General features: G+C 40.9%; 3 protein-coding genes, 1 long non-coding RNA gene and 1 pseudogene across 16 annotated transcripts; 2 read left to right on the top strand and 3 right to left on the bottom strand.

The window, feature by feature from the left end:
* The first annotated feature begins 2546 nt into the window (after window positions 1-2546).
* Window positions 2547-25867, top strand: LOC143410440 (nucleoside diphosphate kinase B). Of its 4 annotated transcripts, XM_076871307.2 has the most exons (8): window positions 10799-10897; window positions 12183-12312; window positions 14141-14242; window positions 15987-16099; window positions 21046-21175; window positions 22861-22962; window positions 23757-23869; window positions 25608-25867. In XM_076871307.2, exons 2-8 carry the CDS (start codon window positions 12187-12189, stop codon window positions 25723-25725), a joined length of 804 nt encoding a protein of 267 aa, XP_076727422.1. In that variant the 5' UTR covers window positions 10799-10897; window positions 12183-12186; the 3' UTR covers window positions 25726-25867. The 4 variants fall into 4 exon arrangements, with proteins under 4 accessions (XP_076727420.1, XP_076727419.1, XP_076727422.1 ...); XM_076871305.1 differs by lacking the exons at window positions 10799-10897; window positions 21046-21175; window positions 22861-22962; window positions 23757-23869; window positions 25608-25867 and adding exons at window positions 2547-2698; window positions 16546-16852; XM_076871304.2 differs by lacking the exons at window positions 21046-21175; window positions 22861-22962; window positions 23757-23869; window positions 25608-25867 and adding an exon at window positions 16546-16852 and having other exon boundaries at window positions 10734-10897.
* LOC143410441 (uncharacterized) lies at window positions 8887-17067 on the bottom strand. The gene is made up of 3 exons (XR_013092725.1): window positions 15626-17067; window positions 10403-10916; window positions 8887-8924 (listed from the first exon to the last, which is right to left on the bottom strand). It is a non-coding gene; the product is annotated as an uncharacterized LOC143410441 (long non-coding RNA).
* A 1627-nt stretch (window positions 25868-27494) lies between the features above and the next one.
* Window positions 27495-91793, bottom strand: Mbtd1 (mbt domain containing 1). Of its 10 annotated transcripts, none has more exons than XM_076871659.1 (19): window positions 91001-91793; window positions 90042-90103; window positions 85530-85625; window positions 68882-69083; window positions 65718-65857; window positions 64213-64327; window positions 62699-62781; window positions 52667-52784; window positions 49593-49727; window positions 49115-49203; window positions 48677-48911; window positions 47956-48011; window positions 47547-47651; window positions 43905-44052; window positions 42999-43081; window positions 42153-42387; window positions 41596-41673; window positions 36519-36710; window positions 27495-30662 (listed from the first exon to the last, which is right to left on the bottom strand). In XM_076871659.1, exons 4-19 carry the CDS (start codon window positions 69033-69035, stop codon window positions 30544-30546), a joined length of 2085 nt encoding a protein of 694 aa, XP_076727774.1. In that variant the 5' UTR covers window positions 69036-69083; window positions 85530-85625; window positions 90042-90103; window positions 91001-91793; the 3' UTR covers window positions 27495-30543. The 10 variants fall into 10 exon arrangements, with proteins under 10 accessions (XP_076727774.1, XP_076727773.1, XP_076727777.1 ...); XM_076871658.1 differs by lacking the exon at window positions 91001-91793 and adding an exon at window positions 90716-90938 and having other exon boundaries at window positions 68882-69057; XM_076871662.1 differs by lacking the exon at window positions 91001-91793 and adding an exon at window positions 90716-90938 and having other exon boundaries at window positions 65724-65857.
* On the top strand, window positions 91376-128629 carry Utp18 (UTP18 small subunit processome component). Its single transcript, XM_076871667.1, has 14 exons — window positions 91376-91799; window positions 93340-93452; window positions 98142-98240; window positions 103187-103254; window positions 106980-107068; window positions 108949-109074; window positions 109175-109349; window positions 112170-112270; window positions 112535-112625; window positions 113708-113831; window positions 122601-122775; window positions 126287-126426; window positions 127677-127715; window positions 128481-128629. The coding sequence occupies exons 1-13, from the start codon at window positions 91458-91460 to the stop codon at window positions 127699-127701; spliced, it is 1668 nt and encodes a 555-aa protein (XP_076727782.1). The 5' UTR covers window positions 91376-91457; the 3' UTR covers window positions 127702-127715; window positions 128481-128629.
* A 30155-nt stretch (window positions 128630-158784) lies between these two features.
* Window positions 158785-163849, bottom strand: LOC143410486 (heat shock protein HSP 90-beta-like; annotated as a pseudogene).
* Between the last annotated feature and the right edge of the window lie 124509 nt (window positions 163850-288358).

Consider the following 288358-nt stretch of genomic DNA (forward strand, 5'->3'; position numbering starts at 1 on the left):
CTTCTGGAGATCAGCCTCACACATGATAGGCAAGCACTCTACCACTCAGCTACATCCCTAGCCCCCCAAATGGTGGTGGTGGTGGTGGTGGTGATGGTGGTTGTTGTTCTTCTTCTTTCTTTTATGTATTATTATTATTCTAGGAGTTGAACCTAGGAGTGCTTTATTGGTGAGCTACATCCCCAACCCTTTTCATTTTTTATTTTGAGACATGGTCTTGCTAAATTGTTGAGGGTCTCACTGAATTGCTGAGGCTGGCCTCAAACTTGCAATTCTCCTGCCTCAACCTCCCTAGTTGTTGGGATTACTGGCATATGCCACCAGACCCTGCTCCTCCCAAACAGTCTTTTTTTTTTTTTTAAATAAGTGAGTGAATCTCAAAGTTTTTTTTTTTTATTTATTTTAATATTTATTTTTTAGTTATCGGCGGGCACAACATCTTTGTATGTGGTGCTGAGGATGGAACCCGGGGGGCACGCATTCCAGGCGAGCGCGCTACCGCTTGAGCCACATCCCCAGCCCCCCCAAACAGTCTTAAAATACATTTCTTTGGAAATTTCATGCAAATTCATTTTAGTCAATAAATTTATTTTCACACATTAAGTAACTATCATGCTTGGAAAGGAATGGAGGTGAGAAAAAACTATCAATTTTTACTAAACACCAATTTTTTGTGTATGATTTGGGGAAAAGGTGTTAGTGACCCAAAACAGTACTCCTGAAATGCACCATCTTTGAAAATGCAATGCAATTCAGTCAGCATTTGGTGCCAATTAAGACTGAGTCTTGTGCTAGACCTAAGGTGAAAGTGGGAGACCCAAGGTGAAGATGAACCTGGCACAGTCCTTGTCCCCAAGGCAAGCAGTCTAGTAGAGAAAGCAGTTTGGGGAGCACACGTGGATATCAGCATGAAAGTGCAACCATCTAAGCATAAACAAAGTAGAGTGATGATGAAGTGGAAAGCACAGTTAACTCTGTTGGGAGGGTGTTGAGATGAAGGCCTCCTGCAGGATTTTCCCAAGTTGGAAGGTATCCTAGGTAGATGATTGGTTTGAAGGATTACTCAGATCACCATTCAGATAAGCAGAATATATAATTTATTTGTTTAGTCTAAACCTAACCTGGCCTAGTTTCTGAGCCCTTACCAAACAGACTTACTTCAAAAGAAAACTTGGTCTAACCAATTATTGAAATGGTTTGTTTAGGTCATATGCAGTCTTTCCTAGACAATAAGCTTTTGTCTGGCCAGGTGAAGTTGGAAGGCAGCCTGAGCAATCTAATGATATCCTGTCTCAAACTTCAAAAAGGGCTGAGCATCCCTGTAATCCTAGCTGCTTGGGAAGCTGAGGCAGGAGGATGGCCAATTCAAGGCCAGCCTCAGCAAATTAGCGAGGAACTTGGCAACTTAGTGAGACCCTATCTCTTAATAAAAAATAAAAAGGGCCGGGTATGTGTATCAGTGGTTAAGAACTGGTCCAATATGTGTGAGACCCTGAGTTCAATCCCCAATACCAGTGGCAGGAGCAGGCAAGGGGCTGGATGTGTGGCTGGTGATAGAGTGCTTGCTTGCCATGAAAGACTAACTTAAAACAAGAAAAAATTACTTTGCAATTTCATTCGGATCCTGTCCCAGTAAGACTTTACTACCTCAAGAAAACCTAGGGACTGAGGATGTGGCTCAAGTGGTAGCACGCTCGCCTGGCAAGTGTGCGGCCCGGGTTCCATCCTCAGCACCACATACAAACAAAGATGTTGTGTCCGCCGAAAACTAAAAAAAATAAATATTAAAAAAGAAATCCCCCCCTCTCAAAAAAAAAAAAAAAAAAAAAAGAAAAGAAAGAAAGAAAAAGAAAAGCTAGGAACCTATTCTCAGGTAGCCACATCACCAGAGGAATGGCTGACTGCTCAGAAGAAACCACGTATATGAAATCACTCCATGAACAGTAAAGTGCATTTACAAAGGTTAACATCAACTTCTATTCCTCAGAAAAGTAAGATAAATAAATAAAGTCTAAGGACAAGGTCAATCCATAAGTAGAAAACAGGATATGAACAAATGGAAACACAATAACTTTCTGTTGAATATGTTTTCTATTTAAGGTACACGGCTTATCTGAAATAAAAGAGAAAGAGCGTCTGATTGGGATCAAGGATTGGTGTCTGGTCACAAGGAAAATAATCCACAGAGCCTCTCTGACCTTTGTCACTTTTTTCCTCCACATATTTATGTATGAAAATGACTCAGCTAGTCTCACACCAGTGGCTTATTTTTAGTCAGGGCCATAGAGCTTGTTGAAAACCTAAGCATAGTAACCATTGCCAGTCAACAGCCTCACACATCAGAAGCAGGGAACGAACACTCATTTATTCATTTCAATTTAACATGTGTGACTCAAGGGACACACTTGATGTTTCCTTCTGCCACAGTGCTGAAAACTCCCAGAGGGAGAATTACTACTTGGGGCATGAGACTTCAGCATTAGGAAGTCCCTGGCTGGCACTGATGATCTACAGTTGAGAAATCTTCTACAGTTGTGTGTAAGTTTATGACTGTGATTCCTGAGCTACTGATTCCCAGCTAAGTGCCCCACTTCACCTCTACCATTTCAAATTCTTAAGTCAAAAGCCAAATAATATTATATGTTTGACACGAGACAATTCATCTGGAAGAAGAGGATATATCTCATTCTAATTCAAGGTAAATTTTGCATGTAAGGAAAGAACATTTTATTGTTCACTATCAAATTAGCAAAGTTCAATAACCAGAGGGATATATTCTCTATTGTTTTGTTAAAATTTATAATCTTAAATGTTGTAGCTGGGGATATAACTCAGTTGGAAGAGTGCTTGCCTTGCATGCACAAGGCCCTAGGTTCAGTCCCCAGCACCACAAAAAAAAAAAATAAATAAATAAAAATAAATGTTAAAATTTATAATCTTAGTCGGGCATGGTGGCACATGCCTGTAATCCCAGCAGCTCAGAAGGCTGAAGCAGGAGGATTGAGAATTTAAAGCCAGCCTCAGCAGTGAGGCTCTAGGCAACTCATTGAGATATTGTCTCTTTATAAAATATAGAAAAGGTCTGGGGATGTGGCTCAGTGGTTAAGCAACCCTGGTACTAAAAGAGGGGCAGAATCCCTGGTACCAAAAAAAAAAAAAGCAAGTCTATAATCTTAGCCAAGCACGAAGCAATAAACAAGAATAAGGGCGAGAGTGTAAGGAGTCTGGAGTTAGCTACTGGGGTTTAAACTCTGCTTCTGCTACTGAATAGCTGTGAAGGACTGGGCAAGTCACTCTCTGTGCTTCAGTTTCCTCAACTATAAAAAATGACACTGAGGATAGAATACCAGCTGGGCATGGTGGCACATACCTGTAATCCCAGTGACTCAGGAGGCTGAGGCAGGAGGACCACAAGTTGAAGGCAAACCTGGGTAACTTAATGACAGCTTGTCTCAAAATCAAAAAGAGTTGGGGATGGTGCTGGTCATGATGGCACCCATCTATAAACCCCACCTGTAATCGGGAGACTGAGACAGGAGAATCAAGAGTTCAAAGCCAGCCTCAGCAAAAAGCAAGGTGCTAAGCAATTCAGTGAGACCCTGTCTATAAATAAAATACAAAATAGGGATGAGGATGTGGCTTAGTGGTTGAGTGCCCCTGAGTTCAATCCCCGATACCCCCCCCTAAAAAAAAAAAAAAAAAAGTTCACCATGTGGCTCTGTGGTAGAGTGCCCTGGGTTCAATTTTAGTACTGGGAAAAAAAAAGAAAGAAAAGAAATAAAAGTACCTATTTCATAGGGTCTTTGTGTAGGTGAAATGAGGCGATACACACAAAACATTTAGAATAGTACCTGGCGCCTAAGTGTAAGCTAACAGTATTAATCATTATAGAATTATTAGAAAAGAGGGCTGGAGATATAGCTCAGTAGGTAGAGTGTTTGCCTCCCATGCACAAGGTCCTGGGTTCAATCCCAGCACCACACACACACACACACACACACACACAAATTATTAGAAAAGAGCCAAACCCAGCTTGCTTCCCTAGGAATATCTCTTCTTTCTCCATGTTTTTGTCTAAAAATCACACCCAGCATATTTCTAGTAGTGGCTCCGGTTTCTTAGAAGAATCCCACATGTTCTTCTTCTTCTTCTAGTGAACCCAGGAGCATACTACCTCTGAGCTATATCTCCAGCCCTTTTAGTTTTAAAATTTTGAGACAGGGTCTCACTAAGTTGATGAGGCTGGGCTCAAACTAAGATCCTTCTATTTCAGCCTCCTAAATTATTATATGATTATAGGCATTCACAACCCCACCTGTTCTTTTCTTTTTTTTTCTTTTCTTTTCTTTTTTTTTTTTTTGTACTGGGAATTGAACTCAAGGGCTCTTGACCACTGAGCCACATCCCAGCCCTATTTCGTATTTTATTTAGAGACAGGGTCTCACTGAGTTTGCACCTTGCCATTGGTGAAGCTGGCTTGAATGCATGATCTTCCTGTCTCAGCCTCCCAGTTGCTGGGATTACAGGCGTGCGCTACCGTGCCCGGCTCCACTTGTTCTTAAAGCTTAATACAGAATGATTTTTTGTCCTGTGAAAACTACAAAGGCCAGGAATGTTCTGAGGAAAATGTCCCATTTGGAGAGGGGACTGGAAGCTTTGAAAAAAAGTATGAAATAACTGGACATTATTGTCCTATTAAAAACATGATTACCCTATTGCTCACGCTACTAAAGAGTGAACTGTCTTCAAATAGCACACCACAGAGAAGACCAGAGGGAAATTATAAGCAGAGTGATGAAGAGGTGAATTTTTCTTTTTCTTTGTACAGAAAGTTATAATTTTTGCCAGGTGTGTTGGCCACACCTGTTATCCCAGTAACTCAGGAGGCTGAGGTAGGATGATCACAATCTAAAGCCAGCCTCAGCAAGTTAGCAAGGCCCTAAGCAACTTAAACAAACAAACAAACAAGCAAAAACAACAACACAACAACAAAAATGAGCTTGGGAAGTGGCTTAGTGATTAACTCTGCTAAGTTCAATCCCTGGTACCCTCACCTCACCCCCTCCCCCCAAAAAAGAAAGTTATCATTTTCAGTATTTTCTCTGTGGTCCTTTCTTCACTCCCCCCCCGCCCCCCCCCCCCAGTACCAGGGATTGATCCCAGGGCCTTGTGCATGTAAGGCAAGCACTCTACCAACAGAGCTATATCCCCAGCCCCACCCCTTGCTCTTAATGGATCCAATTACAAAAATTCAGAGGCTCTTTCCAGACCACTCTCAGCTGGCAGCTCCTGGAAACTGACTAGATGCAAAACTAGGCATGGGGAAGGGGAGAAAGCATTCCATCGTGAGGCATGCAAGTTAAAGAGCAGAGGCCAGGTCATCCTGTAGGAGGTAAAATACTCCAAAGAACAGAAATTGGTTTAAGCAATAACGAGTGGGTTTAGAGGTAGAAGGTTAAAGTCCAAGATACAAGTGGATGGTTTACAGCTAGACTGAGAAAGGAAAGAACTGATTGTAGTGTGTAGCATATTAATGAGAAAAGGCAAAGACATATCCAGCTCACAAAAGGCCACATGTTCCCCATATTTCTTAACCTGCTTAGAGTTAGGCAGGGTCATTTGACTAGTTCTTCTCAAAGGAGAAGTGATTTGTGTCATCTCCAGGCCAAATCAATCATATAACAGTCACTGCATGACTCTCCTGCTCGCTTGGCTCTTCTGTGGTGTGCTTAGGCCTTATACTGAGATGAGAAAAAGCCTGGCTCCCACTGCAGGGGATAGCTGACTGGTTAGGTGCTAGGCTGTAGCTGGATTGTATTTTGTGTAGCTCCTGAGAACTAGAATTTTTTCTTTCTTTCTTCTTTTTTTTCTTTTTTTTAGCTACAGTATAACTTTGCCTATCCTGAATAATATGAAGGTATTATACTATAATGATAGTATTCTGGTAATAATAGATTATATGACATTGGATCCCAACTGGAGATGTCAAAGGGAGGAAAAAAGTGGTGAACCAGTCTGGACTCACCATTGGTAAAAACAAAAAAAATGTTAGACCTAGGTCAGACTCTCAGGTCTGGTTGTGGAGAGTCAAATCACATGAGAGCAAAAAGGTAATTAATGCTAAATCACTACCTTGAATGTTGAGCCTCTTCACATACATAATCCTTTGCCCCAGAAAGGTTTAGCTTGAAAGACTATACCAGGGAAGGGCAACTACAGGAAATGTTAAGGCAGAGAGCCCATGTTTTTGTCAAAGGCTTTATGTATTATATCTAAGCTTAGAATGTGGAAACAAAAAGACTCTAAGAAGATGTAAAAAATAAAAGGGGAGAAAGTCAAGGGGCTTAAGGGGAAAAGGTCAATGGTATTAGAGTCACTGTTCATAAGAGCAGAAACTGCATGGATATCAAAGGAAAGCAATATAGTTGAGTAGAAAGAATTTGGGTTGGACGGTTACTGCTAAAATCTTATTCTGCAGGGAAGTCTGTGATTCCTGAACACACCATTGCACAGCACGATGGTTAGGAATGTGCTCGGGGAACAGGAATAAGATGGATTCACAGCCAAGTTCTGTCATTTTATCAGTTTTGTAGCCTGATACTAATTATTTAAACTTCCTGTGCCCCAGATTTTCCATTCACAAATTAAGATTAAGTACCCATTGTGGGGCTGGGGCTGTTGCTCAGTGGTAGAGTGCTTGCCTGGCACATGTGAGGCACTGGGTTTGATCCTGAGCACTGCATAAAAATAAAAACAAATAAAATAAAGGTATTCTGTCCATCAACAATTACAAAAAAAAAAAATTAAAAAAAGAAAAGAAAAAGTATCCAAAATTTAAAAAAAGAAAAGAAAAAGTATCCAACAACCAGGCGTGGTAGCATAGGCTAAAAGGGCTAGGGACATAGCTCAGTGGTAGAGCATTCCTAAGTTCAATCACTAGTGTGGAGAGGTGAAAAACAGACAAACAATTCATTAATACTAGTTGATATATATAACAGGAAAAATAAGTCTTCCTTGGGCTGGAAGTGTAACTCAGTGATATAGCACTTGCCTACCATGTGCAAAGTCTTGGGTTCAATCCCCAGTTCTGGTGGGGAAATGTTGGTACCCACTTCAGATTATGTGATGATGACTCATGACTTACTTCCTCTATTAGCAAATAATGCAGGTTTCCTCAAAAGTTCTTGCTTCCCTCTCTCAGGAATCAGGGACTCAGAAGCACTGAGGAGTCAGAGGCAGACAGATGACCTGTGTGTGTGGGTTTTGTGAAGCTCAGGCAATTGCCTTCACCAAATTATCCTGCTGTTTGATTTGTAGTTTAACTCTAGAGTCAAAGGTGGGAGGGTTCATACTTCATTCTTGATTATGAGCAGTGAAGATTCCCCAGGGACTCATTCTCAGTTAGTATTATGAATGTTCGCTCTTTGCTCTGAATCCCAAGATGCCTTTCTATTTCTCATGCATGGGTATAATAATGTATTGGTTGCTCTGATTCCTTAAATGATTAATAACAGGACAGTCATGTTCCGAATCAATTCCATTCTTTGCACAGTATTGAAGCTAGCTGCTTCTTCTCAAATTACACTTGAAAATAATTGTGTCATCTCCTTGTGGTTCCATTATGATTTATTTGCACCCCATACTGATCCCCATTGGAAGTGTGATTAAGGGCCCAGGTTTTGGTGTTGCACAGAGTGACTTGAAATCCTGGTTCTACCTCTTCTAGCTGTTATTCTCCCTCCATGGAGCCTCAGTTTCCTTATCTGAAAATGATAATAATAAGGTTTTATCTCCATGGGGATCAAACCCAGGCTTTGCATAGTATTGACAGACATATGAAGAGCCAACAAATGCCAGCTAGAGGCCATGGGTGTGGTTGACACAGAGAGAAAGTGTGCAGTAATTTACTGCGATTCAGAAGAGATGCTGAGCCTGAGAATAGACATATGGGAATTATTTGCATAAAGGTGATTTTTAGGCCTAAAAAGGTTTTTTTCTTTCTTTTTTTTTTTTTTTTTGTACTAGGGATTAAACTCAATAATGCTTAACCAGTGAGCCACGTCAGCAACCCTTTTTTATTTAGAGATAGAGTCTCACCGAGTTGCTTAGGGTCTCACTAATTTGCTGTGGCTAGCCTCAGCTGGCATGTAGCTCAGTGGTTAAGCCCTTTTTATTTTGTATTTTGAGACAGGGTCTCACTAATTTGCTTAGAGCCTAGCTATTTGCTGAGGCTGGCCTCAAACTTGTGATCCTCCTCACTTAGCCTCTCGAGTTGCTGGGATTATAGGTGTGCATCACTGCACCTGTCTCTCTATTCTTTTTTCTCTTGTGTTCTATATCCTATGCACCAGCACCACACTTTCTGGGCTTTATCTTAAATATATGCCCTCTAAACACCTGTCTCTACCTCTTTTTGTCACCACCTATTTGTACACCACCATCATCTCTCAATTGGGCTACTAATACAATCTCAACCAGTTTTTCTAATCCCACTTATTTCTTTTATTTCTAAGTAAGTACTGATTCAGAAGAAATTGCCAAAAAAAAAAAAAGAAAGAAATCATAAATGTACAAAGAAATCATAAATGATAACACATTACATAATTATAGTACAATATTAAAACTAGGAAAATGACATTAATATAATCTACAGAATTTATTCTGATCTCACCAGTTTCACATGTAGTCATTTATGTCAGTTATTTATAATTTCATGCAACATTGTCATGCAGGTGCATTTGTATAATTGCCACCACAATAAAATACAGAATCATTACCACAAGACTCCCTTGGGGGCTGGGGATGTAGCTCAAGCGGTAGGGCGCTCGCCTGGCATGGATGTGGCTCAAGCGGTAGCGCGCTCGTGCGGCCCGGGTTGGATCCTCAGCACCACATACAAACAAAGATGTTGTATCCGCCGATAACTAAAATAAAATTAAAAAAAAAAAAAAAAAAAGACTCCCTTGGGCTACCCCTTTATGGACACATGTGGACTCTCTTCCCCACCTCTAACTCTTGGCAGCCACTGATCTATTATTTCTATAGTTTTGTTATTTCAAGCATGTTATAAGGGTTCTGAAGGTGTAGCTCAGTGATAGAGTGCATGTGGAAGGCGCTGGTTTGATTCCTAACACCCATTCCAGAATGTTGTACAAATACAATAATATAGTATATAACTTTTTGCAAGTGACTCCCCCCACCCCAAATGGGGTCTCACTGCTTTTTCTAGGCCAGCCTTTAACTCATGGGTGTAATAATCCTCCTGCCCTCAACTTCTCAGTAGCTGGGACATAGGAACAAGCCACTGTGCCCAGTTACAAGTCGTTTTTGTTTTTCTTTTCCAGTCAGCATAATTCTCTCTTCTTTCTCCTCTGGATACTAAGGATTGAATCCAGAGGCACTTAACCACTGCACCACATCACAAGCCCCTTTTATTTATTTAATTATTTTTTAGAGTGAGAATTTTGTATTATTTATTTTTTAGTTTCTGGCGGACACAACATCTTTGTTTGTATGTGGTGCTGAGGGTCGAACCTGGGCCGCACACATGCCAGGCGAGCGCGCTACCGCTTGAGCCACATCCCCAGCCCCCTTTTATTTTTTGAGGCAAGGTTAGGTAGGGCCTTGCTCAGCTGGTGAGGCTGGCCTTGAACTTGCAATCCTCGTGCCTCAGCCTCAGGAACATTTGGGATTACAGGCATGGGCCACTGTGTCCCTCCCTAGCCTTGTTTAAAAAAAAAAAAAGTTTTATAGTTTTATACTTTACATTTAAATTGATAGACCATTTTGAGTGAATTTTTTTATAATGTGTGAGGTTAATTTTGGTCAAGTTTCATTTTTTTTCCTATCTGTAATGGCATTTTTTTTGAAAACGCTTTTGTAGCTTTCCCCTACCCATTCATTCTTCATAATAATTAAAAAAAATATATGTATGTATTGATCTATCTAGATCTATGTATCTATATAATTTATAAACATGTTTTTCGCAGATCCGCTGCAGGAGAGCCCTTTTTGCAGAATATAATAACAAGCGCCTTCCACATACTCTCTACCACTGAGCCACACCTTCAGAACCCATATTTATATATTGGGAAATATAGAGATAGATGGATAGATAGATAGATACATAGATAGGTAGGTAGATAGATAGATAGATAAATATGTCATGCTGTGACAAAACCTGCTTGACCACAGCATAATGTTGATCCTTTCGAACTACGAAATGCTCACTATGGTTCTCGGCTCTTAGTCACCAGGCTTGTTCCCTCACGTCATGCAAATCTGTTCTATTATCACTTCTTCGACTCTTTCCCCCTGCTCAGTTTTTTCCTCAAAGCACTTATACAACACAAACTATTAGTCTGCTTATCTGGTTTTTGGTTAACACTCCTCTCAATCTTACCAGAAGCAAACATACTGTTTATCCCCGGGGCCTAGAATAGTGCCTGGCACGTAGTAGGTATTCAGTAAATAATTTTATTGCTTGACAGGCGGGAAGGAGTAAATAAACGTAAAGCGGAAGCGAGAGACAAGTCCACCTCTAGGTCAGATGCTGGTTCGAACGTCATGCAAAGTGCGAGCGCCACCTCTCGGGAAGCCAATTTGCTTGAGAACGAAGGAAGTGAGTCAGAAGTAAGGTTGAAAAACAGATGGCAGCCAGAGCGAAGAGCCCGAAAAAACTAGCGCAGGAAGTCAAGCACCGGAAGGTTGCGCCCTAGAATGACGTCCTACTCACAAAAGGAGGCGTGGGCGAGCGGTGTTCTGCAAAAAGGGCTCTCTTGCAGCGGATCTGCGCCAAAGCGTTCCGGGTGTGCAGCTGCTGGGAACCACGTGGGGCTGGGGTGCGTTTCCGGTGCCGGCTACTGCTGCGGTAGTTAAAGCCTAAGCGGCTGCAGGGGTGAGAAGGTTTTGGGGTCCTGAGGGGAAAGAAAAGGAGTGAGATCTGGGGAAGAGGGGGGGGGGGCGCGAAATGAAGAGGGTTAGTGAAAGGGTGGGTTCTGCTCTGAGAGGTGGCGAGGGGATCGGATGAGCAAGAAGGGAGGGGGAGCGTCTCTGGACAGGTGCAGACCTGTCAGCACAGTTCCCACGCCACGTGGGTTCTTTGTCCATGCTGCCTATCCCGTCTGGGAGGGGCTGTGCGGTATTCTCCTTCAGTACGGTACTGGGCACAGAGTTGGCGCTTAGGAAGTACTTGCTGAATGAATGAAGGATGGGTGTGTGTGCCAGGGTGAAGCGTGAAGGGACTTTTATAGGTACCGGTTCTGGCCCTGTAGCCCCATTTTATTCTAGCGAATCCATGCTTGTCCAGCGCTCCTTAGGAGGTTCCCCAGCTAATTTTTGGGCTTTGCCTCTTTCTTGGAAGGGCGGAGTGATTATCATTTAGGGCATTTTCTTTGCTTTTATTGACAGGTAGGCCTGGTGGCTAGGTACCAGAGACAGATACAGGAGTAAACCAGCCTTGTTTGCAGGCCATAGACCTGCGGGGAGGTAGACACACAAATAGAAAGTTGGACTACAGTGTTCAGGTTCTATAGTAAGAGGTAACTGAAGTACAGGAAGGAAGAAGGAGGCGGGGCTGCTATATCCCCTTAGGGATTGTCTTTCAAGGTGAGGAATCTCTTCTTCTGGTCCTGTGCAGGTCTTCTCTGTAAAAGGAAGGATATGGAATGGAAGCTCTCCAGGCTTCTTTCTTTCCCTATGATATGACATTACATATTTTCTAAAACCCCTTTCAATTCTAATACTATGGCTATAGCAGTAGGTCAAACTGTATCTCCTTTAGACTTGTACCAGATATCACTTCCACTTTAGTGAAACCACATCAGTGCATTTTTCTCCAACCTGGATAAGTGAGAAAGATCATATCTTATTTGTGTACATCTCCTACCTTGGTTCCATTACAGTGCTGGGTGTACAGTAGATGCTTAATAGAAGCTTGTTAAATCAAATGGGATAGAAATTACAGTCCCTGCTTTTAGACTCTTCCCCACTTTGGGATATTAGTTCATATATGTATATGAAGGTAATGGAGAGGAACTGTTTTTTTTTTTTTTTTTAAACCAGAGAGACTTGGAATAGATATGCCAGATTTAAACCAGCTTTATGGGGGTAATCCGCTTGAGAAGGATAATGTAGGCAAGGAGATTCAGTGCTGTTTCATTCCTCTACCTGCCTATCTCCAGGACCATGGCCAACAATGAGCGCACCTTCATTGCCATCAAGCCTGATGGGGTCCAGAGGGGTCTTGTGGGAGAGATCATCAAGCGTTTTGAGCAGAAAGGATTCCGTCTTGTTAGTCTGAAATTAATGCAGGTAAGTAAACTTCATTCTTCCTAGATTAATTTCTGTTTGTCCCCTCTGCTTTTAGATTTCTCCATGGTAGACTGACCACAAATGTCTTGAAGCCTGGAAACCCCTCAGGGACCTAGCATCTTGGCTAACTCTTGAAACAAAACAAGTGGGACTTGCAAAAATAGTCTGTCTTTCCCCTTAGCAATGTAGAACTCCACATAATTCCTGTAGCACTGTAATTTCTGACATAGCCCCGGGTGTGTTTGAGCTCTTGGACTCTAGGTTTCTCAGCAGATAATTTTAGAGAACTTTTTTCCCCTTTTGAGGCAGGTTGTTTTTCAGCAAGAAAATCTTTGCATTGTCAGTTACTACCTGCTTAGTGTCCAACATATATCAGGTACCATCGGGGCTTTGGTGGGAAAACTGTAGCTCTCCCGACGTAGTAGAGAGCAGATACATCTTTACAAAACAGTATTTCAGTAAATTCAAAGGATTGGCCAAGAATCCTCTTCAAACAGATCCAAGAGATGAAGATTCAGATTCTCAAATAAATTAATTTTTCCTATTAAAGGAATCGACCTTGGCCCCTCCTAGTGCATTTTAAATTTAGCTTGATTTGCAGTTTACTTCCTGTGTGATATTTTAGGAAAGGGGATAGACTGTTAATGCTGAGACAATGATGAGAGTCAGTTGATGGACAAACAATGGATTTACATATTAATTTGGTTTTGAAGGTAAAATGAAATGAATGAGGTGTTGATCAGGTATTTACTCTGTGCTGGGCATCTATGTTTTCTTCTCTAGCCCTCATGACAACCCTGAGATGGTGTTAGGGGGAAGCAGGCATGGAGAGGTTAAGGAATATGCCTGATAGCGCAGTTGGTGATGCAGCCGGGATTTTTAACTTGGGTCTCTGACTCCTAAGTCAGACATTTTTCTCCTTTACAATGACTTTTCCTGTCAAGGATGTGAGTTTGGTAAAGAATGGAAGGAATGATTTCTTCCATTACTTGAGGTTCTCCGTCTGTCCAAAAAAAAAAAAGCCTATATGTTTTGCAAGCTAAAGATCTTTAGAACTAATTAATAGAACTAAAACTAAGGGCCTTGCAAGATTCTCAGCAAGCATAGAGGCAGTGAGAGATCGCAGCCAAGTTGAGTTGAAACTAAGCAGATGGTTTGCTCTCTAGCTAACTTCATTTGTTCCTATATACCAGCCTTGAAGTGTGAGAGATTCTAATTCATTCTTCCAGCAATAAATAAGAATTATTTTTTGCTAGATGTCATGTTCTTTTGGGTGGTTTATGGATATCTTTGGGGATCACATGGTCACCACACTGGGGCTTTATCCTCTGAATAAGTAAGTATTCCTGGGAGATGGCCTGGTTCAGTTTGCTGCCTATAGAATGCCCACACTACCTCCCTGATTTCCCTCCCCAAGTTTATCAAAGTCCACCAATGGAAATTCGTTATATTGTTTGTTTTCTTAACATGAGATGGGGGGATTCAATTTTAATGTTATTTTATTCTGATCATTCAAGGCCTAGAGGGAGAAAATTGGTTCAAACTGCAGAAGCACTTTTAGTTCTTGTCACTGCTCCCCTCTGGTAGTGTAGAGAATGTATTCAGTTAGCTAGGGATGTGGCTCAGTGGCAGAATGCTTGCCTGGTGTGCCCAAGGCTCAGGGTTCAATTCCCAGCACCAGAAAAGAAAAAAATGACTAAGATGAGAATGTTTGATGAGCTAAGAGCTCATGTTTTAAATAGCAGGATGAGTGAGGGGGAATAACCAGATTATTTGGTTTAAGAATGTTTGGGGTTCTTAGTTCTTCTTTTCTATCCTATGGAATAAGGCTTCTGAAGACCTTCTCAAGGAACACTACATCGACCTAAAGGACCGTCCTTTCTTCTCTGGCCTGGTGAAGTACATGCACTCGGGGCCAGTGGTTGCCATGGTGAGTGTGCCTGTTTGGGATGTTGAGTGAATGACTCAGTTGGAAGTGGAGAAGAACAAGTGTTGTGATTCCCAAATCTGATGCCAGGGCCTCATTGCTTCAGAGGAATTTCAGGTTGGCAGGAATGGGCAGTTGGTATGAGTCAGCTCTCTGACCCACCAAAGAAAAGATACATTTGCTTATTGAGCTGAAGACCTGTGGCTAGGAGGAAACCGGAGAGACCTGCTTGTTCAAGCCTCTGGAAGGCAGGAGATTGTTTCTTGGTTATTGCAGTATTACTACCAAATATGTATATAGTCCTTGTCACTGCTCCCCTCTGGTAGTGTAGAGAATGTATTCATGTAGCTAGGGATGTGGCTCAGTGGCAGAATGCTTGCCTGGTGTGCCTTGTTATATATATGTGCCAGGCTTTCTTCTAGACATTGGGGATATAGTCATGAATGAGATAAAGTGGATATCTGATTTCATACCTTTCTTTGCCTGCACTTACTTCCTTCAAAAATTACAGTATTGGGGATCAAACCAAGGGCTTCGTGTATACTAGGCAAGTGCTCTACCACTGAGCTATATTCCTAGCCCTTGCCTACATTTCTTGAAGGGAGTAAGGGTGGGCAGACAATAAAGAAATTAAGAAATATGTACACATACATACATACATAAGTATATTATAATATATAAATATATGTATATTACTAAGCCAATATATTTAAAAGCTTATATAATAGTATAGTAAGATGCGCAGAAATGAAACTGGGTGATGTGATGGTCAAGGAATGTGATTTGTAAGCTCAGATCTGAATGACAAGAAGGAGCCTGCCATGCACAAAAATCAGTGAGGAACATTCCCAATCAAGAAAACAGTATGTGGCTGGGTGCAGTGGCACATGCCTGTAATCTCTGCGACTCTGGAGGCTGAGGCAGGCTGAGACAGGAGAATTGCTTGTTCAAAGCTAGCCTCAGCAAAAAGTAAGGTGCTAAGCAACTCAGTGAGACTCTATCTCTAAATAAAATACAAAACAGTGCTGGGAATGTAGCTCAGTGGTTGAGTGCCCCTGGGTTCAATCTCTGATACCTGAAAAAAGAAAAAACAAAACAGCATGTGGAAAGGACCTGGGGAGGGGCATGGCAGGGAAAGAAGGTTGGGATGGCTAAAGCCAACTTAACCAGAAACGTTAGGTCGAGATGAGTTCACAAGTAGATGTGGTGGTGCATGCCTAAAATCCCACTAACTCTGGAGGCTGAGGTAGGAGAATTGCAAGTTTGAGGCTAACCTCAGCAATGTAGTGAGACCCTCAGCAACTTAGCGAGACCCTGTCTCAAAAAACAAAAAGGGCTGGGGAAGGAGCTCAGTTATAAAGTACCCTTAGTTTCAATCCCCCGTACCTGCACCCAGAAAGAAGAGATGGAATCAGAGGTACTGGCAGAGGCCACGGCACAAGGGCTGTGTTGTCCGTGTTGTTCATTAGTTCTGGGAGGTGATAGGAGGTTTTACTTTGTCATTTTAAAAAAGTCACATAATTTGCCATGTCGAGAATGGGTTGTAGAAAGGCAGGAGTAGGGACAGGGAGACCAGTTACTCCAGGGCTGGGACAAGTAGATGCTCCATAAATATTTGTTCATTGAATGAATGTCATTTTTTTTTTTGAATGTCATCTTAATGGGGACTTTTTCTGAATTAATAATTGCCAGATTTTCTGCTGAGATTGGGTTTCTTCCTTGATCACATTCTCTTTTGTCCTTGAAGGTCTGGGAGGGACTAAATGTGGTGAAGACAGGCCGAGTAATGCTCGGGGAGACCAATCCTGCTGATTCCAAGCCTGGGACCATCCGTGGGGACTTTTGCATCCAAGTAGGCAGGTGGGATTTGGTGTTTTTTTACTCTATTCCCAAATCTGAATTGCCACAAAAATTTGGGCTTCTGAGGCTGGAGGTAGACATGATAACACATGCAGGTCAGTTTTAAATCAGAGTTCACTGTCCTCTAAAGTTATTGGTTGACTTTGAGGGCTCTCTGTCTTTGGTCATCATCATCCTGTGGTCGTGCCTAAGTAGAACCTGACCGGAGGCTTCCCTGAAGGCTGTCACTGCTTGTATCAGTGTTGCCAAGAGAGCTGGGTGTGGGGAGGTCCTTCTTCATCCTATTAATGGCAGCTGTGAGTTTTTTCTTTTGCTACATGGTCTAAAGTGCAGGCACCTTTGGCTTTGCGCTGCTGCAGCTCTAGACTTTCTGGCATTGGGAATGTGGTGGGTTTCTGGGCTTACTTCTTCTGGTCTTGGTAATGTGGCCATCTCTTCTCCACCAGGAACATTATCCACGGCAGCGATTCTGTGGAGAGTGCGGAGAAGGAGATCAGCTTGTGGTTTCAACCTGAGGAACTGGTGGATTACAAGAGTTGTGCACAGGACTGGATTTACGAGTGACAGGAGGGCAAGCCACCATGCTTTGCTTGTCTACTTCCCACCATTCCCATGGGCAGGGGACCAGACTATAGCAAATCTAGTTATTTCTGGAATAAATAAGAGTTTCTCTAAGGGAACTCTTGAGCTGTGAGTACTCCCTGTACAGTGTTATGTGCTACCATCAGATTAAAGTGTTTCATCTCAACATAGGATTAGTTGAATTGGTTACTTTGTATTGCTGTATTGCTTTGCATTCTTCTTTTTGTGTTTTCTGAATAATCTGAGCTACTGGAGTATAAATACTACATAAATTATTTATATTGGCTTGAAGATCTCACATACACACAGGCATTCTCTTTGCCTATTTACCTCTTCACCTCCTGCATGTCATCCACTCTTGGCACAGAGCCAGTCAACAAGTATTTATGGAGGATCTATTAGGTTGTCAAAACTAATAGGAGCTGGGTGTGGTAGCACATGCCTGTAATCCTTGCAGCTCAGGAGGCTGAGGTAGAAGGACCACAAGTTTGAGGCTTGCCTTGGCAACTAAGTGAGGCTCTAAGCAACTTAGTGAGACTCTGCTCAAAATAAAAAACAAAAACTAATAAACCAGGGCTGAGGATATGGCATAGTGTTAGAGCATGCCTGGGTTCAGTCCCCCCACAAATACACAGAGATTGTACTGGATACAGAGGATTCATCAGAAATAAAAGATATCGGGCTGGGGATATAGCTCAGTTGGTACAGTGCTTGCCTTGCAGGCCATGAATTCAATCCCTAGCACCATACACACACACACACACAAAAAAAAAAAAAAAAGAAAAGATACCCATCCTGGTCTTCAGAAATATGAGAAGTTGTAACTACTTAAAAACTCAAGAAAAGGGGCTGGGTTTATGGCTCAGCGGTAGAGCGCTCGCCTAGTTTGTACGAGGCACTGGGTGTGATTCTTAGCACCACATAAAAATAAATAAATAAATAAATAAAGGTATTGTGTCCAACTACAACTAAAAAATATTTAAGAAAAAAACTGGACAGTAGGCCTAGATCCCTGCGATGGTCTCAAAGTGGGAAGAATCTAAGTAGCTTGGACTTATTTGGATATTGATTTGGTTGTTTTAAGAGAGATAAGACAGAAATGTACTTCTCTTCCAATTTAAAATCCAAACTGTTCATTAGGGATGGTGTTGGTGGTAAGGCTCTGAACCTTGAGGTTGTCCAGGGACTCAGTTCCTTCTAACCAACTCCATGTGGATTATTACCCCTAGGGCCACATTCCAGAAAGTTGGGGATGGAAATGGAAGGAGTATTCTTTACTTTTAAAGGTATAACTTAAACTGGGTTCTGTGGTACATATTTGTAGTCCTAGCTACCTGGAAGGCAGTAGTTCAAGGCTAGCCTGGGCAGTATAGTGACACTCTGTCTCATAAGAAAAAAAGAGTCAGGTGCAGTGGCACATACCTGTAATCCCAGAGACTCAGGAAGCTGAGACAGAACGATCTCAAGTTCAAAGCCAGCCTCAGCAATTTAGCAAGGTCCTAAACAACTTAGCGAGACCCTGGTTCAAAATAAAAAGCTGGGGATGTAGCCCAGTGGTAAAGCATCCCTGGTACCAAACACAAAAGAAATCAAAACAAACCCCAAACCAAACACAACTAAAAAAACAAAAAACAAAAGTGAAATACCTTCACTGTCCCTGACATCCCATTGGCTAGGACTTAGTCATATGGCTGCATTTAGCTACTAAGATCCTGGAAAATGTTCTTTTTATTTGAGTAAACTGTGCTCAAGTAAAACTCAGAAGTTCTGGGGCTTGGGGTGTGGCTCAAGCGGTAACGCGCTCGCCTGCGTGCATGGGGCGCTGGGTTCAATCCTCAACACCACATAAAAATAAAATAAAGATGTGTCCACTGAAAACTGAAAAATAAATATTAAAAAATTCTCTCTTCTCTATCTTAAAAAAAACAAACAGTAGTTCTACCTTGGAAAAAGGTGAACTAGAAAGTGAGAATGAATATTGAAAGACAACTGATTTTTGCCATAAACTTCAGCAGGGTTTCTTGCTTAGTATTTGTTCATCTGGCTGGAAGGGGCAATAGAGAGCAAGGGAAAGTAGGAGGGGGATGGTTGGGATAGAGCTGCCTTCTTTTGGGGCAGCTGGAGGCTAGATGCATTTCAATTTCATGCAAAGCATGTCCTGTTTTAGGGTGTGGAATGACAGTACCAGGACCTACCAGAACCTTTGCAGAATGTGGGTAGTGAGGCAGGAGTGCTATAGCTTCTTGTTAAGGAAGGTCTTTCCAGGAAGGAAAGGAGAGATGTTGGAGAGGGTTAGTATTGAACTATATATTGGTATTAGTGACCTGGCCATGGGGCAAACAAGTGTCTACTGGATAGAGAAATGCCCAGTGAAATTTCCACACTCTTACTGACAGTTTGACATTTGGTATCTCTTAAAAGGAAAATAAATGAGTGTGGTTCAGACTGAGGTCAAAGGAAACCCTGTCCTAGAATGAGGGAAAGTGATAATTATTGTCAATATATCATGGGTTGATGCTCTGCCACTAAATGTTTGGGAAGCTGGTAAGGTGTAATTACATGCTTGGATTGTCACCCATTTGGTCAGTCACAGGTAATAAGTGCTGTGCTAGTGAGGTCAGCTTAGAGTACTGGGTGGGGGGCAAAGAGAGTCACATCATCTCAGGGCAGGGAGTGCTGGTGTACAGGTGTCAGTGTAAGGGACGCTGAGGGGAGGGCTTGCTGACTCCCCTAGAGAAGCAGGGGACCATCAAAAGGGATGCTTTCTCCTGATTAAATGGGCAGGGTAGTTCCCACAAGGAACTCCAAGGGTGAAAGCCATCCCTAGATGAGCCTGTTGGGATTCCAGAAGTAGCACTAACTTGCCTGAACAGCCCAAAGCTTATTAGGGAAACTTTAGAGTGCTGCAGCTCCTCCTTGAGACAGACATGGAAAGGGGTGTCCTCAGCAAGGGGCCACAGTATGGAGCTTACATGTGGGTTTAGGGAATTTTGGCTCAGGCTCCTAGCCAGCTTGTTTTTTGGACAACAATCCATATGTCTTAATCACTGCCTGAGAAGGTTCCAGGCCCCAACTTGGGCTCAAGTCAGCCTGAGACAAACCTGCAGCTGGCTGGGTCACCAGAGTTGTACCGGGAACTCTGTGATTTTTGTGGTTAGGACCTAGCAAAGAAGGGTGGGTGGTACCTGCAGGGAGCTAGTGGTTTGCCCAATAGACAGGAGTGGGGGCTGTTTACAAGTCAACAGGCCTGATTTCTGTGAGAATCTAGACTTGCTGTGGTGTGTCTCGGGTTGAACTTAACCGTGTGGTTTAAGTAGTGCTGTGTGGGAACAAGGCAGCTAATTAAGGTTGGAAGGGTAGTGGGGAGACAGGCAACCAGGGACATATAGCGAAAGGCATGCAATATCTTCTCAAGGAGTTGAACGCCTTCCTGAGATAAGGTACAGAATCTGGAGCAGATGACACCCAGAGGACGGTGCTGAAAGAGGCTCCGTGCGAGCGGCTTGAGGCGAGGTCGTGGATGAACAGGCTGAGGGCTTAACCAGGGCTTAAGCAAAGGGGTGGGGAAGGGAAGGCTGACTTTCAGAGGTGTTAAGGATAAGGACTTGGGGGCGCCTGAGGGCAGGGGAATCCAGCTGCACCCGAGGCGCTCTGGCGGAGGGTGAAAGCAGATGGAATAGACTGGGGAAAGAACTCCAGACCAGCAGTTGGTTCTCGCCTAGTAGAAGTGAAGCAGGAGGCACAAGGGCAGTCTTAATTGGGGAGGCCCGGAAGTTAGGGGACAAATCACCTCCCGCCTAGAAACCCCGGTAGTCGCTCGCAAGGCGAGGGCGTCCACTTGCAGGTAGCTGGGCGGGGACAAGGCGGCCTGCCGCGTCAGCCGGGCCGGGCATCCCCGGGTTGGGCAGCGGGCCCTCCGGGGTGTGGCCGTCCGGCGCCCCGCCCCCGCTCCTCTTTCTCAGCTGTCTCCCGGGTCCGGTGGTCGCTCAGATTTCGGTCTTGCAGCACAGCCACCGCCGGTCCAGCAGTTCCCGGGTAAGGCTGGGTGCACTCTCCGCCGCTACCCCGTACCGCTTCGCCGCGGATCCGGGCTCCGGTCTGCAACCCGCCCGCGGCCCCTCGCAGCACCGCGCTGGTCGGATCCGGGTCCCCAGCTCCTTCCCTCCGCGGGCCTTGAGACACAGCATACGGGCGGCGGCGCCTGCAGGGGCAGAGCGGAAGCGCCCGGGAAGCCACGTGTCCCTGAACCGGGGGAGGAGGGTGGCCGGACGGGTGTCCACGTGGCTTCCCCTACTCGGGCCGCGGCCCCCGCGGGGCTGTGTCCTGGCAGACGTCGGGCCCTGACTGCGCCTCGGTTTCCGCAGGACCATGGCAAACCTCGAACGCACCTTCATCGCCATCAAGCCGGATGGCGTGCAGCGCGGCCTGGTGGGCGAGATCATCAAGCGCTTCGAGCAGAAGGGGTTCCGGCTGGTGGCCATGAAGTTCCTTCGGGTAACGCTCCCTTAGCTCCCTGCCCACTCAGCGCCCGGGCTCGGGTGTTCGCCCTCCAGGCAGCGGTTAGTCTGCGTCTCCTTTCCGGGTTGGAGTCCCCTTGGCTGACTACGCTCGCGCGGAAAATCCCCTTGCCCTCTGCCCCTACCCAGGGCTGCCGTGGTCCTCTGGCCCTTTCATGATGCTGGGGAGGACAGACGCCCTTGGGAAGGTTAAGCGGAGGTAACGTGACTCCTGCCCAGGGCTGGCTTCCTTCCCTCGACGCGTCCAGCCGGTGTCGAATCGCGGCTCTGCCCGACGGTCACCGGGGGGCAGCACCGAGGAGAAAGTCTGGATTCCCTTCCCGGCCCTCGAGAGTCTACGTACTCACAGAATGGAGGATTGAAGTCCAGTGCTTTGCCTGACATTTGAGGATGGCGGATTTTGGGTGTAGTGTCCATCCTGGAAATACATAGGGTTGTGACCGTATTTGCCACATCAGATTTGCACAGATCCGAACCCTGATAGTGATGGATTAAATAAGTACTGAAAACCAAGTTCATCAGAGAAGAGAATGTTCTGTTATCATCTGAAATGTTTAAAAGGGTTTGCTGGCCGCCGTGTCCCAGCTGTTCCGTGGCGAGGCAGGAGGATCGCGAGTTCAAAGCCAGCCTCAGCAGTTTAGCGAGGCGCTAAGCAACTCAGTGAGACCCTGTCTTTAATAAAATTACAAAACAGGGCTGGGGATGTGGCTCAGTGGTCGAGTGCCCCTGAGTTCAATCCCTGGTACCCCATCCCCGGACCGAAAAAAAAAAAAAAAAAAAAAAAAAAAAGGGCCTCCTCCGTAGGCAACAGGATTTTAATGTGATCTCCATGTGACTTATCCTTCAGTTGCAGCCAACATTTAACTTCCTAAGTCTGGATCCTCAGATCACCTCTGGTTAAGTATTATAAAATCCATAACGTCACTGACATTACAAGGATGTTTTTATGATCAGAAGTCTTTTTGCTAAAATGGTATCAGGTGCATGGTTTGGATAGGATTCTTTTTTTCTTTTTCCTTTTTCTTTTCCCTCCCCAGTACTGGGGATTGAAGCCCGGGCATTCTACTACTGAGCCACACCCCCAGCCCCCTTTAAAAGCTGTTTTTTGCTTTTCTCCTTTTAAAATTTTTTAATCGGGCTGGGGATGTGGCTCAAGCGGTAGCGCGCTCGCCTGGCATGTGTGCGGCCCGGGTTCGATCCTCAGCACCACATACAAAGAAAGATGTTGTGTCCGCCGAAAACTAAAAAATAAATATTAAAAAATTAAAAAAAATTTTTTTTAAAAAAATCTTTTGTGGTACCAGGGATTGGATCCAGGGCCTCATGCATGTTAGGCAAATAACTGGAGCTACATCCCCAGTCTTTAAAATATTTTAAGACTGTATTTTGGTAAGTTACTCAGGAGGGATTTGCAATAGGCTTGATTTTTTTTTTTTTTTTTAAATACATATCTTGTGAAAAAAGGGACTTTCCCCCCCTTTCCTTTATGGAATTCAAGGCCTTGCACATTTAGGCAGTTGCTCTACCACTGAGCTACATCCTCAGCCCCCCAAAGGACTCTTGGAGAACATGCCACATTGATGAGGGACTCAGAGAATGGGGTGGAGCCATACTTGAGCCTTTCTAGCTTGTTTCCTAACTGGATCCTCTTCTGAATATCAGGCCTCTGAGGACCATCTGAAGCAGCACTACATTGACCTGAAAGATCGACCATTCTTCCCAGGGCTGGTGAAGTACATGAACTCAGGGCCAGTGGTAGCTATGGTGAGTGCTTGTTGGGGATGAGGGGAGACCAGGGAAATTGCTGTGCCTACTTGCTCTTTTTTTAGATACCCCACTCTAAATTCTTCCTTTTATACATGGGTCCTGCTGGAAATATTACCTAGGAGTTTGGGAGGAGAATGGAAAGGGAATCAGATTTTAGGAAAAAAGTGATGCTTTATGGTAAATCCCCCTAGGGGTAGCCTCATTGCCAGCAAAGGGAGTGCTAGATTTCTTAGGTTCATCAAGTGTTTGTCACCATAATGTTTCCTAGACTTAAAAAAATACTTTCTAAAAATTTCTCATGAAAAGTTTGAACTTATATAATACATGAAGCAAAAGGTCTCTAATCCTATGCTAGAGATGAAGCATTTTCTAGATGGCATTAATGTTCAATTGGGAATGAAGAGAAGTAGAGCGTGTAATAGGCACCAAAATTGAGAAAGAGCCTTTCTGGTTTCCCTAGCATGACCTTTGCCTCCTGCTCTTCCCTGGAATATTTTCCCTTTTATATCAACCTTTGTCATCTCTTGCTGTCTTCTGGGATGTTCACTGATCGTATTGCAGTTATCACTTTACCCCTTCTTCAACTATTTTTTTTCTGTATCTCTTTAAGTCCCTTAAGTTTAGACTCTACCTGGATCCTATATTTGGAATAAAATTTGTCATATAGGCCCCTACTCTCTACTGGGGTTACCACTGTTTGGTCTCATTGATGTGTGCTGTTAGGTAGGGGTGTTTGTCTGGAATGATCCTGAGTGGTAGATCTGCAACAATTCCTTTTCCCCCTGGTCAAGGTCTGGGAGGGGCTGAATGTGGTGAAGACAGGCCGGGTGATGCTTGGGGAGACGAATCCAGCAGATTCTAAACCAGGTACTATTCGAGGGGACTTCTGCATTCAAGTTGGCAGGTGAGTCCTGGAACGGTGTTGATAACTTTTACTTAACTCCTGGGATGGTATTGATGACTTTACTCACTTAAATGGAGTATAAAGCAAATGTTTTGGACATATTCTGTTTTTCAAAAACTCTGAACTTTATCCGGGCGTGGTGGTGCACGCCTATAATCCCAGTGCCTCGGAGGCTGAGGCCAGGAAGATTTCGAGTTCAAAGCCAGCCTCAGCAATGAGGCACTAAGCAACTCTGTGAGACCCTGTCTCTAAATAAAAAATACAAAAATAGGGCTGGGGATTGACTTGGTGGTTGAGTGCCCAAGTACCATGGTACCTCCTCCCCCTAAAAAAAGAAAAATAAATTTTAAATTAGGTGGTGATTTTTATTGGATAAAAACTTTCAAGAATAGCTACTTACCCAGGTCACTTGAAATTTTAACCAAGACACTGCACAGGGGAGTTGCATATGGTAATTCCTTACATGGTTCTAATTCTGCATTCTGGGAATCCCGTCCATGGACATATCCCTTAACTCTGGTTCCCTTACCAATACAAAGTTTATACAAAAACCATAGAGTTTTGAGATTCAAATGGAATGAAGGGATTGTTACTATTATTAATAAGTATGTATTTCGTGATTGGGCTTTACAAATCAGTGATCCAAAGCAACAGCAATGGCCCTTGATAATAATTACATGTAGTTGGGCGTAGTGTTGCATGCCTGTAATTCCTGGGATTCTGGGAGGCTGAGGCAGGAGGATCACAAGTTCAAGGCCAGCCTCAAAAATTTAGGTCCAAAGCAATTCTCTGAGACCCTGTTTCAAGATAATAAAAAGGGAAAGGGCCAAGTACAGTGGTGTTTGCTTGTAATCCCAGCAATTCAGGAGGCTGAGGCAGGAGGATTACAAGTTTAAGGCCAGCCTCAGCAATTTAATAAGACTCTATCACCCCCGCCCCCCCGCCCCCCCCCCCCCCCCCCCCCGCCGCCCACTCCCACCAAAAAAGCACATCTAGTTAAGGTTTGTTGTTCTGGTGTATGTTTGATTTTTTTTTTTTTCCTATATGCTTCAAAATTTGAGGAGGAATTGGAATAATTTTGTAGCATCAGCGAAAAAAAGATTTTTTCATATTTTCAGTGCTGGGTATCAGATTCATGGCTTCATGCATGCTAGGCAGGCACTCTACCACTGTCCATATCCCCAGTCCTAGAAGTACTTTTCAAGGGGATGGGAACTTATAAGCATAATATAGTTGAAACAATGAATCTTTTAAATTAAGCACCTTTACAGTCACTTTGTTGAGATGGGGTATTGGTGTTACCCAGGCTAGTCTTAAGACTCCTGGGCTTAAGCAGCCCTCTTGCCTCAGCTCCCAGAATAGCACTTCCATAGTTTTTTATTTTTATACCAGAGTTTGAACCCAGGGATGCTTAATCATTGAGCCACATCCCCAGCTCTTTATTTGAGACAGGATCTTACCAAGTTGCCTAGGGCCTCGCTAAGTTGTTGAGGCGCTGGTCCCCAACTTGAAATCCTCCTGCCTAACATCCTGAGTGTCTCTGGGATTACAGGCATGTGCTTTGCCTGACCATCTTCATGGTTTTGTAGTTGGTTTCAGAAATATTTTGGGGTATGTAACTTGCTGCTTCAAGTAGCAATTTGGCTGAAAAGTTCTGCAGTGGCTGTAATTGTACCCATTAAGTAGACTTTTGCACTTTAAAACATGGTAACTAGTAATTTTTTTTTTTTTTTTTTAGGAACATCATTCATGGCAGTGATTCTGTAAAAAGTGCTGAAAAAGAGATCAGCCTATGGTTTAAGCCTGAAGAATTGGTTGACTACAAGTCTTGTGCTCATGACTGGGTCTATGAATAGAAGTGGTCAAAGTGGTCAAAGCAGACTCCTTCAGCAGTCTGAGGAGTCCCTGGACACAGCTGTTCATTCCACTGACTTGGAAGGGGTAGGGTAGATCATTCTTTTCTAAAGTGTATTTACCAATAAAGCCTTTGGAATTGGGTGCAGTGGACTGTGCTTATTTGATACTAAGCTGAAAGAAATGGCTTTGTTCTCTGGTTACTGTGGCAGTAGCCATTTATTAAGGAAGAAATATCTAATCCTTCTCAGAACCTGGGAATACTCAACATATTCTAGGGCTGCAGAGGAAAAGTGTAGCACTGGTTGTTCAAGGAAACTAATAAAGAAAAGAAATAAACATCCCTGATAGTATTAACAATAGAGAAATGTTTATTTCAGTAAGAATTATTTGTGGAAATGCAGACTAGTCAAGTGGTCTAGATTTACATGTTTGTTGTCTACAAGTCTAAAGATTTTTAAAAAGGAATACCTATTACCAGTGCAATGCTGGATTAAATGAAATAGTGTATACAAATACAGTTAACTTCCATGTGTCTGGCCCATACCTGGTATACCTGCAACTCTATCAACTTCCTTTTTATTCTGGGATGAAATACTTAAGATTGCTTCTTTCCCGGGCTAGAAGCAGGAATCCTACTTTTTAGATTAATTTGGCTGGATAGGCAGTTATAAAATGCATTTGAGGCGCTCTCTTGAATTTTAAAGAGGTGGATTTATAGTTTTAAGAAAATGATAAAAATGAAATCACTTCTATGTAGGACTCTATACTGTGTTTTATGAAAATTGCTATACTAAATAAAATGAATGACATCGTGAGGGAAGCAATACATTTGGGGGTTGAAGGTATCCCTGAGGTGGAGTGCTTGCCTTGCACATTGAGGTGCTGGATTTAATCCCCAGCACCACAGGAAAAAAAAAAAAAGAAGTTTGGTTTCTGCACATTCTTGGTACATAACTCCAAAGACCCTTGGATTTTCTTTTGCGATAAGGATCTTTTTGTATGCTGAGACAAAAGTACAGGTTTTGGGGAGTTTCCGCATTCCTGAGTTGCCTGGAGGGTGGTGTGCGCATAGAAGACACAGAAGCTCCATTCACCTTCCACATGAGTTGCCTTGTGCATCTTAACTGTATTCTTTATATCCTTTATTAAAAAAAGGGTGATTAAGGAAAGTGCTTCCCTGAGTTCTGTGAGGCAATATTGGAATTCTTGATTTATAAGCCAGCTGGTTAGAAGCACAAGTCACAACTCTAAAATGGGGGCGGGGGAGCAGTCTTGTAGGATCTGACTCTCCAAGTAGACTGTCAGAACTGATTTGAAATTTGAATTAGAAAGGATACTCAGCTCATGTCTTATAGAGAACTACTTAGTGTGGGCAAAGAAATGTATACCATCTGCTGTCAGAAGTGTTGACATGGGGCTTGGGGTGTAGCTTAGTGCTACAGCACCTGCATAATCTAGCATGTGCAAAACTCTGGGTTAAATCTTCAGTAAAAGCAACACACACACACACACCCCTCCTGTTAAGCATGGTAGTAACTCTGAAACAGTTTGGGTCCTGGGTCTAGCTATGGGTCCATGCTGGCCTCTGTTTCTCCTTGCCTGCTAGTAGGAAATTCCTCCTCTAGGAAGGAACAGGGGCCTCTTTAAGAGCTGCTTATAGAAGGCATTCAATATTTTGAATAAAGCATCCCCCTCAAACCACAACACAGTAAAGAATGCTCAAATACAGCTTAACTTTAACATTTTATTTTGTGTAAAAAAGGGCAAATTTAGTGAATTATTTTAATCTTGTACACAAAGTTATAATTTTAATGCTTTTCACATCCATGCTGAAAATTTGCAATTTGGTAAAAATGAAAGGAACATAAATTTCTCTGAAGGAATTTTTCACGCCATTATATACACTTCATGAGAAAGTTTCAAACACTTTCTCAATGATCACAAGTTACCAGAAAATAAGATTAAATTTGTACAGATATTGATCTATATATCAAATACATACAGAAATGATGTAAAAACCTTATGCAGTTTACTTTGATCTCTGTCCTCAAAAGATTTGCCTAGGAACAGAGAGATGCTTTTCTTCTGTATAAATGACTGTGGCTTTATTTAAAATATGAAAATCAAAGGAAGAAACCCAGTTTAATCACAGTATTTTTAAAATCCCTTCCCAATATTAAAGGATCATTACCAAATATATAGCACCATAATACAAATATTGATGGGAGAGGGTATTCACATCACACAAAATTAATAATAATAAAAACAAACAAACACTGAAAACCCGTGTTAGTATCCGTAGAATAAGAAGTTGATAACAGCTTTAGCTTTCCTCATACACAGCAAGGAAAAGGTTAAAGAGTTTAAACTACCAAAAGTCCCCAAGTAATCCTAACAGGAAAACAAAAACAAAAACAAACCCAAGGTCAGCAGTACACTGTGAACCGTAAGAGAATGGGTCTACTGAGTTGTACAATCAAGAGTTATGGCTGAGACATATATCTCCTCTGCATTGACTTATTTTCTGTTCTCAGCAGCAGGAGTTAGAGTATGAGTAATGAGGAGGGCTTCAGGTTGTATTTAGACTGTAGGAAGTCCTTACCAACCCTTAACTGTTGGTCACTGGATCAAGACAAAAAACACTTCATGAGTATGTGGGAAATCCTAAACACTCAGAGCCTGGTTTTTGCTATAGAACTGGAAGCTTATAAAACCTGGCTTCAGATGAGCATTCACAGAACTAATTACCAGGACTGGCTGGCTCCAAATCATATCCCTCCTGGTTTATTCAGTTCCCCAGAGGGCCCCTACACCCAAGGTACTCCTCGAGTACACCACAGGCTTCTTGAGCCTGCCTCATGGAGCCACAGTCCTGTATTTAATCCACTGAGCCTGAGAATAAAGACTGCTGTACCCTTTGCCTTGGAACTCTTCTAGGCTTTAAGTTTATGGGAAGATTCTTCAAAGTTCAAGATTTGGGAAGTGTGAGGATGTCACATTTATGGTAGGTCCCTCTCAGCAATGTTGTTTAAGATATCCAGTAATTTACAGCTGAATTCACATATATTTGACACGAGAATCAACTTGCATTGATGTGATCTGCATTTATGCCCCCAAAGAGTCAGTATTAAGAAATGGTGACATGCGATTCCATACATTCTTACATTATAAAGTAACACATTTTACTTCCAGTAGCTACTACAAAATCTTATGATATTAACCCCTCTTGCATAGAATGAGGTAAACCTGTGCGTATTACCAATGCTATTATTCCCCAAAGTAGAGCAATATTTTAGAAAATAAATTGCTGGTTTTAAACGTTCTATGCATTTTAAAATTCAAACAAAAATCTTACCTAAAATGGTCTCCTGGGACTTTCTAACATTTTTTAAAGCATTTCATAGGCTGAAGGACTGTAGAGGTTAATCATTTTGATTAATTTCTAATTAGCCCTGCCTATATTCCAGAGGAGATGGTCAGTATTATCACTCTGAAGAGGCCAGGCTAAGACCCAGAAGCACTTCTACAACAGATGCAATGAATTCCTGAGAGTTTAGTTTATGAACCTCACTGGTAAACGCTAGAGCTCTCTCATTCAGTCACAACTCGGTAGAAGGTTAGAAAACAGCAAACCTTTCACCAATTTACCCTTGTACCCTAATTTTAAAGGAAGCCATGTGAATTTTAAAATAGGGAATGTTCAAAATGGTCCAAATCACCTACTGTTATTACTGTTAAAATAAATTCTGACTACAAATAAAGATAATTCATACTAGATATAGGAATTGTATGAAAATTAAATTTTCTTTCAAATTAGTTTTCTAACAAATCCAAGCTAGTTAAATGTGGAGCTGGAATGATTTTGAAATCTAAACCTATTTCGGCTTTGAACAACTTTTGATTGTTTTGGTAATATAGAACATCCGTTTTGGGGTGTGGTCATGCCAAGTTGCTATCTCACAGATGAAGGGAAATGGCAGAGAACTAATCAGAATCCCTTTTTGTGGGGTTTATTTTAGTAAGGAAAAGAAAGTAAACTTAGGATAATATTGCATTTTCCCTAACCCCGCAACATGTATGTTGAGATCCTGTATATCTTGTCAACCATTCCAGTTTAAACACTTTAGTGTTAGGATAATTTGAATCATTTTTTACTTAAAAGAACACATAAATGTATCCAGAGTTCTTCCAGTTTCATATAGAACTCCAAATAAATTTTCACAGAATGAAAAACATTTCTGTACAAACATTTAAAATGGGCTGCAATAAAATGCCATCAAGCAGAATTAATTACCCCTTCTGTGATCTACATGGTGATAAGCCCTCCATGAGGGGTTCAGTTGCATATTTCTGCAGCAAAGGAAGCTGGAGATGTGACTGGCTTAACTTCTAAAAATCCAAAAATCTCCCAACAGGTACCAAAAAGGTTCATTTGTAATGACAGTTCATTTGCATTTACAACTATATCCTTCTTAAATCATTTCCTTCAATCCTGCTACCTAAACTTTAATCTTACCAAAAAAGTTAAGATTTTCAGTTCTTGTTAACAATGCACATAAATCCAAACTTGGAAAATATTACAAAATTCTTTCAAAAGCTTCAAATACAACACAAAAATTGTCCATCTTTTTATAAATTGAAAAATTTCCCCCCCCACCCGGCTAAAATAGTTTCCCTACCCACCTGAAAAATCTGGAACTGAAATTTTCTGTGTTTAGCAAAATGTCCCAGTAGAATAGCCCGCTGTACAGCTGGATTGATTATAAATCAGTTCTGTGTAAAATTTTTCCCCTCCCACCCTCAGTTTCTGAGCCACCTCATGGCTCTTGTTTGATGTAGAAGTTGGCAGAGCCATTGCTTTCCTGATCAGATGCTCCTTGGAGGAAGTTGTAATCCTCTCCATCTAGCAACTCCTCCTTCAGCTGCAACGTAGTCACTGAGAGAGAGAGAGAGAGAGAGAGAGAGAGAGAGGGAAATAGAGAAACGTACAGGATGTTATCAAGCTTCTGGAATATCTAGATTGCCTTTACTCTTCATGTTCCTTCAGCTTTATAATTAATAAGACTTCTTCATCAATAAATCTAAGAAGTAAACACCAGAGGGCTGGGGATGTAGCTCAGTGGTAGAGGGCTTGCCTAGCATGGGTTTTGATTCCTGGCACTGGAAAAAATACAACATAACACAACAAAGCACAACAACCCTGAAAGTTGAAACATTTGATTAAAAAATTTATTATTATTTTATTATTATTTTAAAGTGCTGGGTACTAACCCAGGGCTTTGCATGTGCTAGGAAAGTGCTCTACCATTAAGATACACCTCTGGTCTGAATTTTAATTTTCATTGTATACTGGCAATTTAGGAATGTTCTAGAAAGGAATAATACTGCATAGTGGACACCTTTGATGGAATGCTCAAGGTAATAATGCTCAGTAATCTAAAATAATTGTCTTTATGATAAAGTATTCACTTTTATGTCAATGTCTACAGAAACAATGGCATATTCCTTGCATACTTCTAAGTTACAATACACAATAAGTATGACTTTAATATGATCCTACTGTCCCTAAGGAGCACCTTTTATTTATTTTGTAGTGCTAGAAATTAAGTTAAGGGACTTTTGCACAGAAGGGAAGTGCTTTATACTACTGAGCTACACTCCTAGCCCAGGAGTACCTTTATTAAAAAGACCCCCCTAAAGTAAAAACAGCATGGATCTCATAATGAACATGCAAATATTATGAATAATGTGAAACAATATTTGCCATATAAATTACATTTATATAAATTTATAAAAATAAATCTGGTATTAAACTCCTATATTTAAAGTAAAGGCATAGAAAACTTGGGTAATTCTTTTAGTTTAATGTCTACTGGGTTAGAGGCATAGCCCAAGGGTACAGCACTTGCCTCACATACACAAAGGCCCTGGGTTCCAATCCCAATGCCACACACAAAAAAACTACTGACACTAGTAATGTGAAAATCACTGATGCAAAACTACTAACTTGTCCAATGGGATCATTTAATAGTAGTACAAACTGCCTGGCCAAGTTCTTATCTGATGACTCGCTTTTTAACGAAAACAAATTCAGAGTATAGGCAATACTCTATTTATGGATAGGTCATGTTTGAACAGGTCTTAATTTCTATGGAGGACTGTTTTCAGTTTCTAATATTCAGTTTCTAATATTTTATGACAGGAAAGAGGAATTTCATCTTTGCTGGGTCCAAAGCCAGAATTTCAGGTCAGGTTTAACTCTTGAGACTTTCCTATCTCCTTTAATAAACTACTCTTAACTTGTTACTACCCCTCAACGTAACTACCCAGCACCATTAGACTGCCCATGGAACTCTTTGTCAGACTAGTTTCATGAACTACCCAACCTCTCAGAGATGTGTTCAGTTTTCCTAAAAAGTTATTGTCCAGGAGCTGGGGATGTCGCTCAGTGGCAGAGCACTTGCCTAGCATGTAAAAACTCCTGGGTTCAATTCACCACGTTACTGTCTAACCCAAATTGAGCTGGTAAAGTTTCAAAAAAAAAAAAAAAAAAACACAAAACAAAATAAAGCGTTTTTTTTTTTTTTTTTTGGGGGGGGGAGCAGTATTTAGCATTGAATCCAGGGGCATTCTCCCACTGAACTACACCCCCAACTCTTTTTGTTCTTTTTTTTTTTAATATTTTATTTACATTTTAGTTTTTGGCAGACACAACATCTTTGTATGTGGTGCTGAGGAACGAACCCGGGCCGCACCCATACCAGAAGAGTATGCTACCGCTTGAGCCATATCCCCAGCCCCTCTTTTTATTCTTTATGTGGAAACAGGGTCTTGTTAAGTTGCCTAGGCTGGACTTGAACTTGCAATCCTCCTGCCTCTGCCCCTTGAATCACTGGGATTACAAATGTATACCACCATGCTCGGTGAAGTTACAAATAATTTGAAATACAGGTGAGGTGGTCTCTTAAAATAATACAATCACTGGAATCTAGTCCCATGGTGAGTAATGCTAACCTTGCTCAACTTCTTCAGGGTACACAGATCTACTAAACTGGCGGCCACAAACTATCCCTATCCCCCTCCCCCTCTCACTTGAGCCTGGGGTCAAGCTAGACAAGTGTTCTACTTCTGAGCTATAAACACTTTTTAAAATCTGAGTATTTTGAAACCAGAGATTTCACATAAAGAACTGGCAACATTTAACATCCTTAAAGAGCTATATGACCAGTGGGGAGTGATGGGCTGCCACACCCTGTATCTGGGCACCCTGAGAACCCCATCTATCACTAGGCCCCCAGGCTCATGCTGTTTACTCACTGAAGTAACTTTGAGCCTCTGCAGGTGAGGTATCTGGCTCTAAATCAAAGGAAAGACTTTGTTTTTGGTTTGTGTCTATTAGGTATCTTTTCATTAACAATCTGGAATGAGAGGATGCAAATACAGTAGTCCCCCTTTATCTCTGGTTTCATTTTTTGCAATTTCAATTTTCTGTGCTTAACTATAGTTTGAAAATATTGAATGGGAAATTCCTGTAATAAATAATTCTAAGTTCTACATTGTACCTTATTCTGAGTAGAGTGATGAAACCTTGTGCTGTTTGGGATGTGAATCTTCCCATCATCAGGTCTATCTGTGCCCTATATATTACCTGCCTGTTAGTCACTTAGGAGCTTTCCTATCTCCTTTAATAAAGTTATCTTTGTTACTGGATGGACCGTCATAGTATTGTAGTACATGTGTTCAAGTAACTGCTTACTTAACCCAAACAAGAGCAACAATGCTGGCAATTTTATTGTGGCACTTTGTTATGGTTTTTCTATTTTATTAGTAGTTTTGTTGTTAATTTCTTATGTGCCTAATTTATACATTAAGCTTTATCATAGATATGAACATTAAGAAGAAACATAACATATATGTATAGAGTTTGGTACTACATGTGGTTTTAGGCATCCACTGGGGCGGGGGTGGTCTTAGAAAATACTTCACTTGAATAAGGGAGACTACTGAATATGGAATGTAAACTGAGAACTGCTCATACTGAAAAGAATTAGGACTCAAGAGCATTAAGGGGGAGTAAGCATCTACATTTCTCATGTGACAATAATGCTGTCACTAATGTCACTATGTAGAACAGTATTAAAATGTCTACAACTTTTTTTTTGTGTGTGTGTGGTGCTAAGGATGGAAACCAGGACCTTGGACAGGTGCATATTAGGCATATCCTCTAACAGTGAGCTACACTTCCAACCGCCATATCCTGATTTTACTTACACAGAAGATTATTTTAAAAAATTAATGACCTCTGACATCTTATTTACTAATTTACAGGATAATCTTCTGAGCATCGACAACTTATTTTCTCATTTTACTTTAGTACCTGTGTTGGTACTGGTGGTTAAAAATTCAATAGGCCAAAGACAGAAAAGCGAATACACTGTGTATAATAACAGCAAAATTAACACCAATCGGACTATTGAAGGTTAAGCAAACAAAACTGTGCAGTTCTTTCCTTTCTTTAAAAAAAAAAAAAACAAACTACTTTTAATAAAATGCTGTTATAGAGAACTGTATTAAATGTATAATACCTATCCTTCATCTCACATGCACTAAAGTGTTAGGGACATTTTAACAATTCCACAAAGATAAACACATAGATAACAAAACCCAAATTCATTAAAGGTGCAGTACCCACAATAAAAGGTTGATTAAAACAATATCTTGTTGTAGGATGATCAGATGGCTAAATGAATGGGAACTACCGTGCCTTAAGATCAAACATGTTCCATTCAAACAGATGTTTTATTTTTTTAATGTTAAGAAAGGTAAGCTGAGATTCTAAAGCACATCTGAAGCTACGTGCATTTGCTGCTAATAACAAATTTCTGGATTAGGCTTCTAGTCATGTTAAAATATGAAAATGATGTACTTAAAAAAATCACTCAAGGTACAGGTGATACATTCACTCAGATGTGGAATGTTTTAATGAAAAGTTTCACGGAATCAAAAACAAAGCCTGTCTGTTATGTTCACACTAATAATTTTTCCTTCAGGCCTTATTCTCAATGAATGATGGATGAAATAGATCCTGTGGCCAGATGTCATCTTCTATACAAATGCTTTTTCTTAGCTCTCTTTTTAAAAGGAAATCACTTTGTTGACACTAATCACTAACATTTCAGGAAATAAACCAAAAATGACATTTTCCCATTTACAAAGCCCATAAATAATAAATTCTCTCAACAGCTAACTAAATTGCAGTTTTCAGATAGTCAAGGTAACAAAGCTGTTCCTACAGTTTCACCAGAGTAAAATCACACCATGTCCCACAAGATGCACCCCCAAGTCAGAAGACACAACAGACACTAAAGGAAGAAGGAAGTCACATAAGAAGCCATGTGCTGCTTTCTGTTTGGCAAGCTTACTCTATATTCTTGGGTTTTGCCAATCTAAAAAATCAAATTCTGTTTTACATGAATTGGGACCTCTCACAAAATGACACATGCCTCTAAAATTAGTTTTGTCTCAAGAAAATACACCCCAAATCCCATAAAAATTCAAACATATTCAGAACTCAAAATGTTTACACTTAATTAGGTAAAAGAAGACTATTTCATAATTAGCAAGTATAAAATGAAAAGTTAAACAAACAAGAAAAAAAAAACAACAACTGGAAGGTTCTTCAGACAGACTATGAAGGTTTTTCCATTAAAGAGCAAGTAACTTTGTAATTCTAATCTGTTTTTCATATAAAAGTATTGTAATTTTCTCTGGACATTGGGATATCAGGGTGATCATCAGAAAAACACTCTAGGAAAGGGGAAGATGACCTAACAGACTATGAGAGATGCAAAAGATAAACAATATATTCTAATGGACAAAAAAAAAAAAAAAAAAAAAAAAAAAGGCTGATAACTTCAGGGGCAAAAATGTTAGCAAATAGAAGAAAGAGGAAAACAGGTAGGCACTAAGTCTTATCTAGGTTTCCAACACATAAAAGACATTTTAAGGAATACTGAGAACTTTGGCTTTGAAGCCGTATCATCTGGACTCATGCCTATAGTTCATCATATGAAAGTGGAGCTCTCTGGCATCCTCTGAAACCACCTTTGTTCTTAGCAATTACAAATGGCCAAAATAACCCCTTCTGCAGTCTACTAACCTATTACTCTGGCCTCACCAACTAAACTCAAGACAAATGCCACTTTCTTAATAAATCACTCATTATACATACATAAACATGAAATTATGGCAATAAATCTCAAATCCAACACCAAAATTACATAGATATCATATTTCTAAATTTATGTTATTCGGTAATGTTTATGGTAAATGTTACTACCAAAAAGCACACTTACTCTAGAAGTCAAAACACAACCTTTCCATGAATGAGACCCTATGGAATGCACAAACAAAGCCTCACATTTGGATCTGATTGATCAGATTGTTCCTTCATGACACATTTCTCCCCTAGGTCAAGTCACAAAGAAACCTGCCAATTTAATGAAACCATGAAGTATTACAAATACCTCATAGCTGCATAAAGCTGAAATAACTTTACCATAATTTGAAGCTTACCAAGTATTTTATAACAACAACAACAAAAAAAAACCTTTCCTGATGATTCATCTTTGTGATGTGACTACCAAGGATCAGTGAGAATGAATATTTTAGTTAAAAGAAAAAGAAAACTTTAATGAGGCAGCATCTGACACGCCAGACCATGCTTTGTCTCCCGCCACCCAGCCCAGCACTTTACCCTCTGCAGTACCTGTAGTGCTGAGTGACTCGTTACCTGTTTTGAGGCTGGGCCTGAACTCTCGGCTAGTGCTGGGAGGTGGGAAGGCCTCTGGGGCTGTCTGTGCTGGCAGGGCTCGGTATGGAGGAGGAGTCAACTCTTCGTCACCAGAGAAGCTCCTCCGCACCCCGCCTGTCATGGGCAGGCTCGACAAACTGACAGGCTTCTTCCCAACTGGCATCTTCCTCTCTAAACATCAAGTCAGACTGAAGTAAGCTTTGACTTACGTGCGTGGTACGAAAAGTGCAATGCATAACTAGGAAGGCTGGGTTGCACAGACACTGCAAAGAGAACCCACTATGCTAGGGTTGTATTTCCTGCAACAATGGAGTATTTGAGTTTGTGTGAGTGTTGGGAGTGGTAGTGGGAGACACCGTTTCTTCTCTGAGTGCTCTCTTACTGCTTCCTAACTCTCCAGTATATTTAAAAAATTACAAAGCAAAATGAACTATAGAGACCATTTAGTGTGGAGAAAAGCTAGCTGGCTAATTTCTTTCAAGAAAACCTCAGCTTGAGGTAGGGTAAAAAAACAATGGAAAAGAGTCTTTTTTTCCCTCTTTCTCTGGCCATGCTGGGGACTGGGAGGACCTCATAAACACGAGGCAGGTACTTTACACCAAGCTACACTCCCAGACTGAGAGAAGATTTTAAAAGTGATAATTTCAGGGTAGTATTTCACTGGTCAAATAAGCTCAAATGCTGGTTTTCAGGGAGAAAGCAAAGTAAAATATTTTTAACTGCATTATCCAGGGGGCAGGATTTTACTGATATAAAATGTGCTCCCCTAACAATAAATTCTCTCTCTCTCTCTTTTTTTTTTTTTTTTGATACTAGGGGTTAAACCCAAGGGTGCTTTACTACTGAGCTTCAATCCCCAGTCCTTTTTGTTTTGTATTTTGAAATAGGGTCTTGCTAGTTGCTGAGGCTGGCCTTAACTTGGAAACCTCTTGTCTCAACCTCTGAAGTTGCTGAGACTACTGGCATGAGCCAACATGCCTGGATAACAAGACATTCTTTTAGAAAACATTTCTAATTCTTATTCTGAAAAGCACTTCTAAAATTTAAAAGCTCATTGCCTGAAAGTTCTTAAGCTGCTTTCTTTTGAAACAAAATTTATCGCACCCTTCGGATATAGTTTCATTAGCCTTGTAGTACTTACAATAGTGCTTTTACTAATCAAAAATATACTCTAAACTTTACTAATACCAAATCACCAAGTATAATGCATTACTGAGGTTGACAGCTGAAGGATACTTACACAGCTTTGTGACTCTAAGTTATTTCTGTTCTTGTCCAAAGTCTACAATGACCCAGGTAAGAGCAATCAGAATTATGCTTCCCAAAATCAGAACTAAAAGATAAATCTAAGACAACATTCCTATGTAAAATGATATGGAAGATAAAGTTCCAGTAGTACACATTCAACTCTCAACTGCCAAACCAAAATCATGTGCAACAACAACTACTTAGACTTTTTTCTAATAAATTATATAACTTATAGAGGTAAAATGGCAAGGAACAATCTCCAAATCCTACTACTCCCAGTAGCCCTGAAAATAGTGAAATTTAACAGAAATTAGTGTTGCTTTTCCTGCTCCAGAATTACTACACCTTGAGAAAGAGGCTTTTGAGACTGAACAGTCTATAGATCCTCTTTGCAGAACTTATTTTCAAAAGAGCTAGTTAACAACTACACCTTTACAGCATGAATTCAGCTCATTAGCCCCAACAAGCTAGAATGATGAAGCCAATCAACCACGTCTCTGTAAAATGTAAACAGTACCAAAGAACATCCTAATAAAAGATTTTAAGTACCAAAAAGACCAAAGAGTTATAAGATGAAACAACAAAGCCAGAACCTAATAACCAACCAGCAAACACAAGGTTTTATAGCCCATGTACTACTGACATAAAAAAAAGCCTATTTTGCAACGAATGACTTAGGTTTCTAAGCCCCAAGTTTGTTCTTATTTAGGTAAATGGCGTTGTGGGAAAATTTTCTAATAAATCATTTTGTGTGTGTATAAAAAAGCAGCAGATAAAAACTGCTCCTTCTTAATACTACACTCTTTATCTTCAATTCCAACATTCAGAAATTTTATATTTTGACAACAAAACCATACTCATTTGGTGATACATTTATAATTTTTACTTGATCCATTTAATGTAAATATTTATTTTTTGGTTCAGAAAATGTTCCAGAGTGTGCAATGGGTATTACAAAATTTATGCCACACACACCGTATTTCTAAAATCCAAAAAATTCTGAATTCCAAACCACATCAGTCCTAAGGATTTCTAATGAGGGTGTGTGTGTGTTTGTGTTTTCTTTCTCTCTCTCTCTTTTTTTTTTTTTTTGTGATGCTGGGGATCCACTGCAGGGCATTACATTTGCTTGGCAAGAGCTCTATCTCTGAGCTACATCCCCAGCTCAGGTTTGTACTTCTTTTCCTTTCTATATCCAAAGAAAAATTTAAAGGCATTAAAATGAAGTCATAATATTGAGAGCTATAAAAAGTCACAGTTTATGAATATATTCCATCTATATAGCTAAATTCAATATTCCAGCTAATCCAGAAATCTAGTAAGGATAAATATCACCAGTACTGATATTATTACCTCATTAATTACATTCTTTCTTCCATGCCCCTAGCCCATTAATTTAAATAATCTAAATCCCATAGCCAGAACCAAGCCCTGAGAGAATCATATTGAGGGAGGCGTTTGAAATGTGTACACAATAAGTCATAAATTAATAAATAGTATTCTTCATAAATCTTGGAGTAATAAAATTAATCTTCTTCTTCTTCTTCTTTTTTTTTTGCAATATGGGAATGAACCCAGGGCCTTATGCACCTAGGCTAGCTCTACAAGAGTTATAGCCCAAGCCCTCTGCCTTTTTAAAATTCTTTTAAAATTTTTATTCTGAAATAGGGTGTCACACTAAGTTGTCCAGGTTGGCGTTGGGTAGCTGAGAATATAGGTATGCGCCATCATATGTAGCATAAAACCATTTTTAATTTGATATCTGGGAAAGAAAATACTGAAATCTCACAATTTTCTGACGTGTTTTCCAACAGAAAGTTATAAGACCAGTTAAACTGTCCTGTAAATTCCTCTTACAGAAAGCTAAGGGATTACATCTGCTAAAGTTAATCCACAGTTAAAAAATTCTCACCAAATTCTTCCTTATTCAGATGAATAGGAACTCCTTTGATCTGCCTGGTTTGACAATACTCTCTGAAGTGCTTTTAGGGGAATAACAGACTTTCTAGGCAGCTGTTGGCAAAAAATTCTGAGTCTGTGGGTCCTGTAAAGGGGCAAGAGACAATCTTCTCTATGTGTAGTGTGTGACTGACTAGGGTTTTGTGTTGGGGAAAAAAAAACATTTTTTTTTTTTTTGAGATACTGGAGATTGAACCCAGGCATGCTCTACATCCCCAGCCCTTTTAATTTATTTTTTGGTACTGGGGATTGAATTCAGGGGCAATCAACCACTGAGCCATATCCCCAGTCCTCTTTTATATTTTGTTTACAGACAGGGTTTCACTGAGTTGATTGGGACCTCACCTTGTTGAGGCTAGCTTTGAACTCACGATCCTCCTGTCTTAGCCTCTCTAGCCACTGGGATTACAGGTGTGCGCCACTGTGCCTCACTGGTTTAAGTTTATTTTTTTTTTAAGTTGTAGATTGGGCACAGTACCTTTGTTTTATTTTTATTTGGTGCCAGGGATCAAACTTAGTGCCTCACGTGTGCTAGGCAAGCACTCTACTAACTGAGCTTCAACTTCAGCCCTTATAAAATTTTTTGAGACAGGATCTTGCAAAGTTGCCAAGTTTGGCCTTGAACTTGTGATCTTCCTGCTTTAGTCTCCTTAGTTTCTAGGATTACAGGTGTCATTATTCCCAGCCTGAAATTTATTTTTCAAAGCACCATTACAGTGGCCAGTAGAAGTTTTTAAGTTCTTCCCTTAAAAATTATAAACAAATAAGTAATCAGAAAGATAAGAATAAAAATATACTTAAGTCTTTATGGTGCTATGAACACTTATTTCAACATATGGCAAGTCAGTTGGAGACATTTTTTTTTTAAGCCTTTTAAGTTTTAATCCTCCAGAACTTTTTGCTTAAAAAAACCTTTCATTAAGATACATAACCTTATCTTAGAATAAAATATTCTATGACATGCTTCATGAAGTTATAAAACCTGTGGCTTTCTATGCTGGTGGTGAGGGTAATATATTTTTGGTACTAGTGATTAACCCAGAAGTGCTCTACCACTGAGCTACACCACCAGCCCTTTTCTAATTTTTAAATTGTTAGACAGGGTTTCAGTAAGTTCCCAGGATGACCTCAAACTTGCAATCCTCCTGCCTCAGCCTCCTGAGTAGCTGGGATTACAGGCCAAAAAAATATTTAAATTTAAAAGAATCGAATATCAGCATATTTTTATATTTCTGTGGCTATTAATGTCAATGATCATTCACTGTAAGGCAAAATATAGCACAAAAAGCACACTGAGAAAAATTGGTTTGGTAGCCATCAGCCTGGATTGATTGTTCTAGAAAGATAGCTATACTTTGTAAGAAGAACTTTTTTTCTTTTTTTCTGGAACCAGGGATCAAACCTAGGGTTTTGCAGATGCGAAGCAAGAGCTTTGCCACTGAGCTACATCCCAGCCCAGAAGGATGGGTTTATTAAGCTCTGAGTCTACTGTAAGCATCAAGTACCTGCTTATTTATTTATTTATTTATTTACTTATTTTTTAGCTTTTAAAATGAAAAGTTAAAATAATAAAAAAGTATTGACTTTTGGTAGGTTTTTAAATGATTTCAAGAAACATTTGTAGGTTTCTTTCTTTACCATGTAAATACTATGGCAGTAATTTCTCCTCTCAATTAAAATGCTTTTCATGATTGAAAAGGTTTGCCTTTTATGGCATACTGCACCTTTAAGCATAATACATAATGCAGATCATCAGTTCTCACAAGGATAGAATTTTCTGTGCAAGAATACTGTGACCCCAATTGATTAACAATGAGAAAATGTATGTAAACACCACATGGTGACCCACTTTTCTTATGTCCTTTGTATTGCTGGGACTTAGCCTTTTTCTTCTGTTTTGATGAAGCTGATTGGCTTTCTCTTGATGCTGAAAAATAAAAAGGAAAATTGGTACCAGATAATTGCTAATCATTTAGATATAATTTAGATGAACTGTCTTTATGAAGACCATTATGCTTATAAAAATACATGATGCTCTGAAATAAGGGTATACTTTTTCCTACAAAAGCAGGAGCCTCAATACCAAACAGATTCCACTATTTACTCAATAGTACTTACTATACACCAATACATTTTTTTTGCCTGTAATTTTAAACTTGTCAAAACTGCAAGACCAGTTTAACCTGGTGACTACTGTGTTTCTATAGTCACTATGTAGTTCATACTGCCATGGTACACATGGTCTGATTCTGTGATAGTGTTGTTGAGTCTTGATATCTTACCTGGCAACCAATCAGACATAGGTATATTCTTGTCCTGTGAGCTCACAAGATGATTTATGTGAGACAGTCCTCTGGAGAATTGCTGATTTTTACAAAAGGACACCTTTTCTGTATACCAACTTACACTGTGATGCTGGAGGCTGTAGTTGATATCCAGTTAACTGACACCACCCTACAGGATAGAGGTCAGGAGACTCACAGTCTACCCACTGATCATACTCTTCTTCCCATCCATCAAAATGTATCCTCAAGAGACGATGAATAATTCGAGTTACTGTGGCTACACATATTAAACGTGGCTCCATGAGATCTACTGCTTCTAATTTCATTCCTACACGAAATCCATGATTTGGAACATCCTGACACAGAGAAGCAAAATATTAACACTGTTTTATAGAAAGACACAAAAGTCTACTATGATTTAGAAAGCAAAAAAGAGAAGACATATAGCCAAACAACATAATTTAAAACAAAAATTCCCATTCTTTAATTATGCAAACATATTATGAAACTAAAGCATTCAAGAACTAGGTATGATACGTTCTCATTTCTATTTCATTCAGATTAAAAACTTTAGAAACAATCTTTTCTCTTAAGAAAATATTTGTATTGCTTTATCACGAAATATTCATTCATTTTTGGGTCGGTCTATCTATCTATCTATCTATCTATCTATCTATCTATCTATCTATCTATCGCTACCACAGATTGAACTCAGGGGCACTTGACCAATGAGCCACATCCCCAGCCCTATTTTGTATTTTATTTAGAGGCAGGGTCTCACTGAGTTGCTTAGCACCTCACTTTGGCTGAGGCTGGCTTTGAACTCATGATCTTACTGTCTCAGCCTTCTGAGCCACAGAGCATGGCCTAAATGCTTATATTTATATTAGTCTTCATTAAGGTTATTCTAACACAGGCAAAGAAACATATGTGAGGTCATCATTATTATGCTTCCATTTAAACTTACCTTATTAAATAGTTTTACTGGTGCTGCAATGGAGCCAGTTTCCCTGAGGTAGTCAAACCATTTAAAAGGAAGTTTTGTGTAACCTAAAAGAAACAACTAGTTTTAAGTAGCAGTTCATTTAAAATTAGCATAAATATTATAATGCAGATAAAATAATTCAGCACATGCAATTTCAGATTTAGGCAATGTGAGAAGCTCCTAACTCGTGCTCTTATACTACAGAGTGCAATGGTTCCTTCGTGTTACAACCATCCTTCCTTTCCAGACACACAGGTGTGTCTGCCTACCCTAATGCAAAAGTGACTCTTCTCTGTTCTGTCTATAACAGACTTTTGAGGGTGTTTTTGGTTACACTGAAGACTGAACCTAGGGTTCAGCATGCTAGGCAAAAGCTGTACAATTAAGCTATAGTCTATCCTCAGACTTTAGCTTTTTCAACCCCAGGCTTTTTTTTTTTAAAAACCTTTATTTATTTATTTTACCCAGTGCCTCACTCATGCACTCTACCACTGAGCCACAACCCCAGCCCAGTCAATCCCAGGCTTTTGAACAGTCTAGCATTTAAAACTCTGGAGCGGTATTTTTCTCTTTTGAAAGAAAACTTGTTGAGCCAGCGGTAGTATTGTAAACCTTTGTTTTCACTTTCCCCCCATCTTAGTGAAAATCTCAAGGTCCAGATGTTGAAATTAATAGTGTAATTTATTAAAGCTAGCTAGAATATAATGCTTTTAAAGCAACCCAGAACTCTAGTGTGGGTATGTTTGTATGCATTTATTTATTTATACACATACACACATATTGTATATATACCCACATACCAAGAAAATCTAGGGCTGTGTTAAATGTAAGCAGGTACCATGTAAGAAGAAATCAGGTTTAAACTCCAGTTAACACTGTATCAAGTACCTCTGGGTGGAGTAAGTTCAATCATGTTAATTTCACAGAAACCGACAGGGAAAATAGAAGGAGAGGTTGCATGGTAACAGAACCAATCAGATCCATCTGCTGCTTCTGAGCCATCGATCCCAATCATCAGGAATCCATCAGCCAGCACCTTTTAAATTAAGAGAATCCCAAGTATTTAAAATTAGACATCACTATTTTAAAAAATATTACCTTAAATTAAATGACATTCTAAAAGGAAAATCTACTGTATAAAGGTCTCTGAAGTGAAAAAAATGCTTCTTTATTGAATTATATTAAATAATATGTTATAATGAAAAACCTATGTAAGCTGTAGGGTGCACTAGAAACAAAAGCACAACTATATAGAAGTGATATCAGAGGTCTGGGAAACAGTATCTTTACCAACCACGAGAGTTGCTGCTCTTTACAATTTAATCAGGTAGGACTGTCAGCCACTCTAGGTAGTATTGCCTTTACTTCTTTCCTGCTGATTTATCACACAAAGGAGTCTCTCCAAACCTTCTTCAGCTTTAAGTTCTAACTTGACCTCTTTCATCATGCTTCTCCACAACCCCAAGGGTGGCCCATGAAGGGGCTCTTCTTTATGCCTCATATTGTTTTAACAAGAAGTCCAGTCTCCCCCCATTTTTTAACAAGACAAACTTTTTCTTTTTTTAGAGAGGGAGAGAATTTTTTTAAATGAGTCAATGCATTCTTTTTTTTTGAGAGAGAGAGAGAGAGAGAGAGAGAGAGAGAGAAAGAGAGAGAATTTTAATATTTATTTTTTAGTTAACGGTGGACACAACATCTTTGTTTGTATGTGGTGCTGAGGATCGAACCCGGGCCGCACGCATGCCAGAAGAGCGTGCTACCACTTGAGCCACATTCCTAGCCCGAAAACTTTTTCATCTTGCCCTGTTACCACTAGGACCTTGGTCCAAAAACATCATTTCTAATACTCTAATGTTTCCCAATTTCTATTACATTTAAAAAATATTTTATCTCTAGCAATAATTATAGGTTCAAACTTACAGAAAAGGCACAACAGCATAGACCATGAACTCTGTATACCTGCACTCAGAAGCCTAATTTGAGGTACAAGTCATGCAATTCCTTGCTGAATCATTTCTGTTATTATTGGTTATTTACTCAATCCAGTGACCTTTTCCCCCAGCACGTATGCTCTTCCAATTACAGCTTCATGGAAGTACCTGATAACCATTCTTAACTTCTTGAAACATTTTCTCATAGATTTTCATCACAATACCGTCTATTGGTCAATATTTCCATCTCTATAGCCCCTTTTTCATTTCTTTTGGTAGTTGCCCTTTCACTTCCAGCCCTTAAAATTAACTTTCTGACTGAGGCTGTTTTTTTGTTTTGAAAACTTTATACCCTGAATGATTTAATGGTCAGTTTCTTTCTATTCCAATGATTCATAGAGTTATTTGAGTTTGCCTCCCTTCCAGAGTCTTAGTCCTGCATTTTACCTGTATTCTAAAACTAAGGCATCAAGCCAACAGCTCCTTCTTTATTCCTTCAGAGGTAACTGGTCATCAGGTCCCACAATACCAACTCAAACAGTTAGTCCTCCTTCTCCTTTTTTTTTTTTGTATTGGGGATTGAATACAGGGGTGCTTAACCACTGAGGCACATCCCTAGCCCTTTTTATATTTTATTTATAGACTCACTAAGTTGCTTAAGGCCTAAGTTCCTCAGACTGCCTTTGAGCTTGCAATTTTCCTGCCTCAGACTCCTGCTGGGATTACAGGTGTGCGCCACCATGCCTGGCTCGGTCTCTTCTTTATTCTTGCCCTTAACTGCTCTCTTCATCCACTATGAACATTTCCGCTGTTAAACAGAATGACCTGTGTTCAATCCAGAAAGCTAAGATGCCCAGATGGCTTGGCCAACCATTAAAGGCTACACTATTTTTATTCTCTGTCCCCAGGTTCCTTTCTTCTAGATATTTCTATTAAAATTGGACACATACAACAATAACTTTCTCTTCAAGCTAATGGTTTCACCTTCTGTCTCTGAAGAGAAGTATCTCACTCATCAGGATTCTCTTCTCCATCTTTCTAACCATAGCTGGCTGGATCAGGGGCTAGTAATGTATCACACAGGCAGTCAAGCCAATAGCTGGGTTCAGCCCTTCAGATTCTTTCAGTCATTGGAATTAACAGACACAGAGACTGTTGTCAAGTCATGGTGGGAGGGAATTGAAAGGCTATTATATAAAATAGAGCTAGGGACTGCCAGTGCACATGGAGTGAGCAGGGAAACAGTAGAAAGAGAGTGAAAGAAAAGTGGCATCAACTCAGAGTGGAGCAGAGATGGGACAGAAAGGCCCTGGAAGGAGGGGAGAATAATACTGGATCTGTGCTTTTCCAGTTCTCATACACTGTCCTTGTGTCTGTGTTTCTCTACTGTGACCTTAGAGTAAATTTCTCAGAGCTAACTTGAGTGGATTTCTGTACCTCATCAACAAAAACCTTGACCTAAATATCCAACACAACTTCCCTGATATTGCTGCATGTGAAACTTGCCATTTCCTACACAAGGCCTATACTTTCACCTTAGGCTATCTTGTATTAAGCTTGTTTTTGTACATCTTATTTTTGTTCCATATGACTATAAACTTTCCAAGAGTTCAAATCACATCTAGCATGGAAGTATTAATTATTCTCCAAATGAAGCTTGATATTCTCTTCACTGGTCATTTCACTTCCCTGGAATAGAGCATGATACAATGGCACTGCTTCCCAAACTTGCCGACTGTGAGATCACTTACAGAACTTCTTTTTTAAACAAATATAGATTTCGAGGCAATATTTCTTGCTATTCTGATTACACAGGCTTGCAGGAGATCATGGGAATCTGATCTCCCTTATCTGGAAGTTTTACTACTAGTCAGGTAGAACCAGTTTTAGAAGATGGGGCAGCTTTGTGATGGTAATAAGAGGCACATGGGATATGGCAGCCATCATAAGTGTTTGCCCAATTGTATTAAGATGTAAATCACAATTTACTACATTTTTACATAAGCAGATTCTGCATTAGTGTTTCTTAACCAAAGCTGTATATGAGAATCACATGGGGTCTTTAAAAAATACCAACGCAGAGGTCCCAATACAGACTAATCAATTTGGAATGGAGGGAAGGGGCTTGGCCAATTTATTATTTTTTTTAAGTTCTCCAGGAAATCTTGATGCTTACTGAAAATTGAGAACCCTTCTAGATATTTTCATAAGAACAGTTACATATGAAATGGAAAAGAGATAAAAAGAAAAAAATTATCAAGAGAAAGAAAAATCATAAAAAGAAACACAGGAAAATTAAAGATAAACTTGCCCTTGTTATAATACTGTTTTGGATTAACTTTGACCAGGAAGTAACTTTGAAATACTCTTTCTCTAACTCAGGATAAGCTTCTGTAAATAAAAACAGCAGACTCAAAATGACTATCATAATAAGCCACAAAGATCTGATAATAGAATTCAAATTCACTTTGAAATTCCTAATAAACCTTTCCAGTGAAGATCCAGACATGCACAATTAATAAATATGCCAGGGTTTCCTTCTACTAGCATAAGCCCAGTTCCTTTATAATTATATTTGTTTCAAAACCTATTCTCTTACCTTTCTAATGGTTGCGACACATATTGTAGAAAGATTTAATGGGTCTATAGCTTCCAATTTCATTCCTTCCTTGAACCATTCCCCACTCTGGTCTACTTCTTTTACCTAAAGAATTATATGAAAGCACATGCAATGTTATAGATGTTACTACCGATCTGAAAAGGTTTACCAGATTCTTTCTCCTTCCTACCTAATATTACAACTTAAATTTCCATTCGGGAATACAGAGTTTAGGCAAAAACAATTTAAGAATAAGTATAATAAAGATTTGTGATACTTATGGATTATAAAATCTTAATCCATTTAAATGAACGTATGTAACTGTGATTTCCATAATTTTAGGAAAAAAACCCCACAACCCTCTTTCAAATCTAATTTACAAATGAGGGTTCTTATAAAAACTTCTTACCTTAGCAAATAAATGTGGTGGTGTATCAAAATGTCCATCCTGTTTCTTTGTAATATCTACAAGGAAAAGTTACATACTAATCTGTCAGCATTTGTGAGAAGACCAAAAATCATGTTTCTTTGAAGGCTTCAAACTCACAAGGTATGTAATACTCTAAAACATGGCAGAAAGACATGCCTTCTACATTTATGGTGAATAATATTAAGTCTTTTCTCTCTTTAGGATATATGTCCATATGTTATTAAATACATTTCAGCTGATTAGAATGTTGGTAATCCCATAATTTGGGAATTACAACTTTAGAAACACGTTTTAATGTGTCTAGTATCACCAAGCCTAGCCACATTTAATCTTGACATTTTAATTAAAATTGAATGGGAAGGGAAAGACTATATGTCTATCAAATGGGCATGGCTAAGAGTGCATAAATAATATTATTATTTATGTATCTTTTTATAGTGTTGGGGATTGCCCCAGAGCCTTACCCCAAGGCCTAATGCATGAAAAGTGCATTATTTTTTTAATTGAGAGTGAGAGGAAGGCATATAAAGGAATTAGTTAGGAGACTAATTTGAATCTTCACTAACTGAGGTAGAATAAACAGCCCAAACAACTAGAATGGTATTTTTTAATCTATGCTATTCTTCAGAGAAAAATAACCAAGTAGCATAATTCAGCCTCAATGACACTCTCAACAAGAGTACTTGTTTCTGGTACTCACCTGATCTTTTGAAACGATGGCCTATGCTTCGAGACCAACCAATGTGATGGATTAAGGGGCTGTGCATATGGCACCAGAAGTCATCTGTTCTATCTTCACTCTCTTCATACACTAGTCTCAATCTTCCACCAATTACACTTTCCACTACCGCCACTCGTGTCCGACACAAATGCCTCTTGTCAACCACTTCTACTCTCATGCAAGGCTTAAAAGGATACTGCATACTCTCAGAAACCTTAAAATAAGAACAGACAGAACTGTTCAGAATTCATGAAGAAGGTATATAAGTAATTTTAATAAATAATATAAAAAATACTGAATATACTCGATATTTGACCCAGGTCACCCAGTTCATGAAATTAAAACAACTCCTTAAAAAAAATCTCAAAGTTATTCTCTCTTAAGAGCTCTTCAGTCTTTTTAAGATCCTGTTTTTACCTTTTGTGAGAAATCAGGAGGAAGTGTTTTGGCACCAGTAAGTCTTTTCACTAAAAAGGCTTTCCAGTTTGTATATTTATGTTGAATAGCTGAAACAAAACAAATAACCAGTTATACTTCAGAAGGAAGTACAATTGCTTCCTAAATTATTTGTTAAAAAAAGTAATATATTTCTCTGTCAGAGTATTAAGGTTCTCAAAGTAACAAAAATAGAGAAAACATGTTTTGTTAGTACAAAAGTTCCTTTCATTGAAAAGTATTATTATCATTATTTTTTAAATACTTATTTTTTTTAGTTTTCGGCAGACACAACATCTTTGTTTGTATGTGGTGCTGAGGATTGAACCCGGGCCGCACGCATGCCAGACGAGCACGCTACCGCTTGAACCACACCCCCAGCCCTGAAAAGTATTATCTTAATGTCTATATTACTTTAAGATTACTATGTGTGAGACGGCACCAAGACAGATGTACTTACTTCTTGGAGGAACAAGAGGTTTTCCACTGGCTGCACACCAACCAACTGGATGGATATCAGAACCACATATATTGCACCAGAAGTCCAGACCAGAGTCATTTTCAAATCCTTCATATCTTAAAAGGGCATTATAACCTGAGACCAAGAAATCAATCACTACATGAGGCAAATAAATAAGAAAACCTTGAAGAAAATGGCTGTCAAGCTTTAGTGTGCATCTGCAACAGAACCACATGCAAGATCTGTTAAGAGACAGAGGTTGGGTGGTTTGAGAATTTACATTTCTAATAAGTCCCTTCGTGATGCTGTTGCTACTTTGAGAACCATTTGTTCAATGTGATTAATTCAGCTGTTTTTAGAGCATAGCTTCCTGCCTTAAATGCATTTCAATTTACTGATAATTTCTCAAAATTTAGGAAAAAATGTTGTGAAAATAAAAGAGAAAGTTTTGATAAATTAGTAAAACCTTGTCAAGTCACAGAAATCTAGCTGAAGTATATTTAAAAAAAAAAATCACTTTATTAGCTGATCAGGTGTGGCCAATTTCTCTAAGATAATTCTCAATGTGGCTACTTCAACAATCTTAAAATTCTGTCTCATTGGGATATAAAATTTTAAAATGCTAGGTACAAAATTCAGTAAACATAAAAGTATGTAAAATCACTTAAAAATTATGTCCTAGGCAAATAATAAGCTTTATTTTCTGGAAAAAAATGTATACTGTGTTTATAATTTAGCAAACTTTAAGTTAACAGGTTAAGGCTTAATTTGAGGCCTCTACTGAAATAATGGTCAATGTATTTGTATTTCAGGATAGAAGCCAAGTTCAGCTTGCATTTTCTTATACTAATAAATATTTAAAGCATTATATTTTTAGTTCTAAAACTCAAAGAACAATTCATGAACTTGCTAAATATTACTGAATTCTATGATTAATACAAGGCTTAATTCTACAAGATCAAAGTGATTTAAAAGGAGACATGAAGCAATTAGATAAAACAGAAATGAAAAATGAAAGATGGAAGTTAGAAATAATTCTTAGATACTAAATGCATTGTTGTTGTTGTTGTTGTTTTTTTTTTTTTTGAGTACTAGGGATTGAACCCAGGGATGCTTAACCACTGAGCCATATCTCCACTTCTTTTTAATATTTAATATTTATAGACACAGGGTCTCACTAAGTTGCTTAGGATCTTGCTAAGTTGCTGAGGCTGGCCTTGAATTTGCAATCCTCTTACCTTAGCCTCCCAAGCAACTGGGATTGCATGCATGTGTCACTGGACCTGTATAAATGCACTGAATTTAAAATGCAACGGACTTAAACATTTGGGACATAAACAATATGTTATTTTAAATTATAATGCTTATAATACAAGCACTTAGAGGATGCTTATATAGTTATGTAAATATTTCAAGAAAAGGTAGGGATTGAACTGGGTGGTGATACAGCAAAGTACAGAGCTTTGGACAGTCACTTGCAATGGTGATCCCGGGCATATGACAAAAAACAATGTTGCATTAAGGAGAGAGACTAGATTCATCAGAACAGATGGTTTATGATGGGAGCAATAAGTTTGATGAGTGGTGTATGATAAAACTCATCAATATTTGTAAATGGTGGGTGACCATTAACATCCTTTAAGGATGAGGAAGCTATTAAAGATTCAGAAAAGTAGAATTAAAATTATATTTAGGGGCCCTGGGATGCAGCTCAGTAGTAGAGTGCTTGCCCAGCATGTGAAAGGCCCTGAGTTCAATCTCTACTACTGTAAAAAAAAAATTTGTTTCTGGATGCTATTACGCCTGCTTGAAATCCAGGTGGCTCAGGAGACTGAGGCAGGAGGATTGCTAGTTGAAAGCCAGCCTCAGCCAAAGTGAGGCGCTGAGCAACTCAGTGAAACCCTGTCTCTAAATAAAATACAAAAAGGGGCTGGAGATGTGGCTCAGTGGTCAAGTCCTTTGAGTTCAATCCCCGGTACCGCCCCCACCCAATTTTTTTTTTTTTTTTGTTTAAGGTAAATTAAAGTCTTACAGCAATATAGTGTGGGGCAGTATGCAGAGTGTTCTGAGAAGAATGACTAGAAATGAGATTCAAAGAGGAGGATTACCCCCTCTCACAGTAGGTAAGGATAATTCTCCTTATCTGAGTGGTTGCCCTTCTCTAAAGTACTATAGTATACTACTTACTTTACCACAGTACCACTGATTGAGTACCTTGTTGCACAATGCCTGTATTTAACATTTGGCAGATATGAGCTTACTGAAAAAACAAACCTTATATTTTCACACATCAATTGTCCACACTGTCTAATGTACTAGGATCCCTAATATGAGCCATAAGGTCCCAAGGGCCAGGCACAGTAGAGGCCATAGGAGTGAAGAGTAAGGAAGAAGTGAAGATGTACAACATTATCAATAGTGTTTACTTTTATCATTATGTACTGTATAACTTTTTTTTTTTTTTTTTTAGTTATCTCAACTTTTGTTAATTTTCAAAGTATTTCCCTATATAAGGGTTGGCAAACTATATTTTGGCCCATTTTCTGATGAACCCAGGGAACTCAACCTCTGAGCTATATCCCCAGTCCTTTTTATTTTGAGACAGAGTCTCCCTAAGTTGTCTTGAACTTTCAATCTTTCTGCCTCAGCCTCTCAGTAACTGTGATTACAGGCATATGCCAACGTGCCTGGATGATTTTTTTTTTTTTTAAATGGCCTGGTATCTAAGAGTAATTTCATAATTTTAAATGGTTGAAAAGAAAAGAAAAAGGAAAAGCAATATTTTAGTAAGATGTGATAATTCTATGAAATTCAAATTTCACTGCCTATAATAACCAGAACACAGTCCATTTGTTCATGTACTGCTATGGGTGCTTGAATGTTATAATGGTAAAGAGGATTATATGGCCTACAAAACTGAAAATATTATTTGGCTTTTTATAGAAAAAAACCAGTCAATTCCTATTCTATGTCATATCATTTATCTGGCAATATTTGCAAAATTTATAAAAATACTTTTAAAAATTATGAGTGTCATTGGCATTTTCTAGTAAATGATCATGCATGCTTTTCACCTGCTAATTTTATAATTCCAGCAATCCAGAAGACTTTGGTAGGTAGGCTGCAGTCTGTATTGGGAACTTCTACTCTCACATTTTCTGAGATATCACCCCAGCAGGTCCCCATAGGTGCCTGTCATATAAAAATTAAATTATCATCTTATTAACATAAGGCCTAAAACATATTATTCAAAAGAAAAGAAATTAAGCATTACCATCAATAAAAGAAATAGTAAACTAAAAATGTCTTTTTAATTCATTCAATTCCCTCTAAAAGGTAACTGTCATTCCCCCTTAACTGAAATTCTAATCAGAAGAGGTCAGGGTCAAGATTAAACTCAAGATAAAGACAGAATCTCTATATATTAGACAGATTCATGTTCACTTCAAAATTCAACAGTTTTAACACAAGACTTAAACAACAACTTTCCTAAAAGCTGAATACAACCTTGGTAGACTTCATGAGATAAAGATGATTTGAAAAACTTATTTTTAATGCATACACTTATCCTAATCCTTAATTTTAAAAGATGTAGTCAAAGAGCAGAAAGAAAAATAATTCCAATCAGCAATGAGGTTTCCAACAACATGAATAAGAGAAACAAATTTAGCTGTCTATATTTTCAACTTAAGTTTAAGTCATAGAACATAAATACATTCTTTTAAGATAGACAAGAGGGAAAAAGCATTGGAAAGTTATTTAAAAAGGTGGAGTTGGAAGAGTTTTGGGAGATGCGTACTATTGAAAATCATTAATTATTTCAAACCTTGTCATGAAGGAATTACTATAAAGAGAAAACTTCCAATGTTAAAAATGGTAATCACTAGCCTTCACGCCAAATGGTTATAAGATGGGCACACAAAATGGACTGTGCATCACAAAGAGATTTTCCAAAATATAACACATTCCCAAATTACCATTTCTATTACATTTTAATCCTTAAACCATAATGCAATTCATAATTATTTGGAGTTTATGCAATGGTAATTTAAATCAAGTAAGTAAACTTACAAATATATATAAATGCAGATAATTATGAATTGTTTCTGAGGCCCTAGATAATCAACTCTTCATTAAATATAATTTAGAACTTTGGACATAAGTAAAAGGATTAGGTGAGGTTATAAAAGATAACATGAATAAACACAGAAAAAACAAAGTAACCTCAAAGTTCAAAGATAAAGAAACTAAGACATCCAAGAGTTTCAAGAACTAGCCAATTTGTACACTGGGAAAATGTCTTCCATAGAAGGTCCCTCATACTTTGGTGGTGGATGCTAACCCAACAAGAGGTTAGCCTAAAACAATATTTAACTCCTATCCTCTCAATTGTTTTATGAAATTTCTAAAGGACAGGAAGAGAATATCAAATAACACTGAAGTAGGACAAGTCTAGAAACCAAAGACAGAATCAACTAATGGCTACCTCTTTGAGTTGCAAGCAATGAACATACCTCAATAACTTGGAGACATACCCAATCTTGGCTATTTCTGATTCTGGGAGGGAAAACATACCTATCTCCCCATGTTGTGCCAAAAATATATTCATTATGACGACTACTTTCCTTTTTAAATTTAAAGATTGGGCCCTTAAGGTTCTGCTACCTCCCCCTACATCATTCTAGACTATAGGGCCATCCCTATTGCCAGCAGTTATGATCAGAAAAGGAAAGGATGGAAGGAAGACAGGTATCAAAGACTAAGCTAATGTACATTAATACAAAGACCATGTAATTATTTCTGTAAGGATGACTAATTAGAGCAGACAGATGCAGTAAAATGCAAGCATACAATTGTATTCAATTGAACTAGATAGAGTTTCTATTCCTCTTTGCTTGACTGCCAAATCTGTGAATTTGGTATATTTTCCATTGAGAAGAAAGAGGTATAGTTATACAGACAAGCTGGAGTTTTTAGGTGGGCATGTGGTAATAAGTGAATTTGGTATAAAGGATTCCCTTTGGAGCTAGATATGATAATCTGTCATACCGACTTTTTTTTTTTAAGTCTTAGCATTTGTTTGGAGAAAATAATTTTTAGTCACATTTTATTGAAGAAACCAAGTGTCAATAATGCTCATTTAAAAAAACAAAGATAACCTTCACTTTAGTGGGAGATCTTATTTTTTGGTTCCTACAGTCTGGATTGGTATAGGAGAAAGTAGCAGAAAGTGACATTTGTTCTTGCCTGTAATGTTGTGGTTCTGCTAGGCCCTCTTAAACCAATCCATATGGTTTACTCTAAGAAAAAAATGAAGAAACAAAAACAACAAGAAAGAGCACCACAGTCATAGTATAGTATGTGCTCAATGTGTTGAACAATGTGATTTCACAGATATATCTGCCCTTTTATTTAAAATGAATATTCTCAAGTATGGAAGACTAAATGACCCAGGGCTTAACAGCCATCTTCATCCAAGTCATCTGTCTTCTCTTGCTGGCAGGAGGGATACCTCTGAAAGTCTGGATTGGCATAGCATGAACTAGCAGAACCATCATTTACAGGTAACAACAAATTTACCTTCCAGACTCAGGACGCGAGGTCCACCTCAGGCTCCTCCCAAACAAGGAAGATCTGCTCCACCACTTCCTGCTCCAGGGCCACTCGTGAGAGCTATCTGGGAGCGACTCTCCTTCCCTGCAAGGTAAGCTGTCATCAGGTCCTGTAGGACATGGCCAAATCCAAATGCTGAGGGATCCCCAATACAAATGTATGATAACCTCTATCTGTCTGTTTGTAAGAAAATAATGGGGCTGGAAGTCTTACTTTCAGAACGTTAAGAACATTCTCAGATAGTCCAGATGGCCAGTATTCAGATTCTCAAAGGGCACACATGATGCTTAGGACAGAAATATAGATTTCCCTCCACAGAGCTGCCAACCTATAATGTTATTTTGATAACCACAATCTTTAATATATTAGCAGATACATAAGTGGGTAGAGGTTAGATCTGAAGTTGTTACACATAAGTAACCAAGAAAGACTCTATCCCCATGGTATGGCAAATGTACAAAAAGCCACCATTTACATACCTTAAGACTAACAAGCATAAAATTACTAAAGTCCATCTGGCAGAGAAGGATGATATATTATTTGGCCCAAAAAGAGGAGCAAACATTAAAGAAAGAAATAAGAATTCTACATACTACTTACTGAATTGGCAAGAAGTAGAAATAAGAAAAAAAAAAAATGATTGTTCCCACCTTCTCCAGAGAGTCCACTCACCTTTAGATACTATATCTATTTTTTGAGGTGGTGGTGGCAGAGAAATGGGGAGTTCAAGGAGACTACAAAAGGAAAATAAAATGCTTGGGGTAGAAGATGAAGGATGAGAAAATGCTATGCATGCGTAAAGATACAGGAAGTGAAGATCACGAATTTGAAAGGCTTTAAACAGTCCATAATTAAAGAACAACAACAAATTATGTTAAAGCTAAATTGGTTAAGTACTAGGAGACTCCAAATGAGAATTAAAAACGACTTTAGGGAATAGACAACAATTAAAACAATACAAGATTTACTTAGGCTTTTCTTTTCTGCCAATATATTTTTTTTTAAATTAAGCTTTAAAATATAAGACAGGCAATTTTCATTTTATGAGGGTTCATTAATTTCTGAGAATCTGTTTCATAATATGTAGCTCAGATGGAACCTGAGTAGTGCCAGAAACTAATTTATTTCTATTAGAAAGTCTGCAGTCTAGAATGAGCACTAGAGATTCTTCTTTAGTTACAATGGAGATCAAGTCCTATTATTTTCAGTAAGAATTTTGTGATGTAGATCAACGATAGGGTGGAAAATACTCCACAAAAAAACAAAAGATAACTTGAAAAAGATTACTCATATAAACATATAGCTGAGAAAAAGATCATGCCTTTTAATACAAACTATTGCTACTATACATATATACAAACAAAAGGATGTTCATTTTTCTGTCCTTAAAATTTAAAAATTTAGATATGTATAAACAAGAAATACAGATAACTTTATTCCTTCAAAAAATGCTATTGTGCCAGGCGTAGTGGTGCACGCCTGTAATCCCAGCGATTTGGGAGGCTGAGGTAGGAGGATGGTGAATTGAAAGCAAGTGAGGCACCTAGCAATAGGGCTGAGGATGTGGCTCAGACGTCGAGTGCCCCTAAGTTCAATCCCCCCGATACTATTAAAAAAAAAAAAAAATGCTAACATTCTTGTTGGGTATGAAAAAGAGAATTAGAATATGTCATGTAAGTAATACCAAGTATATCTGAGGAGGCAGAATGGAAAAGTATGAGAAAAGCTTTAAAAAGTTGTAGCATACATGTATACAAAGAAGCCTTTTTTTTGGTTGTGGTACTGCTGATTGAACCCAGGGCCTTGCACAAGTTGGGCAAGCACTATACCAATGAGCTATACCCTTAGCCCTTTATTTTGAGACACAGTGTTAAGTTGCCCAGCTGGCTTCTAACTTGATCCTCCTGCCTATGTCTCCTAAATAACTGGGATAACAGGAATGTGTCACAATGTTCACCTTACAAAGGACTTCTTTTTGGTATAAAACTATAACTATTTTCAAGGGAGAAATGTTTTAGCAATGACAGAATCAACAAGCCATGAGAGTATGTAGTTTAGGTACCAAATAGAAGGTACCTTAAGTCTGTAAATCTATAACTGAAGAAATATGATTTTAACTTTTGTATAGTTTCATGTACATTTAGTATTAGCACATGCTGGCCTGCGTTGTAATACCTAGGAAAGAAATCTTTTACTTGATTTTACAAGGTAAACAATGAGAAGAAATGCTATAGCTTTTATTTTTTATTTTTGGGGCAGATTTTTTTTTTTAAATTTTTATTTCATACATTTGATTCAAGTGGGTTATGAACTCCCATTTTTACCCCGTATACAGATTGCAGAATCACATCGGTTACACATCCACTGTTTTACATATTGCCATACTAGTGTCTGATGTGTTCTGCTGCCTTTCCTATCCTCTACTATCCCCCTCCCTTCCCCTCCCATCTTCTCTCTCTACCCCATCTACTGTAATTCATTTCTCCCCCTTGTTTTTTTTCCCTTTCCCCTCACATGTAATTTTGTATAACAATGAGGGTCTCTTTCCATTTCCATGCAATTTCCCTTCTCTCTCCCTTTCCCTCCCACCTCCTCTCGTCCCTGTTTAATGTTAATCTGCTTCTCATGCTCTTCCTCCTTGCTCTGTTCTTAGTTGTTCTCCTTATATCAAAGAAGACATCTGGCATTTGTTTTTTAGGGATTGGCTAGCTTCACTTAGCATAATCTTCTCTAATGCCATCCATTTCCCTGCAAATTCCATGATTTTGTCATTTTTTAGTGCAGAGTAATACTCCATTGTGTATAAATGCCACATTTTTTTAATCCATTCATCTATTGAAGGGCATCTAGGTTGGTTCCACAGTCTAGCTATTGTGAATTGTGCTGCTACGAACATCGATGTAGCAGTATCCCTATAGTATGCTCTTTTAAGGTCTTTAGGGAATAGTAGTTTTTAAAAAGTTAAAAAAAAGGGCTGGGGATGTGGCTCAAGCGGTAGCGCGCTCGCCTGGCATGCGTGCGGCCCAGGTTCGATCCTAGTACCACATACAAACGAAGATGTTGTGTCCACCAAAAACTAAAAAAAAATAAATATTAAAAATTCTCTCTGTCTCTCTCTCACCTCTCTCTTTAAAAAAAAAAAAAGTTAATAAACATTAAGTGATTTAAAGCAAAGTGTTCTGAATAAACATAAATCAACTAACTGATACTGGAGTTATCCAAAAACTTTGGATATCCAAATATCCAAAACAGTATCCAAATCTATAATAATTTTCCACAATTTATAGATATGGATACTGCTTTTTGGGACTTAACAAATTACTATTCAGCTACTTAAAAAAGTAATAAGAGTTTCTTCATCGAAAAAAGATGGAAGTTGGGGACAGTGGTGATGCCTGCAACTGCAGTGACTCGGAAAGCTGAGTCAGGATTGCATGTTAAGGTCAGACTCAGCAACTTAGCAAGGCCCTGTCTCAAACAAAACAAAACAACAAAAAAGCAAAAATTAAAATGGATTAGGTGAATCAGACGATTTTAAAAGGTCTCTCAGTTTGTGATCACAAAATTTAGGATTATTTTAAAGTGGCTTAGTGGTTTCTAACCTCAGGGACTGCCAAGGAAGGGGTGGACCAAGGGGCTTTGGCAGTATTAGTCAGTCCTGCCAAACCAATCAGTGCAGTTTCCTTTTACCCTGGCTGTGTTCTGAGGTTTGAATCAGATTTATTAGGTTCTGTGATGTAAGAGTTAATGTTCTGATAGTTAAATATCTGAAAAACTACCACCTTGTTAAAATGATATATCAGAAATATGGAAACATAATATACAAATTTTGATGAAGTAGATATATTGAAAAATAATGGGTATCCAATTCCGTTGTAGATTATTTTTAAAGTCACTATTGTACTTTCATCAAGAGGCTATAGTTTTAGACACAGTTTGCCAAAACTTTGTTCCCAGAAGTTTAAGAGATACGTGATGGAAAGAATTCTATTCTTGAAGTACTAATTACAATAATATCTAAGTACAGAAAGAGAGGAAATATTTATGTGGGATCCTTATTCCAGAAGAGGCTGGGTTAAGTTAAAGAAGCCAGACACTTAAATGCCAATTCTTGTCCCTCCCCAACACACACACTTTTTTTTTTTTTTTTAAATTGGTGCATTATAGTAGTACACACTGATAGGATTTGTTGTTACATATTTGTACATGCACTCAATATACAATATAACAATATAATTTGACCAATATCACTCTCCAGCACTTCCCAATTCCTGTTTCAATTAGAACAGCTCTGTCTTCCACATTACACATTGGGTGCTTTTTTAAAAGTAAGTTTGAAAAGAATCCCCTAGGATCAGGGAAAGACTCCTAACCTATACTAATGTAGGTGAGATGGCAGACAGAGTCCACAAGAAGACGCCCTACTGATGAACCTACGTCAGTTAGAGCAAGTATCAAGAAGACTCTGATGGTACAAGGCAGGGTCTTCAGCTCCTGATAAGTTTCCTAAAGTCAAAGCCACCAACTCCCCTTAGAGACAAAATGATCTTGGGGGAGGACCATGAAAACTTAATTCTAAAAGACAAAAAAATTGAGTTTAACATGAGCTCTAACCTCTTAAAACAAATGGCTTCAAATGAAGATCCTGATTAAGATAATTTATAAAGAAAACTCATACTACTAAGATACTGAGGAATTCTCAATATAAAGTTTTTTCTAACTGATAAAGGTAAGATTAAAGTTTACCCTCAATTACCATCTTCAATCCCACTCCCTTTACTCCTCTCAGCAGGAAACCACAATTCTCAGTTTAGTATTTATCCTTGCAAAACTTTTTCAGTGGACTCTATTTTCTAACCTGTAAAAATAGAATAGTAGTATATATCTGACAGGAAAAGAACAGAGGTGAGTTGTAAGGCAGATGATGTTTTTTTATTTTTAGTTTATCAATGTCTTGGGCAGAAGGAGCTAAAGACCTTTTATAGACCATAATTTTACACTAAATTCAATTGAAGAAGAAGAAATCCGCCTATTTCCAAGGTTGTAATTACGTGCTCTATGATAGAACATTTTAATCTTAAAAAAAGCAAAGTAGAAAACAAAATTAATCAATTTCAAATAGAAGTTTTCTCACAAGAATTTTATATTTTTGGTGGTACTGGGGAATGAACCTAGGGTCTCATGCATGCTAGGCAGTGTTCTACCACTGAGCTATACTCCCAGCCCTTGTGAAATTGTACTTTCAGAGAGGGTCTTGCTAAGCTGCCCAGACTGGCTTTGAACTTTGTGATCATTCTGCCTCAGCTTCCCAAGTAAATGGGTTAAAGGTATGTACCACCTAACCAGGCTCAGAAAAAAACCTTTAATATAGTATAACTGTTCAAAGATATGTACAGGAACTAAAGTGTGCTTTTGGGACTTTGAAATGCTATTTTTAAAAAATCCTGACTACTTATATAAAATGGGCTGACCTAGTTAATGCTATTAAAACATAAAAAGCAGATCTGAAGAGATAGGAGGGCCTTTTAGAAGGAGAATACAGACAAATGTTGCAGGAATCTGGGATGAACAGTTAATTCTGAGCTTCTCAGGACTAGAAAGCAATATTCCAAGACAAGAGAGTTATGGATTTGCTACTTAGTTTTCTAAAGCTGTTGGTGCCTTGCATGTAATATACTTTACAATTGTGACACTATCATCAACATTACAGCAAAATAAATCACTTACTTGATGAGATATGTATATAAAAATTCACTTCAGGGGCTGGGACTATAGCTCAGTGGCAGAGCGCTTGCCTAGCATGTAGGAGGCACTGGGTTCAATCCTCAGCACCACATAAAAAGAAATATATAAAATAAAGGCCTGCTGTCCATAGACAACTACCAAAAAATTAAAAAATTAAAAAAAAAAAAAAAAGAAAGAAAGAAAAAAAAAAAAGAATCCACTTCAGGTTGTTTTTAGAAAGGCAGCATGTCACTAATGGTTTAACATTTATACTTCCAACAATAGTAACAACCCCCAACCCTGGGGTAAATTAATGAACTGGGCTTTAATTTGTATTTCTACCACTGAATTAATATGCTAAATTGTGATCAAAATTCTTTACTGGCCATGAAAGAGTGGAAAATTCATTTGGATTATGATAACAGGAAACCAAACTGACTTTTGTTCACATGATGTTATTTAATATTTGGCTATTTAAAATAAAGTCCTAAATCCAAAAAATTTCATTATTTTGTAAATTCCCTTTCCTTTTTATACGTGTACAGAGAATCTTTAAATATTTATTAAACTTCTAGACAAGTTAAAATATTGGAGAGAATTCATCACAGATAAATCAAAAGTAAAAATGCTTGTCATCAGACATTTTTGACACTAATTTTGAAGTACTTCAGATGCTCTGAAAAAAACACCTTTAAAAAAAATAGTTTTAGTTGTAGGTGGATGCAATACCTTTGTTTATTTATTTATTTTTAATGTGGTGCTAGGGATTGAACCCAGGGCCTCACATATGCTAGGTAAGTGTTCTACCACTGAGCCCCCAGCTCCAGCCCCCGAAAAGAACAACTTAAAAATTTTTTTTTTTTTGTGTGTGTGTGTGTGGGTGCTAGGGATTGAACCTTGTGCATGTGATGCAAGCACTCTACCAACTGAGCTGTATCCCCAGCCCTTAAAGGGTTTTTGATGATACATATCATTTATTTCAGCTCACAATGCCACATTACTAATATTGACTTTACATTAGGAAAACCCTGGAAAAAAATATCCTTGAATTATTTAGTCAAATCACAAAGATGCAGGTAACATACATGATGGATGTTAGGTTGAGCCATGACATTATCAATATGCAACTATTTTTGATATACAAACCCTGGTAAAATATATATACATATATATGTTTCACTCAATAAGAAAACTGGATGAGACTAGCACTTTTCCCTATTTAAAAAGCATTTAAATTGCAAGTTTTTTTGGCAGTGCTGAGGACTAAATCCAGGGCCTTGTGCATGCTTGGTTGCACCCTACCACTGAGCCACACCTCTGGAGTGTGAATCCAGAAGCTCACACATTTTAGGGAAGCATTCTACCACTAGCTACACTCCCATCCCTCATACTGAAATTTCATTTCTTTCTTTTTTTTTTTTTAATTTCTTTTTTCTTGTAGATGGACACAATATCTTTATCTACTTATTTTTATGTGGTGCTGAGGATTGAACCCAGGGCCTCACACATGCTAGGCAAACACTCTACCACTGAGCTACAGCCCCCGCCCATACTGCAATTTCTTTATACAAGACTTTATTTATAAAAGTTACAGAAGTTATTTTTTAGCTGCTAATAAGTATAATAGTTAATAAAAAGAGAAGCATTTTAATTTTAAGGTATAAAACAAACATCTTTTAAGGATAAGGCTTAGACACTACTGTAAGAAAGAATAAGCATTTAAAGAAAGAATAAGCATTTCAAAATAAGGTGAGAAATGTCATACTCACATGCTTAAAACAGGTAACTGGTGCCGCTATAAAGCTATTGCTATTGATGTAGTTACCCCAGCTGAAACCTTCCATGGAGACTGCTGAAATAAAATAAATGTAGATATATTATAATTCTCAAATCTTTTTTTAATAAAAAGCTGATAGTGTTAAGGTACAAATGAAAATAAAAAAAAATTTTTTTAGTTGTAAATGGACACAATACCTTTGTTTACTTATTTTTATGTGGTGCAAGGCAAGTGCTCTACCTCTGAGCTACAACCCCAGCTTGAAAATAAAATTTATTTATTGCCACTAAAGAAAGTTCTTCTTTTTTCTGTTAAAGATTGAAGAATTTTGCTAAATTACATGGAGCTTTTAACTTGTACCATACAGGTCAAGTATCCCTTATCTGAAATACTTGGGATCAGAAGCATTTCAGATTTCAGAGTTTTCTGGATTTTGAAACATTTGCATAGATGTTACTGGTGCTCAAAATGTTTCGAATTTTATTTTGAATTTCAGATTTTCTCATCAGCTTCATATTCTGATCAGTTCATTTTCAAATGAACTATAGCTTCTTTTTTTCTACATGCACTTTCCTATATTCATATGTGAATACATAACCAATGTAACTCCACATCATGTACAACCATAAAAACAGGGAGGTATACTTCATGTATGTATAACATGTCAAAATACATTCTACTGTCATGTACAACTGAAAACAACAAGATCAAAAAGTTTTCTATATGTAACACCTGCTCTGTGGAAAGTGAAGTACAAGCTTTCCAATTAGGAAAACAAGAACAGTTGAGAGAAAGTGTTCAGGTTAACAAACGTTGCTAGGGTTGCTTTTGTGTTTTCTTTTCTTTTTTTTTTTTGTGATGGCAGGGATTGAACCCAGGGCTTTGTGCATGCAAGGCAAGCACTCTACCAACTGAGCTATGTTTTTATGTGTGCTTCAGTATGATATTTACCCCGTATCTGCCACCTAATGCCTTTATTAGTTTTGTTGTTGTTGTTTGTTTGCTTCTTGAACCAAGTTCTCACTGCATTGATCTCTGTTTAGCTGGGAGTTTGAGTGCTCACCACCACACTTGGCTTTACCCAGGTTTTAAATTGTCTTATATCTTATCTCCTTGCCTTTGTACCACCCTTAACAATCTTCTATTAGTAATAGTCCCTATTTACCTTCCTCTCCCTAATCCCTTTGAAGTCTGTATGTTTTATTTCTTTGCCCATTATTCTCCACAATGCTCCTTATAACCCACAGTAGAGACAATCAGATCATAAAAGATAAATAATGAATTAAATATAAAACTGCGATTGCCATAAGCACTAAGAACTTTTCTATGGAACTACTCCTTTTAGAATAATTTACTCAAATTAAATTCACCATCAGGAAGTCAAGAGTCATAATGTGCTAACAGGGAAGAGAAACAGCTTAAATGGAATCCAAAATTAAAATATCATTACTAAAAGCTAGATGAATCTATATTAAATATTTCCCCTATTACATTCACCAATATTACCTGCTTTCGTCTTTGCTTGATTTTGCAAGGTAGCTTGATACTGAGCATAAGCAGCTAGTTTAGCAACTAAAGGTTGTTTCTGAAGAACTTTTGCTTTTTTTGTTGGAGGCTTACCCTGAAACAAGAAGAGCTAAGTAAATAGGATTCTTTTTCATCACCCCACCACCAAAATTTAACATGATTGCAGTTCTATTCATTTTGCTTAAGTAAACATTGAGGGTTTAGAAAATTATTAAAGCAGAGGAAAGATACAAGGAATTTTAACATGAGAAATTTTTTCTGGAGTTCTGCTACAATGTAAATATCTAACATGGGTAGCAGACCTGGCATAGACTAAAACAGCAATATGCAAATTAATATGTTAATAAAAAATTATATCCCATAAAATGTTAAAGTATAGGCTGTGGATACTTGATTTCTTCTTACAGTAGAAAGAACCAGTTGTTATTCACTCATGCAGGCTGCCAAGCATTGCTATTTATATGTAAGAGAAGATAATTTAATGTTCAAAGAGCAAGTGACTGAGGTTTATACCTTTAGTGCTAACGCAAAAGATCAATGACAAAATGATCATGGCCAAATTCACAGTGTGACAAACTGCCATCCATTTGGGTACAGACCACTGTTCAGGATCTTTAGGTACTGTCTATCTGAAATATAGAAATACATCTAAGTGATGTATTTCCTTAATTTGGGGGACTTAAATAACCCTTTCAGTGCTATGTAATGATCACACTAAGTAAAACAAACAAACAAAAATGTGACCATCCAACGAAAGATATTAAAAAATCATTTACAAAATGCTATATATGATACAATAGTAATAACTAAGTCAAATAGTCAAGATTCCATCCGTTTAAAGAATAATTATCCTCCTTCCATTCTATAAATGTTTTCAAAAACAAGCAAATGCTTGATCAAGGTAGCAATTGCATCATAATGAAAAGTACAATGCTGTGCTTGGCTAGCATGTGTGAGGCCCTAGGTTTGATGCCCAGCACCATACACACACACACACACACACACACACACACACACATATACACACAAGCATTAAAAATAAAATAAAATAAAAAAATAAAAGGATGAAGGAAAATTAAAACCAGAGAGTAAAAATTGTACCCAGAAAGTAAATTGTTTCCCGTAACCTGTTAAAAGATTCTACTTTGGTATTAACTCAAAAGGAAACAAGAAGGGGAAAGAAAATGGCTCCATTTTTTATATGTACAAAGGTATTTCTTTTCACTTATTTGAAAAGGGTAAGTACTGTCAATTCACTTACACAAGCAATTTATAATTTGTTTTGGATAGCATGCCTTGTACATTTAAAATAGATACTCAATGTTATTTATAAAATTATGGAGTTCACAAATTTCCTAAAATATGTGGGACAAAATAACTGGCCACTTGGATAGAGGTAGAATGCAATGAAACACAATCAAATGACAGATAAATGGTGAAAGTCATAGAAATAACAGATATAAAGAATAAGAAGGTTTCTGTACCGTTACCTGAAGTCTGGCCAAAATGCTTGCCTTCTTGGAGTTTGACGAATAACTTCTTGAACAGGAAACACTGCAGAAACGTTTTGTTTTAGAGTAAAAGGCATCTCGCACACCAACCATCCCACACATCTCGCAGGTAGCTAATTAACAAAATGAAGACATTGGTTTTGATTTAATCGTACAATAAAAAAATCAAATCTTATCTAACATTTTAATAATTACTCAACTATGTATTTTCATTTAAAAAAATTATCTTGAAAATTTCTTCTTATATTTATACAAATTACAGAGACAAACCAAAAAAAAAAAAAAAAAAAAAAGAGAGAAAAAAAAAGAAAAAAGTAGGGCTAGCCTTGGCAACTTAGTGAGATTCTATCTCAAAATATAAAAAGGCTGCAGATGTGGCTCAGTGGTAGAGGACTAGGTATTTCACATATAATACATATTCCAAGTTTTTGAAAGATTTATAAACAAAATATAAAAGAGGAATAAGACAACTGAGAATTACCATGAATTGCAGCTTAAGTTTTTAAAATAATACAAAGGATGAAATCTAAATAGAGGTAATACTTGGAAAAATCCTAATGGCAAGTTGAGGATTATTTTCAAGTTATGTTCAGGGGACACGAAGGAAGTGATATTCAAGTTTTGAGATAGCTACTCTATTATTAACCAGTAATGGTAGTAAATATTTTGACTTTTAAGAGCTGTTTCATTAACAGATAATAAATATGCTGAAAAGTAGAATTTAATCAACATGTTCATAAGAACTGAAGTTCTAAACAGCTAAATAGGAAATAACATAGCAAATAACTGGGTTAATGTTTCCACCACCCAAACATGAAGGAACTTGTAAGGTACTGATTACTATATAAATGGGAAATCTGTAAGTTACTCTACAAAGCTACTGAAATCATGAAAAAAAGATTAAGTGCCAGAAGATTAGAGATGAATATAGGGTGTCAAATGGTAGAAAAATCTAAATGATTTCTAATCATAAAAATTTTAGAATAGATTGTTATAAAGGCTCATGACCACCTAGATTAAAAAAAAAAAAGTTACGATCCCCCAGGTACAACGAATCCTTGCCAAGAATGATATGTGTCAAACTAGAACTCCCTTGACTAGGACCCAAGCTTCATCAGGACAGGAATCTTATTCTGTGCTGTTCATTTCTGCCTCCAGTAATTAAAGCAGATGCTAGCATATATGAAGTATTAATAATAACCTTTTCTTCTGCAATACGGTTACCAGACTGGCATGCTATAACCAAAGCATGGCAAGACTAGGTATCAATAGGCATTAATATATTTGATAAAATCTCTCACACAGCTCTATCAACCATGATTGAGAAATAGCAGTTGGAGTAGAAAAACCTAGGCTTGCCTTTTTTTTTTTTTTTTTTTTTTTAAATGTGGTGCTGGGGATTTAAGCCTGAGCCTTGCCCATGCTAGGTAAGTGTTCTACTGCTAAGCTACAATCCCAGCTCTCCCTAGGTAAGTTTCAACTGGTAGGATGACCACATCTAGTGGGTCTTGATAAAAGATGGGAATTTTTTGTTATGGTCTGGCAAGACCCTGTATCAGACCCTGAGATGTACAACTTTTTAATCAAAAGGCCAGAACAGGATTAACAGGGTGGAGTTATCAAATCTGGAAGATTGGATAACACAGTATTCAACATTAGATAGCAATTTAATTCTGCTAAGACTTAAGTTATTAAGAAAAAGATTTCAAAGAGATTCAAAGTCCTATACCTTTGGGTTAAGGAAATTAAAGCACAAGATCAACGCAAACTGATTTATGTGGTAAAGAATACAAAGCAAACCAAAACCCAGTTATTTGTGATTCAGTATTATATTCATAAAAAGCAAAACAATGTTGGTTGTTTACATGGAAATAGTGTGCTGAAAATGGCAGTAAAAGGGGGATGGGGTTATAGTTCAGCGTCAGAGCGCTTGCCTCACACATGTGAGGCAGTGGTTCAATCCTCAGCACCACATAAAAATAAAGATATTGTGATCATATTAAAAAAAAAAGGCAGTAAAGGCTGAATTATCTTCTGCTCTAATCACAAAGGGGGACCAAACATTTGCTTGAGGTGGTTTCCAGGATGGGAGACTTTCAATAGTTAAAAACAGGACAGTCCCAGGCAAATCAGGAGGAGTAGCCACCCTTTTGCCACACAATCTGAAAATTCCCAGAGGAAAGTGACCATATATTCAATTAAATCACTGTGATATTACGAGAAATGGCTGAAACAACTGTGGCTACTTGATGTGTCCAGAGACAATCTAGATTAGAATTATTCTTTTTTTTTAATATTTATTTTTTAGTTTTCGGCGGACACAACATCTTTGTATGTGGTGCTGAGGATCGAATCCGGGCCGCATGCATGCCAGGCGAGCGCACTACCGCTTGAGCCACATCCCCAGCCCCTAGATTAGAATTATTCTGTGTACTTTTTTTTTTCAATTTCACCATCTTCATAATACCAATCCTGAGCACACTACTATTTACTCATTTATTTATTTTGGTGGCACTGTTGATTAAACCCAGGGCGCCCAGGATGGCCTTGAATTTGTGATCCTTCTGCCTCAGCCTCTGAGTAACTGGGATTATAGGTGTGTACCACCATGCTTGCCTTTTATGTAGCTTTATAAGCAACTTAAAAACCAAAAGACAAAAGTTAGAGCAGAATATTTTTAGTACAATACGAAGACTATTCTAGTAATTAGAGCTATTAAGAGAATGAAATTGCTTTCTGAGTTAGAGTACCTTATAATTGGAAATGTCAAAACAGAAGACTTAGGAGGAATTGTGAGAAAAAAGCTCTACCATGAACATCTCTTTCAAATCTGTACCTCTATGATCCTTCATATTTTCAGTTATGCAATGATTTATTATCTACTGAATTTATGTCCACATTAAGTTTCTCAATAACCTTTTGCTTTTTATTTTGTTCTACTTGCTTCCCACTAGGAGGAGGTAGGCAAAAACAGAGCTTGAACATATACTCAGTGTCCTATCTGGAACTATGATTCAGGTTCTGCCTCTTCATATAGTGCTTCAAAATTCTAAGGAAGGGAAATGATGGAAAAAATCACATGAAAACACACTCTTGAACACAAAGTTGTACAACAGGTGAAAGCTATAAATACTCACCCATGCCAGATTTACCATCTGGGTATGTGTACACTTGTCCATTGTTTTTGATAATTGGAAGATTGGAAGGTAAAGGAGCAACTTCTTCTTCACTCTCCTCGGAGCTGGAGCTGCTACTTGTGTCCTCACTGCAGCTATCATAACCGTCGAACATCCCGAATGAGTCTCTTCTTTTCCTTTTAGATTGTGAAGAATGTTCTGTCTTAAAGTACAAGAAACCAGTAACACATGATAGAGTACTCAAATATATCCCCTGAAAGACCTCAGCACCCATTTTGGTAAATGATATTTGATGAAATCTGGCACTGAAAAATGATAATTTTATTTTATAATGAAAAGCTTAATATTTGTGTCAAAAAGGAGTCCTCCACTTATGAGACATAAATCTATCATTATCATATTACTAATAATATTAATAATTACAATGATGAACAGTGAATGTGAATCAGAAGACTATCATGTAACTCAAGTTTTATCTTAAACTGGGCATGTTACTTTTCTATATAAAGATTGGATGATTTCTTCATAAAAAAAAAAAAAAACTGTAGTGAGCCACATAAATAGATTTCTTAATTTGCCTTTCATGCTCAATTTAGAGCATCCAGAAAATAGATATTTTTTTAAAAAAATCACTGCTAATAATTATAAAAGGACTAATGAAGAATTTAAAATTTCAGAGATAATTTTAAGGTATTAATTATTTCAAAAATTATTGAAGATAACATTTCTACCTATATAAAACTCTATTTCATTTTTTAAAACATAAAACAATAGCAAAAGCCCAACCCAATGATCTCAAACTAAACATTATTTTTTCTTCAAATAGCACAAAGACACTTTATCATCTTCAATGAATGCAGCCATGTCTTTTCCAAAAGATGTTCCCTCACTCAAGCCATGAAAAAGGAAAACCCAAATACTGCTATTCCAACACCCTGATACAAATTCCACAACTTCAAGTCCGGTAAGAAGAAAGTCAAAATAAAATAGAAAACAATGAAGAGGAAAAAAAGGATGCAGACAGCTATTAATTCGACAGGGAAAACTACTAACTGAAGAATCTTTAGGAATTGGCATCTATTCTTATTCTTTTGCTTCAGTTAATGTGTGTTTGTATGTGTATATCTCATCTTAAACTTTCTTTACAATTTCTTTTCTGGGTAGTCTAACTTCCTTCTGGTATTCCATGGTCAATAACAAAGCTAAAATCTATTGTTCACATGTATTTGGGATGGAAAGCTGATTCATTCATATTAGGTGTTAACTACGAAAGCACAAACACACTGGAAATATTATATCCCCAAAGAACACTGACATTTAAGAACTCCCTCTGGGAAGGCTCTTTACATGTCCCCATAATGTTCCACAACCACCAACCCATAGTACTCTTCTTTTAGAACTTTTAGATTGAATTTTAAACAGAAAAATCTTTAAAATTACTCTTTTCCTAATTTTTCTTAGCATGATCATCCATGTTATTCAGGAGATTTGGTTCTGAACAACTTGTAGGTATTTTTATGAATTAAATGCATTGTCGAAAAAAATCAGTTTTGCTACCATCAGAGTTTAAGAGAATAAATCAGGCTGAAAGGATGGGAAAATCCTCATTTAGATGTAGTGTGGTACAAAGAACACAGAATTCTGACACACCTGCTATTTATTGCGTGAGAACTTGAGCAAGTTATGAGTTTTTTCTCATATTCACTAAAGATTCAACAACTATTTATCAAACGTGTGTCACACAGTAACTGAAAGTTAAGAGAATGGTGTACAGAGAAAATCCAGGGTTCTTACAAAGGTTGTAGTATTTGCGGGATACACTACACAAGCAAGAAGTGGGGTCATAGGGACTGTCAGCTGAGATTCAGTGGCAACAAACAGTCTCAGTGAAGTAAGACTCCAAGAACAACGAAACAAAACAGCAACCTTCTGAATATATGCTGCTCCATATACTAGGCAAATAAAAGATCTTTCAGTCTGGCATACTAAAAAGGCTAACATTGGTTGAGGCTGGGGCTCGGGTTCAGTGGCAGAGCACTTGCCTTGCACGTCCAAGGCACTGGGTTTGGTCCTCAGCACCACTCAAAAATAAACACATAAAATAAAGGCATGCTGTTCATTCAAAACCACACACACACACACACACACACACACACACACACACACACACACACACACCAAAGACCAATATGGCTAATGCCTAATGAACAGTGTAGGAGATGAGATCAAAGGTGGGATATACTTCCCAGGTCATGTGATCATTGTAGGCCAGTTTAGGTAAGGAATATTTTTCTTTGGGCAATGAGGAGACATTATGAACTATTTGCTACAGTGTCTGGTATGCACACTTCATATACATGTGTTAGACTCTTCTAATAAATTCATGAGGAGGTGACCTTTTACACTCCCAAGTGGCCTTTTAAACTCACTAGTTTTCATAGAAGCTTGTCTACTATACAGCCAAATCAGCAACTACTGCATGTTTATTGCAATGTCAATCCAGAATATCTTCTAACTCTTGAGTTGAAATTTTAGGAGATCAATAATTACAAACATTTTAAATTTCAATAATTATAGGCTGTTATCATTTTTTAAAAGTACCACAGTTGAAGGTGAGGTGTGATATTGCATGCCTGTAATCCCAGCAGTTTGGGAGGCCGAGGCAGGAGGATACTGAGTTTATAGCCAGCGCCAGCAACTTAGTCGAGGCCTTAAGCAATTTAGCAAGACCATGTCTCAAAATAAAAAATAAAACGGGTTGGGATGTGGCTCAGTGGTTAAGTGTTCCCGGGCTCAATCCTGTACACCCCCCCTCTCCAAAATACTATAGTCAAATACATTTAGAAAATTTTCCTTACTTCAAAGTCTTCTGGAGTCTTGAATGCTTATGAACATTATGATTATCAAAGAGGGATAGGTAGTATGTAGTCTTTTCCAAATTATCTTGAAGGACTAATATTCTAGTTCTCTGACCTTTTCAGCACACATGGAGAAGATCATCTATATAATGCATGGGGATGTACCCAGACTGAAACTTTTGGCTACCCTAAGTATTGTAGGGATGAGTATCTTCTTGTTTTGCATTACTGGGGACTGAGCCCTAGGCCTTGTGCAGGCTGGGCAAGTGCTCTACCACGGAGCAACATCCTCTAACCCAGGGATGAGCATCTTGAAATACTCACAATCCATGCCAAACTCTTTGGGAAGCTGTTTTCTATTTAGGGAGTGCTATTCTCTAAATGTTTTTCTTACATTAAGATAGACATATAAACTATAATTGGGTTTCCCTGTGCAAAACTTATCATTATTTACTATGGAGGAACTTAAATGTCTAAAACCCCTGAGGGAGGTTACAACTTCAGTGAAAGAGTAGGTGGGAAAAAAAAAAAAACAAGACTACATGGAAAGAGGACTCACAAAAGAGTCTTTTCTGTGCATGCTCTTGATGGAAAGCTTCTCTGGGATTTTGTAATCACAGGTCTGCCCTCATGAATAAGTCCAAAGTTGTAATTTACCCCCCCTACTAAGGTGAAGAAATCCTCAGGGGAAGAAATTAAAATGGGTGCAGGCTACTACTGTGCTTTGACATCAAGCAGAAGAATCCTAAATCATATCAGGTAACAGTGACCTACAGTTCAGACCTTTCAGCATTCCCACCATATATGAATGCACAAATATAAACACAATAATCCACCATGAGGAAGCATCAGCAAAAATAGATTAAGAATAACAAATACTTCAGGCACTGAAACTGCCAGAAATGGAATAAAAATAATCAAACATATTCTGTTTAAGAAATAAAAATAATTGAAAAATGAGCAAAGTAATTTTAAAAATTCAATAGATTAGGCATAGCTAAATAGAGAAATGAAGGATAAATGGTTAGAATATAAATATCTAATAAATGTCTAATAAGAATTCCTTATGCTCTTAAAAATTTTTAACTTGTTTTAATCAATACATGTATAACCAAAATTGTACATATTAATCAGGTACTATATGGTATTTCAATACATGTACACACTGCTATCAGATTAAACATACCTCCTCGAACATTGATCATTTCTTTAAGGCAAAACATCCAAAATCCTTTTTTTCTAATGTGTGGCACATACCTGTAATCCCAGCCACCCAGGAGGAAGATCACAAGTTCAAGGTTAGCTTTGGCAATTTAGCCAGATCTTCTTTCAAAACAAAAAACATAAAGAGGCTGGGATACAGCTTGGGGATAGAGTTCTCCTGGGGTTTATTCCTATTACTTAAAAAAAACAAAAAAAACAACAAAAAAAACTTTCCTGGGTTTTTGAAATACACAGAACATAATCACTAGATACAGTTTACATTTGACTATACTGTAATACCACTGATTAACCCTCCCCACTTTAAGAATTCTTACAGCACAGAGAAAGATAATGTTGAATGAGATACTGGCTGAGAATTCTGCAGAAATTAGAACAGGAATTCATGGATAGATCTATAAAGCATATGAAACATAACAAAAAGATACCTATAACAAAACCAAGCATAGCAAAACTAAACACCACCAGAGAAGACTTAAAAATCAACCAGTCAGAGGTAGGGATATATACCTCAGTTGGTAGAGTGCTTGCCTTTCATGCACAAAGCCCTGGGTTCAGTCCCTAGCACTGGGGGGGGGGGGGGGGGGGGAGTAGGGGTAGATCAGTGAATCTTGGTAGTCAACTAGCACAACTCAGGCACACCCAGTCTAATCAACTACTTTCTACTAAGCACTCAGAGTGATCAACCAGGTAAGGACCACTGATCATTTAACAAAGGCATCTCTAAGAGTGTGAATTAGGGACCAAAACAAATCAATAGAAAACAGAAGTAATGTATGGACCAAAAGAAAACTTGAAAAAAGTGTAAATCTTCTGAGATAGAAGAGTAAGACATTATCAAAGAATAAAATAGATCTTGGAACTTAAAAACAGAAGAGGCAAAACAATAAATCCAACAGATGAATGATAAAGTTAAATAAGAGAGCTAGAGAGAATTTTCCAATATCATGAACAAAAGAAGTGACATCACTATTTAAAAGGATAATAATATTACTAATAACCTTATGCCAATAAATTCAACAACTTGTGTGAATGAACAAAATTAAAACAAAAATTATTTTAGTTGTTGATAGACCTGTATTTTATTTATTTTTATGTGGTGCTGAGGATCGAACCCAATGTTTTCACACATGCTAGGCAAGTGCTCCACCCCTGAGCCACAACCCCAGCCCTGAACAAAATTTTTTCAAGACACAAATCCCAATGTTGTTCATAAAGAAACAAACAATCCTGTACTGGTTAAAGAAACTAAATTTGTAGCTAAAAATCTTCTCACAAAGAACACTCCAGGCCCAAATGGCTTTAGTAGGGAATTCTACTTAAGAAATACTGATTCTACTCCAACTCTTCCAGAACTGAAGGTAATGGAATAGTTTCCAACTCATTCAATTAGGCCAGAATTGCTTTGATCCCCCAAATAGAACTGAACAAGATTCCACATTAATACAGGAAGCAAACAGTCTTACACAAATTGTAGCAAATTGAGGCTAATGATACATAAAAATAATATGCTTTGACCAAGTAGGTTTATCCTAGTGATGCAAAACTAGTTCGACATTTGAAAATCAGTAAACTTAGCATACTGACACAATAAAGAAAAAAGCTATGGTTATCCCTAACAGATACAGAAAAAGTGTCTGACAAAAATTCAACACTGATTTCTATTAAGAATCCTCAGCAAACCAGGAACAGAAAACTTTCTCACCTGATAAAGACAATAGAAAAATCCTAAAGCTAGCATCACATGTAAGGGTGGAAAGCTGGATACTTTTCCTCTAACTGGAACAAGACTTAGAATATTCGAAGAAACACTAAACTCAATGAATGAAACAATCTAATTAAAAGAAAAAAGGATCTAAATAGACAATTCAAGTTAAGACATATAGATGACAACTGAGAACAGGAAAAGATAGGTAACATTTTTGTTCGATAAGAAAATATGAATGAAACCCTCAAGATACTACTACACATAAATGCCATGGCTTGAAAAAAATTATGGCAAACAGAACTGTTACACACTACAGATGGGAATGTAAAAAGGAACAAGCAATTTGAAAAACAGTTTCTTAAAAAGTTAAACCTATACTACTTGCCACCCATTCTACTCCTAGGTACTTAAGATAAATAAAAGCATATGCCTATTTAAACACATATATGCAATGGACTAAATAGCTCAAATTGGAAGCAATCTAAGTATCTACCAAGTAAATAAACAAATTGTAGTACATCATTACAATAATTCCATTTTGCTTACTCAGCAATACAAAAAAATGAATTGCAATATAGATAAAACCTCAAAATAATTAAGCTTTGTGAAAGACAGAGAAGGAGTTCATAATAAATGATTGCTTTTATATAAAATTCCAGAAAATGTGAACTAGTGTGTAGTGATAGAAAGTAGATCAGTAATTATTAGGAGACAGGGTGAGGGCCAGGGATGAAAAGGAGTTATAAAGGAGAAGAAAAATTTTGGAGGTGATGGGTATCCTCATTATCTAGATTGTGGTGGGAGTTCATGAGTATATACCTATGTCTTCTCAAATTAGGCTGGAGAAGTAGTTTAGTAGTAGAGCACTTGCCTAATACACACAAGGACCTGGATTGGATCCCAGCAAAGTAAAACTAAACTATCCCCTCAAAAAATTTATGCAACTATACATTTTACTCCAATAAATCTGTTAAAAATGCCACATTTCAAAGAAACAGTTCTAATATTTGTGCTTTTTCAGCAAGTTCCCAGAAGATGCATTTTACTGTACATCAAAGTAACCAAGATAGAGGAAGATGGCTGATATAGGAACTAAATGAACCAACACAGGACAGAGGTAAAGAAAATTTCTAGGGCAATGATAAAGAGATGTCCCAGGATTATAGTCATACAGCAGGCTTAGGAAGCTGACTGCATTAGAGGAGGAGGATGATGACAACTCTGGAAAAACATCCGTTTTTATACTTGTTGGAGCATGTCAAAAAATGGTGATACTCCCAACATGACCAAATGAAAATATGAGCCAGGTGCAGTGGTGCACACTTAGCAGCTCAGGAGAGTGGGGCAGCAGGATCTCAGGTTCAAAGCCAGACTCAGCAACTTAGCAAGGTTCTGGGAAACTTAGTGAGGGCCCTGTCTTAAAAAATATGAAGGGCTGGGGATGTTAAGCACTCCTGGGTTCAATCCCTAGTACAAATAAAAAAAAGTCAACAATTACTAGAAAAAAGTATTATACTAAAGATACTAGTGACTGGGTGAACAGCAGTAATAGGTAGTATACTAGCTACATACTATGTAAACACAGCAATTTTAAAAAAACTTATACTATATGGCAATGAAACAAGACTCCTTATTTTCCAGTGACAAAAACAAAAAGCAAGTATTTTGATCTATTGAGTACTAGCTGGGTTACATATTTTTATTTTTCATAAAATTAATTTATTAAATATATTATGTCTTTTTTACTTTAAGAAGGTAATGATAAAACTTTTACTATAAAATAGTTAGCTTTTTTGTATCATTTATTTGTAATTTAACAGCAATTCCAATAATACAAACTTGATATCATTAACCTGATTGATTATTAGCATTCTGACCCATTTATTTCTCTCTATATACAACTTCCCCCCAACCCCCAGCTATTTGTGAAAAGCTTACATGCTTCAAAGTCCACTTACCTCTAAATCAGGGCTGGAAGTCATAGCTCAGGGTTTCTCAACCTTATACTGGCATTTGGGGCCAGAGAACTTATATGGTGCATTGTATTTAGTATGTTTAGTACCATTTCTGGCAGTAATATTCCCCCATTCACCCTGTGACAACCCTGAAAGTCTCCAGGAGCTACCACGTCTTGTAGGAGGTAAAACCACCCTGGTTAGGAAATACTGTCCTACATTTCAATGTGCCTTTCCTAATAATGACATCCTCTTATATGGTACCGGCATAGCAATAATGATCAAGAAATTACAAAATTAACCCAATACTTTAATCTAATCTACCACTCACATTCTGTTGATGACTCAGTGTGTGGATTTTTTCCCCTCTAGTCCAAGATCAAACATTCCATTTGTCATGTCAATCTTAAGTTTGAATCTAGAAAGATAATTTTGTCTTTCTTAACACTTAACATATTTTTAAGAACATAGTTCCTTCCCTTAAAGGAGCTCTTTTTCAGAAGTTAGAAAAACTGAAAATACAGCAGGTTAAAACATCTACTTCTACTATTATTAAATCTTAGTATTGTGCATTTGTTGCAAATAATCAACATTGACACGTTATCCTTAAACACTCTACACTTAATTCAAATCTTTCATTTTCACCTAATGTTCTTTCGGTTCCAAGATTCTATATTACATATAGTTGCCATAAGTCTTCAGGCATAAAATTGTCCTAAAGTTATTGTGGATTTTAAAAAAAAATTCTCCTTTTGGCTATCTTGAGAGTTCTGCTTAGGTAATTTGTTTAACACCTCTCCATTGAGATTTGTTCTCATGATCAGGCTGAAGTTGTGTTAGAAGTGCCATTTATGTTACATAAATACTATCAACATGACTTATTAGTGTTGATGTTGACTTTGATCATCTGGTTGAGGCAGTGTCAAATTTCTCCATATAAAGTGATTTTTGTGTGGGGAGTGGGTAGTTGGGAATTGAACACAGGGGTGCTTAACCACTGAGCCACATCCTCAGCCCTTTTTGAGCCAGGGCCTACGTTGCTGAGGCTGGCTTTGAACTTGTGATCCTCCAGCCTCATCCTCCCGAGCTACTAGGATTACAAGCCTGTGTCAGTATGCCCTGCAATAAAGTGATTCTTAACCTTTCCCATGTTGAACTCTTGGGAAGGAAGTGCTGTGGTATAGCCCCCACTTCAGGAGTGGGTATTATGATCTCCCTACTTGAAAGATTATCTTACATAATCTGGAATTCTGCAGATTTTCACTTATCTCAAAAGTAAAAATTTCTTTATTTTGGGTTTACTTGAGATTTTCTCATTAATTGATGATGTTGCCTATCAACCAGCTGTTTACCTAACTAGTGCTGTTTTTCTCAGGGTATCAACTCCAGAAGCAGGATGGCTATCTGTCCTTACTGGTGATGTTAATTTTAATGACCTGCTCTAGGTTTGGTCTGGTTTCAAGACTATTTAACATTTTCCTCTTATTTTCTGTTAAATAAGCTATCTATGGGGAAACACTTAAACATACAAATATTCTAATCATCAAAATATTACTTTGGATTTAACATCCAATGATCCTTGTGCAAATAGTCCTTAACTGTGATTATTTTCCACCCCCAGCATTTCATGTTCATCATTTGGCATCTTCTCTAAGGGACCTTATCACTTACTATTTACTATGGATATCAACTCAGAGATTACTACTTTCCAATGGCTTATTATTTATTATTGTTCTTAATTACTCAATGGTTCAAACTGTCACAGACTGGGTGAGTGGGAGCTCCTTCAAGATGAGGTTATTTAGACACATTCCTAACGTTTTTGGAGTAACTCCTTACTTCCCGGCACAACAAGGTATTTCAGACTTATCATAAACTCATCTCTCTCTGAGCTGGAATCAAATACTTCTCCAAACAGCCTAAGTTTCTTTTATTAGATTATTATTGTATTAGACATAAACATGTGTCCAATTTGTTCATTGCCATTGGGATTTCTCTGCTTCAGGGCCCTTTCAGTTGAGAGAATTAAGAATATGCACACACTTGTATGTGACAAATGCATATACACAAGTATTTTAGAATATTGGGAACTTCTACCTATAACCACAATTTCAATCTCCCCCACAGGTTTTTTCCTTTTTAAAACCTATTCACACTCCCTATTGTCTCTTCTACAGTGAAAACTCTTGTTCCTCAACAAACTCAATGCACTCATTTGCTCAATCCTTTTATATACTTAAATAGCAAAAGAAGAACTATATTACATACAAAATTAAAAAATAGTAATTTCTTTGCAGCCCTTTCTCCCCAGATCAAGGGGCTGGGTGCCAACTTAAGAAGAGTTATTTGAATTATTTCTCCTTCCATAGTGGTTATGTTAGTATTTTCTAATTGTTTGGTTTGCTTTTAGTTTTTAAACTCCTTCATTGAATTAAATTTCATTTTCTACCTGGAAGATCAGTTTCCTTCTGTGTAATCAACTTTATTGCTTTCTGGTTCATGCTTTTTGTAGGTATACTCTTTCCAAAGGTAGATGGATTCATACATGCTTTTTTATTTTCTTTTCTTACGTGAAAGATCAAATACTATAATCTCCTCTTAGAATAAAAATAACTCCATTTCAGTGCAAATGCATCTAGTTTTCAAGTTTTTGCAATTACAAATGATACAATAAAGTTATGCATATGTATTTTTATATTAGTGAAGTACTCCTCCAGGATATATTCTCAGAAGTAGGATACATGTATGTGTGTATACCTATGTTAGACACTGACAAATTTCTCCAAAGAAAAGTTACTAGTTATACTTGCACCAGCAAATTGAGAGTGCTTGCTTCTCAAAACCTAATGAAAAATACTCTTTGTCTTTTAATATATGCCAAAACGACAGGTGAAAAATGGTACATTAATGCAGTTTTTTCTTTTTAAAATTCCTATTGGAAATAACATCATGCTTTCAGATACACTGAACCCCTGCACCCACAGACTCACCAGTTGTTAACGTTGGACCCAACTGGTTGGCTCTCTCTAATCATTTAAACTATGCATTTCCTAGAATTAAAAACTTTCTCTCATAACTAACTATAGCACAGTTATCAGTTTGAGAAAATACAACATTAATTTGAATTAATGTTAAACATAATTCTCTAATTTACCATCCTTAGTACAAACTGAATCCACAATATTATCTGCATTTCTTCTTTCCAGTCCAGGATCACGTTGTATTTATCTTTTTAAATCGAAAGGTTAATTTTGAAGAATGCAGAGTTGCCCCCTTTTAATCTTGGGGGGTTCATCTGACCTTCCCTCATTAGATTCGTGTTATGTATTCCCACAATACTGCATAAACAATGTTGTATCTGTCTCAGGATGTTGAACTGAGGCATAAGATGCCCAAGGTCTCATGCAGTTTTTCCCACTGTATATTCACCTAATTTCTCCTTGCAATTAATAAGCAGGCCTGGGTCATGATTAAAATATGCATATACTGCTTCTCCCACCCTTAATTTACTATGTAATGATAATCCTTGCCAAACCAAACTCTATCATGATGGCTGCTAAAATGACTTCCCAACTGCAGCGCTACACCAGTCATCAAGAAATCTTACTCTCACTTCATCTGCTTACCTATTAATTACCAGTATGAATTAATTCCTATTTTCCCCCAACAATTCATCATTGTCCTTATCTGGGGGCTCATATCATTCCAGGTTTGGCTGCTAGGATCTCCCCAAACTGGTTCTTTTTCACATGCGCCTGACTATTTGAGTACTTCCTTTCTGGCACAAAAACATGTTTCATGCTCAATTTTCTTTTTACCTATGCTGTTCCAACCCTGAAATTCATTTTTCGAAGAAATTCTCGTTTTTAGTGGGGAGTTGATATTAAAGACCAACTCTTTAAACTCAGTGCTCAGTCTAGCAAACTTTGTCTTTTTTTGTATCTTCTTTTGCGCACGTGGGATTTGTCTGTTCTGATCTTTTTGTGCTTTTTCCTTAAGGTTTTAGTCATGATTTATTTCGGTTGTTTGTACTCAGAAATTCACTCTTCTCTGTATTTATGGCAAATTATGATTCTGCACATGAAGTTTTTTTGGCATAAAATTATTTTTTTTAATGTATTAAAATTTACCAGTATTTTTTTCTTTTTTGAAGCTAAGAATCAAACGCAGGGCCTATGCATTTGAAGCATGCACTCTACCACTGAGCTAAATCCCTAGGGCAACCAGTATAGTCTTTCACTGTATATTAATTATGAATCAATTAGAAAAGAATTTCTTAAATCGTGATACAGAAAAATTCACCCACATTTCCTTCTAGCATTTATACTGTTTTATATTTAGATTCTGACCCATTTGGAGTTTATTCTTGTGTATGGTGTGAAAAATGGGCCTAATATCCATCCCCCCACCACCAAATAGCTAGGTAGTTGCTAAAATATCTTTTATTAGAATGTCCACCTTTACCTCTGGTTTGAAATATCCCCCTATGTAGTTTTGTCCGCTTCTGGATCTATAGCCACATATCAATTAATTTCAGGAACATGTTTCAAGAAATGTAACATTGAATGATTCTGCTGTTGGTTAAACATAAAATGCACTTACACAAACCCAGAAACTATGGCCTACTACACATTAGGCTATATTATATAGCCTATGCTGTTAGAGTGCTCTGACAAATAATTATTTCCCCCAATCAGCCTAGTTTCCACAAGTTCTTCAGCTGTTTTCACATCAGGACTCACCATTCACTTTCACATAATGCATTGAACTAATGATTTCTGAATCATTTCAGCAACTCAAAGCTAGCAGTAAATTCAACACTGTGGTCAGGTCCAGCCTTTTCTTTCATCACCACCAACTTTTTGCCTTAGCCATAACCATCACGGTACTGAGAGGAATATGCTTCTGTGTTTGGTCTTCAATCCAGGTCATTACAAGTACCTGTATATCAGACATAGACCCTTCTTGAATTGTAGTCTTATTGCCTTCAATGAAGCAGATCCTTCTTTGTTCTTGTTCTTCAAGCTCATGGCTATGGAGGAATGGGACATGCCTGACTGGCGAGCAATAACCATCACTGATTTTCCACCTTTGTAGTGCTTAATCACTTATTTCATTTTCAAATCAGTCCCTCCATGTGGCCTCACAGTGGCAAAATGAGCAATGGATTTTGTATGCTTAGGGGCCACGATGAGCAAAACAACATGTGACTAAATCAAGTAGAAGAGAAAATGGCATGATGGAAAGATGCAGTGAACATGAGATTTATGAGGCTACTGTTGATATAACATGAAATACTGTTTAACAGCGAACTTAAAAAAATAACATGTACACTTTGAAATAATGATAAAAAGCATAGTAAACACATAAACCAGTCACAGGCATTTATTATTAAGCATTATGTAGTGTACATAATTGTGTGTGATATACTTTTAAAGCACTAGAATACAATAGGTTTGTTTACACCAGCATCAACACAAACACGTAGTACATTGTGCTACCACATTATAGTGGCTACTATAATGTCATAAGCAACAGGAAAATTTCAGCACTGTTATAATCTTATGGTACCACTATTGTACATGTGGTTCCTTGTTGACTAAAAGATTAGGTGGTGCAGGGTTTTTTTTGTTTGTTTGTCTAGTCATGTGCCATTTCCTAGCTTTTATAATTACAGGCTTTCCAGGATATTTTTATACCTGCTGGAGCTAGATCCACTTCAAAGAGCTCTTTTAATGTTTCCATATTCTTGCATGTTTCTTTTTCCAGATGAACTTCTTGTATTAACTAGTTCAACTCTATACCAAAAAATTTATATTGGGATTTAATCAAATTTATCAATTAACTTAGAAAGATGTGACAATTAGATGATATTGAGATGTCTTACACAAGAACAATGGATGCTTTTCCATTTGTTCAAATTTACCTTGTGTCTTCTTTTTGGTACTGGGGATTGAACCCAGGGTTGCTTAACCACTGAGCCAACAAATCCAGCCCCACCTTTTTTTAAATCTGAGATAGGGTCATACTGAGTTGCTGAGGTTGGTCTGGAACTTGTGGTCCTCCTGTTTCAGCCTCTTGAGCTGCTAGGATTATAGGCGTGTCACCGTGCCTGGCTTAACTTGTGTCTTTTAGGAATGCTTTATAGTTTGGTTCACATAGCGTTTTATTTAAAAAAAATTTTTTTTTTTTTTTTTTTTTTTTTAGTTGTAGATGGCCATAATAACTTTATTTTTTATGTGGTGCTGAGGATCGAACTTAGTGCCTCACACATGTTAAGCAAGTGCTCTACGACCCCGGACTCCAAGCTTCACACAGCTTTTAAAACAACTCTCTTTACAGCACATCATTAAGAATTTTAAGTATTTTGTTGTTCCTATTATAAATGTGATTTTCTTTTTGTGGTACCACCTTTCCTATTTTCCCTCCTTTTTTGCAGTTTTGGGGATTGAACCCAGGGTCACTCTACCACTGAGCTAGTTTTTTGTCATTTTATTTTTTTGAGACAGGGTCTCACTAAGTTGCCAATGCTGGCCTTGAGCTTGAGATCCTCTGGCCTCAAATTACTGATTAGCTTGGATTATAGGTGTGCACCACCATACCTGGTTGTTGTATTGTCTTAACTGGCTATTTCTGCACTACATGGACATTTATTATTTAAGATTCTCAAATTGTCTTGAGATAGTTTGGCCATTGATTTTCTATGGCTTTTCAGAAAAACAATCATGTCACCAACAAAGAAACTTTATTTTTTCTTTTTCCAGTATTATGCCTGACTTGTTTTCTCCATCCTGCATGTATGGGCTCAGAGTTCTAGTCTAAATAGTGTAGAAAAGAGTCACCCTTACTTTGTCACTGTGTTTCTTATTAAAATGCTGGCTTTAGGACTGAGGTGCTTATTTGTGAAAATAAAATCATGTTAAATAAAAAAGTATTTATCCATTCCTGTTTTCTCAAAACTTTTGGTTAGGTGTTAAAATTTTGCCTCAGGCCTTTTCAAGATCTATGATCTTTCTGTTCAGAACTATTAATATAGTAAATTATGTAGGTTCACAAACACTAAATTATCTTTGTATTTCTAGTATGAGCTTCACCAAGATGTTTTTACACAATTCATTAAGTCACAAGTTTTCAATTCTGTGAACATAATATTCACATATTATTTCAGTTACCCTTAGTGGTATATTTGTTGCTCAATTTAAGGTTTTAAAGGTGTTCCACATCTGGGACACAATGTGTTAATGTGGTTCAAGAGACTGCGTAATAGTTAGAATTTTGCTGTGATATTCTTAACTATTATCTGTAGTTTTCATTTCTTTGCATTACCTCCATCAAAGGTTTAGAAATCAGTATTACTTCTAAAAATAATCACAATTTCCTCTTCCATTTTCTGTAGTCATGTAGCACTGGGAACATGTGATCACCCAGGCAGAATTCCCCTTGGTCTATCTATTGTTCTTTTCCTCATCTTAAATTAGTTAATGGTTTATCTGTCTTGCAAATTTTCCCCTAAAGGCCCAGGATTGATTCATTAATTGGATGTATAGTTTTTTTTTTTTTTTTTGTAAACTCATTAATTTCTTTTATTTGCAGATGGATACAATACCTTTGTTTATTCATTTATTTTTTATGTGGTGCTGAGGATTGAACCTAGTGCCTCACATGTGCTAGACAGGTACGCTATCACTGAGCTTTAACCCCAGCTCCTAACTCATTAATTTTTACTTTTCTTTTTTACTTTTGTGTGTGTGTGTTTTCTTTTGGCTTTTTTTTGTTTTTTTTGCTTCTGAGACAAGCATATTCATTAATATTGGGCTATGAATTTTCTTCTCACTATACAATACATATATTGTACAGATTATGTTGCATAGTATTTTAGTCATTGTTTATCAGAAACTGCAGTTTGTTTGCATTTCTCTTTTACTTAACAGTTAAGTTTTTCAAAACTGAGGCATGCTGGGCATGGTGGCACAAGTCTATAATCCCAGCAGTTTGGGAGGCTAAGACAGGAGGATCACAAGTTCAAAGTCAACACCAGCAAAAGTGAGGTGCTAGGCAACTCAATGAGTCCCTGTCTCTAAATAAAATACAAAATAGGGCTGGGGATGTGGCTCAGTGGTTGAGTGCCCCTGAGTTCAATTCCTGGTAACTTGGCCCCCCACCAAAAAAAAACGTGAAGCATATTTTTGAATGCATATCAAGATACAGCATTTCTCTGTCATTCTAGAAATCTCCCTCATGTACTTTTCCAGTTAATTCTTCTCCTCCTCCCAGAATTCTACCAGCTTCTATGAATATCTATAATAATTTATAAATTGGGCACAGTAAGATTAACAATCATAAGAGAATAATTGAAATATACTATAATAGAAGTTATATGAATGGAATCTGACAAAATATCTACTTAGTCTATACTCACCCTTCTTGTAATGATATAAGGCCTATATGATGAGATGATCAATATGGCTTCAGGCTCCTACATAAGGTATTTTAACACAAGCCCTCTAATACCTTAATAGTCTGATAACTGAGATGGCTAGTAAATAATGGGTGGATAAAATTGTGGATAACTGGACAAAAGGATGATTCATGTTCCAGGCAGGATTGAGCGAGATGGCATCTGACAAGTATATTTTCTCAAACTTTAAATGTGAACATTGTATGCATGAGCTCACAAACTTCACAACAGATATTCTATGATGACTGGACTTAGAAGTGAGGGTGCTTTTTAAGCTCTCGCTGGCCTCTTCCTTATTCCACACCTGGATGAAAAGCACAGTTTGGCCAGTGATAAATACAAATTTCTGTTTTGGGGTCCAACTTCTGGTTTTATCATTATCATGACTTTGGATGCAACAATTACTTGGGTCTCAGTTTCTCTTCTAAATAAGGAAAATACCACTTACCACACAGGAAGATGTATGATAAAATAAAATAGTTCACATGGACACTTTCAGTTCTTCAGAAGAAAGTTATGAATCCTTAAGTATGAACCTGAAAAGCTAATTAAAAATAAGATGACCTTGTCAAAATTAAGTATGAAACACATGGTGGCCTAGAGGGTCTTTAAGATCATTATTATCAGGGCTAATGAAAAAAACCTAATAGTTCTCTTGGTGTTTTTTTTTTTTTGAAAGCTCTGGGTACCAAACCCAGTTTCTTGTGCAGGCTAGGCAAATGCTCTACCACCATGCAACATCCCTAGCATGATCATCTTTTAAAAATATATTTGAAGCTGGTTGCTCAAAAGCTATGTAATCACTGCTGGGCATGGTGGCGCATGTCTTTAACCCCAGCTACTCCGGCTTTTAGTAGCAGGAGAAGCACAAGTTGAGGCCAGATTCAACTATTTTAGTGAGATACTATCTCAAAATAACAAGGACTGGGGAGGTAGTTCAGTGGTAGATAGCCCCTGGGTTCAATCTATCCCCAGTACTAAGATGCGAAATCATTGAACATTAACCAATAGAACATTACTGAGTTACAGGGCTGGGGTTGTGGCTCAGCAGTAGAGCACTCGCCTCCCTGGGTTTGATCCTAAGCACCATATTTAAAAAAAAAAAAAAAAAAAAAGTGAATGAATAAAATAAAGGTATTGTGTGTCCAACTACAACTAAAAAACTAAAAAAAAAAAAAAATTGAGTTACATACATATATGTAAAGTAAGGGGATATTTCTCTGGCATATAAAATAATCTATAACTAATCAATTACAGTTTTGAAGCCTAAAAGTAAATAAACAGATGATATTAGTCAATATTTATGGAGCTACACGCATCGTTATGCTAAGCATCAGAAATCAAAAAAAATTTAAGACTCATTATGCCCACTTTACAACTAAGACTGCAAACTGTGGCTGCAATTGATATAATAAATGAATGAACTTTATATACAACCAGTTTTATAAGAATAGAGCATGAATTAGATAATCCAGTCAAAAGGGAGAAGAGGGGATTCTGGTTTATAGAAAACTTCAGAAGGGAAGCAAGGCTGATTCTCACCCCACATTTCAGATGAGGAATAGGAAGCTCAAAGAGATTAGGAAACTTGTCTGAGATCACAGGTCAGAAGGTGGCAGAGCCAGAGATAGAGCCCAGTTTGCTCACTTTGTTCAGAGGTCATTTATATTATACTAAATGCTAGGTTATCAACACCACAGTAAGAACTAGAAGGGTGCTCAGAAATCTCTTATGCAGTGTTTCTTTAACTAATCTGATGAAAAACAAAACAAAAATAAAACCCTCTAGAGCATATATTTAAAACAAATTCTCAGATGTTACTGCAGACCTTACTACTGTAGACCTTACTATATCCAGGGGAAGAGTACGTACTTTTAACAAAAACCTCCAAGAGGGAAGTCTAGCTATATTTGAAAAACACTGTTCTATACCTGCATGTTCAATTTGGCAGATATGTGGCTATTGAAATTGAGTTCTTTGGTTTACTAGCTACATTTTAAGTGCTCAATAGTCATATGTGGACAGCACGAATATAGGACGTTTCTACCACTGCACCAAGTTCTACTGGACAATGCTAACTGATTATACATCAACTTTTCAACTGGGATGAGAAAACTGAGACACAGGACCTGCAACTACTATCATGCAACTAGACAGTGGCAGAATCACAACTCTAACCTACTTTTCCAGGGCCCCCTCACTCCACCACTTCATCCTACCTTACATTTATAGAGTTTGTTCAAATGGAATTATTATTCATGCACCTTTTTTTTTTTAATAATTATTTTTTAAGTTTTAGATGGACACAATATCTTCATTTTACATTTATGTGGTGCTGAAGATCGAACCCAGCACCCCATGCACGCCAGGCGAGTACTCCACTGCTGAGCCACAACCCCTTCAGGCACCTTTTCTTGACTGAAGCAAAGCAAAAAAATAAATTATAAGTTTATGGGAACTAAATCCTTAAAAAATGTTCATTAAAAAAAAAAAAAATCTCAACTGCATGGCACTACCCACCTGTAATCCCAGCAACTTGGGAGGCTGGGGCAGGAAGACTGCAAGTTCGAGATCAGCCTCTACAATTAAGTGAGGCCTTAAGCAACTTAGTGAGACCCTGTCTCAAAATAAAAAATACAAAGGGGTTGGGGGTGTAGATTAGTAGTTAAGCACCCCTGGGTTCAATCCAGTACCCTCCCCCAACCAAAGAACTAAAGTAACTTGTTATTTTCACATAAAATCAAAAGTTGGGGCTGGGGATGTGGCTCAAGCGGTAGCGCGCTCGCCTGGCATGCGTGGGGCGCTGGGTTCGATCCTCAGCACCACATAAAAATAAAATAAGAGATGTTGTGTCCACCGAAAACTTAAAAAAAAAATATTGAAAAATTCTCTCTCTTTAAAAAAAAAAAGTTGTCTGGGATAGTTAATACACTACTATTGTTGGAAGACACAGTTAAGCTTATTGTAACTACTTAGGAACTTTTTTTCCCTATTGTTCTGTTTTATCTCTCTTGGAATTGAAAACCTAAGACTAATGAGACATATTAACTGTCTTACTCTGAACTCTAAGTGTTAAAGGTTAAATCTTATCTAGTAAAGATTTTAAAAATGAAAAAGTGAGAAACAAGGAGACACCAAAGAATAGTGATTCTTTTAAGTTTAGAAGGTAGTCATTGAGATCACCGAGCATTTCTGGCTTTTAGTAGGTCATTTAAGGTAGGTTTATTTATTTTTTGTGGTGCTACAGATTGAACCCAGGGCCTTGTGCATGTGAGGCAAGCACTGAGCTATATCCCCAGCCCCACAGTTTAAGATTTATGAGGTTAATATGTCAATTTCAGTCATGAACTATGATTTTACGTTATTTGACCAATATTATATGCTTTAACATACTTTAAAATAAGTTATTTCATTTTAATTACCAAAATTAATACTATAAGCAGCACCTGACTATCCAGAAAGGCTTCGATAATAATGTCAACATATAACTAATCATAAAAGATACAGCAGTGTCTTCTTTAAAAGTGAAACCAGTTGTTCCTGTCTAGTATGTTTAGAGGGCAAATGGTTTCAAAGTTAGTCAACTTATGTTGTGACAGCTCACATTTAAAGCAAGCAGGAAAACAACTTGGAACTCCATATTGATTACAACTTTAAAGACACAATTATACAGCTCTATTAGTATTTTCATGATCTAGTATTCAATTCCATGTTAAATTTTAGTGACTAGATTTTTAAGAAAATATTACATGTCCAAGTTCACAAAGTTAAAAATTGTATGGTTGAAAAACATGGCTTCACATATGAACAGAAACTTGCTCAAGACAGGTTTTGCTGTAATTTACAAGTTATTCACAAGCCTTGAGTATGGGTTCTATATAAATATAGAAGCTACTTGTTATTCAGAGGAGGTGGTGCAAAAAAAAATCTATTTTTTTTTCTAAACAGTCTTTGGTATTGAGGTAAATAAAAACCAGCCTAAGCACACTAGAGCAAAGCAAGTCTCTAAGTCATAAGAGAGGAAAGAAAAAAATGTGCTCTAACATTCTAAACAGGGGCCTGGAAGTTTAGGAAAAAAATTTATTGGCTCTCTTTTAGACCAGATGCATTACTTCTACATTATGTTTGGACTCCCACTTCACCATATTAGGAAGAAAAAAACACGTGCCCCAAGATTCTTTTGCCAAGAAAACTACTGGAGGCAACAGAACTCACTAAATGAAGAACATTAAAAGACTGAGCCACAATATATATTTGAAAGCGAACTACCAAGTGACAAATACTGGTGCTTTTTAATGTAGGGAGCATTAAAAAAATTGCAAACTCCAAGCAAATATTAAAGTGCTGCATAATTTCAAATCTCATAAAAGACAGAACTGTTAAAAAATGATGGAGAGCAGTTCTGATCAGTTCTCTACCAGGCTGAAGTTTCTAAGGGCTTTAGTATTTTCCCCAGGATGCAATTTTAGGCATCCTTAGGGAAAGTGAGGCAACAAGCAAATGTGTTTTGTGATAGAACTACAGAGATGATGAAATTTCTAACTTTAAAAAGTTGCACTAGTGAGAGAAAAATGGCCATGAAATCCTGATTTCAATTCTCTAGTTTCCTGTCAGAAGAGTATCAACCATCTTAAGATATATAAGTCAGTACACTTGAAATTGACCCAGCAAAGTTTTCAGCTGGCCTTCACTTTCTCAAATCCTCCCCCCTCACTCCACTTCCCTGCTGTTCTTTCCTGGCACACAAAATATAGGCCAATGAGCAGTGGGTGGGTGAGGAGGATGTGAGAGAAAATTTGAGAAGTAAAAAAAGGAGCAACTTAACCAGGACATGAATGAGACTGAAGGGTCTAATAAGGGTAGGTAAAGGGTGAGAATTACTTAAAAACGAAAGGGGCTTTCCTGGGCAGTAGTGAGCACTCAGTGTTTGTAGGGGTTTAGTAGAGGCCAAACTACCTACCACTTTTCAGAGGCTGCAGAGGGGACGGCTGCTTTGGGTGACCTCTAATGTTTCTTCCGACTCTGAAATGTTAGGATTTTTATTTCACAAAAGAGAACGCAGTAGTCTTAGAAGCCCACCGATCTGGAACCCTTTTAAGTAAGCGGCCTTGGTGGCGGCTTCCCAAACACCCCTCCCACCTCTCCTTCCCACACGTGCCCACCCCGCCCCCTTTCAATATTTCCACCTCCACGTGCAAAATGCCTCGCGGCACCGGTCCCCAAACGGATAGGTACCTTTTTTTGCAAAGCACCAAAACTATATTTCCCCACACCCACCTCCCCAAAAAAGTGAGGGCTCCATTCCACTCTCCCACCCTGGGCGCCTAAAAAAGTAAGTGTCGGATTCAGTCTTTCTCCCTAGTCCAGGTAGGGTTGGGGTGGGGGGCATAAAAAAAACTTTCTTCTCGATTTGTTTCCCCCAGAGAGTGGAGGAAAGAACCCGAACGAATCCGGGACTGAGGGGGTGGGGGAGGGGAACCCCTGAATCGTTTAACGGTCGGTAGGGGGAGGGGGCGTGGGATGAAGAAGCAGGCCTGGGAGCGGGGTCAAGGAGCTGCGGGGTTCCTGGGGTCGGGGAGCTGCAGGCGTTCCCCCCACCTGGTACACAAAGCGGCTGCCGCGCTCGGCTCTCACCAGATCCTTTGTGTTTTCCATCAGGGCCTCATGGGTAGGGGTTGTCCGTGCTCCCCGAGCCCGCGGCGCCCCCTCCCCGAGCTGGGGGCAGGCGCCTCTCCCTGGGACTGCGGCGACTAAAGGGAGCCCCCAGCTGGGCCCAGACTGGTGGCGGCTGCGGCAGCCCCCGGATTTCCCCCCTTTAACTCGGGTGGCCCCAGGATATCAACAACATTAGCATAGCCCTCCCTCCCCAGCGCGCCTGCGCCGTGACCCGCGCCCCGATTGGCCCACTTCCCTACTTACCCTCCTCTCTCTCCTCCAGCGTGGGACCCTCTGCAGGCTCCGTACTCTAAGGACCGTACCAAAACGAAGGGAAGTAATGGTAATTGGGGCTTGGGTGAAGTCCAGTGGTTAAAAGATCTGAAGGAAGAGTAGAAGTTTCATTCAGTCAACCCCGTTTGTACTCAGGCTGTCTTGCGCACCTTTCAATATGTTGCATTTGTTGTGTTGGAAAAAATTTCCACTCCAATCACGCCGCGTCCCCCTACACCCGGAAGATTGGCCCTCCCGGAGGAACTCCCACACGGGGAGGGGCTGGCGAGGGGAGTGGGAGTGACGTAGTGGTATTGGTCACGTGGCCAGAGGCTGCGCAAGCTCCTTCGGGTCCCCCGGGAACTCCTCGGTGGCAGCTTGCGAGGCGACGGAGCGCGTGCGCAGAACAGCTCCACGTGAGCGGTTGCGTTTCTTCTCAAACCCAACAATGCCGCCCGAACGCAGGAGCCGGATGAGACCCGAACCGAGAGCCCGCGCAAGGCCGGACAGGAAGACCAAAATGAGATCAGACCAGAAAGCCAGGGCAGGGATGGGCGGGCCACCCCAAAAGGCTGCCCCTTCATCTCGGCGGACACCGCCGGCCCAGCCGACCGCTGCAGCCGTTTCGATCACTGTCTCCGCGGCGGCGGAGGAAAGACGGCTCCGGCAGCAGAATCGCCTGACACTGGAGGAGGACAAACCGGCAGTAGAACGGTGCCTGGAAGAGCTGGTTTTCGGTGATGTCGAGGACGACGAGGACGCACTGCTGCGGCGGCTGCGGGGCCCGCGGGTGAGGGAGGCCTGGGCGCGGGCCGAGCGCGCTCAGGCGGGGCGCGCGGCGGGCGGCGAGGTTCTGAAGGCGGAGCCTGGGCGACCTGGGGCGGCGAGCACTCAGGTGGGAGGGAGGGAGGGAGCCCTGAAGGCTGGCGCCGAGGGGCGCCGCTTTGCGTACCCGGCCTTCCCGCGCTGGACTGCAAGCTTGGGCGGGCACAGACCACGCCTTATTCTGCCCGGGAGGAGCTACTGCGCCTTGTATGCAGCAGGCGCTCAACACGTTTTTGTTTTACGAACTGTAGTCGTGACCATTTGGGGCGGCTCAGCTCTGCTGTCTGGCTGGCGGTGGTGGTTTCATCACTTGCCCCGGTTCCTTGCCAGTGATTCAAGGAGTTCCAATTCCATAATGGAATCCGTTGGAGAGCACAAGCCTGGGAATAAGCGTTTTAACAGTCTTTCGGCGCGATCATGTCGTGCATCAACTTTTAAAAATGATCACGTATTCATTTAACAGATATTTGTAGGTCTTTGATACTCTTCCAGGTGATGGCAAACGCTCTGTGGTTGATTGTAATATTTGCATTGTACTTCTTAAAAAATTCTGTAGTCCAAGAGATTGCCAGGCATAGACAAAACTGACAAAAATCCCTGCCCTCTTGGCGCTTGTGGCATAGAAGATAAGGAAATGATAAATAAGTGAAATTCAAGTATTTGGTGATAAGTGTTGAAGAGAAAAAAAAATCTTCGAAAAGAAAAAATACGTGTATGAAGGACTGAACTTTTAGATAAGTGAGAAAGGATAAGGATTACTGTTGACTTAGCAAGTATCTGCTGATTGCCACCTCCTTTGGGTGCTTAGGAGAAAAGTTTCTGCAATCTAGAGAACCAGTTAATAGAGAACTAGTCTTGGAAGTGTGCTAAATCTGGTGAAGGTTTTACAGTCAGGAGAAACAGCTTACCAGAGGTGGGGTTTGTTGGGCTTTGAAACACATTGAACTGTAGTAATGCAGGTAGAAGTCAATGGGATATTGCTGTCATATGGGTTGAAGAAAGCTCAAACTAACAATTTAAAGGAGATTTTTATGGTCTAGATTTAGATTTGATGGTCTGATATAACGTTTTTTAAAGAAGTGGGATTAAGGATGGGTAAGAGGAAACAAGCAATGTGCCTAAGAATATGAGATAAGACTTAAATGATATTTATTATCTTCAACTCTAATCTGCCTTGGGACTTGTAATTTCTGTATTTTGGGCATTTCTCCTGCCCTTTTCTTCCTCTATTAACTTACCCTTTGTTCTTGCCTTCTTTAGTCTTTTCTTCCGTCAGTATGTTCACTTGCTTTCCTTAACTGTTCCAGCTTGCTTTGCTTGTCTAACTGGAGGTGTTATTCCCTGGTCTTATTTTCTGCTTCTGCCCCCTGCATTTGTTTTGGTAGCATTCTTTCCAATTGTTTAATCAGAGGGTCATAAAAACAAAGCATTGTTCAAATCACTTAAGGCATGCTGACTGTGCCATGAGAAAAACCCAGTGCTTGAAGGCATTTTGTCTTCTGTAGGTTCACTTGCATGAAGACTCTGATGACTCGGAAGTGGAAAATGAAGCAAAAGATTCTTTCCCTTCTCAGAAGCAGCCCGTGTGGGTAGATGAAGAAGATGATGAGGAGGAAATGTAAGCTGCCCAACTTTTTTTTCATAATCCCTCTGTATACTTCAAAAGTAATTCTGTAGGTTTTTAAAATCTTTCTCTTTAAAAATATATGAGTATGTGAAGATTTGATGAACATTTGGAAGAAAAGAATCAGGTCCTTTTGAGAGAGAACTACTGTTAACATGTTGGCATTCTTCTCTGTGTCTTTTGTGCAGTATAGATCAACTAAAAAAAAAAAAAAAACAGTATTTGGAGTTAGAGCTGAGCTTGCTTCCTTAATTGTCCAGTTCCAAATTGACCATGGACAAGTTTGGAACCTGACTTTTTATTTTTAAGATGAACATAATTATAGTAAGTATTATCAGAGGCTGTTCTGATTAAATAGTGCCTGTAAAGCTTTTAGTGCAGTGTCTGAAACCGAGTAAAGGATTAAAAGAAAGCTAGCCCACACAGCATGTACTTTTGTAGATGAAAATGTACTGTCTACTTACTTTGATCATTTATTTGTGCATAAAGTCATATTGGCAAATGTTTCTTCCCATTTTTTTAAAAAAAGTATTTTTAAAATTTGTTCTAATTATACATGCCAGTAGAATGCATTTAGACACATTGTACATAAATGGAGCACAACTTCTCCTTCCCCTGGCTGAATATGATGCAGAGTCACACCAGTAATATAATCATACATGTATATAGGGTAATAGTGTCTATCTCATTCCATCGTCATTCCCATCCCGGTACCCCTCCACTTATTCCCCTCAGCATAATCCAAAGTCCTTCTACCCTCCCCCCAATATGGATCAGTATCCGCTTATCAGAGAAAATATTCAGCCTTTGGTTTCTTGGGGTTTGGCTTATTTCATTTAGCATGATATTCTCCAACTCCATCCACTTACCTGCAAAAGCCATAATTTCATTCTTCTTTAAGGCTGAGTAATGTTCTTATTGTGTATACCACATTTTCTTTATCCAGTTACCTGTTGAAGGGCATCTAGGTTGGTTCCATAGTTTAGCTATTGTGAATTGATCTTCTATAAACATTGATGTGTCTGCATCACTGCAAAATGCTGATTTTAGTTCTTTGGGTATACACTGAGGAGTGGGATAACTGCGTTAAATGGTGGTTTCATTCCGAGTTTTCTGAGGTATTTTCATACTGTTTTCCTTAGTGATTGCACCAATTTGCAGTCCCACCAGGAATGAATGAGTGTTTCTTTTTTCCTCCACATTCTCACCAACACTTATTGTTTGTATTCTTGATAATTGTCATTCTGACTGGAGGGAAATGAAATTTTAGAATAGTTTTGATTTGCATTTCTCTAATCGCTAGAGATGGTGAATATTTTTTTCATTTTTGTAGATCAATTTTTTTTTTCTTTTGTGAAGTGTCTGTTCAGTTCCTTAGCACATTTATTGGTTGGTTTATTTGGGGTTTTTTTTGGTGATTATTTGGTGTTTTTTGAGAAATTAGTGCTTTGAGGTATGTGTGGTAAAGATTTTCTCCCATTCTGTAGGCTCTCTCTTTAAATTATTGATTGTTTCCTTTGCTTTTTAGTTTTGAGTCCACCCCTTTATTGATTCTTGATTTTACTTCTCGTGCTTTAGGAGTCTGGTTAAGGAAGTCAGTTCCTAGCCGATATGGTAGAGATTTGGTCCCACTTTTTCTTCTTTTAAGCACAGGTTCTAGTGCCTAAGTCTTTGATCCACTTGGAGTTGATTTTTTTGTGCAGGGTGAGAGATACAGATTTTTAAAAAAATATATTTATTTTTTAGTTGTAGTTGGACACAATTTTTTTTTTTTATTTCATTTATTTATTTTTATGTGGTGCTGAGGATTGAACCCTGGGTCTCACAGGTGTTAGGTGAGCGCTGAGCCATAACCCCAGCTCAAGAGATAGATTTAATTTCACTTTGTTGCATATGGATTTCTAGTTTTCCCAACACTGTCTGTTAAGTAGGCTATCTTTTCTCCAGTGTATGTTTTTTGGTGCCTTGTTTAGTATGAGATAACCACATTTATGTGGGTTTGTCTCTGTGTCCTCTATTCTCTACCGTTGGTCTACTTGTGTATTTTGGTACCAATACCATGCTGTTTTTGTTACAGTTGCTCTGTAGTATAGTTCAAGATCTGGTATTGTGATGTCTCCTGCTTCACTCTTCTTGCTAAGGATTGCTTTGGCTATTTTGGATCTCTTGGTTTTTCCAAATGAATTTCATGATTGCTTTTTCTAGTTCTATGAAAAATGCCATTGGAATTTTAATAGGAATTACATTAAATCTGTATAACAGATCTGGTAGAATGGCCATTTTGATAATATTAATTTTGCCTATCCAAGAGCATGGGAGATCTTTCCATCTTTTAAGGTGTTCCTCAATTTCCTTCTGTAGTTTTCATTGTAGAGGTATTTCAGTTCTTTTCTTAGATTGGTTTCCAAGTATTTTATTTATTTATTTCTTTTGAGACTATTATGAATGAAATTAGTTCTCCTAATTTCTCTTTCAGTTGATTCATCATTGATGTATAGAAATGCATTTGATTTATGGGTATTGATTTTATATCTGACTGCTACTTAGCTGAATTCATTTATTCTACAAGTTTTCTGGTGAAGATTTTTGGATTTTCTAAACATAGAATCACGTTGTTGGCAAATAGTGCTAGTTTGAATCTTGCTTTCCTATTTGTATTCCTTTTATTTCTTTCGTCTGTCTAATTGCTCTGGCTAAAGTTTCAAGGACTATAATGAATAGAAGTGGTGAAAGAGAGCATCCCTGTCTTATTCTAGTTTTTAGGGGGAATGCTTTCAATTTTTCTTCCCACTTATCACAAAGACCTTTATCAACTTTTTAAAAATTATTTTTGTTCTTTTTTAGTTACTCATGACAGTAGAATGGCAAATTTTATAATGTTATACATAAGAGTAAACATTCTAATTAGGATCCTATTCTTGTGGTTATACATGATGTGGAGTTATCCTGGTTGTGTATTCACATACAAGGCTAGGAAGGTTATGTCTGATTCATTCTACTTTCCTATTCCTAACCTCTCTCCTTTTTCTTCCTTCCACTTATCAACATTTTTTAAGTGGCTATGTTGTAGCCTGTTGTGTGAGCCAACTGTAATTTATGTACCTATTGTTGGATGGATAGATTTCCTTACTTTTCCCTTTAATAACTTAATGCTGAGATAAACATCTTTATAAATAAACTTTATGCTTTTTAAATTAATTTCTTAAGAAATATTCTTTGATGTTGAATTACTTGATCAAGAGCACAGATATTTTTAAGACTCTTGAGTAATACTACCAAACTGCATACCAGTTTACCTTTCCCTTGAAGTCCGTTTTGAAAAGCAGTGATTATTTTTTGTTTCTTCCCAGCTTTTTCAGTGTGATATTTGTATTGAGAATTTTTTTTTTTTTTTTTTAATATTTCAGTTCTAGGTGGATACAGTGTCTTTATTTTACATTTATGTGGTGCTGGGGATCGAACCCAGATCCTTATGCATGCTAGGCGAGCACTCTACCACTGAGCCACAATCCCAGCCCCGGAATGTTTCTGTTATTAGCCACTGGCATATCTTTTTTTTTTTCCCCCGTATTTTTTTTAACTGGTGCATTATAGTGGCACAGGCATTTCCTGTAAGTATTTTGTATTATATCCATCTATTGGAGGCTGTTTTTTAATGATACTAGTATGTCAAGTTTCTTAAATATTGAGAATTTCAAACTGTTATGTGTCTCATTTATTGTAGGCTTACCCTCAGCTTTCTGTGCACAGAAGTTTTAAATTTTTAGATAAGTCAGATTTGTGAAACTTTTCGTTCATTATTTTTTTGATATTTTATTTTTTAGTTGTAGTTGTATACAACACCTTTTTAATTTTATTTATTTTATTTTTTTATGTGGTGCTGAGGATCGAACCCAGAGCTCGAACGTGCTAGGCAAACGCTGTACTGCTGAGCCACAACCCCAGCCCTCATTCATTATTTTTATTGTTGCTTTTTAAAAAAATATTGTTCTAGTTGTAGACGGACACAATACCTTTGTTTTATTTATTTACATGTGGTGCTGAGGATCAAATCCAATGCCGCATATGTGCTAGGCAAGTGCTGTACCACTGAGCTAAAACTCCAGCCTCTTACTGTTTGTTTTAATAGTAAAATGTTCTTTATCAGAAAGATAGACGTTTGCCTATATTTTTCCTTGATAGTATTTTTTTATTTTTGTACTGGGAATTGAACCTAGGGGCACTCTACCACTGAGCTACATCCCCTTAAATAAAATTTTGAGACAGGGTTTATAAGTTGCTGAGGCTGGTGTCAAGCTTGCTGTCTTCCTGCCTCAGCCTCTGGAGTTTCTAGAGTTATAGGCATATGTTACCGTGTGCAGCTCCTTCATGGTATTTTAAGATTTGCTTTTTGTACACTTAACTCTTTGACTTACCTGGGATTTATTTTAGAGAATGGTATATGTATGTAGAGAAGACGTGCAGAGTTTTCTGAAATTCCAGCCCTCCATAAGGTAAGCTAGATGATTTAAAATATTGAAGACGTCAAAGGAGGAAGAATGGAGAAAAATATATGCGAGATGTTCTGCATCTTACAAATCTATCTTACAAATTCCATTTAGTGTTTTCTCAAAATGCTAAAGGCAGCACCAGTTTATAATGACTCTGAAAATTGTTTATAATATGTCATTCTGTGTTTTATAGGGTTGACATGGTGAACAATCGGTTTCGGAAAGATATGATGAAAAATGCAACTGAAAGTAAACTTTCAAAAGATAAACTTCAGAAGAGACTGAAAGAAGAGTAAGTGTCCTTTTTCATATGATTTGTCAAGAAGTATGTAACCAGCATTTTATTTGGTTTGTTCCATCTTTGACTATAATAATTTCTTGGATAGTCACATTTCCATTATGAAACAGTAGGAGCATTGCTGTTGAAAGCAGTGATTACTTGTCAGTATTGGGGGATGGGAATGCAACAGATGCAAAGAAAATTTGAAAGAAAACTTGAAATGCTATCATCTAAACATAATCAGTAATAATATTGTTAACTTGCTTGTTAATTTTTATATAATAAACCATCTCTTTGCTACAGTATTGTATTTAAACACCTGTTAACCTTGTACACTGATTTTTTCAAACAAATTTGCCATATTTGTATTACGTATTTGGTGTGTGTTTTCCCAGTCTATTTGAAAATAAGCTGCAGATAAGGCAGCACTTTGTCCCCTGTTTCCTCAGTGTGCATCACGTAAGTTTAAAGAGATTTTTCTTCATAGTCACGATATTATTGCTACACCTAAGAAAATTAATAGTTAATGGACAGCCAGTATTAATTTCTTCAGTTCTCATGAAGCTCATTCATTATATTTTGACTTGACATCTCTTAAATCTCTCTAAACCTAAAACAGTATATTCCATCTTTTAGGGCTTTTCCCCCCATGATACTGTTTTGTTTTTATTTATTTTTTTAATGTTGAGGCATGTTTTGTAGAATGTCTCATAGTCTCATTTTCTGACTTTTCATTGAGGGTGAAGTTCACATAAATGTAACTATTGTTTTAGTTTTAAGAAATGTAACCATTTTAAAGTGCACAATTTAGTGTCACTTAGTATATTCACAATATTGTACAATGATCTCTTCATTGTGGTTTCCAAATGTTTTCATCATACTATATCCATAATCAGTTAACTTCCCATTTTCTCCTCCCCAGTCTGATTATTTTTTTCATTGTGGAGATCTTCCATTATCTGGGTTTCTGAAACATTTTTGCAGGAATCTTGTTAAGGTGATGTGTACTAACTGTTACTGATATTACTAATATTTCTATTATTTGCATCACCAATAATGCAAAGCATTATCGCTGCGGGTTTTGTACCACTAGATAGCTTTGTTTTGAAAGTCTTAACCTCGTCTTTCCAATTAGCAAATAATATGTGAGGTTCTTGGGCATTGAATGAACCCAGAAACTCACCTAAGGGTTTAAAACATTGATAATTATTATTGCCTGAAGTAGTTATTACATTAAGGGTAGCAAAATTGTGTTTTTTTCTGTTTCTGTTGTTGAAATGCGCATATGTAGATGATAACAGAAGCCTTTTGATCACATGGAGTTGGTTTTTATTAAGTTTGCTGAACAGGAGAAAGCACCATTTTTTTTTTTTTTTTTTAAAGAGAGAGTGAGAGGGGGGGAGAGAGGGAGAGAGAGAGAGGGGAAGAGAGAGAGAGAATTTTTTTTTTTAATATTTATTTTTTAGTTATCGGCGGACACAACATCTTTGTTTATACGTGGTGCTGAGAATCAAACCCGGGCCGCACGCATGCCAGGCGAGCGCCCTACCACTTGAGCCACATCCCCAGCCCGAGAAAGCACCATTTTGAGAATCTGAGTGTCTGTGACGGAATTCCGGCAGGATGTTTATGGAATTTGGGCCTGAGGTTAGCCATAGGGATAAATTTAGGGTAGAAGTTAAATAATTATGGTCTTGGGTAGGGATTGTTCAGAATTTTTAAGCCAGACAAGTTATTAGAAATCTGCATATTGTTAACTGCTTGTGGTCTTATTTTGGAATGTATGGGTCTTTGTGAGTTGGTTTTAGACATTTTGAGCTCTGTTGTGTGTCTTGTTTTGTCCAGTTATCTGTTTGCAAGTATTAGTGTACTTAGTTTGCAAATTATGGTCTTTACTCTGTTTCTCATTCTACTTTAATGGTGGGCCTTCTTTTGATCTTTTGAAAAGAAGTCCCCTCTCCCCTCCCCTCTGGATTTCACTGATTTTCTTTTGGATTTATGGGGTTTTATTTATTCGGTGTGTTATAATCAATTATTGTCATAGGTCTTTGCTCTAATTTTCCAGCTCTGGCCTATGGAGGAGCCCTTCGTAGTTGGCTATTGTGTTCATATTTCCTATCCTTTCTGGCTTCAAAGGTATTCTAGGTTTACTTTGTCCTTTCCCTGCCCTGAATCAGCCTGTTTTCCCAGGAACCCTGCTTCCTTTCAGTGGGAAATCATATCTAGAATATAGTTAATGTTATGAGGATTTTATTGTTTCTAGGCTCTTTAAAAGTTGACTAGAGCTAGGATGTATACATTTTTTAAAAATTTGATACTTCCAACTCAAGCTTAACAAATTTAAAAAAATTAAAAATTAAAAGCTTTACATTTTTTTATGTTCTTAGAGGTTCTTTGCATTATCATCCCTTTTTGGGGAGGTGGCAGTTTGAAACAGATTTTTAAAATGAATATATTTAAGGGTTGAAAGAATGAGTAAAAGAAGTAAGGACAGAAATAGGCCCACTCTTTCCCCTGAAGGCCTCCAGATGGCTGTTTGCAGGTCTGACTGCCCCATTTCCCTACCCTTTGCACTATAGACTGCTGGGGCCATCTAATCTGGTCCTTTGCATTTGGCACTGTGTTGAATACTTCATAGGGCTCCACTCCTGGGGGCAGTAATTTCTGGCCTAGAGCTTCTTCAGGGCTGGCCATATCACAGTTGGTGACCCCACACTTGGCACACTGTGGAATCTTTTTTTCACTTATTGCAGGGCTTCATGCATACTATTTTTTAAAAGTAGGTTTATTGATGCATACTCTGCAGTATGACATAGAATTTGTTAAGTATGTTCGGTCATTTAAGCACCATCACAGTTAAGGTAGGGAATCCAAATATATAACATAGCTGTCACACCCAGAGGTGTCAAATACTCCTTTGTAGTCAACCCTCTCTCCTCTACTTATAATGCTATTAGCTCTTGACAAACAGTGATCTGTTTTCTGACCTTATAGATTTGCCTTTTACAGAATGTCCTATAAATGAGATGATATAGCATGTAGTCTTTTGAATCTGTTAAACTCATTTGGCAAATTTATTATTTCAGATATTGTATTTTTTAGCTTTAGAGGATAGTTTCAGCTTGAAACCTTTCTATTTTACTTTATATGATAGTTTATTATAGTTCATACTTCCTTTAAATGCTTTGATATATTATATTTTAAAATCTTTGAGTGCTATTCTTGAGTGCTAATCTGTCATGTCTGTTATTTCTATTTCTATTGTCTGATTTTCTTCTGTTATAGTTCATGTTTTTCTTTATTGAATGTGTAGCAAGTTGGATTCTGGGCTGTGTTGTTTTTTGCTATTTGTCTTGGCAGCCATTTAATTGGCTTACAAATCACTTTGATTCTTTCAATATTTGTTTTTAAGCAGGTCTAGGGGGAGGTGCTTACTCTTGGCTGGTTTAGTCCCTCTACTAAGGTATGGTCTTTCTGGGATGTCTGCTGAATTTTGAGTGTTGAGTAAGGACTTTCCCTCTAGCTGGTTGCAACTTGAATGTCTGGCCTTTGGTTCTGTGTGACTTAGCTCCTTTGTACTTCTTTGCCTGACCTCATGAAACTCAGTGTGGAGCTTAGTATTCAGAAGAGTTGTCATTGTACTTTTATGCAGATTTCCCAAGCTCTTTCTCTTGCTCTTTTCAGAGTAGCTTCTTTCAAGTCAGTCCTTTTTCTTGGTTCTGTGCCAGGGTCTTAAATGCCATCAAAGGCCAGACATGGTGGTGTATACCTGTAATCCCAGTGGCTCTGGAGGCTGAGGCATGAGGATCCTGAGTTCAAAGCCAGCCTCAGCAAAAGCGAGGTGCTTAGCAACTCAGTGAGACCCTGTCTCTAAATAAAATACAAAACAGGGCTGGGGATATGACTCACCCCACCTCCCCAAATTTAAATGCTATCGGGAAAATTTCTGGTATTGGTAGGGCTCACCTTGTTTATCTTCCTTCTTTCAAGAATCACAGTTCTGTGTTGCCTTTTCTATATTTTCTGAAAATAGTTTTTTTTTTTTTTTTTTTTTTTATGGCTACTTGGCTTAGTTTGGGCTAGTTTTTCTGCATTAAAAAATTGCAATGACATTTTGTCCTCTTTCACTGACTAGTTGTTCAGAATACAGCCAGCACGCTTCTCCCTTTTTTTCAGTGTTCATCCTCATGCTTCTCTTAAAGTTTACTTTATAATAGAGGAAAATGCTCCCATTTTATTTTAATGATATGAGATGAAGTTTTTTATATTCTTACCAATCTGGTCATTTTCTTTCAGACTTGTTCAGTTACATACATTGGTATTATAACTTCTTTAATTAGTCCCGACATCGAAGATGTTTTGAAATGAACAATAGTCATATGACTAGACATAAATTAACAACAAATAGGTATCCAGGTGTTCTGTATCTGCTAGTTGAGGTGGGGAGAGGTTCCTTCAAGTTTCAAAATAAGCAGTGTGAGACTGTTCCTTGTGAGTAAAGATAACTTCTGTTTTTGATGGTAGTAACTTCTGTGGAAGAAAGTCTGTATGTTCTCTCAGGTGCTCTAAACTAGTTTTTAGATGTATCAAGCTCTATGAATATACAGTGATTATCACAATATATATTTTTAAAAAATATTTAATTTTTTTAGTTTTTTTTTTTTTAAGGTGGACACAATATCTGTATTTTACATTTATGTGGTGCTGAGAATCGAACCCAGTGCCTCACGCATGCTAGGCGAGCGCACTACCACTTGAGCCACATCCCCAGCCCCACAACATATTTTTTTAAATATTTATTTTTTAGTTGTAGTTGGATACAATATTTTTAATTAATTAAATTATTTTTATGTGGTGCTGAGGATTGAACCTAGGGCCTCGCTCATGCTAGGTGAGCGTTCTACTGCTGAGCGAACCCTAGCCCTCACAATATTTTTTGAAAAAGTATTTTTGCTTAGATTTCAGCATGCGATGGGAGGAGTACCTGCCTGGGCAGAGACTAATAAGCGGAAAACATCTTCAGATGGTGAGTGTTGATAGCTTTGTTAGTAAATAAGTCCCTTTGCCTATTCTGTTATTATTTGAGCTTTCTTAGGTTCCTTAGAAACTAGTGTTTCAAGTAGAACTTTTTTGAAAAAAAAATATTTGGTTTTGAAGTCTACCATTTCTCTGAGGAAAGCCTTTTTCAATAGTGGAAGATTTAATACAAGTTGAGCATCCCTGACTCGAATTTGAATTGCTCCAAAATCTGAAACTTTTTTTAAATTTTTAAATTTTTTAATTTTTTTTTAATTTTTAATTTTAATTTTTTTCATCTTTCATACATTTGATTCAAGTGAGTTATGCCAAAATCTGAAACTTTTTGAGTACCAACATGATGCCACAAGTGAAAAACTCCACACCATGAAATTTATTCATGAACAAAATTATTAAAAATATTATATAAAATTACGTTCAGGTTATGTGTATAAGAGGTATAAGAAGCATAAGTGAATTTCATGTTTAGACTTGGGTTACATTCCCAAAATAACTCATTATGCATATGCAAATATTCCAAAGTCTAATCTAAAACACTTCTGGTTCCAAGCACTTAAGATTAAAGGTTATTCAAGATAGTATATTCTGCACTGTAAGGAAAATAAAGGGTAGATGAATTTTGTTTCTTTCTCAATAGAGCTATGTTGCGTTATGGCATAGGATTAAGGAAAATCAAGTAATATTCTTGTCTTTTATGAAGTACATGTCAGATCAAGCCCAGATGATTGATCATAAAAATCTGGTTTCCACTCTAGTTTTTAAAGTTGGCTCGTATCATTATTGTCTTCTGGTATTTAATGTCCTTTGAGTTTAGATATTATAAATACAGATGGCTTAGCCACAATTTGGTTTCTGTGTTTCAAGTTATAAATTTTAGTCTTGTAATTAACCTTTGAAATCCAGGAAGTCTAGAATATATATCTTCCCACATAGTATAGGACTGCCTTCCTTAGCGTCCTTGTTATCTAACCAGTGCTGTTTGATTGTCACCACCTCTACCCACCTCTTCCCACCCCCATCAGCCCTTGCAGTTTTTAAGTCAGGGAGTGAGTATTTTGTATAATTTTGTTGGAAAGTTCAGTCTGAGAGGAAAAATAACCTGGTTTCTAATCAGATGCTCTTAAAGGTTGAAGGAAATATTAATGATATAGTTTGATTTCATCCACTTCAAGAATCTTTTCTATGATATTATCCTCTGCTTAAATATATGAAATAATGTTGTACTTGTTACTAGACTGTTTTTCTTTTGGAACTGTTTATTTATTTATTTGTTTTGAGACTCATCTTCCAACAACTCTAGTCCTACCTTTTGAACATATATGGATTACATAAGCTCTTATAATTTTAATCTTATAAAGCTCTTTTGAGAAATGTCTAAGTTGTTTTTGTTTTGTTTTTAACATGTTAAACATCCCTTGTTCCTTTAGCCATTTTTATGACATGCTTGTAGACTCTAGATCACTACTCTATCCTCCTGTATGAAACGTGTTTTTATTATGCATTTTAGAATGTTGCATTTATAAATCACCAACCTTTTAGATCTGTGTAATTATAGATATAAGGATGTGCTACCTGTTGAAACAGTAAATCATTCAGCTCCCAGCAGTTTAATCAAATAGAAGTTTTTTTCTGTGTTTTTTTTTTTTTTTGCACATCAAATTGGGCTTGTGAGAAGGGATCTAAATTGAAGGGTCTGCTGTTTCTGGGTGGGTCTTCCTTTTGAAACTGTCCAAGGTGTTGACATAAGTTGACTCCCCAGAGGAGGTTTATTATTGGCTTTACCTGAAAGGTTTTATGATACTTTTGCCTACATTTTTTTTTTTTTTTTTGCTGTAACTATCATGAGGTTACATTAACTTTGAGGGATGCCAGGAAGTTTTGTTTGGCTTTGTGCACAGGGGAAAAAGTAAACGGAAAGTCAGTAGTTGCCAGTCTGCTACCATCTGGGATATTCTAGCCTAAATCCACCTTCATTTTTACAGATGAGAGAGCTTCAAAGAGATAAGTGACTTGCCCACAGTATACTTATTAGCAGAATGGTGACAAGAACCCAGCTTCACAATTCTCTCCAATGTATTTTTAAATGCATAATTGAGTTTTTTAAAAGAGAAGTCCTCCCCTTCAAATAGAACAACAAAAGTAACATCACACAGCTCCAAAATTTGTTAGTACTAAGGATTGTTTTGTTATTATCATTGTTTTAATTTTAAACCCTTCCCCTTCCCTCCAGTTGACAGTTTGCATGTTTGTTAAATGCTTTCTGTATTTTCTTTTTTTCCCCCTATACTTTTATAGTATGGATTTTTTTTTGATCCATTGTCCAGATTCTCTCTTCAACTAATTTTGATACACTGTTAAAAATAACATCCATTCAGGGTTAAATTTTAATAACTTCATGTTTTAATTCTAGAATTTCCATTAGGGTCTTTTTATAAAAATTTTCTAATTGTTTGGTTCAATTCTGAATATTGTTTTTCATTATTCTTATATATGTATAAGAATGTCAATTCAGAATTCTTTGAAGTTTATGTCTGCCAACTTCATTGTCTAGACTACTTATGGGAATTGTCTGTTTTCCCTTTTCATTTGCAGTCAAGTTATCTTATTCATTTCTTTTTTTTTTTTTTTTTCTTTTTATTGTACTGGGGGTTGAACCTAGGGATATTTTACCACTCATCTATGTCCCCAGACCTTTTTATTTTTTAATTTGAGATAGGGTCTTGCTTAGTTGCTGGGAGTCTCTCCAAGTTAAGAGAGGTCTAGCTGTAACTTGCAATCCTCCTGCCTTAGCCTTTGGAATTGTTGGGATTATAAGCATGTGCCATCGTGCCCAAGCACATTATTTCATCAGTATTGGTTTGGTTACATTTCATTGAGTGCTGGACCTTATATATAAAAATTCATGTGGCTTAATTAGGTCTAGGATGATGGTTTCCATATTTGCTCTGAGTAGGTAATTGGGCAGGCCACATGAGCAGTCCCAGAGCATATAGTTTCATTGAGGAATTATGAAGATATAAAGCTGGATGAATTTTGTTTCTTTTGTTTCTTTCTCAATAGTTCCTGGAAGATTTTTTTATTTTTCTTATTTCACTCTCAATTCCATGTGTATTCTTTTGGTGGCCCTAATCCAGATCCGCTTGAGAAACTAGAGGGCTTTCTAGTACTGTTTGCTTTTTTAGCTCCATAAGTGTTTTAAAAAGTTTGCCCAGCTTCTTTCTGCTCCATACTAGAATCATCAGTAATATCTAGGGGGAAAAACAGCCCTGTTAGTTCTTTGAAGTTCTGATAGTGAGTTTGTGACATTGATCTTTTAGTAAAATGAAATTTTTTCTAGTTCTTTTTCATGTGTGTCATTAGGCTAGGTCTGCTGTCAACCTTATTGGTATTTTTTGCCATAATTATGAGTTGCTCTTTTTAAATTAAATGCTGGCTTTGTTTAAACTTATTTCACTTTATCTTTAGTTAACATCTCTGTATGTGTGTGTGTTAGTCTTTCATTCCAGTAAAGCTTTGATTTTAACTATATTGCATACTGTGTCATCTTTTCCCTTTTCTTTAAGATGTGCTTTGCTTTTGTCAATTGTGGTTTTAAAAAAGTGATCAAGATTGGGAGGCTGGAGAGAGTTGAAATTGGAAATATAGAAGTTTGGGGTAGGTGATGGGCCATCTTGTTGATTCTCAAGATCAGCTTTGTGGGTTTGTTCAACTTAGATGAAAGTGAAGAGGATGAAGATGATTTGTTGCACAGGACTGGGAATTTCATATCCACATCAACTTCTCTTCCAAGAGGAATCTTGAAGGTGAGAGTCTATAAAGTTGGGACCTATCCAGTTATTTACCTCTGAAATTCAGTTTGCCTCCCAGTACAGATGTATGGATTCCTATTATATGTGGGATTAAGTGTACTTACTGTCCTAAGAGATGCTAAATTATGTCTCAAGTAGTTCTAGGAATCCTATTTGACTTTTCCTTTTGTATTTTATTTCCATTGGCAGCAGCTTCCATACTGCTGTCATCTTTCACCTGACCTACTGCAGTGTCTTTGTAGTTGACTGATCTTGCCCCTTCTACTTGACCTCTTTTTAAACCATTCTTCATGTAGTACCCGAGGGAGCTTTTAAAAATAAAATATCTGGTCATGTCACTTTTCATTGCTTTTGAAACCTTCTGAATTCCTATCGTAGCCTACTCTGCCCTTTGTGATCCCACTTCTGTTCACATCATCAGCTTCATCTTAGACCTCTTTTCCCTAATTCCCTACTTGTGCCATGCAGGCCTTTTCTGTTTCTTACACATGCTGAGTCTTTCTTGCCTTTGAACCTTTGCTCTTGCTCTTTCTGTCTGTCCTTCAAGCACTGCTAGTGGCCTGCTCATTCTTAGTTTTCTGCTCAAATGTAACCTCAGAAATGACTATCTAAAGTGGCTTATACTATTTATTTTTTAACTCATCACTGTATCTAGCTGGTTCTTTGTGGTAACCAAGAACCTACCCAGAACAGTGATTCAAGTTAAATATGTGTCAAATTAATAGACCTTCTTATGACATAAATATTTCCCCATAATACAGCATGTGTATTTAGATGGGGCAAGGGAATTATCATGGTAAATTACTAGGAGACAGAAAGATTCTGCTGCCTCCCACCTTATGAGGTCAGTTCATTCAGCTCCTCATAGGATACATTCAACTCCTTTGAAAATGTAGTTCGTATAAAAATTTAATTCAGTATTCACAAACAAAACAAATATTCATATGCTACTTGCTTTAGTTTTTTTTTGTTGTTGTTGTTGTTGTTTGTTTGTTGGGGGTGGTGGGGGTGGGTACTGGAGATTGAACACAGGGATGCTCCACCACTGAACTATATCCCCAGCACTTTTTTATTTTCATTTTGAGAACACATGTGTTCTATTCCTGAGCTACATCTTCAACCATTTTTATTTTAATTTTTTATTTTGAGACAGGGTCTCACTAAGTTGCCTAGGCTGGCCTTCAATTGCAATGCACTCCTCCCTGTACCTCCCAAGTTGCTGGGATTACAGGTGTGCACCATCATACCTGATTTGCATTGTTTTGTTTTGGTGGTAGTACTGGGGATTGAATCCAGGGCCATGTGTATGCGAGGAAGCACTCTACCAACTGAGGTATATCCCCAACCCATCTTTGTTTTTAATTGAATTTTTGATGCAGGGGAAAAAACCTGTAAGGCTAGAAGCAGTAACTGAAGATAGTCCTAGTGATTCATGAGATTACCATCACTTTAAACTAGCAACCAGGTACCCTGGGAGGAGAACATAAAGCAGTCTGTGCCAACCATAGAGCTGTGGGGACAATTGCATGGTGCCTCTTACACTTGAGCTATGGATACAGAGATACCAGGGCAGTAGTTTTAAGTAAAATTTCTCCAGACGTGAAAATCTCCTAACTTAAATGAATGTATCTTGAATGATAGTATGCTAATGCTTTAAAGTTTAAATCTAGACATTTGGTGATTTAATCTCTTAATTTGAAAGATGGTGAAGGTTGGATTCTTGTGAAGTGGCTTGCTAGTTGGTGCCAGAGCTGTGATCTTTTGGTTACCATTCTAGTTTTTCTGATTTATAAACTATTTTTATGTTTTTCTTCATGCTCTAAATGATATTAACTGATTTGGACTGATAAAATTCTAGCTTTATTTTTCTTTAGATAAAGAACTGCCAACCTGCTAATGCTGAACGGCCTACCACTGCTCGGATCTCGTCAGTGCAGTTCCATCCTCATGCACAGGTTGTGATGGTCGCAGGGTTGGATAATGCCGTGTCTCTGTTTCAGGTATGCATTTTAGAATGAAGTCTTGTCATGAAAAATGTTTACTACCAGCATACAGAGTCCGTAGAAATAGCCAAAATAAACATTTTGTGCTTCCTTCTAGGTTGATGGCAAAACAAATCCTAAAATCCAGAGCATTTATTTGGACAAGTTTCCAATCTTTAAGGCTTGTTTTAGTGCTAATGGAGAAGAAGTTTTAGCCACAAGTATTCACAGCAAGGTTCTTTATGTCTATGATATGATAGCTGGAAAGTTAATTCCTGTTCATCAAGTTAGAGGTAAGATTGTTGTTGAACATGCTGCCTGCCATTCATTCCCTGCCCAAGCTGAGTTGATTTAATGGTATTAACAACTACTTTTTCATTTTTTTTCTTTAGTATTGGGAAAATGTCATTGTGCTAATATGTTTGAATTAAACAAGTGAACTAACTTAGTTACTAAGCACTTATGGAAAAATCTTAATTTGCAGATATGTGGTTGTAAAGTTAGCAATTGAGGTAGCAGAAAGAGCTTGAAACGGGGAGCAAGAAGACCTGGAATCCACTTCCTTGGACACATTGTTTTACTTCTCTGATAGGAAATTTGTATACCCTTTAATTCTGGTGCTTATTATAAATTTTGATTAGCGAAATAAAGCACTATTTTGGAGGTAGATCAGTCTTCAGAAGTAACTACATAAAAATAAACATCAGGTGAAGATTTATCTAACTTCTACCTTATCCATTCTTTTCCTGTATTCTCCTACCTGTATTGCCACAAAATATAGTGACACATAATGATTCCTTTGGGAACCAAAACCATTGTAATGAGGTTGGCTGGGTTAGCATAATAAATCTTGGGATATAGCACTGGCATAGACCATAGCTCACTGGCAGTCTCCCTGTTAAAAAGCATGTGGAGCTGTGAAAGGACAAAAGTGGCTTTCTTTAAGTGTTTTCCTACTAGTGGCTGAAAATGAATTACAGCCAACTTCAGAAACATTTATGATGTTTATTTTCACTGTTGCCACTCTCTCCTATTTTCTCACACCTTTAATGATCCTGTAGGTTCCTGGTTTACCTAACCATGCCTTAAGCCAAAGTCAGTGAGCATGTGAATCACCTGGTAGTCCTGTTAAGTTGCAGTTGTGATTCTGTAGGTCTGAGGTGTGTCTGATTCTTCATTTCCAGTTGCTCTCAGGTGCTGCTGGTTCATGGACTGTACTTGGAAAAAATTTAAACCCACTCCTCATATTGAAATAGAAAATAATGTGCAGTAGTTATTAGTTTTACATATTACTTCACTAATCAAAGGAATGAATTTTGGACCATCCTTGTCTTGCATCCTCTAGCTGAGTACATTGAGGTTTAGCTAAGTTTCGGTTAGTGACCTTACTCTGGATCTGGTGGATATCTGAAGTGTATGAAGTCTGCTTTTTGGACTTGGCATTCGTCTTTTCTTCCTGATATTTTTCCTTTTTCTCTACCTTCAGTAAACACAGCTTGGTAATAATGATAGTAATGATGAATATATTTCTCTTTGTGGTGGTATATTATTGAGCACTATTCTCAGCCTTTCATCATTATAAAATCATGCTTTTTTTTTTGGTGGTGCCACGTCAAACCCACAGCCTCACGCATGCTAGGCAAGCGCTCTACCACTGCTCTAAATCACTAGCTGTATAAAACTGTGAGCTCAAGAAATTAATTAGACATTTATTGGGAAATTGCCAACTAATTAGGATATGAAAGCCTTCTTATATGTATGCAAACTCCTGGTTGTCATAAATAGTAGTTTGAAAAATGAAGAACATAGGATTGATGCAAATGGTACATTCCATTAACCTTGTCAGGGTTCATGGCCTTTAGTAAACTTAACCAACATTTTCCTGTAGGGGTACAGTACTTCACTACATTTTTCGAAATCCTTTTTCTCAATTCAATATTTTAATGTAGCAACTTAAATTAAATTTTCTTTGACTGGGCAGTTGTTGCTGTTGTGCAAAGTCTAATATATACAAATGAGTATATAGAGAAAAGCCTCTTCTACTTCTTCTCCCTTGGTATACCTTCCATTTCTTGGAGATAATTGGTTGTATTCTTTTTTTTTTTTTTTAATATTTTTTTTACTTGTTAATGGGCCTTTATTTTATTTATTGATACGTGGTGCTGAGAATCGAATCCAGGGCCTCACACATGCTAGGCAAGCACTCGGCCACTGAGCCCCAGCCCTAGCCCTGGTTGTATTTATTCTTTTTTTTTTTTTTAATATCTTTATTTTTATGTGTTGCTGAGGATGTCCAACCCAAGGCCTCACACATGCTACACATTCTAGGGGAGTGAGTGCTCTACCCAAGAGCCACAATGTATTCTTTTCATTAGGCAGCTTTTTAGTGAGTAACTTGACTCTAAGCATTCAGATATAGTTACTGAATGTTTCAGGCATGGAAAAAGGGACATGTCTCTTTGTAAATGAATAAACTGACTCTGGATTATATACTTATCTCCTGTGACTTGGTTATATGAATCCCCATCTTGAGAAACTAACCAGTTCTTGAATACACTGACACATTGATTTTTTTTTTGGACCCACAAAGTTAATGATTATACTCCTGTTCATCATAGAATGCTTAGTAGATGGCGAGAAAATAGTTTATATATGTTTTTTGTCTGCCTCTGATGGCAGTGTACTCCCTTCTGGTGTTGAAGTTTGTGACAAAATAGGATTTTATCTGTTTAGTTAATTAAAGATATTGCTACTTTCATTTGGAAAGTTAGTTGATAGGTTTATTCTCTTATATTTAATATTCTTTTTATCTTGCCTGCATAATTATAATTTCTTTAAATTATTTATGCTTGTTCTGGCCTGCAATTAAAATATTGAATGCTAAACAAGACAAAAAAGAAGTTTGCCAAGTACTTCATAGTGTTCATAGTGACCTTATTGGGTCCTTATTGGTGATCCATGAGGTTAGATTTATTTAGAATCTAAGCCTGGGGTTCACTTAATTTGCAAAACTTAGACATTTTAAAAGGAAAGAATTTGTTTGTCAGTAGGATATATCTTTATTGAAAAACCATATAAAAATCTCATTAAATCAATTTATCTTCCTTTTTTAGGTTTGAAAGAAAAAAGAGTGAGGAGATTTGAAGTCTCCCCAGATGGCTCCTTCTTGCTCATAAATGGTGTTGCTGGATATTCTCATTTGCTATCAATGAAGGTGAACCATTGTTGTTGCTTGTTTCTTGGATTAGACATTAGTGTAAGAACAGTCTTGAACCTTAACTTGAACACTTAACTGTGTTCTTTAATCTGCATCTGAAGTAGAAGAACTTTGGGAGAAATTGTAGGCAGTTTGGGGAAACCGTAGGATAGGAAAAACAAGTAGGTTCTAGAAAATAATGGACTAGATTGCTTTTGTTCTATACACTATGGTCCTTCCATATACCTTGTAACAGTTGATAATCAGTATTTATTTTTTTAGACCAAAGAACTAATTGGTAGCATGAAGATTAACGGAGGGGTTTCAGCATCCACATTCTCTTCAGATAGTAAGAAAATATATACCTCTTCTGGTAAGTTATATTGATGATACAAGAGAAGCTTTGGATGTGTTTATGTTTCAAATTATCCCAAAAATGTTCCTTTTCAATTTTCTTGTTTTAGTAAGAAAATCATGTTTAGTTTTGGAAATTAATTTTTGTTGGCATTTGCCTTTTCTCTAACCTAGTCATAGTGAGGGATTATCCATTTAGTATGCAGGGCTAATCTGTTTACTTCTGCTTAATCTGCACCCTTATTCCACCCTGGAAAATTTTGTCAAAGAAATAGTAAAAACAGTAAAATTCACTGATTTCTCATTGTGACAAAAAGAATACCTATAGTAGGGCAAACTTTGAAACAGTACCTTCAGAAAACAGAGGGATGAAGAGAGAGAGAAGAACCATCTTTGATGTGAATGTAGGGGTCCTTATAGAAATGTACAGCGACAGAGAAGAGGGTGGTCACCAATATCAAGTGCTATGGGAAAGAGAAATAAAGAATAAGGACTAATTTTGGCCATTAGATGGCCATTTCTATCATGAAAATATTTGTGTTCTCTTATATTTAGTATTCTTTTTATCTTGCCTGCATAATTATAATTTCTTTAAATTATTTATGCTTGTTACTCATGTGTATCATTCCTTAATATTTAAGTGGTAGCATAATTAAGTTATAAATTCTTTCTGATCTGGGTCACTTCATTCTTAATTTTTTTCCTCCATCAAAAAAATTTGGTATCTATATCACCTAGCCTTATGTAGTAGGTATTCGAATGTCTGTTGATTAATGTTTTTTCCCCCTTCATGTTTTTGTTCCAGTAATTTATCTAAGTAGAATACATAAACTTTTTCTGAAAGCTTAGTTGAAACATAGAATTTGTGATCATCCACTTTAAACCAAAAGATAACCTGTTTAAATGAATAATGTTTTTTCTATGTATGTGAATATATAAGAAATATTTTTAGTCTGGGTTTCTAGTGGCAGGAGGAGAGGTCATCATGGGTTTTTATTTGTAGTTCTTTACACTATTAAAGAGAGCCTAAGAGTGGTCAGTTCAGTTGCCTTTCAATTTTACTTAAAATTAATCAAACCCTTCTTTGGCTCTTTCTTTCAGAGGATGGGGAAGTTTATGTTTGGGATGTGAACTCTAGGAAATGCCTTAACAGATTTGTTGATGAAGGCAGTTTACGTGGATTAAGCATCGCTACATCGAGGAATGGACAATATGTGGCTTGTGGGTGAGTAAAGAGTTTTGTAAAACCTAAATCACATTGTGCTAATGAGAAACTGCTTAGGGATTGAATATACTCAGTGGGGAATTAGGAGTTCTGTTTACATCTACTCACTAGTAGGAAATAAGTCATCTCAGGTCAGACTTTTGCTTTGCACTGTCTTCATGTGGGTTTTTTGTTTTTTGTTTTTTTTAGTGTGGATAGACATTATTTGATTTATTTTATTTTTATGTGATACTGAGGATCGAATCCAGTGCCTCACATGTACTAGACAGGCACTGTACCACTGATCCATAACTTCAGTCCTTTCATGCAGTTTTAATACTTATAATGAAGACTATAGTGTTTAAAACTAATATAAATAGTTTATCAGCTTGTTAGCAAAGAAAGTACTAAAAAATTGCCTTAAATTATTGTATAGTTTTCTATATTTGAAATGCCCATTTGATCACATCACATTTTTCTAATATTATTGCCATTGGATTTTAGTGTTAAAGATTTAGCATATTTTCCTTTAGCTATATAGTATAAACCAAAAACATGGTATTTGGAAATTCCATTTGTTAGTATTATAGAAACTTAAAAAATATTACTTAAACACATATCATTGTGTCATTACTAGAAAAAAATGGTTATTACCTTGGTTATTATCTTTTTTTTTTTTTTTTTTAAGATAGGAGAGAGAGAGAGAGAGAATGAGAGAGAATTTTTTAATATTTATTTTTTAGTTTTCGGCGGACACAACATTTTTGTTTGTATGTGGTGCTGAGGATCGAAACCGGGCTGCACGCACGCCAGGCGAGCGCGCTACCGCTTGAGCCACATCCCCAGCCCGGTTATTATCTTTTGATGGCTTAATTCTCCTACTTGATTCTAAAGGTTCAGGATGGAAGAGGAAGGCATTGGATACTTACCAGTGGTTCTAAACTACTTACCAAACTACTAATTGACGTCTGTGGTTCTGTAATTTTGAGAAGCAGTATTTTTTAAAAAAATCTTTCTTAGATTGAACACAATTGAGCCATCAAGAGGTTTTAGTTAAATCCTGCCTATGTTGGGATGTCAAGTGGGTCTGAATGTGCAAAAACAGCATACTCTCTATGTTCACGTCACTCCTTAAAATTGAGGAAACTGCTTGTATATTATCCCTGCCACCAGCTACCTTGAGGCCTGGGAGGAAATGCAAGTAGAACAAGGCTGTGGAACTTGGAGACCAGGCCGGCATCCTGTGGATGTGCGTGGGCGGTAGGATAGTGATGGTTACTTGGCGTTGAGGTACTCTGGTTGGGTCCTCTTCTTTCCTTTGTTACTCTTAGTCAACCTATGCCAAACCTGTAGCAAAATAAATCTCAACTCTACAAATATTTGCCAAAGTAGTGTGTACCATGGCACCAATTCATGATTAGCAGATCTGGGAATAAAGTTTTAAAATGAAGACTAGTGTTTAAAACTAATATAAATAATTTTAAGCAGAACTCGTTTTGCCTCTATGTGGGGCAAGGATAATTGCACAAAAATGACCTCCTTTTAGGGCTGGGGTTATAGCTCAGTGGTAGAGCGCTTGCCTCACATGTGTGAGGCCCTTTGATCCTCCGCACCACATAAAAATAAGTAAATAAAAATAAAGATATTGTGTCCATCTACAACTAAAAAAAAAAAGAAAAAGAAATGACTTCCTTTTAAATTTGTGAAGTCAGTATAGTTAATCTTTTTCTGGTTCTTGCCCTTTCCTTTTTGTGTCACTTTTTATTAATTTCCCATTGAAGGGTCTGAACAGGAAAGAATCTAATACTAGTAGGTTAAACAAATTTAATTTTAGTTGCCTTTCAGCATAATTGGATTCTGATAGGCTTAGCCAAAGACCATTATCAGATACTTATTATTGAACATATAAAGAAGGTCTTTAACCCTTGTTAGAGAAGTTGCTGATGACATTAGGAAGGTAGGGAGAGTTGCTGTTGTGAGAGGAGCCAGGGCAGAGGCAGAAGAAGCTGGATCATGTGACTGCCTGCCTTTCTTCCTTTCTTTCCTAGTGCTGGGGTGGAAACTTCCCATTCTGGCCTCTACTGGGGCATTTTACTTCTTTGATCTTATAGCCCATCTGTTACTGTCACCTTTTCTTATTCCATGTCCTGACTTCATGGATGCTTTCTATTTACAGTTTTGCTCTGGTAAGGAAACTCAGAATATAGTAAATAGGAAACTTCTTTAGTTCATGTTGTCATTTTTTAAATGGCTTTGGTTAATTAAAGATTGCTATATGTTTTTATTCATTAAACAGTAGTGTTGGTACATACTTGGGAAATCATTCTTGTATAGTTCAAGATATAGAACCTTGGGGTAGTAGAGAAATAGGTGACTATGAAAGAGACTGAGGAGGAGAGAAGAATTGATAGGGTTCACTTAAGAATTTGAATGTTTTCAGCTTGTTTGGTTGATATTCTATAGGACAACAGTGGCTGGGGTAGCTCTGGTGGTGGCTTAAACTCTTTTTTTACAAGTCGCTGGAAATAGGCCCTGGGTTCTGTATATGCTATGCAGTGCTTTGCCACTGAATTGCATCTCTAACCTGTGTCTTTTTAAAAAAATTTTTAAAAATTTAAAAAATTTATTTTTAGTTATATGACAGTAGAATGTATTTTGACATATCATATATATATTTATGGTAAATAATTTCCCAATTTTGTGGTTGTGCATGATGTGGAGTTACTTAAACTGGTTGTGTGCTTGTATATGAACATAGGAAAGTTATGTCTGGTTCATTCTACTGTCTTTCTCATTCCCATTCCCGCTCCCTTCTCCACTCTCCGCCCTATTCAACCTGGTGAACTCCCTATGAGTCAGCATTCACAGATGAGAGAGAACATTTAGCCTTTGGTTTTTTTGGGGTTTGAAGTCAAGTAGAGTTCAGGTGTCCCGAGGGATTGAACTATTTCTCAGTCTCTTGTACATTCTGCTGGTATGGTACTACAGTATTCTCCTTCCCTACTTTTTCATTTCACTTAACATGATATTCTCTAACTCCATCAGTTTACCTGCAAAAGTCATAATTTTATTCTTCTTTAAGGCCGAGTAATATTCCATTGTGTGTGTATGCCACATTTTCTTTATTTGTTGAAGGGCATCTAGGTTGGTTCCATAGTTTAGCTATTGTGAATTGAGCTTCTGTAAACACTGAAGCGGCCACATCTCTGTAGTATGCTGATTTTAAGTCCTTTGGGTATACACTGAGGAGTGGGATAACTAGGTCAAATGGTGGTTCCATTCCAAGTTTTCTGAGGTATTTTCATACTGCTTTCCATAGTGGTTGCACCAATTTGCAGTCCCACCAGCAATGTGAGTATAACTTGTACCAACATTTATTGTTACTTGTATTCTTGATAATTGCCATTCTGACTGGAGTGAGATGAAATCTCAGTTTAATTTGTATTTCTCTAATTGCTAGTGATGTTAAACATTTTTTTCATATATTTGTTGACTGATCATATTTCTTCTGTGAAGTATGCAGCCCTGTGTTCTAAAGTCTTCATTTGAGAGGTGACCTTCTTTGGGCCACCTTCACATGTCTACAAAGGAGAAACACACAGCTATGGACAGGGCTGTGCAAAGTGTTCAGGTGTCTCGAGGGATTGAACTGTTTCTCAGTTTGTTGTACATTCTGCTGGTATGGTGCTACAGTATTCTCCTTCCCTACTTTTACATACTATTTTCTTTATCAGTATGCTTCATTGATAATTTGGGCTGGGTACTTTGTTGTTGGGCCTCTCCTGTGCACTGTAGGATGTTTAGCAGCATCCCTAGTCTTTCCCAACTAGGTGTCAGTTCTGTATATTCACCCCCCCAGTTGTGACAATGACATTGAAGTTCCCCAAGAGAGCAAAATTGCCCAATTGATTTCCACTGTTGTATTGTAGTTTGTTTGTTTTTTTTTTTAAATAAATAATTTTATCTGTGGCTTCCATGTGCCCTTTCTATGTCCTTTTAGCTTTGACTCCCACTACCATCAGCATGTGGTGGGTCCTAGTCCCACTAGTCCCACTGATACTGGTGTTGATCAGGATCTGTGGTTGTTGTCAGGGTGGGGTTCTCCCCCTCAGGGTTTAACATCCAAGAAACACCTGCACAAGAGCAGAAAGTTTTATTTATAGGATAGAACCGAGAGACAGAGAGTCCTCTGCAGATCAGAGGAGGGGGGTCCAAGTTGCAAGTGGAAATTGGTGCCTGAGGAAGTAGGGGTGTCCTTCCTTTTGTAGATTTTAGATTTCCTTTGTTCTTATGCTCTATCCTCTTACTTGCCTACAGTGACCCAAAGGTGGGCCAAAAGCTTCAGGATACCGTCAGGTAGGGAGTGGCTCAGGGGGCATTCATTAACTACTCTTTATAGGGAGGAACAGTTCCCTGGAGGCAGGTAACCTTGGAAACAGGATGGAGGAGGGAGAAGGACTTCGGAGATATTAGCATTTTATTCCTTTTCTTTTGAACCAGGCTCCATATTTCTGATCTGACTGATCATTCATTACCTCAATTGACTGTCCTTTTGTTGTGTTAGACCAGGACGCAAGAAAAGACCACTGACTCCAATTAAAATCAAATTAAAGCAAGCTTATTATTTCGACTGGCCGGGCTGCCTTTCCCTCCCCAAATGGTGGGAACAAGACAGCCCCCCAGCTTTCCCGCAATCCAGCTTTATAGCCCAGAAAGTTATACAAAGGGGGGTTACAGATAACAGAACTCTGACAAGCATCACACTAATGGTAGTTTACATTTTTTGCTCGCCCCAACATCAGAATTTTTGAGGACCATTAGAGCCTCAGAGAGGGTCATTGTCTGGCCAGGGAAGGCCAATATTTATGAGGTGTCACTAAAGTTTCAGAGAGGGCTGCTATCTGGTCAGAGAGCCAGGCATGGGTGAGTTCAAGGCACGGGCAGGCATTCCAAGCAGATTCAGAATTTGAAGTAATTTATAGTAAAACCGAAATTATCTTTTTCATGGCTTTGTGGCGAGATTGCTCCCAATTTTAAGAAAAGATCAGGTTGGGTCTATCAGTTGCTCAGCCCCCCTTACCACTGTAAGAGATATTGATCTGGCTAATGGTCTTCTTTCCTGTTTGGGAAGAACTTTGTGTACCAGGACACTTGTGGTTGTAATCTACTAATGGATTGACTGCCTTTGGTTTGGGAGCCCATTTCTATGGGCTATGGTTTGGGTGGGAGAGTGACAGTCACATTGTTCTTTCAGTTAGGAGTTCAAGGGCGAGATAATAAGTATGGCTATTTCTTCCTGTGTTCTTGCTCTTCTTATTTGTTTTCACCTCTCTTCTCCCTTCCCCAGGTTAAGTTTCACCTTTCCACAAAGCTCTTTTGGAACAGCTTCATCTCATATTGCCATATTTGGTTCTGTTGTATCTCTGGCAGTTTTTAATGCAGGTGTACTTTTTTCTAGAATAATTTTTCTGTGATATTATATATTCCTGTGGCACTACCTACTCTACCTACTGCTGGACGTGTGGATATCATTGTATTTAGTAGCTTTTACTAGCATATTAGAATGAGTTATATTCTTTTAGCATAAACTCAACTATAGAAATAAGGTGTATATATCAAAGTAATTAACTTGTGCTATTTTTGTTCCACAAACTTAAGGGATAGTCAAATAAGAATAGGCACTATTTAAGACGTCTCTAATGTTCAGAAGGTAGGATTTGATCTGTGGATTATAACTTTTTGTCCTTAATTAAAATGGATTTAAATCTGTTCTTAGCAAGAAAAGAGATTTAGTATAAAAACAAGTACAACAAATAAATATTTTGATTCAAGTCAAAAAAAAGAAGGAAAAAATGAAATTTGTGTTTGTTGGCTCAGGCTGCTGTAACCAATACCATAGACTGGGGTGGATTATAAATAACAGAAATTAATTAATTAATTTTTGTGGTGCTGGGGATTGAACCCAGTGCATGCAAGGCAAGCACTCTAACAACTGAGCTATATCCCCAGCCCAAAACAACAGAAATTTATTTCTCAACAGTTCCTGTGGACTGGGAGTCTGAGATTAGGATGATAGCATTGTTGGCTTCTAATGAAGGCTCTCTCTCTCTCTCTCTCTCTCTTTTAACAGTTTATTTCTTAGTTTTTTAGGTGGACACAATATCTTTACATTTATGTGGTGCTGAGAATCAAACCCAGTGCATCACGCATGCTAGGCGGGTGTGCCACCACTTGAGCCACATCCCCAGCCCCATGAAGGCTCTCTTTTAAAGTCACAGATGGTTGATTTCTTTCTTTTTTTAAAAAAATATCTATTTATTTATTTATTTTAGTTTTCAATGGACACAACATCTTTGTTTGTATGTGGTGCTGAGGATCGAACCCCGGCCGCACACATGCCAGGCGAGCGCGCTACTGCTTGAGCCACATCCCCAGCCCGGTTGATTTCTTTCTGTTTTTTTATATGGTAGAAAACCAGTGAGGAAGCTCTCTGGCGTCTCTTTATAAGGTCACTCATCCCATCAATGAAGGCTTCACTTTTATGATTTAATTACTTCCTAAAGACCTCGCACCTCCTAATACCATCACATTGGGAGTGTTCGGATTTCAGCATGAATTTGGGGTGTACACACATAGTCCATAACAATTACATAAATTGAAGATATGTAATGTTTTCTTGAGTGGACTACATAGTTCTATTTAAGGAGTTAGTAGTGGTGGCCCATGCTTCTAATCTCAGCTACTTGGGATTGCAAATTCAAGTCCCTCCTGGGCAATTTAGGGAGGCTGTCTCAAAATAAAAATAAAAGGGATGGGGATGTAGCTAGGTGAGAGCCACTCCCCGGTTCAGTTCCCAATACTGAAGAAAAAAAAAAAAGCAGAAAGAACAAAAAACTAGTATCAGATGAGAAAATGTGTATATAAGTAGTTGGATGACTTTAAAGTACTTAATTCTAACATACTATTTGTGTATTGTCTATAATATCAAGTTATAGAATCTTTCATGTAAACTGAATTTGTCTTTTTTGTTGTTCCTGGTTAATTATCAGCAGTCAATAGTATTAAGTGCATAAATTAGGCTGTTTCAGTAGTAGGAATGTGAGTATACTTAGTGGATTGTGTTTCACTCTTGTGAGATTGAGGCTTAATTTCTTGCATTACTCAGGTTTATATTGCAACTAAATTAAGTTTGTGCTATGCTGAATGTGTCCCTTAAAATTCATATGTGGAAACTTAAATGAGAATATTAAGAAGTAGAGCCTTTTAAGAGGCAATTAAGTTATGAGGGTAGATCCCTCAAGGATGGGATTAGTGTTACTGTCCAGGAGTGCTGGGTTTGTTGTCTCCGTTCAACAAAGAATTGAAGAACAGAACACAGAAATAGCAGGCAAGAAGTAGGTTTATTGAAAAGAGAGAGACACAAATAGACTTCTCCGAAGAGAAGGGACCCCAGAGCTGGGAGTCCAGTGGGGGAGTTTTGGCTTGTTTTTTATGGTCTCTGGAATTTCCTCTTCTCCTTACCCCCTCTGCTGACCATGTGTCCTCACTATTATTGATTGGTGCCTCCTCTGTCCACGCTTCTGTTTTAGTTTTTCTGTTGGATTCCCCACTTAGGAGCACAAGTGAAAAAGTGGCTGATTGAGTCCCTGCTTGTGTTCATGAGCACTTTCATCAGGCAGGAAGTTGACCTCATCAGAAGACCCTCTCCATGCTCCTTTGTTCTGGCCCTGCCCCTGACCTCTTCACTGGCCATCTTGCCCTGATTACCTAAGCCCTTCTATATCTTCCTCATTAGGACTTTCATTAAAGGGCTTAGGGAGTAGTTTCAATTCCTTCTGCTGAAGACATATTTCCCCTTGGGAGAATGCAGCAATACAGCTCCATCTTGGAAGTAGCCATCAACCTGTCAGCACCTTAATTTTGGACTTCCTAGCTTCCAAAACTATCAGAAATAATTTTCTATTGTATATAAACTACCCAGTGATAAGTGTTTTGTTATAGTAGCAGATGTAGACTATGACCATTGAGTTAAATATCTGTGAGTTACAAGTACTTTATTCTTGATGCCCAGGGCAATTGGAGTTTGATAATTGAGATAAAAGATGTTTACCCTAAAGTTCTTGCCTGTGAATGATTCTGTTTGTGATATACTAACTTTCGGTCAATAGGATTTACTCTTTTAAAGTTTTGGATATAATTCATTGCTGAATTATATTTATTTAAGTAAACTTGGAGTAAATGATCTTCTATAACCCTTGACTGTAGATACTCCCAAAAAGCAAAACTAAGGTTCCTGCTTTTACTGCTGCTCTTTGTTACTATTTTGGAAGTCCTCATAAATGCAATAGAATAATAAAAGTAAGGAATCATAGGGGAAGGTCAGATATCTTTCACACATTAGAATATTAGGCTATAAGCACTATGAGAATAGTGGTCTTGGTCTCTTTTGTTCACCTTTGCATTCTAAGATTTCAAGTAGTGCCTGACAAAGAGTTGACATTTGGTAAGTATTTATCACATGAAGGAATAAAGGAGATTCTATGCTTTATTGGATTTTCTAGCTAGACCCACACTGAAAGTTGCCAGAGCTGTTAAGAGCTCAGCAGGACCGAAGTAGAACTAACAGAATGTGTCTAGCTTTTGCCTTGCCATGATCTCTTCAGCTGCTAGGTTCTATATAACTTATGAAACATGCAAATGTCAGTTTGTAGGTTGAAATCTATATTCACTTAGGTGATAAAATCCTTTTTATGTGTTTAAAATCTGTTTTATTATCTTTTCTTTTTGCAGTTCTAATTGTGGAGTGGTAAACATATATAATCAAGATTCTTGTCTCCAAGAAGCAAACCCAAAGCCAGTGAAAGCTATAATGAACTTGGTTACTGGTGTTACTTCTCTGGTCTTCAGTCCTACCACAGAAATTTTGGCAATAGCTTCAGAAAAAATGAAAGAAGCAGTGAAATTGGTAATACACCTTTTCTCTTCGTTTTTAGCATTGGTAACTTTAAAATCTGAAGTTCAAAACAGGAAATGCTAACAGGATAGGTCAAGTGTTAGATTATTTTAAAAAGTGACTTTGTTTAGTCACTCTTAAGTTGTTGTCTTGAAATTACTAGTATTATAGCTTTTGGGTGTGCTTGTTGAAATAATGCACAGGAGCCGTATTATATCAGTTCTTTTGGGAAAGCTTGAGCTCTCCATTCTCCATATTTTGTAAGTGGTGGTCTTCATTTTCAGAGGTTTCTTTCAGCATATAAATTACATAATACTTAAGGCAAGCACTTCATACCTCTGCAATTTTCTTTCCATTTCATTTCTTTTTTTTTTTTTGGCACCAGGGATTGAACCCAGGGGTATATTAACCACTGAGCCACATCCCCAGCCCTTTTATTTTTTTATTATTTATTTATCTTTTTAACTTTGAGATAGGATCTTGCTAAGTGCTTAGCAACTTAAACCTCACTAAGTTGCTAAGGCTGGCCTTGAACTCTTGATCCTAAATTGCTGGGATTATAGGCATGTGCCACCATGCCTGACCATTTCTACTTTTTTTTGGCAGTGGTGGGGCAGTGGGGGGTGGTACTGAGGACTGAACTCAGGGGCACTAGGCCACTGAGCCACATCCCTAGCCCTATTTTGTATTTAGAGACAGGGTGTCACTGAGTTGCTACAGTGCCTTGATAAGTTGCTGAGGCTGGCTTTGAACTGGGAATCCTCCTGCCTCAGCCTCCCGAGCTACTGGGATTACGAGCGTACCCCACTGTGCTCAGCCATTTCTACTTTTTAAAGGTCTGTTATTTTAATGGAGTGGAGGCAATTCTCGTGTGTGTGTGTGTATGTATATATTATACATATACACTCACACACATACTTTTTTTTTTTCCTTTTTGGTGTTGGGAATTAAACCTAGGATCTTATATGTTCTAGTCCGGTGCTGTACCAATGAACTGAATTCTTAGATTTTGAAAATGAGTTATGTAAAAATAATGGAATTCAAAAAGCTAGGCCTACCTTCATATTTGATGATTTACTAGAAGAGCTCACTGGACTTGGTATATGGTCATATTTCTGGCTTTACTACACAACTTCAGAGCTCAGCTTAAATGTCACCCCCCTTCTCTGTGAAGTTTTTTAGTCTTCAAACAGAATCAATATTTTCATTTAACAATTATTTGCTCTAGGTGCCAGGTGTAACAGATGGCATAGAACTTTGAATAGCATCATTGCATCATGCTTTTGTTAGTGTACACTGCCAGGTTGTGTTTTATAGACTGCTCTTTTTATCTTGCTTGTTTAACAAAAAGCTTTGTAAACTTTATCAAGTATGAGCTTATATAATAGTATGTCGTTTACAAAGACTTATGAAGAATTCTTCAAAAATTTGAGTCAAATGACAGACCTTCAGAGGATAAATATACAACAGTTTGTAAAGGGCAGAATTGTGATTCTAGATCTTGTATTCTTTCTAGCGTGGCTGTGCAGAGGACTTTATATGACAGAAATGGCAAGGAGGAGGCTCAGCTCCTTCTTATATAGAACAGTGTGGTATATATTGAGATTCTCTGCCTAAGATTTTCTTAAAGGGTTTTGCTGGAAAGAGAGTTTGAAAAAATACAGCATTTGCATTTTTTTTCCTTTCTGTTGAATGAATCATTTGATAAATGAGAAGTTTCCAATTCAAGGCAGCTTTAAAATCCCTGCTCCTCAGTCCCCGCTTATGGGAGTGGCGGTGTACTCGTACATATTAACCTTTTTATCATTTTAATGGTAGTAAATTGTTTTAGAAAACCATGGGATCTATCTCCTGTTGACATAATATATTCTGCAAGATGCACGGTAGTTAGTTCTGCCTAGTTTGCTTCAGTGATCATGACAGCCTTTTTGTTTTTTTATTGTGGCAGAATCACAGAAGGAATTCATTAGTAACAGCCAAATCACATTTTTTAAATGGTAGTCAACCATAATATCTAATGGAAAGAAGCCAAGCATTGCAGCTTCAGAATGCCTCAGTGAAACAGCGTTGGTATCATTAAATGCAATTGCTTATAATGATCCAAACAATTTTGTTATCCCGGCATAAAGCAGTGAATATAAATCTAAGCTACTGCATCAGTAGGAGATGCAGAAGTCAAATTGTTATCATATTTATAATCTCTAATTGTAGTAGAAAGTAGTGGACTTTTCTGTCCAATAAATTAAGAATAAATGAGCTTTTCCTTGTTGAATTTGATCTCTGGACCCTTAACTGCCATGACAGAAGGGGCATTAGAAACCAAAGAAAATTTTAAATTAATGAAGTTGGGTCTTTATGGGTCTCCTTCTTAATTAATAGGTCAGTTATACCTTTTAATACAGGGACCCGAAGAAGATCAGAGCACACTAGAATTCTAGCCAGGTAGGATTGATCATTGGTCTGAGAGAAGAGCACTAGTGCAGAGAGTGAATTCCACGGGCAACATCATGGGAGAAGACACTGAGTCTATAAATTAGGTGAGACTTATCTTACCTGCCTAGGACTGAGGCCCATTTTCTCTGTAAGTAGACTTGAAAGAAAGGGCCAGTGCTCCTTCTCATGCCTAGTCCCGGCTTTGGCTAAACTTTTGGCTCCCTCTACATCATCAGTTCTACTTGATGAGTCTGGTTTTCATGATTCAACTCTCTTTGAGGAGAGATGGCAGAAGGCAAGGAGTTTGTCATGTAGTTGTAAAAGGAAAATTTTATGATATTGAAAGATGTGGTTTGACTTTACCTAGGCTTCAGTTACATACAATCAGGTGTTTGATAATATTTAAGATGTCTATTTCCTGTGATCAGATTTTAGTCAGTTAGCTAGAGCATTAATAGGTACTACTATTGATGTTTCGCTTGAGTTTGTACATTCCTTTATTTGTTCAGCCAACATCTGAATCTTCAGGTACCAGGCTAGATGTCACATGAGTGCTTTCTTCTCTTCCTTAACAATTAATAGACATGAAAAATCAAATTTTGGGGTGGGAATATAGCTCAGTTGGTAGAGTGCTTGCCTCCCAGGCACAAGGCCCTGCGTTCAATCCCTAGCAACACACACACACACACACATACATCTTAATTTTGGACCAGTTTGCTCCATTAAGAGAGAAGTGATGGGAGGGGAGAGGAGGAGAGGGGAGGGGAAGGGGGATAGGAAGAGCAGCAGAATAAAATAGACACTAGTATTGCTGTATGTATATATGTGACTGTATGACCAATGTGATTCTGCAACCTGTGCACTCAGAATAATGAGAAATTATACCTCATTTGATTCAGATGTATGATATATCAAGATCATTGTACTGTCATGTGTAATTAATTAAAACAAATTTAAAAAGAAGAATACTTTTATGTATATGCCAATCAAAACGAACTTTCTGTTCCAGCAAAATGGTAGTGAAAATTAAATTTTAAGAAAGACTAATTTCCAGTTTTTGTAATATAAGGCTTTTTACTACCTCCTGCAGGTTCACCTTCCTTCTTGCACAGTATTTTCTAACTTCCCAGGCACTAAAACAAATATTTCTCACGTTCATACCATGGATTTTTCTCCCAGAGGTGGATACTTTGCTTTGGGGAATGAGAAAGGCAAGGCCCTGATGTATAGGTAGGTATTATGTTTAAAAGTTAGAGATACCTAATAAGCTTCTTTTAAAAATGTGAAGAGATACTATGTATTCCCAGCTCTACAGTTAGGTACAATTTATTGATTGCATAATTAATGTTTGGTCTGACTCTCATCCTTATTATCTTTGTGCATTTTTCTACCATAAAATGTCACTATCAGAAAAGTTTACCTGAGGAATGAGAGAGAGAGTGAGTGAGTGTCTGTGTGTGTGTGTGTGTGTGTGTGTGTGTGTGTGTGGTTCATATAAGCATTTTTCCCTCAATAAGCTGTAGGAAAATTAGCCACTGTAATAATCTTGCCACTTTCTTGGTGCCCTATGTTTAGATTAACCTTTACTGTTTTGACAATGGACCGTTTACCAGATTTAAGTGATCTTTTTAAAAAACACATGTTTACCTGAAGCTGTAAGGAACGATATTAATCACAAAGATATCCCAAAGTTATGTGCTGTGTCCTGGCTTCTTTTCTGAATACAACATTCTTGGCTATAAAACAAGAAGATAGAAAGTCTAATTGCATGATTGCTAGAAGATAATTGGTGATGAGGTAAACTCAAGAGCCTTCAATAGGAATCCTATGACTTAAATCACAATCTCCTTTCCTTATTTCTTGTATTGCTCTTGGAGACTGCATAGAACCCTGTGTTTATGTTTAAATGCTTTAGGGATGGCCTTCAGGGTGAAAAAAAGGAAGAATGTAAATTGGTTTTGAGGGGGGGTAGTAATGAAAAGAGAATGTAGCAAACAGGGTAGATTAAAGTTTTGTTTACCTTGAGAGGAAATAGAGTTATCCAGAGTTAACTCCTCTGGTCTCATTTTAGATGTTTTTGAGTGCTTCTTAGTACAGATTTTATAAAAAGATGCAGATTGCACTTAAAAATTCTTTCCTTTCTTTAAATGGACCCCAGAAGGCATTAGATTTTTCACCAGAGCATAGCTTTCTAGAATCACACTGTTTTTAGCTATATTAGTGAATGAATTTGAATGACAGCACATCTGTTGAGTATGGCTGATCAGGCATTTCGTAGACCTCAGTCTCATGCTTTGGAACAGGTTAATGATTTTACGTAAAGTTTAAGTCAGTAAGAACCTCTAGAATGTTGGCTTGGGGAGTCTGAACCTAACTGCCTTTTTGAGAATGATTACCCATGTTTCTCTGTTCTTCATATGTGCCATTCCATGAGTTAGTGACTGTACTGTGGGTAATTACGTTGTTTTTCTCTTTTTCAGGTTGCACCATTATTCAGACTTCTGAAGAGATTATTTGAAGTAAGAAAATTCTTTTTGATAAATTCTGCAGATTTTTGATAAATTCTGCAAATCGTACCATGTTAGCTAAGCTTTGTTTCTCTGCCCCTTGGTTGCTGCAACTTAGGGGAGTTAGGGTGGCAGTAGATCAGGAACTATCACTGGATTCAGCCTTCCTTGGGAGCCTCTTATCCCCATTGACAACAGTCTCTGTCCTTTTGAGGTCAGATCTCCAATATTGCATTTAGAATTGTCATCAAAATCATAATTACTGAACATGTTTAATCCAGGAAAGAAAATAGGCTTAGCAGAGAGATAGGTATCTGCTAGTTATAGATACTTGATATCTACCTATGGCTTGTATGAACTTAAAGCATCTTACCTGTGTATGCTTCTTGGGAAAGTATTAAGTGGCTTACCCTGTTTCACAGAGCTAGTTAATAGTCATTGTTTTTTTCTGCCCAGTATTTAAAACAGGGCATGCTTCCTTACTCATGGCTTGACCTTCTACCTGATACTGTGACGTTTGCAGTTGGCCTATTCACAGTGGACTATTTGGTGTCCTGTGATATATATGAATGTGGAGGAAGACACTTTGAGAGGAGCGCAGTTAGATTTAATTAGGGGAAAAGGATTTTTAAAGATTGAGGAATTTTGAGCAGCACTTTAGTTGGGAGAGGAAAGCAGTTCAGTTATCTTGCCTCTGAAAGTAATAGTGCCAGTACATGTTGCTTATTGACCAGCAACTCTGAATCAGGTGTATAATTTCTTCTGTTCTTTCTTCAGATCCAATTGAACCACAGAGGAAGCCTGTCCTGATACGTCTTCTCAGAAACTTTCCAGGATGTGTGATAATATATGATAAGTATTTGTGGCGCCAGCTGTGCTTAAGTTAAAAGCAATGTCATAATAAAGAAATGTCAGCTTTTGTTTGAAAATAAGTGTTTGTGGTTCTTACCCACCCCCATACCAGGATGCGTTTCTTTTAGACTAAACACAAAAAGTGGGAAACCCCTGTCTATAGACAAAAATAATACAGGTGGATATTCTTGTACTTCCCTGTGGACCCTGACTGATTTTCAGCAAAAGTTTCTCTGTTCTTCAGGGTATCAGCTACAGTCATTCTGAGGAGTTATGGCAGTCAGTTGGTTTCATTTGAGAGCAGTGAGACCTCATGGGGAGTTTTTAATGTCCAGGGCTTCCAGGGAAGTTGGTTATGGAAATGAAAAGTCTTCTGGGCTTCTTAACTTCAAATCGTTTTCATAGTTACTTGGGGAATGGTTATATAATCACTCCCCTTCTGGAAATGTTCATTATTCAAACATACAAATGATTTCATAATCCTTTAGTTATAATATACCTTGAGTTAGACTAGTCCCTATATTTCTTAGGAAAAATGGGCTCCATATCATTTATATGAGAAGTATTAAAGGGGCTTGGGGGGATGTTGAGAAGTATCAAATAGAAGTCTATAGCTTTCATCCCACTTCCTTATTCAAACATGAAAGAAGTCAGAGTGAAGGAAGGAGGGTTGGTGAAGTAACAGGTCCTGTCTAAATTTATTCAAACAGAAGAGGGCAGGATATCTTCAGGGACTTTTGGGCCTTTCCAGGTCTGCTGGAGATGACCTAGAGCAGTCTGTTAAGTGTGGGTTGCATTTACTTGTTCCAGCGTCTTTCAAAATGAATGTTTTCTATTAGGATGGACTACTGCTATGTAAGTGTAGAGAACATTCCTCTGCCTTCTCCTTTACCAGCAACATTGTCCATAGTAAATAATGCTTAATCAAATTCCTAAAACCAGCTGAGTGGTCCATGCTATTCCCGTCTTGAGCTGCTAGAGGGCAGCATTGGATTAGAATGCTTAGTAACTGAAGTCAAGGTTTTTGATAGACTTTTCCTGCCACTTTTGTCTTTAGCTTAAGCCAAATCATTGCTTGCTTCCGAAATGGACAACAAACCTTATATGTGCTTATTTTGCATATGATTTTCAGGTCCCAGGTTTAAGATTTAGGGCAATTTATCTTTCTAGAGCAAATGATGGAAGCAGAGATGAAATTTTAACTGCATTTTGTTAAAACCTCTAGATGAGTTTTATCCTTTACCTAAAAGCAGAGAATTCCCAGTTCTAATCTCCCAAATAGAGAGATGTGCCATTTGTTCTACGGAGATGCTACAGAGCTCATGTCTTTTAATATTTGTTTTCCCCTCGGTGAAAGGGATTTGAGCCAGGCTCTCATTGCTTCTTACAACCATGGCCAGGCTAATTCTTCAAAGAGATTAGAGCCACAGCCAGGAGCTCCATTACACAATTCTGTATGGGCAGTTACTATGATAGCGTGAATGGCTCAGATTCCTGTCCCCCCACCCCCCACCCCCCCAGGGAGGGTTGGGGAATCATCTTGAGCTGGCAGATGACGTTTTGCTATGTAGAGCCACACAGGATGTATTTGGGTATATTTAGAGTGAAGAATTGACAAATTGAAATCTCTCCTATTCACCTTCTCTTCTCCACCTCCATGAATTTTCAGTGAATGGGGCAGAAGTTTCCTTTTTGCAAAGATTACAGGCTAACAATAATTTGCCTTACTGGATAGAAGTGTTGTGGGGGCGGGGTGAGATTCTGGTTAGGGTCTGTAACCCTTTGAAAGCAGCACAGAATGTTTCTTCACGTGAGAAACAAAGCTACTGTCATTATTTCCCTTTTTTACAGTACTGGGGATTGAACCATGGCCTCAGACATGGTAGACAAGCACTCTACCACTGAGCCACACTCCCAGCCCCATTCTGTTATTATAAACTGAAGAAATGGAGTCTGGGGCAGGAGATGTGGAGAGCAGGTGGAGGACAGCATTTTCCACCCCTGGGGCTGTGCTTGTGCTGACATCAGTTTGTTCGTAGAATCTCATGCAATTCTCATTGTTCCTCTGTAAGGAACTCTAATTTTATAGGGAAGTAAGTTGAGATTTCAAGAGGTTGGGCATCGAATCCTAAAGCCACTGACTGTACATGGACTCGGAGTGGGGAGTGCATGTTTTTGTGAGTATGAAGAACACCTCAGGAGACTGGAAATGAAATACTGGAACTTTATGTTGTGCAAAAAGGATCTTACTTCATAATGTATTTATACTATAGATCATGTAGGTAAACAAGTATGTTTCTATTGGGGGTACTTTCAGTGTCCCTTTCATTAAGAAATACCCTACCTAATGCCACACTAAATGACACATTGCCCTACTCTTCTGTTTCCCAGACATTCTTTGTATTCTCTATAATATTAACAACTCCTGTTTTAAACATGAGATTGTTCTCCCCACCATATAGACTAGTTACCAAACAAGTTTTACTCTTAAAATGTCCTCTTTAACCTACTGCTACTTTAGCTCTCATCAACTCTCACTTGTTAAACAATCCTGTAACTGGCCTCTTCCTTTTTTTTTTTTTTTTTTGTAGTGCTGGGTATTGAACCCAAGGCCTTGTGCTTAGTAGGCAGTCCTCTACCAGTGAGCCATATCCTCAGACCCCTCTTTACTTCCTACTTTACACTTTCTCATTTGGACCTCCACATTGCAGCTAGTGATTTAAATATATATATATATATATATATACATTTACTGTGGAAAAATTCAAACACAAAAGATGAGGGACTAGTATAGTTCGCATTGCCAAATTATCAGAGTGTAGGAATCTTCATGTCCCCACCCCAACTCCTGTTATTTTAAAGTAATGGTAAGTTCATTCCATCAATAAATACTATGTACAGAAATGTATTTTAAAAATATATGTCTAGTCACGCTACTCTGGTTTAAAGTCTTAAAAGGCTCATCTCTTCCAAACTCTCTAAAGAGTTTGGGAAACCTACAAGACAGGTCTATTTTCACATCTATACAATTAGAGTACCTGGCCCAGAGTAAGCTCTGAGTGAATGTTAGCTGCCATTGTTACAGTCATGACCGTGGCAGGTACAGGATGATGGTCAAGCTCATTAGCTTGATAGAAAGACCCATTATTTTGGCTTCTTCCATCTCTCCAGTTTCTCACTTGCCTTATGCTCTTCAAGTCTTGAGCTGCTTTGTCATCTCCCCAAATAAGCCAAGGCATTTCTCTCCCTTCTGCCTTTATTCTTGCTCTTGAACCCCCGCTTGCCTTTTCTTTTGCCTTTAAATATCTGGCAAGACTCCATGGGAATTCCGTATCCACATTTTCTTTTGTCTAAATGGTAAATTGGATGGACTTGTACTACACAATTTCACATTTATAGCATCTAGTTTAATGCTTGCTCCATATATTAGACATGTAACTATGAGCTTAAAAATGTAACTTGATTACATATAAAATAAAAAATTAAGTATAAGGCACTGGCTAAGGGCACATTTTCTGAATCCTGAATCAAGATCCTTAACAGATTTGATACAGATTTTTATTCCACTTTCAGATGTGAGGATCTGTCTTGGAGCTATAATATGAATGTAGAAATGGTGAAACCTCTGAGGTATTTTGATGGTTTCTAAAGACAGCAGGTCAGAATATTTGAAATTGAAACTATTTTAGGGGTTAAGTTGTAAAGAAGAGCTTAAGAGGGAAAGTTGAGGCATAAGGAGAGATGGACTGTGGGTAGCCAGAGGCAAAACTCAAGTCAGTTTTTAATATAGATGATGAGTTGAAAATAAACCATGAAACTTTGAGTCAGCCAGCAGCAGGCAAATGCATTTTCTCATTGACAGCAAAGCAGTGATAAAATTCCCTCATTGTAGGTCCTGCCTCTTCTCAGAAAGCTTGTGTGGGCTTCGCATAGTAAAGTGAAATCAAATTCCCAGAAGTTCCGGTATGGTTATTTACAGTTATTTTTGTATGCCCCCTGTTCTCCCTCAAACCTGTACTGCTTATGCAACATCTCTCCCCTGTTGCCCTCTTCTGGATTTTTAGGACATTGGTTCACCCACCCACCCACACAGTTGTCTATATCCATCCACCTGTTCATTCACTAAATGATGTATAGACCTTTTTTTTTTTTTTTTTGAGAGGGAGTGCTGGGGATAAAACCCAGGGGCAGGTACATGTTGTTCACTCTAGATTTCTCATTCTGGATGCCAAGCACTCCTGGAGAGAACACCACACATTAGGCAGGTTGAACAAGTGTGACCAATTTAGAAGAGCTTTAGGAACATGGGGCAAGGAAACCTGAGCTGGTCTGAAAGGTTCTGAAAGACTCCTCAAGGAAGCCATGTTTAAGCCTAGTTTGGAAGAATAAGAGTTGACCAGGAGTCGGAGGAGTTCCGCCCTGTCTCCCCCACCCTTGTACCCCGTTCTCCCAAAGCCTGCTCTCCATTGTGCTCTGTGGAATTCCCTTTCATACTGTGAAAACTCCCTGTGCATTTTTTTTTTTTTCAATTGCTACTCTTTATTTGGAGCCCCAGGTCCTCTCTAAAGCTCTTGGGTCTCCAGTGGACTACTGCTCTTTCTGCTCTTTGATGATTCTACTTACTCTGACTTCTCTCTCAGTTTGATGACAGAGAAGGTCACAATGGCTCTCTTTTTTTTTTTGAGGGGGTGCTGGGGATAAAACCCAGGGCCCTGTGCATGCTAGACAAGCACTCTACCACTGAGCTACATCTCCAACCTTGTAGAACACTTCTTAGATAATACTCTAATAGGACTTTGAAAGGCAAGAAGTGGATTATATTTCAGAGCTTGGGATAACTTTTCTTGTCATAGCATTGCCACGTTTATAAAGCATTTAGCACTGGGTCCAGAATAGAGTAAGCTCTTCATGTATATACTAGCTATTATTATTTTTAAAAGATTCTGATGGAACATTGCACCCAATAGGATCTTCATAAATGCCAAGTCCCTTCCTTCATCCCAGTGCCCATGGGTCAGGCAGGGCAGAAAGATAGGGTTGTAGGAATCCAGTTTGGTAAGGACCTTGAAGGTCCTCTGATCCAGATGGTGGGAGTGACTTGTCTCAAGTTGAATGACTCATGCATCAGAGTGCAACCCGGGCATCCTGAGTTGCACTTTAAAGCTCTTTCTACTGTGGTACCCCATGCTGTCCAATCTCTTTGTGGGGAACTTTGTTGGGGCTCTTCTCCCAGGGAGGCAACAAAGGCCTTGAGTCTCTGCTCTAGGAAGTTTCCTCCGCAAAATGTGGACTGTCACATGCAATCCTCTACATGCCCAGGAATCTTCTCCTCTCCACAGCGTGTATCTCGCTGTCAGGGATGAGGTGGGGGAAGACACTGTGCCCCCTCCTGCGGGGGAAAATACCGTGCCCCCTCCTGCTCTCTCCCTGAGCCTTCTTATGTCCCTTAACCTTTGCTTGGAGGTGTCCTTGAAGCATGCCCTCTGCTTTGGCTGGGAGGGAACTGTCCTCCAGGGAGCCTGTCTTCCATTGTGCAGTTTTCAGCACACAGGGTCCTTCTAGAGATGTGCACATCAGAGTTAAGGCACCGAACCTGGCATCAATCTATTTGGGTTTAATGTCAGCCTTAACTTGGGAAGAGCATTTAAATTCTCCAAGTCTCTGTTTCTTTACCTGTAGAACAGGGGCAGCAATGGAAGCGACTTCAGTGGGTTGATGGAGAATTCAGTGGTACTAGGACATACAAAGCCGGTGGCCCCTTGCCTGGCACATAGCAAGACTTCTGTGGAAGCCAGCTGTTATTATTTGCTCATCTGATCCTTCCTGCAGCTTTGGGAGGTAGGAGGGCAGGTGTTATTAACCCCTTTATACCCCTGGGGAGGCTGGGTTTCAGAAACGTTAAATGACTTGATCTGAGGTCACAAAGTCAGTAAATGGCAGTCAGGACCCCAAGCGGCCTGACTCTGAGTCCAGTGCTCCTTCCCCTTCTTACAGTGGCCTCTGAAATGAATGATATTTCCCTGGGGAACTGCCTGACCGACTTTCATGTATGTGAATTCTCTCTCCTTCCAGCTGCTCCTCTTTTTGTCAGAATTCTGCCTGGTCTTAGTCTTTAGAAACCTTTTTCCTGTCGTTGTAAAGCCAGGACACCAGTCTCAGGAGGACTTCAAGGCTGATGGGTTCCTGTCATTAAGTGAGTGTGTTGAGCTTTTGGCTGGGAGTTAGTTATCTATGAATGGAATTAACTATGAGTTTCTCCAACTTGAAGTAAAACCTATCATCTGTTTATGCATTTGAGAATTTTAGGATGATTTAATTTTACAAAAGGCATTATATGATAATGTATATAATACTACTGAAGAGATACTAATGAGTTTTTGCACTGTTGAGCTCTATACAAAATATAACTTCTCATTCAAGGTCTTTGGGCTTTTTGCTTTCAGAAAGTACCAAGAACATTCCATTTTGTTCAACAAAAACATTGGGTTTCATTCTCTTTTCTGCCTGATGGATTGGCAGGGTAGTTGCTTGTTTCTTATTCTCTTACCTCTGCAGTATTGATTTCTGAAGTCAAAGGCTCTTTGATCTGTTTGGCTAGCTGACTTTGGGTACATGGCTGAGCCTCAGTTTCCACATCTGAATCGATGGTAATTATCTCACAGATGTGTAAAGAGTTCAATAAAATGTACAGCACTTTCCTTGACCCTTGGTAGGTGCTTTGCCAGCCTGGTTCTGTTTGTTATGTTTCTAAAGTCCTTAACACTTATCCACCCATAGTTACATGCATTTTTTTGTGTGTGTGTCTGTTCCTGAGCTTGTAAGACATATGGGACCACTATTAATTTAAAATATAGATAGATATGGCTTAATTGCCTGACAAAAACCTTTATCAGTTTTTTATTCCCATCAACTTTGTGTGAAAGGGCCCAGTTTAGAGTAGTTTAACTTAAGCTGAACTTTTTAAACTGAAAAACAAAACACATAACATATGCCACTATTGCTATCTTCCCAGGTCCACTTTATAATGAATAAACTTTTTTCATGTTATATCAAATACTGAAATTAGGCCTAACAGATTTGTATACTTAAAACATAAAAATAATTATACTATATATAATGTATATATATATTATATATATACATATATATATATATATATACACACATACATACAACTTCACCAGGAAAACAAAATATTATACAGAGAACAAACAATTGCCCCAAACTCCTAGTACATTAGCTATTTTGTGTGTTTCCTCCAGTCTTATCCACCAAATTTATTATTTCATATCTTTATTCAGATTTTATTTATTTATTTGATGTTCTGACATTGAAGATTTTCTTGCTGCTTCTATATCATACAAAACAGTTTAATATATCTTAGAAAAATTAGCAAATAACAAGAAAGTTGAGCATATTATATTGTACAAATGTTTAGACAGGAATGTTTGAAAGTTATAAATATTTTGTTCCCTCTCAATACTACAAATCAAAAAAACGTATTTAAATAAAACTTTTCCAAGTATAATTCTTGGAAATGGTCATGTCTCTACTTATTGAGGAAAAGGTCTGATTATGACAAGCATTCAAACACTTCTGAAATTTTCTGTACAGTAATTACAAAAGTAAAACCAAGGGGTCTATAGGAACTTCGACAGTTGAAACCATTTTAAATATTAGAAGGAATTTGATTAGTATCAAAATACCATCCCAAATGGGACTTATGCATTTTGTTTCTGTGCTGCCTTTTCTCTCCCTTGTTTAAAGGGGCTCTTGCTTCCTGGAGATTGTGCAATGGAATCTGGGATGTCAATTGGCAATACCGTGCAATAAATAGAAACCTTCTCCACTACCACAGGCAAAACTGCTTGGTTCAGTCAGGGCCCACATGTGGCCAGAAAGCAGGCAGTCTTCAGGCTGATGGCCCAGGCCAGAAAGTGAGGTCCATGGAAGGTCAGGACTGGAGCAGCTATGCTCCAGGTCCTGTCTTCAGCTGCAATTGTGCAAAAAGCCAGGTTTTGAGGAGGGACATTCTATAAGGGTAGATGGCCTATTTATTCAGATTTTAATTTTTTTTTTTAAATCAAGGCAACAATGTGCAAGGTTAAGAAATCACATGGTACTGAAAGGCTTAAGATGCAAAAACCGTCTCTCCTCACCCCTCCTAATCCTCAGTCTTAGCCCTCAGAGGCAGCCACATGGAATCCCTTTAGTCCCTTCATCTGAGAGTCACTTCCCTGTCTCTGAATAATATGCTTATACTGCTATTTTATGGCTTCTCACCTTAAGACATGTTCTGTTTACTTCTTTCTGTAATGTTTAAAATAAAGACTTATGGATATTGTACATGTCCCCCCTCTCCTATCTGATTCTCACAACATGGAAATTTTATTATTTTATTTTTTTAATGAAATGGTATTTCTGTTATTATGACTAAGTAAATCTGATGAACTAGAAAAGGAAGTGGTCTATTTTCATTATATTTAATTTGATAATTTCCACTATCATATTATACCTTCCTTTGATTGTTTTTTCCTCCAGCCGTGCTATTAGATTAGATGTCTCTTCTCCCAGAATCCTTCAACTGCTCCCGTCTGCACTCTGGGTTCTCCTTGGCTGCTCTCCTGGTTGTTTCCCACTGTTTCTGGCTTCCACATTGTCCGTGTTCTTAGTTTAGCTGCCACTTCTCTTCCTCCTCCTCCTTCTCCTTCTCCCCTTCTCCTCCACCTCTTTTTCTTCCCCTAGTACATTCTTTTTTTTTTCTTTTGTAATTGTAGATGGACACACTACCTTCATTTTATTTATTTATTTTTTAATGTGGCGCTGAGAATCGAATCCAGTGCCTCACATGTGCTAGGCAAATGCTCTACCACTGAGTACAACTCCAACCCCCCTAGAACATTCTTAAATAACTTTCCTTAATAGAGTGTGCTGAAGGTAAGATTTTTTGGAACTTGTATGTATGGAAATGTCTACTTGAATCTGAAAATTAAAACCCTTAGAATTTTGAGGCATTCTTTTGTCATAGTGTTATTGTTGGGAAATCGGATTATATTCTGATTCTATTTTCTTTCAATGTGAATTTTTTTTTTAAGTCTTGGTGTTGCAGGATATTATGAAGATTTTCTTTGGTATTACTTTTGTATCCTTTGTCCTGGGTTCTCAGTGGAAATTTTATGGTACCCCATTTCAATTTTTTTTTTTTTTTTTTTGGTGGTGCTGGGGATTGAACCCAGGGCCTTGTGCATGCAAGACAAGCACTCTACCAACTGAGATACATTCCCAGCCTGGTACTCCATTTTAATTACTGTATGCCACAAATTATTTGCTGCAGGCCTGGTCAGGGCTATTTTTAATGTTTCCTATGGCCATGTATAAAAATATTTTTAATGCACGTCTATGTAGACATATTAGCCAAAAAAAGAGATCACACTTGTTTAGTTAGATTTTTTTTTAATGGAGCAAGTGCTGGGGCATTGTAGTAAACAGAAATATGACTGATATTCTGTTATATAGAAATGAATGTAATGAGGTAGATTTAGTGCACTTGATTGTACTTTAGGTTCTTATTATCTCAATATTTCTAGATTAGTAACAAAACAAAGACTTAAGGTGTCTGGATTCTTTGGAACATCAGGATTAGATTGGTTTTCATGACAGGAGCCAGGCTCTGGCTTGGAATTCCAGTTTCTGCTTCTCAGCCTCCCCTTCTTTGCCTCCTTAGTGCCCTCACTGTTCCCTGTCCCCACTAATCTTCAAGTATCTTGAGGTCAGGTACCACATCTAGTTCAGCTTTGTTTCTGCTGCACGGAGCACAGTGCCCAACTCGTAATAGGCAGTGAATGGACAGATACCTACTTACATGATAAAGTGCATGATTTCTATTATTTGTTTACCTATCTATTTCTTCCTATAAGATTCTGAGTAATCCCTAGGGTAGAGATCAGGAATAGTCAGTTTTGCAATCCTCTGCCTGGCATTCATTGATAAATGAGAACAGGACGTCAGAAGGCCTTTAACAGGAACGATCCTTTTTATGTTTCTGAAGGCTTTAAGAGACAAAGGTAATTTTGCACTTGTGGCTTCTAGGACTAAGTGAAGAGATTGAATGAAGTCAAATTGACTCAGAGCACAAGGATTTCTATGCACATGTTCAGTTCTGTTCCCATCATCACAGACAGAACTGCTGTGCCTCCCCTCCCCAGTCTGAGACAGATCTCAGTCACATCCTCCCAGGGTATTATCATTTGCCCCACTGTGAAAACGCATTCTTGCTTTCTCTAGCAGATGATTAAACTCTAGTTTCCTACTGGTGCCAGGAACTTGCTCAAGGGCTGGGGAAGTGCCTAGACTCTAGACTTCCTCTTGAAATTCTACTGACTTAAAGGACCTACCACATAGCCCCTACTGTGTGCACACTTTGGATATCTCCACCATATCAGTGCAGGCTTGTCCACACATGTGTGTGATGCCCTCTTGAATCGCACAGCAGACATCTGCCTGCCTCTCTTGGGGACAGCCTGATAGCCCAGTCAGTTGGTTTCAGGGGCCTCATTTTGCTCCAGAGCCTTACCATGTCCTTTGGCCCATGTAATGTTGCGAACTGTACAAATGATCCTTTATTAAGCACTTATAAATGTACCAGCTACTGTACTGAGTGTGATTCAAATGGCATTTAATTCAACACCAACAACCCAAATGAGTTCATTACTGCAGGTGAAGCCTCTGAGAAGTTGGGCAGTTTTTCTCAAGGTCACAGGGCAAAAAAGTAGAAATGCCAGGATCCAAACTCAGGTGTGTTAGGAGCGTCCAAAGTCCATATTCCTAACAGCTTGTATCACTAGGGTTCCAGGGAAGCAGGGGCTCTGAGGTAGAGATTTGTGTGCAGGTGATTTCTTTTCTTTCTTTTTTTTTTTTTAATATTGTTTTTTAGTTGTAGTTGGGCACAATACCTTTATTTCACTTATTTATTTTTATTGCTGAGGATTGAACTCAGGGTTCAAACGTGAGGTGAGTGCTCTACCGCTGAGCCACAACCCCAGCCCCTGTGTGCAGGTGATTTCTGAGGGGATCTTATTGAGATCAATACCCATGGAAGAAGTGAGATGGAAGCAGCATAGTGCAGAAGAAGAAGTGGAGGGCTGATAAAGCCCCAATGAAAGCCTCGGCCAGCTCTGGAGAAACTGGAGCCACTGTGGCCTTTTAGTTTTGTCCTATGTTGGGGTGCAGGAGCTGGAGGAAGGAGAAAAACTACAAAATGAGGAAAGAAGACTTCTATGTCCCCCCTCCAGGGAAGCTTACTAGTTCATCCATTTACCTGCTCATTAATTAATTAATTAATCAATTCATTCAGTGTTCCAGTTAGTGCTGGATCCTGGGGGATAAACAAGGTGAGGCTTGTAGTCAACATGGAAATGATGTACACATGAGCTAGAGGAGTACCAACTCGGGGGTGCTAGGATAGAGGTGTGCACAGGATTCTGGGAGAACATGGATGGGCCAGTGCTGGGAGAAGCCAAGATGTTGTTGCCTCCCCCAGGGGTGGCTGGGCTTCACTGAGGGAAGGGGAGGAAGGGCCTTCCTGGCTAAGGAAGAGACTGAGCCTTTTGACATTTTATGTCCAGGTGGTGCTGTCTGCATCAGTTGTGGTTACTGCAACAAAAATACCACAGACTAGGTGGCTTAAGAACAACAGGCATTTCTTAAGGTTCTGAAGGTTGGAAGTCTGAGGTCAGGGTGCTACCATAGCCTCCAGGGGAGGGTCCTTTTCTGGGTTGCAGACCACTGGCTTGTATTCTCACATAGTGGAAAGAGAGCTAATGAGCCCTCTGTTTTGTTTTTCCTTCCCCCTTTTAAATAAAGGCACTAGGGAGTGACTCCCTTTCTCAGGTTGCTGGCACTCCCATCCTCGGGAGCGTACTGTCCCTTTATACTAAATCTCTTGCTGTTACTTATATATCTGGTATGTCCTTAAATTCCTTTATGTGACATGGTCGAGACCATGGAAGTTCCAAGGAATGGTCTCCTCTGCTCTTGGAGACTTCTTTGGACTCTTATGTGATGGCAGGGAGGCTGACGCAGGAGGATTGCAAGTTTGAGTTCAGCCTGGGTAACTGAATGAGACACTGTCACAAAACAAAACAAAAACAAAACAAACCTTGAAAAGGATGTACCTTATAGGTAGAGTGCTTACTTATTATGTGCAAGGTCCTGAGTTCAATTCCCAGAAACACACACACACACACACACACACCCCAATAAATAGATAGATAGATAAATAAATAAACAAACAAAGCACTAATCCCATTCTTGACAGCTCCATCCCCAGACCTAATTATTCCCAGATTCCACACTTCCTAATACTGTCATCTTGGAGGGTAGGATTTCAACAGTTCATACAGATCCTGGGAGAGTGAGATGGGGTCAGAAACAAAGACCCCCATGTGCATGCTTTAAAGAATTAGCATATGTTTCCCCACCATTCATTTTTTCTTAGGATGATGAGGTAAAGAGGTGACTGATGGGATTTCCCCTATTCCCTGTTTATCCTGTACTTTCTACCCGCCTTGATTCTCACCAATAGGAAGGAGACCAGCATCGGATGGGACAAAACAGAGGGGACAAATGAGTAATGATTAAGTTTCAAAGTCACAGGAGCAGGTTTCAAATAGAAAGATTTGGGGAGAAGATGTAATCAGCCCAAAGTGATTTTTCTCTTCCTGGAAATATGAAAGTCATGGTGTTCTTGGAGAATAGGTGTTAAGAGGAGAAGCCATGGTAGTGAGAGACAGCTAGGAAAAATGAATGGTGGGGAAACATGTGAATTTTTAAAAATATCATCCCAGGCAGGAGGATTGTAGGTTAGGTGGACAGAAGATAAAAAGAGTAGATGAATCTCAGAGGCCAGGGCAAGCCAGTGCTCAGGGATCCAGGGCAGGACCCTGATACCAAAGTGGTGTGCCCCAGCTGGGGCCTGTGGACCTCAGGCTGGTCAAGGGCCAGGAGTATCTGGCCCTGCAAATATGTGGAAGGGCCGAGTGTTAAATGCATAGTTCAAGGGGGTAAAGAGTGCTCCAAGGGCCAGGGGACAGAGTGGCAGCTATAAGAGGTCATACCAGCTCCCCCATGTTTGCCTCAAGAAACAAAGCAAGGGTCAGAGGCAAAGTGAATATTTGGCAGGGATCCAAAGCCAATGCCCAGCCAGAGTCAGAGCTGGTCAGTTGTGGAAGGCCTTCTAGGTGGTGGTTTCTGGGGTGATCATGACCAAGTGTGGTGTCTCCAACCTTGGCTTGCATAGAGATCCCAGAAAGCAAATCTTGAAGAGCAAAACAGGAGGAGGGGTTTGCAGTGAGTTAACAGGCTGAACTGTGACTCCCCAGATTCATACGTTGAAGTCTGAACTCCTGGTACCTTGGAATGTGAACGCATTTGGAGATAGCACCTTTAAAAAGGTAATTAAGGTAAAGCAAGATCAAACGGTTGGCCCTAATGGGTGGTGTCTTTGGAAGAAGTGGCAGTTAGGACACAGACCACATGGGGGCAGAGATGATCATGTGAAGACACAGTAAGAGGCGGCTGTTGGCATGCCAAGGAGGGAGACCTCAGAAGAAACCACAACTGCCAACACCTTGATGTGACTTCTAACCTCTGGAACTGTGAGGAAAAATAAAGTCTTGTTGAAGCCCACCCAGTCTGTTTTTGTTGTTGTTGTTGTTGTGACAGCCCTTGCAAACAGTAGAGTGGCCATCAATTTCCTCTCTAAGTGAATTCCAAGCCCACGTACAGGTGATCTACCAGTGCTTACTGAGTGCTTTCTAAGACCAGGCACCCTGCCAGCTGCTCCCCAGGTTACTCCCTGTCCTTGAGGAACTCGCTGGAGGAATAAACCTTTGCAGAGGAATTTATGATCAGAAGTACCTTCCTTGAAGAAGTACCCACGGGACACCCCAGTTGTCTCATGGGTGATCTCACCAGATCCCACATTATGAGTCATTTATCTCCATCTTCCCCTAGCTCTAGAGGTTTTCAGATACTGAGGATCAGAGATGTAGGTGCAGCATCAGTAAAGTGGTAGAAACTTGGACACCGACTCCTAATTCTCAAACCATATTGTCTCTGTGTATCATCAACTCTTCCGATGCACCTGTTCAACTTTGGTGTATCGGCCAGTGGGAATAGAATTTGGTGGGTGTTCTTGAGATGTGATATAAAGCACTTGATATGGGAGGATCAGATCCCATTTCTTATGAAGCAGTAGGTTGGAGCATGTCTCTTTCAAACAATGACCTGTGGATATTTTCTCAGTTGGAAAGAATCAGTTTTGAGTAGTTCTGAAGATCCCACTTGGATGCCATTTGCCAAGTCTTGTCATGTCTTCCTGGGCCTCATCAGTTCCTTTTTCTTTCCAAGATGGGGAAAGATGCTCCCTGACCCCACCCAGCCTGTGTGGGACACCACAAACTTGGTGGAGAATGCTTGGACCTATAAGGCTTGTGACTGATAAACCTTGGGGTTCTTGAGGGAGGGGGGATGAGTGGGTGGCAGCTTTGCTAAGAAAGAAGAAACGTGTAATTGCCACTGACATTGGCCACCTCTGAGGTCTCTAATAGAGATCCTTGTCTCTAATGGGATGCCTTCCAGGGAGATGGCATTGACTTGATCAATCAGTTGTGATTTCATTAGTCTCTCCCTGATATTAATAGTAGCAGATACCCAGCCTCCAAGGGCCAGCTTAGGCCTCCTGTACCAGGAGGAAAGGGGTCAGGATGGGAAGGCTCATGTCATAAAGGAGGGGGCTGGCTTTCCTTCTCTCAAGACCAGATCTGTTCTCATGCTTAATTAGTTGCTCCTAGGAAAGATTAAATAAAAAGAAAGAAAAAGAACCAAAAAAATGTAGGTTGATAAAGTACATGGTGTTTATGAAGCTGTCAAATCCTCTGATCTCAGGTTTTCTGGATTCCCCCTGAACTTCTGTTTATCCTACATATAGCACCTTATTTAATCCTTACCATGGTCCTAGGATTATCTTCATTTAGAGGAAAAAAACAAAACAAAACAGAGACCCAGGGGGGTTAAGGAGCGTCCCTGACTGTCCAGTTTAAGGGCCATGCAAAGGAAATTTTTATAAAATTTTCTACTGTTCAAATACATGCCAACCATATCATTTAAAATCAGGGGTCAGTGAATCATAACCCACAGGCTAAATCTACCTGATTTCGTTTCTTTATGGCTTGCAATCTAAAAATAGTTCTTTTTTTTTCTTTTTACATTTTTAATGGTTAAAAAATCAAAACAATATGGGGCTGGGGATGTGGCTCAAGTGGTAGCGCGCTCGCCTGGCATACATGTGGCCCGGGTTTGATCCTCAGCACCACATACAAACAAAGATGTTGTGTCCGCCGAAAACTAAAAAATAAATATTAAAAATATTCTCTCTCTCTCTCTTTAAAAAAAAATCAAAACAATAATGATATTTGATGACATGTAAAAATTACACAATTCAAATTTTGATGTCTATATATAGAGTTTTATTGGAACACAGACCTGCTCATTCACTTCTAGGTTATCTGTGGCTGCTATTGCCCTGCCATGACAGAGTTGAGTGGTTGTGACAGGGACTCGGTAACCAGCAAAACCTAAAATATTTACTTTCAGACTTTTACAGAAAATGTTTGCTAAGCCCATTCAAACTGGTTATTATCCCAAATGACAAAGGAAAAGATGAGTTCAGACACGGACTTATCACTTTGTTGAGAACCAACTTTGTTAGACATAATTAAACACTCACAATTTCAAAAACATCCAACACCATTCCATCTCCTGTCAGGAATGGCCCCGCAAGGGTTTTAGGATTTATAAGCATCGTTAAATATTGCAGAAGAGATTGCTCAGCCACTTCAGTGATTTGCCTTGAAGGTACTTAATAGTTTCAAGTAAATGCTAGGGTTGGAGTTATGAATATAATTTGAATAGCTTGCTAATTTCTTTGTTTCTCGATTATCACATGTGTGTGATTACTGCAAAAACAAAAAACAAAAAGCAAAAAAGCAAAATCGTTGACTATCCCCAAAGTTTCTCAGCTCTGGGTGTGTGGATGTCTAATTGCTCAATGGTGGTGATACATATCATGTTTGTCTATTTCAGCTAAAAGTGAAACAAAGGAAAAAGGAAAAGAAGAAGATGACCTCTGCAGGCTGTTACCAGGCCACTGGTTTTATTGAAACACACTTTGAAAAGAACATGCATGAGTGAGCTCTCTTTCCAGTCCAAGGGTGTTTGATTCCTCTGTGATAAAAAAATTCTCTGACCTGACAGGAAAATATCCAAAGAAAGGCAGAATGGGAAGATTCTTTCTTGCTAGTTTCTAATATAGCTCCCTTTGATTGGAGAAAGAACTCTTGTCCTCAACAACTGGCTGTGGTCCGGGTTGACTGTACTTACCCCATGGCCTCCTGCAAGCTCCACCTTCTCTGTGAACGTTCTGGTCTCTGGGTTGCATCTCCTCCTCACTGTCACCATGGTGTCTCACACATGCCTGATATGAAGGATACTTGTCCATAGGTGAGGTCTTGTTTTCTTATTTCTGTATCCATCAGAAAGTCAAGTCTCACTAAACAGTTATCAAATGAATGAATGGATAGAATCAAGGAGCCTTGTTAGGGAAGGTGCCCACTGGCCTGGAATGCTGGGAGCTGAATGTAATACTCCCTTCTCCTCGGGTTGAAAGAGAAGAGGGACAGTATCCATCAGGCCCCTGGGGAAGAGTGCTGACCAAAGTACCCCACTGAACAGAGGGTAGAGAAAACAGGCCAGAGAAGGTGAACATGAGGACTGATGTTCAAAATAAGCCCAAAGACTTGCTGGCAGTGATGTGGACCAGCTCTGTCCAGCACCTGTGGTTGCCTTGACCCCATTTGGACCTCATAATGGCCCCGCTGGGAGAAGGTTATGTGTGTGTGTGTGTGTGTGTGTGTGTGTGTGTGTGTGTGCTGGAGAGTGAACCATATCCCTAGCAAAGAAACCAAGCCCATATTATTTAAACTCCCTGATGTCACACTTAGTTAAAAACAACTAAGTAAGGACTCACACTTGATTTTTTTTCTTAATTTTTTTTTGTAGTTGTAGATGGACAGCATGTCTTTATTTAATTTGTTTATTTTTATGTGGTGCTGAGGATCGAACCCAGTGCCTCACCTGTGCTAGGCAAGGGCTCTGCCACTGAGCTACAGCCCCAGCCCATACTTGATCTTTTCTCTAGAACCTGGTGAATATTCTTTCAGGAGAAACTCTGCCTACTTTGGATTTTTCACAGAAAAATCCAAACCTCCTCATTTCTGCTTTTTTGGCAATCGTGGACCCTCTAGGTGATTATCATATTCTATCATGATAAAACGTGATAAATCATGAACAAAAGAATACAGCCACGTGCTGATGCACTCATGCCGTCACAGGACTTTGATTATTTTTTATTATTAATTTTTGCAGTGCTAGGGATGGAACCCAAGGCCTCGTGCTACCCCTCCAGACGCCACTGGGCTTTTAATAGCTCTCTTGTAGTTGTTTTAGTCATAGAATCCTTCCCTGACAGTGGCACAGAGTTCTGACCTTGGAGAGTGCAGGGACTGAAACCGGGAGAGCCAAGTTCAGCCATCAGGTGCAGGCACAGGTGCTCGGCTGAGGTGGGGCTGTAGGAAATGCGTGAGAAGCCTCTGGGAACCAGAGCAGAAAGGATGCTGAGAGCAAGGTCACTGCCGTCTGAGTTGGTGGCTGCAAGCGAAGCTGTGGGTCAGGGTGGACATTTGGGTGTATGGGAGGGAACGTCCACCTCCACACCACCGAATCCAGAGTGGGTCCTGGTGGATACATGGCATTCACTCTGGACAGGGTTGGGAGGAGTAGTTGTAGCTTTCACATTGAACTTACAGGAGTAGATGAGCTTTGTATAAGAGACTGTGGAATCTGGCCTTGGTCTGATGTGGACACTGGGTAAAGGTGAGACCAGTGCTGCCTTTGTGTCCCTCATGGCATTAGGCACTGTGCTGGGCATGCAACGGTATGTTCAATGAATGGCCATGTCCAGACCTCAATCCAGGAGTCATCCAGTCTGTCAGTGATGATGGAATAGCTCAGACCTCAATCCACTCCTTTCCACCCCGTAGCCACCACCCTCGACAAAGGCAGCATCTCCTTCCTCCAGGGGTTCTGTAACAGCCTCCTATCCCTTCTCCTTGCATTCCTGGAATGTGACTTTCTCCCTCTGCTGTAACTCCCAATTTGTTCTCCACGCTGTATTCAGGGATCTCTTCAAAATGCGACTCTGATTGTGTGTCTGAACCCCCACTCCTGCCTCATTCTTTAGCTCTCACCTCAAACATCTTTTTCTTCAATCAGGTCAAGCCTTTCTGTTATTTGCTCTCAAAGTATCATGTGCTATTCCTTCCAAGTCCTTATCATGGTTTTTAATTATACATTTTTTTGCATGTGATTAATAGATTAATTTCCTTTTTCTCCACTAAACTCTAAATTCCATGAGGAGAAGGACAGTGTCTATTTTTTGCTCATCCATGACCGTGTTTCCTAAGCAACCAAGACAGTCTGTAACTTGGTAGTTGTTAAATGCAAAAAATAAACAAATCCATTTTAGTGAATGAAAGACATAATGAACAAATAGATGAAGATGTGACCTGGACTGATGGCTGGGCAGGGATCAGAGGGAACACGCAGAGAGACAAACCCGGAGACCTCTTGCCTTCTGCGAGAGTGTGGATACTCACTTTTGAAACACTTAAAAACATGTTCCATTATTCTAAGACGTTTCCCTAAAATAGATTTAGTGAACAAAAACTTGGAATCACATAATATAATCTGGCTAACAAAACAAAGAAAAACCCAAATTGGTTCTTATCTAAGTAAAAACAAACAAATTAGAAATTAATATAACATTTGTGGACCTTTTAGAATAAGATGGAGAAGAATGTGATAAGGTAAGTGAACAGAATGGGTTTGTGTAGAATGGGATCCCTCCTTTGGCCACTTGGTGCTTGAGTGTACTTGGCTTTGGGCCAAAGACACCTACCTGCTTTAGTGCGCTGCTTTCTCCAGAAACCCTTTCTCCTTCCACCTGTACATCCAGGGCAAATGGAGTTGACTCCACTTAACAGATGGGACCAATGAAGCTAAGCAAGAATAGTAACTAGGCCAGAAGCAACAAATATGTCTTCTTCTTAGCCCATGCCCTTCCTTCATCCAATGCCTAAACATGGCTCCCTATCCCACTCTTCTTAGCTGTCACCCAATTCATCCTTACATCCCTACCTGCCGCGGCAGGCTGGCACAACACTTGTTCCCCACGCCCCCTGGGTGTGTTGGTGCCCAAGCAACCAGTCTGGCTCCCATCTCTGCTTTTACCTCCCTGGGTCAGTACTTCAGGGGCAGGGTAAAGAGAGGTGGAGAAGTGGGGGTGGAAGGCTGGGGAAGAGGGGAGAGTCGTGGAAAGACTCTAGGCTTTGGAGTCAGACCTTGGTTCAGAACACAGTGGATACTGTGATTTACTAAACATCTCGGAGCTTTGCTTTCTCATTTGTGAAAAAGTATAGTAAGATCTAACTTTGCACGATCGCTGTAAGGACTGATTGTATGCAGTGGCTAGCAAACTGTCGGAGTCCATTGATATTCGCTCCTAACTTCTTTTCCTGCCTCTCCTTCAGGAAGGAGTATGGTACAGAGCATGGGTGTGTATGGGTTTTTCAGCCAGGCTGATCTGAGTGAGAACCTGTCTTGGCCATGGACATGCTCTGTGTTCTTGTACAAATAGCTTAACCTCTCAGAGCCTCCCTTTTCTCATCTGTAAACTGGAGTTAGTAGGTGGAGAAATTGAGCATCTCAAAAGATAATGTATGTTCAGTGCCTGGTACAGAGACAGGAGTGAAATCATTGCATGCAAATCTCCTCTTCTCTGTTCCTTTGTGAATTGATGGAGTGATTCATAGTTATTTGCCCATCAAGGGGTGATTGAGTTTTCTAAAGCTCACAAATGGACACGCACATACACACCCTCCAAAGGAAATGTGAGCCCAGAAGTACCCCTGTAGAATATTAACTAAGACATCTGCTTTCACAGCCTGTCTGCACAAAGGGCTGTTTGTGGATCCACTTGTGTTGGTATGCCAACGGTGTACCAAACCACAGCTTTGTACAAGGCAGAACCTCTGCAGCTGACGGACAGGGTTCGTCTGAGCCATGCAGCTGCTGAGACATCCTGGGTGACAAGACGCCCCCTCTGTTATTTCAGTGTAGCTCCTGTCACTTCATTTATAAAAATGGCCTTAAAAGGAAACCCAAACTTCACATTCAGAGGTGTTTATTCCATTTGTTCACAGATGGGGGTCAAACGTTCCTTTCTAGAATCTTCCGCAGCACCTGGAAACAGAGAAAGGCTGGAAAGGGCCGAGTATTCCATGTGCTACAGAGATGCATTTAGTTCTCCAGAAGCTCCTTACACACCCATTTTTCATCACCTTTATGTGAAGTGGGGAGAGAGAGGGGAATGATTTCTTCCAAATGTCACCTGCTTCAAACTGCACTTAAATGAATCCTGGGTTGTGGAGTCAGACTTCCCTGTGCTTAAAACCTGACCCTGCCATTTATTTACCTGGAGCAGAAGCTGTGATCTTTTTGAACCTCAGTTAATTGTCTGTAAAATGGGAGAGGAAAGAGTCCCCCTCTCATGAGGTTGTTGGGATGAAACGTTGTCCTCTTGGTTCAACTCCAGCCTGGAACAGTGCAGCCACTTGGCAGCATCCCTCCTTCCTTCCCTTTATTTTTTCGGAGGTGTTTTCACAGGGTGGGCTCATTAGGTGTGATGACACTAAGATCCCTCAAACAAGGAATGATTCTAGATGGTCACCCAGTCTGTGGGTTGTGAGTCTCTAGGTTGCTTGTGAGTAGTATTTTCAGGGTCTTGGACCTGTCTGTCCAAGCAGAGGAAGGCACATATGAAAGTTAGGGGTGCAAATGCCCTGGACACTCTCTCACTGGCTCACTGGACCACAACTTCCACTTGCTTCTTCTCACCTTAGCCATTTTGTAGTTGTGGCCACAGAGGAACTTCCTTCCCTCCCAGTGTGCAGATGACTTCCCAGGGCACTGGAAGCCTCCCGGTGTGCTGCTGGCTGAAGTTTAAAACCAGTGCCTGGCTATCGGGCAAGGGATGCTTGCTTCAGGCTATTTCTTCTCCACCTAGGTCCAACACATCCCCACCCACTTCTCTAGGTCATTTTATTTGCCCTTCCCATTTGTGGCCACTAAGTGGGAAAAGCATGGGTCTTCAAATCAGATCACAGATTCAGGATTGCCCCCTTTATGGGTGACTTCTAAGAATTACTTAATCTTTCTGAGTCTCATTTCCCTTACCTATAAAAGAGTTATGCTTGTTTTAGCATTTCCAAAATGCCTTGTATGGAGCTGGTTTGTTGGGTTCCCCGGGTGCCATAGGAACAGTTAGGTAAGTATGGGCAACACTGGGTCAGGCAAAGAGAAAGACACTTCTTTACTGTAGAGCTTCACTTCCCGCAATGTAAATCTTCAACACTTCCAATCTTATGTCGCCCCATTTATTTCCCCCCAATTGGAATAGCCCCTTCGATATGAAAGGTGATAATGTGCAGTGGATAAGGACATAGACTTGGGAATGAGAGTGGCTGAGAACAAGCCCCGTCTTTGCCACCTACTGTTTGTGTTTGTTATTTACTGCTGTGTAACAAATGACCTCACATGTAGTGGTTGAAATCATGCATGTGGCTGTGGGTCTGAAATTATCTCACAGTTGTGTGGGTCAGGAGAACCGAGCTGTCTCACACATGGCTTCAATCAAGGTGTTAACCAGCATTGGGGGTCTCATCTGAAATCTCCACTGGGGCAGGATCTGCTTCCAAGCCCGCACGGGTATTAGTAGAATTGTTTCCTGGGGGCTGTTGGCTGGAGGCTGCTGTTCATTTTTTTCTGCTCTGACCAAGAGCCTCTTCATCAAAGCCAGCAAGGGAGGGAGTCTTCCAGCAAAGATGGAAGTCACAATGTCACAAAGCCTAATCACAATGACAGCCTATCGCCCATGTCATATTCTACTGGTTAGAAGCAGTCACTAGGTCTACCCACACTCAAGGAAAGAGACTTCACAGGATGTAGACACCAGGAGACAGGGGTCAGCGGGGGAGGCCATCGGAGAGACTGCCTGTCACCCCCAGGGTGTGACTTTGAGCAGTTGCTGCTCTTAGCTGTAACATTGTGATAGAATAGATAGTATTTTCTTTATAAGGTTATCATGATTGAATCAACCTACATAGAGCAGTGTCTGGCAAACAATAGACCCTATATTAATATTTGCTTCTATTATTACCTATTCTGTATCTGGCATGAAGAGAAACACCTACAGTAAACAACAGCTGCTTGCATGAATCAAGGAGAGAACTGAACTCCGGGCATCATGCTTTAAGGAAGGCTGCCCTACTTAAGAATTCTATGTGAAGCATCCAGCACAGTCCCTGGCACAGGCTAGGTTCCTGGTCAATGTCAGTCCCTGCTCCTGATTCCAGACTGAGATGTCTAGGCTGAGATTTAAAGCCCCAGAGGGTCAGGTCCAGCTTCTCCCTCTGTTCATGACCTCCCTCTCTCCCTCTCTTTCTCCTTTCTTTCCCTCCCTCTCTCCTCCACCAAGAGTCATTTTCTCGGTACAGTACCTGGTATGGTGCCATGAGCAGTTAAATGCTTCTTAGTGGCTCTGGAAGAGGCTGGCGATGACAATTAAGGGCACTTCAGGGGACTGAGCAACCATGGAAATGAGGTGAATGGGGGAAGAGAGAATAAAGGTCTAAAGATGTGGGGAAAAAAGACCCAGAAAGGACCACTTTGAAGAGCAATGCTATTTTTTCCTTTATGTATCTAAGAGTTTTGAGGTGTTTTAATAAATCACTCTTAAAAAAATCTTAAAAACACTGCCTCATTTTTTTTTTTTCAACTCAGCTACACTTAGTTACTATGTTCAAAGCTGATATTCCTTTCCAGTCTTCTCTGCAAATGGTAGCTTAGCATCCACTTTTAAGCAAATTAAAATTGATTTGCTTTTTGATTTTCATGATACCTCTCAGAGTGAATAAAAACAGCGGATGTCTCCCCAGGACTCTGCACTTGCAAAATGCTTTCACACACATGGCGTTTGAATCTTGTGACAATCCAGCAAAAGTTGCTGTTTTTTGCTGTTGCTGTTTTCTTCATTTTAGAATGGACGACAGGCTGGGGTGGCTGAAGTGAAGCCACCTGGGACAGATGTCAGGACCTTATCACAGCATCTGACTCCAGGCCAGGGCGCTCCTCCTGCAGTGGTCGCAGGTGGGGATAGTAACGGGAGCTCATTCAGAACTTGGGGGAACTTGACTCAGGCCATTGTCTACCACATCATCTGTTGGTTGCCACAGGGGGAATTGTGACCATCTTTAGCTTTGAGAAGGGGTCTCTTACTCTTCTTTCTGGGCCCCCTTGAGTCTTACAGGACACCCTTCTATTTTAGTAGCCAGAAGTCAGACGTGGGAGGGGATGGGGCCACCTGGAACAGCTTTCTTGGCTTGCAGGGAAGGAAGGCTCCCTGATGTCTGATGGCCTCTATTCCTTTTGCTGGCTGCCCTCTGCAGAGCGGAGGGACTCTGGGCTGTGATGGCAGCCACAGGGCAGCATGTTCAGGGCCTCTGACCACTCCTACTCTCTCAGTGCTCACAGCCAGCAGCCAGAACCTTTCAATCGTTTCCTCTTGGAATGTTCTGGATCTAGGGACTCAGGGGGACCCATCTCCTGCATCCACATTGCTTTTGCTCAGTGGTTCTCAACCAGGGGTGATCCCCTCACCCCACCCCAGCTACTTCCCAGCTGAGCCCTGGGGACATTTGGCAATGTCTGGAGATGGTTAGGGTTGTCACAACTTAGCAGGAAGGAGGGATTATCATTGTCATTTAGGGATGGTGGTGGCCAGGGATGTTGCTAAATGTCCTCCAATGCACAGAACATCCCTCAACGACAAAAAAACATTCCCACCCCAAATTGCCACTAGTGCTGAGGCTGAGAAGTGCTGCTGAGCCTTATTCTTTTAGGAGCCTCAATGGGTCTGGGGGTCCAGGCGGAAGAAGATGACTGGACGCTTGTCTCAGGGTATCCCGTCACTGTCCCATGTCCCCGGCTTATTTAGCTCTCTCTTGTGTATTTTAATTCTGTTCTCAGCTGCTACTGTCTGATAGGGCAGAAGTGTCTTCCCCATAGATCCTCCGCCTGGCCTGCTCTTGGCCGTGGCCTCCCGGCTCTGGCTGGGAATTCATATGCTACTGTTTGGAGAGAGTCGTATTTTTTACAGCAACATAACCCATTTTACCTTTATAGTAATTGTTTTGGAATAAGAAGTAATCATCCAGGACTGACCAACTTGCTTTACTAAGCGCTCCTTTCTCACTCCTGGCAAATTGCTTTGAGAATTGAACAAAGCCCGGCTCAATCATGCAGGATATCCATTCCAAAGGATGCCGGCGAAGTAAATCTCTGTTAAGCCAGCCCCAGTCAGGGCTCCTTCTCCTCTTTCCTGGGGATCAAATGGTGAGCGTGCGCTTCGTTCCACACGGCCCTCGTCTTAGGGATGGATGCCGTAAGCCTGGGCTTGACCAGGGTGTTCTCCATTCTCATGGGATTGCACAGGAAACCTGCAGCAATAGACAGTTATATTAAAGAGCTTTCGTTGGTGGGGGCGGATGCCAGGGTTGGTGCTTTCCACGTGGTTGTTGAACTTAATTTATGGGGATCTTTTCTTGATGTATGTTCTGTGGAATGTTAAATAGAGAGTGATCAAAAAAGTAGTCAGATAAATTGGGGGACTCGTGTTCTTTATGGCAAGACTTCTCACAGTCTCTATACAGTTAAGGAGCTCTGTGAATTGTCAAGAGGAGTCTATGGCATCCCCCAAGTTTATTTTTATGGAGCATTTCCCAGGATTAATGATCTGCTGAAAAGAACTTTGGACTACAGAAAAGGGGTGAAGGAATTAGATATCTTTTCCCCACTTCCCTCCGCTTCCATTGATAAGATCCCAGATCATTGTTCTGGAGAAGTCCTCTTTTCCTTTCATGAAATGGGGTTTTGCCATTTAGCTGGTTTGATGGGAACAATAGGCTCTCTCACCTCAAGGATTTTGAAAATGCTGCTCTCTTTCCCTGTAGGGGCTTCTACCTTCCCCCCTTTCCCAAGTAACTTCCCTTCCTCTTCTCTCAGGACTCAACTTGCACATCACACCCTTGGAGAAGTGTTTCCTGAACCTTGACCCCTGAACTCACTGGTTCAGTTGCCAACAAGACTCGATAAAAAGCTGGGCATGGTGGCGCACGCTTGTAATCCCAGCGGCTCTGGAGGCTGAGGCAGGAGGATCTCGAGTTCAAAGCCAGCCTCAGAAACAGCAAGGTGCTGAGCAACTCAGTGAGACCCTGTCTCTAAACAAAATACAAAATAGGGCTGGGGATGTGGCTCAGTGGTCTAGTGCCCCTGGTACCACTCCACTTTCCCCCAAAAAAGAGACGAGAGAGAGAGAGAGAGAGAGAGAGAGAGAGAACATCATATGTACATTTTTGTGTGTTCCTGGCATTTGGTTTTGAAGTCCAAGAAAAGGATAGTGGTTGTTGGTACTCATGGGAAGCTAATATGTGCTGATGGAAAGCTGTCAATCTCAGTTCATAACAAGAGCCCTCTCCCTGGCTCAGGTGGCAACCTCCCAGAGGCCTGTGCTGTATATAATTCTGCCTCCATGGTGGCCCCTGTCCCTGCCTGTGCTGTAGGGAGAGAGCACTGGCATGTGAGTCGGGAGCCCAGGTTTCCAGGCTACATTGCACGTATACTCCCAGTTTCGAGGTCTGTGGCCATGCGAGTGATTGAGCTGTAACATGCTGATCTCTTGAGTAAATTATTTCTAGTTCTATGATCTCCCCACAAATGCTATTATGGAAAAACTGCTGCTGCCTTGGCTGTTAATTATGTGATTGGGAGGCAATGAATGGATATAACAAGAGCTAACATCCCTGCAGCACCACCAGGCTTATGAATCAAGGCCCTATGAGCCTCCTGTCTCAGGGTGATGCTAAGATGCTAAGCTGTGGCCCTTCTGCTCATTCTCTTATTCGTTCAACAGATACCAATTGAGCTTGACCTTGAGCCAGGCTCCATCTGTGCTGGATGTATGTGTGGGGGGCAATAGAAATGAATAAGACAGGGGCTTTACCCGCAAGGGGATCATCCTCAGCTTCTCCAAATCAGATGCACCCACCTCTCCCTGGCTGCACCTTCACTCTGCACCCAGGTACATTCACTTCTTGAAGTCACTCACCTTTGTCACTGTAGTCGTTATTCTAGTTCATTCATGCCACCTCTTGCCTTTGTGGTCTAGACTCTCATTTTACAGGTGAAGACTGACAGATGGGTGGGGGTTAGTTACTCGCATGTTTTCTGCTCTGGGAGGCAATCAGTGTAAATGCTGTTCCCTTTCCCTGCCTCTTAACTCTGGCTGCTTCATACTGGTGGCAGGATTTGGTCCACGTGTCAAAGGCTTAGTCCTCTGTCCATGGTGCTACCGGGAGGTGGTGGAACTTTAAGGAGATGGGGCCTAGTGGAAGGAGGTTAGGTCATTGGGGGTGTGCTCTTGAATGGGATATTGGGGCCTTGGCTCTTCCTTTTTCAATCTATTTGCTTCCTGGCTAGATGAGGTGAGCAGCTTCCTCTGCCATGTGCTCTTGCCATGATGTTCTGTGCTGCCACAGGCCCAAATGCAATAGGCCAACCAACTATGGACTGAAACCATGAGCCAAAATGAAACTTTCCTCCTCACAAGTTGATTATCTCAGGTATTTTGTCATAGTAATGGAGAGCTGACTAACATAGCAGGGTTTGTGGTGCCTGGTTTTGTGGGAAAGAGGCTCTTCTAGATCTTCCTGACCTTTTCATCCCAGGACTCCAAGAACTCTCTCCTTATACCATTCCTGACCCAGGACAGCATCCTCATGGTCCTGTGGGTTCTGTGGCTTAGATTTGGGGAGGGAGTAGGAGTCCCCCATTCTGACTTCAGCCACAATCTACGTTTGTCCTTTCAGCTTCGTCATTTTTATCTTTGGGGGGACTCCTGGGTCCAAAACTGGCCCTTAACCCATCTCATACACTAGCTCTCTCTCTCTGTGTCTCGTTGGCTGATCAGCTGGAGGGAAGAAGAGTAGGTGCTGGTGTTCTGGTTCCAACCCTACCCCAGGCCTCTAAACTCAAATGGGCAGAACCCACCAGTTGGTGCTCTGCTTGATGAGAAGAGGGTCTGACTGTGTGGACACAATGATAAAAATATGGGCTCTGGGCTCAGGGAGAAGCAGGTCTCCAAGTTTTTCATATCCCCCTACATCTCAGTTCTCCCATCTGAAAACAGGGCAAGAAGTGATCCTTTACTAATAGCATTATGGAAGGCACACAGTGAGATAATCCATGTAAAGTGTGCAGTGCCCAGGACAGGGTAATTGCTCATTACAGGTCACCTGTTTTCATCTCGTACTAAATGAAAAAAACCAAAAAGATCTTCAAGCTAGAAAAACCCATCACTAGAAGAGGAAAACAGAATACGACAGATACGCAGCACCAGCGGAGGGCTGTCTAATGAACAGTGTGCAGACTGTTTTTGAGGAGTGGAAATTCCCATCTGGAATTCACCTGGTGATTGTAACTGTTCCCTCCTGGCTGTGTAGCCAGGCTGAGTGCTCTCAGTACAAACATCTAGAACACTGCAGGCGCAGAGATCTATAAATAGGGAGGAAGCCATAAATGAGAGCTCATTAAGTTCTTACTGACTGCTGAAAAGTAAATTAGAAAAAATAAACAGAGCTGAACATTTGTGTAAACCTCAATCTTTTTGATGTTTTTCAATTAGCAGAGCCATTTTTCATGTGAAAAATTAATGGCTGTCATGTGCCACCTGGCTATAGAAGCAAGTGACAAATTTGTTTTAATGACCAGTGTCATATCTCTGGATTCAGTCACAGGCCATCTGGGCTGGGAGGAGGCAAAAGGGAGTGGCCTTGAAGGAGCACTGCCATGTGCCAGGCACTGTGTTGGGCTCACAATGCATATTATCCCTTGAATTTCCTCCCCAGCCTGCTGAAGCTATTATCATCCTCATTTTATAGATGAGGTTCAGAGAGGTGAAAAAATTTGCCCGAGGTCACACAGCAGAACTAGAGGGCAGTCTGATTCTATAATCTGTGTCTATTCCACTATACCATGCCCTGCAGGGGGAGAAAGATTTGGCAGGAAGGTGGGAGGTGACTGATGACCTCTGTTAGGCAGACTGCAACAGGGGTGGAGCTGGAAGGAAGTGGTAGGGGTTGACGTGGGCAGGGACTGTGGCATAAGAGACGCTTAGGACTCTGTTGGGGAAGAGGTTTGTCTCTGAATAACAGCATCTGTCACCAAATTAGGGCTTGGAACAGGGCTCCAGACTCTGGGGAAGAGACTGCAAGAGCCAGGCAGGATGTGTGTTCCAGAAGGGATCTGAGTTCCCTAGTGCTCAGTCGACACTCAGTAAGACCATCTGGTTGTTTATGAGAACCAGAAATCAGGGGTAGACCCCAGGGCAAAGGCCACCTCCGGTGCTGGGGCAACCCCATACTGGTGTGGACAGTAGAAGGGAGGGCTGACCCTGAGCCTATAATTCAGTCTAAACTGCTTTTCTTCTGGGGAGTGGGGGAGGGACAGAGGCCTCTCCTGGGGCAAAGTCAGAGAGAGGATGCAGAGCTGGGGGCCAGGGAGGAGCTGATGACCATGGTGACAGTTTCCATTACTTGTAGGAACAGGTCCTTTTATGTGTAATCTTTTTTGGTACCGGGGATTGAACCCAGGGGCAATTAACCACTGAGCCACATCCCCAGCCCTTTTAATTTTTGAGACAGAATCTCACTAAGTTGCTTAGTGCCTCACTAAATTGCTGAGGCCGATTATGAACTGGCAATCCTTCTGCCTCAGCCTCATGAGCTGTTAGAATTGTGCACCACCACACCCGGCAATTTGTGCATAATCTTTAGTAGTGAAACAACATTCAGAGAAAGGTACTAATATTTCTTTTTGTAGGTAAGGAAGTAGATGTTCAGAGAGGCAGGATAACCTGATCAAGGACTCACAATAGCCAACTGGCAGAGTAGAAATTCAAACCCAAAGCCCTGTGCATCTCTCCTCACTTCCTGTGCTACCTCCCTGACATCCTACTCAATCCGATCATTGCTTTTCTCTCCTCCCCTTCCTCCTGCCCCACCTGAAACTGACCAGTGCTGAATTGCAGAAAGAGGAGCAGCCTTGGATCTAACTTCCTGGGCATTAGAATAATCTCAGCTGCAGAGAACATCTTGGCTCTAGGGACAAAATTTCCTGACAATAGGGCATATGTGAAGTCCTTCCTAGGTGGCGGGTGGGGCCATTGGGCCTGACAATTATAGCTTGTCCTCCCTTTCTGCAATGCTTGGCTGGGCAAGAGTGGTAAAAGGAAACTGCCAAAGCTGCCCTTTAATTTTCGAGTGCATTTCTCTAAGGTGTGATCAGCCCTTGGGAACGAATCCACGGTGTGCCTCAGCTGCAGGGAAGGGGGATTAGGAGAAGCTATGCATCCAGGAGACAGGGCAGGGACTCAGTGACCTCAGCTGCATTGTTGCAGCTATGGGCTCCTTTTGGGAGTTTTGCTGATTGGTTTGAACTTTACCTTGAACCTAGTGGTGGATAGAGGTATTGGGTTTTTTGTTTTTGTTTTTTTTTTTTTTTTACAAGTCTCTCTTTTCATTTAGTTCCTCTTCTGTTTCTAATTGCTGAGGTTTGTAATTATTCCGTTTGCCCTTTTGAAGGTGGGTGACTGTTATTTTTGTTGTGGCTGTTTCTTTTGGCGGTTCGAATATTCCTCAGTGTATACCCCAGTCGACTCCCAGAAGCCATACTCTTCTTCCTGGCCATCCTGGCCATCTTTGTTCCAGCTCTGGCCTTAGCGGGTTGACTGTTTAAAGCTGAATCTCCGGGTCTCTGTCCCTCCTTACCGCATTATTTATCTACCCATTCATGCATCCATTGATTAATCCATTTATCTATCTCACTATCCACCTCTGCCTTCATGCATGCCAGGACTCTGAGTTAGCAAAGATTATGACGCTTAGCTAAGAGATGGCTCTTGTAGATCACTCATGCCTTTCTGTAATCAAGGAAAGCAAAGAGGTTAAATAAAAAATGAACATTCGGTTTGTCTTAAGCCTAGTTTGAATTTATTGCTTTTCTTTCTTCCTCTAAAATGTCCCCTTTTGTGTCTGTGATGGAGACAGAGAAGAAGGAAAGTCAGATCTATGTTGACTGGAGCTTTCCATCCCAAATCTAGACGTTGGATTTGTAATACCCAAGGGCAATGGTTGGGGGTGGCTGATCTCCTCTGGGTCTCATGCCTTGGATAACAGGTGTGGGTTGGAAACTCTTGCTCATCACCCCCCCTCCCAGTTTGTTCTATTTAGATGTACATGACAGTAGAGCGTATTTTGACATATTATACACACATGGAATCTAACACATTGTAATTAGGATCCCATTTATGTGCTTGTACATAATATAGAATTTCACTGGTTGTGTATTCATATATGAACATAAGGAAAGTTATGACTGATTTATTCCACTCTCTTTCCTACTCTCATCCCCACTTCCTTCCCTTCATTCCCCTTTGTCTAAGCCAATGATCAGTTTATCCCTGGTCTGCAGCATCATTCCCAGTACCCTTTCCTGACCCTATGACCCACATACTTATTTCTTTGAGATGAGAACATTCAAAATCTACTTAAAAAACCAGTTTTGAATTATATGATACATTATTATTAACTTTAGTCACCATGCTGTGCAATGTATCACCAGAACTTATCCCTACAGAATTGAAACAGTTGTACCCTTTGATTCTCATTTCCCCCTTCTTAGCTCCCACGGTCCCTCCCCATCCTCTAGCCTCTGGTAATCACCACCTGCTGTTTACTTCTACAGTTTGACTTCTTTAGATTTCACACACAAGTGAGATCATTAGGTGTTTATTAATCTTTTGGTGCCTGAATGATTCCATGTAGCATCATATCCCCTAGATTCATCCCTGTTGTCCTAAGTGACAGAAGTTCCTTCTTTTTTTTAAGGTTGGATAGTAATTCACATTATTAAACCCATTCATTTGTTGACAGGTACTCTGGTTATTTCCATATTTTGACTATTGTGAATAATAGTGTAATGAACATAGAAGTACAGGTATCTCTTTGACATACTGATTTCAATTCCTTTGGATTCACTGTGCACTCAGAAGTGGGATTGCTGGATCATAGGGTAATTCTTTTTCTGTTTTTTTAGGAATCTCCATACTGTGTTAATTTGTTTCTAACCACGTTTTCTCTATATCTTTGCCAATACTTAACTTTTGTATTTTTGATAATAGCCGTTCTAATAGGTATGAATCTCATTGTGGTTTTAATTTGTATTTCCTAGATGAGTAGTGATGTTGAGCACTTCCATGTTGTCAGTGAATCATTTATATGTCTTCCTTTGGGAAATGTCTGTCCAGGTCGTTTGCCCATTTTTTTAAAAAAATAGAGCTATTTATTTTCTTGTAATTGAGGAGCTTCAGTTCTTTACATGTTTTGAATATTAGCCCTTTATCCTATGTATGCCTTGCAAATATTTTCTCCCAATCTGTGGGTTGGCTCCTTATTTTTTCCTTTGCTATAGTTTGATGTGATCCCATTTGTCTGTTTTTTGTATTTGTTGCCTGTGCTTTTTTGGGTCCTATCCAAAGAATCACTGCCTTGGCCAAGTGATGGCACTTCCCCCCTATTTTCTTCTAGTATCCCTACAGTTTCCTCCCTAATCCACCTTTCTTTGTGGCCCTGAAAGAAGACAGGATACACGCAGGAGATCCAGGGGCTTCTCTGCTTCTCTCTGTTCTTAATGTTGCTTCATCTTTCTATTTTCATCAACATGTGAAACTGGATTTTATTCAACAGCTATTTTTAACAAGTGGTTAAATATTTAAACTCTATTTCAGGCAGTTCTGCTGAATTAAGAGTTGGTCCCATACTGACAAAAAATCTTTTTGATAGTATAGTAGCAAAAAAGAAAGTTTTATTCTATAGTTTTCTGCCATTAAAAAAAAGCATTTCTCTTTTCTAATATGCTGTCTAAGGCTGTAAATGGCCCTTTCTTTTTGTCTAAAACTTCATCGTCTTTATTTCACCTACTTTAATTTCAGAACAAAATAACAACAATAAAACTCACAATACACAGCATCCAACTCTGCTGTCCAATTAGGGAGGGATGGGACTTGTTTCCTGCCTTAGACACAAGGACAGGAGAGAGGAAAAGACCATTAGCCATCAGCAGCAGGAGCCAGGTGGACAAGGTCACTGAGGGCAGCTGTGGAGCCACGGGGATGCTTTGCAGAGGGTGTGGCTCTCCCAGTGGAAACTCCTGATCTATTTCTTCCGTCAAGAGGCATCCCCCATCACCCTCAAGGGGGTTCTCCTGGGGAACAGCGGTGCTGGGCTCCTCGGGTGTTACTTCACCTTCAACAGTGCAGAGTCCTAGCTTGGTCACATGGTAGATGCAATTAGAGTGGGTCTGGGGAATCTCAAGGCAGAAGCCAGAGGAGCGCAGCACCATCTCAAACAGCAGCACCACCAGGTCCTGGACCCCTCAGCCTTCTGCCACGGTGTCTCCACAATGGGGTGGCCGGAGTTGATTTCTAGGTACTTTATGGCCATCTTGTAGCCCATTATGGAGTTATCTGGAAGTGCCTGGACCTTCAAGATCCACACAGCAGGGTGGAGACACATGTGCCTATTGGAGATTGTTACCTTCTTAACCTTTGTATCTAAAATTTCTTCCATGAGCTTGCAGAGGTTTTCAGATTCACCTTGCTCTCTTCTGTTTTTTTTTTATCTCCTCCTCCTCCTCCTCCTCCTCCTCCACCTCTTCCTCCTCCTTCCCCCCTCCTTCTCCCCCCCCCCCCCCGTAACTCCAGGTTCTTGCCATCAGACTCCTTGAGCCGCTGTACACAGCACTCCTCAACAAGTTCAATCACATATACTCCTTCAAAGCCCTGTTTCTACACATGCTCCACTGAACAGGGTTGGCCATCTGTTCTTTGGTTTCACCAGAGGGGTAATAGATAGCTTTCTGAGACTCCTTCCTGTGAGAGACGTACTGTGACAGAGGAAACATCTCATCTCTAGCTTGGGAGACGTGCTAGCCCAGCAGCTCTGGTTAGTAAAGTCACTGGTTAGTGACATCCTAATGGATTCCAAGCTTTCAAATTTTAGAGAATGCCTCAAAGAATTTTTTATGGTTCTCTTTGTCTCCTGCCAGCTCAGAGAAGAGCTCAAGGCACTTCTTAACATGTTGTGGATGCTTTTCAAGATTTTGTTTGGCTGGACCATTCATTTCTCTGGAGGAGTTCAGAGGCAGGTCCTTGGAGTCAACCATATCACAGAGTTGAGATACTCCTGCATCAGCTTGCCACAGCCGTCCATGCTGAATCTACGATGGACATAGGGGTTTGATGTTCTATTTCTTGTTCTCAAAGAAGTCAAAGGGAACCTGCTGAGGGATGAACAGATATGCCCTAAATTCTAACTGACCTTCTATAGAGAAGTATGTGACTGCCAAGAGGTCTTCCCAGCTCCTGTCGAATATGTATTCCTCCTGAATGTTGTCATTAGGGTTTCTGGTCCAGATAAGCGTGGTCTTATTCAGTTCTTTCTGATCAATATATTTCTTCTTCTTCTTTTTTTCTTTAAAGAGAGAGAGAGAGAGAGAATTTTTAAATATTTATTTATTTTTTTAGTTTTCGGCGGACACAACATCTTTGTTTGTATGTGGTGCTGAGGATCGAACCTGGGCCGCACTCATGCCAAGCAAGTGCGCTACCGCTTGAGCCACATCCCCAGCCCAATATATTTCTTCTTAATCTCAGTTTTCTTTGTCTTACCCTTACCAGTGTCATCCTCCTTACCCAAACTCACATCTTCAGCCTCAGTCTTCATCCTTATCTCCCTGGTCTTTTCCATGTTTCTCCTTGGACTCATCATCACCAATTTCCTTCTTCAAACAGGGGGTGATGGGATAGCTTCTAAACTATGAATGCTACTTTATATATATTTTTGGCCTGTCTCTCTCCTTAGTAGTGTGTCTGGTCTTCTTTGAGGCGAAGGATCACTTCCATACCCCACCCATCCAAAAGGCTCACAGTGACCTGCATGTATGGTGAAGGATGCCCTAGCAGAGACTGTTCATCATTGTGCTTTGAGGTCACAACCACTTTCCCTGCCATTGGATAGGCAGAACAAAATCTGACACCAAATTGCCCTGTCATGGAGGTGTTTGTACTCATCTGAGGAACCTCCATAAATATTTTAGTAATTAGGCTTGGAAATGATTTCTGTGATGGTTTAGGTCTAGAAACATCTTCCAAAAAAACTCATCTTTTAAAAGCATGAACCAATGCAGGAAGGTTCAGAGGTGGAGCTTTTAGGTCATAATGAGAGCTGTAATTTCATCAGTGGATTAATCCATTTGATGGTTTAATAATTTGAATAGATTACTGGGTGGGAACTGTAGGTGTGGTTGGAGGAAGAAGGTCACTCGCTCGGTATGTGCTCTTGGGAATTATATCTTGTCTCTGGTTCCTTGAGCTCTCTCTGTTTCCTGGCCACAATGAACTGGGCAATTTTCCTCCACCATGCTCTTCTGCCATGATGTTCTGCCTCACATCCAGTGTAGGGCAATGGAGTTGACTGACCATAAACTGAAGCTCTGAAACCATGAGCCCAGAATAAAATTTTCTTCTTCTGAGTTGTTCTTGTCAGATATTTTGGTCACAGCTACACAAATCTGAATAAATAGTTCCCAAATCATGTATGAGGTCAGCCTTGGTTGCACCAATGCCTGTGTCCACCAAAGTCAGGGTGCATTTCTGAGAGGTGGGGGTGATGTTAGTTTCCAGCTTTTAACCACTGTCCAATCTGGAAGAGTCTGTCAGGCTCTCATAGAGAATCTTGTCCAAGGTATCATACATAGCAGAAGACAACTTCTGAGGGAAAATTCCATTGTCAGAATAGGAGGTATTGATGATGAGAGGCAGGAGTTGGGGCAATTTCTGCCTGAAAGGCAAAGATCCTCACCTCCTCCTGGTGGACTTCCTCAGGCATCTTGAAAGGAAGGAGCTTCAGTTACTACAGAACAGTATGGGCCCGGGTCATGCCTGACTTGCTCATGGCACCTGGGCTATGTGGAGATGACTCAAGAGCTGCACAGCCCTTTCTTGAAAGGGATCGTTTCAAGAGTGAGCCTTCTAAGTCAGACCCTAAAGTTCAAACCTTGGTTTCACTGATAACTTGCTTGTTACAGTGGGCAGATGATTTAACCTCTCCCTGTCTCAGTTTCCTTACCTGTAAGTATAGAAATCCCACTCGTAGTTACTAAGCATTGGCTAGTAATGCTGTGAGTTGGCTTTCTCAATCTCCAGTCCACCCTCCTTTCAGGCTGCCTTCCTCTTCTGTGAAGCCTGGAAAGCCACAATCTACATTTTCCAGATGCCTTTGCAGCTAGGCTTCAGGATGCAATGTAGAGTCTGTTAATTAGACTCATGCCCAGGGTGAGCAAGGCAGGAGCACAGACTTTCTTCTTGAACCTTCTGCTGTCAAGCGAGGGTGTGGGAGTGAGTGGTTTTGCAGTCATGTTTCATGGCAGTGACCTGTCTCCAACCTCCTGGGTGAGCAGTGGTTATGGGGACAGAAGAGTCTTGATTCTGGTTTCCAATCTCTGGCTCATAGCAATGGGGCTGTTGTGGCTTTAGTAACTCTATTATTAGCTTTTGGGATGGCATCTCTCAAAACTGACCAGTTATTATTGTTCTGGAAACGAATCCTGGGCTCCTAGACCACATCTTTAAACCACTTTAACTTTAACTCTTTTAGCTCTTCTAATGATTCTGTACACCCTATTTGCCTTATTAAGCCATCTTCTGCTTAAAATACCCAGAGTGGTTCTAGTATCTTGTTCTAAATCCCAACTGATACAAGGACCTCCAAGAGTTGCTGTGAGAAGTCAAGGTCATGAAAGTGCTATGCAGCAGGGCCTGGCACATACGTGGTTAGCACAGGGTTCAAGAAGCATTCATCAGTATCTCCATTCGTTGCTGTGACCATGATTCCATTCCAAATTCCTGGCTTTGGGCTGCCGCTGGAAAACCTGGACAGCCAGTTTTTGAAAAACTGAAAAATGGTAAGAAATTCTTCCAAAGGCTTTTATAGTCCAGAGGACTTAAAAATGAGATTCATTTTATGAATTGATTTCAATGGTCCCTGGTAGTTCTTTTTTTAAAAAATATCATGTTCCCATTTTTGGAAAAAAAAAAAAAAAAGCCGTTCAACCAATATTACTGGTTTTCTCATTTTTCATTTGTTCATATCTGAGAGTTCCCAAAGCCTGGGGGCCCTGTCTTAGATGGCATCCCTTGTCCCCTGACACCATATCCTTGTTCTCAGAAACAGGGCTGCAGGCTCTGGCAGAAGACCACGAACTTTGTGAACCAAGGGAGCCCGACGGGGACAGGGTGCAATGGTTATTTTCTTCACTTAGCCCAGTGATTGGCAGGAGCTGGTCTCAGGGAAGTAGGATGAGTGAATGAATGAACGCCTGGATCCCTTGCCTGACTCTGTTGCCCCAGCCCTGCAACGAGGCCATTTCCAACTGTGCCTGGGCATTAGAATCACCTGGTTTAACAACTCGGAATGCCTAGGCCTTACCTCTAGATGTCATGATTTACTGGTCTGGAGTGCCACCACATGCCTGTATTTTTAAAAGACCCTTTGATCCCCTTCCTCCTATCACCAGTCTTAATGACTTCCTGGAAGGACCAGGCAATATGAAGATTAGCTCTAGGTAAGTTAATCCTATTAAAATTCTCCCCATCATCTCAATTGTCAGCTAAGAAGCAGTAACATCAGCCAGTTTGTGTTTAATTCTCTTTCCTTTCCTTTCCTGTCCTTGGAGGGGTGGGGCATCATAAGGACTGGGTGAAGACCCAAAGACCCAGTGAGTTCATAGAGAATTTTCTCTTCCTACCCCTTCATCCTTATATTTGAGGGGAATATCTCTGCTTCTTGGACTCCACTGAGGCTCTCTCTCCTGGCACCTACCAAAGAACGAGGTTCATTGTGCCTTTTTGGAAATAAAGGGAATTAGTTTGTCCTGTCCTTGGGAAAGGCACCTTTCCCATGTGCAAACCCCACCTCTCAGGGCCACAGAAATGTGTAGCTATATTAGTGTTTAAACAATGGGTGTTGCTTGAGCCTTTCACTTAATTCTACCGTGGAGAGAGGAGCAATTTTGCAGAGAGTCTGCCTGAATATTTCCATCTTGCTTCATCAGGAGCCTTGGGTTCTGGAGCTGGCACCCTCCCAGCTCATGCAGGTTGGCAGGCAGCAGCGGGAGCCAGTTGCAGTCATGTGAAACACTGGCTTGGAATCAGAGATGGACAAGAGCCAGGCTGCCCTCCAGGAGTTCAGAGTCAAACAGGGCAGCAATGAGAACGGCAACCCTTCTTGTAGGGCAAGAAGGAAAATTGAGGGACATTGACTCACTTTCCAGATTGAGTAAAACTGGAGTTTTAAAGGGAGAATGCCTATTGTTTGAGTGGAGAAGGACGGGAAGGACGCGTCAGGCAGGAGGAACCGCGATAGCAAGGGTGCAGAGTCGAACTGTGGGGCCCTAAGCAGGAGGGATGGCAGCAGGAGAGGGAAGAGGCATAAAATGAAAGCCCTCCCAGCCAGGTTCAGGAGCTGGGACTTGGTCCCAGAGGCATGAGGAGCTATGGAGGAAGGGTTTTAGGTGAGGGAATGACCCAATGCAATTGGCATTGTAGAGGGATTCCAGGTGGCATAGGCATGATGGAGGGGCACAGGTTTGGCTTCAGATCTTTATCCTGGATGGTGTTTCTCTAAGTGAGACCCACGAACCATCTTCTGTCCATAAGCTGGGGTGGTGGGTGAGTGCAGGGGACTTGGGTAGATGCAAGTTCTTGGACTCCAATCCAGACCTAGGGATCTTGAGGGCAGGACAAAGCAAAGTGCCTTCTGAAGAGCTTCCCAGGAGATTCTCAAGTTCATTTTTTTTTTTTTTTTTTTTTTTGCATACTGGGGATTTTGAACTCAGGGGCACTTGACCACTGAGCCACATCCCCAGCCCTGTTTTTAAAAATTTATTTAGAGTCAGAGTCTCACTGAGTTGCTTAGTGCCTTGCTTTTGCTGAGGCTGGCTTTGAACTGAAGATCCTCCTGCCTCAGCCTTCGGAGCCGCTGAGAGTATAGGTGTGCACCACTGTGCTGGCTCAAGTTCATTTTTAAAGTTAGAGAACTTCTGCCCTCAGAGGGAGTATACATCAGTATCTCTTCTCAGGAAACTGTCCCACAGACTTCTGCTGAGGAGCCATTTCTAAAGCAACACTTGTCTGAATTGCTGGGGAGACACATTCACTTGATTCAGCGGGACTGGGTGGGACTGAGGTTCTGCATTGTAACAAGCCCCCAGATCATGCAATCACGGCTGGTGCTGAGCCACAGTGAGTAAAGACACTAACATGTGATTCCTTCTCTGTAGCTGCCGCTGATTGATTGCCCTTGGGCCAGGTGACTATAGCTGGTCTAGTTACAGCCTGGAGAGGCAGCCTGGGAGACGCTTTGCTTCACTAGCTGATATTGATTAAGTGCAGGGATTAGGTCCTCTCTTTCAGCTGGGGAATTCAGGGCTAAATCTAAATCCACAGTTCATGGGAGAGGAAGGGAGGCCCATAGAAGAATCTTATGTGGAATCGCGGTGTGTTGTCAGGGTGGAAAGGGCCAGGTGAAGATGCAGGAATTCCTGTGGCTGGCTCCCCATTGCTGTGTTGGGTTCCTCCAGTTTCTGAATCACAGTCTTCTGGGTTTTTCTAATAATGTCCACCTCCCCATTGGTGTGTCCTTATAATAAACACTCAATACTTGGGTCGGGGGAACTGAGGGAGACTCTTCCTTACTGCATTTGTTGGCTGGCACAGCTGTAGCATAGTACCACACACTGGGTGGTTTCAACAACAGAAATTTATTTTCTCACTATTCTGGGAGTTGGAAGTCCAAGACCAAGGTGCTGGTAGAGTTGATTTCTCCTGAGGCCTCTCTCCTTGGCTTGCCTCTGCCCTCTACTGTGTCTCCACATGACCTTTCCTGTGCATACCTGTTCTGGCATCTCTCCCTCGCTTGGTAGGACACCAGTCTTGTTGGATCAGGTCTATACCCTTATGACCTCATTTAATCTTCATTACCTCCTAAAGGCTCTGTCTCCAAATAGAGGCACATTGGGAGTTAGAGTCTCAAACTATGAATTTTGGGGGATATGCATTATGGGGATATGGTGTTAAAGCCAGAAGACCCGAGTTCCAGTAGACTCTGTACCTGCCCAGCATTGCTCCTGGGCTTGTTCCTTCCCTTTCTGGACCTGACTTTTAGTGTGAAATCAGGTGGTTTGTCCAAAGGGCTCAATCTCCATCTGAGCTATTTTAATGCTCTAAGAATGTCTCAGTCTGTTCATGTTGCTATAACAAAACACCACAAACTGAACGGCTTAAACAACAGACATAAATTCCTTCAGTTCTAAGAGGCTGGGAAGTTCAAGATCAGGACGCCAGCATGGTCAAGTTCTGGTGAGGACCCTTTTGTTTTGTCTTGCAGATGGTCTTCTGCTTGCTGTGCCCTCACATGGCCAATAGAGGACTCTGATCTCTCATATTTCCTGGGGACACCAATCCCATCATGGAGGCTCTACCCTCATGATATCATTTAAACTTATCCCTCAAAGGCCCCAGCTCCTACTACAATAGCATTAGGAGGGAGGGCTTCAACAGATGGATTTTGGGAGGACACAACTATCTCAGTCCATAACAAAGACTCAGGATACAATCCAAGGTAAGGGGAACCCAATAGGTTCTCTTTCTGGGCAGCAATGGTGCCAAGGAGACATCCGCAGGTGGGCTTAGGTGAACATGGTCCAGAGTTGCTGCCAGAAGCCCTGGAGGGTTTCTGGATCTGATTTTTTTTTTTAATGACAAAACAAAAATTTTCTCTTAGTGTTGACTTCAATGGCAGGATCCCTGCTGCCATACTCTTGTGGGGTTTCTTTCACATTCTCATAGCTTTATGCCTGAGAGAACCGCTCATAATCAACCCAGCTTGGACTTGCTAATCACATGCAAACAAATGCATAAAGCATTCCCCCGGGAATTCTAGCAGGGAGGAAAGAGCATCCACCTGGGAGTCGGGAGTCTCAGGGCCTTGCTCTGGTACTTATAGGCCCGCATAATCTTAGACAGCCTTTCCAGGCTTTGGGCCTTTCTGTGTCTCTAAAATGATTTGGAGATCTGGTTGACCTCTCAGCAGTGGGGGGGTGATTTCTAAGGCTTCTTTCTGTAGGAATGTCTTACGATTCTCCCTTTTATTTGAAGAGCAATTCTTTGCTTTTCCTATTGAAATAGCCTTGTCCTTGCATCTTTTTTTTTTTTTTTCTCTTTTACCCCATCCAGTTGGCATCACTCAAAGTCGTTTTAAGATTTCATGACTTTTCTTTTCCAAGTCTGACTAGTTCTTTGATTTAGCCTTGATGCTTTTTCTCTAGGCGGGTAGGAGCAGGAACCAGTACTTCAGGGTGGAGACTCCTGCTGGGCTGCTGACAGTAGCTGGGACCTCAAGGGATGTCAGGGCTGCCACCATCTTGGCGCCGGCGGAGTTAGGTTTTGATCACACTACTCTGGTTTGAGAGCTGTGGTCTGGCTACTCCTGGTGTGAGGACTGAATTTCTTCGTGTGTCGCTCTGCAAAGAATTTTTGCCTGCCATTTCACTCTGGAACTAAGACTCCTTGAAGGGATGAGACCTGCAATGCTGTCATATTGGGTGTTGACAAAAAAAACCTCCAGAAAACCAGAAAGTGAGGTACAGGGGATGCCCCAACCACAATGCACAGTTCCTCCTATTTTTTTTTAGGAACTCTCTGGCTCATCCTTGAACCTCATTTGTATAGTTTCTCAGGGTTGCCATCACCCGCTGGGTAGCTCAAAACAACAAAAATGTATCGTTTCTCACTGTTTTGGAGGTCAGGAGTCTGAAAGGTCAGCAGGGTCATGCTTCTTATGAAACCTGGAGCGGGGGTCCTCCCTTGCTTCTTTTTTTTAGAGAGAGAGAATTTTAATATTTATTTATTTTTTTTGTTTTCGGCGGACACAACATCTTTGTTTGTATGTGGTGCTGAGGATCGAACCCGGGCCGCACGCATGCCAGGTGAGCGCGCTACTGCTTGAGCCACATCCCCAGCCCCTCCCTTGCTTCTTTCTGACTTCTGGTGGTCTGTGGCAATTTTTGGTGTTCCCCGGCTTGTAGATAAAACATTTCAACCTCTCCTCCATTGTCACAAAGCACCCTCCCACCCCTGTGTCTGTGAGCTTTCTTATAACACTCGTTATATTGGATTAAAGGCCCATGGTATTTCATCCGCTGTGACCTCATTTTAACTAATTACATCTGCAATAACCCACAACCCTGTTTCTCTTTAAGGGTCACATTTTTTGGCATGGGTGGTTACGATTTCAATATATATTTTTGGAAGACACAATTCAACCTGTACAATATGGCTGAGATGTCTTTATTCTGATTTTTGTAGATGAGAAAATAAGCTCAGAGAAGTTGATGACTCCTACAACTCACATAGATGGCAAGTGGCAGAGCCAGAATTTGGGGTGTAGTTTACCTGCTTTCTATGCCTGTGGGCTTTCTACAACAGCCGCTTTCCCACTCATGGTCTCTGGCCTGCCTCTATGGAGTACCTGTTACACAGGTACCTGGGCCTGGATATGTCTGTTTCTAGTGAGCTGCTGAGGTGCTGCTGAGACACACTAGAACTTGGGAACTCCGGCGGTTCATCTTGGTTCTTGATCAGGCTGAGCAAGGTGAACAGTTGAATAGCTGCTGATTGTACAGATGGGAAGGGGTGGTGTGTGGGTAGAAAGAGCCAAAGTCTAAACTGGTGCCTTTCAAACTTTACTGTACAGATGAATCATCCGGGGGCATCTTGTTAAAATGCAGATTCAGATTCAAGGAGACCGGGCTGGGGTTTGTAATTGTGCATCTCTAACAAGCTCCTAGGCGATGTTGGTGCAGAGGCTGTGAGGACCACACTTTGAGTAGCAGGGGGTCTAAGAGGCCGTCTGTCCCAGAGGAGACAGGATGGGTGATGAATTAAGAATGGATTCCCAAATCTGACTGCACATTATGACCACCTGGTGAGTTTTTGATATACCCATCTCAGTACTTGTACTGCCATTAAAAAAAAAGTTCCTCAGGTAATTCTGCTGTGTGGCTAAGGGTAGTCACTATTTTACAGAAAGGTGGGGAGCATATGGATGTGTATGTGGAAGAGGGTGTCAGCTTTTTTATTGCACTATATGCTTCTTCCTTTGGAAAGTTGCCGATCTGCCCTACTGACTTGCAGCTGCTGAGCTTGAGGCCAGACTCATGGGAAGGAGTCTGGTTCAGCAGGCTGGAGGATGGGCAAGGGACTTTTCTGCTCTACTGATGTTTATGCTGGAGCACTGGGTGCTGAGATGGGTGGTTGAGCTTCCCCGGAGCTCTGGAAATCAAAATGGGTTGCTGTTTCTAGCTGGAGTTCAGGTCCTTGATCTCCTTTTTTAAAGTGTCAGCTGACTTGTCCACTAACCCTCTCCCCTCACATCCACTTTCTCTACTTCTTTACTTCATCCTTGGGACAGCTTCTCTGATAAGTTCCAGCATATCCAAATGGTTCACCTTAGGCAGAGTGAGCTCTGGTGTGCAGTATGTGGCTTGTGCATGTTTAACTTCCTTCCCTAAGATCCCTTCTTAGGGATCTTATTTGTGTCTGACCCCAAAGCCTCTGATCTGAACCATCATATTGTACTGAATCTGTTCCTGAGACCCTGCAGTGGGCAGTATTTTAGAGTGGTAGATGAGAGCTTTGGTCTCAGACTCACTTGGAGTTTCCTCCCAGATCTTCCCCTTCCTAACTATTGGTGTTGGAGGAGATTTTCAACATGTTTGTTTCCTTATCTGCAAAATGGGGCTAGTGGTAGTCTCTACCCTACAGGACTGTAATGAGCACTTATTATTATGAGATGATTCACGGAGAGCATCTGAAGACAGTGTTGGCCTGTGTAAACATGTATCTGAAGGAACCTAGATGAGACTGACCTTCAGGGGCATCTGCTGCCCCTGGGCTCAGGATGCTGCTTCTGTCTCAGTCCCTAGAAAAGGGTGAAATGGGCAGGTTTGCAAACAGGCCTTTGGGTGAACTCGTTTTTCACTAAGATCTGTCTCTTTCTAGTCTTATTTATCTGATTAAAAAAATTGTTTTTAATAACCACATATTTGGAGTACATTAAATTGTCACTCCAGGAGACCCTATAGTAAAGTGATTTAGAGCATGGACTCCGGTGTCCACTATCTGGTTGTGCCATTTAGAAGCTTTCCCATCCTGGACACATCCCCAACTCACCGTCTCAGCTTCCTCTTCTGTAAACCTGGGATAATAACCTGGCTTCTGGGGTTGCTGAGATAGTTCAGATGTAGTACAAAGGACAGAGCGTGGTACTTCGAAAGTCCTTGTATCTATTAGCGATTGCGATAGACTGCAAACCCTGTGGCATGTTATGAGACTTCCCATCTCCTTAAATCCCACATTTACCTTATGAAGCAGGAGGTATTAGCTCCATTTCATAGATGAGGAAATGAAGGCTCAGATGTTTGGAAGCTGCACCAAGATCATACACATCGAATGTGATGGAACCACAATTTAAACCTTGGACTTTTAACTAAAAAACTTGAGGTGTTTCTTCTCTAGGGGTTCTTAATCTGGGGTCCAAGAAAACCCTGTGGATTATTTGCAGGTTTCATTGAGTTTGGGGACCTTTTGAAGTTGTTTTCAAGTCAAGCATTTGTATTTTTGGTTTAGAATCTGTTGCCCTCTTTGGATCTGCAGGATAAACCATTGTATTATCCTGAATTTCTTATAAGATAGCAAAATTGTTTAATTAACTCCAAATGCATAAAACCACCATTGCTGGGATCATGGAAATTATTGGGCTGTGATGCAGCTGAATTCCTGGAACTGGTAATTTCCATGCACACCCTACTAGTGTCTCTAGTGCCATTTTGGCCCCCGTGTTTCTAGGCAATCCAAATGAGGACAGGATGTTCAGAAAACCTGCAGTCCCCCCAGGGAGGTAGACTCAGAGTTCTGGGTTTCATTCCCACCATCGCCTCAAACTGCCAGGGCTTTATCTTCCTTACCTGTAAAATGTGGGTATTGCCTCGTCAGTCTCTAATTCTCTCCTAATCTTTCATGGGACATTCTGCTTCTGTCTTTTTAAATGAAGTCAAGCTACAGATTAGGAGGTCCATTCCTTAAACAAAGGGCAGGCACATTCTGGGAAGGCAGGGTAAGAGTGGAAACATGGCTAGTCACAACTGGAGATGGAGCTAAAGAGAAGCAGGAAGCTCACACGTACCTTTGCTCTCCTTTCCCTAAGAGATGGCCACCACTGAGGACTATAGAGTTAGAGCTGTAGAGATAACTCTTAGCCCACCCAGTGATGCTTCTGAGAAAACTGAGGTCCAGGGAAGGTGAGCATATTACATAAGCTCACATGGCTGGTTTGGGACTTGCACCCTGGTTTCTAGAATCCAAATCCAGTGCCTGTTTACAAAGCTCATGAATACGTGAAAAGGCCTAGGGGCTTTCTCAGGAGTACCCAAATGGGACACATGTATGGACTAATGGACTCCTAGGACACATTTCAGGGAATATTGTGCCTCTCCTCCCCATGCCTCACCATGGACATCCATGGCATGTTCTTACCTGTCCATGCCTTTACTCATTGGAGTCGGGGAGGTGAGGACAAAAGGAGGATATTGGCCCCAGGGTATATATTCCTATTCTGGAGGAAGTCGGGGGTGGGGAGACATTCATAACATACACACTCCAGTGGGGAGGATAAACCTGGTGGTTTCTATGCCACACGAGGGGTCACAGGCTTTCTTCTTTGTTGATAGGGTGGGGCGGGGGAGGGTGCTGGGTGAGAGAGCAGCAAGCTTGACCTAGTTTTTGAGAAAGGTCAGTTACTTTTCATTAAAAGAAAATTTGAGGCAAAGTAAATTTAATAATTTATTTGAGCAAAGAAAAATTCATGAATTGAGTAGCTCTCAAAGTCAGAGGAGGCTCAGAGCTCTGCCCAACAATGTGAGCCATGAACTCTTAAAGGTCAGAGGTGGAAACAAAGTAGAGAAATTTGACTGATGACAGCCAGACATTTGCCACATTTGAGTATGGTCTGATCCGTTGGCTGAAATCTAGCCTTTTTGTGGAAAAAAAAAAGAAAGAAAGAAATATATCTATATCTATATCTATATATCTATATCTATCTATATATCTATATCTATATCTATATCTATATCTATATCTATATATCTATATATATATATCGGGTTAATGGCTGGGTTGGCAATAGCTTGTAGAAAAGAGGCCAGAGAGAGGGAATCACTTTGGCTTCCACTCTGGTATCTTGCATTTTCTGGATGATCTGTGATGATTGTTTTTTTTTTTTTTTTTTTTTTTTTTTTAACACATGACTCTTTGTGGAGAAAAAGAGAGAGTTATCTTTTTGGAGTGAACCAACAACCAGTTTTATGAGGATTCTAGATGGCCATGATTTGACACTATGCTTATGACAGGAGGCAAAGATTGAGAAGGAAATGTCGAAATGCCTCTGGGACTCCTCTCCTGGGCTGAATGTCTCTTGAGGCCGGCTGTGTAAGCTTTCTAGAGTTCCTTGGATGAGTTGGTTTCTGCTTTCCCTTTGTTCTAAGAACTTGAAAGGGGTCTGGGGGGGGGGGGCGGCGGGGCGGTCAGTCAGCCTGGATCCTGAATTTCAATCCCAGTTCTACTACTTACCCTAGATAAGTTGCCTTGTCTTTCTAAGTTTTATTTTACCCCATTGCAAAATGGGGAAGATGATATCTAACCCAGAAGACAAGGTGACAGGTGTGTCTCGGGTACTTTCTGTAGGTATTGAGGGAGGGGGTGCTCCATGGTGGACCACGTCTGTTGATAGTAAGCAGAATTCGGCCAGAGTGACTTCTCAGTGTGGGCATCCCTGGGAGTGGCTTTTAAGGCACCCCGGCCATTCACCTCCTCCCTCAGTACCTGTGGCCGAGGATCCATGGACACCAGGTGGGGAGAGAAGAGCTGGGACCACATGGTGTATGAGAGCTGGCACCCCCAGAAGTTCATGCCACAGCAGGCTGGGTTTTCTCTCCTGATTCTAACTCTCCCCAGTTGGCTATTAGCACTCCTTTTTCCTCCTGAGTGAGAACTGCTACAGCTAAAGGAAACATCCCGGTGGGAGGGGGCGGGTGGCGGCAAAGGCGGAGATGGGGATTAAGAACCAGCTGGGAGACTTAGAGTGAGTGATCGATCACCTGTGGTCCTTGGGGAGTCGGATACTCGGTTCCTACTCTTTATACTTATGGGTTCTCTTTCCCTGTTCTTTTCACAAGCACTATTTTTTTTTTTTTTTTTTTTTTGGAGAGAGAGAGAGAGAATTTTTTTAATGTTTATTTTTCAGTTTTCAGTGGACACAACATCTTTATTTTATTTTATGTGATGCTGAGGATTGAACCCAGCGACCCGCGCATGCCAGGCAAGTGCGTTACTGCTTGAGCCACATCCCCAGCCCCTCACAAGCACTATTTTTAAAGTTAAAAAGTAATCTGAGGGCTGGGGTTGAGGCTCAGTGGTAAAGCACTTGCTTGACACGTGTGAGGCACTGGGTTCGATCCTCAGCAACACATAAAAATAAGACAAAGTTGTTTTTTTTTTTTTTTTTTTTTTAAGTAATCTAAATAGTTAAGCAGTCTTCTCCTAAAAGTGTTATCTCATTCTTTGCCTGTTCATCCATCCATCACAATAAAGACCAACAAGACGGTTTCCCATGTGCTGGGGGCACTGTGCTGACTGTCTACAGAGGAATTCTTCCCGGACACTGAGAGAGGTGCCGCTGTTATTCCTGTTTATTCTCTTCCAATTCCTGTTTTTTTTTTTTTTTTTTTTTTTTTGGGTACCGGGAATTGAACTCAGGGGCACCCAACCACTGAGTCCCATCCCCAGCCCTATTTTGTATTTTATTTAGGGACAGGGTCTCATTGAGTTGCTTAGCTCTTCACTTTTGCTGAGGCTGGCTTTGAACTCATCATCCTCCTGCCTCAGCCTCCCAGGCCATTGGGATTACAGGTGTGTACAATTGCGCCCAGCCCCAATGATTTTTTTAAGATGAGGAAGTGAGAGATACAGAGTTTTACCTTGCCCAAGGTCACCCGTCAGAGTGGCAGAGCCAGCCAGAAATTCCAGCAGCCTAGCGCCAGAGCCAAAGCTCTGAACTGTGTAGAAACTGCTGCTTCTTCTGCTTGTGGGTGACATGGAGTGACTTGCCCCAAGTACAAAGCTGGCCAGTTTATAGTGGCTGGGTTTGGGATGATTTAAGGTTAGGTGTTTCAATTTTTAAATGATGTGCATGTATCATTTTTATTATAATGAAATAAAAGCAAATTCAGATAATACCCTAAGCATATTATTTGCAGGATGCTAAAAAGAAAGCACAGATTTTTTTTTTTTGGTAGGCAAAATAAAGGATTTTTTGAAACAATGGGAGGAAGCATTTTATTTATCATATTTTTTATTGGTGCACTGTAGTTGTACATAATAGTGTATAACAATATAATTTGGTTACTATCATTCCCCACTATTTCCCTTTTCTACCTTCCCACCCATCCCTTAGGGAGGAAGCATTTTTGATTCTGATCATCTTCTCATGGCTCTCTTTGGAGGCAGATCATGGTTTGGGTATTCATGGTGCCTACCAGGGGTGCCCACTGTCTTATTCCGCCTCTGCCACAAGATGGTAGTCACAGCACAATGATGGGCCAGCCTGCACTGTCTCTGAAGGAGCACAGAGCATCTGTCTCCCAACTACAGAGACTGCTTGTCCCCCAATACACAGTGGGAGGCAGAGGCTTTTGGAGAGGGATTGCAGAGCCCTCTACCCTGCTGATCTGAGCCCCAGACAGTCATATTAAAAGACTTCCATTTGTAGTAACTCAGAATAGGGCAGCAGGGTCCATCTTGCGTTCTGGTGGAAGAGACCTTAAAGACAAAATGCCAGAGAGGTTTCCAGGCACAGAATGAGAGCCAGCAAGCCTGGAGAATGGGTGATTTGGAATCTGTAGGATTATTTATCCTGTGACTTGTGTAGATTCTTTTTGCTGTATGAAAAAAAAAAAAAAATGGGGCTGGTCTTCCAGATGCAGAGGTTTCATAAGGCAGGTCCCAGGACACGCAATTGACAGCTTTCACTAAGGTGTCTTTCTAGGTGAGTTGCTGGGTAAGGCAGCTTCACCTAGGACCCCAATTTTGTGCCAACTCCCTAGGAAGGAAGACCGTCAAGAACAAGGCTTGGCCCTGGTCCCTGTGGTGAAACTAGGGAAGCGCACAGGTGACTGTTGAGGGAAACTTGGAGTGGGGGCTGCTGCATTACTACCGCCTGAGATGTCCAATAGGGACTGGAATCAGGTAGGAGAAGTAAGTGTGGGACTATTTTATCAGTTAACACCAGCTGCTGTAACAGATGAAACTTCAGATCTCAGTGGCATAACACAATAGAGGTTCATTTCTGGCTCACACGAAGTCCGAACAGCTCATGCTGATCAGAAAGTGGGTAGCTCTTCTCCAAATGGCAATTCAAGGGCACAGTTCCTTTCTCTAGTGACTCTTCCATTTTCAACTAATGGCTTCTAGAGACTCTTAAAAGTGGAAAGAAAATGGAGAAGCACACATTGAAGGCTTTGTGGGCCAGGCCCAGAGTGGGTGGAAGCATCCCTGCTACCTCTATTCCATTGCCAGAGATGAGTGGCATAGCTTCTCCTAACTACAAAGGAGGCTGGGAAACGCACTCCAGTGTGTGTCCAAGAGGATAAAAAAAAATAAGGGTTGTGTACAGCTGGCTAGTCTCTGCTCCCAGACTCATTGTTTAAGTAGTCAGACTATACAGCTTATCCCAAAGAAATAATCAGGTTTGCTCATACAGATATTCAATGACAAAGTCTGTTGTTATGAAAAAAGTCAATGTTTAGAATCAACATAAATGTTCAGAATAAGGGATTAAAGAATTTATGGTCTTTCCACACAAAGGAACAGTAGGCAGTCACCAAAAATTGTGTGGTAGAAGAATTTTTGACCCCACAGTCCTTATGGTGCTTTATTGAGTCACAATCCTTTGTTATTTATTAAGTGCTTTATTAAGTACTAATCCTGGGCAGCTCCAGGGTTCACATGAGTCGAGACTGAACTACAAAGAGGCATTCTTTATTTTCACTGAAATATTCTACCACTTAAGAGCATACACAAAATATTTACTTTGAATAAAACCCTTTACCATATTCTTTCTGTACTTCTAGGAACACATTTCCTCAAAAGCAAAGTGTAGGATAAATCATGTGGCAGACTTTGTGGGCGACTATTTAACTCACTTCTTATCTCCCTGGTTCAATGTCTGACTCCCACCCTGAACCACAGGCAGCCCAGGGCAGAGGCAGTGTCAGCCTTGTTTACTGCTCTACACAGAGCGTGGGGCAAGAGCAGGCATTTGGTAAAACATTTATTGAGTAAAGTTGAATCGAATGGGATGATGTCAAATGCAAAACAATGGGGTGAAAAAGCAAGAAAAAAGTGTACATGCATTAGGATGCCAGCTACGTGGAAAGTTCATATATGCAAATCAAAAAAGGCTGCAAGAGAACATCTCAGCACTATAGGGTTGTGTCATGTTCTTTTATTCAGAATTGCCTCTATTTTCCATTTCTTTTTTTTCACAGAATCATTTGCATAATCATTTATAGCTATCATAATCAAAATTAAAAGAAAAAAACATTTTTAAAAAAAAAACCCTTCTCTAGCTGGAAGCAGTGGTGCACGCCTGTAATCCCAGTGGCTGGGGAGGCTGAGGCAGGAGGATCAGGAGTTCAAAGCCAGCCTCAGCAAAAGTGAGGCACTAAGCAACTCAGTGAGACCCTGTCTCTAAATAAAATACAAAATAGGGCTGGGGATGTGGCTCAGTGGCTGAGTGCCCCTGAGTTCAATCCCTGGTGCCCTCCCCCACAAAAAAGAATCCTTCTCTAGAGACCAGAAGTGTGACTCTGGTGCTATGTTTTGGGGAAGGGGTTGTCAGTGCCGCCTGGTATCAGCAGGCATGGGTGGGGAGCTACTTAAATCACTAAGCCTCAGACCCTTAGTTTAGGAATTGAGCCAGAGCCCAGCCTAGATGTGGGGTGCCAGGCAGCACAGAGACAGGGGACCAGGAAGGGAGCTGACCCCTCTCATCCTGCTCTGAAGTATGAGCTTGTCTGTCACCTGCTGACTGCACTGTGGGGTTAGCCTCTGGGTGTGGTGAGGATCCAGGGCTGGCTGTCATCATAGGCTGGACACTTGGTTCTGTGATCCCTCTGGGAGCTTCTCCATCCTCCTGATATTGTTGGTAAAATACAGAACACTGGTGAAATTTGAATTTCAGATGAGCGGTGAATAATTTTTAGCATGAATGTCTTAAATATTGTACTCTTTATGCAACATCACCAAGACAAAGGGCCTTGTTTTGGTGAGATGACCTGCTTTTTAAGAAGTGGGGAGGCACAGTTGGTATTGCAAAGCCAGTTGCATCAGTCTGGTGACTTCCCCTCGCCACCTCCTTCCCTCCTTACAACCTCTCCTTCCTCCCACTGACTGCCCATAGCGATGTCCAGCAGGGCAGCATGGCCTGATTCGGGATTGATCCCTGCAGGGTGTTTTTCCTGGAGAATCCCACCTGAGCCAGATCAGACCCTTCAATCTCCCCTGGCATCTTAGGGCTCATTCCTCCAAGGGCAGTTCCTGTTTTTCTGGCTGACTTGGTCTCTTGCTGGGTTGCCATCAGCCAGGCCTCTTTCTCCACGAGCTGGCTGGGCTCCCAGCTTCTCCCTGGAAGCAGCCCTCTTGCCTTTTGAGTTTTTCTTATGACTGCCCACATTTTTTTTTTTTTTTTTTTTTTTAGGAGAATAGACCTAGATAAACACAATAAGAAGTTTCCTGGAAAGACAATTCCTAGATTTAAAAATACATGCAAGAGCCGTTCTGTGGTGTGCTGGGGTTGAACAGGGCTCAGCAAGGGGGCTGGGGCCAAGAAGGGAAAGGCACATTCAGTCTGGGAAGCCTGGAATGGAGTTGCAGGCCGAGCTCTGAGACCTGGAGCTTCATGTTCCCACACAGGGAAGAGCAAACGGAAGTAAAGCACAGGATAATCTTGCCAGCAAATGAGGCAGATGGGTCAGCACAAAGGGTCTGACTGGATTGTAGCAGATAGCGCCTCTGACAGGTGCCGGGTGAACCCGCTCAGCTGCCCAGCTGCTAGGGACCCTGTGTAATTGGGAACAAGTCCCGCTGTCTTTGCCTCATCTCTTTTACTTGTCATCTGAAAACCAAGCAGTTCCTCTGTGTTGCTTGTTGGTGTTGAAAACCACATTTTCAGTGGAAGTTGGTGAATAAATCTTTCATGAATATGGAATTTTCCAGTTTTTAAAGCGTTAGTTTGAACCGAATGAAATGACCAATACTATTCTGCTTTGGACTTAGGAAAACAGCAAGTTTATATGCTGCAATCACCAAACTACACACAGTCACAGATACATGCGTGCACATAGAAACACACTGCTGTGTGCAGACATACTTGTGTCACCAGGGGCTAGCAATCGGGCTTGGAATGGCCAGTCCTGTCACAGACAATAGCTGTGGCTTACTTGGTGACAGAACATCGTCTGGCACTTTTCTCAGGATTGTAAGTCAAACTGAACACACTTGCACAGTCTTCTGCTTGTTTAGTGCCCTCTGGAGAATCTGCTTTACTTCTGGTTTCTCCAGAAGACCCCAGCCCTTGGGGGAAGGTTCCCCTCGGCCCCCCAAGAAGTCAGAACCGAGTCCTGCTGGGGTCAAGTTTTCTTCATTGCAAAACCCCAATTAGTTTTGTAAACATCAGCCCCAGCCTGAATTATTTTGTGTATTGCTATCATTAACTTATTTATTAACTTGTCCCTGGGAGTCACTTAAGTGACCCAGTTACTCAGTGCTTTTCAACGGTTGTCCCATCGATGGTCCCATCCTATGACCCTGTGACCTCTGATGTGTCCTTGGTGGGTACGAAGTAGGACAGGAAGAGGCTAGATGGTCTCCGAGGGTGGGGACACGATTTCGAAGCTGCATCCAGGAAGGCGAAGCAGGGTTGGAGCCCAGGCCAGTGAAAAAGAAAGAGGCCCAAAGAATCATGGAGGCTGATCACAGAAGGATTTGGCAAAGCCCGGAAGCCAGGGTGGGAGAGTGTTCGGCTTATTCACGAGGACAGCACTCTGAAGGATGAAGTGATTTGTTTTCTTTGTTTTACCCTGGCTCCTCCATTGGCTAGCTGTGTGTCCTCAGGAAAGTTTCCCAGCTTTTCTGAGCTTCAGTTTCCTCATCCATAAGTGGAGAGAGTGATTCCTATTCAGGGCGTGGCCATAAACATCTGATGAAGAAAGGTAAGCGGAACATTATAAACTCTAAAGCGTGCGTGGTGAAGAGTGAGAGTGTGCTACCTGGGGGACAGTTGAGGGATGGCAGAGACGTTGAGAAGCTGAGCATCGGGGAGTGATCCCAGGGAGCCTAGGGAGGAAGCATTGGCTGTAATTCTGGGTGGGTGGACAGGCAGGGAGCAGGGTTGCTAGGGAACCAGCCTCAGTCCTGTTGGGATGAAGGGCGTGATGCAGGATGCCAACTGCACATGAGAAATTCAGGCTCTTCTGAGCTGCAGGTGACTGCCTCTTCACTGTCACCACCACTGAATGTCTTCAATCTGTTGTCCCCCCTTCCAGGAGCCCCAGGAATATGTCTCTTACGGACTGTTCTCTAAGAACCTAGAGGTGATATGATATGCTCTTCTGTTCCCAAGGCTCAGTGAGTATCACACATCTTAGAAATCCTAAGGTGGTGATGTACAGAAACAATCATTTGAATAGAAATAGGCAACAGTCAATCAACATCGAAAGCCTACCTATACATGTAAATTATCGGACAGAGTACATCCTATAACCCGCGATCTTCTAATGCATGTGCCCACTGAGAGGCTCTTTGGAACCTGGTACTTCCTTTGTCTCTCCTCACAATAAAAGAATCTTAAGGGAAAGGAATACAGCACAAATTAGCTTAAACAAAAAAGGAAGATGATTTCTTGGCTTGATCGCTGGAAATATCAGTGGGCGGCTAATTATAGCACTCTGGGTCTCCCTCTCTCAGTTTCTTGAACCAGCCATCTCCTCATGATGGTCAAAATAGCATCCCATACTTGCAGCCTCTTGGTTAGCTACACCAGTGGGACCACAAGGGCTTTCAGAATAACAGTGGCAGAAGAGTTCCAGGGAGGTCTTGATTGATTGACCTTTGGCCATGTGTCCCTTCCTGAGCCAATCGTTTCAAGGGTTCTGATTGACATCATGGAAGCAGAGAATACATTCTTTGTTGGAAAGGAAGGGGTGGGTCCTGCAGGGCAGCAGCGGACACCCCCTGCAGTGCTTTAGTGTTACAGCTCCTTAACTGTCCACTCTCAGCTCTCTTAGGCAGGGACTGGGTCCATTTGCGCTCTGTAATGCCCTCCGCACAGTGCTTGGGACATAATCTATATGACCAATGAACAAATGGAGACATTAATTAGATACTTCAGCAAGTTACTGGCAAATTCTGCATGTATAATGGGACTTCTTGGTATTTAAAGGTAGAACACACTGCTTGAAGTGAAACTCACACAACTAAAATTAACTATCTAAAAGTGTCGAATTCCATGGTATTTAGTACACTCTCACTGTTGTGTAACACTTGTATCAAGTTCTAAAACATTTTCATCACCCCCTAAACAAAACCCCAGACCTTACTGTACAAGCGCTCCCTGTTACCCCTCCCTCAGCTCGGGGCAACCACCCATATGTTTTCTGTATTTATGGACTTCCTTATTCTGGATATTTCATATAACATACTATTTCTTAATGAAAACAACTAAACAAATGAATGGGAGAATTTTTCCTACATTTACCCAACAAACAGAAGAAAAAAAGAAAAAAAAAAAACACTTTGAATATTAGGTTGCAAATAATGCAAACGAGCTTGAACCAGCTTATCTGAGAAAAGGGAGATTATTGATCTACCTGAGTTCCTACCAGAAGCCAAGTCCAGTCAAGGGGCTCTGGTGCCAGGGTCTGAAGGTTCTCCAGAACATTGTCATTCATTTCACCTGTCGACTGCTTCTTTCTCTGTTCAGACGGTTTTTCTTTTTTTCCTTCTTGGAACACCCGGCTGATCATGCACCATCCCCAACCACCAGGGTAATGTCTCTTGTTCTTCCCACATCTGGAGGCTAACTGGCTCTGAGTCTGACTTCCCAACTTCTGGGAGAGCAAATCGATTGGTCCAGCTTGGACTAGGTGTCCGTCCCTGCCCCACGCTGTGGCTTTCAGGGCAGGTCCCTTGGTAAGTTGACAATAGAGCTTTATGAAGAGCAGAGTGTGACCTGGATCCAAGCCAACAGGGAGCAGACCAGCAGCAACTCAAAGGCTGGGGCTTCTCCTCTGGAGACCTGCCTGTTGCTCATAAGCCAAAGGGCTGCTCTGGCCTCCCAGAGCGTGGCTGCAATTGATTTTGCTTTAGAGGATTTCATGACCCTTCTTGAGATAATAAAAAGGACTAACATAAAATTCTCCCAAACAAAATCAATTGCTTTCTTTTTCCCCCCAGCACACAGAGGCAGTCTGTGGTTCCTCTGAGTGAGCAGGCTCCTGAAGCGTGAAGCCTGGGGCCCAGGGGAGGCAGGCAGCCTGGTTTGGAGGACATCTGTGCCAGTCTGAGTCACATGGGTCTGAGTCTCATGCCTCTCCTAGACCTTTGCCCCAATTCTTGTTTCAGAAGTTTTTCTAGTTTCCCGATAGGGGTCTTCAAAACTGGCTGGCCTCTTCATGCCAGAGGAAAGGGGCTAAGGCATGGTGGTGACAGGTTAAAGATAGGGACTCCTAGCTACTCCATGCATAAAAGGCACCTTCTTCTGAGCAATGGTGAGAAGAGTGACTGCAGCATCTTCAGGTGGTCTGAAGCATCTAGCTGATGCAGAATCTGGCTGGCAGCTAAGTGGAGGGGTTCTTATCTGGGACAGCAAGGATCAGGAGCTCAGCAGCTTATCTGCAATCACATTTCCAAAGTCCAGCTGAGCTTCAGCTTCCAGAACTTCTCAGCCATGAGCCTGTGTACACTCCCCAGGCTGAGGAAGGATGACAACAGTGCACTTTGGAGTCAGGCCAAACTCTATTAGGATTCTGGTCTGTGTATTATTAGTTGTGTGGCCTTGGACAATTCAGCCTCAGCTTCCTCATCTGTAAAATAAGCCTAACATTTGGATGTCTTCAAATAAATTTAATAATTTCTTTTTTTTTATTCCATGTACAAGGGAATAATTTAATTACAATGAATAAAAGATAAAAAAAATAAGCCTAACAATGCATGTTTTAAATTTTGTTTTGGAAGGGTCTTAGAAGGCTCAGAGTTTAGCTTGGTGGCACAAAGAAGTAACATTGATCCTCAAGAAAGAAAACCTGTTGAATATATTATTTCACTGTGAGGAGCATCACCTGTTGCTCTGGTTCAACTTTGGTTACTTTAGTGTCTCTCTTTCTCTCTCTCTCTCTCTCTCTCTCTCTCTCTCTCTTTTGTTTTTAGAGAGAGAGAAAGAGAGAGAGAGAATTTTTTAATATTTATTTTTTTCGGTGGACACATCTTTATTTCTATGTGGTGCTGAGGATCGAACCCAGTGCTGCACGCATGCCAGGCGAGTGCGCTACCGCTTGAGCCATATCCCCAGCCCCGTCTCTCCTTTTTTATAGTGTAATGAATGCCTTTTTGTTATTAATTTTTAAAAATTTATATATGATTGCAGAATGCATTACAATTCTTATTACACACATACAGCACAATTTTTCATATCTCTGATTGTATACAAAGTATATTCACACCAATTCATGTCTTTATATATGTACTTTGGATAATGATGTCCATCCCACTCCACCATCATTTCTAACCCCATACCCCCTTTCTTCCCCTCCCATCCCTCTGCCTGATCTAGAGTTATATTTTTCTAGCTCATACTTTTAATTGTCGATTGCCTTTGGGTCATTCTTTTGGCCTCAGTTTTCTCATCTATAAAATGAGTTTGTAAAATAAGATTATCCCCAAGGTCCCTCCTTGCAAAAGAGCTCAGGTACATGGAGTCCTCCAAGACAGGAGCATGAGTTTCCCAAAGCCTGGTTAAAGCTGACCATCTGTAGGACTGCTGGAAACTAGGGGTACCTGATTTTTGACTCCAGCCATCTAAAAAGACCACGGCAGGGAGAGAAGAGCTGTTTTCTTAAGGTGTGTGAAGAAAAGACACTGACCTGCTATTTGCCTTCTCAGATTTTGTACTTTGCTAATACAGTTTGAAGTTGCTCATCCAAGAAGATTTGTGAATTACAGATAGTTTTTCAACCCCAAATGCCACTTGGATATGATATCAAAGATGACTTACTCACGTCAGCAAGTTACCATGAGGAGAGAATCATCCTTCCATAATGACTTTTCCATCAAGTTTCAGAAAACACTATATTATGGAAGATTGGTGACTAGAGGGGCACAGAGCAGCAGTATCATCATAATACATCCACTTCTATGGGTATCTATGAACCCTTGTTCGTAGTACTCAAGAAAATGTTTTTGCATTATACAAGAACTGATTTATTTGCTCCAAGGAGGACCCTGGCTTCATTTCATTGTAGGTGACTTTCTTGATAAAGCCCAGCCCAGGGTGGTCATTTGATTGGCCAGTCATTTCCTGTGGAACCACAGGCTTACGGCCGGCTTCCTGGAGTAAACACTGGCCTGCTGTGTACCCATGCCTGTACTGGGTGACTGGTGGGTACTGCTGGGTACTGGGTGAGAGGGTGGTACCATGTAGGAGAGAGAACAGTGGAACTAATGATGGAAGCTCCCAGTCCTGGCCCTGGAATGTATGGTTTTGGGCTGATTGATTTCTCTCTCTGAGCTTCAACTTCTTGTCCCATAACATAGGGAGTAGCTCTGAGCTTCCTTGGTTGCATGTAAGGTCATCGGGGTGAGAATTGAGATATGTGCACTTAAAATGCTTTGTAAACTGTAAAGCTCTCACTATGAGACATATTCTGGTTATTGCAACCACTGTTTCTAGCTAGTTATGATGGTTACTTCTCAATGAGGATACTACCAACAGACTTTGTGGTGAAGGAGAGAATTCTGGGAAATGTTTGGGACACTAGGGGAAGGTTGTTTACTTGGTTACACATTTCACACATGGAAGTGGAGGGTCAGGCTTTGACCTTGCCTACACCCATATAAACTCTACTTCCCTCCTGGGTTTTGACCTCTATTCTTTGGAAACTTAGATTGTTCATAGGGAGTTCAAGGAGCCTGCAAAAGTCTGATCATCCCTGTTAAAGATGCTGGGAATGTAGTGGTGACATTTTGTTTGTTTGTTTGTTTTGTTTTGTTGTGGTGCTGGGGATTGAACCCAGGGCCTTGTGCCTGAGAGGCAAGCACTCTACTGAGCTATATCCCCAGCCCCCATAGTGGTGATATTACTACGTTACAGTCCTCTGACAGATCTTATACTGCCTTTATGAATTTGAATCCATATCCACCTCTGGCACAATGCTTTCCATGGTCACCTTTGTTATCTCCAAATACAAACATCCAGAAAAGTCCATAAACATCTTGCTCAGAAGAAGCCTCCAGACCTCTCTGGCTGGGTAAGTTTCCTCTTCCTCATCCCTTGTCTGGGTTTGGTGATGGAATGTGTCCAGCTCTCAGTTCCTTAGGCAGTGTGGGGAGACCGCTGAGTTCAAGCAAGATACTTGTCCTTGCAAAGTTCAGGAGTAATTAACATGGCAGGAGGGGAGGAGGAGAGCAATTTGGATTTCATCGCTTGGCAGCTTTACCCCTTGAGAATACCTTAGGGTTGGGAAATGACCCTTTAGGCTCACTGTAGCATTTTTCTTTGAATAAATGACAAACATCCATCATGTAATACATCCCTTGCAACATTTCAACCTGTCATTAGTGACCTTATTGGAAAGAACATTTGATTTAAGATTTAAACCTTTCACGACAACCTCTCTTAACTTGGATACATACATTTGAAATAAAATTAATATGATTTTAGCCTGCGGTCAAGTAGTAAATCCATGAATTTTCTGGGTTTAAGAATCAGCAATCTCCTCCCTCCCTCTTCAGTTTTTTTTTTTTTTTTTTTAAACAAATGTGCTTAACTCAATTCCTGCTGGGTCCTGGGAATGTATTTAGATGACTTCATCCATTTTTGACCAACCGATGGAATATTCTCTGAGGTGTCAGAAGAATTATTATCTTACTTTAGGACTCAAGGTTGGAGCAGCAAGTGTCTGTTATTCTCTGTGATAGCTGTACATCGGATTCTGAACTGATGGTCTCGTGGCTGAGGAAATGATTTAAGTCAGGAGAAAAGACAATGAATATTGTAATGACATGTGACAGCATCTGTAAAGCTGGAAAAACGTTGTTGCTTCCATTAGGGCCTCTGCTTTAATACACATCCATCTGCAGCTCCTTAGTCCATACACTTTTAACCTGTGATGGGAGAGATACAGCCATGACCTTGGTACCCTTGGCTTAGGATGCTCAAGCGTGCAGTCCTCCTTTCCCGGCTAGGCCCATTTGAGGGCAGCAGGCACATGGATGCTGCCTTTCTCTGCTTTTATACCTGCTTGCAAAATCGTGGAAACTGCAGCTGCTTCTGAGCTCCAGCCAGGTCCTCCAGGCGGCCTCTGGCACTGCGGAGTTGGGCACACCACACCAGTTGGAAAACAGACGTGGTCCCTGGGCTCAGGGTGGCTACATCCAGTGGAGGAGACCACGGAGTCAACAGGCAATTTCTAGAAAGTTGATAAAAAGAGAGAGAGGGAAGCGACAGGGCCCTGTGGGAATATGTGACAGGGAGAGTTTACCTAGTCTGGGGCGCTGGGAAGTCCTCTGGGGGAGGTGACACTTATGCTGAGGCCCGTGTGAGTCACATCGGATGCTGGGGTGTAGTCTAGGAAGCAGGACTGCTTCTGCTCCTAGCACCTAGCAGAGGCTGCATGGAGCTTGATTCTGACCCACTCCTCTTTCTGGGGCTCTTGTCAGAATCAGCCCACCCTCACCAACCTTTCCAAAAAAATTCTTCCAAAAATTTATCTATTGAACTTCTTCCCACAGTCCAAGCTCCCTATGCTCCAGCACGTTCTGTTTTTCTTCTTTGCACGTGGATCACCAGGTAGTCTCATTGATTTCTCAGATTTCCTAGCTATGCCTAAATTCTAGGGTTCCCTCAGTATAGCCACTCAGACAGGGACCCGCATCCCAGATGGAGAAAGGGCACATGCTGGCCAGCTCAGACTGGTTCCATAGTCAGGCCCTGGGAGGAGAAAAGACCCACACAAGCTCATCAGAGGTGGAGGCTGGCCTCTTCAGTGGGGCTTCGGGCATTCTTTGGGGGGTCATGACCACACCTGTGGATTGTCAAGACCTGACAGCTATGGCCAGGGCTCTGTGGCCCCAGCAGGCTGAGCTTGTTCGAGAGCAGGTGCTGTGTGATAGTGAGGTTTGGGGGTGCAGCGCCTTTGTAAAAGAACAGTCCATCTTTCCAGAGTTTAGCAGGAAACGTTTTCCCTGAGAAATGTTAGTGACTGTTGCAGCTCGGAGTTCCTTCGAGGGAAGGTTATTAAAGGGCCCTACTGGGCATCCCACTGGGGGATGGGGGAGCTGCTCTGGAGGGGCCTCTTTCCCCTTCTTCCTGCCTGAGTTCTGCTCTTTCTCCCTCCCTCCTTTCCCTCCCTGGATTTCCCGTCATACTCCTACCCTGGAGGCAGACCCAGGTCCCTTCTCTCTGAATCTAGCCCTCTCCTGTGCCCAGCACCTCACTTAGAGCTTCCAGCCCTGTCCTGGGCATGGGCTCTTTGTTATGGAAAGCACAGGAACAGGCTCCTCAGCGGGAGATGGTTGCAAAGAATTGCCCTTGGTGGCCAGAACTCCACCAGAGGAGGCCAGAACTCCAGAGGAGAAAGTAAGAAGCAGAGTGAAAGCCCAGGCTGGCGTGAGGGGAGGGGAAGAAAGCTGGGCCGTCAGGAAGGTCTATTGTCCAGGGATGAGAACTGGAGCTCAGCCCCTTGGAAGATCCAGTGGGAGCTGAAAGGAATGACCCTCTTCTCCCTGGTTCCTTCCATGACAGCAGAGAACAGATCTCTGTGTCTGAGACTCTGTGGCCCCAATTGGGGAGATTTCTGGAGGGATCAACCTGTCAACTTTCGACCTCATGCCGGCTCCTCCATATCTGCTTGGACAGCCCTTTCCAATCCCTTCCCACATCCCATCTGTCACTGTATTGACTCTTCCCCCCAAATGGCTGGAACCTGCTCAAGGCTCCCCCTCAGATGCCTCCAGTTTGGACTGAGTCACCCTCACGGCCACCCCAACTCGGCCTCTGACAATCTTATAGTCTGGTCTTTGATCACCTCCATTCTGAACTGCGGCTCCTTGTCTTCTCTCCAGCGGGAGAGGGCAGGTTCCCCGGCCTTTGGTCAACCTTTTAATTCCCAGCTCTTCCCACCCACTTTTCAGAGCAGACCCCTTCCACATAATGTAGGGGCCACACCTGTGTTCCCTCACGTCACTCCGTCCTTTTCCGTCGCTGTGTGTACCACAACCTACAATCATGTGTTAACCGGAGCCTGAGCGTCTGCCTCGCCCACTTGCTGGGCCCTGAGGAAAGGGCCCGGGAGTGCTTTGTTCAAGATCCTTGACCGGGGCCTGGCGCCCAGTATGCCGAATGACAGACTGATCCAATGAGAGACGCTCCCTGCCACCATCCATTATGGTGGCCACTAGCCACCTGTGGCCATTCTCATTTAAGTTAACTAAAACTAAAGTTGAAAATTCAGTTTCTCAGACACATTGGCTTCATTTCAAGAGCTCAATAGTCTCGTGTGGTTGGTGGCTATCACATCAGACGTCGAAGAGCGTTTCCACTATTCCAGAAAGTTCCATTGGGCGGTGTGGCTAGCAGATGTGACTATCCATCTGTTCACTCTGGTGGTGAAGAAGTATGATCTCATTTTTCTGGGACTGAATTCAATATTTATTTCAAGCCCTTATTGTACTGGGTGAGGGACACTTAATAGTTTTTTGGTGTCCCTCTCTTTTTTCCTGTGGTGGGTCACATCCTAGGAATCTTCTGTAATGCCAAAGTCTCGGGGAGTGGGTGGACATTGGTACTGTCCCGCCGTTATTCCGGAGGTATCCTCCTCCTCACCTGGGCATCTGTCCATGAAGGACAAACAGTGCTAAAGTTCTTATAATAAAAAAGAGCAACCCCAGCCTCCCTTCCCCCCTCTTCCACAACTTCTCATTCCCCAGAGGCATCCCTTTCTATTTTTAAAAAGCCATTTCTCCAGGCTCATAAATAATATGTGTATGTGGCTCTCTCTTGACGTGTCCACTTTAGATTTACTTTGCTTAATTCTGATTACGGTACATGAAAATTTTTTGCTTACGTTCACCTCCTTAAATCCTCTTGTCCTTCCAATTCCGTTGTATTACATTTTTTCAGTTGTATTATATATTTTTTTGCCAATTCAAAGTGTTTTATTATTATAATTATATTATCATTGTTCACGATTGAAGGCACTATGGTCTTATATCCTTTCTTGACCAACTCTCTTAAAATACTAATAATCGTGACATTTTATTTGCATTCCTGTTTTCTGTCCATTTCTTGCTAAGCCTCCTTACATCTTCCAATAATTCTGTGGAACAGTTTTTGACACAGATTTCCAGAGTCAACTTTTTTTTTTTCCCTACCCCAGAGACAGAGAGAGGCCGACATTGACACCCAGATGGGTGACCTAATATCAGAGGTGGCTTTGCATTGTTTTCTGCTGTGTTCTCTTGGTCACGCAGGTTGAGCCTGGTACCCAGAGGAGGAAACAATGCAAATGAGTGAATCCCGGGTCGTTGGGGTCACTGAGGGTCATCTTAGGGGTGGGCTATCCCAGGGCCTACTTGTTCTTTATACAGACTTTCAAGAAGGTCCCCCCACTTCCAGAGCCCCACCTTTCGGGTATCTGTTGCCTTGATTTTTCTCACCCAGCGAGGGTCTGAGCGGGTGAGTTGGTTTACTTCTTATTGATGATCTCTTCCCGGACACTCAGCTTTGACATTTCTCGGTCACGTCCTTTTTAAATTCTTCCATCTTCCATTTCATCCATAGATCATGTTGTGACTTGATTTACAGATAACGTGTAGCCCTATTCATCTGGAATTTCTCTTTCTGTATCTTGTTCTACCTTTTATTTTGAGATGGACTTTGAGACAGGGAGTGAGTGGAGAGAGTTTGACATTAACCATTCAGGAATCCAGAGGTCTTTCCAGAGGATCTCCAGCTACTTCAGCTTTGCTCTTCTTCGTGCATCTTCTTTGTCCTCAATCCATACAGGAGTTAGGATTTTTTTTTTTTTTTTCTGTTAAAAAGTCAAGAACTGATTTACTTTCTTCTCTGTATTTTGCTCCGTGGTTGCTTCCCTGAGATGGTAGCTTTGGAACAAATGCTGCGATTCAAGGATAAGGAAGGACAAAGGTTAAAGGAACCCCTTGGTAATTTATCAAAATGTTATTCTACTATAAAAGTGTAGGAAAAAATGTAAAGATCAGGAACACTGGAAGCAACAGAGAGGAATTGGAAACTTAAGTCGAGGTATGTTTTCTAATTTAAAAAGGCATCAACAACGAAACTTCAATCCGAAAGCTAGAAACCAAGAGGAGACTTATGGAGGCTAACTCAGGGACCCCTATGTCATGCCAACAAATCTAATGACTTAGGAAAACCTAGCTAAAGAGCTCGTAAGCTGGACCATTCACTTTAGGAAATTGGGAACCTTGAGGCTAGAGCAAGTGGGGAGCTTGATCTAGGTCACCCAGACAGTTATGAGCAGAGATGGCATCTGAATTTGGGTTCTTTAAAAGAAGCTTTGGTGCATGTATCATTTTACCCCGAAGCCATCTACATTTTCCTGACACCTCTCCTTTTTTATGATTTGACAAATATGTTGATAATTATCTTTTACCTCTTTATTTCTGGAGAGCAAGAACATAATAGGGAACTTAAGTCAGGACTGATATTCAGACGGCCTTCTCTCTGAGATAAGTCTATATCATGGCAGCTCTGTGCAGCCAAGAGATGCAGAAGCCTGGGAACAGTTTTAAGGTAAGCATTTCATCTTCCCAGCAGGCTTCACAGAGCCTTTGCCTGCTCGATACTCAGTGTCACTCTTCATGGAGATGTTATGGTCAGTGTGTTAGTCAGACTGGGCTGCATAAAAAATGCCATGGATGGAGTGACTTGAACAACAGGAATTCATTTTCTTACAGTTCTGGAGGCTGGAAATTCAAGGTCAAGGTGTTGTCAGGTTTGGTTTCTTCTTAGGCCTCTCTTTGTGACTTGCAGATGGCCACCTTCTTTCTGTGTCCTCCCTTGATCCTTCCTCTGCATGTGGGCATCTCTGTGTCTTCCTGTGTTTCCCAACTTTCTCTCTCTCTCTCTTTTTTTAGTTGTCAATGGACTTTATTATTCATATGTAGTGCTGAGATTCGAACCCAGTGCCTCATACATGGTAGGCAAGTGCTCTACCACTGAACCACGACCCTAGCCCCAACTGCCTCTTATTATAAGGACACTAGTCATATTCCTAAAGGACTAGTTTTAGCCTGTTAGGCTTTTGTCTTTGGGTTTGACGTCTTTTGCTGGAACTTGAAGTTCTCAGGCAGGAAGTCAGGAAGGAAAGGTGGATTTGAAGTGGGGAAGAGTGAAGACCAACTGGAGCCCAGGAGCATGAATAAGAACCCAGGAGGCGGACTAGCACCCATTGTCAGTTCTCACTGCCTCCAACTCTGGTGATGTGGGTCTCCTGTGGGAGCAGCTGGGTCCTTCATCACAGTTAGACACACGCTGCTCCAGGAGGAGGAGAATGTGGAGGAGGATCCAGGGGAGGTGGGGTCCTTACAGATCTGACAGCTGCCCTGGTGCCAGGGGAGTGACAATCTGCTGACTGTAGCCTTGCCTTCCTAGTGTAAAAGCACAATATGACTGCTGCTTCCCTCCCTCAAAAATCTTCCTTGAGAATCTCTTCATGTCTACCCTAACACATAAAGGGAAGGAAGTTTAGAGAAATCAAGTTCAGCTTAGATAAGCTGACATTCACAGAGCCAACAGAGTTGTCCAGTTGGAGCAGTGGATAGAGCACAATGTTAAGAATGAATTGTGTGTGTGTGTGTGTGTGTGTGTGTGTGTGTTGTGCATGTGGACATATGTGTGTGTGTGCCTTTGGAGCACAGCAGCAACTGTGGGAAGAATGGGTGAATGGTACAGATGAAGAGCTTGGAAGAGGCATCACGGAGCGGGGCGGGGAGGCTGATCTGAGGGCTGAGCCGTGGAGGGTCTTATTCATTCTGCTCACCTTGTGAGCTGTCTCCGGTGCTCATTCCTGTAGGTAGTGTGAGGCTGGTGGAAGCCAGCATTCTTTTCTTTGTTTTTTTTCACTTCAAAAGTTCAGTTTCTCCCAGGTACTCGACAGTTGGAGGGCTCAGAACACTGGGCTCAGGCAGGAGATGCTCAAAGGCTTGCTATGCACCACAGAAAGGGAAAAGGAAAGTCATATGGGGTCACTCACCAATATCTGGTTATATTTCTTTTTTTAAAAATTGCCTTTATTTTTTAAATACATGACAGTGGAATGCATCACAATTCTTATTACACATATATACCAAGATTTTTCATATCTTTGTTTGTATATAAAGTATGTTCACACCAATTCATGTCTTCATACATGTACTGGATAATGATATCCATCACATTCCACCATCATTGCTAACCTCCTGCCCCCTCCTTTCCCCTCCCACCCCTCCCACGCCTCTGCCCTATCTAGAGTTCGTCTATTACTCCCATGCTCCCTCTCCCTACCCCACTATGAGTCAGTACCTTATTTCAGAGGAAACATTCACCATTTATTTTTTTGGGATTGGCTAACTTCACGTATCATTATCTTCTCTAACTCCATTCATTTACCTGCAAATGTCATGACTTTATTCTCTTTTATTGCTGAGTAATATTCCATTGTGTATATATGCCACATTTTTTAATCCACTTCGTCTCCGGCCATATCACCCTGAACGAGCCTGATCTCATCTTATATTTCAATAACCAGCTGGAGGTCAGTATTTCCAAACAGATTTTAGTGGTCCCGTCTTCAACTGTAGTTGTATTGTGGTTGTATTTGGCTGTAGTTGGTTTGGACACAGAATTTGGAGTTTAAGGGTGAGGGCGGGCACCAGTGGAGTCAGTTCCTTCTTACGAACGTTCTTGCCTTCAGAATTCTTCTGGGTTCTGTTAAACTCAAGAGCTCCTAATTTAGAGAACACCAGGCCTGTTTTCCTTTGTGTCTAAGAATAGGTAACCTTCATCATTCATCCACTCAACAGTTTTCTGGGAGCTGATTCTGTCCCAGGCTCTGTCCTGGGTGAGAGCCTAAGAAATAGTCCTGGACCTTGGGAAACACATGGTCCCAGGTTGGGGGGGTGGGGAAGAGGTAGAGTGGTCAGGGAAGACAACTTATTAAGTCATGGCATGCCATAAGAGGTATATGAGATGCATGTGACAAAGTCTTATTTCCCAGGCCCCCAAATGGCTGTAGTTAGGCTCAATCGCTGACACTTCCTGCGGGCTATGTTATATTTTCAGTGTGTAGCCAGGGCTGGGAACTACTATGTTATGGTTAATCAAGAAGCAGAAACACTGTGTGCTTCAGTGTATAGACTCAAGGTCATAAACATGAACTTGTAAGCGTGCCCCCCTCTCCTGCTTATGCAACCTGTTGGCCGTGTGCCTTCTTTGTTTGGCCTGCATATAAAAAGGGCCTAAGGAAATGGGCAAGAAGGAGGGGCTACAATGGAACTGGCTGGGGGCTGAAGCTGGAGCTGGGAGCTGGATCATGGCTGTGGGCACCACTGAATAAAAATGTCTACTATCCTGACTGCGTCTTGCATCTTCTTCTACCTGCCGAACCCCGGATCTGCTTCCTGGGTCAGAGCCCCCGCATGACAGGTGTAGAGTTCAGGTGTGTCCCTCTTGCTCCCATTGCCTTGTTCAGACGGTTACACTGCCAAGCTCACGAGGTTCTCGCTTGGCCAACAAAGTCACTAGAGGTGCAGATTTGGCTGGGCTTTGAAGGATGGGCAGTTCTTGCAGCTAAAAAGATGAGGAAAGAAACCAGTGAAGGGCATTCATTAGAAGCCGAACAAGGAGGAGGTATTTTGTATTTTTGGCTGCTGGGCGTGGATTTCAGTTTCCCTCAGTTTTCAGTGAGATTCCCCTCCTGGCTCCAGGACAAAGCCTTGCTGCTCTTCCCCTGGGGGAATCCACTCTTCTTTGCTTTCTCAGTCTATTTTGTAGTCTCCTAGTAGTCCTGTCTCTGGGGAATCTTGTCCTTGAAGGCAACAGAGAAAGATAGTAATGAACTGCAGAGGTCCATTTAGCTGTTGAGACTGATTTAAAGTGGAAAAAGGTATGGAGATAAATGTCTGTGTGCAAATTGGGGTTCTTTCCTACAATTGTGTTGCCCTAAATGGCTCATAGCCAGACTTCCTTCCATAGAAGGTTAGAGTGTTTTTTTCTTTTTTTCTTTCTCACTTTGCCAATCCCAGAGGAAGTATAATCAACAGGAAATTTGTAGGTTCACTTAAGAGTTTGCAAAGCTAGATCTTAAATTAAAAACAAACCAGAACATGGTTTCATACTTTTTAGTCTTAAAGTGGTTGATCACCCATAATTTTGGAACCACTGATGCAATACACAGGGCAGGGAGCCTTTGATTCGATTCATGTGGACATCTTGAATAGAGCCTGAAATGAGAAAAGAAAGCAGCTCTGCTCTTGGATGCTGTAAAAATAAAACCGGAAAGCAGCACTGACCTTTGATTCTGCCAAAACAAAACCAATTTGCCTTGGGGAAACTTATCTCAACTTCTTTCTTTCTTCGTATTTGCAAGTTAAGAAGGATTAAATCCCGATCAGTCTCGTTCATTATACACTTGGCCAAACATGTTAGCCTCCAACTTGGCTGAGTGTCAGATGTCCTCAAGTGCAAGTTGAAGGTCAGGTGTTCTGATCTATAGGCAACTCCTGAATCTGCCTGTGGCATCATCTCTTCCTACTCATCAAGTCTCTCTTTTCTTCCTCATAATTTAGATCTCGGTCCCTTACACCTATAAACAGCATGTATAACTTTTGAGAATGCAGAGCGTGGCCAAAGATATTGGAATGCATCACATAAGCCTACATAAAAAGAATCCATGCATTAAAAAAAAAATCTAAAATCAATGGCTACTCACCAAGTTTGAATGTTTTATTTTTGAGTTCGTCTTTAACTTCCAGGGCAATTTTAAGACCTTATAGAATAAGGGTTTGGTTCCTTTTATGCCACCATGGAGAAGTTTTTTTTTAAACTAAGAATTTGTTTTCATGGTGGCCCAACTTCAGTGATAAATGAAGTCCTTTTCTGACACAGTCACCTGGGGACTGAGATGTCAGAGTAGATTACTGTTCAAGAGAGGAAATGAGATTTCATCAGCTACCCCGTTGTTTCCAGAGCAGGTCAGGTAGTCTTTATTGGATGGAAATGAAAATGCCTCTTTTTTTTTTTTTTTGGCACCAGAATTTTGGCTAATAGGAGACCAGCAGGACCTCTCTGCTGAAGCCCATGGTAAAGGGAAGCACAAGGGACAAATGTATGTACATTGCTGGCTCACCATGCCTGGAACTCATTCTCTGTATTCATAACCTGTGACTGCCCTAAAGGGACAGATTAAAATTCAAAGCATGCAGATCCTTGGCTGTTTGATTTCAGACACAAAATTGGAAACGGGCTGATAAACATACGCAGCACGAATCTCACTCCCATTCCCTCTGTGTTCCGTGACGCTGGGCTCGGCAGCAAGGCAGAACTCTGTTAACCGTGGCCCAGAAGGATCCTCCCGCCCTGCTCCCTCCATGGCCAGGAGACCCAGTGTCCCACTGAAGAGCCTCCTGAATGGCCTCTAGTGTATTTGAAATAGATAAAGTCTGGAGGGGCCCAGATGGGAAGCAAGCTCGCATTCACTTGGCTACCTTTCCATGAACTGGGGGACCAAGGAGAGCTCACCTCCTCAGGGGTGTCCTCACTTCCTTTTGGAGAGAACATCCACAAGGTCATGAGGACCACAAGATCTACATTACAAATGACATCATTGATACTCCCAGGGCATGATGACACCCCCCCCCCCGCCCCCCGCCATCCTCCATGATTCTGGAATTTTTCATTGATTAGATTCTAGCTTTCTCTGCCTGCTTTGGACTTTTGAGGTCAAGACTCTGTATTTTTTTTAATGGTTAAATTTTGCATTAATCATTGAAAACTCAGTTAGCAGGGCTTGGGTTACTTGCTTTGCTGAACAGTTGTCTTAGTTCTCACAATATAGAAAGACATCCCCCAAATCCCCACATCAGGCACTCTTGTGTATCTTTTGCATTTCCTGAACTCTTGGAAGAAATGGACATCTTTGCCTCTAGGGGCAGAGCAGCTGGCAGCATTGGATTTAGGGCCTGTCCTGTGTTTCTTACTATGCTAGGCTGTCAGCTGTAAGGTTGGGAAGTGGGACTTTGTGATTAGCAATTCATGGAATTGTCATTCTTAACAATTAAGCAGTTTGTTAGGAATGATTCTGGGTCCCTTTTAGAGATGGGTAGTCATCAAGTATGTGTGTTGAGTGAGTGTCCAGCCTAGGTTGCTTTTTCTTGGAAATTGCTCTCTTCCCAGGTGTAGACCTAACAGCCAAGCTCTGTCCTAAGTGAGCTCAGTTCTTACCAACACAGGACTTATTGAGCTGGGGAAGATACCTACCTCAGGGAGATGGATGACACATTGCACCAGTTCATTCTTTCTATTGAAAAATTGAATGAAAGGATACAGAGGTTGACTGAATCTGACGGTGTTGGTTGAGGGACAGTCATACAATTTGGGGGGTAGGAGATAGTACTGTTTTAGTTAGCTTTTTCATCACTGTGACCAAAAGATCTGACAAGAACAATGCAGAGAAGGAAAAGTTTTATTGTGGCTCATAGTTTCAGAGGTCCCGTCCATGGCTGGCTGACTCCATAGCTCTGGGCCCAAGGTGAGGCAGAACGTCATGGCGGAATGATGTGGCCGAGGAAAGCAGCTCAGAGCATGACAGCCGGGAAGCAGAAAGAGAGCTCTGCCCACCAGGGACAAAATATGAACCCCAAAGGCATGTCCCCAGTGGCCTACCTCTTCCATTCACACCCAACCTGCCCACAGTTGCTACTCAGTCCATCCATATCAGTAGTTACAGCTCTCAAAATCTAATCATTTCACCTCTGACCATTCTGAAGTTGTCTCACACATGAACTTTTGGGGACACCTCATATCTACAATATAACAGGTGCCAAGGCCAAACAGGCCTATGGGCAAACTGCAGGTGAGGCTGGTCTGTGGAGAGGATGAGCAGAGAGGAAGGAGCACATGGTCCCGAGGGAGGGGTTAGTGTATGATCAGTCCACGGTGACCCACTTTTCTGTCCCTGGGTGCTCAGTTGCTTCTTGAAGTCCTGCAATGACTCCATGTAGCTTGAGAGGGGCCTTTTTTTTTTTTTTTTTTTGCAAACAACTCTGACCCAAAGAATAGCTTTTGGTAGCTACGGGTGACTTACCACAAAGCCAGAAACAACGTCTCGGTGAGCAGATGTGTATCTTCCAGGTGGTATCAAATAAATCCCCCCTGGAGTCAGGCCCTGCCATTTATGCCTGGCAAGGCCTGCCGTGTGATAATCCCTCTGGCTCTAGTGTTCCGGGGTGGATAGGGAGGAGAGAGGGATGAAAAGTGTCTAGGGCCCTGGGAATCCCAGGCACTGTTGGGTGTTTTACGTTTGTGTCCCATTTTGTCCTTTGGTAGCTGTGGTAGGTTGAATAATGGCCTCACAAATATGTTCACATCCTAATCTTCAGAATCTGGGAATATTATCTTACATGGCAAAAGGGACTTTCCAGATGTGATCAGGTTCCTGAAACTGATGAGATGGGAATGTTGCTGGATCATCCAGGTGGGCCTGATGTCATCGAAGGGCCCTTATAAGTGGGGAGGGGTTTTTCAGGATGATCAGCGTCAGAGAAGAAGGAACGGGAGGAAGCAGAAGTGGAGTGATGAGATTCAAAGATGGAAAAAGGGCCCTGAAATGAGGAATGCAGGTGGCCACTAGAGTTGGAAAAAGCAAGGAAACGGATTTCCCCCTGAGTCCCTAGAAGGAGCCAGCCCTGCTTACATCTTGACTTTTGCCAGTGAATTCAAATTCAGGCTTCTGAGCTCTAGAACTGTATGGAGAATAAAATGAAGTGGTCAAGTTTGCTGTATTTGTTACAGTGACAAGAGGAAATGGACATAATATTCTTATACTCCCTATTTTTTCCACATGCAGAAGCTCATTGAGGTCAAGTAACTAGCCCAAGGTCACACAGGTAGGAAGAGATGGAAGAAAGGCTTATTGCTAGGACTATCCTACTCAGAGCCTCGGCTTCTCCCAAGATCTGATTTTGCTGCCTGAGGAATCTGCTTTTCTGAGCACGTCTTTGAACACATCAAAGGCTCTCTCTGGGTCCAGTGGGGCCACACAGGGCTATGAGGAGCCAGGAGAGGTGGGATGAGCTCTCAACACCCTTTCTTGCAGAAACTGTGCAGAGACGCATGTAGCCTCCTGTGGCCCCAGCAGCTGGGCCTTCTCAGCTGGACCTGGCATCGGGATTGCTTAGGTGCCTGATTCTTTCAGGATGCAGGAGTGGGTCTGATTTATTATGGTGCATCCCCCAATTTCATGCCAAATGATTCAATTACAGTTACCCTCAGCCCTCAGGAGAGGCACCCTGCTGGCTCACAAAGATGAGCACGGGGCATGGCCGGGAGCATGTAGGAAAATTTCACCTTATTATTTATTGGAGGAAAAAGTGGCATTTCTCCCATTTTGGAATAGGGTTAGCTAATGGCGATGTATGGGAGAAGAGAGAGAGAGAAAAATCTTCTTGTTTCCAAAGAAAAGTCAGGTTTTAATGAGGAAACAGGGCAAGGATGTTCCTTTATTTTTCCTGGCTGCTTTGTGCCTCTTGGCTGAGGATTTTGCTTGCTCTGTAGAAAGGAATGAATGTTCATTGACTTCCCGGTAACCCAAGCCACGGTTCCCATTTATTAAGCACATACTATGTGCCAGGCACTGTGCTAGGCTATTTACAAGTAATCCTTAAACTGAGCCTGCAAGGAAAATGTTGCCATGCTTATCTAACAAATCAGGTTAACAGGCTCAAACGAATGAATGATGTGCACCCGGACACCCAACTGATAAGCTAGGATTCAAATCTGTGTTTTTTTTTTTTTTTAGTTCTGAAGTTATTATTTCCCCCAGAACTGATACCATGTTTTTATTTGGGCTTCTTATTGGTCCTTGCATATGTCCAGCTGGTCGCAGCTAAGTTGTGACCTTCATGCAGCCTTCCCTGCCCCCCCAAGTCTAGGTTCTCCCCAGTGCTGGGCTCTTATTTCTCTCAGTACCATGTGTCACCTGCTCCTTGTCTGTGTGCCCTCTTTATGGTGGATCCTTGAGGGCCTCTGCTACAAGCCCAAGTGTCCAGCACAGAGCAAACCCTTAATAATTGCTTGTTGAATGAGTAAATGAATGATGGCACACATAACCCACACAAACACTGTCACTGAAAATGATTGTGAACTTTAGACACCATGTGGGGACAACACCATAATTTGCATTCCAATGTCATTTAAAAAATGCAGAACTCATGAAGGCTGATACAGCTGATTATGATGACTTTATTGGGGCAATTTGTCGCTATACCGCTAAACTTTAGGAGACTTACTGTGCCACATGCAAGAAAATTCCCTAATACGATCAAATTGGTTACCTTAAGGCTGATGTCCCCTGCAGATTGGCACAGAAGGGCTGAGAAACATTGCTTTGTTTCTAGATTGTATGTGGACTGTATTTTCAAAGCATTTCTTTGGATGTGAGCATCTCATTCACTCACTGCTTTTCTCGCTCAAAATTCATTCCTCTGGGTGCATTTGAATGCAAGCAGCTTAAGGGCAGGTCTGTCTCGTTCACTGCCGTGAGCCTCTGGGCACCAGGACATCTAGAGCGTGGGGGGCTTTCAGGGACCATTTGTTGATATATTACTGGGGTTAGAGAGGGGGAAGGTCACGTGCAGGAGCAGGTGGGGATGTGGGAACCTGTCAGTATCTCACTCCCTGATGTTGTGAGTGCCCCCTATCTCATTTGCCTACCACGGCTGGCTCTCCAAGCCAGTGAGAGCATCTACCTGCCATGCCCCGTACTTCTTTATATCCTGCGAACAACTCCTGAGTGCTCAAGGATGTTCCAGGCACTCATGTGAAGTCCTCCCTCGTCACTCCCAGTTGCCCCTGTCCTCCTCCCCCTCCTCTCCTGTTCCAAAGTCCTTGACATGGCTACAAGCTCCATCCCTCGGCTTTAACCCTGGCCATGGTCGCTCCTCAGAGCCAGAGTGCCTGGATTTGAATCTCAGCTTTATCTACTGTTGTCTTGGGCAGATTCGTTAATTTCTCTGCTCCTCAGTTCCTTTATCTGTAAAATGGGGGCAAGAACTATGTTCGTCAGAGGGCCTGTGAGAGGGTTAGACGGGTTAAGTGCTTCGTCCAGCACTGAGTGCAGTAAGGACTAGATCCTCCTTTACAGTCATATGATTGTGAATAGGGTTATGCTGTCTCTCCTGGGCTTTCAGTGTGCTCTCAGGAAAAGGCCGGCAGAATCTCAGCCCAGGACAGAGGCTTTGGCAATGCCAGTGTTAAGCCAGATTCGTGGGAGCCCAATAGACCTCCAGGAGCCGAATCCGATGCAATCACACAAGAGTCTTTATTGCAAGCTGGAGCCTGGACTCACAACCGTTCCCGACGCAGCGGTCCCAGGGAGTGAGTCCCAGTCCTTTGTCCAGTGAGATCTTATAGGTTTTGGGGGGATGCTCTATGCGTCACAACATCACACAGCAAATCATTCCATACCGCGGGAAAGTCAAACAACAGCTCTTAACATTGATTAGCACGTTCACTGGCGGGAACAAGTTGGGTAGGGGTGATTGGTTAGTACCACAGGGGGATTCGTTTGAACTGATGATTGGTTTAGGCCACGAGGGGTGTACCTGCTGAACTACATGGTTTCCCAACATGTTATCAACCACCATCAACTGCTGGGGGGTCATCTGGCATCCTCAGTATTTTCCCTGTCTCATGCTGATTGGTGGTTGCTAGGGGGTTGCTATGGGTCCTCACCTAGACTGACTGAGTCAGGGACACCTGGCCCCCCAGACCTCTCCTGTTATTTACAGACAAACAACTCAGCAGGGTGGGTATGTGCCTAGGAAGGCTCTGTGGGTTTTTCCAAGGACAAGGGTCACGCCCCCTTCCTTAGGACAGGCCTTGAGGTAGAAGCTGCTGTTATTTATTTATTTTTTTAAAATGGAGTCACGGGTTGGGGATGTGGCTCAAGCGGTAGCGCGCTCGCCTGGCAAGTGTGCGGCCCGGGTTCGATCCTCAGCACCACATACAGACAAAGATGTTGTGTCCGCCGAGAACTAAAAAAAAAAAAATATTAAAATTCTTTCTCTCTCTCCCTCTCTCACTCTCTCTTTAAAAAAATAAATAAATAAGTAAAATGGAGTCACATCCGTTTCTCACCAGGACATCTGCAGTGCTGTGGTTCTGTAGAGTCCACTGCTGACCACCTCTCAGGGCACGGAGCTCCCCTTCCTGGATGCCTGGGACCCTTCTTTCTCTGACTGCTCTCCTCCCCTGTTCTCCCTGGGGACTCCCTTGGTCTTTTCAGGCTCTTGCTTTTCCCCATCCTGAAGGACTCCATCTCAGGTTGGACGCTGGGTACTCCAGGGCCTACCACCTCTTCTGGCTGAACCCCCATGAGACCACCAACTTTTGCTTTGTCACCTTTGACAGCCTCGTAGAGCAGAGCCTGGGACACTCTTATCCCAACAGTGCTTGTCCTTCCACCTTCCCCCACACCCCTACTTAGGAAGGGAATGAAGAGAGGAGGGAGCAGGGAAGGGAGCCCCTCCCTCCTCCCCACGCCCAGGAAGAGCTCCTCACCTGCAGGGGAGCGGGGTGTGGTGAGGTTCACCTGGAGCCATCGCGTGGCTTGGCCTGCAGCTGCGCCCTGCAGTATCATTTCAAATGCGATTAAAACCACCTGCTCTCATCAGCATGCAGGCCCTGATGAAGAGAGGCATTAATTTACAAGAGAGGTGCCAAGTAGCAGACATGTGTCAATACGGGGACTTTCAACTCAGGCGAGGAAATAAATCTAATTTTGGAATTAATGTCACGATTGACTTTAAAGCACATAAACTTGTTACGCAATTGATCTTTGAGTAAAGTGGGGATGGGAACAACAGGTCCAGGTGGGAACCTCACACTTTGCTCCTTGTCTTTTTTTCTTCCCACTGTCCCCTCCTGTTCTTCCTCTACCCCAGGAAAGATTGTTCTGAACCAGTGAGATCCAATTTGCTTTTTTTTTTTTTTTTTTGGTGATATCCCAGGGAAAGTTATGCTAAAGTGACTCTGACCCCTCAGTTTATTGTATCTGTTATTCTAGGCACAAAGTTATGCCCTAGGTCTAACTTGCATCCCTCATGCTGCATCTGTTTCTGTTAGTTTGGATCACAGTGGAGATGAGCAGCAACAGGTCTGAATCTTCTAAAGTCTGTGGTAGTGGTTGCCTCAGGGTCTATCTGTCCCCAGACACAGGCACCACCAATGACATCTTGCCCTGCCTCTTGTCCTCGGGTCTCCCCTTTCACCATGATCATTCCCCCTCCTTTTGGCATTAGACCAGCAAGGTGACGAGGTATGGAAGCATGGGCCCTGGGACCCTGCTAGTGGAACAGGATCCCGGCTGCAGTGAGAATACACTACCAAGCTCCAGGAGTCTAAGTCCTCTGGCTTTGAAGCTTGCTCTGATTTATTTATGGGCTGGCCTCTGTCATCCAGAGTACAGCATTATATCAGCTAGCGTGCTGAAGGTGCCCCCAGTGGTTTATGGCTGTGATAATGGAGTTGTTACGGGCCCTGGTGAGCTAGAATTTATCAAGCTCAGGTTCCTCTCTGTGTCGCTAGCTCTGTGGTATTACCACCTCTGTTAACAAGAGCAGGAGTAGAAATAATAATAATAATAGTACTCACGGCAATATTAAAATAGCTCAGGCCTACCAAAACATTTCTATGTGCCTGGTACAGCAGAACACTCAACACACATTCTTTCATAGTTTTGGAAGGTAGACATTCTTTGATGACAATTTGCAGGTGAGGACATGGGCATGCTGAAGTTCAACAGTGTCCACACATGGGTAGGATTTGAGCTGGGAATTCTAACCTGGACTGTCTAAAGCTAGAACCCGAATGCTCACTACTCTGTCAGTAGTCACAGGAAGAAGAGGACACCCACTTTGACACCATCAGACTCGATAGACACTGGTGGTGTGTGTGTGTGTGAGCTCAGCTGCTGTGGATGCAGGAGCAGCGTGGGCTGGCCCAGTTGACAGTGGCTGGGCACAGAAGTGCCTTGGCCTTTGGTACACAGACCCACTTCCTGTTTGTTAGTGTGGGTCTCTAGCTCCTTTGGAGGGGGAGACCAAGGGTAGAAGACTCAAGGTCATTCCTCATCCCACCCCACGACACCTCATCCCAGGTGCCGATGCCAGCCTCCTGTCAGACTTCCCCTATGCAGGCTCCATCGGCCCCTCCTAGGGGACCATGCTCTACAGCACGTGGAAAGCCCTAATGCACACACCTCATTTAGACTTCAGAGCGCGCCGTGAAGGAAGAACAGGCTCAGATAGGGGAGGCAGGGAGCATGACTAATAAAAATAAGCCAAGGGATTAAGAGACTCGATGGTTCCCTGGCCAGGCTGTAGTCAAATTGGCGGATATTATGCAGCTGAAGGAAGAAGAATGAGTCCTACGGCAGGGGAACTGGTTAAATGGATTATGGCACTGACTTATTATCGGTTGCTATGCAACCGTTAATTAATGATCAAGAAGGATGGGCTGGTCAGTTTTCCATTGTCGTGACAAAATACTGGAGAGAAACAGCTTAAAGAAGGAAAGGTTTATCTGGTCTCATGGATTTAGTCCATGGTCACTTGGCCACGTTGCTTCGGGCCTGTGGCAATCAGTCCATTTTCAAGGCCAGAGCTCATGGTGCAGGGAACTGTTTACCTTGTGATGGCTGAGAAGAGGAAGAGGAAGGAAGGGTTGGGGGTCCCAGGGCCCCCCTCAAGGGCATGCCCCCAGTGATCTGTCTTCTTCCCACTAGGCCTCACCTCCTAAAAGTTGTACCACCTCCCAGTAGCACCAAAAGAGGGTGACCAAGCCTTTTAGTGTATCGGCCTTTGGGGGACATTTAAGATCCAATGGGTGTCATCCTTAAAGAAAAGGGGGACCATAAAACACTATGTCCCTGAATGTCCCCTACCTGTTGCCCCAAACTTAGCCAAGTTAAGGCAACAATGAGAGCAATCCTGGGCGGGAAAGTCCAGAAACATATTATCTTGAAGGACACTGGCCCTGTCTTACGCATACTGGGAACCAGGGCAAGTCATTGTTATCTGTAGAAGGCCACTTCCAAGTATGCTGGAGCGGTGGCTCCTGAGATGCTGGTCATTCAAGCAAACCAAGCAAGCTCAGGCTGGTGATGTCACTGCTTCTGCAGCCTAGTAGATAAAACCCCTCTCTGAGTGGGGACAGGTGTGACCCTGAGGGCACTGTGGAAAGCACACATGTCATCTGTCCACTGGATAAAGCACCATGAGGAGGAGGAGGAAGTGCTGCTTGGCAAAGCACCTTGGGGAATGGGCTCAGCCTATCGCCATTGAACTTGGCCTGGAGCTGTCTTGATCTCTTGTCAGCTTTCCTCCGTAAATCATGTATCTTATATTCCACCTCCAGGTACTTTCTTTGGCCCCTCTGCAACTTACCCCACTGCCCTGGCTCAACAGGGCTGTGGACCTGACAAAAGGATATTCAGTAACATGAGAAGTTGGTTGTGAAATATTATTTAGTGAAGAGAAAAGCGATCAGCAAATATTCACAACATGCTTCCATTTTTTCTAAAAGCACACACATGTACATGAATGTATGTATCTATTTATGTGTATGTGTATTACCAAAACAGGTGGATGTTTCTATTCCCAAATATTGTCTGTGGTTATCCTAGAGTGGTGGAATTGTGGATGATTTAGAATTTATTTTTTGACTGTATTTTGAAATCTTCTGTAATGAATCTGAATTTGGAATGAGACTGGCATTTACTTAAGGAAGAAAGAACAAGCTATTAAAAGGAAGGTATTTAGTGTCAAGCTCAGGATAATGAGGAGCCAGAGAGAGAGAAGAAAAGTACAATGTACAGCAATGTCCTGGTCATTAAGCCTGAATTTGGGAGTCTGAGAACCCTAGATCCTGTTGTTCAGAGATGGATTAGGAGCTGGGCCTCAACTGTAGCTTCCGGATTCCACACACACTGGGATTTTAATTTTGTTTCATGGTGCTTTGATATTGCAAAGGCGTGTGTGCTGGTTTAGGAACTGGGGCACTCTAGCTATAAAAAAAGAGAAATGGCATTCCTCATGGGAAACAGGCACTTTGACACTCCGATTTCCAATGAATCCCTTAGGAGTTTGGTTAATGGAAGTTTGTCCAAAAGCGACTGGTCATTCAACTCATGTGCCTGTAAGCCAAGGACAAGGCTCAGGGATGGGGCAGTGTGACTGAGGGCCTCTCTGGCAGAGTTGTCAGTTAGTCTTTCCTTTGCAACTGCTCTTAGTCAAATCCTAGCTCTGACATTTCTTAGCAATACCACAATGAGTTTCTTACTTAATCTCTCTGAAACTTACTTTTCTCATCTGCAAGGTGGGCATAATAGTACATCATGGGGTTCTCCTGGGGAATGAGATATAATATGGAACATACGGTTCCTGGCACATGATTGGCATGCAGTTTCTTTCTTGTTACTTGTCTGCACATACCAAGGAAGGCAGGAATAGCAGACAGCAGTATCTCTGAATGTGGATGCAGGGAGCTTGTGTTCTTTGCTTATGGAGCTACAGTAAAACCAGACCTGCCTTCTTCTGTCTGCTGTGGCTTCGCCCAATATGCCTTTGGGTCTGTTTAGATTAGGGGTTGGCAAACCACGGCCCATGGGTCAAATCTGGCCCACTGCCCGTTTTGTGTAAGTCATGCTTGTTCGCTGACATATTATCTATGGTTCAGCAATGCAGCTGAGTGGTTTTGACAGTCTACATGATCCAGAAAGCCTAAAGGAGTTACTATTCGGGCACTTATAGAAAAAGTGTACTGACCCCTGGTGTAGAGCATCATTGCCTTCTCAGGTGGGAGGAATTTCAGAGTGGGGATTCAGAGAATCAGGAGAGGAAACCCTCAAAAGCTTAAAGAAGAGAAGATTTGGGGAGAAAATAGCACTTTCTAGAGAACAGAAGGAAAGGAATAAAGGGAGAATATAGACTTTCCACTGACCTGGTAATAGCCCCAAAAGACTAGCCAGAAAATATTAGGAGATCGATAAATCTGCTTCTTTTAATTCCTTTGTCTCTGTGGGGGATGCAAAGCCGTTTGCAGAGATTATGAGAAAATATGTGTTGAATGCCTGGCAAGAGGCCAGGTCTCAAGATGGTCCTTCTGAAAGCCTGGCTGGCGACAGGACTCTCATCTCCTATTTGTCTTCTCTGCCTCTGAGCGCTGACTTTAAGACCTGGAACTCCATGCTTCTTGTAAATCCATCATCCTCGATAGCCAATTGGTCCCTAGGCTTGGTATGCTCTGACTTTTAAATATTCTTCCAGTGTATCCCTTCTTTTCCATCTCCAGTGCCTCAGGCCTAGTTCATGTCTCACTATCTCACCAGGGTTACTATAATAATATATGCCTGTCCATCTGTTCACCCATCTGTCCATCTGTCCGTCCATCCATCCCCCATCCAGTTGTACCCAGTACCTGACATGTGCCATGTTACTGAGCTAAGCTCTGGGATGTGATGCTGAACATGAACAGCCTTTGCCTCCAAGGCCTCATTAACTAATGGCCTTTCATAACTGAATTTCCACTTCCAGCCCTATTCAAGTTCTCCTTCCTTCCTGTTTTCAGGGTTATCTTTTAAAAAGCACACATTTGATTCTGCTCTTGCCCTAGTTAAAACTTCCCATCACCTATAGGACAGGGACCAAAGTTCTTGATGAGGCAATTAAGCTCCTTAGCAAATTGATTCCCACTTACTTTCCCAGATTTTTCTCCCAGACATCAAAATTTTAGTGAATAACTTCTAGTTCTTTCTTGTTCAAGATTAACAAGAGGTTTCATATTGCCTAAGGGAAAGTAAATCGAGGCTCTGCAACAAATAAGACCTGCAACCTCAGTGCTTTAACATAATACAATTTGATCAACCGCTTTTACTCTGTCCAGTGTGATGTTTCTGGTTGGGCAGCTTCCCTGGGAAGCTCTCCTCCATGCGACGACTCAGGGATCCAGGCTCTTCACACTTCCAAAGAGCCTGCTTTCAAGTTCATCCTGGAGTCATCCAGCCAGCAGACAAGAGGAAGAAGTGCATAGAGGGATACTCAGGAGGTTTTAGGAGCCATATCTTCTATCACTCTGGCCTATTTTGTTGGTGAGAACTCAATTATGTGGCCCCACTAACTGGAATGGAGGCTGAAAAAAAAAAAAAAAAAGCTGTGTGCTCAAGAGGACCAAACAAACAAACAAAAAAAAAAATTAAAAGGTTTGATGGATAAAGCATGGTCTTTGTTATTCACATCTTTTTGTCTTTGTCTTTGCTGTTTCCTCTGCCTAGATTCTCTATCCCCTGCTTTTTTAGGCATGTGAACATTCTATTATCCTTTAAGGCTCAGCATAAATATCACCAGTCCTAAGAAGCATTTTCTAGCCCCACAGGAGCGACAGTCTCTCTTTTTGCTTCCATGTACTTTGTCTCTTGTTAACTACTATCAGATTTTTCTATATGCCAGACCCAGTTCCAAGCTGTGTGTTGGCCCTTTTTCTTTTTATTGGTGCATTTATTTCTTTTTATTTGTGGGGTTAATTTGGCATATTCATAAATGCATATAACATATCTGCTTCTTTTCAATCCCTAGTACTATCCCCTTTCCCCTGATCCCTTTCTTCTACTCTACTGGTCTTCCTTCTATTAACTTATTTTTAAAAATGATGCATTAGCCAGGCATGGTGGGGCACACCTGTAACCCCAGCAGCTTTCGAGGCTGAGGAAGGAGGATCGCGAGTTCAAAGCAGGCTTCAGCAAAAGAGGGAGGCACTAAGCAACTCAGTAAGACCTTGTCTCACTGGGCTGGGGATGTGGCTCAGTGGCTGAGTGCCCCTGAGTTCAATCCTCGGTACCCCCACCCCCTACCAAAAAAAAAAATGATGCATTATAGTTGTACACAAAAAGTGAAATTTATTGTGACATGTTCATACATGCATGTGACATAGTCTGGTCAATTTCATTCCACAGTTCCTCCCCCTTTCCTCCCCTCCTCTCTTCCCTCTTGGTCCCCTTTCTCTATTCCACTGTTCTCCCTTCTATACCCATGGGAGTCCCCTTCTAATCATGTTTCTCTAGCTTCCTCATATTGCCTTGACTCTTTATGAATTTATTACTCCCAATTCAAAGATGAGGAACCTGAGGCTTACAAGATAAAACCAGTGTCCAAGGGTTTTATTTTTATTTTATGTCATAGTCCATAGGACTGATTTATTTTCTAGTCTGTCACTCTTAGGGAGCCTCAAAATCCTCAGAGGCAGGAGCCTGGTTTGATTCCTCTTCTATGCCTGAAACATGACAGGTCCTTAGAATTACATATCATACAAAGAAATGTTGTTAATATAGTTATTGATTGGTGAATTTGTTTTAGACTAATCTATAATGGGGAATATTCAACAAATACTGATTCGTGGTTGGCTTAAGAACTGAGTCATCAGCCAGTGATGGATGGCTCATTCTTTTAGAATGAGGACATGACCAGCTGGACATCCCAGTGGTGTTTGCTGATCTTGCAGCAGAAACCTGCTTCTGACATAGCACTTACCCTGCGAGCTGTTCTCCCTTGGTCATCATGGGCTTCCGATGATCATGTTTAAACAGCTGGGCTGCATTGGGGTCCATCACATGCCAGCCTTAGACATGCTTGCTCCAGACCCCAAGACTTGAGACAGACTGGAAGTCACCTGCCTTGAAAGTAGAAGGGGGACAAATAAGCAAATATTGTTGATGATGTAAAATTTGTGAAGTCACACAAAGGACACCATTTAAACGCTGGACAATCAGAGCATGTATGTTGGGAGGGAGTGATTGGAAGTAAACTAACCTAAGACTTTTACCTTGTTCAAAGATGGATGAATTGAAGACATTAAACAACATTAGACTTTATTATGCTAAGTATTTTTGGTAAAATTTCAAGGGTAATACTAAAGTAATTAAAAACAGAAAGATAACTTTTAAGCAAATAGAAGTGGAATTTACTGTGAAACCTTAGTAAGAAAATTCGAGGTTTTCTAACTTTGCTACAATGTCTAGACAGAAGATTTAATTTGGGAAGATTTACTGGTCATTTGTAAAAGGCCTGTGTATAACACCTGCTCTCAACTTGTCCCCAACCTCTTAAAAACCCAGATGTTTTTGCTACATCTGGATATTCTGTATATATAATTGAAACTGCTGAATACTTTCTTCAAAATAGCTAGACTTTCTAGGTATTCTAAAATGCCTGGTATATATTAGAAGTAGAAGTAACATATAACACATTTTGTAAATTTCTTTTTGTTAAATTCTTTTTGGGGGGACAATAGCCAACCTCCATTGAATAGTATGCAGCTGTGTGCTGGTTCTCTGGAGCGCCATGCAAGTGCATGATGAGTCAAGAGTTGTTCCTCCTGTCTGTGGATTTTGTTCACTTTGCTGTGTACATAGTGTATATAAAGGACAAACAAGTCCTAATCTACATGTAATCTTTCTAGGTTTTAAAGAGGTTGCCAGTGTATGACAAAAGTAGTATCAGTAAACAAATTTTGTGTGTTTTGTGTAAAAATTCCTAGGAAGTATTGTCTTCTGAGAACTTGAGCATTATAGTCTATAGAGTCAGTGAGGAGCCAGAATGCTCATATTTTTAAGACAGTTTCAAATTAGAACTATTGATACATGTGTGCAGTTTATTCAAAACTATCATGTATATAGTGGACAAAGTAAGTCCTTACTTGAAACATCTAGTCTGTCTAGATGTTTAGTTGCGCTGATGTATGTTGAATATAGAGGTAGTAAAATATCACTTTGTAAATATATTTTTGATAAAATTCATATGAAATATTGTCTTTTGGGAATGGAACTGTTAAACCACCCTGGCGAGCAGTATAGTACTATCTGTACTTGTTCGGTGATGTGGAGGAGGTGAGAGGGACACAATTTCAAAAGCTAATATGTTAGTGTGTTCAAACTTGGACATATTCAGACATCAGTTTTCTGCATTTTGTTTTGCTGTGTGTATAGTGTATATAATGGACAAATGAGTCCCAAATTTGCAACATACACTTTCTAGATATTACAGGGGAGGGACACTGGGTAATTTTAAAAAGACTTGAAATTTCCTCATGTGCAGAATCTGAGAAATCAGAAGGGGCCCAATGTTAATATCCCAAGTGGTGGGATTTGAGTTCTCTTTCCCCCAAACCTAGTCTCCTTCTGGAACTTTGTTGTTAATGGTTTAGGGTTTAACTTTCAGGACCTTTTCCTACATATGCAGATACACGTTTCCATGGAAATCTGCGGTTTTAATTTGCAAATTTTACATGCATGGAATACTGTACACAATTTTTTTGTTTTTGTTTTTGTGCTACTAGGAATTGAACCCAATGGTACTTTACCGCTGAGCTACATCTCCAGTCCTTTTAAAAAACTTTTAATTGAATCAAAGTCTCACTAAGTTGTTGGTGGTCTTGCTAAGTTGTCCAGGCTGGCCTTGAACTTGTGATCCTCCTGCCTTAGCCTCCCAAGTCACTGAGATTATAGACACGTGCCACAGTGCCTGGCTTGAAATTTGTATTTCTGATTCTCAAATCTATGCTCTCTGCAACATGCTGAACTCTTTTTTTCTTGGTACTGGGAATTGGACCCAGAGATCTCTATCATTGAGCTACATCCTTAGCTCTTTGTGTTTTTATTTAGTGAGATAGAGTCTCACTAAGTTGCCAGTCTGGCTTTGAATTTATGATCCTCCTGCCTCAGCTTCCTGAGTTGCTATGACTACAGGCATGCAACACTGTGCTCAGCTTTGTACGTAAATTGCAACTGACTTTTTTTTTTCTTTTAATAGTCTGTTTCAGTGATTTTTCCATGTTAGTTTGTATAGATCCATTCATTCTTTTAAAAGGCTGTATTGTTTTCTTGGCATAGAGGTCCTATTCTTCTGTCTCATACTCAAGGTTTCTAAATCCAAATGCAGAGCTGTCTCCCTGGCAGCCGGTGGGAGGTATGAGAGCCCTCATCCTCCCCTCCTCACATCTCCCACTGACCCCAAAGCATCTGTGTCTCATGTAGGTTAAACTCTTCCTCTGGCACTCAGCCACGCTATATCTTTGAGATGCCACCTGCCTCTATTTCATAGGAACAAAGAGCTTGGCTTCTGCACCCTTGTTCCTGAAGAGAGCCTCCACCAGGGAAGGAGTTGAGAATTCTCTTCAGGTCACACTGACTCATGGCATGCCCTCATGGCCATGGGATTCTGAATGTACACATTATATTTGGAATGTTCTCGTTTAAGTCGACCATTCCTGTTTCCATTTCTTTATCCCTTAGTGTACTAACAGAGGACAGAGAGAGGGAGAGTGAGGGCGGGGAGATTAGTGCCTACTGGAAAAAAAAAAAAGAAAAGTATTTGAAAAAGGATTTCATGATTTGGAAAAAAAAATACATTTATTATTTCAGCACTTGAAAGAGATGTGAAGGTTACAACAGATTTGTCCCAACTGCATGTCTCCATGTGGACAGTGGCACAGGTTACTTGTAACAATGCCAGTCAAGGAGATGATATTTTGGCTGAAAATAATTGGAAGGTCTAAGTGAACCATGGAACGAGGGCTGTTGAGGAACCACTGGCTTCTCCACCCACATGCTAATGGGAGAGCTGGGTGGGTTTATTTAATTGAAACAGCCAGAGTGGAAAATTCTGAAAACCTGCTGCTTCTATTTATTCTCTGTGTTTCTATGGAGAAAGAGACGAGCTCTGAGTGGTGATCCTTTTAAAGAAGGATATATGGGGAAAACAGCATCCCGGTGGTCAGGGAGGAACTCAGCTTGGGTGGAGCATGTGAGGAGTGCTGTGTGGTTTTGGGAAGGGGAGGAAAATGGAACTCCTGTCCCTTTGAGTTTTATTAATTGTAATGATAATGATAGAATAAAAGCTTACAGATTTTTTTTTTTTTGAGCACCTACTGTATTTTATTCAGTGTCTCAATCCTCAGCCATCTATGAGGTAGGTAGAGCAGAACAGTTATTCTTAATTTTACTATGGAAGCTCAAAGAGGTGAAATGAATTGCTTGAGGTCATACAGCTGAGAAAGGAAAGTAACCAAATTTGAAGATAGGTCAGTGACCCTGAAACTTTTGCTTTTAACACCTAAGCTTTATGGCTACAGATAGAGATGTCTAAATCAAGGAGAAGCAGGTGCAGAGGGGCAGAGAGGGATCAGATTGAACTGATAACAAGATTATCAGCCTTTATTGTAAGCTCTCTGAGCAAGCTGATGGACAGGATAGCCAAAGTCTCATGATGGAGGAGCTCTTTCTAGGGCCGGGGTGCTTTTTCAGAGGCTATGTGTTGGGTAGACCCCCAAATGACTACAGTTAGGCTCCCTCTCCTAAACTTCTGGTGGGCTGTCTTTTAGTGTGTAGTCAAGGTCATAAACTCTGCAATTCAGTGTATGTTCTCAGGGTCATGACCATTTGCGTGTGAGCAGGCACCACTGATGTGACCTATTGGTAGTGTGCCTTCTTTGTCTGGCCTGCATATAAAAAAAAGGCCTATGGAAAAGATTCAGGGGATTAACGGCACTGGCTCCGGGCTGTCCAGGGGCTATGCTGTCTCCTAATAAAGCATGTCTACTGTCCCACCCGCGTCTTGCATCTTCTTCCACCTGCAGGGATCCCAGAACTGTTTCCCGGGGTCTGCCCCCACACGACACTATGGGTCAGGATTCTTCAGAATTGTCCTTTTTTCTTTTTTGTGGTCCTGGGGATCGGACCCAGGGCCTTGCTGGCCATGCATTCTACCACTGAGCCACACCCTCAGCCTCACTTTCTCAGGTGTCTGGACTCCAGAACTATGGGCCTCTTGAAAAGGAGCATGAGGCCATCCTGGGGTCAAAGGAACACTCTCCCTTAGGGGGTCTGAGATCCTGCAGCAGGGGGTCACAATATAGGAGACAAGGTCTTATTTGGAAGGCTCAAATCTGAAGGAAGGGAGGACAAAAAGAGCACAGGGGTTGCAAGACCTTGGGATGTGGAGCAGGCAGTTCTGAGGTTATGAATGGAGATTCGACGTGAAGGCCTTCCACATAAGTCAGTACCTTCCATGGAAGGCCTAATGTCAGGATTTCCAGTAGGAAATAGAACACTCAAAAAGGTATACTTGAAGAGAGGGGAGACTAGGGTTATTTACAGAGGTGAGGGGAAGGATTAAGGAATCAAGTAAGCATAGTGAAGCACCCAGGGTCTGGCAACAGTGGGAGGCTGTTAGTATCCTTATTCCTGAAGGGATGAGTTCAGTGTTGCCAGAGCTGCATAAGAGCCATGGAAGATGGGTGGTGGCCGTAGAGAAATGCAGGCACTGTTACACTGATAAGGCAGGGAGGAACTGAGGGTGGGCTGGGCAGGGGGAATTAATACTCTTACCTTACTCTCCTCACGTCTTCCCATCTTCTTCTGGTACTTCTATTGGATGGACACAGTCAAAGCCAGAGATCAAGGTCAGCTTTTATACAGCAGGTTAAAGAAGGGCATGAAATGGATCTGGGCTGAGGAAGGGGTAATGAAAGAGGCAAATAGATTTTTGTTCATTTATTTTTCTCAAGGAGTTTTGTGTCCAATTAGGATGATTTCTAACGGTGCTTTTTAATACTGAGGTTCTGCTCCAGGTTTCATTGCTGAACATATGCCTCATTGTCCCTGGGGAGACGCACCAAAGTCCACAATGACTGAATTATTCTCCACAGCCTGGAACCCTGATGGAATTCTCTCTTCTTCCTTCTCATCCTCCCATGCACCTGCCCCAATTCCTTTTCCAGGGGCTCTGGTCTAGTCTGCATTCTTACAGGAGTGAGGCTACCAGTCCACCACCTTGTACCTAAGTGCCTTGGTGGAGCCTGTGTGCCTTTTGTCATTTGTAAATGAAAAAAGGAAAAAAAAAAAAAAACAGTACAAAGATGCTCTTGATGTCCTGTTAGAATTGTCAGTTAGGAGAGCCAAAAATACTCCTTTTTGTGTCAGCCAGTTTTGGGTGGCTGTTCTATCACTCATACTGCAAAAGTCCCATGTGATGCATAAATCTTACTAGCTAGATCTTACTGTAGTTACTGGTTATGTCTCATCATCCCTACTACATGTGAGCTCTTTGAGTGTCAGGACTCTTTTTATATCTCTGTATTCTTAGTACAGTGTCTGGTACATGGTAGGTGCTCAAGACACGCTTGCCGAGGTGGTCTGACTTCATTTCCAGGCAAGGGAATGGCTCTTATAAGGACACTAACATAAAGTTGATGATCCAGGATAACACGCCGGTTCCTCAGAGGAAAAGAAATTGCAAGGTAGAGTGAAAAAATTCAGGGAATAATTCTGATTGGCTGGGCTGAGTCCAATGCCCATCTCTTCTACCAATCACAGAGGCCAGAAAGTCTCATGCTTCATTCTGTACCAGTTACCAGAAGAAATGAAGGAAAGTCTCCTGGGAAAACAAAAACCATGTATTCTGATACTTTTGACTATTTCAGTCAGTCTGGAGCCAGTGTCTACATCTTGTTTTTCACATATAGCATTGCAAAGATTGCACACCCCAGAGGTAGATTGGGGTTTGTTCTAAGGGACCACATAATGCTACAGGTGAGAAGGATGTTCTTAAACTGGCTGAAAAAATAGGAGGTACATAGACAAATTCTGAATGCATTCTGGACATTCAAGCAATTATACTTTAAGGCAGTGGTTCTCAAACTGTGGTCTGGGGATCTCTGGGGGATTCTGAGACTCTTCCAGAGGGTCCTGAAGGTCAAAGCTATTTTCATGATAATATAAGACATTATGTGCTTATTTTGCTTTCTTTCTCTCACAGGCTTATAGCAGAGTGAAATGTTCCTGGGGTTGGCTGCCATGTGATAAGCTACTGACTGAATGCAGAAGCCAGCCATCAGAGAGGTCTTCAAAAATGCAGAATAGTATCATTCTCTATTTTCTTTTACTTTTGAAAGTAGTTATTTTCCATAAAAATAGATAATTTAGGTTAATGTGCAGGGAGTTTATCATTGTTATTTTAAAGATTAATTAATATATAAATATTTTAGCAATTTCTCAGTTTTAATTTCTAATATGGTAAGTATAATAGATGCAACCTACACAATCAAAAGGTTTTTTGGGGGCCTCATTCATTTTTTAAGAATATAAAGGGGTGGGTTGGGGATGTGGCTCAAGTGGTAGCGCGCTCGCCTGGCATGCGTGCGGCCCGGGTTCAATCCTCAGCACCACATACAAACAAAGATGTTGTGTCCGCCAAAAACTAAAATAAATAAATAAATAAGTATTGAAAAATTCTCTCTCTCTCCCTCTCTCACTCTATCTTTAAGAAAAAAAAAAAAAAAGAATATAAAGGGGTCCTGGGACCAAACAGCTTGAGAATTGCTGCCATAAGATAATGTTAAAGCCTTGGAAATGAACAGGGGAAGGGATTTCACATGTTTCTCCTGTTGGATCTTCATTTCCAGTAGTCTGTTTTAATACTGAGGTTATTCTGAATGAATGATAGCACTTGTCATCTCATGGACGTAGCCCTAGAGACAGGAGAATCTGCAGGGAAGGAGATTCATGCAGGAGGTTCATGCCTAGAATTTAGTCAGACAATGTCTTTAACTTCCAGTTCCTCTGGGCAAGTGATCATAATCAACTCACTTGCTGTGTCTGAACTGCAATTTCTCCTTGGTAAAGTGACAGCACCGGCCTCACAGCAATCGTGTGACGAGGTGTTTGTGAAGCTATGATCACATTGCCAGGTATATAACGGGGACTCCATACATATGTGTCCACGTTCCTCTCTCTTGGACATGCAAGAATCCATTCCTTCAGAATCCCCAGTAAGAGTTCCTGTCTGAAGTGGTTCCCAAAGGTAGTTTAGCTTGGTCTCTTGTCTATTCTTGTCCCGTAACTCTCTTGTTCCTAAATAATCAATTCCCTGCCTCGTGGGATTCTTTTTTGAAATGCTATTGCCTGAATTATATTTCCTGGTTTTGTTTACTTTTGGTAGATATAGTGAAATCACAAGGGGGATTTTAGACACATCTTCAGTAGAGTTTTTACAAACACCCCCTCCTTATCCTTTGGGATCAGCATTGGCTTGAAAGGGAGGGGGAAAGGCCCCAGACTCTTTCATTTATTTATTTATTTATTTTTTGAGAGTTACCTAGCAACTTTTTGAGAGTTACCTAGCAACTGTTGGAACTCAGGTGAAATCTGCTAATTAGATTGATATGGAGTGTGGTCAGAGAGAAGTTGCCTAGCAACCAGCAGTCTCCTGGACCCCACTGATGATTTTGGTAGAAGGCAGCCATACTGCCTTGCTAAGGGTTTTCCCCCAAACTTGTGTGCTCATGGAAGTTTCCAACCAAATTATTATTAGACCATTCTAATGGTTTCTCTCTTTCTCTGTCTCTCTTTTTCTCCCTCCCCCCCTTCTCTCCCTCTGCATCCGGCAATAAATTAGGCTGTTGAAAAGTAAGTTGAACTTTCTGGGGAAATAAGATCTAATGGAGAGAGCATGAATTCCAGAACCAAATGCATCTGAGTTTCCAACCCATTTTTGCCACTCCCTGGCTCTGTGAGCTAGATGATAAATTTCCTCATCTAAGAGTCAGTTTCTTCATCTCTAAGTGGGAGGTGATAGAGTCAGCTCAGAAGGCTATTGTGAGGCTTAAATTAAGTAAGACCCAGAGTGGATGGCATATGGTGATGCTCACCAACTTTTCCTCCCACTCCTTCTCTTTGCAAATTTGATTTTCCTTATGCTCCTTGAAAATCAGTCATGAGGATTAAAATATTAGGAATGCATGCCCGAGACAAACATTACAGAGGAGTATACTATGGTTATTAGTGCATAATATTATATTTCATATGGATATATTGGGAATGATTTCCCCCACTAGTTCTTTGAAACTAGATATGTAGGCATGAAAAAAGAGAACAAAATATATTTGAACACTGTTGAATTTTTTTCCTTTGCCATCCCACCATAGAGGATGTTGTCAGAGCATGAGTACTTTTACATCAGGAAGGTGAAGATGCTGTGGTCGACAGCATCTCTGTCTTTGAGGAAGCAGAGATGCTCACATCTTAATCTCCAGCACCTGTAAATATTTTACTCCACGTAGCAACTGGGTTTTGTGGATGTGATTAAATGAAGAGTATGAGATAAAGAGATTTTTTGTAGATTATCATGAGGGTCCTTCTATGAGCAAGGAGTCTAGAGAGGATGTGACAGAAGCAGAGATCAGAGAGGAGGAAGATTTGAAGATGCTCTGCTGCTGATTCTGAAGGAGGAAAGAGTCACAAATCAAGCAATAGAGGTGGCCTATTGGGGCTGGGAAAGGCCAGGGGACCAAACCAGAGCCTCCAGATGGAATACAGCCCTGTTAGCACCTTGATCTTAGCCTAGGGAGACCAGTTTTAGACTTGTGACTTCCAGAACTGTAAGATAATAAATTGTGTTGTTTTTAAGCAAAGGGATTTCTGATAATCTGTCAGAGAAGCAATAGGAAACTACTACAGATGACTTTGAGAGCTGGGGGTGTGGAGCTCAGACACCTGGAAACTTGGCCCCAGGGCGGAGCTCATGATTTCTTTGACTAATTAAGGCAAGTCAATTATTTTCTCCGAACTTTTTTTTTTCCCCCATCATTTTATGAAGGTATTGCATTAAATCGGGATCTCTCTTGGGCCCCTTTCCAGTGTAATGTTTGCATAGCTCTCTGTCCCAGGACTGTCTAGCAGAGGCAGTTAGAGTGAGTAACTAAAGTGTCACTTGGTTCTTTGGAGGGCTAATGCTCATTCAACAAACTGGGACTTAATAGGTACCAGGTGCTGTGCTAATTGCTGGGAATATAAAGACAAATATGCTGTTTCTGTCCTTGTAGAAACCAGAGTCCAGAGGGAGAGGGAGGGAGGGCAGAACTGTTGAGAGCCACAGCCTAAGGGGCCCCAGCAAACTTTCAGACTGCCAGCTGATGATTGGCTCACAGCGGCCCCAGCAACACCTAGCTGATTGGCTCCTCTGCGGTGATGCTCATTGGGCTGTTTCCCTGCCCTTTCAGACCACGGAGCTGCTCATTGGGGGACTTTTTTGGCTCTGCCCATGCGACCCAGCCAATCGGCCTCAAGAGCAGGAGGATTGTGGGAGGAAGAGGTTGTTGGGGTGTGTGGCTTGTGGGAAGCCGGTGGTGGCAGTTGGGCTCTGAGGGTTTTTTCCTGAGGAGCTGTTTTGTTTATCGTGTGTGGTTCTAAAAATAAAGTTAGTTTCTTTTGACAAGTGGCTCCTGAATTGTGCCCAGCCAGACTGCGGCACAGAACACTGGGCCAGCGGGACTTGGATGGTGGGGACAGGGCTGGGTGCCTGGCTGGTGTGAAGGTGAAGGCAAGACTTACCAGAAGACTGAAGGATGAGTGCTGATTAGCAGGAAGAGACGAATGAGGGCGATTTCCAGGGCAGAGCCTGTGCACAGGTAGAGAGGTACCTGACTGGACTTCTGGGGTCATAGCAAAGAGGAATTTTGGCTGGATGAGTAGAGGATGGAGAAGTGAGCTCAGGCTGGGGATTTCACAGGAGTTAGAGCCTGGGGGACCTCATGAACCACACCAAGGACATGGTCAGGGAGCCCTTAAAAGGTTTTCCATAAGGCATGCATGGCAAGATGGCCTTTATGTGCTGTGATTATTTTTCTCTTTGATATTTAAAATGAGTTGAGCTCATACATTGTTGGTGGGGCTGCAAATTAGTACAACCATGGTGGAAAGCAGTGTGGAGGTGCCTCAAAAACCTAGGAATGGAGCCATCACATGATCCAGCAATCCTGCTCCTTGGTATTTATCCAAAAGAACTAAAATCAGCATACAATAGTGATACATCCACCTCAATGTTTATAGAGCCAGTTATATGGAGCCAGTCCAGGTGCCTGTCAGTAGATAAATGGATAAAGAAAATGTGGTACAAATGCCTAATGGAGTTTTACTTAGTCATAAAGAAGAATGAAATTGAGGCATTTGCTGGAAACGGATGGAGCTGGAGAACATCATGCTAAGTGAGATAAGCCAAACTCAGAAAGTCAAGGGTCAGTTTTCTTTCATATATGAAAGCGAGAACAAAGTATGGAGGAAAAAGGGGGGAATTGGTTGGATATCATAAGGATAGAGGGAAGATCAGCGGAGTAGAAGGAGATTGAGAGGGAAGGAGGAGGGTGGGAAAGGGGAGTAAATATGGAATGAATTTAACAAAATTCATATAAAAATATACCACAGTGAATTCCACCTTAACATATATATAAAGTATCAATTGAAAATAAAAAAATGAGTGGCAGGTAAGACCATTAGAGTAGTGGAAGGGAAATGGGAGGGAGAGGATGGGAGGGAAAGAGGAGCACCAGAGACTGAACTGGAATAAATTAAATTTCATGCATGTATGATTATGTCAAGATGAAACCAACTATTATGTACAACTATAATTCACTCATAAAAGCAAAAAACAAAACAAAACAAAACTATTGGGGTTATGGGATTCAGAGGCTTCCAGAAAGTTACTATTATATTGTGGATGTTAAATAATGTGAAGACCTAGAGAGAAATCTGTCAAAACATTAACGCTGGAGCTAACCTACCTGACTTTAAATCATGGTACTACCACTTGCTGGCTTGGTGACCAGCAAATAGTTTAATCCTTGATGCCTCATATTTCTCATCTATAAAATGAACATTATAGTAGAATCACCTAAAATAAATAAACGAATATAATAAAGTGCTCAAAAGATTTCCTAGAATCCAGCAAGTGACCCACAAGTCTTTGCTGACAAGTTTCCACATGTTAGAGTCTGTTCTGATGTGACCCTCACACTTTGGTGGGAGGGGGTTGTCTTAAGGGATGTCTAAGGGACCTCATTACTGCACGTGGTAAGCAAGCCAAGGTGAACCTTGTTAAAATACCCCTTGGGTTTGGCAGCCAAGACTCAAGGAGACCATTAAGATGACACTCTGAGGCGTTTCAGGAATGTTCTGTGTGTTAGTGTTCCCAAATGAAGAGGCCTGGCAGGGTGGCCCAAGGCAAAACTTATGTTAGCCAAGCATTATCTTCAGTGTCCCCCCGCCTCCCTTGTAAGGGTCTGCCAGGCTCTTGGACTTGAGGCAAGACTCTGTCTCTTTGAGCTTAGCTTTCTCACCTATAAATAGGGGATAACATAATACAGCCTTTCCCTAACTCAAAGAATTGTTCATTCATGGAGTTATTTAACCTATGGCTGCATTATTACATGAAAATTTAGGAGCTTAGAACAACAGTCATTTCATTATCTCCCAGTTTCTGTTGGTCAGGAATCTGGGCATGACTTAGCTGGGCACCCCTGGACCCTGCGTCTCTCATGGGCTTGTAGTCAAGCTGAGGCTAAGACACAGCAATCTCAAAGTTCAACTTGCAAGCTCATTCCCATGCCCTTGGTTCCTGTTTTTAGTCTTCTAGCCCTTCCCCAAACAAAATATCACAGACAGGATGGCTTCAACCACAGGAGTTTCATGACACACCGTTCTGGGACCTGTGAGTCCAAGATCAAGGTGCTGGCAGGATCAGATTCTCCTGAGCCTCTCCTGGGCTTACTAATGACCACACCTTCTTGCTTTGTCCCCATTTGGCTTTTTTTTTTTTTTCCGGGGCTTGAGCATCTCTGGTATAAAGGATACCTATTTCATATAAAGGCACAAGTTCTATTGGATTAGGGCCACAATCTTTTGACCTCTTTAAGGACATATCTCCAAATACAGTCCCATTGGGGGTTAGGATTTCAATGCATGAATTTTAGAGGAACATAATTCAGTTCCTGGCAGCTCCTCACCACAGGGCCCTCTCCCTAAGCTACCTGAGTGTCCTATGACACAGCAGCCAGAGACCGGAGAGAGTCTGAAAGCATTCCCCAAACACTGTTTTTTCTTGTGGCCTAACCTTGGAAGTCACATCCCATTACTTTTGCTGTGTTCTATTGTTAGAACTGGGTTTCTCAGATCAGCCCATACTCAAGGAGGCGTACATTCCAGAAGGAGAGATCTCTGGGGGCCATCGTAGGGGCTGCCAATGACCATTCCTACAATGGAAGGTTCCTGAGTTCCTGCTATATGCCCGTGGTGATACAGCAGCAAAGAGGAGGGACAACATTCTGTGTCTCCTAGTTGGTGGGGAGATAGGCTATATGTCTACAGCAATGTCCATCCTGTGAACATTCGTTATACAAGACGGGGCTATTTCTGTCACACCTACTAAAAATGGAGTTGAGGGGCTCTGGGAGAGAAGGGGAACACTTGGGCTATGGACACCTGCTCCAGTGATTGATCCAATCCAGCAGAACAACCTGCTCTGTCTATGAGACTCTTTCTGCTTAGCATCTGATGATAGAACTGCCAACTATGACCCAAAGGCTAGCTGGATCTAGGAACTGACACGGCTTACCAATCAGAGCTCCCCCATTTTCTCTCTCTCTCTCTCTCTCTCTCTTTTTTTATTAGTTACACATGACAGTACAATGATCTTGACATATCATACATTTGAATCAAATGGGGTATAATTTCTCATTTTTCTGATTGTACAAGTTGCAGAATCACATTGGTCATATAGTCACGTATATACATACAGCAATATTAGTGTCTATTTTATTATGCTGCCCTTCCTATCCCCCAAGTGTGAACCACCATGCCTGGTTAATTACTGCATCTTTTTTTTTTTTTGTGCTGGGGATTGAACCCAGGACCTTATGCATGCGAGACAAGCACTCTACCCACTGAGCTATGTTCCCAGCCAGAGCTCCCCCGTTTCACAAGCACCAGAGTGACAATGAAACTTCTTTCTGAATAACTTCATCGCTTTCTCTGTCCTCATAAAATTCTGACTCTTCCTTTTGCTCTCCAGAAATACCAGAGGCCAACCTGGCCTGTCTGTCCCATGTTACAATTCTATGCTTTGTTTATTCTCAAATAAGTTCCTTTATTGTTTGATGTTCATATCTTATAAATAGTGTATAATTGGATTTTTGTTTTTCAAACCCATTTTAAGGATCTTCATTTTTCAGAACAGAACTTAATTCTCTGCTATGTATTTGGTATCCAGGATGTTTGGTCTCAATCCTGCCATTTAATTTTGTGTGTTCTATTTATTACACTTTCTTTTGGTTTCCTCAGTTCCCTTTACTTGTATTTGTTAAATTGATGACATTTCTTAATTCCCTTTTTTCCTTCCTCCGGTGAATTGGAAGTTTTAATATGAATTCATATGCCTCTAGTGTTTCCATATAACATTTAATATACATATTTAACATATTTCTACAACAATTATAAAAATGAAATAATGATTATGTCCCTCTGGATTTGTTGAAATAATGGAAATTTTAGTTTTTGGTTATTAACTTTTTTTTTGAGCCTGCCTCTCATGTGTTCAGAATCCACTAACATTTGCATTACAGTTTCAAGTCACACGTTTACCATTTACTTGGATTTAATTATTAATAAGTGTTTATTCCAATGGATTGTATGGGGAGACTTTGATCTCTTTGTTCATCTCTCGAGGACAAGGACCACTAGAAAAATAGTTTCTTATACTCCCCCAGGAACTCATGGGTAGTAACAATGAAGGGGACCTCTCTCTGGTGCTGAAGTTTGACCGCATGAGCGTTACTAAAATTACTCACCGTTGGCATCCTTGGTTCTGAGATGAGACTTAATTGGCAGGCTAGTGACCAAGGTTAGAAGATAGAATCTGCAAGAATTCTGAGAGCCATCATGCACAACTGCTGGGTGAACAAATGGAGAGGTGGAAGAGGGGGCTGCAGAATGCAGGTGGGAGTGCTGGGAGAGGGTGGGGCTTTGTGATTTTCTAGCCAGCTGGCCTCCGGGGGGAGACTCAGCCTCGGCCCTGCTAGCTACCATCAGGCAGCCTGGGGCAGACAGTGTGGGAAGCAGGACTTGGAGCTCGGCAAGGGCACACTTGGTTTCCAGGGAGCTTGTTTGCACAGTCAGATTGATTTCTGTCCCCTGAACTATGAGCAGAGGAGACTGTGCTTCTCTCTCCCCTCCCCACCCTTTGTTTGCCTGACCTCTTGGTTCCCTTGTTAATGCTACTTTAAAATTTTAAGATTTTCCTTTATTAAAAAGCACAGCATTTCTTTCTTCCTCTCGTCTTCTATTTTTTAATCTGGAAGCTTAGCACCTGAGCCGGCCCAGCTTGATGTTTATGTGCTTTCTATTTTTCATGAGGATGAACCATGTCCCTGTGACCTCCCCTGACTTCTTGCTGGTGTGGTTTGTTCATCCAGCACCTCTGGGCCTTCTCTTTGCTTCCTTCGTCTGGCACTTCTGCCAACGGATCTCTGCTTGCCCAGGGCCTGAGTGAGACTGAGCTCAATTTGCACTTAACTGTGCCTTTTCCTAGGGCCCATGCTGGGCTTGATGTAAGGAGGGTTGGTACAGCCCTTGCTCTACCTGAGATTCCTCCCCCACGTTGACTAGCTTTCATTTTATATTTAAAAAAACATTGCAAAATTAATACAAGATCCCAAAATGCCCTTCTCCCAATTTACCGTCAACATCTTTTGGTCCAAGCTACAAGGTTGTGAGTTCACCGGTTCTTCCTGTCTTCTTGTTGTTCTACCATCTAGTCTGGGATCTCACGCTGTGTTTAGTCTTCCTAGGCTCCTCCCACTGGTGTCAGTTTCCCCAGGGTTTTACTGCTTTTCATGATCTTGAAAGTTTTGAAGAGGACCCCATTTTATTTTAGGGGAATTCAGGTTTTCCTACCTCTGGAAAGAAGGAACAATTTCCTAATGATTTTCTGACTTCTCAGTGGAAGCCCCGTTCTTGCCTGAGACATTTCTCTGGTAGCAGCATCAACATTCTCAGAAACTTGTTTAAAAGGCACTTAAGGCAATGACTTTTCTTTCTTATCCAGAAGTTTGATTAGGTGACATTTAATTTCTTATCTCCCAACTCCAACTTAGGATATGAACAGGAAGCACATGGAGCTGACAGGCTAGTGCTGCCCCTAGGTAACCTTGTTATATATGCTGGTACTTACTCTCTGTAGGCTACAGAGTTGGGCTAGAATTGGCAAAAACTAGCATTTGTTGCAGAGACCACACCTGGGGACATACGTTCCCCCTTTGTCTCCCATTACCTCTGCTTCTGCAGGGATGCAGAGTCTAAATTAGAGCAACAGCCATGCAGCGTGGAAGTCAAACCAAAGACCAGGAACTGACAGGGCCATGTTTCTAGGAGGGAGGCATCAGGGTGTGCTCCCAGAAATCTCTTGCCTTGGCACACTGGGGAAGCTGGTCATAGTGAATATCAAGGGACTCCTGTCAGGAAAAGGATATAGCAAAGAAGGGCTACCTGAGCCTGGGAAGGGTATGGAGAAGGGGGACAGGAACAAGCATCCATTCTTCTTCCTTTTCAGATCCCAAGTGTGAGTACTGATCTCTCATGGCTGGCCAACATTCCCTTTTCTCGATGGTTCTCTGTCTCCTCTACCGATGTCACCTGCTCCCTCAGGAGAGGGAGGCCCTACAAAGTCTAGAGTAGATGATTGACCAGATTTTCCAGATCCCAGAAAGATCCCTGGGACAGCCCAGGGCCTGACAGGGAAGTGGGAATGTTGGCAATGCTTCAGGGCGGTGAACAATCTTCGGTGTTTTAGTGTGGAAGCCCTGGATGGGCTGCAAAGCCCTTTGTCCTCAACCTGACTCTGCCTCTAACCAGAGGTGTGATTTGGGGGAACTTACTATCTTTAGTTTGCATGTCTGTAAGAAAGGGGGGAGGAGGGTAAATGAGTTCATTCTAAGGTCCTTTCAAAGTCTAGCAAATTAAGATTCTTATTATTAGTTCTGTCATGCCCCAAGAAACATGTTCTAATGTTGTCTTTCTGATGTAGGGAAGGTTGGGCAGATGGACTGACATCACACAGACACTGAAGAATTCATCTGCTTTCTCTGCAAGATATCTCGACTCACCGCTCATCAGAGGACACCTTTCCATGGGGCACCATAGCGTGAAGACTTTGGGAAGCTTCATGGGAGTGGCTGGTGCTCCTTTGGTCCACCCAGTCTCCATTTCTCATTCCTAACAGCACCCCAGTATCCTTTGGGACAATTTTCTCTTCCCCAGGGGCTTGAGTTTGGGAGGGCCCTGACCTCCTGTAAACAAGAGGTGGACGTGTGACCCAGAACAGCCAAGTGGATGCTCCTTTCTTGGAATTGGAATCTTGAGCAAAGCAGCAAAGGCTGCACATTTCTGATGTCATGAAATCCATTGGTGACCTCTTGATCTGCCAATCCTGCCATAAGACCATTCCCTAGACTTTCTGCTTCCGGAGCTGCTTATGTCTCTGGCAGTGTCCAGGCCTGGGTCGCAGCTTCTGGTTGATTCTGAGAGTCCCCGTCTCCTTTCATTATAGCCTCTTTTGCTTAAGTTAGGCAAAAATCAGGTTTTACTGTTTGCAACCAGAGATCTACAAATATTGAACAATTTTCTAGGACACTTCTTAAATGTGAGCTCATGGTAAGGACCTTTGTTCTGTGTTTCAGGCATTCCCTGCTGGGAAGTGCAGGTTGTGCTACCGGGCGATATTTAGACTTTGGAGTAGACAGACTTAAGCCAAATTAGACATGATGTGTAGTGACTTCTTTGTTTACTGGTGTCCTTGGATAACTTTCTCAAAGCCTCAATTTTCTTGTCTTTAAAATGAGGACCATAATACCAATGGTATAGAATGGTTGCAGTGACAAAAGAAAATAGACATAGTAAGTTCTCAATAAACACTGGCTTTTGATTGTGGTTACAGTCATGAAAGCCTGAGAGGATTATGGTGCTGTGCTGGATTTCATCTGTCTCTGGGGGGCCCAAATGACTAGGTACAGAGAGTGAGAATGCTGACAATAATAGTAGTAATAGTCTGATGATAATTACAACAGGGTACACTTACATAGCACTTATTATATCCCAGGTACTGTCCCAAGCACTTAAAGTATAAACTGACTTATTCCTGCCAACCATAGTTTGTGGCAGGTCACTCTTACTACTCCATTTTACTGAAAAGGGATAGAGGCAAAGAGCAAGACTTTTGCCTTGGCCTCCTTTTGCTCAGGGTCTCCAGAAGTACTTGCTGGGCTCTGATATTTTCTATCTGACATGAGAAGGTTGGGCAAACAGGTGGATATTACACACACCCTGCAGAATTCTTACACTTCCTCTGTATGCTCCTCCTGGTGTCAGAGAGACCTTGGTACTGCACATGGGGAGGAGGCGCTTCATTGGTAGGCATCACTCACAGCCTAATGTATGCTCCTGGATTTGTTCTTGAAGTGAGATTTCACTGTGTTTATTACAAATAGACAGGCAGCCCCATTTCCTGTTGGTTTGGCTTCTTTTCTATTAAATTACTCAACTATGAGGATGGGGAGGATGGGCAGGAAGGGAAATGGAACAGGGTTAAAAGAGGGCTCTGGCTTCAGCAAGTGAGAAATTTCCTAGCAGCTTTTCCCACTTGTTAGATGTATTGAGACCACGTGAAGATGGACTTAATGGCTTCACCTTGGTTGCCACTCTGAAGTTGAGGATTGGCTCTCCTCTTGGGGAGCTGGCCCATGGACCAGGTTCTGCTGCTGAGGCCCAGGGGAAACTGGCCAGAGCCTTCAGTGGTGCATTGGCACCAGCCGGGAGAGATGGACCACAACCATGGGGTGTGAACTGAGGTTTGAAAAAGGAGGCAGGTCAAAGAGCTGGAGGATCTCCTCCATGAGTTTCTCCCAAAAGACACTCTTAAAGAGTGGGGAAGGAGACCACCCATCTGGAGCAACAGGCCCTCATTTAATCTGCATGTCAATCCTGTGGAGTTATTTTACCTTTTGATTCTCCCTTATAGGCAGGACAATGAAGCTTGCAGAGACGCCGTGAATCAGTGAAGGACCCCTAGCAGAGCCAGGATTTAAATTTAGATCTGCTGGGCTCCAAGACCATCCCAGCACTCTTCCTTTCCTCTGGGTCCTGTGACATGAGAGCTGGATCCTCTCTGCCAAGGCTTCCACCTCTCACAAACTGCAGGACCACAGATAATGATGAAACCCAGGGATGGAGGTGAATGGCTTTGCTGAGGCTGGGGTTATTGAAGAGGAGGTGACCATCAAATGAGGGGAAGTGTTTCAGGTGTGGGAAGCCTGAACTGAGGGTTTGGTGCCTGGGCTGGGGAAGTTGAAGCAGGTTGGAGGTCTGTAGGAAATCACCTAATGTAGTGGTTCTCAACTGGGGGTTATTTTGGAAACATTCTTGGTTGTTGTGATGGGGTTGTGGGTGTGCTACTAGCCTCCAGGGGGTGCATAAATGTTCAACACAGAATCATCTGACTCACAATGCCATCAGTGCCAAGATTAAGCAAGTGTGAGCTCAGGAACCCCCTGTTTATAAGTGTAGCAACAGGGTTCCCAAGAGGTGGGTGTCCTTCCCCAGGAAAGGCAGCTCATGTGTGAGAGAGAGAGAGAGAGAGAGAGAGAGAGAGAGAGAGAGACGAGGCCTGAGCCCAGGTCTGCTGCTCCCCAGATGAGTGATATTTATACCATGTGGTGTGGCCTTAGTCAAGCGCAGCAGGAATGGATTTTCTGGTACAGGGAGTGTCCAGTGCAGCTTGCCCAGGGGGGCGAGGGCCTCCCAGGTCTCTCCCCTTGGGGGAAGAAGTGCTGCTAGTCTGCTGGTGTGTCCTGGCCCAGGACCCAGGGGAGGAAGGGGCATGTGGGTGCCCTGGGGACAGCCTGAGCTGGAGCTGCTGAAAGAGGCTGGTGGGACCTGGTCAGCTCTTCCTTCCTTCCTGGCTCTGAGATGTCACTTTCCCTGCTGGGCTTACTGTGACCTTCATGCCCATCTGATGGAAAGAAACATGGGAGCTGCTGTAGCCCCTGGACTGAATACCACTGCCCCTTCTGAAGCACTCTTTATGATTCTGTCTCTCTGTTGACTGTGTGAGCCTCACCACATGGGGATGAAGTGGGCAGAGGGGGTGATGGGGTGATGGTCCCATTTTAGAGACCAGGGAAGTAGGCTGGGCAGGGGTGGTGGTGGTTACCAGGTGACCTCCCCTCTTGCTAGAGGCTGTGTTGAACCGGGTTGAACCAGATTGTGCCCCTGACACTCAGTCTCCATGGGAGTGGAATCCATCCCCACCTCTATCCAAGGGCTTCCTGTCCACCTGCTGTCTTTCAACCCACGTAGCAGCTTCCGTCTTCCCAAGAGAGGAGAGCTCTTTTGGTTTGAGCCCTGAGGTGGTCACGCCTCCCTTTCTGTCCTGCTTCTCTGCATCCCTGCTAGGTTCTCTGCTTTTTGCAGGTGTGGATATCACTGTTTATGTTCTAAAGAATGCTTGTGTTCTGCATTTATTTTTCCTCCTCATAGCATGGCTTTGCACGTGAGGCTGCGTGGCAGGGGCTCGGTGTTGACAGCTGTAGAATGATCTGTCTATGCTCGGAGTCCAGTAGGGAGGCAGACACAGAAAAGCCAACAACTGAAGAGTAAGCCCAGGGCACCACGGTGGCTCCTGAATGAACTGCTGTCCTCACATGGCTGCCTTGTCATTTGCATCTCATCACTCTCTCCAGGAGCCCTTGCGCTTCTTCAGAACAGAGAGAATTTCTTTTCACTTTTGTCCCTCTAGCCCTTAGGAAGAGTCCTAGTGGCTACCCAATCAACGTCTGTTCATTTCTGTTCCCTCTCAGGATGACTTTTGGAATCTCATTGCCTTAACATATTTGCTCTGTGACTCTTTTTGGGCAAATTAATCTTTCTAAGCTTCAGATTCCTCGTTTGGAAAAATGGGGATTCAAACAATGACTCCTGGGAAGAGTAAGGAAGATTGTGTAAAGCATGTGCAGGAAGACATTGGTACACAAGGCTACATCAACAGTCACATGATTAGTGTGGGGACACCCATGCCCATCTAGCATGTGCACCGCCACGGCTTGGATCCCAGGAACTCTTGATTCCACCTGAAGGGTTTATATGTCAGTGCTGAGAAAGTGAGGGCTTCAGTGGGTCACCAACCTCCACCGCTTCCTGGTTGGAAGCGAGGACCTTGTTGACATGCTGAGGACAGAGTGACAACAGTTGCTGGAGCAGAGAGGAGGTGAGTCTACTGTGGTGGAGGCGGAAGGTCCATGGGGATGACAAGTCTTGGGTTCATATTTGAAACTTGTTTCTTCCTGGCTTCTCTGCCCACTACCTGAGCCCCTTGAGATACCCGTCACCATGTCCCTTCTTGCTCCACACTTCCTAAAGTTGTCTTAAGGAGAATTAAAATACTGTTTTGTGACAAGAGGACCTATCGTTACTTATGAGTGAAGTGTTACTTCTACAGAGGAAGGAGAGGGGGTTGCATTGAGCTACTTGCTCTGGTTACCAGGGTTTCAGGTCTCTGTCCAGTTGGTATTCCTAATTCCAGTGTGCGTAACCTACGTGGCTGGGGGTGACCTCAGCCAGCTCAGGGACCTGGACACCCCAAGGCTTGGATTGCTAACATTTTTTGCTCTTTCCTGGATCTGCCACTGTCTCTTTGTTGAGCACCAGGAGACAATTTCTTGGTATCTCCGTTGGTAGGATTGTCGAACTCAGCTGGGTCTAGGTTACAAGCCCTTGGATAGAGGTGAGAATGGATTCCACTCCCCTGGAGATTGAGTGTCAGGGGCACAACCTCAGTCACCTGGTCATATCACCTTGGGATAGTCTGGAGCTGCCTCAGCGCTCCTGCACTGTCTCTAGCACACATATGAAGACAAGTTCTCTCCTTTATGTGGTACACCTTCAAAACATTAGTGTCTGAGACCCACTTCCCTCTGCATTCCCAACTACCCATGTGCGTGTTGTTAGGTGGTCAGCCACGGGGACTAAGGTATTTGAAATTTTGCTGCAGTGGCTGGGGCTTGTAAACTCACTGTCAGTCTTAACTCTGCCTCTGGGACCTGCCAGTAAACAACACCTCCAGAGCATGTTGCAGCACACATCACAATTGGCCCCTCCAGGCCCTGCATTACTTTTCCTGAGCGTGCCCCTTGTGCCTGGTAGTTTGTACCAGGGAGCCCCATTGCACCTCTGATTTCTTTCTGGGCTGTGTCAGCCTGTCTGCTCAGGCTTTTGCCTTGGCAGGTGGAGCTGAGAGGAATTTTCCATGACTCCAAGGGTGTCTTCCAACAAAGACTCAAAATTTTTTAAAAAAATTTTAATGACCAACTCCTAGGGGCCTCTTTTGTCTGCTTTCTGGGTCATATACCATGCTTGTCTGGCTCTATGACAGTATGCAGTATGTCCTCAGGGGGTTGGTTCCAGGACCCCCCAGGGACAACGAAATCTGAGGATGCTCAAGTCAACTTAGGCACATCCTTTCAGATCCTTTGTATCATCTCTAGATTAATTAGAATACCAAATACAATGTAAATGCTATGCAAAATAGTTGTTAAACTGTATTGTTTAAGGAATAATGAATGAAGAGAGAAAAGTCTGTGCATCATCAATGTAAACTCAATTTCAAAAATATTTTTGATCTAATTTGGCTCGATTGGTGGATGTAGAACCCATAGGTATGGATTGAGTTACTGGATCTAGAATCATTCATGTCCCTTGGAGTGAGATGAAGACTTCATACCAAAAGAAAGGTGCTCTGTGGATGCTCTGAGTCACCACTTCTGCCTTGGGGGCACCATTGGAGACAGTTTCTGAAGGCTTCAGGCTGCAGCTGCTCTATTTGTTTTGGGGTCTTCCATGTGTCACCCTAAGGATGAGATGCAGAGAACATAACCTTTTGTTGAACCAAGCTTATAAGTTCTCAAATACAGAGAAGTGAACATGAAGAAGGTCTTGGGAGATATGTAAAGTCTCAGACACCTTACCCAAGTCTCCAGCCTGTGTCGAGAGGTGGTGGCTGAGGGTGGGGTGGGGCTGATGGTACAAGGGACTTTCAAGACCTGGGACTTTGATGTTGAATTAATTACCAGCTGTTTTTCTGCAAAATAAGTTCCCATCCATTGGGTCATGTCCTCAGTAAATTCTTCTATGTACCTGGGAGTGATTGGGGGCAAAATCAGAAGAAAGGAACTTCCTTGTACATTAGAGTCAGTGAGGGTAGGGGAAGAAAGAAGAGGTGAGGAAGGGAATTCATAAGTGAGAGAATTTGGTAAGAGCAGGGATTCACCACCAGTGGAGGTCACAAGGACACATGTCTTTGGGGACTCACAGAAATCTTGGGGAAGGTCTTGGACTTCTAGAAGGTTGTAGAAGGGACTGGTGCTCATTTTACTGAAAACCTAAAGTTTAGAAAACCTCACCTAGTATCCAGGTATGTTTGAACCCCCACCCCACAAAAAAAGTCAGGATTCCACATCCCCGCTGTGTAACTGCTTTGAAGAGTACTGTTGGTGTGAGTTTGAAAGGTTGAGGCGGCTTTTCACTTTTTTCTCTATTTCAGTATTATTTCAATTAATAACTTGTTGATTTACAAAAGTACCATTTTATAACTTAAAAAAACAATAAAGGTCCAAATATCCATAATCTCATTGCCCAGATGTAATAACTTTTAAACTTTGATGTGTATTTTTCCTGATGTGTTTTCCCCACATGTAAACACATATGTAGGCATGTGTAAAATCCAAGATCATACCATTCTTCTTGTTGTCTAGCCTCCTTTTAAAACCTTAGGGTGGGGCTGGGGATGTGGCTCAAGCGGTAGCACCTTGCTGGCATATGTGCCGCCTGGGTTCGATCCTCAGCACCACATACAAACAAAGATGTTGTGTCCGCCGAAACTGAAATAAATAAATAAATAAATATTAAACAACAACAACAACAACAAAAAACCTTAGGGTGTATCTAGACATCTTTATATGTCTTCAGGATGCAGATGTGCATGGCAATTGGCTTTTTAATAGATGAGTGATAGTCCATTGTATGTGTCCCTGGTTTATGAAACCAATTCTCTATTGGAAGACAGTAAGGCTGTTTCAAGTTTTTCTACAGTAAACCCTTATAAATGCATCTTTTTATCTTTTTTTTTTAGTTATGTCCACAAAAAATATTCTGAGGGGTGGAATCACTAGGCCAAAGAACAGTTCTGTTAAACATTTTGATACATATTATCCAAGAGTATTTCAGAAACGTACCGATTTCCAATTTTTTCCAGCCATCTTAATGCACATTTTTTGAGTGCTTACTCTGTTCCAGATAAATATGACATTATTTTTACCCTGAGGGGGCTGATATGCTATTAGGTGGCTTGTTAACACATACCAAGATTCCCTATTTATTTAACAAGCACTTATATAATGCTTACTATGTACCACATACTATTTTAAGGAGTTTAAAATATTAAATCATTCAATTCACATGACAACCCTCTCAGTACTATTATTATATCCATTTTTCAAATGAAGGCTCTGAAACCAAGAAGTTAAATAACTTGCTGAAGTTCACAAACCTAAGAAGTGCCCTGACTTCAGAATCGGTTCTGAATCCTGTGCTGTGGTTCCTCTTGGCCCAACGAGGTGATGACCCTCTTGGCACTGAGATAGTAGAACCAGTGGCTTGGAAAACCTATCTTCAATTATGGAAACTACAAAGAAGGATGGATGGCCAGTTTCTTAAGCTCTTCTCTTGAGGGCCGGGAGAGTTCATGGTGGAAGATAGAGTGGAAGAATGAGGATCATGGGGTTTTCCCTGAAAATTTCCATGACAAGGCTGTTGTTCGATGTGACCTAGGGATGAACGAACTAGCTGGATCTTTATCCCTCAGGAAGGCGGAACTCTTCTTGGTTTTGAGTCGTGCATTAATTCTGAAGAAGGTCAGCTAGAGAGTGCAGAAGGAGGAGGGGGGTGGGAGTGCAGGGGATTGAGATAGATAGAAACAGCTAGAACAAAGGCCAAAAGACTGGAGTGCATCATGTGTCCTGGTAGGGTCGGCAAACCAGGGGGCCGGAGAATAAGCTGCAGAGGGACTTCTATGAAATGAGAAAGCGTGGCTGTTTTCAAATGCTAGGCAGCTCTGAGCTCTGGCAGGGAGGTGAACTGAGGACAAAAGGGGCCATTATATTTTAAAGCAGAGAAATAACCAGAGCAGTATCTTATGACTGTCTTGCAGTCTTTAAGTATGGGAAGACCTATGAGAGAATGGACAGACCAGGGTAGTAAGTCACTACCGTTGTCTAAGCTAGAGAGCTTTAGGGTTTGATTTAGTGCAAAGATCATGTGACCCTAAAGATGGGGGATGGTATGAGTGTAATGTGAAGATGAAATCAGTGAGTCTCCATGTTGAGTTTTGGGGGGCTGAAGGGAGTAAGGAGTTGTTAGGGTTTGGGTGTGAGGTGTCCCCCAAAACCTCACACATGAGACAATGCAGGATGGTTCAGAGGAAGAATGATTGGTTTGTAAGAGTCTTAACCCAATTAGTTTGTAAGTGGTTGTGGCTGGAGGAGGTGGGAATTGGGTTTGGCTATGGGGTATATATTTTGTATCTGGAGAGTGGAATTGTGCTCTCTCTGCTTCTTGATCATCATGATGTGAGCTGCTTCCCTCTGTCACACACTCCGCCAGGATCTTCAGCCTCATCTCCAGCCCTGAGGAATGGAGCCAGCCTTCTATGGACTAAGACCTCTGAAACTGTGAGCCCTCAGATAAACGCTTCCCCCTCTACGATCGGATCTTTTTAGTCCCAGCGGCGAAGTAGCTGACTAAAAGAGGAGTAAAACAAAGATTTTATGACTTTTCAGCTTGAGCATTTGGGAAGATGTCTGTGCCTTCACCTGGGAAACCCGGGGCAAGGGTGGCTGGAGGGCAGGCAGGATGAAAGACAGGGACGGGATTAACTGATTCTAAGGAAGAAGGATATCTAGCTGAGAGAGCCAAGCAGCAGAAGGAGATGCACATTTGTGGTTCCAGAGAGGATCTGCAACTGGAGGAAGAGTCCTGAGAATCAGCAGTCTAAATCAGGGACTTCTGAATGGGGTGGGACTTCCCGGGAGAAACTGCAGGTTGGAAGGAGCCAGCTGAAGACCAAGGGCTGGTCCTTGAGAAATGTCCTTGGTTAAAGTCATTTTGTGACTCACCTTTGGCTGCTTGTTGGAGTCACCTAGAGACTCTAATAGCTCCTGATAGCTGGGCCCCACCCAGATATTCTGATTCAGCTGGCCTGGGAAGCAGCCTGGATATCAGATTTCCTCCTTCCCCTTCTCATTCTCGTCTTCTTCTGAATCCTTTAAAAAATTATTTATTTAGGTATCAGAAATCTTCCCTGGTAGCTAAGGTGAAGAGCAATTAATTATTAAAAGGGGCAACAGAAGAGGAATCCCAGAAGAAGCCATCTCAGCAGAGCAGGCATGAGTTTAGAAGTGCATTTTGCTTGTCCTACAGCCTTTTATGAATGCCTAATAACGGTGGCTACCATTTATTAAGGCTCTTCTGTGTCAGGCTGAGTACTTTAGACAGATTATTTTGTCTAACACTCACACAACACTATGAGGTGGATATTCTTCTTAAAAAATTTTAATTGATTCATACAATTATACATATTTATGGGACAATGTGATATTTTGACACATGGATACAATGGATAATGATCAAATCAGGGTATTAGCATTTCCATCATCTCAAATATTTATCATTTCTCTGTTTTGGAAACATTCAAAAATCCTCTCTTCTGGCTATTTTGAAAAAAATACAGTTAAATGAACACTAGATCTAATTTATCCCATTTAATTATATTTTGGTGTCCATTATCCATCCTCTTTTTATTATCTTGCCCCTTCCTCATTTTCCTGCCCTTTTCAAGATTCTGGTGATCAATGGGGTAGATATTCTTACCCAGCTTTACCATCAGAGAAGTCAAGTAACTTGCCTGAAGTCACATGTCTAAAACCAAATGAGAGAGCCAAGATTTGAACCTGGCATTGGATGTTCTCAAAGCCCTCGGAATTAGCCACTGTGCTATTCCACCTACTGCCTGCCAGCCTTGTTCTTGGAAGGGGGCTTGCAATCTGGTGAGTATAGAAGAATTACACATTAATAACCAAGGTGCTGCATTGGAAGAAGGTCCTGGGGAGGAGGTTCACACCAGCCTGGAGGACTCCAGGAAAGCTTTGCTTATGAGCGAATGGTCAGGGAAACACTACTTATTCTTGCACTCGAAACAGGTTCCACCTCTTTTTTAAAAATTGATTTTATTTTTTTAAGTACACGACAGCAGAATGCATTACAATTCTTATCACACATATAGAGCACAAGTTTTCATATCTTTGTATATAGAGTATGTTCACGCCAATTCATGACTTTATACATACTTTGTTTTTTTTGCATTACAATTCTATTTTTTATATTTATTTTTTAGTTTTAGATGGACACAATATCTTTATTTTATTTCTAAGTGGTGCTGAGGATCAAACCAGTGCCTCATGCATGCCAGGCAAGCATGCTACCACTTGAGCCACATCCCGAGCCCCACAATTCTTATTACACATAAATACCACAATTTTTCATATCTCTGTTTGTATATAAAGTATGATGACACCCAATTCTTATCTTCATACATGTACTTTGGATAATGATGTCCATCACATTCCACCATTTTTACTAATCCCCTGCCCAGTCCCTTTTCCTCCCTCCCCTCTTCCCTATCTAGAATTCATCTAATCCTCTCATGCTCCCCATCCCTACCCCACTATGAGTCAACCTTCTATATCAGAGAAAACATTTGGCATTTGTTTTTTGGGATTGGCTAACTTCACTTAGCATTGTCTTCTCCAATGCCATCCATTTACCTGCAAATCAGGCTCCACCTCTTGATAGGAGGGTAGCAAGTGTTAGAGGGAATGTGACTCTTTTGAAGTTAAACAACTGTCCTGTTGATTGTGGACACTTTTGGACTTTCTTTTTAGACCCTTTTGCTTTATGAAGATGACAACACCTCTCTAGTAAGTTGCAGCTGAGGTGCTTTCTCTCCTTTTAAGCTACTCTACCACAGGAGCTGCGATTGCTGAGAAGGGGCTCCTAGCCTGGATACCACTGTCGAATTCTGCATGGGCAGAGTCACTGGCTGGGCCAATGATAATACCCACTGCTCTGCGGAGAAATGCCTTTAAATACAGCTCGACATCTTCTTTGGGAAGGTCTCTCCGAAGTCAATATGAATTTACTGTATCTGGAGAGAGAAGGGGCACACTTAGGCTTTTGGAAATAGGAAGCTAAGAGTGAGCATCAGTCAGGGGTGTCACCACCTTATATATCATAACTTTGTGCTGATGTCATCCCCCGACTGCGTGAGTCAGAACATAATCAACTCTAAAATTGCCAGACTAAGGGCTGCAGCTCATGCCTGTGATTTATGACAGAAATTATGAGCAGCTACATTAGCTTCTGCACCTCCCATTTATGTTTGCATGAAGTTCAAAGGGGGAAGGAGAAGCTTAACTCTTTGTCTGACATGGTGGAGACCCTGGTCTCAGAGGGAGCCACGTTTTCTTTGTACCATTTAAGATCTGGTCCTTGGTGTCTGCTCTTGACTGACAAGGACACCTTTGTATTAGCCGTGCTGGCTCCCCTCTCAACTCCATCTTTGAAGCTGCTCAAGGGAACTGGCTCATCAACAGGTTTAATTGAGGTTCCTGAAAAGCCAGGGAGTTGAGAACTCTTTATATGAATGCAATAGCAATATCAATTTGACACAATTAGTGGCCAAATATACCATTTCATACAAGTGGCTCTCACCAATTTGCAGACTGTTCTTATTAATCTTACTATTAGTGAAATTATTCAGGACTCAGATCTGAGACATTCAATATCAGGATGGTGAAAAATGTCAAAAAATTGTTGATATTTAGTCTTAGCTTTTTTTTTTTTTTTTTTCAGACTGCTGTAACAAAATGCCTTAGTCTGGTGATTTATAAACAACAAATATTTATGTTCTGGAAGCTGGCATGCTCAGGATCAAAGCACTGACAGATTTGGTGTCTGGAGAGGGCTCGTTCTTCATAGGCAGCACTTTCTTGCTGTGGTCTTATAAGCTGGAAGGAGAGAATGAGCTCCCTCAGGCCTATACTATAAGGACACTAATCCTAAATTATAAGGGCCTAATCATCTCCCTATTACCTTGGGGGGATTGGAATTTCAATATATAGATTTTGGGGGTGATCACAAACAAATAGATTAGTGAGAATAATGTTAATACTATTTTTTTTTAACAAGTGATGAGATCTGTGATTTAAAAAAATGACTCTAAACCTTTTTTTTTTCCTCCAGCAATAAATTATTGAGGATCAACCAAGGGTCATGCACTATGCTAGGGACTAGAGATCCTGAGGTGAACAAGTCCTGGCCTTTCAGGAAGCCTATGGTTTGGGGAAGGAAAATAGTCAATAAATGTAGTCCTGTGAGGGTTCAAGATGCTATGTGGCATGGTCTAGATGTGAGACAATGCAAGAAAAGTTTAGAGATGAGATGATTGGGTAATGAGATTTGTAATGTAATCAGTGCATTAATCCCCAGATGGGGATTAACTCCGTGGTGACCCTAGGCAGATAGGGTGTGGCTGGAGGAGGTGGGTTCCTGGGGTTGTGCCTTTGGAGTATTTTGTCCCTGTGAGTGGAGCAGTCGCTGTCTGCTTTCTAGGGCCATGACCTGAGCCACTTTCCTTCACCACACCTTTTCGCCATGATGTCCTTCCTATCTTATCTCGGGCCCTGCTGAATGGAGCCAGCCTTCTTTGGACTAAGGCCTCTAAAACTGTGAGCCCCCAAATAAACTTTTCCTCCTCTAATTGTTCTTGTCAGGTCTTTCTGGTCATAGTGCCAAAAAAGCTGACAAATGTAGTGTGATTGTTGACAGCATCTGGAAGGGCATATGAGGAGGAAGAAGAGTGCTGTGAGATGGGTTGAATGTTTGTGTCCCTCCCAATCTCATATGCTGGCTCCTAGCCCTCAATGTGATGGTGGGATTTTGGACTTCTAGGTCAGAAGGGTGATGCCCTCATGTGTGGAGTTAATGGCCTTATAAGAAGACTCAAGAGCTGGGTGCGGTGATGCATACCTGTAATCCCAGGGATTTGGGAGGCTGAAGTGGGAGGATCATAAGTTTGAAGTCTGCTTTGGCAACATAGTGAGATCCTATCTAAAAATAAAAATAAAAAGGGCTGGTTGAACTCCCCTGTCCTGGGTTCAATCCCTGGGACGGAAGGAAGGAAGGAAGGAAGGAAGGAAGGAAGGAAGGAAGGAAAGAAGGAAGGAAGGAAGGAAGGAAGGCAGGCAGGCAGACACAAGGGAGCTTGCTTCCCTCTCTGTTCTATACCATGTGAGGATAAAATGAAAAGATGGACATCTGCAAACCAGGAAGTGAGCTCTCACCAGATGCTGGATCTGTCAGCCCCTTGATCTTCTTGGAAATAAATTTCTATTTTTTATGTTATGCAGTTTCAGGTAGGTTCCCCCTAACCCAGTGGTAGCCTGACAAAGTGTTTTTAAAGATTAAGGAGTCTTAAATATATTTAAGTGTGGGAGCAGGGAGAGAAAGAGACTGATTTTAGGTCTGGATAGTGACAATAATCCACAGGTGGAAGGAGATAGCCTCTAGTTCACAGGTGGAGAGATTTTTTTTTTTGTTTCTCAGGATATTGTAGTTGCAATCCACCCAACTACAATATTGTAGTTTATGTATTGACAGCTTTATGTATGGAAATCCAGGAATGGCCAGGCACAGGAAGGCCAGGGACCTAGCTGAACTGTGATGAAGATTTTCATGGCAGAGCACCTATTAACAAAATCCAATTGCTCTTTTGCCATTTCTGACCGTAGTAGCTGGCAACTTTTTCAGTGCCTCTAGCTCATGTTACAAGGGAAGAACTCTGATCAGCCCATGTCACCTTTAGCTTTTAGGCCACATCATAGACTTCTGATTAGTCCATGGATTGGTTGTGCTTAAGTGAAGAGGTTAGCCTTCGATCCAGTCAGTAGCTACCTCACCCCTTTCTTTCCAAAGAACAGGTGGTTGATCCCTTGGAGAGGGTGAGGCTATTAGTGGGGCAGGTTTAGTTAGAAGTGGAAGTTGCTTCCAGGAAATCTTCTCTTTCCCATTTCCCTTCACTTAAAAAATAAAAGGAATAGACTTTTACAGATAAACTTGAACTTTATCCCATACCCAATTTTATTTCCTTCCCTCTCTTTGTCCTTCCCATAATGGTAATCACTGCCATAAATTTACGGATTGCTTTGGGAAAAATAATGTACATGTAATTGAGTTTTCCATCCATGAACATGGTCTATCTCTTTATCCAGGTTTTCTTTTAAGGGCTTCAAAAATGTTCTGTCGTTTCCCTATAAATTTTCCTTCTCACTTTATTCTCAGATAGATAGAATTTTCCTACTATGAGTGACATTTTTTTTCTATTATAATTTCTTTTTATTTTTTATGTATTTATTTAGGACTGGGGATTGAATTCAGGGTAGCTTTGCCATTGAACTACAGCTCCAGTTCTTTTTATTTTGAGAGAGAGTTTTGCTAAGTTGCTGAGGCTGGCCTTGGACTTGCACTCTTCCTGCCTCAGCCTCCTAAAGTTGCTAGAAGTACAGGTGTGTGCCACCTTGCCTGGCTTTATTATAATTTCTTACTGGTATAATGGAACTCTACTGACTTCAAACTTTGATTCTGTAGGTGACAATCCTGAAGAGTTCTCTTATTAAATAGACTGAGGTCCCACAATCCCCCCCTAAAGTCTCACACTCAATTGACCTAAGGACCTATCACTATGACCCACCTCTCAAAGGTCCCTGTACTTCCTAATACCACCATCCTGGGGACCAAGCCTCCAATGCATGAAGCTTTGGGGGACACAAGTATATCTGAACCATATCACATGCCAATCAAAGCTCTCACCTGTGTATCCCTTGCTAGACTTGGGGGACCATTAAATTCTTCTCTGTGAAAGGTGCAAGCTGTAGGGAACCAAGTTGGTGGGTCTCTGTGCCTATTCCTGTCTGAAAATGGTTGCTGTCATCTCTTTATTTATTTGCCTATGTCTTTGTCATCCTGTGCTATGTCTGGCATCAGTGGGTCTTACTTTCTAATGTTAGTCAAGACAGAACACATTTGTCTACAGATACACTCTAATTTCTGGGGAATCTTATAGTTTTCTTCCCTTTCCCCTGATCAGTTATAGGACCCTCAGTCACTAAACCTTCCCTAACTTGTTTTATCTTCCACTAACTCTAGTCTCCCATGTCTGGGCCTCTTTATCTTGCCCCTGGGAGAAGAAAGGCAAATCAATTTTTCCAATTCACACATTCTCTCCAGTGACTTGTTTCATCTGTACATTGTCCAGTGTGCTAATATTTGGGAACCTGTCTCCCTCTGCTCTTTTAAAAGGCTCTTTGTAGAGATTTTCTAGAAACATTCAATCTGCTGTGCCAAATTACCAGTTGGTTACAAATGAACCTGCTATTCATCAATCTGCTTTTATTGTATTATGTTCCTAATGGTGTTGAGCAAGACAGAAAAATAGAAAGAAAGATGGTGTAAGCTCAAGAACCCAGTAAATCTATTATAGGGCCTGGTGTTGGGAATTCTCCCAGTCTGCTTTGTGAATTTCATCTCACAGTGACAAATCTCCCAGGAGACTCCAGAGTCAGCTTTCTTAGGCACCCTAGCTAAATCCTAAATTTTTCATCCCACCCAAAAATGTACCTAGCTCAACCTTTTTCCCAGAGTACCCTTTCTATCCCAGATGCTAATCGAATCTAACTAATCCACAAGTGAAATGTCCACACAGAATTCCATTTTAATTAGCATACTTCACTCTTTGTGCAAATTTGCTCTCAGAGGGGACCCATTGCAGCTGCATGGAGATGCTAATGAAGGGCCCCTTGATGTTTTCCCCAATAGCTTTCAGCTGCAAAAGCACTTAGGCAGAATGCCATGAGTGTCCTGCCCAACTGTATTACTGGGGAACACCCAATTGGCTAGAAGTTGATCCTCCTGTAACTTTTTGAGATTCTTTACATTTTCTCTTGAACCTCCAATGTACCATTTCTTATCAGGATGCCATGAAATGTAGCAGTGTCCAGGATGAAAAGAAGAACTAGGTTATGGACTATTTTCTTTCCTCTATACCATGAAATTTCAATGCTGAAAATGATTTAATTTTTTTTTTTCCTGCCCAGCTGGTTCATTTTATAACTGGGAAAACTATGATGCACATTCTTTTAACTTGAGGACCTCCTGAACACCCATTGGAATCACCTAGGAGCTTTAAAAAACACCAATACCAGCCCTATCTGGACCAACTAAATCAGATTTTGTGTGCAGGGGAGGTGGAATTGATATTTTTTTTTTCAGTCTTCTGTTATGGGCTGAATTGTGTCTGAACCCCCAAATTCATATGTTGAAGTTCTAAACCCTAAGACCTTAAAATGTGATGGGACTTGGAGATAGAGCTTTTAAGAGGGAATTAAGGTGTGACTCCACATCATGTACAACCACAAGAATGGGATCCTAATTAGAATAAGTTGTATTCCATGTATGTATAATATGTCAAAATACACTGTATTGTATTACAAAAAAAGAGGGAATTAAGGTAAAATGAAGTCACATGGGTGAGTCCTAATCCACTATGACACCTGTCCTCATAAGAAGAGGAGTTTAGAACATAGACACAGAGGGAAAGCCAGGTGAAGACTGAAAGGACACTTGCAAAGTCCAGGGACCACACCACACACCGGAATCCCATGCAAGAGATTTATTGTCAATAGCATGGAGCAAACCTACAAGGCTGTCCCTCCGAGGACAGCAGCAGCCTGTCAGCACTCACAGAACAGCTTTATAGCCCACAAGAGGAATTTCACAAACATGCTTAGGGGTTGCATCATGGGCTGGGGTGGGGTTAACCTTTTCATAGGCACATTCAAAATCCACGTCTGGGAGTCCCTAGATAAAAATGGCTTCTGACCTAAAATGGCGGATCTGATGCCAATATAGACATTGGAAGAAGACAACTCTCTGAAAGTCAAGAAAGAAGAGACAAACTGCCAACTCCTCGATTTCAGACTTCTAGTCTCCCGAGAGTGAGAAAATAAATTTCTGTTGTTTAAGCCACCCATTCTGGGGGACTTTGTCATGCAGACAACTAATTTTAATGTATAGCCAAGGCTGATCACAATGAATGAGTACACAGCCTGGAATTTAACAGGAGTTGTTGAATTTAACAGAAGTTATTGAATTGATATTTTGAAGAAGGGATTGATTTTTCTAAAATTTTCATGTTCTTGAAATAACAGCAGACTTCAAGCATTGTCATGTTCTAGAATAATTGGCAAATAGTAATAACCATTTCCTGGAGGAAAACTATACCCTAACAGAGGACTTTCAAATTTTTAAGGTCTCCAGGTACCACTCTTCCCAAACTTCTTGGAATTGTTTTATGGAAGTTCTCCATATGGCTCTGTAGAGAAGAAATTTGTGTGCTCCAAAGGAAAATGATGCATTGTTTAGAACATAGCTTTTCAGATTATTTTATTCTGATTCTCTGCAGGCTCTGTACCCAGAATGGATTATATTGTGTTTTCCCCCAGTTTTCTATGTTGAAGTCCTAACTCCCAGTATCTGAGAATGTGAGCTGGTTTGGAAATAGGCTCATTGCAGATATAATTAATGATGACGACGTTATATTGAAGCAGGATGGTACCTAATTTGATATGGTTGGCATCCTCAATAAAAACAGGAAAATTGGACATGGAAACATACAGAGAACGTTGTCATGTGAAGATAGCATAGAGAAAGGCAATGACTTGCAGGCTGAGGAATGCCAAAGATTACCAAAGAACTAGAGAAAGTGAGATGAGAGGCAGGGAACAGATTCTCTCCCACAACCTTCAGAAGGAAGCAGCCCCGCCAGCACCTCAGTTGTGGACTTTCAGCTCCCAGAACTGCAATCCACAATAGATTTCTGCTTTGTGAACCACTGAGTTTATGGTACTTTTTAAAAGCAGCCCTGGCAAGAAAATATATTGCTCTGGACCTTCTTTAGAATCTAAATTATAGATAACTGATAGTAATACAAAATAATTCTTGTCTGGAGACATGAAAAATTTGTCCTGTCCATGTAAAAGTTTAATTTCCTTCCTTCCCCCACTGCGAGAGGCATTCTTAGTTGTCCGTTTATTTCAATATTCTTTATCTACAAATATCTCTGTTCCTTGATTTGTCGTTTGAATTGGTTATAACATCTTATTGGTTCCCTCATTTGACAATGGGAGTTAAATAAAAATTTTAACATGTTTAGATTATATCGATGTGAAAGTCATGATTTAATACTTTTTTTTGGGAAAATGATCCTTTAACAATTTCTTATTATCAATTAATTCTTATATGTGTTTGTTTTATATGCATTTATTTTTTTTCTCTTTTCTGCTTTTAAAAAATATTTTCACTTTAGGAATAGTTACTAGAGACTGGGAAGGGTAGTGGGGAGAGAGATTGTATGAGATTAGAAAATAGGTAACAAAATATAGGGGGACAGGGGAATTAGTTTTTGTGTTCTATAGCACAGTAGGGTAACTACAAATTATAACAATTTATGACATATTTCAAAATAACTAGGAAAGCAGAGTCCAAAGGTCCCTAACACACAGCAATGAAAAAAGTTTGAGGAGATGGAAATGCTATACACCTCAATTTGATCATTACACATTGAATATGTGCATTGAAATATGGCACTGTACCCCATAAGTATGCACAAACATTGTTCGATGCTGATGGTAAATTAAGGAAGGGTAGTCCCCAGACCTGACAGTTTTCATCAAACACTCATGGGCTGTCCCTAGAAGGAAGGGGCGGCGTCATTCCCTATATATTCCAGCATCTATCAGTTATAGGGAGACAGATTTGGGCTCAACAGGAAGATGAGCTTGCTGATCATTGGTGCTGTCCAAGATAGGCTGCCTTGGGAGCAATGAGGTTAGGGTTGTGACAGAGGGGCTAAGGGTGTTAGGATGCCTTTTTGGTGGATGTTGTATCAGTGCTTAAGGATCAAAGCCTTGACTCATGAGAATGAGTAATTCAAAGACATGAAGAGAGACATGAACGTCCTTTCCTCTGTCTCTTTTCTTGTTCCCATCTCTAGCCCTTTCCAGCCTTAGCTAAAAAGTCCAATTCCTTCCTCCCTCCTGTGGTCCTCTTTCCAGCCTCTCAGTCTTTCTGCCATTTTCCCCTTCAATCTGAGGATGCCCTTTTTTGGGGGGAGAATAACTAGCTAAGTAACTAGCTTAGGGTCACCTGTCTACCTACCAGAGTGAGGCCGGATGGAACATTTAGATTCTCTGTCCTCTGAGCCTGGCCCTGGGGACTTCTAGTAAAACGGGTTGTCTGTGACAAAGATGTCACCAGCAAGTGGCTGTGAGACACTGTGGATGGGGTGTTATTGCTTGACACCCTGTCTTGGGCTGCAGTCTAGTAAAGCTCCGAGGGTATAATTAATGCCATATGCGTATTGTCTAATGTCATAATAAATCTGCCTGCGATGGCTTCTCATGGGCATTTTCTGACTCTTGGTGCTAAGCTTCATGAGTCCCCGTCACTGCTTTCCAGGCATGTCATCATTTTACAGGTTATAATTTGCAAACGAGAGAGACACCTATTAGCATGGAGGTAGTTAAGGTTACCCCAGTGACTTCATTATACACCACGCCTCTTGCAGGTTTGTAATTACTCAGCTAAAGAAAACTGCCAAAGGCAGTCACTTGACATAGATATATAGATCCAGTCCACAAGAATTATTGGTATAATTTTTTTGCCTTTCTTCAAATTAAAAAAGGAGATTAAAAAATCAGTGACCTTCATCTGTGTGCATGGTGATTCCAACAGAGTTTCAATGCCCAAGTCCACAGGTGTGACACAGGTTTAACTTGGATCTTAAAGAGTGTTAGTTTGATAGACAGCACCTCACTTTCATTGCAATGGAAGGGGAACCCCATCTGCCTCCTTTTAGGATGCTGTCACCACAGACTATGTCACAGATTCATGGTGAGATATGGACTTGATTAAGGGTAGGCAGCTGGTTCTGAGTTCAGGGGCAAGGGTGGGATCCTGTTACCTATACCCTGTCCTGTAAGGTTGAGTCATGCAGCACAGAGCTGTAGGGTCCCAGATCACCAGCATGCCATCAGTCAACCAGAAAGACAGCTATCCAGGAAGTCCACAGGTGGCCTGTCATTTTTCCTGCGCGCCTTTCACTCTATACCACTTGAGAACTCTTCCCTCATAGACCAGGAGTCCTGTGCTTACTGCTAGTCTGGCTGAGCTCTTTGATCAATGGGCAGTCAGTGAGACACCAGGCCAGCAGACTCTTCTTTCCCTCTTTCCTCTAACTCCCTCTACGGAACCTCGTGTTGATGAAGCCCCAATCCTTGGATGTCTCCCTCAAATTAATATTTATTTGATTAGGGCTCATTATTCCCCAGAGTATAATCAGAAGAGTTACTTGGAGGCTTTTTTTTTCCTCCTAGGAGATAGGTAGTAAGTCTCTTTGTGGGCCTAGTGGCTAGTCTACAAACTCAAGCAAAATTTCTAGCTCCAAAGACATTCACACTTTATAATTATTCTATGAATCTTTAGCTTCATGCATCATGTACACCAAAGAGAGTCACGTTCACACATTAAATAAAGAATCACGTTCACACCAAAAATAAAGTTATTAGATCTCCTTTTCCTTGCAATTTGAGTGTATATTTGTTTCCCAAGGAGTCACATTTTTTAAAGCTCAGGGTAAATGGGATTCTAATAAACTATGTCTTATTTCATGATTAGTTTGCATGATCATCTCTGAGAGAAGATCTTAGCTTAATCTTTCTCTCATGGTCATTTACCGAGCCCTGGTAGTGATCTGCTCCCAGGTTTCATTGGGAACTAATTAATTATCTGCAAGCCAGCTCTTTAATTTACTAAAGACTTTATATTTCTCATGTAAAAATATTTCAAGACAAAGGAGATATCTGTAATGAGACAAAAGTTGCTTGATTTCTATTTGGTAAACTCAGATGTACATCTTTTTTTTAAAAAAAAATTTTTTTTGTAGTTGTAGATGGACAGAATGTCTTTATTTTATTTGTTAATTTTTACGTGGTGCTGAGGATTGAACCCAGTGTCTCACACATGAGAGTCAAGCACGCTGCCACTAAGCTACAGCCCCAGCACTCAGATCTACATCTTGTGAATGTTCTTTAATGAAATGTTGGAATACCTGGGTCCTGACTTTATTGCTAACTCAGAATAGAATCAGGCTCTGCAGACAGTTCACACACAGACTAATGCTCACTTTTCTTGATCATTGAAGAGACTGTTAATAGATCAAGGCAAGATTTCTGATCAGACTCAGACCCAGAATTCTCAAGGTTGCTGTTTGGATAGCCCTTGCTAACTAATTATGGTTACTAGAAATAAAAACTACTTGCCACGCTAGGGTAAAACAATTCTTTCCTGTCAAAAATTCTCTTCTTGCAGTTGGGCATGGTGGCTCACACTTGTAATCCCAGTGGCTTGGGAGGCTTAGACAAGAGGATTGCATGTTCAAGGTCAGCCTCACAACTTAGTGAGGCTTTCAGCAACTTAGTGAGACTCTGTCTCGATCAATCAATCAATCAATAAACAAACAAATAATTAAATAAATAAATTAAAAGGGCTGGGGATGTAGCTCAGTGGTAAACTGCCCCACATTAAATCCCTAGTCATCCCTACATCTGCTAAAATTCTATTGTTTCTATGTATTTAATCAATGTCCACTTTATGGAAAAAAGATGAAGTAATAGAATGACACTGATTTCTTTCTATCTGAAGCACTCTGGATTTCCCATCAGAACTCTGATGGGATCTTCGTGGGACAAGCTACAATTGTAAAAGCTTGGATTCTGGGGAGGTGTGGGGAGTCAGGGCTCAGGAACCCAGAGTCTGAGGACCCTAACACAGCCACAGTGAATATAGATTCAGTAAGGGCGGATTAGAGATCTTATACCCAAAGTTGAGATGGCTATGAAATACTTGAGCTTGTTCTGCAGGTGTTGGAATTCAGGGAGCCCATTTTTGGGCAGGAATGTGGGTATGCAAGCAGAAGGTGATAGATATTCAAGAGGATAAGTTGCCTATTTTCATGTCCATTTGCAGCAAATTCTCAGATAGTGAACAGAGGCACAGAGAATAGGGTTTGACTTCAGGGTGGAGAAAAAGGGACTTGCAAATGTCAGAATGAGGTCTGATCGCCTGCCAAGAGAGTGTCTTGAGCAAGGGCTGGAGTTGAGATGAAGAGCTAGCAGGGAAAAATTGCAATCAGAGGTAAATGATGAACTCCAGCATAGTGAATACCAGGTCCAGGGCACAGATGCTAAACCTGTTGTTAGACTTCACAGGGAGGGTCAGGGAAAGCTGCAATTTTGGCAAGTATTTTGATTTTCATACCACTCATGTCTTGGAATTGTGTGCACATATAACCAAGAATCTGCCTGACTTTCAAACACATCCTGGAAGGTAGCCAACTCTCTTGGAGTCAGACTTAATAAAAAGTGTCCAGAGTTTTGGGCTCAGGTGTCTTCCACAGGCTATTTCAGAGCTGCCAAAGACTGAGGGCACGTAACTCTTATAAAGCTTCGGGGAAAAATTCTTTGATTGAATCGAGTCTGAAGATTGAGTCCAATAGGAAGTCTTGATTATAGGTTTCTTCTCTCAGCTGTCTCTTGATGGGCTCTGGGGACTGAGCTCAATTAAAGTCCAAGTGCTGGAGATGGAGCTGTCCAGAAAACCCAAGTAGCCAGACCTGTTCTTTCATAATCATTGCCACTTAATGAGAGGAAACCCACGCCCCTCCCTGGCCTGCAGCCTAGCGAGGCGATAGGATTTTTTTTTTTTTTCTTTTTTCTTTTTGGCATCTGATTTCGAGCTGCCCGCTTGGGTCTGCCTGCAGTCAGATATGGATCAGCTTTGGGTCTGCTCAATCCTGGCTGCATATATGAGAATCACGGGAGGAGCTTTGAAAAGAAATTCTTTTGCCTGGATTAAAATAAAAGATTCCAATGTAATTGTCATGGGGCCTGGATGTTGGTATTTTATTCTCACGTGTGCCAAGGTTCAGAGTTTCACTGAGAATCTCTAGGTTTGTTATTGGGTTCTGAAACCAGTGGTTAGTTTTGACAATGGCCAGAGTTAGTTATATGACAAACGAAGGGTTTAAAAAGGCATTGTCCCATACCCTGTGACCACCTGGGACCCTCCTGAAACATGGCACCTGAAGAAAAGGTGTTCTCCCCAAGGCTGCAAAGATAAATCAGCAACAATAAGGCTTGTATACAGCCAGGTGGACTTTTATCATGTGACCACCACTCAGAGCAAGGTATGTTTACAGAAATTGGCCCTGCGTCCTTTGCTGGATGATAACTGTCCAGAGGTAACCGTTCTTCAGAGGAGAAACCCGCTATCTTCTCAGTTGGATTTTTATAGGCAAGGTGTGTTTCTCTCTGGCTGCCCCAGGTCATTTTCTTTTCTTTTTAGCATTTGGGCATTTAATTAGGATGTGTCTTGGAGCAGAATTCTTTGGGGTTATGCCGTTTAGGATATGCTGTTTTGAACCTGTGGGTTTCTCCCTTGCAAAATCTGGAGAGTTTTCAGCCACTAGTTTTCCAAGGATTCTTTGAGCCCTACCTCCTTTGTCCTCTCCTCTCAGGACTCCACTAACACGACGGTGAGTTCATTTGTTATAGTCCTTCAGGACCTGGAGGACAGCCTCCTGACATCTTTCAGTCTATTTACTCTGTTCACACTGTGTGATTTCTGCTGTTCTATCTTCCTGCTCATTGCTTGTTTTCTCTGTCTAACCATTCTGTCATTTAGTTAATGGACGAAGATTTTTTTTTTTTTTTGGTACTGGAGATTGAACCCAAGATGCTTAATCACTGAGCCGCATCCCCCAGTCCTTTTAATTTTTCATTTAGAGAAAGGGTCTCATTAGGTTGCTTAGAATTCCACTTAGTTGCTGAGGCTGACCTTGAGCTTGAGATCCTCCTGCCTCTGCCTCTTGAGTTGCTGAGATTATAGGCATGCACCACAGTGCCTGGCATCGATCAAGCCTTTTTTTGTTGTGTTCTTCAGTTCTTTAGTTTCTATTTAAGTTTTCTTGTTTCTTTGTTGAGACCATCTATTTCTTTGCTTAGCTTTTCAATCTCAAGGTGTTTTTAAATTTTATTTTCTTAAATCATGGTTGCGTGAAGATATTAGTTTAGATTGTTTTAACGTCCCTGTTTTCTGGTCATTGGAATCCATTGTCTTGTCTTTTCTTTTTCTCATTCAGTTGGAGAAATTCCTGATTCTTGGTAGGGTGAGTGACTTTCTATTCTATTGCAACCTGGATGTTTTCATACTATATTTGTCATTGCTGGATTGTATCTAAAGCCTTTTGTTTTAGTTGGCTTTCTCTGATATTATAATGATGAGGGAAGAGGAAGCACCAACTCATATTCACAGGGGAAGGAAAAGATCCAGGTTGCCCAGGTAACCTCCTTTGACATCCATTGGGGAGGGGGAGAAGTTTCCTCATTAATTCTGAGTAGGGGGTGGAAGTCCAGGCTCTCTGCATGATCTCCCCTGACTCTGCTTGGATGCTAGGTTCTTTCTAGTGGTCAGGCATGGCCCTGCCCTGGCAGGGACATTGGTGTTCCTGTTGGGTCTGGAGGGGAGCGTGGCAGGTTAGGCCGTCACTCTGCCTTTACTGCTATGGGTGGGGCGAGGCCACATGTTTTCTGTGGAGTTGCTGAGGTAGGTGGCTATTGTCAACAAGATTTCCGTGTGCCAGGATGCCCCTGCCCTGCTCCTTTGGCTAGGGAAGTCAGGTTTCTACTGAGGTTTTTGTTGTTTGTGCATGTTGGCATTTCTGGGTTGCTGGCTTTTTTTTGGCTCCAAGTGTGTACTATATGAGGCAAAAAAGGAAACTGAACTTACCCGAGTGTCATGTGAGGGGTCCTCAGCCAGTCTGTGTTTTTCCCCCCTTTCAGAACCTTCTTCCTATTTCTTTTATATCGAATGTTCTATACTTTCAGTTGTATATTGAATGGAAATTTTAATTTTTCTTCTTTTTTGAGGGGTGTTTTTGCTGTGTACAGAATTCAAGGTTGATGATTTTTTTCTTTCAAGCATTTGAAATATGCAATTCTATTTTTCTAGGGTTTTTTCGCTATTTCTAGTGAGAAATTATTCATTGTTATTATTCCCCTGAATGCAATGTATCTTTTTTTCCTCATGACTGCTTTGGAGATCCTCTCATTTCCTTTTTAGCACTGGAGTCTGATCTACGAGGGGTAGACGTCTGCTTAAGGTTTGCAGAACCTCTCGAATCTACAGTTTGATAACTTTAATTAATTAAAAAAAATTCTTGGCTATTTTCTCTTCAAACATTCAACCATTAAAAGGTTCATGTTCTTTTATGTGGGGTGGGGGGAACCCCAGTTATACACCTCATATTGTCTCAGAAGACTCCGTGTTTTCTGTGTTGTTCCCTTTATATTATTCTCTCTCTCAATTTTGTTTTAAAAATATTTTTTAAGTTGTAGGTGGACAAGATACCTTTTTATTTTATTTATTTATTTTTATGTGATGCTGATGATCAAACTCAGTGCCTCACAGGTGCTAGGCGAGTGCTCTACCACTGAGGCCCAGCCCCAGCCCCATATGTTATTATTTTCTTTTTTGTGCTTCAGTTTGGATGATTTCCTCTGGCTTTTCTTCAAGTTCATTAATCATTTCTTCTGTGTGTCCAGTCTGTTGTTAAACCTACTAGTGAGTTTTTAAATTCAGATATGTTGTTTTTCAGCTTGATTGATTGTCAGTTTTTATTTACCTATGGAAATTCTACATCTTTTCATCCAGTTGGTTGATATTTTCCTTAACTTACTTATCACATGTGTATTAGTTGAAGATACTGTTTACTCATCCAATGTCTCAGATTTCTGTAGGTCTCCTGTGGTGTCTGTCTTTCCTCCTGGGTATGAGCCATATTAATAAAATAGAATAGCAGAACTTGAAATGCTATTTCCTCTCCAGAAAAGGATTGTTCTTTCCCCCTCAGGTAGCTAGGACAAGAATTGATCTTTCATGTACTCAGGAGTTGAGAGGGGTTGGGGATAATTTATTATTTAATTAGCTTCAAGCCATGTCTAACTTTGAGTGTCTTGATAGTGGAATCAAGTCTCAAGTTCCTGCCTTTCTATGGTGCTTTGGGATGTAGATGCTGTGAGTTCATGAAAGATCATTTTCTGCTTTCCAGCCCAGCCCCAGTTCCTACACCACAATTTCCTAAGGAATATTTTCATGGGGGGGACCTGGCTGCATAGAGAAGTAACCCCAGCCTGTGTAATTCCTTGAGATTCCGGTGTGCTCTGCCTGCTCACGTGTAGTCATTTTCTGATTCTTTCCTTACCCAGAAAAGTCCTTGCCCATCTAGTGAGCTGACTCTCTCCTGCTGTCTCACCTTGGTGGGTGCCTCCAGACACAAAACAATTGCCAGTCTGTGTTCACCTAGTTAGGATTTGTATTTCTCTGAAACTTCATGAGTTTAGACTTTGCATTCCTGTCTTTTTGATGTCTTCGAAGAGTATTTTTCTCATTGTTAAAAGAAATAGTCTCTTGCACCCTCTATATCCTATTCATCTGCATTGGGGAAAATTTTGACCAATGATTCGAATTAATTAAAAGAAATGGTCTCTTGCACCCTCTATATCCTACTCATCTGCGTTGGGGAAAATTTTGACCAATAACCAATAATTAATTAACTTAAGAGGTAGATATTCATCCAAAGTGCTTTGAAGCACTTTCTTCAGTTTCTCTTTAAGGAAACAAAACGGAATCAGAATTTGACAACAGTGTTTTCTCAACACTCTGTGGGTGCCATCTTTCTCCCTGGTCTTTTCCAAGACCCTCGCAGAGCTGGAGAGCACTTTGGCTCCAGCCCAATTTACGAGGGGCACATGGGAGGACAGCATAGTACTAAGCAATGAGCCCTTAGTTTGGGCAATGATTTAGCAGATAAAACTACACATGACATACATATTTTCTCTACACTAGAAGAAGCTATAAATTTTCATAAAAAGTTCCATGTCAATGCTAATACTTTACAAAAGCATTTTAAAATAACTAAGGAACAAGCTAGAAAAATAATAAAACAATGTCAAAATTGTGTGACCTTTTTACTACAAGTTAATCTTGGAGTTAATCCTAGAGGATTGATACCTAACCATATTTGGCAGATGGATGTCACACACTTGCCAGAATTTGGAAAATTAAAATATTTGCATGTTACAGTTGATACTTCTTCTGGATTTTTGATGGGCTCCCTTCATGCTGGAGAAAAAACTAAAGATGTTATAGCTCATTGCTTACAAAATTTTGCCACTGTGGGCGTTCCAAAACAGTTAAAAACAGATAATGCCCCTGGTTATACTTCTACCTTTTTAAACAATTTTGCTCATCATTTGGCATTACTCATATAACAGGAATACCATACAATCCACAGGGACAAGGCATAGTTGAAAGAGCTCATCAAACTATTAAAATGTACTTATTAAAGCAAAAAGAAGGAATTGGGAAGGGGTATATATTCCCCAAAGATAAACTTAAAATAACCCCTTTTACTCTAAACTTTTAAAATTTGGATTCATCAGGGCTTAGTGCTGCAGAAAGGCATATGTGTCCAAAAAATGTACATAAGCCCAAAGTACTTTGGAAGGATATTCTAACAGGACAATGGAAAGGTCCTGACCCAGTAATTGTCTGGAGTCGGGGGTCTGTTTGTGTGTTTCCACAGGAAGAACAGCAGCGATTTGGATTCCGGAGAGATTAACTAAAGTCCTGACCCAGTGATTGTCTGGAGTCAGGGGTCTGTTTGTGTGTTTCCATAGGGAGAACAGCAGCTGATTTGGATTCCAGAAAGATTAACTAAAGTGATTTCTACAGACCAAAAAGAAGATGATTTGGCTCAAATCCATAACAGCTGATATCCAGAACTCCAGTTTGGCTACCCTTACATCTGCGACAGAACCAGGATGCTTTTTTCAATATCTATTTTATTATTGCCCTTTCCCACATCATGAAGTTCTATTTTGTTTTTTGAGCTCATACAGACCTAGGTTAATGTTTTGCTGATCAGTTCTATTTTTTGACTATAGAGTTTTTAAACATTGCAATGGAGATTTCGCCTGTAAAAAGTTATAAGACCTTTACTATTATGTTATGTGTTGTATGTATTATATTATGTGTGCACACTTGTGTTTTGTGTTATATGTTTGAATGTACGTATGTCCATATATCATATATGATGAGCGCTCATGAAAAAATGGATCCAAATAATTTTTTTTATTCACATGATTTAAATGGTTTAATTTAAATTGGGTAAACAACTGTTGAGGATTGTTTTAATATGGTGAACAAAAAAGGAGGTTAACAGATCTGTTTGTTTACTTTCACCTTTCCTTTTCATTATATTTAATAATTCTCTTCAAGATAATGTAAATTGTTAAGAAAATTGTTTTCTTTTAGTGCCTTCTGGAATGTTACATAATTTTTTCTTTAGCCATTATTGCCAGAATTCCTATCTTCATCCCAGTGCCGGTGAAGACAAAGATAAAACCAATCTACAGCTTCTGCAATAGCCATCACTGAACTGCTTGCAGAACTTGCCTGGACTATGTATCACTTGTATGCATTGTGAATTATCTATTGGTGCAGCGACTTGTGGTAGTGTTGGGGTATTTATGCTGATGGTGTCATCGGTGGTACAATTTCTCCAAAAGGAGCCGTCAATTGGCTTGGTGTATCTTCCTCCCTTCTGCTTGTCATGATCGTTCAGCTAAAATTTGGGGGCCAACAGAGATGAGGCAAAGAATCTCACCCCCCCCCCCCCCGCTGGTACAAAGACCTCTCCACAGGTGTGGCTGTATATTGGACTGGTAGTCAGTGACGGGTAAGATCCAATTGCAATGGTACCAACCTAAGACAGGAGGCTGACGCCTTGAGGTCAGCTCATCCGATACCGGGTAAGAACATATGTACTATTGGATAACCTAAGGCAGGCACGGTCCCTAAGCCACATGCTTGTTGTTTAAACAGAGAGGGGGAGATGTTGAGAGCCACAGACGAAAGGGCCCCAGCAAACTTTCAGACTGCCAGCTGATGATTGGCTCACAGTGGCCCCAGCAACATCTAGCTGATTGGCTCCTCTGCGGTGATGCTCATTGGGCTGTTTCCCTGCCCTTTCAGGCCACGGAGCTGCTCATTGGGGGACTTTTTTGGCTCCGCCCACATGACCCAGCCAATCAGCCTCAAGAGCAGGAGGATTGTGGGAGGTGGAGAGGCTGGTGGTTGTGAGAGAGGCTTGTGGGAAGCCGGTGGTGGCAGTTGGGCTCTGAGGGTTTTTTCCTGAGGAGCTGTTTTGTTTGGCGCTTGTGGTTCTAAAAATAAAGTTCGTTTCTTTTGACAAGTGGCTCCTGAATTGTGCCCAGCCAGACTGCGGCACTAAGCTCTTCAGCTCGTCCCAGATATGCTCTCTCTTTTGCATATGACCTGCCTGTTTTGTGCCCAGGGTGATGGTAAGTGAGAGCTTGCGGGTACAGCTTTTCCTTCCTCCTTTTGAGTATTGAGAGTTGATGTTTCTAAATCCTCCAATAGGTATTTTACAAATTAACAAGGTCTTGGTAAAAACACTATAGAACTCAAGGGCATTCTCTTTTATGTTGTAAGTTATATAAATTTGTTAGTCTTTTGACCTTCTAGAGAGTCTTTGCCAAGTCCTTAGAGGAAAGAAGTACAGTCATATGGCAAAGAGCCAAAGTGTCACCAAGGGCTCCTTATTGTAATTAACCATATGCTGTCTGGACCCTCACTACACTTCAAGTTCCTTGAAGGCAGCCCGTGTGTGGTTCACTAGTATATTTCCTGTGCTTGGCACAGAGTAGGGATTCAGTAAATATCTACTAAGTCAATTGGTAAGAGATGAATCTACTGTTCAGGAATAGCCCTGTATATGAAATAAACATAATAACAATTATGTAAAACACATGACATGAAAGTCCAAGAATGCAAAAACAGCTAAAAGAACGAACTTTGAGGCTTATGTGTCCTACAAGGATCAGTATGTGTGGACTTTCTGACTAGAGGACTGGATTCCCTGCAGAGGTGTATTTCTTACTGGGGATGGAACCCAGGAGCATTTTGCCACTGAGACACATCCCAAGCCCTTTTTATTTTTTTATTTTTGAGACAGGGTCTTGTGAAGTTGTCCAGGCTGCTCTTGAACTTGTGATCCTTCTGCCTCAGCTTCCAGAGGCGCTAGAATTATACGTGTGTGCCACTGAGTCCCACTCACACAGGCATGTTAAAAAAAAAAAAAAAGATTAAACAGCCAAGATAATGACAAAACCATTATGGAAACAATGTATAAACCATTGTATATTTCTAGAAAATTATAGTAATTAGACAACCAGATGTGAATCTGAACTAATGTGGTGAAAAATCAGGCAAGATCCAGAAGGACATTGTTATCCCAGGATAAATCCTAGGCACATGTTTACTAAAGTGGTTTTGAACATATTAGATGCTCTGGATGAAACCATGAAAGCTTAGTTGAAGCCCTAAAATCCTTCCTATAACTGAATCAAGAACGACATAACCAGAGTCATCTCAAAAGGCAGCTGCTTGCCTCAGTGCTCCTCTGTGGGTGCTCTCAGCTCTGGGGACAGCACAGATTTGAGAGAGGAATAGAGATGATTAAAAACCTTTATTCTTTCTTTTCATTTTTGTGCTATTATATTTGTTATGATTTTAATTTTACAGACATGATTTTATACATGTGGAAATCAGTAGACAAAACCTTACTATCTGCATTTCACTGGCCTTCATTATTATTTATTTTACCTTATGATCATTACTGAAAACAATTTTGTTATATAGAGGAAGGCAAGGTATCACAAGATAACCTGTTCCAAGAGTCGAACGTGCTAAGCACGCCTGCATCTGACTCAATGCCGTTTCTCCTGGCTTGTGAGGAAATGGTGAAAAGGAGGGAAATGTTTCCTATGGAGAGAGATCCTCAGCTTGCCGGGTCTCAGGGAGCTGAGGACAAGCTCATCAAGTTCAAAGATTCTACCTTCCCTGGGTAATAACGCATGTGTGTGCTGTTGATGTTGATATTATGAAAGAGTTGTGTGTTCCAAGGTGATGAAGAGTTATGCTGCTTATTTTTTATGGAGTTCACACACACACACACACACACACACATACACACAACCCAATAAGTGAATAAATGAAGAGATTGAATAGTCACTGTTAATTCTTGGGGATTTTTCAATGTTTTCACCCAGAGAATATCACCATCTGGATTGTTTTGCTTCTCAAAGGATCTATTTTCAGAGTGAAGTCCAGGTAGGCAGAGACTGTCCACTCAGGGACCATCTTATGGGTCACCTGAGTACATGGAGGGTGACTAGGGTCAGGAGTGAGGTTGGCATAGAGCCTTCCGGTTGGGGAGACAGAGAATTATGTCCCAGGCAGGGCAGGCTGGGGAAGCAAACCTTTTGGAGCCATCAGTTAATAAAGACCTAATAGAATAAATGGTTGAGATACGATTTTGCTAGTAAAGGTATGTCTCAAGAGCAGCAAGAATCTCCACCATTATGGCATATACTTTTCCCTGTAAGTGTAACTGAAAAACTTAAGTGACTTACCAAAATGACTTATTGCTCACTCAATGAGGAATTTTTATTTCACACTGGCTATAAAATGTCCTGAAGCAGTTTTACAAATTGCCTTTATTGTTTTTATATAGAATGCACGGTAGAGTCCTTTGGAATATAGATGCTGCCCAACTGACATTCCACCCTGAACATATTCAGGGTTCCTATTTCTCCAGTAAGAACTATTACTTTTTTCAGGCATCTTTTTTTTTCTTTAATTTTTTTTTTCATTAGCACCAGCAGCTGACTTTCTTTTGGAAGCCACTTTGCACCCAGAAACACAACTTTAGCCATGTCATACAACTTCAGACACCAGGGACAACAAGCAGTGGCGCAGAATATTGGATTGAATTTTTTTTTGTCTTAAAGAAATAGCACATGCATGGACCTTTAGTGTTATTAGAGCATGGTCAGCACAGAACACTAAATAGCTAAGGCCCCATCGATAAATCTTCTGTGCTTAAAAATTGTAAATTGAATGGTTGCAAAGACAGAAGCAGCATTTTCCAAGAGGCATCTGAAATATAACCAAAAGGAGTCAGGACAGGTCTTCTGCTGGACAGCACCAGCTTTGTGTCCTGTGGACTCAGGGTGAGAAGGCTCTGTGGGCTCCCTGCTGTTTGCTGTGTATTGATCCTGGGGTCCTCAGGAAGCTATTTTGTTGCCTTCACAAAGTTTCAAGTTAAAGTATGTTGTTTACAAAGGATTCGAAGCTTCCATTAGACAGGAGGAATCACTCCAAGGGATCTATTGGGCTGCACGATGACTGTAGTTAATCACAATGAATTTGAAAATTGTTAAAAGAGTAGTCTCTCTCTCTCTCTCTCTCTCTCTCTCTCTCTCTCTCTCTCTCTCTCTCTCTCTCACACACACACACACACACACACAAATACGTATGTGAGGTGAAGGATATGTTAATCAGCCTGATATAATCATCCCACAATGTATACAGACTTTAAAACACAACCTTGTATCCATAAATATATACAAATATTATTATGTTATTTTACATTTAGCAATAACTGGTGTGTGTGTGTGTGTGTGTGTGTGTGTGTGTGTGTGAGAGAGAGAGAGAGAGAGAGAGAGAGAGAGAGAGATTGAGATTTTATGCCGATAACCAACTAAACTGGGGGAAATCTGAAATGCTTGTTAAAATCTCTTGATCTGATCTTCATTGGGACCAAATAAAGGGTCCCTTTCCCCCTGAGAGATTCTGCTTTGGTGAGGTTGTTTTTCTTTCCTGTCTGGGACCCACTACTCTGTAAGCTTTCCTGTGGCCGGCCGGGCACAAACACTAGAAGCAGTCCTTTCTACTTGTGTACCTGTTGAATTTGCTTCAAGAAATTAAAAAATTCAGAGATGTAAAGTTATGCCATGGCTCAATTAATATTTAGATTGCAAGAGTTTTTTTTTTTTTTTTAAATCATCACTCAGTATGTTTATTAAATGTTTGATGTACAAAAAAAAAAAAAAAAAAAAGCCATTTTGGAGCCCTTTTTTAGAGGTGAACTCCTGCCTGTTGGGTCCAGCAATATTCCTGCTGCACCTTGGCTCCTCCTGGGTCACAGGCTGCTGCTGTCTACCTCACTGTGGCCCAGATGGGCTCAGGCCCTCCATCAACCCTGATGACAGTGATGCCAGCTGCCGCTTCAGCTGCTGATTCCCCTGAGTCAGATGTGACTCCGATCTCTCAATGGCTCCCACCCTCTTCAAGAGTGAGACCCCAGGGGCTCTGTAAATGCCTCCTCCCTCTGCATCTAAATGCCCGAGGGGAGCCTGCCTGCTCTATCTGACCTGCAAGTGGGTCGGGGCCTCTAACTGCGATACTGTTCTGGCTTCTCAGCCCATTTCCTAAGATGTCTTGATCCAGGAGGCTCCTTGCTTGTGACTGCTCATTGTCCTTGTGTGTGCTGTAGTCTGAATGTGTCCCTCATGATTCATGTGTTGAAAGCTATCCCCCAATGTGGTGGTTTTAGGAGGTAAATTATTATTATTATTATTTTTAACTTTCTTTCTTTTAATGGTTCTTTTTAGTTATACCTGACAGCAGAATCCATTTTGACATAATTATGAAAGCATGGACTATATATTTTTCTAATTTAATCCCCCATACCTCTCCTTCCCCTTCTCTTCCCCATCTCTTGTTCTCTTCTTTATACTGATCTTTTTAAAAAAAAAAAAAATTCTCATAGATTTTTTTTTAAATTAATTTATTGTAGATGTGCACAATGGTGAGATTCACTATAGTATATTCATATATGAACATAGGAAAGTTATGTCAGAGCCATTCCACTGTCTTTCCTTTTCCCATTCTCCCTCCCTTCCCTTCCCTTCATTCTACTCCACTGAATTTCTATCCCCTACCCATTCCCCATATTGTGGATTAGCTTCCACATGTCAGAGAGAATATTTAACTTTTGTTTTTTTGGGGGGTATGGCTTATTTCATTTAGCACGATAATACCCAGATCCATCTGTTTATTGGAGAAAGTCATAAAGTCATTCTTTTCTATGGCTGAGTAATATTCCATTGTGTGTGTGTGAGTGTGTGTGTGTGTGTGTGTGTGTGTGTGTGTGTATCACATTTTCTTTATCCATTCTGTTGAAGGGCACGTAGTTTGGCTCCATAGTTCACCTATTGTGAATTGTGCTGTTACAAACATTGATGTGGCTGTACCACCATAGTATGCTGATTTTAAATTCTTTGGATATATACTAAGGAGTGGGATAACTGGGTCAAATGGTGGTTCCATTCCAAGTGTTCTGAGGATGTCCATACTTCTTTTCAGAGTGGTTTCACCAATTTGCAATCCCACCAGAAATGTATGAGTGAATCTTTTCCCCTACATCCTCGCCGGCATTTGTTGTTATTTGTATTCTTGATAATTGCCATTCTGACCGGATCGAGATGGAATCTCAGTGCAGTTTTAATTTGCATTTCTCTAATTGCTAGAGATATTGAACATTTTTTCATATATCTGTTGACCATTTGATTTCTTCTTTTGAGAAGTGTCTGTTCAATTTTTTTGCCTATTTATTGATTGGGTTTTTTTTTTTGGCATTAAGTTTTTTGAGTTCTTTATACATCCTGGATATTCACACCCTATCTGAGAAACAGGTGGCAAGGATTTTCTCCCCTTCTGTGGGCCCTCTCTTCCCTCTTGATAGTTTTCTTGTCAAGGAAGTCAGTTCCTGAATCAATACGTTAGAGTGTTGGGCCTACATTTTCTTCTAGCAGGTGCAGAATTTCTGGTGTAATGCTTAGGTCTTTGATTCACTTTGAGTTGAGTTTTGTGCAGGGTGAGAGAGAGGGGTTAAATTTCATTCTTCTAGATATGGATTTTTAGTTTTCCCAGCACCATTTGTTAAGGAGGTGATCTTTTCTTCAATGTAGGTTTCTGGTTCCTTTCTCAAGCACGAGATAACTATTTTTCTGTGGGTATGTCTCTGTGTCTTCTATTCCATTGGTCTTCCTGCTTGTTTTGGTGCCAAATCCACCTTGTTTTTGTGACTATACTTCTGTAGTGTAACTTGAGGTCTGGTATTGTGAGGCCTCCTGCTTTGCTTTTCTTACTAAGGATTGTGAGGTAGGAGGTGAATTCTTAGGGAGGTGAGAAGTTCAGGAGGATGGGACCCTTGTGAATAGAATTAGTGCCCTGAACTGGGTATGGTGGCACACACCTATAATCCCCTGACTTGGGAAGCTGAGGCAAGAGGATCACAAGTTTGAGGCCAGCCTTGGCAATTTAGCAAGACCCTATCTCAAAATAAAAAGTAAAAAGGACTGGGGATGTATCTCAGAGGTAGAGCGTGCCTGGTTTTGATCCCTGTTTTAGTCAGCTTTTCTGTTGCTGTGACCAAAAGACCTGACAAGAACATTTTAGAGGAGGAAAAGCTTATTTTGGAGCTCAGGATTTGAGAGTTCTCTGTCCATAGACAGCTGGCTCTATCCCTTGGGGCCTGAGAGGAGGCAGAACATCATGGCAGAAGAGTGTGGTGGAGGAAGGTGGCTCAGGACATCACACCAGGAAGGAGGGAGGGAGGGGAGGGAGGGGGAGAGAGAGAGAGAGAGAGAGAGAGAGAGAGAGAGAGAGAGAGAGAGAGATCTCTGCTCAACAAGGACAAAATATATACCCAAAGCCACACCCCCAGGGACCCATCTCCTCTAGCCACACCCCACCTGCCCACAGTCACCACTCAGTTAATCCCTATCTGTGGATTAACATACGGATTAGGTTAATAAGATGCTCCTAACCCAATCCTTGCACCTCTAAGCTTTCTTGCAGTGTTTCACACATGAGCTTTTGGGGGACACCTCACATGTAAACCATAATAATCCCCAGTATTGGGGTGAGGGACCGAGCCCTAAGAACTCCCTTTCCCCTTTTGCCTTGTTAGGACACAGTGAGAAGATGGCAGCCATGAACCCGTGGGCAGGCCCCCACCAGACACTAACCCTGTCCTGCATCTTGGACTTGCAGCCTGCAGAGCTGGGAACAGTAGATTCCTGCTGTTTCTAAGCCACTCAGTCCGCGGTGTTTTGTTACAGAGCTCAAACAAGGGGACAGTTTCCCGTTTCTCTCTGTTCTGTATCTCGCAGGCTCCTGAAACCCAGACTGGTGAAGCCCCCCTTGCCTGGGAGGGCCTGAGAGGACCTAAGTGGCCCCCAGGTGACTGGGGTTTCCAATGCCATTGGCACTCTCCCGGGGTGGGGCGGGGCAGGACCACATGGGCGCCCATCCTGAGGGAGGGACGCAGCTGCTCAGCTCATCTGGATTCTCCTCAGGAGCATCGATCAGGCCTCCAATGGGGCACATTTCACTCTCATTTCCAAATGTGGACACTGTGGAAAGATGAACGTGCGTGGAATTCCGTACCAGGGAGGAGTGCTGTTGTCATTTCATTCACGCATTTGGATATTAGTTGTAATTGAGGTTTGGTAAGAAGTCAAGGTGTCAGATTAGGGAGGGGGGGAATTACTACATTGCTACACATTGAATGGAGGGTATGAGAGTGTGAGAGTGTGTGAGTTGTGAGTGTGTGTGTGTGTGTGTGTGTGTGTGTGTGTATGATTTTCTTTCCTAGGACGAGATTTCAGATCGGAAGGACATGATGGAATCTGACCTTCTTGGCTGTCGGGAGGGGCTGTCAGGGAGCAGAGATCCCTGTTTTTTAAGTTGTTTGCTAACTGCCTTGGGAGACCATCAGTTAGAGTCCCCAGTGTGACTGTCCCACTAATTACCCTTCTGACTTCAGTTTGGGTGAAAGGTGAGCCATGTTCTCCCCAGGCCAGGGGGATAGCATTTTTTCTTGTAAAAATCCAGCTCTGTTTATGGATTTGGAACTGCTAAAGATATTTTGCTTCCTTGGAAGATTTGTTGACACAGAAACTAAAAAAAGAAAAAAAAATCACTTTATTTGAGATCCGACACCCTCATTCTACCTAAGGGACACTGTTAATAAACTGAAGAAATAACCAAATTATGTAGTGAATTAGGCGGCCCTGAGTGCTTGGGAGGAGTGGAATTTGAAACAGGCTGATCAGGGAAGGCCTCAGTTGAAAAAAGGGAGTGATGAGTCGTGTGGGTTTCTGAGAAAAGATGTTCTAGGGAGTGGGTCCTGCCAATGCAAAGGCCCTGAGGTAGGGGCATGCCTGGCGTGTTTGAGGAACAGTGAGGACAGTAGTTGGGGCTCAAGAAATAAAGAGGGTGGGACATTGGGACGGAGAGTTAAAGGGAGAGGAATTCACTGAGGGAGACAGGTAGCCACTAGAGGGCTTGAGCAGAGGAGAGCAATGTCCAGGAGGATCTGAATGTGACCCCTGGGTTACCTTTCAGGTTTGTGACTACTGTAGCTTGTGCTTCCTGAAAACCTCAGTTTGGGGATAGATCTAGGCTCACGGTAACAGTAATACAACTACATCATTCTATGGCTCTGCACTTATCTGCTGTTAGAAATTCACCCTTGTGGGGACAAGTGCATGGAGTACTGCATACATGGCACATGTTAAGGGCGTCTAAGTGGTAGGCCACTCCCCTCATGCTAGGCATGTGAACGGCAGGCCACTTACCCCGTAGGCACAGCCCTGGGCATGAGGCCATGTGTTGCATGCAGTCCCTGCTCTTGCTCCATGGCCTGCTCCTCCATTGGTCACTGCAAGGACAGTTAGCAAGAAATTACACTGGTGGCTGCCTGTCATCTGCTTAGCTTCTGCCTGTGTATATATATACATGGTAACTGCAGCTAACCTGTAACATGTAACATGCCTACTGTTGCCCTTCCCACCTGCTAGGAAAGGAAGTTTCCTCTGGGGGGCCGACATTCCAGAATTCTCTGATGTTCTCCTGTCCTCTCCCAAATCCCCCTTCCAGGATATGCCACATTGACTCACTGTACCAGTCAGAGTTCTTGGTTGTCAACAACAAAACCGATAAACAGAAAAGGTATTTATGAAAGAGTATCAGGCTGCTTCAAGAATCACAGAAGGAGGGGAGATACTGGGGAATGATATTGGCCAAATCACACTGGTATGTTGTGTGCATGCACAAATATGTAACACCTAGTCCCTCTATTATGCACCAGTAAAAAAATATATAAGGAAAAGAGGGGAATCACAGAAGGGGTCAGTGAATCAAACTTCAAGCAACCCAGCCAGTAAGAGAGGCCGACTCCATGGATGGGTTCATGGGAAGTAAGGTTCATGCTGCTGCTGCTGGCCTGGCTTGCTGACTGCTAAGACCTTGGCTGTCCTTGGGAGCTGGTGGTCAGCCTGCCCCAGTGGCTCCCCTGTGGATCCTCCTTCTTTACATCACTTTCTTCCCTACGGATTCCCCATAATTGCTGGCTGCTGAGAAGCCTGGGAAAGCAGGGATCTGATTCCTATGCTGGGAAGGCAGTAGTACTCTAGTGGTAAATTTCAAAACCCAAGAAGGCTACTCAAAAAGTTCTGGATGCCAGCAATTATGAAAAATATTCTTGCTACTCCCTGTTCAGGCTGTTGGGTCTGTTCTGTCTTCAACGAGGACTTTGAAATGGAGATCATGCCTTTCACCCCTCATTAATGCCAGAGGCTGCCATCATCTTACACAGATTTATTATGATAATTAAAAAAAATTACTAGATGGAAGAAAAATAGCCCACAAAGAAGTCTTACATTTTAAAAGAGTAGCTTTATTTTTGTTGAAGAAATACACACCCATTATTTTAAAAAGCCAAGGAGCGCTAGACAGATTTAAAAAAGACACAAATGCCCTGTTGTTAAACAACAGCCCTTCTCTTCTTCTTCAGAAGCACTTTTGACTTTTAATCTTTTTTTCTTCTGATATTTACCTCCATATTTATAAATAATATAGAAAACACTGTTGTCTTGATGAATCACTCTAAGACAGGGTTTATTATGGTGAGATAAGTTTGCATTTCTCCCACCCTCCCACTATAACCAAAGGATTAAGGAACTGTAATAAAATCCACATTCACTATTTTTGGTGTATTGTTTCGTGATGCTCACTCCTGGCTTAAGAGTGCACTGTTGTGGATGCTGATCCAGGGAGGGGGCATGGGATGAATGGAGGAACTTTGGATTAGGCCAAGTGGGAGAGAGGAGGGGAGAAGGCATAGGGGTAAGAAAGATGGTGGAATGAGATGGACATCATTACCCTAAGTATGTCTGATTGGACAAATGGTGCAACTCTACATCATGTACAACCAGAGAAATGAAAAGTTGTGCTCATTTGTGTACCACGAAATGAAATGCACTCTGCTTCATGCATAACTAATTAGAACAGATAAAAAAATGTATCAGTATTGATACAAAAAAGAGTGCACTATTTTATTTCTTCCCTGAAAAACTTGTTTTTCCTAAAATTAATGATGATCTCATTTGTTTTTACTTCTTTCACTTTCTGTAATTTCTGGCTGTGCCTCCTGACATCTTGCCATAGTTCTATAAAATTGTACTCACTGCAATTCCCCCCGCCCCACACCCATCAGATAATACATGTCTCCCCTTTCTCAGTCATAACTCAGGGTCCTCTAGTGCCTTCCTAGGTGTCATCCTGAGCATTTCCTGTTTCTTTCTCCAGTCTTGAACCTCCTGTTGTCCGGATTCTGTATCCTCTTTTCCTTAGATAACTCTATAATTTTTGTGGAGCGCATTTTCCTGACAAAAGGTTTTCTTAGAAAAGGGTGCATGATAGAGATATTTTGCAAGATGCCTTCTTTTTATTCTACTGTGTGTTGGAAACAATTTGTCTCAGAGTTCATGAGGTATTCCTTTACTTTCTCATAACTTCCAGTATTGCCTTATAAATATGATGCCTTTCTCATTCCATATATATCTATGATACTGAGGGTTGAATCCCGGGGCACTCTCGTACTGAGCTATACCCCCATCCTTTCTGTTTTTTATTTGGACACAGGGTCTTACTAAATTTCCCAACTGACCTTGAACTTGAGACCCTCCTTAATAATATAAGGAGATTAGATGTTAGAAAAAGAATATGTGAAATATCTACATTTGTTCCAATTATGTCCCTCAGAACTTAGGTGACCATATAATTTATTTTCTAAACTAGGACACAAAAATAAACCAGAATAGGGTCACCAGCTAAGATAACATGTGTAAACTGGGACTTTTTTTGGAAACCTGGGACATATGATCAATCTGTGTGTAACTCAGACTTTCCTTCAATAACTACAGTACCAACCACATAACATATGTATCTTTTTAAAAATAAAAATCCCTCTTTTAAAATGATCCTTTAAGGGCTGGGGCTGTAGCTCAGTGGTAGAGTGCTTGCCTAGCATGTATGAGGCACTGGGTTCGATTCTCAGCACCACATATAAATAAATAAAAAAATAAAGATCCATTGACAACTAAAAATATATATATATATATATATATATATATATATATATATATATATATATATATATATTAAAAATTAACCTTTAATGCCTGGCACAGTGTCTTTCATCTTGCATTCTGGCACATCCACAGGGACCAGCCTGGACAGAGAGCTGAAAGACAGCAGGTGTGCTGGCTCCCCTCCACCCCTCCCTTCCCCATAGAGTGTGCTAGTTAGTCCAAACTTGGACACTTAACTCTTTCTTCCTTTTTATGGATTATTTCCCAGGGGTGTCCCTAGTGCCTTATGCAAACTGACCCTTGGAAACTTGCCCTACCAAATTGCATTCCCATTCCTGCCAGATTTTTTTTTTTTTTTAAATGAAAGTCATTTACTGAAAGGAAGACAGCAGGGATAAGAACAGAGTCCCTTCCCTCTCTCCCTCCTCCCTCCCTCTCCCCTCCTTCCCTCCCTGTTTCCTTCCTTTCTCCCTCTCTCCTTCCTTCCCTTCCCTCTTTCTTCCTTACATCCTCCCTCCCTTACTCCCTGCCTCCCTCCTTCCCTCTTCCTTCCTTCCTCCTTCCCTCCTCCCACCTTCCCTCCTGATCCTTCCCCTCCAGCAGGAGGACCCTGTGGAGATCCTGGGCACTCATCCACTCTGCCCTCCAGGGGGAGCTTCTCTCCCTTCCTGCAGAGATTTGCTGAGCAGTTGTGGATTTCTGGTCCAGCCTGTATTTTGCTGGGGGTTTGCTTTATTCTCCAGTCTTCGTAGGCTGTAGTTGATTCTTGTTTTCACTTTCACATAATGTTTTGGAGTCTTACCTTTGTCTACCCCCTCTCCCAATATGTTACTAAAATCCCATTGCATGAAGAAAACTTCTAAGGCCGGTGTGGTGGCTATTCTCCAGACAGTTCTCTGGTTTCAGTCCAAAGTCAGCGGGCTCCATTATTTTGGGTGTGAGGTGAGGCATGGTATCATGGTGGAAGGGTGGCAGAGGACAGCTTCTCAGCTCATGGCAGTTGGGAAGAAGGAGGAGGAGGAGGAGGAGGAGCAGGAGTAGGAGGAGAAGGAGTAGGAGTAGGAGGAGCAGGAGGAGGAGGAGGAGGAGGAGGAGGCGGAGGAGGCCAGCTGTATTTGCATCATGATGAGCATGCTTCTGCCTCTGTGAGTGAAGTAGTCCTGACTATGACTGTACTGCTGTCTGATATTTTCAGGGAAAAAAAAGGGGGGCACAAAAAGTGAAATTCAGAAGTTCTCTTGGCAAGTTTATACCAGGCAGGAGATAAAAGTTGCAGCGCCATGGCCCTGCTCACTGCCCCTTCCACCCTTACCGTCCCATGTCTTTATCTTGAGATTTTGGGGTTTCTTTTCCACTCTTTGTTCCTAAGCCCTTCTCTCCATTCCTTAATTTAGTATAGTTCTACTGAATGCCAGATACTGGATAGGTCCTGGAAACATGAAGATAAAATCTTACTATCAAGGATCTTATAGTCTAAATGGGCCTAAATACAAGAGGGTCTATCTGTCTTATCTATCTATTTATCATCTATCTATTTGCGTGCTGAGTGTTGAACCCAGGGCCTTACACATGCTAGACAAGTACTCTATTTCTGAGTTGCATCCCTAGCCCTGAGTGTCAATATGTTTGAGAGACCTTCTTTATAGGTGCTTCCTTTCAGATGGGAACAGGAAGAAGCGATCCCATCTGGAATGGAGACAAAGAGTTGGGAGTAGAGAGGAGAATGGAGGGGTGGTAGCAGCATCCAGGGAGATTTGGAGGAAAGCTAGTGCAGGGAAGTTTTACATTTCCTAAGCCATAGCTTTAGAAAATTGCAAGACCTTTAGAGAAGCTCCAGTTTTACCATGGTGCCCTGTAACATGGTGCTGGTTGAAGGAAGTGTCCATGAAGCTGGGCCTGGGACAGTTTTCTGGGTCCCCAGGGCTAAGCATAATGTCCAGAGAGTTAGCGGTCCCAGTGCCTCAGTGGGGTCGCACTGGAGGAGTGATGGACTGAGGAGGCCTGGTGAAGTGTGACCGGTCTCTGCCAAGCATCTTTACTGCCTTGTGCCCATGCTCTAGTATGGTAGCACTCCAGATTCTTTTGGAAACAAACATGTCAAAATTAATTTAGAAAGACACATCATTTTCCTCTCTTCTTTCTACAAAATCTAAGGCAGAGAACAATTACTTAGTGGTCTACTCTCAGTTTAGGAAGTCAAGGAATAAGTAAGGATATTCTTGGTTCTTCTTTACCCATCACTTTGAGTCCGTGACAATAATGGTCAGAACACAAAAGCCACTCGAGCCCTTTCTGATTTTCTCCAGGGCCAACATCAGCATCTCTTTCATCACTGACCAACCTCTCATCTAGCTTGACCTGAATTTAGGGATAAGGCTTTTGCTTGTGTACTTTTACTTTGATTCAGCACGAGATTTTGCAATTCCTCCTTAGATTCACAACTTACATCCAGTTAGCACCAACCCTCTGCCCTGACTTGTCTGAGATAGGAGATTTTTAAAGGCCCCGGAGTTTCCAGATGGCACTGCTTGGGCACTGCCCTTGGCAGGCTGCGAACTCTGGGAGGACCATGGACAGCGAGGTCTTTGCTCTCAGCTCCTGTGTCCCTCCCCTGTCCCTGTCCTGTCCCTTGGTCTGGCTGCCCTTGCAGCCTGCAGGGGCCACCCAACTGCCTCTTGATGGGCCATCTGTAGGCACATTTGCTTTCTGGCAAACTTCTTTGCATAAGCGGCTTTAAGCGTGATTTGTGTGACATCCCGGTTTTGGATTTTCAAATTATATCCTGAATATTTACTGTTCCTCTTGGTTCCCTAATTTCTGCAAAATTGTAACCTTCTCCTCCCTCCCCCTTGCCCATCAATATACTCTTTTTAGCCTTTTACATAATAAAAAGCCTAGGTTTCAGCATTAATCATTGTGATTAATGTGATTCCACTAATAACCTTTTTCTACTTGGGAAGGCTCCAATTATGGCTATATTTTGTATTTGGCCTTGGGCCAGTTTCTAACCCAGTGCTATTGGTTTCATGATTCCTCAGCATGGATATTAACCTCTCCTGTGTCCATTTTATCCTACAGATTCCAGGCAGAGCCAATCCTCTAGACCTCCTGCTGACTCCCTCACCTTGGATAGAATGAGGCCAGCTGCCTAGGGCGGGACGGTCTGCTGCCCATTCTTTGCATGGCTCAGACAAGCCTATTCAAGGATTCTTGATGGCTTCCCCAAAGGTGACGTTAAGCCACATTCAGCCTTCATAATTCTTTGGTTCACCATTCACCCTCATAATTAGTAATGGAACCTTGCCAGAAACATATATATTTTAAAAGAATGTTCTTCAAGGAGAACGCTTAAAGTATTCTGCTGTATAAACTCTTTGTAAGCTCTGGACTCCTTTTAGAAACCGTAGAAGAAGCAGGTTGTCTCTTCAGAGGGGTGATATGAGATAAGGGGAAGGGAATGGTCTTTGAGGTCAGAGGACATTAGTTGTGTGACCTTGAGAAAGTTATTTAACTTCTGAGATTCTTGATTTCCTCATTTGTGAAATGGGAATATGATTATCTAGCTTGCAGGTCTGGGGTGAGGATTAAAAGGAATAATGTATCTAATGTGTCTGGTGGCTTCTTTTCTAGTATTGTGGTAGTCTAAAAGCTAGGAGATACCTAGAAATGCTGAATAGAATATAACAGTATCTTTTTTTTTCATCAGTAGATTTTATTTTTGATTTTTACATCTATTCTCACAATGGTATGGAGAAAGACTGATAAAGGTAAATGAAAATGCACATTTACAATGGATTCAGCAACGACACATGATACTTATTTACACCAGTGTAGGTTCACTAGCAACTTCCAGAAAATGTTAGTTCCCAAATTTTCTTTTCAGTATTGGAAATTGAATCCAGGGTTGTTCTACCAGTGAGAAACATCCCCCTAACTCCAGCATCCCACAGTTCTGCAGAAGCAGCACCACATGGTTGATGCCAGGGTCTGCCACCATCTGGAGTAGTAGCCCAGTCTCCTGGGACAGTGGCTACAGCAGCCTCTGAGTGCTGGGCAGCTGAGCATGGTGAGACAAACTCCGGTGCTCTCCTGGGCAAGCAGCCTCCCCCAGTGGTCTCTTCTCAAGGGAATTTTTACTTTTATACCCTTGAACTTGAGATGGGGGTGATCTTACTGATTCCTGAGAAGCCCTCAAGTCTTCATTCCTATTGTTTCTGGGTAAAGTTCTTAGCATTTCTTCAGTGGCTGTAATGCCTCTAACAACCACACTTCTTTAGTTCCAGTTTTACTCGGTTTCCTGGCTAAACTGCAAGTATTTTGAATCTTTCTACTTTGATTTCTGTTCCTGATTACCACAGTAAACTTGACTAAAAGCTTCCAGCAGTTTCTATGCCACCACCCGAATCCTGTGCTGCCTTGAAATTTCCTGTCAATTAGTCCATCACCTTTAAATTCAGCCTCACAGAGTCTCAGGACAAGGCAAGATGTAGACAATTTCTTTGCCAGAACGTCACATGAATGGCCTCCAGTCCAGTTTTCAAGAGTCCTTCTTTTCCTCTGAAACCTCATGAGTCCAGTTTTTACTGTCCACGGTCCTACAGGCATTCTGGTCTTTGGAGCTCCCCCTAGAATCACCTATTAAGTTCCACTTACAACATTCTAAAGTTTTCCAGCTTCCATCTCTGAGCTTTTCAAAATTTCTCCTTTAAATTAAAAAAAAAAAATCTCCCAAAGCTTCTGAACCACATGGTCAGGGTAGTCACTGTAATGACCTCACTTCTCAATATCAGTTTCTGTTTTGGTCAGAACAATGGAGAGCAGGAAAAGTTTATTTGAGGCTCATAGTTTCAGGAGACCTCAGTTCCTAGATAGCCAACTCCATTGCCCTGGACCTAAGGTGAGGCAGAACATCAAGGCAGAAGAATGTGGTGGAGGAAAGCAGCTCAAGACGCGTCACAAGGAAGCCGAGAGCTAAATAAGGTATTTGGATTTTAAAGCTCAAGTAGAGGTGGGAGATGAAGTCTTGGGCTTTTGTGTGGCAGATAGTTGGAACTGAGACCACTGAAAAAACCTGAGTCACTGAAAAGGTTATAGCTTTTGAGAAACAGAAAAAATCCTACCTCCTGGCAGAGACAATGTAGAAAAATTCATGTGTCTCCTCCTGAGTTCTGAGGAGGAATTTCAGAAATAAAGAGGGAATACAGAGCTATATATATATATTAATAACAAGCTCTCTGCACAGATTTGGGGTCTTAATTTATACTACCTGCATGGTCTTAGATGCTCTTAAGATAAAAAGTAAACACTTGTTTCAGGCAAGTCCAAAAGCAAATACTGGGTAGAACCTTAACTCAGGCCACTTTGTATTTGCACAGATAGAGCCCTACTAGAGTTGAACTCAATAACCAAAATGGAGACCATAAAATGAGTGTACTAGTCTTTGTCTTTCTGCCAGGGAGAAGTTCCAAAGACTTACAGTGGATTCCTGAAAACACAGATAATACTGAAATCTATATCTATAACTTTCCTATACATACATACAGACCTATGATAAAGTTTAATTTACAAACTAGGCATACTAAGAGAGAACAATAGCTAATAATAAAATAGAATAATAACTTATGGTATCAAAAGTTTTGTAAATGTAGTTTCTCAAAATACCTCATTTCATTTTTGTGTCTTCACTTTAGAGAGCCCTTTACAGCTTCTCTTTGGCATATCGAATTGCCAGCAGCACCAGTCATGATGTTGGGGCCATTATTAAGCAAAATAAGAGCTACTTGAATGAAAGCATTGTGTTACTGTGACAGTCAATCTGATAACTAAGACAACTATCAAGTGACTAGTGGGTGGATAGTGTACACAGCATGACTACTGTGGACAAAGGGATAGAGTAAGAGAGCAGAAGATTTCATCACACTACTCAGGACGACATTCATCTTAGAACTTATGGACTGTTTATTTCTGAAAATTTCCATTTAATATTTGAGGCCCACAGTCAACTATGGGTAACTGAAACCGCAGAAAGCAAAACTGTGGATAAGTAAGGAGCCACTGATTACCCGCCCCCCCCAAAATCATCAAAGTTCTAATAGAAGGAAGTGAGAATATGAGAAAAGAATGAAGCAGGAGAGCCAAAGAGAACTTGCAGAAATAAAAATGCAATTTCTGATATTTAAACTCAGAGGGCAGGGTAAAGAACAATTTGGCCACAATGGTGAGAACATGAGTAATGCTTACAATCAGTAGGTGCTCAGAAATTTCCTGTGATCTCTGTTTGGGAAACATTAAGGTGTTAAGTTTCTTGAGAGCCGAGAAGAGGTTAGAAATATCTATGTGCAGTCAAGTGTGGTGGTGCATGCCTGTAATCCCAGTGGCTTGGAGGCTGAGGCAGGAGGATCGCTAGTTCAAAGCCAGACTCATCAAAATCTAGGTGCCAAGCAACTCAGTGAGACTCTGTCTCTAAATAAAATACAAAATAGGGCTGGGGATGTGACCGAGTGCCCCTGAGTTCAATTCCCAGTACCCGCCCCAAAAGAAAAGAAATATCACATGTATTTACAGATCAGCAAACTGTTTTTTTTCTTTTAATGACGGGGGGGAAATTTTTTTTAATATTTATTTTTTAGTTTTCGGTGGACACATCTTTATTTTATTTTTAAGTGGTGCTGAGGATGGAACCCAGCGTCCTGCGCATGCCAGGTGAGCATACTACCGCTTGAGCCACATCCCCAGCTCAAAGCAAATTGTTTTTTAACTAATAGATTTAATTTTTAGAGCAGTTTTAGGTTTATAGCAAAATTGGAGGAAAAGTATAAAGTTTACATATTCCCATATATTCCTGTCCTGCCCTCTCACAGGATCTTGCCTCCCCCATTATAGTGTGGCTCATTTGTTGTAACTGATGAGCCTATATTGATACATCATTATTACACAGATTCCATAGTTTACATCAAGGTTCACTCTTGGTGGTGTACATTCTGTGGATTTTGACCAACACATAAAGACATATATCCTCCTTTATATGATCAGATAGAGGAGTTTTATTGCCCTAAAAATACTATGTGCTCTGTTAATTCATCCCTCCCTCCTCCTCAACCCCTGGCAACGACCCAAACTTTAATTATCTTGGTGGTCTTACTCCTCCCTCTGAATAGTTGAAATAGGACAGTATGCACCCTTTACAGATTGGCTTCTTCCACTGAGTCATAGGTATTTGAGGTCTCTCCAGGTCTTCACTAGCTTGATGGCTCATTTCCTTTGAGCCCTAAGCAATGTGCCTTTGTCTGAATGCATCACGATTTATTCATCCATTCACCTACTGAAGGACATCTTGCTTTGCTCTCAAGTTCTAGAAATTATAAATAAAGCTGCTGTCAATGTGCATGTGAAGGATTTTGTGTGGACATAAGTTTTCAGCTCTTTGGATAAATACCAAGGAATACAATTGCTGGTTGTTATTATTATTTTTTTTTTTTTAAGAAGAAAGTGCTAAATGGTCTTCCAAAGTGACTGTACTGTTTGTGTTCCCACCAGCAGTGAATGAGAGGTCCTGCCATTCTTTATCCTCACCAACATTTGGGACTGTCAGTGTTTCAGATTTTGGCCATTCTGATAAGTGCCTAGAATTACCTCATTGTTGAATATCCTTGGGTAAAGTTTACTGTGTCTTTGGTGCCCCTAACCACCACTCCTTGAGTACTTATTCTCTCTCTCTCTCTCTCTCTCTCTCTCCTTACCTGACTCAGAAGCACCAGGAGTTCCTGGCCTCATTCTCTCCCCGCACGCCCCCTTCCAGAATGCTGTCTCAAGAAAGGACTTTACATACCCTCCTACATACAGCCTGGGATTCAGGAACAGGTTCAGAATTTGGAATCAGAAAACCTGAATCTGTTCCACAGCTGAAGAAGAATTGAGAAACCAGCCTCTACCTCAGAGCAAAGCCTGTCCAAGGAAGGGGGCGGGACTCTTGTTCTTGGAAAGACTCACAGAGCACTCCTAGGCACATACCCACTCTGCTGAGTTGTTATCTACAAATAACAGGAGAGATCTGTGGAGCCAGGTGTTCCTGACTCAGTCAGGCTTCGTGAGGACCCATAGCAACCCCTTAGCAACCACCAATCAGCACGAGACAGGGAAAATACCTGGGATGCCAGATGACCCTCCCAGTAGTTTATGGTGGTTGATAACATGTTGGGAAACCATGTAGTTTAGCACATGCACCCCTTGTGGCCTAAACCAATCAGTTCAAACGAATCCCCCTCTTGTACTTACCCAACTTATCCCCGCCAATGAATGTGCTAATCATGTTTTAGGGTTGTTTTATGATTTTCCCGCAGTGTGTGATGATTTGCTAAGAGATGCTATGATGTATGTGAAGTCCCTGCCTTCCCCAAAGAGTGTATAAAACTGCTGCAAACCCTGGGCTCTGGGGCTCTCAGTATCACCAGTTGCTTTGTGCACGTGGAGGACCGAGCTAGCTCGCAATAAACACTTCTTTGCTGCTTACATCGATCTTGGTCTCTGGTGGTCTTTTGGGGGTCCTGAATTGGAGCATAACAGTATATATAAAATCTGAATCATAATTCTTTTTATTATTTTAAGAATTATTGACAAGATTCAATAGATCTCATTGTGACAGTATGTTGTACATGGCAAAACTCAGTACAAGGTTATGACATTGCTATTATTAAATTATACCAAATTATAATTAGAAGGTCCCAGGGATATTTATTCCATGTCTATTTTTTTTGGTAGGGAAATATATAAGTCAATGAACAGATCTCTAGTGGTGGGAGTTTAGGAATTAGAAGGTAGCATAGGAAGCATTTTTCTGACTATTGATAAACCTGAAATTGCACCAAATAGGAAGTTACTGTCCCTCTTCAATTTTTAGCTGACATTTTCACATGTGATTGGGATGGGAAATTTCTATAAGACATCTGCATATTAAAATTGATTTTCTAAGTTAAAGTTAGGCCTATGTAGGGGAAGTGTTCGTTTCTTTTCTCCACACCTGAGATAGTTACATCTAGAATGTTCATCTGTTTTCTCCCTATTTGTATTATTGACTCAATGAACAGTCATTCAGTCCATAGTTACTCTTTTCTGGCTTTCTCTTTTCTTGGATTGTTGGTCTTTTCTTACTGATTTTGCAGGTGCTTTTTATATATTAAATATTACACCTTTATCTGTGACATAATTTTCAAATATTTTCCAGTTTGTAATTCATCTTTTGTCTCAGATGATATTTCAAATATGAAGAAGCTTTTTAAAAATACAATTAATTGTATGGGACTGGGGTTGTGGCTCAGTGGTAGAGCATTTGCCTTCCACGTGTGAGGCCCTGGGTTCAATCCTCAGCACCACATATCCATAAACAAATAAAATAAAGATATTGTGTCCATCTACAACTAAAAAATATTTTTTAAGATGCTATTGATTGTAGATGTTAAAACTCTTGGGCTTTGTGCAAGTCTTATTTCCTTATATATTTTCTTCCGAAACTTTTGTGGTTTTATTTTGGTGTGAGGTGTGAAATATGGATCTAGAAAAACTAAAGCATTTTGGATTCTGATGAAGTTTCCTTTATTCTTCCTTATCTGATACATGTCCCCCAATAAATCTGTAAAATCTTGCTCTTTGTTAAAAAAAAAAACTTAAGAAATCTCTCAGATTCTTTGATATATCTGGTTCTAGTCTGTACAATGGGTAACATTTTTATTCTATTTGCAAGTTATTTCTAACAGGAGCCAAGTTCTTCAATTATTATATATTTTAAGAATTAAGTGGGTAGTATAAAATCATAGATGCATTTCAAAGTCCCATTTATCAGCTAACCAGAGGCAGCTATTGAAAGTCTCTATTCACCAGTAGATTTGATTCAGTGAGAGGGTGGGCAGATGGTGCTGGAAGAGAGTGAGTGAAATTTCTCTGTATTATACATGGTTTATTCACAATGATGTGACTAGTGAAACAGATTCCAGATGCAAAGAACAAGCACTCCTTCTTGTGCATATAACGAATAGAGCACTCTTCCTTTCCCCAGTGGTCTTAGCTAAGTAAGAATAGAGTTTCTGGATGGAAGGAATAGGAAAAAATTTTCTCTTTGGTGGTCTAAATTTGTAAAAGTATAAAGTACTGTGGATTCCACAGTGTGGTAGTTTTGGGCAAGATCTCCCCATTACCCTAAACTTTTCCAACTCCTCCCTTCTCACTACTGTTTCCTCTTCCTGGCAATTTGTGGGTAGTCATGGTTGAAGAAGTTCCTATTACCTATTCAACATCTGTTGAATGTTTCCTCTCACCTTTGACTTCTGGGATGACCTCTCACCATGGACACACACAGGTGTGCTGACCATGGACAGCGCAGGTGCCTTGCTGAATGGATCATAGCCACCATTGCTCTGCAATCTTCCCTTTATTGGAGCTAGAAGGAGCTACTTTTTAAGATTTGTTCTTTTTAGATATACATAACAGTAGAGTGCATTTTGGCTTATTATACATACAGGGAGTATAACTTGTTCTAATTAGGATTCCATTCTTCTATTTGTACATGATGTGGAATTACACTAGTTTTGTATTCATATGGAACATAGGAAAGTTATGTACCACTCACTCTACTATCTTTCCTAATCCCATTACCTCTACCTTCCCTCCATTCCCCTCTGTCTAATTCAATGAACTTTTATTCTGTCCTCCTCTCCCTTGTTGTGTGTTAGCATCCACATATCAGAGAGAACATTTGGCCTTTGGTTTTGGGGGATTGACTTATTTCACTTAGTGTGACAGTCTCCAGTTCTATCCATTTACAGGAAAATGCTATAATTTCACTCTTCTTTATGGATAAGTAATCTTCCACTGTTCTTGCATATATATATATAAATAAATATGTATATTACATTTTCTTTATCTATTCATCTGTTGAAAGACACCTAGGTTGGTAGGTTGGTTCTATAGCTGGGCTGTTGTGAATTGAGCTGCTATAAACATTGATGTGGCTGTGTCACTGTAGTATGCTGATTTTTAAGTCCGTTGGGTAAATACTGAGGAGAGGGATAACTGGGTCAAATGGTGCTTCCATTCCATGTTTGCTGAGAAATCTAGAAGGTGCTACTTTTATTTCTCTAAGATAATGTGATTCCTGAAGTGGTGTTGCTCTTAGATTCTGGGCTGCTCATGACAGCAATACTCTCTTCTGTGTCAGGAACACAGGTGGGACCCAGGGTCCAGGACAGCAGCATGATACAACTTGGATATCTACCAAGTAAGGCTCCAGAATGAGGTGCATACAATTTCAGGATCTTTACAATGGTAGTTTTAAGTTCTCTCATTTTGATGATCAGAAACAGATGTAAATGACTTAGTCCAAGATCACAGAGCTAGTGGTAGAGCATTATAGTAGAAACCAGATCCCAGGTCTTTTGACATGAGTTTCTCTGTTCTAATGATAGATCATGCATAAGTTGCCTCTTGAAGCCTTAGACTGAGGGCTGCCTCGTGGCTGATACAAAATCCCAGGCCTTTTAATGGGTAGGATAGAGGGGGAGATGATAGTCGCCTAACCAGTATTCACTCACCCTTCTTATTATTAACGGAACTGCAGCTAAAAGATGATCTTTTCATGAAAAGATGACCTTTTAATGAAAAGGTTCCATTTCCCAGGTTTCTTTGAAGGTGAGATGACCATATGACATAGTTCTGGCTAACAAGTCAAAAGTAGAAGTCACTAGATGGAACCTAAGAAGGATCCCTTATAGCAGGCAAGAACCAGATAATAGGCTATTTTCTCATTCACTCTCTTTATGCCTAGAATTTAGATGCCATGTTAGAGGTAGAATGATCTTGTCATCATTAAGTGACTATTAGGTCAAGAGAATTGCATGAGCCTCAGCTTTGGCATGCTCAAACTGCTGAAAGAATAATATCGGCACTCATCTCCTTTATGACTTGATTAAGCCACTAAGAGTTGAGCTTTCTGTTATTTGCACTGGAACCTACTCTTCTAATATAATAAAAAAAGAAATCAATCTCTCTCTCTCTCTCTCTCTCTCTCTCTCTCTCTCTCTCTCTCTCTCTCCTTATTCTCCAGGAAATATCCTTTTACATTATTAAATAGTACTGAATATGTTAGCAAACAGGTTATTTCGAGGGCAAAGTGATTTGCATTACCCAAGGATTTTTCACATTTTAAAAGGATCACAGGATCCCTCTCAGTTGCATCTTTTAAAGTGTTCATTTATAGACCATTTCATTCTCACAGAAGAGAAACTAGAAGGTGAGTTGTTCCATGCTATTTCTGGTTAAGAATTATTTTGGCATATTATATATACATGGAGAACCAGTTATACTCCATGTATGTATAATATGTCAAAATACACTCTACTGTCATATATATCTAAAAAGAACAAATAAAAAAAGAATCAGAGACAACAATAAAATAAATCTGAAAGTATAGTGATAACAAAGACATCATTTTACTGACTAATATGTTTTTTATATTAACCAGGCAGGAAACTCAAACATTACATGCCCGGTTCAGTGGCGGTCAGAGCAGAATGAACTTGAATGCATTTATTCTTACCGGGTATCATTTTTCCATTAAATGTACTCCAAGTATTTTCTCCCCATCTCTGTAAAGAAACCCTCTATCCTCTTGGATACCTAACCTTAAATTACTATCATCTTTTCTTCACCATCCCAACATTCAATCAGTTGTCAAAACTAGGGTGGGATGGGGCATGGAGAATCCAAAAGTGGATTTATCCAGTTGTTCCCTGTAACTTCAATCACGCATGCTCTTTGCTCGGACCACTCATTAGCTGCTTGCATGGGAAATGTCAATTTGTATCATGGTGACATTTGAGGCTTATGTGATTGCTTTGATGTATTAGTTTTGGAAACCAAACACCCCAATTACAGCCAACAAACACTTTTAATTGGGACGCAGAGGTAAAAGGACTTTCTGTTGCCATAGTTTCAGAGGCACATATGTGGTCAGCTGCCTAATGCTGGATTTATTTTTCAGACGAGAGATACTACTGACAGTGACTCAGGGACACCTGCTGTTCTGGTGGGAGTAGGGCTTGGTCCTCCAGCTCAGCCCAAGTCAGGTTCTTAGGCAAAGCACATTTGTAATGGTGTTGATTTTCAAGTGTTTCGTTTAATATCTTTAGGTTCTAAGTACATTATCTAAAGAGGAAATACTAACCTATCCTTTAGTGAGTACTTTGTCAATAGGTGGCTGTTCTGAGCAGCAAGTAAAAAAAGGAAAAAAAAAAAAAGGCAAAAGAGACTTCTAGGCAAGTTAGTGACTTTAGCACCTGGATCTACCATTAGGGGAATCTAATGGAAATGTCCAAGGGCACACAAAAGGAAGGAGAAACCTGCGTGGACACTTGGCGTGCTTATAGCCATACACAGTCCAGAAACCATGGAGTTTCTTTTACATATGAATCAAAAGGACTGATTGCATTCATGGCTCCTTTTATGCTTAAAACCAGCTTGCCTGGGAGGGCAGACTTTACCTAAATTCAGTGACATGCTTTTCTTCTGAGGGAGGTAGGTTTGGGCTGCAGGCAATCAGACAGGCAGAGCTGGATCTTGGGAGAAGCAGCTCATTAAATGTCCTGGGCCAGTGTGGGACTTACAGATTGCACTTGATCTGTGCATTTGTGCATTTGGCATAGACGTCTGCCAGGCAGAGCCCGGGGACACTGCATAGCCAGCGCTTGATGGCCACTCCAGCATGGCAAAGAAATTTGTGAACACAGAGATTAAATCTTGATTGCAGTGTCATACAGCTTTGGGTCCTCTCTCCAGGCTGCTGAATCTCTGGGATTGTGCAGTAAATCTAAACTCTTCTCTTTTCCCTTGATCAAAATTACACAGGTTACGTTCAACTATTAATAAATAAAAGTTCAAATGGAACCTCAACCCCTTGAAAATTAAAAACAAAAGGAAAATTAAACATTCATCTAAATAATTCTTAAGTAAAGGAGGAAATAAGAAATATCATTAGAGGCTAATTAGATGATAATGGCATTGAAGACACTTCATAGCAAAATTTACAAGGTATGACCAAAATTGTACTCAGAGAAAATGTGTAGCCTTAAATACCTTTGTTGTAAGGCCAGGAATAAACTAAATACAAGTATTTAATTCAATAATTACAGAAACAATATGCATAACATAAAGCAAAGACTATAGCAGGACTAAAAAATTTTTTAAAAGTAGTATGAGAAGCAAGTTGCTAGCAACACAAATCAAGAATTAAGGGAAAACATAAGCACACTAAATGAGGAATTATAAAGAGGATATAGCAACAGACATTAAAGGGAGGTTAGAATTTCACTTAATGGTAACAAATTTGAAAGTACTTAAGAAATAGTTTTCTGAGATATTAGACATGATCATAATTGACTCAAGAAGAAGTAGAAAGAATAAATAGCCAATTAGCCAGGAAACAAAAAATGGAAATTTTGGCACTTATACCTTTAAAAAAAGGTCTGGCTGCTTATTTTTTTTTATTGCTGGAGAATATACATAATGTAAAATTTACCATTTCAACCCTTTTTAGGTGTATGATTTAGTGGCATTAAGTACATTTACAATATTGTGAAACTTTCAGCACTATCTATTTCCAGAAATTATTCACCATCTCAGATAAATTCTGAGATCCATTAAATGATGGTACCCCATTTCCTCTTCTATGGTCCCCACCCCTGTTCTTGGTAATCTTATTCTCCTTTCTGTCTGGGTTAAACTTACCTATTCTACAAACTTCATTGAAGTGGAATCATCTAACATCTGTCCTTTGATGTTTCTTTCACTTAGTGTAATGTTTTGAAGGTTCATCCTTGGGGTAGCATGCATCAGAATTCCCTTCTTCATTTAGGCTGAATAATATTTGCCATTGTACATTTACACCATGTTTTGTTTATCCATTTATCTGCTAATGAGCATTTAGTTGTTTTGGTTATTGTGAATATTGCTTCTGTGAACATCAGTTTTTACATCATCTGCTTGAATCCTTGCTTTTGATTCTTGGGCATATACACCTAGAAGTGGAATTGCAGCATTCGATATACTTTTTTATTTTTTTGAGACAAGCGCTTGCTAAATTGCTGAGGATGGCTTTGAACTTGCAATCCTTCTGACTTAGCCTCCCAAGCAGCTGGTATTACAGGTGTGCCCTACCGCACTTGGCTTTGTTAGACTTTTCAAGTTTAACCTTCTTCCACAGCATGTTGAAGTCCTCCTGGAGTTGCAAAGCTATGGCCAGGATGGGCTGCAGTGTGTCTGAGACCTGGAGGAGCCTGCCATGCTGGCATGGGCCTGAGGTGCCAGGACATGGTAGACCTGTGGCAAAAAGGCAGCCCTGCCTGAGCCCAATGCAGATCCCTGAGTAACCACAATCCATGACCTCAACCTCCTACTTTCCTACCAGCTAGGAAAAAATGCAAGTGGGGCAGACCTGAAAGGAAGTTAAAAACTACAAAGCTCTTAGAAGAAAACAGAGGAAATCTTCATGACATTAGATTTAGCAAGGATTTGTTGGATGGGGATGGCCTCACAGAATGACTAAGAAAGTCTTCCCTTCTCTCCAGGTTTTTGGAAGAGTTTGAGAATATTGGTGTTTATTCTTACATAATTAATAGAATTCACTAATGAAGCCATTTGGTTCAATTTTTTGTTGTTGTTGTTAAGAGGTTTTTGATTATTGATTTAATCTCCTTATTTATTAAATGTCTATTCTGACTTTGATTTCTTCATGATTAAGTCTTTATAGGTTGTATGTTTCTAGAAATTTGTCCATCACATCTAGGTTATTCAATTGTTGGTGAATAATTACTCATATTACTCTTTTAAATTTTAATCCTTTTAAATTTCTATAAAATTGGTAATAATGTCTTATTTTTAATTTCTGATTTTAGTAATTTAAATCTTTTGCCGTATTTTTTTTTTTTTTTTTTTTGTAGATAGGTCAGCTAGTGGTTTACCAATTTTGTTAATGTTTTCCAGGAAACAATTTTTGGTTTCAGTGATTTTCTCTATTCATGTGTTCTTACATATGACTTTGTTCTTATCCTTAAGACAAAAAATAAATTTCCATGAAGTATAAATTATTAAAGATCATGGAAAATAAAGGATTTCTCTCTAATTTTACAAAGCTAATTGCTATTGTTTGGATCTTCCAAAGGCTTGGTCCACAGCCCATGTCACTCCTGGGAATGCAAAAACCTTTAGTTGGTGGGGTCTAGTGAAGGCAGTTAATTCATATGGGAGCTCCCCTTGATGGGGATGTTAGGACGCTGGCCCTCGTCTTTTGTTCTCATGCATCTTGGCAGCAATGAGGTGAGCCAGCTCCCCCTCTGCCATATGCTCCCACCATGATGTACTGCCTCACCACAGACCCAAAAGCAGTAGGCCAACTGACTATTGACTGATCCAAAATAAACCTTTCCCTTTATGAAGTTGATTGTCTCAGGTATTTTGTTACAGTTATGGAAAGCTAACATGTTAATATGATCTTGAATGACAAAGACAACAAAACTGTGCACTATTCTAACTTGAATATAGATGTCAAAGCATTAACAAATAAAATTCAACAATTTATTGAATCAATTATATGCCATAACAAACAGGAATGATCTAAAAGGCAATAAGATTAGCATACCTAACAAAATATCATTAAAGAACAAAAAGCCATATTACAATCTCTACAGATATAAAAGAAGATACCTGATAAAAAAGAAAAATTCACGCAGATCTAAAACTTAAACTTAAAACCGTAATGCAATATGGACTATCATATGAAGAGAAACCACCATTTGCGATAGTGAAATTCTTTCCTTAAAATAAGAAATAAGACAATTTTGGTAGTAACAACCACTATAATTAAAAAGTATTCCGAAAAAGTTAGCCAGTGCAGCAAGACAAGACATCAAATTAAGAGTGACAATTTTTAGGAACAAGAAAATATAATTATTCATTTAAAATAGATGTTTTCTTAGAAAACCCAAGTTCATAAATTATAAAATTTTTAGATAAAATTTATATTGGTTAGGAGGCTAGAATCAAAATTAGTTTTTAAAAAAAATACAAAGGTAATTATAACTACAAAATGTAATGGAAGCTGGGTATGGTGGGCATGCACCTTGGTCCCAGCTACTTGCAAATCCCAGTGGGAGGATCATTTGAGCTCAGAAGTATGAGACCAGCCTGGGCAACATTGCAAGATCCCATCTCATTAAATAAAAACTAAAACCCAATACCAAAACAAAATAACAACTACAAACCCCACCAATACACACATACACCCTCCCCCGACACACCCCAAAAGATAATGCAAAAGAATTCCATGCTGTCTTGTTTGTTGCAAAGCATTTGTGGCCTAATTCCATCCTTCATCTCATGGGACCCAGAAGAAGTTGTCCTGGAGACCTCTTTCATAGCAGTATCATGTTGTCCTGCTTGCATAGAGAATAGGGAAGGAAGACTTCTCTTAACATTTTCCCCATCAGAAGCTCTGGGTTGTTGGTGTGCAAGGGGAAGAAGAGGTGGGCTGATGAGAAGTTGTTCTTCATTCTTTCTCCAGAGAGGATCCAGCTATAACCAGAGAGATCAAAGGATACAAAAGGTGTGGGGACTTCCTCACATTAGACACTGCTGCAGTTTCTTACCAGCCATGAGCCTCACTCTGTGTTTATTTGGGCTTCAGGTCACCACATTATTTGTATAATTTCAGTCTCATAAGAGTAGCATTAGGATTTACAAAGATTGCATGAACTCAAAAACATGAGTGTTTCTGTGTTTTATGTCTTTCCATCCCTGCTTTTAGTTAAGTAAGCATTTAATCTGTTTCCAAGAAGCTACTGCAAAGAGACTTTAGCTTTGTTATTTGAGAGACACCTGGGTTTCAAGGAAATGTTTTAAAAATGTGTGACTGGAAATTGATGGGCAAACTATTGTGTGCTTTAATTTGCTGAATGTGTGCAGCCAAGCGGAATGGACCAGTCTTTTCTTTGTGGTAATTGTCCATTTATTCCCTTGCTTTCCATTTATTCCAAATTGCTGGGGGTTAGAATGGAACAAGTCATCCAACAGCCATAACCCATCAACAATCTCTTAAAAATAGGGGAAGATAAATTCATATTTACTAAGGATTTATAACTGCAGGTATTATACGTGTAATTTGAACTGTTAGATGTCTCTTTTAAGATCTAGATCCCATTGATCCCCTGCGCCTCACCAACATAACCCCCCACCACACATAGAAACTTATGTAAATTTTCTTGGAGCTTAAGTTTACATGGTCTTCAATATCTTTGAGCACTTTTTTTTTTTCTGCTGAAAATATTAAGTGTTTGGATCATCTTGTTCTCTCTTAGGCACTGTCAACCTAGATGTGAAATAGTTCTCTCTACTTTTATTTTTTCCCCCAAACCTACCCCAAGTTATGAAGGACCTTGTGTATGGGCAGCAGACTTTACGGAAGGTTCATGTATTAGTTAGGTTTCTCCAGAGAAACAGAAACCACAGGACATAGACACATGGATGTACAGAAAGAGATTTGTTATGAGGAATTGGCTCATGTGATCACGGAGGCTACGAGGCTCCATGATCTGCCATCTGTAAACTGGAAGGCCAGGACAGTCACCAGTGTAGCTTCAGTCCAAACCCAAAGGCCCAAGAACCAGGGGGCTTCAGTCTGAAATGAAGCCCTGAGAACCTGACTCTGATGATCTAAGCCTTGGTCCAAGTCCAAAGGCCCAAGAACCAGGAACCCTGATGTTCAAAGGCAGGAGAGGATGGGAATCTCAGTTCAAGCAGAGAAAAATTTCTCCCTTCTTCCACCTTTTTTTCCTGTGGAAGTCCTCAAGGAATTGGATGATGTCTGTCTTCATGGGTGAGCATGATCTTTACTCAGTTCACTGATTCAAATGCTAATATTTATCAGAAATACCCTCATAGACACATCCCCAAGTAATTTTTTTTTTTTTTTTTTTTTTTTTTTACTAACCATCTGGGCATTCCTTAGTTGTTTATTTAAATGGTTTTAAGTATATCATCCTCCTACCTTAATCACATATGTGCTGTCATATTGAGCACAAAAGAATTGCAAAGAGCATATGCCACTAGTCCCATCTTATACGTGTTATTTTGGAGTTCAGAGAGGTTAATGATTTAATAGAGGTCACACAGTTGGTTTTGAGAAATTGGAATTCAGACGGAGGTTTATCTAGTTCCAAAGTTCATTCTCTTTTGACTTTTGCTTTGTAGTTGATCATCTTTGAAAGAGCTTGTAAAAATTTTCAGATTCTACACTGTTCCATCACGAAAAAGCCTAATCTTTGAAGTCGTTGCTCGAGTAGCACTACATTGCTCTGTTGGTTTTTCGCACAGTTGACGCACACACTCGATGCAGTTACTGAGTGCCTCCCATCAAGTACTAAGCTGGTGCTGGATGCCAGCTATCCCAACGCTCCCAACATAGGGATGTGGAGAGGGATCACAGGGATGTAAGAAGGTAACGTTTCTTTGAAAAGTGGCTCCTTTTCACTAACGAAAAATCAACTCGTCCATCCCCCTGTCTCTACTGTGCATAATTAGAACTAGACATGTGGGAGGGGCTCGTGGCTCTTTAGGATTTTCATCATGCATCGTTAGGAGTAGGTGTTGGGGCAGTGGAGGGGGTTACAGGACACAATGTGGAAGCTCACATTGGAAGTGGGTCCTACCCCATCTTCCACCATGCACCATGGTGCACTGTGACTCTGCTTCTGCTGGCCACACATTGCTGGTTGAATTTTCTGTGTCCCGTGATGTTCACATGCCAATGCATAACCCCCGCCACACAGTGGAAATAAAATTGGATGAACTCCTGGACATTTGGATCTTGGAAAACTTAAGGAAAGTTGCAAATAGAGTTCTCTAGATAATTACAGGCACAGGAAAGAGGGAAACTTGTAAAAAGTGAGCAAGAGAATGGCCTGTGTGTGAAGAGGTAAAACGGCAGCCCCTCCCTCATCTGCTTCTTCAAGATCTTGGGCCAGATTCTTGATCTCTCTAAGCCTCAGTTTTATTGGCAAAACAAGACTCTCCTGGATCCTTCCAGATCTGACATTTTCTACTTTTCTCCCACATGTCCTGGAGACAGACAAGGATCCTTGCACACTGTTGACAGGGACGACTGTTGCTACCTGGGGACATTTATTTTCCTCTCTGGTTGGTTTTTAGTTGTGGTCTTTTTTCCCGGCTGATGGATTTCTTTTGTGGCTGCCGGAATCCCTTTCCATTTATTCCTCCCTCAGTTCCTCCTTCTTTGCCCTCCTATTGACAAATGATGGAGAAACAGCCCATGGCAGGAATCGGAGCTGCCCGTGGCTGAACGAGGCTCTGCTCGCATCACTACAAGGTTCTGAGACTGCGTGCCTGGGCAGGTATTGATTCTGATTTTATTTTCTCCTTTTGGTTAGGAATCTTAATTGAACTGCGGGTAGCCACGATTACCACAGGCTCACCCCTATTAAGCCCCAAACACACTTTCCTGAAATTTCTACTCAATCAATACTACCTAGTTTCAATGAGAAGAGAAAGGTTACAAATTTTATATATAAAAGTGGGTATTGAAAAATTCCTCTGGTCAACTCCAGGTCAGCGTCCAATTCACAGCACTTTATGAGAGTAATTCTTTCAGAGAGAGATTTTTCAGCCCATGAAGTGACTTTCACGAGCTATGGGGGCCAGCTGGGATGTCAGTGTGAAAACTCTTCTTTGTATCAAAAGCTGATGGGGGTGGGAAGAGGCAGCCGGGCCTGTCTGTCTCTGGCTGGGTTTGGGGGGAGGAAGAGGCTGGTAGTGATGGGGTCCTGTGGACTCTCAGATGGGGACTGCCAGATGCCTGGAGGGAATCTGCTTGCTGTTCCCTCCTCTGTTCTCTTTAACTGCCAGAAGGGA

The sequence above is a fragment of the Callospermophilus lateralis genome, chromosome 11 (genome assembly GCF_048772815.1).
Source record: "Callospermophilus lateralis isolate mCalLat2 chromosome 11, mCalLat2.hap1, whole genome shotgun sequence".
Classification (NCBI taxonomy): domain Eukaryota; kingdom Metazoa; phylum Chordata; class Mammalia; order Rodentia; family Sciuridae; genus Callospermophilus; species Callospermophilus lateralis.

Coding starts and splice junctions, on each gene's coding strand:
- LOC143410440 (XM_076871307.2), top strand. CDS start 12,187: ATGGCCAACAATGAGCGCACCTTCATTGCCATCAAGCCTGATGGGGTC. Junction 12,313..14,140: donor TTAGTCTGAAATTAATGCAG/GTAAGTAAACTT, acceptor CTATGGAATAAG/GCTTCTGAAGACCTTCTCAA. Junction 14,243..15,986: donor CGGGGCCAGTGGTTGCCATG/GTGAGTGTGCCT, acceptor TTGTCCTTGAAG/GTCTGGGAGGGACTAAATGT.
- Mbtd1 (XM_076871659.1), bottom strand. CDS start 69,035: ATGTTCGACGGTTATGATAGCTGCAGTGAGGACACAAGTAGCAGCTCC. Junction 52,785..62,698: donor CAGTTACCTGTTTTAAGCAT/GTGAGTATGACA, acceptor TTTATATGACAG/GCACCTATGGGGACCTGCTG. Junction 49,204..49,592: donor ACCTCTTGTTCCTCCAAGAA/GTAAGTACATCT, acceptor GTTTTGTTTCAG/CTATTCAACATAAATATACA.
- Utp18 (XM_076871667.1), top strand. CDS start 91,458: ATGCCGCCCGAACGCAGGAGCCGGATGAGACCCGAACCGAGAGCCCGC. Junction 93,453..98,141: donor GAAGATGATGAGGAGGAAAT/GTAAGCTGCCCA, acceptor TGTGTTTTATAG/GGTTGACATGGTGAACAATC. Junction 103,255..106,979: donor GCGGAAAACATCTTCAGATG/GTGAGTGTTGAT, acceptor TGTTCAACTTAG/ATGAAAGTGAAGAGGATGAA.